General features: G+C 43.6%; 1 long non-coding RNA gene across 1 annotated transcript; it reads right to left on the bottom strand.

Moving 5' to 3' along the window:
- Positions 1–190,921: 190,921 nt before the first annotated feature.
- On the bottom strand, positions 190,922–191,778 carry LOC141145833 (uncharacterized). The gene is made up of 3 exons (XR_012244666.1): positions 191,296–191,778; positions 191,135–191,215; positions 190,922–191,041 (listed from the first exon to the last, which is right to left on the bottom strand). It is a non-coding gene; the product is annotated as an uncharacterized lncRNA (long non-coding RNA).
- Between the last annotated feature and the right edge of the window lie 96,580 nt (positions 191,779–288,358).

The raw sequence follows: 288,358 nt of genomic DNA, 5'->3' as shown, positions 1-288,358 counted from the left end.
TATTTGCCCTGGCAACAGAGCCCTTATCCCGAGCAATCTCAGAAAACGTGAATATCAAGGGATAATGTAAAGGCCCTGGTGAATTCAAACTCAGTCTTTATGCAGACTATGTCCTCCTACTCCTAACAAACCCTCTTATTGCGTTACCCAACCTGACGTCCCAATTGGACTCATTCCATACGATCTCAGGCCTGAGATTAACCTAGCTAAATGCTATGCCAATAAATATACCAAATGACCTAACAACCTCTTTGCAGCATCACTTCTCATTCGCATGGTGCACTCAATCTTTTTGCTACTTAGGAATACAGCTCACTCCCGCTTTTCAAGCCCTGTTTCAGTCAAACTATCACCCTATATTCTCTCATATCAGAACCCTATTAGAGACTTGGGATAAATATCATATTTCATTCCTGGGCAGGGTTACGACCATTAAAATGGCCATTTTGCCCAAAATACTCTTTTTTTTAGAGCCCTCCCCATCTACGTCTCTAAAACTTCTATCGAATCAATACAGAAAGACATTAATACGTTTATATGGCACCTCAAGAAAACACGATTCCACAGATTCCTGCTGTACAGACCCCAATCCCTCTGGGGTCTGGGCCTCTCGGACCTGTGGCGTTATTATCTGGCAGCTAGATTCACCCAAATGGCCCAGTGGCATGCCCCTTTCACAGACAGCCCTTGGCTAGCATTTGAAACATATTCCATTGACCCCTTCCTTTTATTATGGTCCAGATCTATAAAACCGTGTCAAGTTGTATCATTGAATAATATTGTATATCAGTCAATATATCTGTGGTCCCTTTATGACAGAAAGTTCAAATTAACCTCTCCTCTGTCTCCTATACTCCTTTCTAGGGGACCCAGATTTCCCCCCAGCCTTCAACAACAGAGATTGCTTCCTCCAATTGGTGCACGGCTGGGGTAACAACATTTCAATCCTTTAAATCAGGCTCTCACTTTAAAACTTTCCCCCAACTCCAATCGGAGCACAATTTATCCCTCTCTGACCAATTTTGATACATGCAAATCAAGCGCTTTTTCCACAGCAGGGGCACCTTAGAATCCCGAACACATAGCACCCAATATGAACACACACGTGCATGTTCTCCCAGAGATAAGGGTGTTATATCTAAAATCTATAACTTTGTCATTGAGTTTGATCTTGTGGAAAAAACTAAACCAATGCTTAGTTGGGAGAGAGATATAGGTCATACTTTTGAGCCCCCCGAATCGCAAGAGATGCTGACAAACATGTTCAAGAATACAAGGTCGCATTCAATCTGAGAGACAGCTGTCAAGCTTCACACCAGGTGGTATATGACACCCGCAAAACTTCATTCTATATACCCCACGGTGTCTACCCAGTGTTTTTTCGGCTGCCCTGACCTGGGTTCATTAACCCATATTTTTTGCAGCTGTAAATTTCTTAAACCCATTTTGACAGCAAGCAGCTACAAGGACATCCATTATCGCAGGTCGTTTAATTACCCTTACCATACAAATGTGCCTTTGCTTCACATCCATCCCTGATGTTTCCACTCCATGCAAAAGACTGATCCATACGCTTTTTGTGGCCATCCACTGGGTCACCGCACTAAATTGGCGTACCTCAGCTCTTTCCTGGTCACAGGTACTGGCCAGAATGGAAGCAATAAAACTTTCTGAGCGCATTCACCACATCTTATATGATACTATGCATATAGTTACATAGTTACATAGTAGGTGAGGTTGAAAAAAGACACAAGTCCATCAAGTCCAACCTATGTGTGTGATTATGTGCCAGTATTACATTGTATATCCCTGTATGTTGCGGTCATTCAGGTGATTATCTAATAGTTTCTTGAAGCTATCAATGCTCCCCGCTGAGACCACCGCCTGTGGAAGGGAATTCCACATCCTTGCCTCTCTTACAGTAAAGAACACTCTACGTAGTTTAAGGTTAAACCTCTTTCCTCTAATTGTAATGAGTGGCCACGAGTCTTATTAAACTCTCTTCTGCGAAAAAGTTTTATCCCTATTGTGGGGTCACCAGTACAGTATTTGTAAATTGAAATCATATCCCCTCTCAAACGTCTCTTCTCCAGAGAGAATAAGTTCAGTGCTTGCAACCTTTCCTCATAACTAAGATCCTCCAGACCCTTTATTAGCTTTGTTGCCCTTCTTTGTATTCGCTCCATTTCCAGTACTTCCCTCCTGAGGACTGGTGCCCAGAACTGGACAGTATACTCCAGGTGCGGCCGGACCAGAGCCTTGTAGAGTGGGAGAATTATCTTTTTATCTCTGGAGTTGATCCCCTTTTAATGCATGCCAATATTCTGTTTGCTTTATTAGCAGCAGCTTGGCATTGCATGCCATTGCTGAGCCTATCATCTACTAGGACCCCCAGGTCCTTTTCCATCCTAGATTCCCCCAGGGGTTCTCCCCCCAGTGTATAGATTGCATTCATATTTTTGCCACCCAAACGCATTATTTTACATTTTTATACATTGAACCTCATTTGCCATGTAGTCGCCCACCCCATTAATTTGTTCAGGTCTTTTTGCAAGGTTTCCACATCCTGCGGATATGACAACAAATGGAAACACTGGGATACCCCTCTGTTATAATCCTGAAATATACTCTATATATCTGCATAAGGTTTATAGTCTTCTAAGACTGATATATACTGTATGCTGGAAGTATCCTATGTTTGTTGTCTCTCATTAACTCGACTTTAATATCTCCTCATGTCTTATAGGCGCTAACTTTTATCTAATATTAATGACTCCGTCTGATATACTATATGTATGTTTCTGATCTTTCAATAAAAACGTTTGTAATCGAAAGGGGCTGGACACATGGATACGGGAGGTGGTGATGGACAGGGGGGCAGCATCAGTGCGCCCTTAATGGATGGGCCACCCCTGATGTAACATTCAATGTACTTTACATATTCCTGACCAAACTCCTTGTGCTGCGCTGTGTATGGTGCATACCTTTTACTGTTGTATCTCGTATGCATTGAGTATGGGGATACCATATGTGTAAGAATTTCTTTACAGCCAAGATGCATAGGGGGGCCCAGAATCCAAGGAGCACATTTGGGCTTTCAAGGAGCATAAATTATGCATCTCATTTCCTGACTAACAATCGTATTCCTTCAGTCCCTGAAGTGCCAGGACAGGAGAAACACCCACAAAATGGCTACACTTTGTAAAGTAAATACACTGAGGTATTTTCTGAAAGACATAGTGAGTCTTTTGAAAATTTCATTTTTTGACACAAGTTTTTGGAAACTGCAGGGAAGAAAATGAAAATGTACTGTTTTTTTTAGACAGAGTTGTCAATTTATAAGATATTTCTAACACACATCATCAACATACTTAGAATTACACACCAAAACACATTCTGCTACTTCTCCTGAGAATAGTAATGCCACATATCTGAAGCTTTTTCATAGCCTAGCCACACAGAAGGGCCCAAAATCCAAAAAGCATATTCAGGAGTTCTAGGGGAATAAATTACACAACTAATTTCCTGACTACATATTCCCATTTTTGGAGGCCTTTAAGAACCAGGACAGTTGAAATATCCACAAAATGACCCCAGTTTGGAAAGCAAAAGTTTTTGGAAAATGTGGAATGAAAATGGATTTTTTTTTTTTTTTTATGCAAAGTTGGCAATTGAATACTATATTTCCCACGCACAGTGAGGATATACTTAGAATTACAACCCCAAAACAGATTCTGCCTCTCCTCCTGAGTTTAGCGATACCATATGTTTGAGAATTTTACAATGTTTGGATTGATTGTACCTGATATTGTATCTTGTGTATCACAAAAATCAACAAATTGTGTGAAAACCAATATACTATATTGGTTGCCTCTATACATGTGGTCAGGGAATATAGCTTAGTGTAGTGTAAACAATATTAGTCCTCATTCCTGTAAGCCAAGCATGCCTAAATTACTGGTACGTGGCTGAGCCCAGGAATTCCATGTTCACTGTTCAGGAAGTTCAGGATGCTGAAGAAAGGAAAAACAAAAGAGCTTCTATAATTCCTAGAATTGGTGTGGTGAAAACCAGGGACACTGTTGCTGGCTTACACTGGTCTGGGGACACTGTGCCTGGTGTGGTGGTGGTAAGGAACACTGTTGCTGGCATATACTGGTCTGGAGAAACTGGAACTGGTGTGGTGACAACCAGGGACACCATTGCTGACATACACTGGTCTGGGGACATTGGGAATGGTGTGGCTGCACTGGTCTGTACTGGCTGCACTGGTGTGGTGGCAGACAGGAACATTGATTTTAGCCACACTGGCCTGGTGACATTGTGACGGGGGTGGTTGTGATCAGATACACTGTTGCTGACTGCACTATAGAGCTCATTCACATGTGAATTTGGGGACTGATAAAACCTTGTGCTTTTACTGACACTCAGCTGCTACCATCTTTAGCCGCTGAGGCAGTGAGCAGGGGTGCACACATGTCATGCTTGCAATGTTTTGCTTTATAGCTGTGGCAGGAATGATACTCCCTGTATGCTCATCGATCATGACCCATTCAAGTGAATGGGGGTGCTTGTGCAGGGTCCAAGGGGTTAAAACAGGAAGTGAGGCCTCAATACAACACCTCCTACCACCTGTCAAATCCTCTCTGAAGAGTGATCCAAACATGGATTGCTCTTTAGACAGCATCGCACATGTGAACAAGTCCTTAGGGTGACACTATGACTGGTGTGGTGGTGATCAGAGACACTGGGACTGGTGTGGCAGTGATCAGGAACACTGTGACTGGAGGAAGGGTGATTAGAGACACTGTGACTGGTGTGGCCTGGTAACACAACACTGCTGTGGTGGTGATCTGAGACAATGGCTGGCAGCACTGACATACAGTGACATCAGAGCAGCCAGCCATTGTACATGATCAACGGCACACCAGTTAAAAGTCACCATAATGATATATATATATATATATATATATATATATATATATATATATATATATACTGTATATTATTATATATATACTGTATATTATTATTTTTTTAACATACTGTCACCAGAGTAGTGCGTCCATAGTGACACTTTACTGCTCTGGGAGGGTGATTGGGATTTTTTTTTTTTTACACTGTGATCGATGTGATTGCTGTGTCTAATCACAGAGATCATAATGGTAAACAATGATGTCATGAATGACAGCCGTTATTTACTACTGGTAGTAATGTGATTGCTCTGATTGGTTCCAGGTCCATCTGCTGGGATAACCCATCCGCATTCCCGTTTTGAGGGCCTGGCCGATATTGTATGGTGAAATTGTACTGTTGCAAAGCCAGGCTCCACTTTAGTAATCGGTCGTTCTCTTCCCCCACCCAGTTTAGCCATATCAAGAAATTGTGGTCCGTCATGACTAGGGATGAGCTTCGAGTTCGAGTCGAACATCGGCTGTTCGCCAGTTCGCCGAACAGCGAACAATTTGGGGTGTTCGCGGCAAATTCGAATGCCGCGGAACACCCTTTAAAAGTCTATGGGAGAAATCAAAAGTGCTAATTTTAAAGGCTTATATTAATGGTATTGTCATAAAAGGTGTTTGGGGACCTGGGTCCTGCCCCAGGGGACATGGATCAATGCAAAAAAAGTTTTAAAAACGGCCGTTTTTTCAGGAGCAGTGATTTTAATAATGCTTAAAGTGAAACAATAAAAGTGTAATATTCCTTTAAATTTAGTACCTGGGGGGTGTCTATAGTATGCCTGTAAAGGGGCGCATGTATCCCGTGTTTAGAACAATCTGACAGCAAAATGACATTTCAAAGGAAAAAGTCATTTAAAACTACTCTCGGCTATTAATGAATTGCCGGTCCGACAATAAACATAAAAGTTCATTGATAAAAACGGCATGGGAATTCCCCGCAGGGGAACCCCGAACCAAAATTTAAAAAAAAATATGTCCTTAACTCTATATGGCACTTTAAAGCTCACCGTATTGCCAGCTCGTTTCTACTCGCCCCCAGATCCAGAGGTGGATTGGGAGCCCCGGATCTCCTTAAATATTACTTTGCTACACATCTGAAACTGGTCATAGTCTGGTCTCATAGAATGGCATCCAGTATCTGGTCGGACATTGAAATGAACATCACTTGCCCTGTTCACCCCTGTTCCATGATTTGGACAAACCTAGAATCCTCTATAACCCAACTTAGAAATTTATGCTTACAACCGATGATCTTCACTCTCTCTATATGGAAAAAATGCTCCCATCAATTCTCCCTTTCTTCCCCATGTCCACCCCTATTAAATGTGCTATTTAACCCTGACATCCCGGATAGTTTATCATATACCCGAATGCTTCCATGGACCCAAGCTGGTATTTTCCAACTTCGAAGTCTTGTGCATCCACTCACTCACACACTTTTACCCTTTGATGAAATTCAACGAAAGCATCAAATCCCTAAACACTTATTCTACTCTTATCTTCAAATTAAACTTTACTTCAGCACCAAATCTTCTGCTCTCACCCTGGACAAACCCACCCCATTTGAACTTTTATGCGCCCAAGGCCCATACCAAACCCGTCTTATTTCAGAAATGTATAAATATCTACATGAGGTCCTTCCACTCTCCCACACACATCATATATATATATATGAGGAAATGGTCCCAAATTATCAAACAACCCATCCTCGTTCCCCAATGGCTAGAAAATATGGGAAGCTACGTCCAAATCTTCACGATGTGTGGAACAAAGGGAGACATCCTATAAAATATTACTATTTTGGTACAGAACCCCGGAGGTCTTGCATAGATATGACCCAGAGGTTCCTCGGGTGTGTTGGAGATGTAATGGCGATACCGGTTGCCATTTCCATATTTTTTGGGAATGCCCCAGTATCCAAACTTTCTGGTCCTCTATTCATACATACTTACAAAACCTTTCTTCCCTTAAATCCAACTCATTTCCTCCTAGGTCTGCCATTCCCAGAACTCCCCAAGTATGCTCAAAAATTATCTGGCTTTATCCTTCTAGCAGCTAAACGAGCCATACCCTCAAGATGGTTATCCTCATCTCCACCCACCCTCCCACAAGTCCTACAAATACTGGAACAAATACGCAGAATGGAACACCTCACTGCCATTATTCATGATACACTCCCTCAATTTAAAAAGATTCGGGACCTATGGGACCACACAGCACTCAACCCCGGGGCTATTTCTCCACTATCTAATAGCATTATACTTTCTTGAACAACGTAGGGTAAATGCTTGTTCTTTCTGGCCCATTAGCCAATTCCCTTGGAGATTCCATGGTGCCTCCCTATTTCCACCCCCCCTTTTTTCCTTTGTGGGAACCCCATGGAGCTCCTCTGTCTGGTATAGGCGCTCCTGACAACCCGCTAATCCCCGATGCAGAGAGGGACAATTCTTATGATGTGAACTACTAATATATCCAGAACGACCCCTCCCTGGGTCCCCTCCCACCTTGATTCCTATTTACACTTTTCTCCTATGATTTATATACTTGTCATTTCGTTAACCTGTGACACTAGTATTACTCTATTTCTGTTTTATACTTTTTGAACGATTGTACTCATTTTGTACTGTCAATTGTTTGACGTTAACTCTTTGTTGTATTTCCTTTGAAATCCTTAAATAAAAATACAATTAAAAAAAAAAAAAAAATGACATGGGGGTCCCCTAAATTCCATACCAGGCCCTTCAGGTTTGGTATGGATATTAAGGGCAACCCCGGCCAAAAAAAAAAAAAATGGCGTGGGGTCCCCCTCAAAATCTATACCAGACCCTTCAGGTCTGGTATGGATTTTAAGGGGAACCCCACGCCAAAATAAAAAAACTGCGTGGGGTCCCCCCAAAAATCCATACCAGACCCTTATCCGAGCACGCAACCTGGCAAGCCGCAGGAAAAGAGGGGGGGATGAGAGAGCGCCCCCCTCCTGAACCGTACCAGGCCACATGTCCTCAACATTGAGAGGGTGCTTTGGGGTAGCCCCCAAAACACTTTGTCCCCATGTTGATGGGGACAAGGGCCTCATCCCCACAATCCTTGGCCGGTGGTTGTGGGGGTCTGCGGGTGGGGGGCTTATCGGAATCTGGAAGCCCCCTTTAACAAGGGGACCCCCAGATCCCCGCCCTCCCCTCGTGTGAAATGGTAAGGGGGTACTTACCCCTACCATTTCACAAAAAAACTGTAAAAAATGACAAGAGACAGTTTTTGACATTTCCTTTATTTAAATGCTTCTTCTTTCTTCTATCTTCCTTCAGTTTCTTCCTCCCATTTTCTTCTTCTTCTGGTTCTTCCTCCAGTGTTCTCAGCCGGCATCTTCCTCCACAGCGTCTTCTTCCCTTCTTCTCCTCAGGCCGCTCCGCATCCATGATGGCATGGAGGGAGGCTCCCGCTGTGTGACGCTTCTCACTTCATCTTTTTCTTTTCATCTTCTTCTCTTCATCTTCTCCTCTTCATCTTCTCTTCATCTTCTTTCCTTCATCTTCTTCTCTTCTTCTTTTCGGGCCGCTCCGCATCCATGATGGCATGGAGGGAGACTCCCGCTGTGTGACGCTTCTTCTCTTCTGACGGTTCTTAAATAACGGGGGGCAGGGCCACCCGGTGACCCCGCCCCCCTCTGACGCACAGGGACTTGACGGGACTTCCCTGTGGCATTCCCCGTGATGTCAGAAGGGGGAAAGGGGGCGGGGTTACGTAACGAGTGACCCTGCCCCCTTCTGACATCACGGGGAATGCCACAGGGAAGTCCAGTCAAGTCCCCGTGCATCAGAGGGGGTGGGGTCACCGGGTGGCCCCGCCCCCTGTTATTTAAGAACTGTCAGAAGAGGAGAAGCGTCACACAGCGGGAGCCTCCCCCCATGCCATCATGGATGAGGAGCGGCCCGAAAAGAAGATGAAGACAAGAAGATAAAGACAAGAAGATGAAGACAAGAAGATAAAGACAAGAAGATAAAGACAAGAAGATAAAGACAAGAAGATAAAGACAAGAAGATAAAGACAAGGAGATAAAGACAAGGAGATAAAGACAAGGAGATAAAGACGAAGAAGATGAAGAGAAAAAGATGAGGAGAGAAGGAGGAAGATGCCGGACGAGAACACCGGAGGAAGAACCAGAAGAACCAGAAGAAGAAAAAGATGGAGGAAGAAACCGAAGGAAGATAGAAGATAGAAGAAAGAAGAAGCATTTAAATAAAGGAATTGTTAAAAACTGTCTCTTGTCATTTTTAACATTTTTGACAGTTTTTTTGTGAAATGGTAGGGGTACTTTTGTACCCCCTTACCATTTCACACAGGGGGGAGGGCCGGGATCTGGGGGTCCCCTTGTTAAAGGTGGCTTCCAGATTCCGATAAGCCCCCCACCCGCAGACCCCCACAACCACCGGCCAAGGCTTGTGGGGATGAGGCCCTTGTCCTCATCAACATGGGGACAAGGTGTTTTGGGGGGCTACCCCAAAGCACCCTCCCAATGTTGAGGGCATGTGGCCTGGTACGGTTCAGGAGGGGGGCGCTCTCTTATCCCCCTCTCTTTTCCTGCAGCCTGCCAGGTTGCATGCTCGGATAAGGGTCTGGTATGGATTTTTTCCAAAATTTTGGCACGGGGTTCCCCTTAAAATCTATACCAGACCTGAAGGGTCTGGTATAGATTTTGAGGGGGACCCCAAGCCATTTTTTTTTTGGCCGGGGTTCCCCTTAATATCCATACCAGACCTGAAGGGCCTGGTATGGAATTTAGGGGGACCCCCACATCATTTTTTTTTTTTTTATTTTGGTTCGGGGTTCCCCTGTGGGGAATTCCCATGCTATTTTTATCAATGAACTTTTATGTGTATTGTCAGACCGGCAATTCATTAATAGCCGTTAGTTTTAAAAAAAAGTTTTAAATGACTTTTTTTCCTTTGAAATATCATTTTACTGTCAGACAGTTCTAAAATTGGGAAACATGCGCCACTTTACAGCCATACTATAGACACCCCCCAGGTACGAAATTTAAAGGGATATTACACTTTTATTGTTTCACTTTAAGCATTATTAAAATCACTGCTCCTGAAAAAATGGCCGTTTTTAAAACTTTTTTTGCATTGATCCATGTCCCCTGGGGCAGGACCCAGGTCCCCAAACACTTTTTATGACAATAACTTTCATATAAGCCTTTAAAATTAGCACTTTTGATTATTCATGTTCGTGTCCCATAGACTTTAACGGTGTTCGCGTGTTTGAACAAATTTTTTGCCTGTTCGCAAGTTCTGGTGCAAACCGAACAGGGGGGTGTTCGGCTCATCCCTAGTCATGACGGTAAAAGAGCGTCCATACACGTAGGGGTGCAATTTCTTTAAAGCCCAGACTAAGGCCAAACACTTTTTTTCTATGGCAGCATATCCAACTTCAGGGAGCAACAACTAGTGGCTGAGATATGCCCCTGGGTGTTCTTTCTTGTCATCGCCAACTTGACTTAGTATGACTCCCAGCCCGAACATGGAGGTGTCTGTATGGACAACAAAACATTTGTTAGGATTGGGTGCCGCCAGTATGGGAGCTTGCAATAGGACAGTTTCTAACTGATGAAACGCTGCCTCGCACTCCAGGGACCACAGGACCTGTCTTGGGAGAGTCTTTTTGATCAGGTCTGTCAGGGGTTTGACTATATCACTATAGTGACGTACAAACTTCCTGTAGTACTCTGCTGTCCCTAAAACTGCAAGTACCTGGGTCTTGGTTCTGGGAACCTGACAGTTTTGGACGGCCTCGATTTTTGCAGGTTCTGGCCTCTGCTTCCCACATCCCACCCTATGTCCCAGATGTACCTCAGACATCCCAATATTACATTTGTCTGACTTCAGGGTCAGATCTGCGGCTCAGATCCTATCTAGCACTGTTCCCAGATGTCTAAGATGTTCCTCCCACGTCTGGCTATAGATTGTGATCGTCGTCAAGATATGCGCATTCAAAATCTTGCAGACCATCGAGGAGTTGCTCTATCAGGGAATCTGCCAGTAGCCTTTACACAAGTCAATAGTGGTCAGATAGTGTCCCTGAGCTTTTTTCTTCAGCAATTCGTCCACTCGGGGCATAGGGTAGGCGTCTGTCACAGTACAGTCATTCAGTCGCCTATAGTCCACACAGAATCGGGTCGTACCATCCCATTTGGGGACTAATACTACAGGGGAAGCTCAGGGGCTTTCTGATGGTTCGATCACCTCTAACTCGAGCCTCTCCCTAATCTCTGCTCTCATCCCTTCTTGCACTGCTTCGGGAATCCTATAGGCTGGTTATCTCAGGGGCTTGTGCCCGGGGGTCTCTGCCTTGTGCATAGCTATGTGAGTGTACCCAGGGAGTGCGAAGAACATTTCCTGCCAGTCCTGGAGTAATTCCCGGCCTGTTCTATTCAGAGTCCCCGGTGGCAGGAGCGCATATGGCTGCTACTGCCTCAGCCCTCTCGTGATAGGCCGTCATCATATTAATGTGGAACATCCTCTTAACTTTTGTGCCTGCACAGCTGGCAACCACTTAGGTGGTATTGCACAACTGTTTTACCACCTGACAGGGAACCTGCCAGGAGGCCTGTCATTTATTTTGCTTCAGGGGTTTTAGTACCAGGACTTTCTATCCAATACAAAAAGTGCGATTCCACGCAGACCGAACATACCAAACCTTCTGCTGACTCTGGGCCGATTGCATATTCTCATGGACTAGATCGGTAAGTTCTCGCAGTTGCTCACTGAGTTCCAAGATATAACTAAGGATAGGGAGGCCTTCTGGATCCTCTACCCCCTCCTACTGGGCCCTCACTAAGTCTAAGGGTCCCCTAACCATTCGCCCATATAAAAGCTTAAATTGGGAAAACCCCATGGACACTTAGGGTACCTCTCTATAGGCGAACAGTAGGTGGGGAGGATATTTCTCCCAATCCTTCCTACTCTCCAAGAAGGCCCGAAGCAGCTGCTTCAGGGTCCCATTAAATCTCTCACACAGCCCGTTAGTCTGAGGGTGGTAGGGGGCACTCTGAAGGGCTTAATTCCCACAGAGACACCAGAGCTGCTGCGTCAGCTTGGCTGTGAACTGGGCACCCTGATCAGACAATATCTCCTGGGGAAAACCTACCCTAGTGAATACCTGCAGTAAGCCATCGACTACCATATCAGCCTGGATATTGGATAAGGGAATGGCCTCTGGGTAGCGGGTGGCATAATCCACCACTGTAAGACTATACCTACTTCCCAGTGGCACTGGGGCGGGCCAGTGGGCCTATAATATCTAACGCTATCCGGCTAAAGGGTTCTCTAATGATCGGCAGCTGTTCCAGAAAGGTTTTTGGGTGATCCCCTGTTTTCCCTACTTTCTGACAAGTCTCACAGGTCCGGCAGTATTCTCGCACCTCAGCATGTAACCTGGGCCAGAAGAAAGCATGAGACAACCGACTCTGGGTCTTAGCTATCCCTAAATGTCCGGCCAAGGGGATGTCGTGAGCCAGCCGCAATAACTCCCGTCTGTATTTCTTGGGTACGACTAGTTGTTTGTGAGGACCCTGTCGCTTCCCGGTGCCCATCCCCTCAGTGTAACGATAAAGAAACCCCACTCCCACTCTACTCTGTCTTCCCCCAACCCCTCTGGATCCTTGTCCGCCCTGTCCCGATAACCAGCTAAAGTAGAGACACTCTGAGTCTCTTGCCTAACGTCAAAGGGAGAATACCAGGACACGGGGTTGTCAAGTTGGGGTAACGTGGGAGAATTTGGTCTTACCTGGGTCCCCATAAGAGTGGAATTGCCTTGAAGTTGGCTCTGTTGTTGGGTGGTCAGGGCCGGGGCGGCCTCTGGGGCATATGAGGAAGTTAAATGTCCCAAATTGTTCCCCAAAAGCACTTCCGTGGGTAACTCGCGTAGTAATCCCACTCGCACTTGTCGCTCCCCTGAGTCCCAATCCAAGAGGACTTGGGTGGTAGATAAATGTAGCACCTTGCCCCCTGCTACCCTGACTGCAACAGTCTGGCCAGCCAGGGCCGACTAGGGGAATCATGTGAGGCTGGATGACGGTAATCATAGCCCCAAGAATCGCAGATCAGCTGCCCATTAACCCATACTGCCTGACAATGGTGCTGCCGATTATCTGCGGCAGCAGCTTGGACAGGATCAGCCTCGAAAAGTTTGTCACACTCTTCCTGAACATCTCGATCGTTGGGCTCATTCTGGAAGCAAAGAGCTGCTGGTCTGGCAGGATGAGCTGTCTCTCGGTACCTCATGGATCTGGTAGGATAATATCGCTGCAGATGACCGGTTTGATTACAGGTATAGCATTTAGGTCTGGTAGGAGGGTTGGGTCGGGCTGGGGGTCTAGAGGCAGACCACTGAGGTACTGGAGTTGTATTAGAGGCTGGTAAACAGGGTCAAGATAGTGGATAGCACTCGCTTTCACCTGACCTCCGAGAGTCCATATATTCATCGGCCAAAGTAGCCGCTTGTTGTACAGTCCATCTCACACCCAATCCCGTACTACCAGAGGGGTGTGGTTCAAGAACTGTTCTAAGAGTACTAGCTGGGTGATGTCCTCTAGGGTATGAGCGTGGCTATCCTGGAACCAGCTCTTAAGGTTCCGCTGCAGACGATGTGCCCACTCCATGTATTTTTTGTTGGTTTGTTTCCGGGATTCTCTAAACTTAATCCGGCTGGCTTCGGGTGTAATGGCAAATCGGGCTAGCAAAGCTTCTTTTACCCGGTCATAATCCTTAGCTCCCTAGTCCTCCAGGGCCCGATACACATCCGCTGCTCTGCCATTTAAATTACTCTCCAGAAAGGTGACCCAATCTTGGGACAGTACTTCATGTATCTGGCATAGTCTCTCAAAGTCCTGCAGGAATGCTTGAATTTCGTCCTCTCCTTCCTTAAATAGTTTGAACGCCCGAAAGGGCAAGTTACAGAAAGGCGTTGTATCTCTAGGTGTTGTCTCTGATTGCTGTATTTCCGCCATTCTCCACTCATGTTGCCAATCTAGTTCTCTCTCTTGTCGCTCATCCTGCAGCTGGATGTTTCTAATGGCATTCTGTATGGCGGTCTCTGATGGGTTGGCACCATATAATGCCAACCGCTCTTAAACTTTTTGCTGAAAGAAATCTTCAATTGACCAGGGTCCAGCATCACCATCCCTCTGATCCATCTTGGCTAGCTCACTGATCAGGGCGGCATTGTTCTTTGTCCCAGCGGTCCCTCCTCAGCATTCAAGTAGGTCTTTCAGTGTGGCTTTCCTGCAGGCTGCATAGCTGGTCATTCCCAGTAACTGGAAAGCACATCCCATGCCTTCCACCATTGTAATGAGCCCCTGCTCCCTCTGTTCCACTCTCCTGACACTCCTATGCTAATATTGGATCAGATTGCAGATCCCAACGTCTGATATTTTGGTCGTCCGATGCTCTGGGATTCGAATTACAGCTATGTGCCATTCGAATCCTGTTGTGATAGCTCAGAACAAACACCAGGCAGGCTGTATGTAAGTTCAAACAGGAATATTTATTTATTTAATAAAATGCTTAACCTACGCGGTTTTACCCAAAGGCCTCGATGTGCAAAACAAAAGACATTGACATTAAAAGACCTTAAGAGAGCCAGCATACCAACATACAAAATCAAAACAAAACAATATACAAATATCACGTTTATTGGATGCACAAAATACACTTTTATACACAGCAGTTTGAACACCCCATCCAAACAACCACTTTCCTATTGGTCAATTGTAAAGTACACTCTATTCCTCACTTAGCTTCTCTTGGCCATGCAAATGAGGACTTGAAACAGGGTCAGCAGGGATTGGTCCAATAGCTTGAATAGGAGGGCTGATGTGTATAGTAAAGAAGCCCCAGGAGATAATTAAAGTACATAAACAAACAGTCAAACACAGAACAATGCCTTCCTTCCAGACCACAGAGCTATCTGGACAGGGTTAGCCTTAAGACAGGGAGGAGGACCCACCACTGTGTAATAGAATCAAGGAAAAATACTTCAGTATTCCAAGGACCATGACAATGTCTTTACTAAAAAACCCTCTGGTCTATTACTACACTTTTAGGATCACAGCCACATGTCATCCGCAGGGAAAAAAAATCATAATCATAATGTTTAAAAAGTGCACCTCTTAAACTGGCAACGAAGGAAGAGATCCATTAGCGATGAAAGGATGTTAACAGATTGCCACAGAATGTTTAGCATAGAAAAAGCAAAGGATTGAAATGCAATTAGCATGTCATTTTCAGGCTAAAACAGATGGTTTGAGGACTTAGCTTTGTGGGAATTTACAGTATGTGTCAGTTGGAAAAAAGGAACTGTTTGTCAGATGCTTGAATAGCAAAGAAAATTGGAGCTAATACTTTGAAATAATAAATGTTTAGAACAGAGCTCTAAAGAAGAAGATGAAATTGCATAAAACCTGGACAAGAATGTTTGATTGTAACATTTAATGCTTTATCTTGGATTAGAGTGGTTCATACACATACATTGCTAGATTGTGTTCCTGTCTTCTTTGTCTATTAGATAACATTATATTTTACTATAGCCATGTGTTGCAGTTAAAGTAATCATAGTCAGAGCAGCTGGATGTGTTATTGCCTTCATTAAACATGCTGGAGATACCTTACAGCCCAAACGGTCTAATAGCCTACTTGTTGTTTGCTATCAGAGAAGTTCCCCAATCATCCACAGGGTTCTCTTTAAGTTACTGTATTAGAAGCAACCGAGGGGAAGACGTTGATGATTGAGCATGTTGTGCAAATGCAAGATAGAATTGTGGATGTGATGCCTATTGTGAAAGAACATTTGGCCAAAGCCCAACTGGAACAGCAGATGATTTACAATCATGGGAGCACATCCATACTTTTTCATCCGGGGATAGGGTGCTGGTATTAGAATAAATGTATAACTCATGCGCTGTCAAAAAAACAATAAAGCTAGGGGTACACTGCAGCAAACATCTGGTAAGTTGATCCTTAACAGATAGAGAGGTAAAAAAAATAATAAATATTGGTGTTTGCGCTGTGAGATGATTAAGTGAATAAAGTGCTTGTGCAATGAGGGGGTATAAACAATAACAAATTGCTAGGTGCTAAAATATCAGGTGAGGATAAAAATAATTCCTATAAACAATAAACATCCATAATCATAAGTGAAATCTTAATCATAAAATCAAATCAAATATACAAATCTGTGAATAAGCATTTAAAATAACATATCCAAGAGTCCAATGTGCGCTTCTAAATAAAAAGTATAAATGAAATCCAGAAAAAATTTCCGTGCCAATCTGACGATTGAAAATGTAATCCAAACAATATTGTGACAGTCTGACAGTGATAAATAATGGATCCCTCCACTGTAAAGAAAAAAAAAAATCCGATGCCTGGTCAGTCCTCAGTGATGACACCTGTGTGTGTATACGCCTCTCACCTTACTGTCTTAAGGTAACAGCGCTTTGATGTTAGTAGTGCTTCCTTTGCTGATATACTCAGTGTGAAGAGATGAGAAACAAGGAAGAGAGATACCAATAACATAATCATGTTTACAAGGGTCAGTTTATTAAAACAAACATGCAGATACACTCACTTTTTGAATTTTAAAAAATGGCAAAAATCCACGAGCGCCGAGCTTGTAAGCTTCAGTCAATACTGGTTACACCTGTTGCTCCAATCCTGACGCATATCGTCACATCATGTGACTTCATCAGGGCATAACAATAGGCTATGGTTTCTGTCCTTAAATAATGTATTAGATTTAATTACCGGTGGCCATTTTTGTGTGGTCTGCCATTGAAATATAAGGTGATGACCATTTTGCCTTGGTCTCCCATAGATAATTATTGTGGCGGCCATTTTCCATTGGTCTCTGCATAGATTAACATTGAGACGGACAATATAATTACCAGTGGCCATTTTCGTGTGGTCCGCCATTAGAATTTATGCAGTCGGCCATTTTACCTTGGTCTCCCATAGGTTATTATTATGGTGCCCATTTACCATTGATCTCTGCATAGATTAACAATAGAATGACCATACACCATTGGTCTCCGCATTTTCTAACACTGAGATGGGCGTTGAAAGGAGACATAGAGACTACTGGAGGACAGCAAACATCTAAAAGATCTATTAAAAATCAAAAAACAAAGCAAGGGGATAGACATGAAGACAATACAACTAGCTTTAATGGACATAAAAAAATGGGCATAAAAACGCACTATATTAAAATCGGAGTAGAACACCAATGGTCTACTAATTATATATATATATATATATATATATATATATATATATATATATATATATATATATATATATATATATATATATATATATATATATATATATATATATATATATATATATGTATATATATATATATATATGTATATATATTTATATATATATATATATATATATATGTATATATATATATATATATATATATATATATATATATATATATATATATATATATATATAATTAGTATATATAAAAAAAAATTTTTTTAAAGGTTCATACATATGTATTTTATATTTATTTATATATATATATATATATATATATATATATATATATATATATATATATATATATATATATATATAAATGTGTAAAATGTAAAATGTGTCACAGATTCTGCGGAGAAGAGTTTTACATTTTTTATCGGTAAAGGTTTTTATCCATGAAAAAGATGTTTCGCATGTACTCGTACAAAATGTCCCAATGAGAAGAAGTTGCAGTTCACATCCACCAGCAATGGCACCACCTATGATATAAAGGAATTCATTGGGTGCAATACTGAAGGGGCAGTTTATGCCCTAGAATGTAGCTGTGGGCTACAGTATATTGGCCGTACTAATAGACTTTTGAGAATTTGCCTAAAGGAGCATGTACAGAATATTTTAAATGGCTATGATAAACACAGCGGGTCTAGACATTTTGCTAAATGTCACAATAAAAATCCCACACACTTGAAATTTTGGGGGACTGTACATTATACACAACACTGGCGAGGGGGTCACAAGGGGAGAACCCTCAGCCAACTTGAATCTAAATGGATATTTTTAATGGATACCTTCTTACTAAACTGACTCAATATTGAGTTAAATTTAAACTGCTTTATTAATGGTTTTTAGCTATTTTAAATATTTCATACATCTTTTATCACTATTTTCTATATACCTCCCTGCATAATTTATTCCAATAGATGTTTACAACAATTCCATTCATTTGTGACGTCATCTATATCTAGACCTTTATTCATTTTATCAACCACTTCAATACAGAGCACTTTCGCACCTTGCTGCCCAGACCAATTTTCAGCTTTCAGCGCTGTCACTTTTTAAATGACAATTGTGCGGTCCTGCTACACTGTACCCAAACAAAATTTTTATCATTTTGTTCCCACAAATAGAGCTTTCTTTTGGTGGTATTTGATCACCTCTGCAGTTTTTATTTTTTGCTAAACAAATAAAAAAGACAGAAAATTTTGAAAAAGAAAGTTTTTCTTTGTTTCTGTTATACAATTTTGTAAAGTAAATTTTCTCCTTCACTGGTGGGGACTGATAAGCTGCACTGATGGGCACTAATAAGGTTCCCCTCTGAAAATGTAAAACTCTTCTCCGCAGAATCTGTGACACATTTTACTAGCTGATCATGAAGGGTGGGGGCTCTCCTATATATAAACCTAGGTCTCTTAGGTAGGATATCTTGAAGATGTCTATCTGACCTCAGAATATGCCAGTGACGTTGTATTATTTTTTCTATTTTTTTGTGTTGGATATTATAATTGAGCACTATAAGTACTGAATCTTGTTGGCAGCTTTTAATCAGTAAGTAGCTATTTCTATCGACATTCTTAAAGTGGGTTTTGTTGATATATTTATCATTTGCTCTGGATTATTCCAGGACGAGAAAAGATATAGTGTCCTCTTCAATTTTCCATGACAACTTGATGTTCCTGTCATTTTCATTGAGCAAATTGAAGAACTTTTGTAGATGGTCATGATCACCTTTCCATATAACAAACACGTCATCAATATAACGTCTATAAAAAATGAGTTCTTGAGGTGGGTCATTGAAATACCTTTCTTCTTCCTATTGGGCCATGAAAAGGGGCAAATTTAGCTCCCATGGCTACCCCAGTTTTTTTGTTGGTAATATTGATGACGGTAGCAGAAATAACTATGTTTAAAAAAGAAATCGAGACATTTGATAAGGAATTTTCTTTGCATACAGGGGAGTTTTGTGAACTTCCTGAGCCCCCATTTCATAGCTTTGCATGCTTGGTAATGTAGAATAATCGTGTATAGTGATGAAACATCTGCTGTCGTCATCAGCAGTGGTCCTGTATCTATTCTCTCTTATAACTGTAATATTTGTTTAGTATCCTTCAAATATGCTCTTGTCTTGCACTGCTAGTTGAAGGTATCTGTCTATATATTGGCCGATTCTAGCTGTTATTGACTCAATCCCATTTACAATGGGTCTAAATGGAGGGTCGGCCTTGTCTTCGTGGATTTTTGGCAATGCGTAAATAATAGGGGTTCGGCATGCCTCAGGTATCTTGCTTCTTTTTTATTGAAGATGTTCTTTTTAAGTCCTAAGTGGACGACTTGTTCAAGTTCTTTTCCCCATTTGAATATGGGATTACTTAGTAAAGGACAATACGTGTCTTTGTCTTCCAATAGTTTAAGCATACCCGTGTGATATTGTTCCATGGACTGGACAACGATACCCCCCCTTTGTCTGAGGGTCCGATTACAAGGTTTTTTCTCTTGATTAATTTTTGTATCCCAATCTTTATGGATCTGGGTTCTTCTCTTTTCTTAAATCTTCACACTCTTAATATCTTCTGTCACTAAATTTCTGAAAACCTCAATATGTTTGTCATCGTTTGGTTTGGGATTGAAAATTGATTTATTTCTCAAGTTGCTATGTTCAATCCCTCTATCTTCCTGCTGCAATCTAACATTAATTGGATTGCCCAACAAATATTTTTTGATGTTCAATCTTCTTACGTATTTTTGGACACCAATGTAGGTTTGGAATTTGTCTAAATTCTTAACCAGTGCATATTTTAGACCCTTATCGAGTACCTTTAGTTCTTCTTGGGTAAGTGGTACATTGGTAAGGTTAAAAATCCCTTCTCCTACTACTTCTTTTGTGCTTGTTTTCTCTTCCCTGCTTTGCATCCTCTTTTCTTACTGGGGTTCTTCTCCTTTCTCTTGGTTCCTCCATTCCTCTCGGGGGGTGGTGTTCTGTTCTCTCTAAAAAAGACCTATTGTGTCGTGATTCGGTGTAACTTCCCTATTGATGTCTCTCTCTCTTCTTCTTGGTAATCCCTAAGGGGTCATAGTAATTATATGTAGGAATAGGACTCCTCTCTTGATGTCCATATGGCTCAGCCGTAGGGCCTCTGCCTTCTCTATGTCCATAATATTGGGTTTGACCAGGACTTTTCTCGTATGTTCTCTGGGTTTCATACGGTCCTCCCCTATAGTCTCTGTCCCCATGATTGGTTTCTTTGTAGAATGGGCTTCTGTCATATTGTCTATAAGGTTCATGTGGTGGGCCTCTTGTATCCCTTGGCCTATTGTTGGATCTGGTCCAATTGTTAGTGTAAGGTTTTGTATTATTATTTTTCCAGTATTGTGGCTTTTTCTATCCTTGTTGGGGAGTACGTTCCCAGTGTGGAGGTTTCTTCCATGTATTATATGGGAAATTATTACTTGGTCGTCTCTGTCTCTCTTCATTTCTCCGATGTCTCTGGGAATCATTCCTAGGTTTATGGCCTGCTTGTTCCCTAGGGCGATCTTCTTGGCAGGGTGATTTGGGAATATTGTGTATAGGTGTCAGATCTGTATGATACGACTGAATCCTCACCACCTTCTCTGGTGTGGATAATGCAGATATAGGGTCATTTTGCCAGTTAAAAACGTCATCATTTTTAAAGTCGTTGATGTCTCTGGAGTTTTTTTTACTTTTCCTCTGTTGGACATCAATATCTTTCTTTTGTCAGGTCTTTATTAAGTTGTGTGGTCAATGTTAAAAACTCTGCCATCTCCTTGTGTATCTCTAGTTCTTCTTTTAATTTGGCTATTGTCTGATCGATCTTCTTAATTTTCTTTTGTTTCCTTTTTAAGAGAAGTTTAAGTAGCTTGATTCCTTTTTCGTTGAAAAATCTGAACCATTCATCTATGGATTCTTGATCTAAAAGGTCATCATTCAATGGTACTTCCCATCTAAGGCGCCTTGGAACTATATTGGCTTTAATATATCAAATGTGGTGATATCCCACCAAAGGCTGACTTTCTTCCCCATATTAGGGCCTAGTTTCCTCATTAAACTTTCTAGGTTGGCATTTGGTTTAGTGTCTTCACTATTAAAAACTACATATAAATTAACTTCTCTCTGTTCAATAAATGTAAAAATATCCATGACTGGGTGCTGATATTGTAGCATAGTGTAATTTCTTCAGTGTTGTCACATGAAAAGATACAATAAAATATTTAATGTGAGGGGTGTACTAACTTTTGTGAAATACTATACATACAAAACAATGTTAATTACACTACCAAGCCTCAGCTCACCATTTCCCACCTCCAATACATCTCTAGTATTTTTCATATATGAGAGGGTTCATATATTCATAGTGATGATGTCCTCAATTGTCACAGTGGAAATGAAAGGAGGACTACAGATCTCTATGTATTTCTTAGGTCAAGACTCATATCATCAGGAGATATAAAGGCATTTCTGCAAACAGCAAAATCACAGCACTCTATGTATAATTGTAAATATACACCTACATAGAAAATTTTGTGAACAAATAAAATCAATACATAAATATTATTGACAAACTTCATAATAATGTATCTCCATAGAATGAAATATTTGGTACAAATCATCTATAGTTTTATGCTCACACTTGTAACCCTCTACCCATAAGATTGACACTTACTGGACGTTATAACCTCCAAATCATTGGTAAGACACTTTAAAGCAGTATTAAACCCCAAAACAAAAAAAATGTATTAAATGCAGCTTACCAATTCTTAATTGTGGGGGATGCAATAGTTTTTTTCTTTGGCTTTTTTTCCACTGTATTTTCACCTGGTGATTCAGCCAGTAAGTCTGTTATTTTTGAACATATTATTTACAAGTGACTAAGTTGATCAGACAAAATAGCAGTTAAAGCGTATGTTGTTGTTGTTCAGTCATTTAGTCATGTCTGACTCTTCGTGACCTCATGTACCATAGTGCGCCAGGCTTTTCTGTCTTCCGCTGCCTCATATTGTTTCTGTCGTCCTCTTCTCCTTTTTTCTTCCATATTTCCCAGCATCAGGGTCTTTTCCAATGAGTTCCCTCTTCACATTAGGTGGCCAAAGTATTTGAGTTTCAGCTTTAGGATCTGGCCTTAAATATTCAGGGTTGATTTCCTTCAGGGTTGACTGGTTCGATCTTTTTGCCATCCAAGGGACTTTCAAGAGTCTTCTCCAACACCATAGTTCAAAGCATAAATTCTTCAGCGTTCAGCCTTTTTTATGGTCCAACTTTCACAGCCATAGGTTACTACAGGGAATACCATAGCTTTGAATATACGGCACTTTGTCAGTAGAGTGATGTCTCTGTTTTTTGGTAATGTTGTCTAGGTTTTCCATTGCTTTCCTCCCAAGAAACAAGTGTCTCTTTCATTTCATGGCTACAGTCACCATCTGCCGTGATCTTGGAGCTGAGGAAGATAAAATCTGTTGCAGTTTCCATTTCTTCTCTTTCTATTTGCCAAGGAGTGATGGGACCAGTTGCCATGATCTTAGTTTTGTTAATGTTCAATTTCAGGCCAGCTTTTGCGCTCTCCTCTCTCATCTTCATTAAGAGACTCTTTAGTACAGGTTTCCTTTAAAGTGATTGTAAAGTCTTTTATTTCTTCTTAAAAATGACAAACATGTCATACTTACCTGCACTGTTGCAATGGATCCTCCTCTTCTCGGGTCCCTCTTTTGTGCTCCTGGCTCCTCCCTCCTGTTCAGTGCCCCCACAGCAAGCAGCTTGCTATGGGGGCACCTGAGCCGAGTCACAGCTCCCTGTGTCCATTCAGACACGGAGCCCCGGCCCTGCCTCACCCTCTCTCTCTCCTGATTGGCTGACTGACTTTGATTGACAGCAGTGGGAGCCAATGGCTGTGTCTCAGCCAATCAGGAGGAGCGCATCGGATGGCCAAGGCACTCGTGGACATCGCTGGAGATTGATGAGGCGCAGGTAAGATGGGGTAAGAAAGTTAAGTTGAAAAACCTTCTGCCTTTACCAGCCCTTTAAGTTAAAATGGTTTGTTTGTACCAAGCTGGCCCAAATAATCTATTTTCTTAATTTACTTCAAGTTGCAGCAGGTGGGAACATTGTATAAACTGTATGAAGCCTCAGCTACATATAGTATACAGTGCTGTGTTCTGGCAGCAGGACAAGATCTTCCTGTCCCACTCCCAGAACAAAATTGATTTAGTCTGAGTGCTGCTCAGCCATTCAGAGGAAGCTTTATATTCATTTATATAATACAATGCTTCCTCTGAATGACTGAGCAGAGCTCATCCCAACTCGATTTTGTTCCCTGGGAGTGGGGCAGAAAGTTCTCATCCTGCTGCCGGACTGCTGAGATTTCATATAGTTTATACAGCACTCCCAGCTGCTGCACTTGTTAGAGAAGTAGTTCATTTGGAACAGCTTGGTCCAAACAAACTATTTAAAGTTAAAAGAAACCTGGAGGTCTCTGTTAAAAGTTTGAGATAAACCATTTAACAATGACAGAAGTAAATACAATGGTCAGCTTTTATTAATTAATGTAAGGCCTTTATCCAAAAAAGAAAAAAAATGTTTGCTGTAACTAGCTATAGTGTGTTAACTGGAGTTTAGCATTAATTTTTCAATAAGGTAATCTAGCACCTCTCCCCAGACTGACAATGCTATTGTCCAAATATATCCTCTTTACTACTTCATCCAGAATACGGACACGTCATCCAGTTTGCAGGTAAGTCTCTTGCCAAGCAACATGATCTCCAGCAGTATTCCAGAACTTAGGGCAAATCATGATACTGCGCCCGCAGTGACCACATTCCAAGCACGGTGTTGGACAACTTTTCATCAAGGAGTTTTTCTCCTGATAATGCCCAACACACAGAAACTCACACTTATCTGTATGGGAAAGCTGAGTCACAGCCTCTACTTATTAGCAACGCACTTTCTCCTATTGTTATTGGAGACAGCACTTTCTCATCTGACACTTGCTGGTTCTCCCATACATGCTGAATTTTCTCCCCTCACATCTTTATTTTGCCATAATCTTCTGTAATCAAGGTCTTTGTCACATGGTCAGCAGGTCTGAGGCATCAGCATTGCTATGGGCAACTGCACTTCTCTTGAGCTTCTAGTCAGCATCTCACTCTCTCCAGGTGCGCAGAACACTCTTCCCAACTGCAGGACCTGGGGTCACAGATCTCTGCCTGGCCATGTTACTTTGCACTGTAAGCTGGGAGAAAGGGTACTTTGGAGACAGCATGCCCCCACGCATTGCACCCTTAAAAATGCTCCTGCCTCAGTGTCATGCACAGGCTTCCCACGCTGCATCCTCTTGCATACTGCAGCACACTCACATCTCTCTGCACAATGACAGCCAGTATACATGCACCAGCAGGATGGGTTCTCTCACTGCACTGAGAGCTGGCCTACCTTCATCCATAGCTGGGGTTACTGCTACCAACACTATTCCACATTAGACTTTAAAGCCATTGAATTCTCTTAACTGAGCACCTCTGGAGCTTCTACAGGTAGTGAAATCCCCTCCAGCCACAGAATTCTCTCTCTCATCTGTTTAAGGTAGTCCTTTTTCTTTGCATGACTCATCCTTGGGGTCACTCCAGTCCACAGACCACAGCACTTTTGCACAGTTCAGCAAACAAATTGATCACTGTGTCTTTAACCACTTCAATACAGGGCACTTTCACCCTCTTCCTACCCAAGCCAATTTTCAACTTTCAGTGCACTTTGAATGACAATTGTGCGGTCATGCAACACTGTACCCAAATTATTTTTTATCATTTTCCTCACACAAAAATAGCTTTCTTTAGGTGGTGTTTAATCACCACTGGGTTTTTTTATATTTTGCTTAACAAAAAATAAAAAAATAAAAAATTTGGAAAAAAAAAGTTTTTTCTTAGTTTCTGTCAGAAAATGTTGTAACTAAGTAATTTTTCTCCTTCACTAATGTGCGCTGATGAGGCTGCACTGATGGGCACTGATAGGCTGCATTGATGGGCACTGATAGGCTGCATTGATGGGCACTGATGAGGCAGCACTGATGGGCACTAATGAGGCGGCATTGAAAGGCACTGATGGGGTGGCACTAATGAGGAGGCACTAATATGCAGCACTGATGGGCACTGATAGGTGGCACTGATGGGAACTGATAAGTGGCACTGATAGGCGGCACTTATGGGCAAAGATAGGTGGCACTGATGGGCAGTACTGATGGGAGCTTATGGGCAGCACTGATGGGCACTGAAAGGAAGAACTGATTGGCCTCACTGATGGGCACATACTGGTGTCACTGATGGGCACAGACTGGTGTCACTGATGGGCACAGACTGGTGTAACTAATGGGCACAGACTGGTGTCACTAATGGTCACAGAATGGCATCACTGATGAGCACTGTTGGGGCTGCATTGTAATCAGGACCCTGATTACCTTTACATGTCTTCGCTGTGAGGAGATGCCACTGATCGGCTCTCCTCACCTCACACTCTTTCAGTGTGAGGCAAGGGGAGCCAATAAACAGCACTTCCTTGTTCACATGTGATCGACTGTAATTGGACACAGCCGATCATCGGGGTCGCACCATGTCCCAGGAACACTGCGGCTAAACTGGACGCCGTCATATGACATCGTCCCAGAACAAGAGCTCCGCCATCATTTTACTAGACGGTGGGCGGAAAGTGGTTAAGAGCTTCTAGGTTCTCTTATGCAGGTTCTTGCACACAGACTACATACAGCAAGTGCATTGTTTTAGCACTGATCACTGTATAAATGTCATTGGTCCCAAAAAAGTGTCCAATCTGTCCACCGCAATGTTGCAGTCCCGTTAAAAATCACTGATCACCTATCCCCTATTTTGTAGACGCTATAACTTTTGCACAAACCAATCAATATACACTTATTGCAATTTTTTTTTACCAAAAATATGTAGAAGAATACATATTGGCTTAAACTGATAAAGAAATTTCTTTCTTTTTTTTGGGGGGGGGGGGGGTATTTATTATAGCAAAAAGTAAAAAATATTGTTATTTTTTCAAAATTGTCGGTCTTTTTTTGTTTATAGAGCAAAAAATTAAAAACGCAGAGGTGATCAAATACCACCAAAAGAAAGCTCTGTTTGTGGGACATCGGTTTTGTTTGAGTACAGTGTCGCACGACCACACAATTGTCAGTTAAAGCGTTGCAGTGCCGTATCACAAAAAATGGCCTGGTCATTAAGGGTGAAAATCTTCCGCTCCTTAAGTGGTTAACTAACGTGTTTTAAGCATATCATTGAGATCCTTTAGGACTTATAGGCTATCAGGATAAGGTTTTTCATTGCTCTGTTTACATGTTTGTTTTTCAATCCTTAACCACTTAAGGACCGGGCCTATTTTTAAAAACATTTTTTTGCTAGAAAATTACTTAGAACCCCCAAACATTATACATTTTTTTCTAACACCCTAGAGGTTAAAATCGCTATCATTGTAATACTTTGTCACACCGTATTTGCGCATTGGTCTTACAAGCGCACTTTATTTTGAAAAAATACATTTTTGAATAAAAAAATAAGACAACAGTAAAGTTAGCCCAATTTTTTTAATATCATGAAAGATAATGTTATGCCAAGTAAATTGATACCCAACATGTCACGCTTCAAAATTGCGTTCACTCGTGGAATGGCGAAAAACATTTACCCTTAAAAATCTCCATAGGTGACATTTAAAAAATTCTGCAGGTTGCATATTTTGTGTTACAGAGGAGGTCTATGGCTAGAATTATTGCTCTCGCTCTACCGATCGCGGCAATACTTCACATGTGTGGTTTGAACACCGTTTTATATGCGGGCTACTCAAGTATGCGTTCGCTTCTGCACACGAGCTCGGCAGGACGGGGCATGTTTAACCAGTTCCGGACCAGCCGCCGCAGTTATACTGCGTCAGGTTGGCACGGCTGCACGAAATCACGCAACTGTACGTTCCGCGAGCGGCCGGTGGGGGCTGCAATGATCAGATTAGATCATGAACCGATCAATCCCCAGGCCCAGGCCAATTATTTCTGGACTGGACCTGGTGATCGCTCCTGTTGAATGATATCCTTCCCCTGTCTGTGTAACTGTAAACCGCATTTAGAACGATCGGATTTTCCGACAACTTTGTGTGACCGTGTGTATACAAGACAAGTTTGAGCCAACATCCATCATTAGAGCATTAGAGTAATTAGTCTTAGGCCCAGATAAGTCTAGGGACCCCCCAACCCCTCCAATAAAGGTTTAACCTCTTGATTACCCCCTGTCGCCTGTGATCAAAGTATAAGTGTCACGGGTGACGCAGTTTAGCTAGTTTTTTTTTATAGCGTTGGAGCACCCGCCGTATTTTACCCAATAGAGGTTTAACCCCCTGATCACCTGGCGGGTGTTAGGTTTTTATCATCAGATAGGGTCTGCATCGCCCCAGGCAGCGTCAGATTAGTGCCAGGAGTGCTAACACCCATGCACGCACCATACATCTCCCTTAGTAGTAAACTGTCTGAACAGATCGATATCTGATCTGATCAGATCTATACTAGTGTCCCCAGCAGTTTAGGGTTCCCAAAAATGCAGTGTTAGCGGAATCAGGCCAGATACCCGCTAGCACCTGCGTTTAGCCCCTCCGCCCAGCCCAACCCAGCCCACCCAAGTCCAGTATCAATTAATCACTGTCACTTACAAAACACAAAACACATAACTGCAGCGTTCACAGAGTCAGGCCTGATCCCTGCGAACGCTAACAGTTTTTTTGGTAGCATTTGAATCAGTCACTAACAGTCAGGAGCTTTTTTTTTTTTTTTACCTATGAGTCTCACTACTGTACCAGTAAATTTAGAGACCAAAATGTCAAATCGAAGGTACAGTAGTGAGGAGGCCTACACGTTTCTGAGCATGACAGATAGTGAAGAGGAAGTCACTCATCTGTCAGATTCAGGCTCAGAATACGATCCTGTAGACAACAGTGGCACCTTGACAGATAGCTCTGACAATGGAGTTGTGGTCCCTGCCAAAGTCAGGCATACCAGACCCCGATCTTCTTATGCTGTCGTTGAGGTGCAAGAACTGCAGGGCTCTCGTATGGAGCAGAGAGCCAGTACTAGCGCCGCTATATCCTGGTCATACATCCAGCACTGCAGTAACACTTGATGATGTGGTGAGTCCCATAAGTGCAGTTTAAGCTGGCGAGGTGGCAAGCACGAGTAGTGTCCTACTGCCACCAAGAAGACAAAGACAGGCCCATCAAGCCCATAGTGCCCTTCCTGCTGCATTCGCCAATCCTAATTGGGAACCCACCACTTCTACAGCACCAGTACTTCCCCCATTCACTGGCCAACCCGGAATTCAGGTGGAAACAGTTGATTTTACGTCACTTGATTTTTATTTGCTGTTTTCCACCGAAGATCTCTATAGATCTATTGTGGACCAAAGCAATTTGTATGCTGGTCAATTCATCACCGCTAATCCCCAGCTGACCCTTGCCAGAGATTGGAGACCAATTACAGTCTCTGAATTTAAGACCTTCCTGGGCCTATCCCTCCTCATGGGCGTAACTAAAAAGAGTGAGTTGCGGTCAAATTGGTCCACTGACCCAATTCATCCTACGCCCATGTTCTCTGCCTGCATGACCAGGACACGATACGAGCAGATCTCACGGTTCATGCATTTCAACGATAACGAACTCTGTCGTCCTCCGGGTGACCCTGGATTTGATCAGCTCTACAAAATTCCGCCCCTTGTAAACCACTTTAACCAACGTTTTGCAGTCTTATTTACTCCCGATCAAGTTGTCTGCATTGATGAGTCCCTGATTAAGTTTTCTGGCCGCTTGTCTATCAAACAGGATCTTCCCAACAAGCGTGCCAGATATGGGGTCAAGATGTATAAGCTCTGTGACAGGGCCACAGGCTATACATGTAGTTTTATCCTTTACGAGGGAAAAGATAGTCAGGTAGAGCAGACTACTTAGGGAGCGCTGGTAAGATAGTGTGGGACTTGGTGTCACCCTTATTCGGAAAGGGGTACCACTTGTACGTGGACAAGTATTATATGAGCACTTTTTAGTCACCTTTTTAATTGTGGAATTGGCGCATGTGGCACCGTGTGATCTAATCGCTGGGGCTTCCCCCAACGGCTTGTAGAATCCCGACTTAGATGGGGGGAGAGAGCCTGCTTGAAGTTGAGTTGGACATTTTGATGATAGGCAACTCCTATCCTCTTATTGATTAGTGGTTCCAAATTAATAATAACTACTGCAGTAGGGAACAGACACAAAAGATACACTCAGCATCTTTCCAAATAACTATTCTGCTTTATTATGACGCAATTGAAGGCTTTTATACACATGATTAAATAGGTATCACATTAATATTACAATTGTACGTTTATGGTAACAAGGGGCGTTACATAGGCAGGCTAATTTCTATCAGGACTTAATAGAATACAATTATATACAGAACTTACAAATTTCCATTACAGTCTCCTCTCTTTTGATCAATATTTTGATCACTAACCATACCTGCTATCACCTTTAACCTGGAACCGCCACACGCTTAGATGGAGGTAGTCCTGGCCAAAGAGGCAAAAACTCCATTGTGGAGAAAATAATAGCTGAGCAGCTTTTTCATTACAAAATGACTTTTCATTGTGAAAAACAAATAATTGATAAGACATATTTACAGAGTACTGGCTGTACACTCCTGTGGCCAGAATGGCCTTCTAGCTGAATTGTTGGCATGCTGACTTATCAGCAAATGTAAACACAGATAATTCTACATAAAATGGAAGATGTACAAAAGACAAATATGACTTAAACATGGCTGAACTACTTTTCAAATCACATTTTATATATATATATATATATATATATATATATATATATATATATATATATATATATATATATATATATATATATATATATATATATATATATATATATATATATATATATATATTTTTTTATATATATATATATCCCTTACAATTAAAGTAATTGAATCAAAAAGTACCATAGACTGTGAAACAAATCAAACACAGAGATTTCTTTAATTTAGTCATTTTTGCAGTGTCTGGTGTGGATCCAGGTGACTTTTCTTTCAAGTTTTACAAAACTGTACATAAAATAGATGCTGTTTTGAGTCTCCAAACATTTCCTTATTTATATATATATATATATATATATATATATATATATATATATATATATATATATATATATATATATATATATATATATATATATATATATATTTAGATCCTTCCAAACTTTTAGGATCTGGAATTGGGGAGAAAATACATAAATGAGTTTGTCAAAAACCTTAAAAGATCAGCAACATTCTCTGTGAGACCTGAATGGAGGACTTCAGCTGCTGAGACAAAATGCAAGTGAGTAACACACCCCCAAACTAAATCCCATAGGGAGAGAGTCCAACATCCCCTTAGGGGCTTGATAAAATATAAGAAAACATTCAGGCAAAAGTTTTCTAGTTTCTTACTCTACTTTGTCCACTACATTGTAGACAGTAGGGAGTGTAAAAATAAAACCTCAAAACTTCTAGTAAGGACTCTCCTATAAAAATGATTTCCTCTGTTAATCTCTGTAGATTCTGCACTCTTTACTTACAAACTACTTCTGATAACACTTTTTACTGTGGCCTTTGCAGTAGCATTTGCCACTGGACATCCAGAAAACATGTCCATACAAACAAAATGGATACTTGTAAGATCCTAACATCTGGATATATATTTTTGTAATCTCTGGAAGGGATGTTCAGCTTTTGGTAACACCTTTGGTAACAGGTAAAACAAGAAGTGGTATTTTATAAAAACAACTGTGGTGAACCCTAGCTCTATCCCATGCTCATTTACTAAGGCAGCCATAACTGCTTGTGACTGATGACACAGTCAATGTGTCAAGCTGGAGAGAAAAGAGTGACTGGCAGACATAAACGATCACCTTTTCTGTTTCATAAGAAGTTACCCCCTGTGGACCACTTGTTCTTCTCGTTCTGTGGTCCTTAAAGCTGAATCCCAGCTATACTGGGCCAGGACTAGGGTGGAATCTATGAGTTGCACAGATCCACCAGGTGTCCGGGGCTGTAAATGCAGCATCCTTAGTCACCTGGTCTGCTTCCATGCGTGAGTTTTAAAGTTAGTTACCTCAGCAAGAACCTGGAAGGCTGAAAACAGCCAATCAAATTAACTTGGCATGCTTGATTGGTTTACCTGTCAAAGTAAAAACAAACTTATGGCCCTTCAAATGGAACCAAAAGCTCTCTATATCTCGACTATCTATATAAATATAGCTCACAGGATTTGCTAAATCATGGAGCTCTGCTTCTTGAGCTGGGGGGAAAGGATCCAATGACTCTGAATACAGAGTATCCTTCTGGGTGATAAACTGCATCCTCAGTATGGGTATTGCCATCCTCAGTTTAAAACCGGAATCAACTCTATAAAAAATGAAATATCTGGGTCTTCAGAGAGTGTGTCCTGCACTGGGCTGACAGCAGCTGATTCCTACACCATCAATTTAACACATGTGGTTTTCCTTTGTCTCCAGCCTCCTCCAATAGGGGCAATAAGGTGGCTGGATTCAAATGTACACATTTTTCATTGTTAGATTTGTACATAAACAAAATAAATTCATATTTTGAACCTTTCATTAGACAAACATTTAGTTAGCTGTATAATTGCTGCGCAGAATGTGGGACCATTAAAAATTAAATATTTGACCAAAATAATGTCTGTAACTTTGTCTAATGGCACCTTTGCATAAAGCTACAGCTCTGATATATCGGGGTGAACCCTTTATTACTGGGTCCAGCTTGTATAAATATATTACAATGGCTTGTTTTCTATCATGCTGTTTGTATAAGAACTCCAGTTTCATGTTTCAAAAAGACAACTTTTTCCTGGCAATATTATAATAAATGATAATACCCTGCGGTCATGCAGAGATGTCCATAAATCCAAAATACTCTTCTGCTTATACCACGGCACTTACAAGGAAAAGAGGCACATCATTTCACAATCCACACATTCTGCTTTGCATTTCAAAAATAAAAATAAAAAACAAATGACCAACATGATGGACCAGAAAGCTCTCAGTCATATCAAAAACTTTAAAACAACTGGCTGAAGGTGGCATCTATCCTAACAGGGTGTGTGGACTTGATGTGATGGGTCTTTTATATTTAAATTTTATTTATTATTACTCTCCTATAGGGATGAGCCGAACACCCCCCTGTTCGGTTCGCACCAGAACATGCGAACAGGAAAAAAGTTCGTTCGAACATGCGAACACCGTTAAAGTCTATGGGACACGAACATGAATAATCAAAAGTGCTAATTTTCAAGGCTTATATGCAAGTTATTGTCATAAAAAGTGTTTGGGGACCTGGGTCCTGCCCCAGGGGACATGGATCAATGCAAAAAAAAGTTTTAAAAACGGCCGTTTTTTCAGGAGCAGTGATTTTAATAATGCTTAAAGTCAAACAATAAAAGTGTAATATCCCTTTAAATTTCGTACCTGGGGGGTGTCTATAGTGTGCCTGTAAAGGGGCGCATGTTTCCTGTGTTTAGAACAGTCTGACAGCAAAATGACATTTTGAAGGAAAAAACTCATTTAAAACTACCCGCGGCTATTGCATTGCCGACAATACACATAGAAGTTCATTGATAAAAAACGGCATGGGAATTCCCCAAAGGGGAACCCCGAACCAAAATTAAAAAAAAAAAATGACGTGGGGGTCCCCCTAAATTCCATACCAGGCCCTTCAGGTCTGGTATGGATATTAAGGGGAACCCCAGCCAAAATTAAAAAAAAAAATGACGTGGGGTTCCCCCTAAATTCCATACCAGACCCTTCAGGTCTGGTATGGATTTTAAGGGGAACCCCGCGCCAAAAAAAAAAAAAAAAACGGCGTGGGGTCCCCCCAAAAATCCATACCAGACCCTTATCCGAGCACGCAACCTGGCAGGCCGCAGGAAAAGAGGGGGGGACGAGAGTGCGGCCCCCCTCCCTCCTGAACCGTACCAGGCCACATGCCCTCAACATTGGGAGGGTGCTTTGGGGTAGCCCCCCAAAACACCTTGTCCCCATGTTGATGAGGACAAGGGCCTCATCCCCACAACCCTGGCCGGTGGTTGTGGGGGTCTGCGGGCGGGGGGCTTATCGGAATCTGGAAGCCCCCTTTAACAAGGTGACCCCCAGATCCCGGCCCCCCCCCTGTGTGAAATGGTAAGGGGGTACATAAGTACCCCTACCATTTCACGAAAAAAGTGTCAAAAATGTTAAAAATGACAAGAGACAGTTTTTGACAATTCCTTTATTTAAATGCTTCTTCTTTCTTCTATCTTGCTTCATCTTCTGGTTCTTCTGGCTCTTCTGGTTCTTCTGGTTCTTCCTCCGGCGTTCTCGTCCAGCATCTCCTCCGCGGCGTCTTCTGTCTTCTTCTCCTCGGGCCGCTCCGCACCCATGGCATGGGGGGGAGGCTCCCGCTCTTCTCTTCTTCTCTTCTTCTCTTCTTCTTTTCTTCTTTTCTTCTTTTCTTCTCTTCTTCTTCATTTTCTTCTCCGGGCCGCTCCGCAATCCATGCTGGCATGGAGGGAGGCTCCCGCTGTGTGACGGCGCTCCTCGTCTGACAGTTCTTAAATAACAGAGGGGGGCGGGGCCACCCGGTGACCCCGCCCCCTCTGACGCACGGTGACTTGACGGGACTTCCCTGTGACGTCACGGGGAATGCCACAGGGAAGTCCCGTCAAGTCACCGTGCGTCAGAGGGGGGCGGGGTCACCGGGTGGCCCCGCCCCCCTCTGTTATTTAAGAACTGTCAGACGAGGAGCGCCGTCACACAGCGGGAGCCTCCCTCCATGCCAGCATGGATTGCGGAGCGGCCCGGAGAAGAAAATGAATAGGAAGAAGAGAAGAAGAGAAGAAAAGAAGAAAAGAAGAAAAGAAGAGAAGAAGAGAAGAGCGGGAGCCTCCCCCCCATGCCATGGGTGCGGAGCGGCCCGAGGAGAAGAAGACAGAAGACGCCGCGGAGGAGATGCTGGACGAGAACGCCGGAGGAAGAACCAGAAGAACCAGAAGAGCCAGAAGAACCAGAAGATGAAGCAAGATAGAAGAAAGAAGAAGCATTTAAATAAAGGAATTGTCAAAAACTGTCTCTTGTCATTTTTAACATTTTTGACACTTTTTTCGTGAAATGGTAGGGGTACTTATGTACCCCCTTACCATTTCACACAGGGGGGGGGCCGGGATCTGGGGGTCACCTTGTTAAAGGGGGCTTCCAGATTCCGATAAGCCCCCCGCCCGCAGACCCCCACAACCACCGGCCAGGGTTGTGGGGATGAGGCCCTTGTCCTCATCAACATGGGGACAAGGTGTTTTGGGGGGCTACCCCAAAGCACCCTCCCAATGTTGAGGGCATGTGGCCTGGTACGGTTCAGGAGGGAGGGGGGGCCGCACTCTTGTCCCCCCCTCTTTTCCTGCGGCCTGCCAGGTTGCGTGCTCGGATAAGGGTCTGGTATGGATTTTTGGGGGGACCCCACGCCGTTTTTTTTTTTTTTTTTTTGGCGCGGGGTTCCCCTTAAAATCCATACCAGACCTGAAGGGTCTGGTATGGAATTTAGGGGGAACCCCACGTCATTTTTTTTTTAAAATTTTGGCCGGGGTTCCCCTTAATATCCATACCAGACCTGAAGGGCCTGGTATGGAATTTAGGGGGACCCCCACGTCATTTTTTTTTTTTAATTTTGGTTCGGGGTTCCCCTTTGGGGAATTCCCATGCCGTTTTTATCAATGAACTTCTATGTGTATTGTCGGCAATGCAATAGCCGCGGGTAGTTTTAAATGAGTTTTTTCCTTCAAAATGTCATTTTGCTGTCAGACTGTTCTAAACACAGGAAACATGCGCCCCTTTACAGGCACACTATAGACACCCCCCAGGTACGAAATTTAAAGGGATATTACACTTTTATTGATTGACTTTAAGTATTATTAAAATCACTGCTCCTGAAAAAACGGCCGTTTTTAAAACTTTTTTTTGCATTGATCCATGTCCCCTGGGGCAGGACCCAGGTCCCCAAACACTTTTTATGACAATAACTTGCATATTAGCCTTTAAAATTAGCACTTTTGATTTCTCCCATAGACTTTTAAAGGGTGTTCCGCGGCATTCGAATTTGCCGCGAACACCCCAAATTGTTCGCTGTTCGGTGAACTTGCGAACAGCCAATGTTCGAGTCGAACATGAGTTCGACTCGAACTCGAAGCTCATCCCTACTCTCCTATCATGGACTGCACATCAAGTTATTATCAGACCTTAAGATTTCATTTTTGTAGAAAAACGTCTTACTGTATGTATCCCATCCATCTTGGCTTTGTTAAATATTAGGGCAGCTGTATTCTAATTAACAACCTCATCTTAATCTTTTTTTTCTCTCAATAAGGGCTTATTGTAAAAATGTTGAATTACAAAATTGTTAAACTCATATTAGAAATTAATACACATTATTACTTAATTTCCCTTTTTTAACTGCACTGTTTCCACTATCAAAGGATATTCAATTTGTGTAATACACGGTTAAATGTAACTTTCATTTTACCATGTTTAGAAAACAGATTCAAAAATAATTGTGATCACATTGTTTATCATTAGATTCGTTAACCCGGCACATTTTGTTATAAATGTTTTGTTTAAAAAACAGAAATTGGCATGGTGTCCTTGCAGCATATCACTGACCTCTCATCCCAGCTACATTCTTTCAGGAAAGTGCAAAGGAGGGGGTCACATCTGCATGCATGACACACACAAGAGATAGAACTAAAGGCTCCAGTATTCACACACATACACAAATACCGTATTTATCGGCGTATAACACACACTTTTTTCCCCTTAAAATCAGGGGGAAATCGTGGGTGCGTGTTATACGCCGATTCCCGACGATCTCCGCTGATTTTTCACGATCGCGCCGACATACCCATCTGAGTGTACAGATTTAAATATGGCACCAGCGGACTCGGCGAAGGGCGGAGTCGAGATACGCAAAGCTGAGTGTACTCGGCTCTTTTCGGCTCCGCTCACCGTCCCGCCCAGTCCTGCCACTGGGCGTGACTGTGAGCGGAGCCGAAAAGAGCCGAGTGCATTCAGCTATGTGTATCTCTGCTCCGCCAAGTCCCTCTGCGGCACCATATTTAAATCTGTACACTCGGATGTGTATGTCGGTGCGATCGCAAAAAATCAGCGGAGATCGGCGGGGATTGCAAGGCTGCACTGGGGCAAGGCTGCAATGGACACTGGGGAAAGCTGCACTGACATGGCTGCACTGGGGCAAGGCTGCAATGGACACTGGGGAAGGCTGCACTAACAAGGCTGCACTGACATGGCTGCAAGGCTGCACTGGGGCAAGGATGCAATGGACACTGGGGAAGGCTGCACTAACAAGACTGCACTGACATGGCTGCAAGGCTGCACTGGAGCAAGGCTGCAATGGACACTGGGGAAGGCTGCACCGACATGGCTGCAAGGCTGCACTGGGGCAAGGCTGCAATGGACACTGGGGAAGGCTGCACTAACAAGGCTGCACTGACATGGCTGCAAGGCTGCACTGACAAGGCTGCACTGAGAAGGCTTCAATGACACTGACAAGGCTGCATTGATGGGCATTTAAATGTAAGTTTTTTTCCCTTAAACTTCCCTCCTAAAAGTTTTTTTCCTTAAAATTCCCTCCTAAACTTGGGGTGCGTGTTGTACGCCGGCTCGTGTTATACGCCGATAAATACGCAAAAATTGCTTACACTTCTCCCATGCTTAACTTCTGCTTTCCTTATTTTGTTCTGATATCCTTTGCATCCAATGTATTGTAATACCATACTTCACATACTGTACCTTCTACGATCAGACGGGCAGCAATAGTGCTCATCCCATCTTCCCTCTCTGACATATAAAGTATTCTGTTTTAACTCTCCAATTCTCTATTATGACTTTACTAGTTGTAGTGCCTGATCCCAAATTCATCTGACAACTTAACATCAAAATGTCCTTTACTGTCTAGTATTATTTGTCACCCTTGATCCATCCTGCTCACATAGATAGCTGTTTCTCTAGCTGTTTACTCTGCATGATTCTTAGTCCCTGTGGACTTTGGTAACCCAGTTACCCAATGTGGATCCCTGTCCACTTTAACCATTATTCTAGGGGCTCAACATAGGCGGAACCGCACCTTCGGTTTATATATATCGCTGCTCTTGCGCTGGGCATTTTTGAGGGTCTCTTATCCTTCATTCCCTTACTTAATTTAATGCCCATAATGACTGGCCAGTCTTCTCTACATGTGCCTATACCCTCTTGCCTCTAAACTACTTTATCTAGCAGATGTGCACTACATATACCTGTGAATAGCACTATTCTTCCCTTTCTTATCTATAACATTCCGATGGACAGTAGACAGTTACACAACATATAACCACCAATCAATACAGTTTGATTAAGGGGAGTAAAATAGGCACCCTTTGTCCCGAAAATGCCTTACCGATCAAGGAAGTCTGATAACTCAAATGTAAGCAAAAGGCTTACCTCAGCCCGCTGATTATCAGAAATTCCCGGATCGTCTCAAGCTCCTCGTTTCGGATTCTCAGGGTCACCTGCAAAGGCCCTCCTAGGCAAAGCTTGCCACCTGAGTTGGACATTTTGATGATAGGCAACTCCTGCTGGAACGATCGATAGCAACACGCGCTGACGTCAGCGCGTGTTGCTATCGATCTTTCCAGCAGGACGGGTTGGTCTATGTGCTACCGGCCGGCGCACCAGACACTAAAGCTTGTTTTTCTGCTTCCTATGTAAGTGCAATACATTTTACTATTTAATAAATAAGCAGATTTTACACTATGGAGCGTTCATTTCTTTCCCTGCTATGTATATCCATCCATGATTCCTAAATGGCACGAGGAGAGCTTTAAATGTCAGGAGCCTTGCTGGGGTGTCGCAGTATCATCGCAGTATCATCCCCCACTCTACTGAGACCAGCTGACCCACCTGATGCGTCGTGTGAGGTTTTTCTATATACAGGCTCCCCGTGATCCTCTGTAGTGGGGGATCGTGGGTTTTTGGTAAGCAGTAACCCCTTACTTACCGGTGGTGGATTTCTTCAATAGTTCCCTCTACTATTTGAAAAGTGGCACCATGTATGCTTGGACTTTTTAATCATGGGTGATATTGCCGTTTAGGCTCGTTTGGACACTATTTGTGGTTATATTTTGTTTATGACACTGTCACAAGATTATTGGTTTGACATTTCCCACATATTAAGGTAGGGTTGTCCATTTTTTGATTATTTATATCCTGTATTTTATCTTGCTTTACATTTATATGATTTTATTTACCAGGTATATGACCATTCACCTAATTGGTCGGTACAGGAGAACACATTTTTTTTAGGGTTACTAATTTTTGTGCACTGTATTTATGTTATGCAGGAGAATTGCTGCTGTTTTCACTTGCTTATTCATTTGTCAATTTTGAATGGGTTTATGTTTTATTTTTCCCTACCTAGCGCAGTTTGATTTTTCTTTTTCCAAGAATTGTAATTACATGCCATTGTTGAATAGAGGCAGAAAAATTGGGCCTTTGGTGGTGGTGGTGCTGGTGCCACAACACTGTAAGTCCTCACAGTTACTCTTGGTGGGCGCTGGAACGGGCCCTGCTGTGAAATATTATATCAATAATTGTAAGGGGCAGAAAAATTGAGCCTTAGGCACTGGTGCTGGTGCCACAACACTGCAATCCCTCACAGATACTCTAGTTGAACGCAGCAATGAACCCTCCTGCAAAATATTGCATCAAAAATTGTAATTACATGCCCCTGTTAAACAGGGGCTGAAAAATTGGTCCTTAGCCATTGGTGGCGGCGCCCAGAATCAAAAAAGCTCTTATAAGCTATCAGCATGATCATTGAGGAGGAAGAGGGTAATCACTCAGCATAACAGGATAGTCACTCGGCATCAGCTTAGGCAGTCTTGAAGGGATCTGACATTTTTAAAAAAATGATTCGGTTACATCAGCATCAGGTGCCTGGTAGCTGCTGGTGATCCAAGACTGATTCATTTTTATGAAGGTCAGTCGATCGACCGAGTCGGTGGACAGGCGCACCCTGTGATCGGTTACAAAGCCTTCAGCAGCACTGAATATGCCTTTCGAAAGAACACTGGATGCAGGACAGGCCATTAGCTCAACTGCATACTGACACAAAAAAAAAAGAGGAAAGTGCACCAAAAATAAGCCACGTCCATAAATCATTGAGGATACAAAATAAGGTAGTACTGAGTATTACCAGGGAGGCAGACTTTTTAGGCTAAGAACCAGTGGAGAAGATATAGTAGTATAAAAAATATAAATTTATTGAAAAATACAATATCTAAAAAACAATGACAATTGTAACATATAGCATCTATGATTATTGTGCAGTGAGCCCTTGTATGTCTACGCGTTTCACTGTTAGGCTTCCTCAGGATACGGCCAAGGTTCACAGATGAGACAGAGAAGGAAATATGTCTCTCTATCTTAAATTGGAATGCAAAATTATGCAAGTCATGGTAGCATGAGAAAGTTCAATCAGCAGTAAGAAAGTATATTAGATATAGCTGAATATCTCAGCACCTTGCAGTGCAGTGTATTGCTGTCTCCCAGGGGCACGCTGGAATATTTGTATCCTGAATATGCAGCGATGGGATTGTATTGAGCCTTCAGCATTGCTGATACTAAATCCAGGATCTAAGTGGTGAATCCAGTGTTGGCCCTCCTCCCTCTAATGGCTGCTCCCTTAATTAGGAATATGGTTTACATGCCCCTGCTGAGATATTTAGCTATATCTAATATACTTTCTTACTGCTGATTGAACTTTCTCATGCTACTGTGACTTGCATCATTTTGCATTCCAAGAGAGACATATTTCCTTCTCTGTCTCATCTGTGAACCTTGGTCGTGTCCTGAGGAAGCCTAACGGTGATACGCGTAGACATACAAGGGCTCACTGCACAATAATTATGGATGCTATATGTTACAATTAGAACAAACCAATAATTGCGCTATTACAGAAAGTAGCACAAGTGATAGCTGCCAGCATGTAACAGTGTGGTAAACAATGTGAAGATAAATAAATACAAAACACATGCAGCGCTAGGAAATGTGCATATACATCTAGGACATGTATAGGTGACAGAGTGCTAGGTACATAACTTATGCCAGTTAGGCAATAGATATGGTTAGTGGACGTTTGGAAATATAAATAAACACATGAAGAAAAAGTCCATAAATATGCGGTGAATCATATATAAGTCCACAGAAACTGGGGATTCATGAGCATGTGCGGTGTCACCCCTGCGTATGGGATAGAAGCTGGAGTCAACTGTGTGTGTATGAGGAGACACTTGGCATACAGGTCTTCTGAGAATCCAACTCAAACAACTGAAAATGATAAAAATGGATGACCTTACCAGAAAGGATGGACACAGTCACCATACGGTGGAGTGTCATACAAGCTTGAGGGATCCAACGATCCCAAGGATATCTGACTGGAAGATTCGTGGCAGGGAATCCCATCCAGGGCGACCGTCACTGTTCAGTAGTGTGTAGGTCCACAGCCAATCGGGATGTCCCTCTCAGATAGAATAGACGTGTAGAGAAAGGTGGCTGGGGATCAGCGAGGTCCAAATTATGGAAGGAGGGAAGAAAGAAATTCTCCACATAGGGCATGAATCCATTAAAAAAAGGCTTTTATTAAAAAGGTGCTCACCAGCACACTTCAATAAGTAAAACATGATCACAAAGAATAAGATAAAGATCACGTGGTATCAGAGCATCTCTAGGCTTTAGCAACCCGACATGTTTCAGACCATTGTCCTTCTACTGGGGCATAAACCTAAATGTCTGTACCATGCTTACATTTATACAGGAGTAATTAAACCAGATAATAATCAGCTGTATGAAACCTCGATAGTTGTATGGGTAATTGCACCAGAATACTTGTCAGCTGTGTTCAGCAGCTAACCTAAAGTCGTCCCCGTGCAATACCCTGCATTGATGACAGTTCTAAACCCAAACTGAGGCAATCCTCCAATCATGGTGCTCGAACAGAGTCATGTGACGGCATCACAGCGCGTGACGGCATCGTGGCACGGACGTCGCGCTCCAAGCCCCCTTGTGAAACAAGGAAGTAATAGGCCAAACGGTGGAGTGTTAACTCCTACAGTGGCCCAGAAGGGCTGTCATAGCGCGGTAGTCCGGGGCGCTCTAATGCGCTCGACTTCCGGTGTCCCCAGAGGGGGAAAAAGAGCCTAATGATTTATAAGAGAAGGCTTAAAAGCACATCTACATATAATTCCATAAAACGGGAGCAATACCCAAAAACAGTTGTTACATACATGTATCTGTGCACATAACATAGAGTCTCAAGGATATAAACACACCAAAAAACTATTTTAAAATTATAAATCAACTTAAAACTTAAGATACCCATTCCATAGTAAAAAATCCTATCCAATGGCTGTATAACAGGGTCCCAATAAAATGGCACCAAGGCATATATATAATATATATATATATATATATATATATATATATATATATATATATATATATATATACCTACATATATCTTTATATATAAATCTAGGGTTTAGGACTTTATAAATGCATTATTGTCCCATTCTACTTTCAACCCGTAGGGCGAATAACTTTTTAGCTGGTAAATCCAGAACGTTTCAAGCTGTGATAACCCCCTAATGCGTGGACCCCCTCTCCATGATGGAACAAATGTATCTATAACCTGAAATTTAGAGCCCCTCGGATTCTTATTGTGAAACTCTAAAAAGTGGCGGGGGACACTATGGTTAGTGCGACCTTTTTTAATAGCAGTAATGTGTTCGTTGACTCTAATGCTGAATGTTCTGATGGTGCGACCTACATACTGGATATTACATGGGCATGTAATGAGGTACACAATATAACGCGTGGTGCATGTGACAAAATGTTTAATCTGGTATATTGTAGAGTTAGTGACAGACTCAAAACACACAGATCTACGGTTACCACAAAGATTGTGTGTGCACACACTGCATTTTTTACAGGGGTAATATCCTTTAGTCTCTGGGAAGAAGGACGGTTTTGTGGGTGCATCAACAACATTGTGGGAAATGCGATTCCTTAGCGATGGGGCCCCCTGAAAGTGACGCATGCCTTAACGGGCAATACTGAACCCAAGACAGGGTCACTTCTCAGGATGCCCCAATGACGGTTCAGAATTTGTTTAATTTGCCTGTGCTGGACCAAAAATTGGGTAAAAAGGGACCACTTAAATCTTTCGTTAAGGATAGGTTTCGGTCGTGCAGCTGTCAACGTTTTCCGATCGATCGACAAGACCCTTGTGATCTCTTGGTCTATCTGCACGGATTGGTAACCCTTTTCCAAAAACCGTTCTTTCAGAAACTGTGCTTGGTTTAAAAAATCAGTAGTATTATTGCAGTTCCTGCGAATACGTAATAGTTGGCTGCGAGGGACAGAATCCAGCCATGGACCATAATGGCAGCTGTCCATGGAGATATAGCCATTTCTGTCCGTCGGCTTGAAGAAGGTGGTAGTTACAATATGACAGTCAGAAATGGCAATCTCCAAATCTAAAAAATGAATAGAGACTGTACTGAGTTCATAAGTAAGGGTGATGCCCCTATCATTATGGTTCAAAGTGGCCATAAAGTCGTGGAGAGTTTCCTCATCGCCCTTCCATAGGAGGAGGATGTCGTCTATATATCTGGCCCATAAGCACAGTTCCGGTCTCTGTGCGGGGTAGACGACATCCTCCTCCCAGAGGGCCATGAAGAGGTTGGCGAGGCTGGGGGGCAAACTTGGCCCCCATAGCCACGCCTTTCCTCTGTAGGAAAAATTGGTTGTGATACCAGAAATAATTTGTTTGTGTTGCAAACCGTAAAAGTTCCATAATGTAATGTTGTTGTGGTATTGGGATGTTATCACTAGCGTTTAGATAATGTTCAACCGCCGCCAGGCCCAACCTATGTGGAATGGAGGTATATAGTGCTGTAACGTCAGCTGTAACCAGAATGTGATTGTCTTGGTATTCTATACCTTCCAGCCGACGAATCGTATCCCCTGTGTCTCTGAGGTAAGATGGGACCTTCGATACAAGGGGTTGAAGAAAAAAATCTATGTAGCGGCCGACTCTGGAGGTTACAGAGTCGATACCGCTTATGATAGGTCTGCCGGGGGGGTTTTCACTATTTTTGTGTACCTTAGGGAGATAGTACATCACTGGAATGTGGGGTCCTACTGGGATAAATAGTCCTTTTCTTTTTTGGTAAGGATTCCCTGTTGGAAACCCCATGTAACCAAGTTTATCAAGTCTCTTTTAAATTCCCTAGTCGGATCACCAGAAAGGGGTATGTACGTCTTCTCATCACTGAGAATATGGCACATCTCTTTATGGTAATCTTCTTTATCTAGAATAACCAACCCACCCCCCTTGTCAGCGGGGCGGATGACTATATCTTTGCGTTCGCAAAGGGATTTCAGGCCTCTCTTCATATTAGGATGATCAAAGGTACGCTTATACGGTAATTCCTCCAGGTCTTTGAGTACCAAGTCACAAAAGACTTTGATGGAAGGTGCCATGTCACCTGGGGGATTAAATAGGGAAGGGTTAGCTAGCCCCGTGTGGAAAGCTACTGGACTTTGGGCTGTGTCGTTTGCATTGGTAGTACTAACAACACCACTAGGGTTGACCAAGAAGTGTCTCTGTACATTAAGCTTTCTTTTAAACTTCTGGACATCAATAAAGGTCTCAAACCTGTTCAACTTTTTAGAGGGAGCAAATTTGAGGCCCTTGTCCAACACATATAGTTCAGCTTCAGAAATATATGTTACAATTGTCATTGTTTTTTAGATATTGTATTTTTCAATAAATTTATATTTTTTATACTGCTATATCTTCTCCACTGGTTCTTATAGCCTAAAAAGTCCGCCTCCCTGGTAATACTCAGTACTACCTCAATTGCATACTGTGCAAGCTCTGGCCAGTGATCCATCCTCAAGACCCAGTAACCCAGAGGATTTTCGGTGGGAAAGGTGTCCAAGTCAGATCTTGCCCCTAGGTATTCCTGCACCATGTAAAACAGACGCTGGCGATGGTTGCTGGAACCGATCATACCTTGGGGCTGTGGACTAAAAAATTGTCTGAACGCATCGGTCAGACGGCCACCTTCTCCACCGCTCTTTCTTTGACTGACCGAAGCCTCAGCAACACATTGTCCAGGAACAGGAGTTTGTAACCTCCCAGTCTCTGGGAACGCATTGCACAGACCTTTCTGCAAGGCCTCCCGAAGATGTTTCATCCTCTGCTCCCTCTGCGACGGCAAGATAAGGTCCGCGACCTTACCCTTGTAACGTGGATCAAGGAAGGTTGCCAGCCAGTATTGATCTCTCGCCTTGATAACACGAATACAAGGATCCTTCTGCAGGCTTTGCAGGATCAGGGGGGCCATGCAGCGTAGGTTTTCTGAGGCATTCGGTCCAGAGTCCTCTGGGTCACTAAGAACGACATGATCCGCAGCCACCTCCTCCCGGCCATGTACAATTCCATGGGTTTCTTCAGACTGTAAATGATCCCTTAATCATGACTAAGCTTATTTTTGACATTTGGTGTTTACAAGATAAAATCCGTATTTTTTGCTAGAAAATTACTTAGAGCCCCCAAACATTATATATATATATATTTTAGCAGAGCATCTAGAGAATAAAATGGTGATTGTTGCAATATTTTTTATCACATGGTATTTGTACAGCGGTGTTTTAAACGCAACTTTTTGGGAAAAGGGACACTTTCATGAATTTAAAAAAAATCAAACAGTAAAGTTAGCCAATTTTTTTTGCATAATGTGAAAGATGATGTTACACCGAGTAAATAGATACCAAACATGTCACGCTTTATAATTGCACGCTCTCCTGGAATGGCAACAAACTACAGTATCTAAAAATCTCAATAGGCGATGCTTTAAAATTTTTTTACGGTTACCAGGTTAGTGTTACAGAGGAGGTCTAGTGCTAGAATTATTGCTCTCACTCTGACAATCGCGGAGATACCTCATATGTGTGATTTGAACACCGTTTACATATGCGGGCGCGACTTCCGTATGCGTTTTCTTTGCTGCGCAAGCTCGTGGGGATGGGGGTGCTTTAAAATGTTTTTTTCTTATTTGTTTTATTTATTTTTATATTTAGAAATTGTCTTTAAAAAAAAAATTTTTTTGATCACTTTTATTGCTGTCACAAGGAATGTAAACATCCCTTGTGACAGTAATAGGTGGTGACTAGGGATGAGCCGAACACCCCCCAGTTCGGTTCGCACCAGAACCTGCGAACGGACCGAAAGTTCGCACGAACGTTAGAACCCCATTGACGTCTATGGGACTCGAACGTTCGAAATCAAAAGTGCTCATTTTAAAGGCTAATTTGCATGGTATTGTCCTAAAAAGGGTTTGGGGACCCGGGTCCTACCCCAGGGGACATGTATCAATGCAAAAAAAACTTTTAAAAACGGCCGTTTTTTCGGGAGCAGTGATTTTAATGATGCTTAAAGTAAAAAAAAAAAAAAGTGAAATATTCCTTTAAATATCGTACCTGAGGGGTGTCTATAGTATGCCTGTAAAGTGACGCGTGTTTCCCGTGTTTAGAACAGTCCCTGCACCAAATGTCATTTTTAAAGGAAAAAATCTCATTTAAAACTGCTTGCGGGTTTAATGTAATGTCGGGTCCTGGCAATATGGATGAAAATCATTGAGACAAACGGCATGGGTACCCCCCAGTCCATTACCAGGCCCTTTGGGTCTTGTATGGATATTAAGGGGAACCCCGCACCCAAATTAAAATAAGGAAAGGTGTGGGGCCACCAGGCCCTATATACTCTGAACAGCAGTATACAGGCTGTAGGTTTGTTGTTAAGTAGAATCTCTTTGTAATTTTGAACGGGTACATTTTTAACGTGTTTAGCTCCAGCCAAAAAATCTTTTTTTAAGCTTTTTGGAAAACATAGGGAAGGGTTATCACCCCTGTGACATTTGTTTTGCTGTCTTTCCTCCTCTTCAGAAGATTTCACCTCACTTTTTGTCCCAATGGATTGGAAAGCATCAGTGGAAAGGAGAAATGTTTTTCCCATATTAACTCTTACAGGAGAGAATTTCCCTTCCTAGGGGTAGATTTATTCTCACTTCCTGTTGTCTCCTTCCGTTTGCAAGTAGGAGTTGTTTGTAAGTTAGTTGTTTGAAAGTAGGGTCCTGCCCTATATACTCAGCAGAAATTTGGGCCTTAGGTGTTGCTGTGGCCACAACACTGTAAGCCCTCACAGGGCTCTGCTGTGAAATATTAGATCAAGAATTGTAATTACATGCCCCTGTTGAACAGGAGCTGAAAAATTAGGCCTTAGGCACTGGTGCTGGTGCCACAACACTGCAACCCCTCACAGACACTCTAGTTGGAATGCAGGAACGAGCCCTGCTGCAAAGTATTGCATCAAAAATTGTAATTACACGCCCCTGTTAAACAAGGGCTGAAAAATTGGGCCTTAGGCACTGGTGCTGGTGCCACAACACTGCAACCCCTCACAGACACTCTAGTTGGAATGCAGGAACGAGCCCTGCTGCAAAGTATTACATCAAAAATCGTAATTACACGCCCCTGTTAAACAGGGGCTGAAAAATTGTGCCTTAGGCACTGGTGGTGGCACCCAGAACCAAAAATGTTCTTACAAGCTATCAGCGTGATGATTGAGGAGGAAGAGGATAATTACTCAGGGATAGTCACTCAGCATCAGCATAGGCAGTCTTTGAAGGGATCTGAGATTTCAAAAAAAATTATTCGGTTACATAAGCATCAGGTGCTTGGTAGTTGGTGGTGATCCAAGACTCATTCATTTTTATGAAGGTCAGTCGATCGACCGAGTCAGTGGACAGACGCACCCTGTGATCGGTTACCACGCCTCCAGCAGCACTGAATGTGCGTTCCGAAAGAACGCTGGATGTAGGACAGGCCAGTAGCTCAATTGCATACTGTGCAAGCTCTGGCCAGTGATCCATCCTCAAGACCCAGTAACCCAGAGGATTTTCGGTGGGAAAGGTGTCCAAGTCTGATCTTGCCCCTAGGTATTCCTGCACCATGTAAAACAGATGCTAGCGATGGTTGCTGGAACCGATCATACCTTGGGGCTGCGGACCAAAAAATTGTCTGAACGCATCGGTCAGACGGCCACCTTCTCCACCGCTCCTTCTTTGACTGACCGAAGCCTCAGCAACACGTTGTCCAGAAACAGGAGTTTGTAACCTTCCAGTCTCTGGGAACGCGTTGCACAGACCTTTCTGCAAGGCCTCCCGAAGATGTTTCATCCTCTGCTCCCTCTGCGATGGCAAGATAAGGTCCGCAACCTTACCCTTGTAACGTGGATCAAGGAGGGTTGCCAGCCAGTATTGGTCCTTCTCCTTGATACCACGAATACGAGGATCCTTACGCAGGCTTTGCAGGATCAGGGAGGCCATGCAGCGTAGGTTTGCTGAGGCATTCGGTCCGGAGTCCTCTGGGTCACTAAGGACGACATGGTCCGCAGCCACCTCCTCCCAGCCACGTACAAGTCCATGTGTTTCTTGGGACTGATCCCTTAAAGACTGCTGCTGATGCTGAGTGCCAGGCTCCACCTCCATACTGACACAATCTTCCTCCTCCTCCTCCTCCTCTTCCTCCTCGTCCTCTTCCTGTGTGATCGGCGGGCACGCAGGAACACTGTCTGGATAAAGGGGGCCTTGAGAGGTAAGGAAGTCCTCCTCTTCCTGCCTCTGTTCTGCCTCAAGTGCCCTGTCCATTATTCCACGCAGCGTGTGCTCCAACAGGTGGACAAGGGGGACAGTGTCACTGATGCATGCACTGTCACTGCTCACCATCCTCGTGGCCTCCTCAAATGGTGACAGGACAGTGCATGCCTCCCTGATCATGGCCCACTGGCGTGGGGAAAAAAAACCAAGCTCCCCTGACCCTGTCCTGGTGCCATAGTCGCACAGGTACTCATTGATGGCCCTCTGCTGCGTGTGCAGCCGCTGCAGCATGGCCAACGTTGAGTTCCACCTGGTGGGCATGTCACAGATTAGGCGGTTCTTGGGCAGGTTAAACTCCTTTTGGAGGTCCGTCAGCCGAGCACTGGCATTATATGACCGGCGGAAATGCACACAGACTTTCCTGGCCTGCCTCAGGACATCCTGTAAGCCCGGGTACCTGCCCAAGAACCGCTGCACCACCAAGTTAAGGACGTGAGCCAAACAGGGCACATGGGTCATTTGTCCCTGTCGGAGGGCAGAGAGGAGGTTGGTGCCATTGTCGCAAACCACCATTCCTGCCTTAAGTTGGCGTGGCTTCAACCACCTCTGAACCTGCCCCTGCAGAGCTGACAGGACCTCTGCCCCAGTGTGGCTCCTGTCCCCCAAGCACACCAGCTCAAGTACCGCATGGCATCTTGTGGCCTGCGTACTTGCGTAGCCACTTGAACGACTACGGAGCACCGCTGGTTCCGAAGAAGAGGCCATGGAGGAAGAAGAAGAGGAGGGGGTGGAGGAGAGAGGTGTGTCACAATCATTAGCATTTTGGAGGCGTGGTGGTGGAACAACCTCCAACACTACTGCACCTTGTCCTGCATCCTTCCCAGCTGCCAGCAGTGTCACCCAATGCGCCGTGAAACTTAGGTAACATCCCTGTCCATGCCTGCTGGACCATGAGTCAGCGGTAATATGCACCTTACCGCTGACCGCCCTGTCCAGCGAGGCATGGACATTGCCTTCCACATGCTGGTAGAGAGCCGGAATCGCCTTCCGTGAGAAAAAGTGGCGTTTGAGTACCTGCCACTGAGGAACCGCACATTCCACAAACTCACGGAAGGGGGCAGAGTCTACCAACTGAAAAGGCAGCAGTTGAAGTGCTAGCAATTTTGCCAAGCTAGCATTCAACCGTTGGGCATGTGGATGGCTGGGAGCAAACTTCTTTCGGCGGTGCAGCAGCTGGGGCAGGGAAATTTGCCTGGTACAATCTGACGTCGGTGTACCAAAATCAGATTGCCCACAAGTACGTGGCTGTGACACACCTAATTCTACACCTTCATTCTCAGTGCAGGTCTCAGAGAGGACTGAAGGTCTAGTGGGGTTGGAAATCTCAGCTGATGAGGAGCAAGCAGAGGTCCTCTTTGTTCTTTGGTGTGGGTCTTTTAGATACGCTTGCCAACGAACTGCATGGCAGGTCAACATATGTCTGGTCAAGCATGTGGTACCCAAGCGGGAGATGTTTTGGCCACGCGAGATACGCTTGAGACATATGTTGCAAATAGCAGCGGTGCGATCTGATGTACTCGTCTCAAAAAAGGCCCACACCAAAGAACTTTTTGAATAACGCGCAGAGACTGCAGCGCCCTGCACATGTGGAGCTTTGGGGTGTGATGCAGTCAATGTGCTGCCCTTAGGCTGGCCCCTGGAGGGCATCCTGCCTCGTTGGTGATGTGCCGCCTCCTCCTCCTCCTCTCTCCTATCAGGCACCCACGTTGAGTCAGTGACCTCATCATCCCCTCCCTCCTCATCACTGGAGCAAACCTGGCAGTATGCTGCAGCAGGGGGAGCATGACTGCCAGATTGCTGTCCTTCTTGGGCACCCCCTCTGTCCGTGCTCGTGTTACTGCCTTCATCGAGCTCAGTATCATCATCAGAGCCTTCCAAACGCTGGGCATCCTCCTGGAGCATGTACCCAACACTGTGGTCAAACAGTTCGAGGGACTCCTCAGGAGGACATGGTGGGGCTAGGGAAGGAGTCACTGATGACATTGAGCCGAGGGAAGAGGCCGCTGCTTTGCCAGACAAAGTACCCTGGGCATGGGTGAGAGAGGATGAGGAGGATGAGGACGGCTTGGTCATCCACTCGACCAAGTCTTCCGCATGTTGCGGCTCAACATGGCCAGCTGCCGAAAAAAAGGCCAAGCGTGTCCCATGGCCACGTGCTGATGAGGATGCACCGTCTCCACGACCAGCACTAGACACAGAGCCTGCTTGCCCTCTCTTATTGGCTTGTGACTGTCTGCCTCTCCTTCTTGGCCTTCCAGACATACTAATGGCCTGTAGCTGCACTAAGCTGGGATATATATATATATATATATATATATATATATATGTACTGATACTGCAGCTAGCAAAATCAACTGCCTGCCTGTAGTATGAGAACACCACCAACCTTCTACAGGTAGCTTTAGCTGAACACTGTGAGGTGGACGCACCCCACTAACTTGTAGGTTTAGCAGAACACTGTGAGCAGGACGCACTGCACTAACTGTAAATAGTCTAGCTGCCTGACTGTGGTACTAATAGGATCAAAAGAACACCAGCAATTTTCTTCAGGTAGCTGTATTTACTGTAACAAGACAAGCCTGCCTGTCAGTAAGAAGATAACAGAAACGGATCTAGCTGAACACTGTGAGCAGGACGCACCCCACTAGCTTGTAGGTTTAGCTGAACACTGTGAGGTGGACGCACCCCACTAACTTGTAGGTTTAGCTGAACACTGTGAGCAGGGCGCACCCCACTAACTTGTAGGTTTAGCAGAACACTGTGAGCAGGACGCACTGCACTAACTGTAAATAGTCTAGCTGCCTGACTGTGGTACTAATAGGATCAAAAGAACACCAGCAATTTTCTTTAAAATACTGTAACAAGACAAGCCTGCCTGTCAGTAAGAAGATAACAGGAACGGATCTAGCTGAACACTGTGAGCAGGACGCACCCCACTAGCTTGTAGGTTTAGCTGAACACTGTGAGGTAGACGCACCCCACTAACTTGTAGGTTTAGCTGAACACTGTGAGCAGGACGCACCCCACTAACTTGTAGGTTTAGCAGAACACTGTGAGCAGGACGCACTGCACTAACTGTAAATAGTCTAGCTGCCTGACTGTGGTACTAATAGGATCAAAAGAACACCAGCAATTTTCTTCAGGTAGCTGTATTTACTGTAACAAGACAAGCCTGCCTGTCAGTAAGAAGATAACAGGAACGGATCTAGCTGAACACTGTGAGCAGGACGCACCCCACTAGCTTGTAGGTTTAGCTGAACACTGTGAGGTGGACGCACCCCACTAACTTGTAGGTTTAGCTGAACACTGTGAGCAGGACGCACTCCACTAACTTGTAGGTTTAGCAGAACACTGTGAGCAGGATGCACTGCACTAACTGTAAATAGTCTAGCTGCCTGACTGTGGTACTAATAGGATCAAAAGAACACCAGCAATTTTCTTCAGGTAGCTGTATTTACTGTAACAAGACAAGCCTGCCTGTCAGTAAGAAGATAACAGAAACGGATCTAGCTGAACACTGTGAGCAGGACGCACCCCACTAGCTTGTAGGTTTAGCTGAACACTGTGAGGTGGACGCACCCCACTAACTTGTAGGTTTAGCTGAACACTGTGAGCAGGACGCACCCCACTAACTTGTAGGTTTAGCAGAACACTGTGAGCAGGACGCAATGCACTAACTGTAAATAGTCTAGCTGCCTGACTGTGGTACTAATAGGATCAAAAGAACACCAGCAATTTTCTTCAGGTAGCTGTATTTACTGTAACAAGACAAGCCTGCCTGTCAGTAAGAAGATAACAGAAACGGATCTAGCTGAACACTGTGAGCAGGACGCACCCCACTAGCTTGTAGGTTTAGCTGAACACTGTGAGGTGGACGCACCCCACTAACTTGTAGGTTTAGCTGAACACTGTGAGCAGGACGCACCCCACTTACTTGTAGGTTTAGCAGAACACTGTGGGCAGGACGCACTGCACTAACTGTAAATAGTCTAGCTGCCTGACTGTGGTACTAATAGGATCAAAAGAACACCAGTAATTTTCTTTAAAATACTGTAACAAGACAAGCCTGCCTGTCAGTAAGAAGATAACAGAACGGATCTAGCTGAACACTGTGAGCAGGACGCACTGCACTAAATGTAAATAGTCTAGAAGATAACAGGAATGGATCTAGCTAAACTGAATACAGTGTATATATATATATATGCAACACCTGGGATGCATATATATACACAATACATTTTAAGTGCAGCTAACTGACTGACTGTCCTGCCTAATCTAGCTAACTCAGATGAAATGACACTGTCTCTCTCTCTCTCTAAGCACACCGGAACACACTGCACAGGGCCGCCGTGCAGGCGGCCTTATATAGTGTGGGGCGTGTACTAAATCCCCTGAGCCATAATTGGCCAAAGCCTCCTTGGCTTTGGCCAATTATGGCTCTCTGTTAAGGCGGCGCTGTGATTGGCCAAGCATGCGGGTCATAGTGCATGCTTGGCCAATCATCAGCAAGCAATGCACTGCGATGCCGCAGTGAATTATGGGCCGTGACGCGCCACACGAATTTGGCGCGAACGGCCCATATCGTTCGCAATTCGACGAATGATCGAACAGCCGATGTTCGAGTCGAACATGGGTTCGACTCGAACACGAAGCTCATCCCTAGTGGTGACAGGTACTCTTTATGGAGGGATCGGGGTCTAGACCCCCGATCCCTCCTTTGCACTTCACAGTGTTCAGATCGCCAAAAACGGCGATTCTAAATACTGTAGATTTTTTTTAAACCGGCGCCATTGGCAGCCGAGTAAACGGGAAGTGACGTCATAACGTCGCTTCCGCGTTTACAATTAGCAGGCTGGAACGAAGCCACCCACGGCTTCTTTCTAGACTGTCTGCAGCCGCCGGAGGCCCGGTAAGAGCGGCGGGAGGTGGCGGGGGGGATGTCCCCTCCCGCTCCTCCGGTATAACAGCCGAGCGGCTTTCAGCCGCATTGGTTGTTATACATGGATAGCCAATCACCGGCTCTACAAAATGGTACTGGGATGATGCCTGCAGCTGCAGGCATCATCCCAGTATAACCCCGGAAACCCGAGTATGCACTTCTGCGTATGCTCGGTGGGAAGGGGTTAAAGACTGCTGATGCTGAGTGCCAGGATCCACCTCCATGCTGACACAATCCTCCTCCTCCTCCTCTTCCTGTGTGATCAGCGGGCACGCAGGAACACTGTCTGGATAAAGGGGGTCTTAAGAGGTAAGGAAGTCCTCCTCTTCCTCCCTCTGTTCTGCCTCAAGTGCCCTGTCCATTATTCCATGCAGTGTGTGCTCCAACAGGTGGACAAGAGGTACAGTGTCAATGATGCATGCACTGTCACCGCTCACCATCCTCGTGGCCTCCTCAAATGGTGACAGGACAGTGCATGCATCCCAGATTATTGCCCACTGGGGTGGGGAAAAAAACAAGGTCCCCTGACCCTGTCCTGGTGCCAAAGTCGCATAGCTACTCATTGATGGCCCTCTCCTGTGTTTGCAGCGGCTGCAGCATGGCCAATGTTGAGTTCCACCTGGTGGTCATGTCATAGATTAGGCAGTTCTTGAGCAGGTTAAATTCCTTTTGGAGGTCAGCCAGCCGAGCACTGGCATTATAGGACCTGCAGAAATGCACACAGACTTTCCTGGCCTGCCTCAGGACATCCTGTAAGCCCGGGTACCTGCCCAAGAACCGCTGCACCACCAAGTTAAGGACATGAGCCAAACAGGGCACATGGGTCAGTTGTCCCTGTCGGAGGGCGGAGAGGAGGTTGGTGCCATTGTTGCAAACCACCATACCTGCCTTAACCTGGCGTGGCGTCAACCACCTTTGAACCTGCCCCTGCAGAGCTGACAGAATCTCTGACCCAGTGTGGCTCCTGTCCCCCAAGCACACCAGCTCAAGCACCGCATGGCATCTTTTTGCCTGCGTGCTTGCATAGCCCCTTGAACGCCTACGGAGCATCACTGGTTCCGAGGACAAATCAGCGCAGGAAGAGGCCATGGAGGAAGAAGAAGAGGAGGGGGTGGAGGAGAGAGGTGTGGCAGAATCACCACTAGTAGAATTTTGGAAGCGTGGTGGCGGAACAACCCCCAGCACTACTGCACCTTGTCCTGCATCCTTCCCAGCTGCCAGCAGAGTCACCCAGTGCGCGGTGAAAGATAGGTAATGTCCCTGTCCATGCCTGCTGGACCATGAGTCAGCGGTAATATGCACCTTACCGCTGATCGCCCTGCCCAGCGAGGCCAAGACATTGCCTTCCACATGCTGGTAGAGAGCCGGAATCGCCTTCCGTGAGAAAAAGTGGCATTTGGGTACCTGCCATTGAGGAACCGCACATTCCACAAACTCACAGAAGGGGGTAGAGTCTACCAACTGAAAAGGCAGCAGTTGAAGTGCTAGCAATTTAGCCAAGCTAGAATTCAACCGCTGGGCATGAGGATGGCTGGGAGCGAACTTCTTTCGGCGGTGCAGCAGCTGGGGCAGGGAAATTTGCCTGGTACAATCTGACGTCTGTGTACCGATAGCAGATTGCCCCCAAGTACTTGGCTGTGACACACCTAATTCTACACCTTCATTCCTCTCAGTGCAGGTCTCAGAGAGGACTGAAGGTATAGTGGGGTTGGAGATCCCAGCTGATGGGGAGCAAGGAGAGGTCCTCTTTGTTCTTTAGTGTGGGTCTTTTAGATACTCTTGTCAACGAACTGCATGGCAGGTCGACATACAGTGTGTCTGGTCAAGCATGTGGTGCCCAAGCCGGTGATGTTTGGCCATGCGAGATACGCTTGAGACATATGTTGCAAATAGTAGCAGTGGGATCTGATGCACTCGTCTCAAAAAAAAGGCCCACACCAAAGAACTTTTGGAACAACATGCAGAGACAGCAGCGCCCTGCACATGCGGAGCTCTGCGGTGTGATGCAGTCGGTGTGCTGCCCTTAAGCTGACCCCTGGAGGGCATCCTGCCTCGTTGGTGATGTGCCTCCTCCTCCTCTCTCCTATCAGGCACCCACACGGAGTCAGTGACCTCATCATCCCCTCCCTCCTCATCACTGGAGCAAAGCTGGCAGTATGCTGCAGCTGGGGGAACATGACTGCCAGATTGCTGCCCTTCTTGGGCACCCCCTCTCTCTGGGCTCACGTTACTGCCTTACTCTAGCTGGGTACCATCATCGGAGCCTTAAAAACGCTGGGCATCCTCCTGGAGCATGTACCCAACACTGTGGTAAAACAGTTCGGGGGACTCCTCAGGAGGACATGGTGGCGCTAGGGAAGGAGTGACTGATGCCATTGAGCCGAGGGAAGAGGCTGCGTTGGTAGCTGCTTTGCCAGACAAAGTACCCTGAGCCTGGGTTAGAGAGGATAAGGAGGATGAGGACGGCTTGGTCATCCACTCTACCAAGTCTTCCACGTGTTGCGGCTCAACATGGCCAGCTGCCGAAAAAAAGGACAAGCGTGTCCCACGGCCACGTGCTGATGAGGATGCACCGTCTCCACGACCAGCACTGTTGCCTCTAGACACAGAGCCTGCTTGCCCTCTTTTATTGGCTTGTGACTGTCTGACTCTACTTGTTGGCCTTCCAGACATACTAATGGCCTGCAGTGAGATGTATCTGCACAAACTGGGATGTATATATATATATATATATATATATATATATATATATAAATATATATATATACATACACACTGATACTGCAGCTAGCAGAATCAACTGCATGCCTGTTGTATTATTAGTATGAGAACACCACCAATTGTCTTCAGGTAGCTTTAGGTGCACACTGTGCAGAGGAAACAGTACACTAACTGTAAATACTGTAGCTGCCTGCCTGTGGTATTAATAGGAGCAGAACAGCAGCATTTGTCTTCAGGTAGCTTTAGGTGCACACTGTGCAGAGGACGCAGTACACTAACTGTAAATACTGTAGCTGCCTGCCTGTGGTATTAATAGGATCAGAAGAACACCGCCAATTTTATTCAGGTAACTTTAGGTGCACACTGTGCAGAGGACACAGTACACTAACTGTAAATACTGTAGCTGCCTGCCTGTGGTATTAATAGGAGCAGAACAACAGCTATTGTCTTCAGGTAGCTTTAGGTACACACTGTGCAGAGGACACAGTACACTAACTGTAAACACTGTAGCTGCCTGCCTGTGGTATTAATAGGAGCAGAACAACAGCTATTGTCTTCAGGTAGCTTTAGGTGCACACTGTGCAGAGGACACAGTACACTAACTGTAAATACTGTAGCTGCCTGCCTGTGGTATTAATAGGATCAGAAGGACACCACAAATTTTCTTCAGGTAGCTTTAGGTGCACACTGTGCAGAGGACGTACTACACTAACTTGTAAATACTACAGCTGCCTGTGGCACTAATAGGATCAGAAGAACACCACCAATTTTCTTCAGGTAGCTTTAGGTGCACACTGTGCAGAGGACGCACTACACTAACTGTAAATACTGTAGCTAATACAGTACTAATACTAATGTAGCTAAAATAATAGAACGCCAGCAATTTTCTTCAGGTAGCTGTAAATACTGTAAAACACCTGCCTGCCTGTCAGTAGGAAGAGAATAACAGGAACGGATCTAGCTAAACTGAATACAATATATACAATATATATATATATAATAATAATTATATATATATATATATATATATATATATATATATATATATATATGGGATGAGCTTCGAGTTTGAGTCGAACTCATGTTCGACTCGAACATTGGCTGTTCGCAAGTTTGCCGAACAGCGAACAGTTTGGGGTGTTCGCATCAAATTCGAATGCCGCGGAACACCCTTTAAAAGTCTATGGGAGGAATCAAAAGTGCTAATTTAAAAGGCTTATATGCAAGTTATTGTCATAAAAAGTGTTTGGGGACCTGGGTCCTGCCCCAGGGGACATGGATCAATGCAAAAAAAAGTTTTAAAAACGGCCGTTTTTTCAGGAGCAGTGATTTTAAGCATTGTGTGATTAATAAAATCATAAAAAGGACACATAAATACTGCACCAACACAACACATAAGTGTATGTATATTTCGGGCACATCAGATATGTGTCACATAGAGATGTAATAAAATAATATGGCAGTGCATAATAAACAAATTGTTTATGTTTGTGCAGTCTGACTTGCAGATCCACAAGCATTTCCCACTTCCATCCCCAAGGGATTATACAGTAAGTACAATGGGCACCATAACACAGTAAGTAAGATGGTATATGTTACAGAGTGTATACAATTTATAAATCACCTATTAACAACATATGTGATTAAGATATATCCATTTCAAAAGTCATGATGGCATACTTATATTTATAAATCTTTTTCACAAACACCTGAAGCAAAACCCTCCAAAAGTGGTCTATAGCCAAGTTGGCTATTTAAACCTGGTGTATTGGTAGCCCCTAATTCCATAATCCATCGAGTTTCTCGCTGGAGAAGGAATTTGCTCCAATCTCCACCTCTTGTGCTTGGATGTATATGATCCAGAATTAGAAAGCAGATTCCAGGGTTTTTTGCTTTGTGGTAATCCCTAACATGTCTTCCAAGCAGGATGTCAGGAAAGGTTCCATTCACTGGCAATATCTATCATTTGGTGTGCAGTACTGAGGTCCACCAGCAGGTGTCTCCTGGCAGTTTGGAACTGTCAGGAGAGCTTTCCCCTGCTGGTGTTATGTCATCTATGGGCCGTAGTACTGGCAGTGTGGAGCAGACAGCACCTCCTGGGATCAGGTGTCACCTGAGGCTAATTGCAGGTGTGCATTTAAATACCCAGCAAGCATTCACGTGCTTGCCCTGGTATCATCCTTGCGCCCTGACCTGTTAGCCTGCAACTTGTAACCTGTAACCTGAACCTGAACCTGAACCTGTACCCAATCCCATCCTGATCCTGTCCCTCCTGTGTTCCTGTTCCCTTGTAGCCTGATCCCATCCATCATCTCCCTCTCCTGCCCTGCCCTTGTTCATCTGCTGATCTTCTGTGTATGATCTTGGCCTGGCTAACGTTTGTGATTCTGGAACTGCCCTTTGTTATCTGTTGATCTTCTGTGTATGACCCTGGCCTGGCTAACGTGTTTGATTTTGGTACTTCCCTTTGGCTGTATATATTATCTGTTGTCTGTGGGTTTCTGTTGGTTAGTTGAGCACTATTTGTATTTTGGGTGTTTATTTGTTTACTACTTATCTTTAACAAACTTTATATTATTCACCTTACTTGCATTTTGGTTTCCTCTTTGCAGTCCACACAGTCTGGTCACACCTGGTCATGACAGTATACCAGGGCCATCTCTGACCAGAAGTGACTGCGCAGAGGAACCATTGTAGTGTTGTTACTGCTACTAAGATGCAATCAGAAACAGTTGTTCTCCTTGCCTCACTGGTATTGGAGGATAACAATTATTGTCGTCTGGTATTGAAAGAGTGTGCCAGGGATCAGCTCCTGGAATGTGTCTGTCTGGCCCATTCTCTGGTTGATCAGGGTAGATTGCTGTTTAAAAACATTCAGCCACTGATACAGGTGTGTGCTGAGCTAGCCTTGTCTAGCAGTCCTAAGGGTTGTGATGATTTTTCTCCCCCCTTCAGTAGTGATCAGGTAGAGTCTCTAGTATGGCTTTTGGGGGATGATCTGGCTTTTTTCACTGAACATTATTTCTCTTGTTTCCAGCAGGTGTTGTCTGATTGCATTTGTTCAGTGCAATCCCTGGTTAGGCAGGCTGTTTGTAAACCAACTTTTGTTCAACCTGTGTTGCAGGCCTGGTCAAGCTTGTTGTACTCAGCCTCTGTCAGTTCCCAACCACCCATTTCTGTGTCTAGATACCAACCTGCTGGGATGTCTTCCTCTCCGTTACCTGCAAGAACCACTGTTATCGACCAATACACCCTGCTACCAATAAAGTACCAGTACCCTGTTTCCTCCTGCTGCACCTACCCTGCCTTTAACCCCTCTGCTTCTTCTCGGCTGCCTCCATCTGTTCCACTAAATCTCCCTTCAAAATCTGCTCCCTCTGTTTTACCATCCTTCCGCTCTTCACTTCTATCAGCTGCATCCACTACCTACAGCCCTGTACCCACATACAAATCTTCAGTGGCTAAAACCAAAAAGAAGAAAAAGTTTTTCCCAACCCATACCATCCTGCCATCACCCAATCCTGTCTCCACACCAGCTAATCCACTCCAGCCTGATGTCCCGGTGCCCGCCCTCCAGTCTGATGTCCCGGTGCTCTCTTTCCAGTCTGATGTCTCAGTGCCTGCCCTCCAGTCTGATGTCCCGGTGCCTGCCCTCCAGTCTGATGTCCCGGTGCCTGCCCTCCAGTCTGATGTCACGGTGCCTGCCCTCCAGTCTGATGACCCGGTGCCTGCCCTCCAGTCTGATGACCCGGTGCCCGCTTTCCAGTCTGATGTCTCGGTGCCTGCCTTCCGGTCTAATGTCCCGGTGCCTGCCTTCCAGTCTGATGTCCCAGTGCCCGATTTCCAGTCTGATGTCTTGGTGCCTGCCTTCCAGTCTGATGTTTCCATGTCCACATTCCTGCCTGAAGTTCCGGTGCCTGTGTTCCCACTTGAAGTTCCATGCCTGTGTCCCCGCTTGATATTCCGGTGCCTGTGTCCCCGCTTGGAGTCTCGGTGTCCCAGTACGAAGTCCTGGTGTCCCAGTCTGAAGTCCCAGTCAGAAGTCCTGGTGTCCCAGTCAGAAGTCCCGGTGTCCCAGTCTGAGGTCCCGGTGTCCCAGTCTGAGGTCCCGGTGTCCCAGTCTGAAGTCCCGGTGTCCCAGTCTGAAATCCTGGTGTCCCAGTCTGATGTCCCAGTGTTCCAGCCTGAAGATCCAGTGTCCCAGCCTCAGCCTGAAGTTTTGGTGCCCGTATCTCAGCCTGTCATGCCAGTGCCCATCATCCAGCTTTCTGGGCCAGTGTATGGCGTCTGGCTTGTTGATCCAGGGCCCATTACCCAGTCCACTGGGCCAGGGCCCCTTACTTAGCTTGCTGAGTCGGTGCTTGTTACCCAGGCTGCCGTTACGGTGCTCGCTGCTTGGCCTGATGTCCCAGTGTTTGCCGCCCAGCTCGAAGACCCAGAGCCTGCTGCCCAGCCTGCTGACCCAGAGCCTGCTGCCCAACTAGATGACCCAGAGCCTGCCACCCAGCTCGATGACCTGGAGCCTGCCGCCCAGCTCGATGACCTGGAGCCTGCCGCCCAGCTCGATGACCCGGAGCCTGCCACCCAGCTCGATGACCCAGAGCCTGCCGCCTAGCTTGATGACCCGGAGCCTGCTGCCCAGCTCAATGACCCAGAGCCTGCCGCCCAGCTTGATGACCCAGAGCAAACGGTCTGCCCTGATGTGTCCACTATCTGCCCTGATGTGCCTGCTGTCTGCTCTGATGTGCCTGCTGTCTGCCCTGATGTGCCCGCTGTCTGCCCTGATGTGCCCACTGTCCAGCTGCTGAGCTTGATGCCATGGACTATTCGCTGTTACTATTCGCTGTTACAGTTGGGGGGGTACTGTCTGGAAATGTTCCATCCGCTGGTAATATCTATCATTTGGTGTGAAGTACTGAGGTCCATCAGCAAGTGTCTCCTGGCAGTTTGGAACTGTCAGGAGAGCTTTCCCCTGATGGTATTATGTCATCTTTTGGCTGCAGTACTGGCGTCCACCAGCAGATGGATCCTGGCAGTGTGGAGCAGACAGCACCTCCTGCGATCAGGTGTCACCTGAGGCTAACTGCAGGTGTCCATATAAATACCCGGCAAGCATTCACATGCTTGCTCTGGTATCGTCCTTGCGCCCTGCCCTGTTAGCCTGCAACCTGTAACCTGAACCTGTACCTGAGCCTGTACCCGATCCCATACTGATCCTGTCCCTCCTGTGTTCCTGTTCCCTCGTAGCCTGATCCCATCCATCATCCCCCTCTCCTGTGCTTGCCTTGTTCATCTGCTGATCTGCTGTGTATAACCTTGGCCTGGCTAACGTTTGTGAATCCGGATCTGCCCTTTGTTATCTGCTGATCTTCTGTGTATGACCCTGGCCTGGCTAAGGTGTTTGATTATGGTACTTCCCTTTGGCTGTATATATTATCTGTTGTCTGTGGGTTTCTTTTAGTTAGTTGAGCACTATTTGTATTTGGGGTGTTTACTTGTTTACTACTCATCTTTAATAAACTTGATATTATTCACCTTACATGTGTTTTGGTTTCCTCTTTGCAGTCCACACAGTCTGGTCACACCTGTTCATGACACAGGAGCTCTGGATTGGCCCTTAGCATACTTTTAATATGCCTTCCTGCTATTTTCTGGAATTCTAGCTTAGTTTTTCCGACATAAAAACTCTGACATTGACACATTAGCATATATACCACACCTGCAGTCTTACAATTTGCAAAGTGTTGAGGCTTAAAAAAATTTCCAATTTACAATGTGACGTTTGATTTGGTGTTCATGTATTGACAGATGGTCCAACCACTGCATGTGAAAGTACCTAAATGTTTACAAGGATCTTTTCTATAGAGTCCTATAGATTCGCTCTGGACTAATTTGTCTTTTATGGATATAGCCTTCCGAAAAGTAATAGCAGGATGTGCAGATATGTGAGGACGGAGTGTTGGATCAATTTCCAAAATCCGCCAATGTTTTTCAAAAATCTTACGAATATTTTTATGTTGATTATTAAACTTGGTGATTAGTCTAATATGTTGATTTTTAGGAGATGTGTCAGTGTCAATTGGGAAAAGCAATTCATATCTCGACTTGTTACAGGCTCTCTTAAAAGCCCTTTTAAGGAAAGAATGAGAGTATCCCCGACTTAATAGGCTCTGCGTAAAGAGATTGGCCTCAAAATGGAAGCATTCATCCGTGGAGCAGTTCCTTCTCAGTCTAAGGTACTGACTGTATGGGATGGATTGTACTAGGGGTTGGGGATGAGCACTGGATGCATGCAAGATGGTGTTCCCCACATTGAGCTTACAATAGAGCCCACTGGAGAGACGACCATCTGCATTCTTTTGAATCTTTACATCCAAGAAGGTAATTGCGGTATTGCTGTAAGACATAGTAAACTGTAAATTAAAATTTTTGTTGATAGCTGATATAAATGAATTTAAGCTATCTACCGAACCTTCCCAGATAATAAAAATATCATCAAAGTAGCAATTCCATGTGGTAATGTGACTCATTAGTGACAACAGTTCTTCGTCGTCCAATAAGGATCGCTCCCACTCCCCCAGGTACAGGTTGGCATGGGGGGGGCACAACAGGTCCCCATTGTCACCACCTGCACCTAGAGGTAGTGGGATTTATCAAAAGTAAACGTGTTATTGGACAGTATAAACTCCAGTGCTGTTATAATAAATTGATGGATCTTATCATCTCTGTCTGATTGGCAGAAGATATTTTTAATTGCGGTAATACATAAATGGTGAGGAATGGAGCTATATAGTGCCTCCACATCAATAGCTACCAAGAAGCTGTCAGGGTTTAAGAAAACATCTTAAAGATTCTGTAATAAATGTATTTTATTCTTTATATATGACAGAAGATTTTTCACATGAGGTCTTAGGAAGGCATCTATGTATCTATTAAGATTTTCTGTAATACTGCCTCTATCCGAAATGATGGGTCTCCCGGGTGTGAAGTGGGTTTCCTTGTGAATTTTTTTTTTTGGCAAGCAATATAGGGTGGGAATTTTAGGATGTTTGGTGTGGACAAATTCCCAGATGTTTTTATTAATAGCACCATTGAGGAAAGTGTCATCAATAAGCCCATAGAATTTTTCAACAGTATTCTTTGTAATTTGTCTGTACCAAGATTAATTTTGGAGGATCTTTGTACACATTGATTTATATTGTGTTTTTGTCATGATGACTATATTTCCCCCTTGTCTGCAGGTTTGATGGTGAGAAAGTGTTGGGTACCCAGAGAATGTAGGGCAGCCGTTTCTTCCTTTGTTAAATTCTTTTTATGCTTGTGTTTGTATATTTTTTTAATGTCAGCAGTCACAAAGTTCACAAATGCAGCCAAGTTAGGATTGTCAGACAAGGGGGCAAATCTGTCAGATTTTTTCTTGAAAATAGTTGTATTGGTTTGTGGTTCTGTTTTTGTATCAATATGTTGTTGCAGAAGAGTCTCAATATCCACCGTATCAATCAGATCGGTGGGATCAGATTCCTCCAGCAAATTAAGTAGCTCATCCAGTGCTTCATCACTTTGTGAAGGATCTATAGGTTTAGTGTCTTTGGAATAAAGATTTTTAAAGAAGAGTTTTCTAGCAAATAGGTGAACATCTTTTATAACTTCAAATGTGTCAATGTCTGAGCTTGGACAGAAATTGAGACCTTTACTTAAAAGTGATTTTTCAGATGTAGATAATATATAGTCTAAGAGATTGATGACCCTGAGAGTACACTGTATCTGCGCCATCGCAATCTTCCTGACTATGGGTTAATTTAGCTAAGTGTTGTGTCTCTGGTTGTGGCAGAAAAAATCCCGTCTTGACCTCTAGTAGTGATTGAGCAATCGTGTATAGGGGATACACCAGTGCAAATTGAAGTATTTGAGCCATCACCCGAAAGCCCAGAGGTGCAAGTGTTATATCCACCATGTGTGTTACCTTTACCCGGGTAAGGAACAGTTCCAAGAGTTGGAAGTATAGAGTGCTGTTGTGTTGGTGTTGATTCAATTACGCATTTCTTTTGTGTTGGATCATTTTGTGATCGGGACCATTTCGTCTTTTGAGATCTTCTATCATCATAGTGTGACTTCTGTGAGAAGGAGGAAGCAGAAGAGGAGTTAAAAGTAGAATTAGTTCCTTGAACATTCTGATTGAGATTCCTCTGTCTATTAACCATATTGCCTGATCTATTGCCTTGATGCCATTTATAGGCTTTTCCCTCTTGGAAGGGCCTCTTGTCCCTCCAAAATTGATTTTCTTTTGTTGCCAAAGTGTCACAAGTGAATCAAAGTGATTCTTGATTCTTTCCTCCTGTTCTTTAAAGTTAGCTGCACTTTTTAGATGTCATTATCAATATTGATCATACGTTTGCGATATTCCTCATTTAGAAGTTTCATCATAGATACAGTGCATTTCTGCAAATTACTTTCCAATTTCTTTTTGAAGGTCATGTCAACCTCCTCTAGAATGGGAAAGATTTGTATCCTTAGGCCAAAGGGGTTGACATCATCCCTTATTTACCTCTCAAAGTTCTCAGTGTGCCAAAATAGAGCTGTTTTTTTCTCTACCACTTTCCCCAATTTGGAAAATAGTGAGGAAACTTCTGATTGGGAAGATTCCTGTGTATCATGCTTTTTGTAGTAACTGGCCATAAGGGCCTCCCGTTCCTGACCCTGGAACATAACTCAAACAATATATGTCTATATATAGATATATATATAAACAAAATCAATTATCTATAATACATAACATACAAGACAGAATTAGTGATAGTTTGATTATATAGATATTTTCTCCCAAAAATATGGGAGAATTTTAACTACGATGTATATCTTTGATAATAATGGTCGATTTAGGTGAGACCTGAAGGGGGGAGAAGAGAGGGATGGGTATCTACTACCCTGGTATATAAATTGTAAAGGGGGTTTGTCGCGGACACTGGCTGCAAGGACCTTTTTCTGTCCACATTCACCCTGTTATTTGGTATTTCTATATTAATCTTTTATTCTTTTGGACTTGCCCAAAGACTATTCTCAGTTGTTTATTCTGAACAATACATGATTCTTGAAAGAGCTGATTACATTAACCTGCAGAGACGAACTGTCTGGTCACCAGGTCTGCCTTAAGTGTTGTGTTAATTAACATGTTAATTATATTATTGTCTTTTAAGTTTTTGCTAGAGGGGAGGGGGGAGTGACCATGAGTCAGCCCTACCTCGTTATCTAACCAGTTGTGTTAAATGTGTATAAAAAGGCTGTATTCTGCCAAATAAAGCAGTCAAGATTCTACAAGCTATTATCGACTAGACTTGTATTTAATGCAGCTATAATATTATATCTGTCTGATGGTCATACTGGAGGAAGCGGTGTTATTGACGGAGGCACTCAGTGGAGTGTGGGATAGGATCCGTCACAATTGGTGGCAAGCTCTGGGATGCTTCCTCTTGCCTAGGCACTCCCAAATCACCACCGGGACCCCCTGCTCCTAACAGCAGATGGAACATCACTACGCCAGACTCAAGCGCAGCACCTTGAAGGATCTCTTGGAAGCCCGTGGAAAAGTCTCCAGCAACAAATCCAAAGCGACTCTCATCACCGAACTAATGGAGATGGACCAGGCCAGCAACCCACCAGCAGACACCTCAGAGGCGACAGAGTTCCAGCGTGATGTCCAGTGGCGACTGGCCTTGTATGGTACTCACCCCCCGCAGGAGGTTATCAGTCAAGTGTTAACAGAGGTGTCCCAGCTGCGAATGGCTGAACTCCAATGGGACCAAGGAGCGTCAGTTATGTTCAACCTGGAAGCTCCAGCGGCCCGCAAAAAGCTACCCTATGCCGCCTTCCGCATGTTTCAAGATGGTGAAGATGAGATGGATGTTTACCTGCAAATGTTTGAGCGGCAATGCGGTCTCCAAGGTGTCAATAAAGCAGATTGGGTCACGCTCCTGGACAGCTGTCTCACAGGAAGGGCTGCAGAGGCGTACAATAATGTCCCTGATGAGATCAGCCAGGACTATGACCGGGTAAAAGAAAGACTATTGGCTCGCTTCGGCATTACTCCAGAGGCACACCGTTTGAGGTTTCGCAACCTCCGCCGAAAGGAGAGAGAGCCTTACACAGAATGGGCTCATCAAATGACCCGAGCAGCGGAGAGTTGGATGACCGGGCACCAAGCTGTTACCATGGCAGATGCGCTCCAGCTAATCCTCCTGGAACAATTCTACGATCATACCCCACATGAGGTTAGAGACTGGGTAAAGGGTCGGCGGCCAGTCACAGTAGATGAAGCTGCCACCCTAGCTGACCAATACGTGGATTCAAGGCGGACTGTACAACCAGAGCCTAAGACCCCAGCTCGGCCTGTCCCCAACATTCCACGGAGCTTTGCCCCTCCACACCAGCCGTCGATCCCCGGCCCCACTCAGCTACCATCTTCACGAGGAAAAGGGGAGCTCTGCTACAGATGCAACCAAGCAGGGCATGTTAGGAGGTATTGTCCGCAGAATGTTTCCCAGGACGCGCGGAACAACAGGCCCCTTGGACCTGCCCGGGCTGCTGCACACTGTCTGGAGAGAGATGATGTGACTTACCCAAGCAAGAATATTGGAATTCTACATGAGGCAGACCCTGTGCAAGCTGCCACTACAGATAATCATTTGCACCATCGACAAGCCGTGTGGATTAATGGTCGGGCTGCCCAGGGACTGCAGGACACGGGAGCTACTATTTCCCTGATACAGTCCCGAATGATAAACCCGGCAGAGCAGACGGGACGGTCTGTGGCTGTGCGGGTGGCCGGGGGAAATGTCATGCGGGTCCCCACTGCCAGGGTTCACCTTGATTGGGGTTCAGGGGCCAAAGAAGTGGAAGTGGGAATAATGCAGAACTTACCTGCAGAGGTTTTGTTGAGCAACGATTTGGGACGTTTAAATTCAGCCTTCTCCCTGGATGTATCCCCAGAAGCCTATCCTGTTACCACCCGCCAGCAAGCCCGGATGGAGGTGCGCTCCCTCGAGGACGGGACCCAGGTAAGACCTGTCACCCCTGACCTAGACTGTACTACCCCAACTATCCCTACCCCGACTTGGGCTTCTCCCCAAGAATTTGCTCAGGCAACTCTTAGCGACCCTTCCTTAGCTAGCTATAGGGAAAGAGCAGGATTGAACCCTGGGGGGTTGGAGAGGGAGTGAATAGAGTGGGTCCAGGGATTACTCTATCGGGTTACTGAGGGAAAGACAGCCTCCCATCCACCCAAGCGGCAGCTGGTTGTGCTGCAGAAATATCGTTATGACCTGCTGCGCATTGGGCATGACATACTCTTAGCCGGACGCCTGGGGATGTCCCGGACCCTCCACTATCTGACTCAGTCGTTTTTTTGGCCAGGGATTACAGGGGATGTCCGACAGTATTGCCGGACCTGTGACACATGCCAGCGGGTGGGTAAGCATGGGGGCCCGCTGAAAGCTCCCCTACACCCTTTACCAATCATTGATAAACCCTTTAGCCGCGTTGCTGTAGACCTGGTTGGACCATTGCCCAGACCTAGTCCTTCTGGGAAGAGATATATCCTTACTGTGGTGGATTATGCCACCCGGTACCTGGAGGCCATTCCCCTGGCAAATATCCATGCAGAAACTGTGGCTGATGCTTTGCTCCGGATCTTTGCCAGGGTGGGTTTCCCTCGGAAAATCATCTCTGACCAGGGGACCCAGTTCACTGCTGAGCTCACTCAGTAGTTATGGAGGCTCTGTGGGATAAAGCCCCTACAGAGCTCTCCCTATCACCCCCAGACCAACGGACTGTGTGAGAGGTTCAATGGAACACTGAAACAGGTGCTTAGGACATTTGCAACCTCTCACAGGGATTGGGAGAGATATCTGCCACACTTTCTCTTTGCTTATCGGGAGGTGCCACAGGAATCTACCGGGTTCTCCTCATTTAAGTTATTGTATGGGAGGCGGGTGAGGGGGCCCCTAGATCTAGTCAGAGCCCACTGGGAAGGGGGAATTGATCCCCAAGGGTCCTCTATCGTAGCATACGCTCTTGAGTTTAGGGACAGACTGAAGGAGCTCACGGACACTGTCCAGGAGAACCTTCGGGCTGCCCAAAGGCGGCAGAAATGATGGTACGATCGTACTGCTCGGAACCGCACTCTGGAGGTTGGGCAGAAGGTTCTTGCCCTCAGACCAACCAAGCAGGACAAGTTACAGGCCACTTGGCAGGGACCTTACCGGGTTGTGGCAAAGCTCTGTGACACAACCTACCTAGTGGCTAAATGTTCGGATGAAAGAGTCCGATGGACCTTTCATGTGAACATGTTGAAAGCATACTGGGAAAGATCAGGAGAGGTAGCTGCTATATGTGCTCCAGCTGTGGAAGATTCTGAGAATCTTCCCCTGCTGGTGCTCCCGGAGCTAAATAGAATTACTGCAGGGATTGAGATGATAAAGCTTGACGACCAGCTAGGGCCGACGCAGAGAGAACAAGGCTAGACAGGTCCTTAGTCAGAGAAGGGAAATGTTCTCCACAGTCCCCGGGTACACTACTATGGCAGTGCACCGTGTGGAGACCCCGGGACAACTGCCGCTAAGACAGGCGGCTTACTGGATACCTGACGCAGTGAGAGAGGGGATGCGTCATGAGATTAAGGAGATGCTTGAATTGGGAGTCATTGAGCCATCCAGCAGCCCCTGGGCTTCCCCAGTGGTCCTTGTACCGAAGCGGGATGGCACAACTCGCTTCTGTGTAGACTACCGCAGATTAAATGAGTGCACCACCACTGATGCTTACCCTATGCCCCGGGTCGATGATCTGTTAGATCGCATTGCTCGGGGAAAATTCCTGACAACCCTTGACCTATGCAAAGGATACTGGCAAATTCCTCTGGATGCGGAATCTATTCTGAAATCGGCGTTCATTACCCCATTTGGCTTATGCCAGTCTAAAGTAATGCCATTTGGGATGAAGAATGCACCGGCGACTTTCCAGAGGATGGTAGACCAACTCCTCGATGGCCTCCAGGACTATGCTTGTGCATATCTGGACGACATTGCGATCTACAGTGATACCTGGGAGGACCATCTGGTTCACCTGGGTGTCGTGTTAGACCGCATCAAGGCTGCAGGACTAACCCTAAGCCAGAGAAATGCAGCATAGGGATGTCCGAGGTACAGTACCTTGGACATCGAGTAGGCAGTGGACAACAACGACCTGAGCCTGCTAAGATTGAGGCAGTTGCCAAGTGGCCGACCCCCCGTACTAAAACCCAGGTCCTGGCGTTCCTCGGCACAGCTGGGTACTATAGGAAATTTGTCCTGCAATATAGTTCCATCGCTAAGCCCCTGACAGACCTGACTAAGAAGCACCTTCCCCAACAGGTACTGTGGTCCCCCGAGTGTGAAGCTGCCTTCCAACGATTAAAGAATGCACTAACTTCAGCTCCTGTTCTAGCTGCCCCTGACCCAACCAAACGTTTTTGTGTCCACACAGATGCTTCTACATTCGGGCTGGGGGCAGTACTGAGCCAAGTGAGACCTGATGGCGGTGAGCACCCAGTGGCCTACATCAGTCGGAAGCTGCTACCCAGGGAAGTCGGTTATGCAGCCGTGGAGAAGGAGTGTTTGGCGCCGGTGTGGGCTCTCAAGAAATTCCAACCTTATCTCTACGGATGATCTTTTACGGTGCTCACCGACCACAATCCATTAATCTGGCTTAATCGGGTCTCCGGGGATAATGGACGTTTGTTACGATGGAGCTTGGCACTGCAGCCCTACAATTTTACCATACAGTATCGGCCAGGAATGCAGAATGGGAACGCTGATGGACTTTCCCGGCAAACTGAACTATAAAACTCTCCCGGACAGCCCCAAGCTGACCCATGGTGGATCTAGTTGGGTCTGCCGGACTATGGGACGGGGGGGCACTGTCGCAGACACTGGCTGCAAGGACCTTTTTCTGTCCACATTCACCCTGTTATTTGGTATTTCTATATTAATCTTTTATTCTTTTGGACTTGCCCAAAGACTATTCTCAGTTGTTTATTCTGAACAATACATGATTCTTGAAAGAGCTGATCACATTAACCTGCAGAGACGAACTGTCTGGTCACCAGGTCTGCCTTAAGTGTTGTGTTAATTAACATGTTAATTATATTATTGTCTTTTAAGTTTTTGCTAGAGGGGAGGGGGGGAGTGTCCATGAGTCAGCCCTACCTCGTTATCTAACCCCTTGTGTTAAATGTGCATAAAAAGGCTGTATTCTGCCCAATAAAGCAGTCAAGATTCTACAAGCTATTATCGACTAGACTTGTATTTAATGCAGCTATAATATTATATCTGTCTGATGGTCATACTGGAGGAAGCGGTGTTATTGACGGAGGCACTCAGTGGAGTGTGGGATAGGATCCGTCACAGGGTTTTTACCTAAGAAGACCGAATGTTGTCGACATCCCAAAAAGTAGATTCTACAAGGAAAGAGTACCCCCCAGGAACATGAGACTTTTAAGGCAACTTGATAAAGAGATCACGATACACGTAGAAAATTTTAACAACATTTTGTAAGATAATATTAAAAACTACTAGGTGCATACATCACCAATTAGGACATAAAATTAGAAGAAAACACAGTACAGTTGATATGGTTGAGAACTGTTGGTCTCCTTTGTAGTTCAACCGATGTGTTTCCGGATTTCAGTATTGATCCCTTCATCAGGGAGATTGCTTTCAGGAGAAATTAAACAAATGACAATCTATAATAAAACATAATAGAGGTCTGAGTATTGTGACATTGGGGGATGTCTAGCTTCAGTGTAGAGCTTACCAGTGGGCAGAATCCACGTCAGATATGCAGTTTAAGGGCTTGCAGGCCCACTTTTATTAAAGAAAGAAAATGTCCAACCAGAATTCCCACATAGGGGTTTCAACTTCACAGCAGTAATGTAGTAATAAACAAAAATACCAAGCCCCCTGGCACTCTGGTCAGCTCTGCTGCTCAGGCATTGCTTCAGACCTCTTGGCTTTATAATGGAGCTCCTGTACCTCAGCACTCTTTTCCAGCTTCCTTGCTGTTCCAGCCCACAGGCTTGGACCCTCTGTCTGCTGACAGACAGAATTGTGCAGACATGTACACTTCTCCCTTGCATACCTGGACTCCTCGGGAAGGTGGAGCCTAGAACCCTGGTCCTGGCTCTGCTATAAGCCCAGGACCCACCTGTACAATCAACAAGCCAGACTCCTGGCTGTTCCCAAAACCCGGTCCCAGGATTGGAGATTCCATCCCACCCAGATCGCTATGAAATCTCCAGGCTCCAGGTCCCCAACTGGATTTTACAAACCACAGAGGAAACTGATAAAACAGTTTCCTCCAAATTAAATAATCGCCCTGGAGCCTCTCAACCTGCCTATTTGAGAATCCTGGGCAACAATCACTAGGACAGGGATCCATACTGTCACAGTATATAAAACCATAAGACATTCTGTATTTGCAAAGGAAGTGTATGCAGGTCCCATGATAAGAAAAATCAATGTGTACTTTTTTCCCCACCTTGAGCCTAGAAAAAAATGCTTTTTTTATTTCCAAATAAGACTTGTGTAATAAGCCTTGAAACCAGTAAACATCAACTAACCTTCCAAGGCAAAATGCAGTGTCAAAACAGAAAGTAAAAAAAAAAACGATATCTCTGTGTTTACGAGATTGAAGGACTCCCCCACATGTCTATTTACACAGGGGAAAGAAGAATTAACATCCCTGACCAACTCAAAGCATTCATATAAGTCATTTCACAAACTACTGTATATACTGGAAATCATCAGGACCCTGTTTGATATATACAGCATATCATACAAGTCAATGGATTAAAAGCTATTTTACCCAACAAATATCATGGACATATTCATATGATTGTAAATAATGTCACAGTATACATGTCGAAAGGGTACAAAAATATGTTATACTGGAAAGATATTCCATCACAAGATATAATATTCAATTAATAGTTTAAAGTGTTCTAAGTATTTTATGTATTCCAATTGCTATATATGAAATTCCAGAAATTCCACCTCCTGATAATCAAAAAATCTTACTGTTATATATTGCTGCATCAGAAATGTGTGCTCATACATTGGCAGTTACCAGATCTCCTAAACATTTATATTATATATATATATATATATATATATATATATATATATATATATATATATATATATATATATTAGAAATATCACATGGCCACAATTGTTATCATGAAAAAGTGAACATTCTTATAACAGATTACTTATAACATTAATTTAGAACAGACATTCCTTGTCTTAGAATGACACCTGGTGGCTCAGAGAGGCAATGTTTAAACAAACAACAAGTTCCACCTTCTGGACTAGGCTTATTAAACTTTTTATGAGCTTATTGTTCAGAACTGAATATAGAACAAGTGTAGGAAGCCATTCGAGATCACGCACACCAATCCGATCACAATTCCTCCATCTAGACAGGTATCCATCCAGAGAGACATGCATCATCACGCCTCATCATCTGACACCTCAGAGACACCAAAACACAGCTCCAAACTAGCGTGATACCATTTTGGAAAGGCAACCATTCTAGGATATTCTGGTTATTGTAAGCCAGCAGCCATTTTAAAAGGGTAACTACTGTATAATACTGTAAAATTTTGTTGATCCGTTGCTTAACTTGATAGCCTATTGATATATCTCCGTTATACCTGAATTGCTCTCCCCAGACCTTATAACCATTTACATTTTTCTCAAATTTTATTTTTGTTTTCCCCATTGAATGATATTTTTAAAAAATTGTATGTTGGTTCATGTCCCCTATGCCAGTGCACAGCTTGAGAATGGCCAGATATGGGTTTCAAGATTCAGCCCCTATAGAGTTCAATGGGGTTTTGATTTAAGCTTACAGTTTTCAGGCTATGCAATGAGTTCAACACATGCCCCACAAATCAAACACAGATATATTAGCTCATCCATAAAAATATGTGCAAACCTGCATTGGAAATAACCTTTATGACTCTTTAGATTTACAATAATATTACAGTGCATGCAATGGCTAAGAAACAGACTTTATACCAGCTGCATTTATTTTTTATGTTATATATGGTTTTGAGATTTTAGTTGTTTTTTTTCCAGCAGTTATTAATAAAGAACGTAATTAATTATATTTTAGTTTTTACTAGTATAGTTTAGATAAAGAAAAATCATCAGAAATTCTTAACATCCTTAAGAGTTAAAACCAACTTTTTTTTTTTCTCACAATCATTTATCATGTTTATTAACCCAGAAAACATTGACAGTCATTGACTTTTTCAGCCAAAAGAATTCTCTTCATTGTTTAACATTGATTCTCATTTCTGTTTTCAAGGACAATTTAGTTGGAAATTGAAAAATGATGAATATCAAAGCATATAATGCAATATTACAATAGTTTCTGTAAAATACGAAGTGGTTTTTATAATGGTGATAAATATCTATAGTCACATGCAGGGAGGACATGTGAAATTGTGTGTTAAGATAATTGCAAACAATTATGATTTTATATCATCGCTTCTTGAACATTTAATACCCGTATGGAATTGAAAAAAAAATCAATATTTCCCTTATTAATTTGGTTATGGAAATGATCAGTGTTAAGTCATTGAAAAAAAAAAAACATCCAAAGTTTTAAAAGCACATCACAATTTCAATTTTGCTAGAGAAAAATATATTATATCTGTAAGCATTAATCACATACTGTATGTTTGTATACAGTGAACAACCTATGCCATTGCCAATATGTTTAACTTTTTGAAAAGGGCAATGGTGAGTAGTAGCCCATGGCAACCAGTCATAAAATCACATTGCTTTAGAGGGGACACACTGAAGAAAGATAGTTCCTGTTGACCGCAATGGTAAAATCATAAGGGGGAGGATTGGGAAGGATGAAATATTGACAGCACAGTTTTAGATAGATTGAGTTTGAGGAAATGGTGTGACATTCATATGCATATGTCACTCACTAATTTTGTGATTGAGGGGAGATTTTGAGATTGAGGGGGTGAGCAGGAGACTAGAGAGATAGAGCTAGGTGTAATTGGCGTAGAAGTGGTATTGAATGCCGTGGGAGGCTATCAACTGGCCCAGGGAATAGGTGTAGAAAGAGAATAGGAGGAGTCCAAGGACAGAACCTTTGCATGCATGCTGGATTTTTATGTACTTTCTTTTGTCCTTCATACATATTTACCTTCACTAACCTCCCCAGCATGCGCTCCTGGGCCTATATTCACCTTGTGCAGTCACTTAACAATGTATTTTGTCAGCTCCATAGTAGCGCTTTACCCTAAATACCCCTTAAAATGTTGAAAATTGTGATGTGTGCTTGAAATTCATGCAGAGTGCCAGAGGCTTTTTTTGGGGGGGTCCCAAAATCATTTGGAACCCTCCCTCCCCCCAACTGCTAACTCAGCTGATACCAATCCTCTATCTGCTGACTTTGCCCAACCCATACACACTATACCCACCTCTTTTGTGGTCAGATTTATGGATGAATTCCCCAAAGCATGTAGTGCAAGGGCCTGCCTGAATACTTTCAAATGGTAATGTGCAAAGTTTTTGTATCCTATTATTATCTTGATAGGTAATAGCAGAATGTAAAAATGTGCTAAAATGTGTACAGTGTGTATTTATCCCTTTGTATTATGACATGTCTTACCTGTCCATTGGGCTGCCAATAGTGTAAGTAAGGAGGGGCTGGCCAAAGTAATACACATTATTTAGCCATTCATCTCTCAATGAAGTGGAGAGGGTTACCTGTCCAAAACATCTCCCCCCATAAATTTATTTAAATGGCCCATGAGAGGGGGGAGGAATCTGATAGGTGGACCTTATACCTTTGTCTTTAAATACTCCCTAAAAAAAATGTAATACTGATGTTGGCCAAGAATGTTTGTGTCTAATCTGCTTTCCATGTTTATGTGCAAAATGATATTTTTTTTTTCTTGTTTGACTCCACAGTTTCCTTCCAACCCACAGGAATGGCAGACTGTGACTTCCCACGTTGCCCAGCGGTGGGACTTTCCTAACTGCGGAGGGGCAATTGATGGGAAACATGTTCACATCGTCCCACCACCCAACTCGGGGTCATACTATTACAACTACAAGGGGTTCAATAGTATTGTGATGCTGGCGGTGGTGTCGGCTACTTACGAGTTCCTGTATGTGGACGTGGGGAAGAATGGCTGGATGTCAGATGGTGGAGTCATTGCCCACACGGGGTTCTACAGGCATCTCCAGAATGGCAGCTCGGACTTGCCTCCTCCAGAAGACAATGCGGAAGGACTCCCATTTGTCTTCATTGCGGATGAAGCGTTTGCGCTGGGGGACCATCTTATGCGGCCATTCCCTATGAGGACCCTCACCCTGGACCAGAGGGTTTTTAATTACCGGCTGGCCAGAGCTATAAGAGTGGTGGAGAACACGTTTGGAATAATGGCCAGCTGGTTCTGCCTATTTCTTACACCGATACACATGGCGGAGTATAAACTCAATCACATCATCCTGGCTTGCTGTGTTCTCCACAACTTTTTAAGGAGAAATTCTGTGAACTATGCTGGCTCAGTTGGGCCTGAAGCCGGAATTAATCTCAATGAACCAACCCTGACGGCGCTTGAAGCTGGCCGTCCTGGCTTGCCCCCCCTGAGTGCCCGTGAGGTCCGTATAAGATACATGGAATACTTTGCGGGTAGGGGGGCCATCAATATGCCAGACAATGCCTGAGATATTTTTTAAATAAAAAAATTTTTTAAACTGAACAAATATTTGCTTACATTTACTGCTTGTCTTTCTTTTAGCTGACCATGACTGAAATTTGGGGAGTCATGAAAGATGCGTGATTCTGTAAAATTATAAAGCACTGTTGGGTGTTATTTACTAAAGGCAAAGACACTTTGCACTACAAGCGCACTTGAGACTGCACCGAAACTGCACTTGTAGTGCAAAGTGGATTTGCTCTTAGGAAATAACTCCCATTGTCACTGAAAACACCAATTTTTCCACAAAAAATGTTTAAGCATTGAAAGAAGAAGCCACACATTGTGCTTTTATTAAAAAGATTGATAATCAACAATCACGTTTGCATTTATAAAAGGTTTTTAAAACAAACCAACATGTTTGTTGTATAACAAATTTTTAGGTCACATTACTAAAAGTAGAAATGTCCTTTTAAGGTAAAACAGGTATGTTTAAAACCAACAAGAAATACACAACTCTTAAACTAACAAAGTTCAACTTTTATAGAAATTTAAAGCAATATCAGACATGAGTATTTACAAACTGTGTATGATATTGTGTTCAGATGGGGTGATGTCACCCCTGGAAAAGCCAAATTTTGAAGATGCACACAAATTGCCAAATGTGAACATGTGCTAGCTTCCATCATGGGGGATCAAGGGACAGGTTTTGTGGGTACAACCCCTTCCTCTCAGCTACTTTATTATTGTGGAAGGGGTTGCACCCCAAAATGCATGCATTGATCTCCCATGATGGCAGATAGCACATGTTGACACACTGTGTGCATCTTCAAAATTTGGCTTTTCGAGAATATGTCAAAAAAAGTTCATAAAACCCTCCGGACAAAAAAACTAATTTGGGATTTCGAGGGGTTTTAAATTCTCCCTAAAACATCAATGATGTTCTTCATTTTGTTTTGAACATCATTGATGTTTTGCTTTATGTTTTCCAAGTCCCTATTACACCCCATGATCTCCCTGATCAGGATCTGGGCACTTTCACTGGTGAAATGACCTTCTTCCACAACATCACGATCACCTAAAAATATAGAAACAAAAACACACCATGTATTATAAATATGCCGTCATCCATCTCTTACCTGAGCCTGTGGTCATACACACTCACCTGTTGTGGTGACTATTTCCACCACGTCTCCCTCCTCCTCCTCTGCTTGGCTTTGTGGGATTTCCCCTTTTTCCTGAGGTGGGGGGTCTGTGGTCTCCTCTGATGAGTGGTGTCCTCTGAGTCTTTTCTCCCCTATGTAAAAAAAAAAATAGGTATACTTAGCACACAGATATTTGATGGCAGAAATATGAATATGAAACATTGCTTGGAAGTGGGGTAGAATTGTCTGTTTTGGCAGAGTTCCACGATGAAGAAATATTGTTTTCCTTTGTCAAGCTTGAATACTTACCTGTTTTGTTCAAGCTTCACAGATGGAGTCACCCCTATGGTATACACTGGAGCACCTGTGTGGGACCCCCTAATAAAAAGGGTGTTCTTGTGTCCCACACTAGTGCTCCAGCGTCCAGATGTGTAAACAGCTGCTGAGTGTCCTCTCCTTACACAGAATCTAGTTTGCATTTCATTCTATTACAAACCCATCTAGACACCAAAATTATTTTAAGAGAAGTAGGCCAGAAAAAATGTATTGAACTGCATCTGGACAAAACATGGTGTTTTATAGGCCGAACGAACAATGTTTCCTACGAACGAATAATGTGTCCATGAACGTGAAAGTTGCCATTTTAAACTGTACAACAGTATAAAGAAAAGCACATGGAGCTGCACGAACGTAATAAAAATAAAGAATTGGAACACAGGACAACTACTTACTTTTTTGCAGCACTCTCCTGATCCTTCTATACTGATCGTGCTCCCTTAATTTGAGGTCCGACCACCATTTCCTCAATTGACCCTTTGATTGCCGTCCTGTGCAGACTCTTCACAACATTTCGCTATGATCTTGGCCTTTCTGACATGCGAAGTATGGACCTTACCCCAACCCCAGTCATAGTCGGCCCTCTTCAGTATGTCCACCATTTCCACCATCTCCACAAAGTCCATATTTGATGCCTTAAATCATCTCCTCCGGGATCGCGACGTTTGTGGCTCCGGGCTTTCCTCCTCCCCCTCCTCGTTGCTGTAATTAGCACGCACCTGTTGTGTCTCCACCATGTGCTCTTCCCCACTGTGCCGAATGAGAAGGGGTGGGGAATAGACTAGAAAGAACGTCAGGGGCGGGCGGAGTTTCACGCATGCGCAGTGTCTATAAAGCGTAAAACGCGTGCGTAGTACATACGATCTGTGAGCGGAGGAAGGAGTATCGGAAGCACTGATCGTGATAACGAAGATAACATTTAAACTTGGGCCTACACTGCTTAGAGATTGAATCCAATATTGGGACAAGATTAGGAAATTTTAGCCTGACATTAGGGTTTGTCTTGTGTATTGAAGATAAAATGGATGGCTTCAATGATCACAACTTCCTCCCCCTGTTCATAGACAAATACAGGGAGCTGCCCTGTCTGTGGCAGGTCAAACATCCGCCTTATAATCATAAACAAAAGAGGCAGGCAGCGCTGGAGAAATTGCTGGAGTTGGTGAAGCTGGTGGTCCCCACAGAAACCATCCCCTAATTAAAAACCAAAATTGGTGGCCTGAGGAGGGAGTGCAAGAAGGTCCAGGATTCCCAGAGATCCGGAGCTGCAGTAGATGACATTTATGTCCCCAGGCTCTGGTACTATGAGAGACTGCGATTTCTGTTAGACCAGACTGAAGTCAGGGATTCCCTCTCAACACTCTTCCTTCCACCCTATCTTCCACCCCAGCTGAGGCTTCCAATGTCCAACCTGTCACTTCCAGCCAGGAAGAAGTGGAGGAGCCCAGCTGGAGCCAGGTATAGCATTCTTCTACAGATTTATGGTCTATAAACAAATGATGTTTAATAGATGTTATTATTGATCACTAATTGCTGATTTAATAAAGTGTTTTACATATCAATAGACAGTAGTGGGCAAAAATAATTGGAACAAGAATGAAAAATGCTGGGGTGAGAATGATAGTCTGTTATATTTGTTAACATTCAATTTGCAACAGTCATGAGATGTAAATTGTGTGTGATTGATGAAGAAAAAACTAAAACTATGTCCCTTTTTCATACACAGGAAGACCTCAGCCAGGAGGAGGCTGTGGAATGTGGCACACAGGAGGAGGCTGTGGAATGTGGCACACAAGAGGAGGCGGGGGTTAGTGGCAGCCAGGAGGAGGCGGGGGTTAGTGGCAGACAGGAGGAGGCCGGGCCCAGTGGGAGCTTGACAGAATCGCAGGTCCCTCCCCTCCGCCTTCCAAACAAAAGACCCAGGAAGGGGAGTAACATGCAGGATTCAGCACTCAGGCTGATTCAGGAGGCTTCTGCGTCCCTCAGAGCCACCCCCACTCGTGAAGAGGCCTTTGCCTCCATGGCTGCCACAAAACTGCAAGACATGCAGGAGGGCCAACGCCTCATGTGTGAGGAACTAATTTATCAAACATTAAATAAGGGCTTGGGGGGCGAAATCACACCCAATACCCACCTGAGTGAGTTGCATCATCCTACTCCTCCTTCTCCTCCTCCTGTCACAACTCCACCACCACAGACACAGCGTGGAAGGAAGTATGGAAGAAAGACCAGAGAGTGATGGCCTGGGTTCAGTCTGGTCTGACAAAAGATGCAGGCTCTTGTATGACCACAGCCTGGGGACATACATGTCATCTGCTGCTGTTCATGATTCTCTTGGACTTCTGGACCAGACTGAACTCCCTTAGATATGGACTCCTCAGGCCACCAATTTTGCCTGGAAATAATTGATGTGTGCCCTGGGGGCCAAAGGCTTCGCAATTTCTGCTGTTTTTCCAGCGTTGCCTCCCTCTTTCTTTGGTTATGAGCCCTTAATAAATTTTTGGTTTGATTTATTATACTCGCCTATGTGTATTTTCCTTCAAAAAGGACAGTTTGTTTGTGAGGAGGCAGGTACATTTCAAAAATACAATGTGAAATTAACAAGAGACACCAACACCAAGCAATCTCCTTGAGATTAAATAATACAAGATAATAATAATGGTGTTGTGGTAACTTGACACACAAAACACACACCAAACTATTCAGAAGCAAAAAAAAAAAAATAAGAAAAAACCCAAGATCAGGATTTTAAAAAATCCAAAAAATAAATATTTAATCTAAAAACATCCCAAAAATATAATTTTTTTGGGAGATGTGTCAAATAAAAATATTATATTAATGAAATCACGAGAAATAATAAAGAAAGAAGTTTGTGAGAAGTCTGTGTGAATATGAGCAGCAAAACTATTTCATTCTTCTAGCATTATAAAGAAGAGAGTGCGCTGCATTAAACAATTTAAAACATTGCAGCCTGAGGAAAGTGCTATATCCATTACGAACGCTAATTTTACCAGACCGAGCAGTTCCGTCTCTGAATTTATTCTGAGCATGCGTGGCACTTTGTGCGTCGGAATTGTCCACACACGGTCGGAATTGACACGATCGGATTTTGTTGTCGGAAAATTTTATAGCCTGCTCTCAAACTTTGTGTGTTGTAAAATCCGATGGAAACAGTCAGATGAAGCCCACACATGGTCAGAATTTCCGACAACAAGCTCCGATCGCACATTTTCCGTCTGCAAATCCGACCGTGTGTACAGGGCATAAGAGTAAAAGTAAGGAGTAACGCCATTGGTTTTAGCAGCTACTAAGTCATTAGTGTGTTTCAGTAGAGCATATTCTGTGGAGTGTTTCAGATGCAATCCAGACTGAAAAGGGTAAAGAAGTTTGTTATCAGTGGGTTGATAGTTATGTGGAGTTTTATTAGGTTTTGATTTTTGACACTAACTCAACAGTCTTTAGACACTTCTGGTGTTTCCATTTCCCAAGGTTGTATCAATCAGGGCCTAATTCTGTGTGTAGAAAGAGTAGTTAGAGATTAAAAAAATTGTAGACAGACATGAGTTTGTTACAGACTGAGCATGCTTTCCAAAGGTCACAAAACAGGGGATACTGGTTCTGAGACGAAGGAGAAGGAGAGTAGAAATCAGAGTGTCTGGGTTGGGGTTGCTGTCAGAGGAAGAGGAAGCCTGGTGTGGGGTGGAAGTTAGATGGTGGAGGGCTAAGATTAGGGGATATATCCCTAGCAGTTAGGAGAAGCAGAAGGGTGAGGGAGGTAATATGAAGGTATATGTTATATGAAGGTGCATGTCCTAGTGCCCTGTATTTTTTTTTATTCAGCATGTGGGTTCAGAATTAGAATGCGGTGACAAGTGCAGTAATATAGAGAGAGGGTGATTATATATAATCTGTGTATAACACACCTGACCATAAGACGCATCTAGGTTTTAGAGGAGGAAAACAAGAAAAAAAATATTCTGAGGAAGTTACTACACATTACCATTCACCATTCGGTTGCTAGAGATTACTATACATTACTGCTTGCTGATTGGTTGCTAAAGGTTACTACACATTGCCACTCACCATTCAGTTGCTAAAGGTTACTGCACACTAATTGCCTGCAACTCAGTGTCCCCCTCTGCAAGCTGCTAAGTCCTGCCGCTGCTTTATTAATCCCCACCCCCGCTGCTGACAGAAGAAGGGTGAGGAAATAGAATGCACACACAGCCCGCTCTGTGTACCTTTGATCTCTGTGCTCGGCTCGTGGTGCTGCCTGGAGAAGGAGGGGGAACACAGAGAGCTGGCTCTGCCCAGAGAGGGGGGGGAACACAGAGCCCGCTCTGCCCGGAGAAGGGGGGTGCACAGAGAGCCTGCTCTGCCCAGAGAAAGGGGGGAACACAGAGAGCCCGCTCTGCCTTACTCCCTGTCACAGACTCACAGATGCTCTGGTCCTGACAGGGAGAAGCAGGCAACCCACAGCAGAGAAGCCGAGCGGCCGGCCTGGTATTCGGCAGCAGCAGTGGCGGGGGGAGAGAGGGGCCAGTCTATATTCCTTCAATAAGACACACAGGAATTTCCCCCCCATTCTTGGGGGGGAAAATGCGTCTTATGGTGTGAAAAATACGGTATTTAAGTTTAAGGAGGATTTTAAGGATAGAGGGCACAATTGTTAGTAGTGGTAGAGAGCACGTGTTATGAGTTGAAAACATTAAAAAATCAGACTGAAAATGAAAGAGCTGAAAAAGCTGAATAGAAAAATAAGAACCACTTGCACTCGTTTTGGTGTTTTTCAACACAATTTGTAGCTGATTTTCTGTCATGCCTTGTGGCTTGTTTCATGAATTGTTGTGCTAAAGTGCCCTGTTACATCTCAAAATATTACTTCAACAAGATGTGGTATTTTTTTCATTTCCTTTATGTGAAAAATCAAATATATCATTATTTATGTCAAGCTAAATGCAAATAGCAGATGCTAGAGGAGTTTAAATTGTAAGTGGTATTAGATATTCCTTGTGAATAACAGTCTGGACACTTATCCCTCGCATGCAGTGAAAAAAGAGAAGCTAACTGCTATAGTCACCCACAACCCTATTGTTTAAATGGATCTTGACCCTTTTGCTGAATTAAACTAGATTGCTAAGTATGAATATAGAATGCCCTGCTCTAATCTGCTGCTGTTCAGATTTTATTACTGTAGTAGGGCCATACAGAGATCACAAGATCTTGTGATCTCTGTATGCATCTACTTCAGTAATAAAAGTCTTAAGAGCAGCAGCTTGGCGTGCAGCATTGTATATTCATTGGATGGTGCTGAGCTGGAAATGGGCTTGTGTCTGCACCTACTGAGCTGTTGGAGTGAATTGGTCTCTGAACCTTGAGTGATATTTCATTTGATGTGTAGATGGCTGAATATCTTAACTCTAGAATGCATCTCAGAATGTATTTTAATGGGGTCCCAATGGACAAACAGATTTACTATACCTAGTGTTCTTATGTTTTTGTTTTTTTGTTCTTTAAGGAACCTTCTATATGGATGGGGAACACACGGTCTTCTTGAATGGGTTTCATCCTACTTGAAAATTGCTTTGAAATCTTTATTTAAACATCCTAAAACAAAAAGAGACAGCCAATTAACCAACGCAGATAGACAGTTTGTAGTATATTTTCTAAAGGAAAATAGGCTGTTTGCTTTGCAAATGAAGTTGCACTTTGCAATGGAATTTTCCATAATGCTTAGTGAACAAGGTGAAGCTCTGCTGACCATCATACAACCATGTGCAAGAAAAAAAATTGTAATTTTTTATTTTCCTTGCATATGATTATTTTGTGCAAATTTAAATTTTAACACATTCGCTAAGCTTTGGGGAACATTCCCTTGCAACATGCAACTTACCTTACAAAGTGAGCAGCCTATTTGACTTTGAGTTCAGTCTGGTGTAAAGATTCTGAATTATAATGCCAAAGATATACTCCAGTTCTTTCTGTTTGCCTATAATAACCCTCTCATTGTAAGTAGGCAAATGTATAAAGACCCCTAAATTAATAACCTATGGCAAGATCAGACAAGCTTATTTTACAGTTTACAAATACATTTATTATTCTTTGCTATGCAGCTCTCAATAGTTAAAATCTGTTTGTCAATGCAAAGTGATATTGTCCTATGGCTATGTTGGAACTGTTTGTTTGTTTGTTTTTATTTCTACTGGTGTATGGGTACCTTGACAATATGCAAACTGCTTTACCAAGCACTGGGAAAGGAGCCTTCTTCTATTTTAGAAAATTAGTCTACACATCAAGCCAAGCAGGAAATCTTCGTAATGAAACAATTTGCCCTTGGAAAGTCCATAGCCATTTACATTTTCATCAAGATAGAAAATCAAATGTTTCTACATTTTATAAATAATTTTACTTAGTCTGATGATAGTCACCAGAGAATCACCTGATCTTACCAATTATAGTTGAATCATTCTATTACTTTATGTATGTGATATTGTGCAACATATGTAGACAGACTCCAGGTGACAAATGCAGAAAGATCAGCATTTTGAACCAATAAAATACAATTAAGGTATCTGTTTAAATCAGCTGTATACATTCCAGATGCATAAAAACAAAAGGTGTTCACAGTCTTACAGTTCATTTTTCTTCTAAAGCAACCAAAAATGTAGAATGGCATGTCCCTCGCAAGCAAATGCACAGTGGGACCCTTGCTTTCTGTGTGGAGGCAATGTTCTCATTGAGGGAGTCCAATATGCCCCCTGTAGACTCAGGCCTATAGCTCTACAGTCAGCAAAGTTCATGCTGCCTGATGATTGGACAGTTCTGCCTCCGGCTTTGCCACTGAGGCTGTTGCTAGTTCTTAAAGAAAACACACAATATAACTTTGCCCAACTTTTTTTTGATGAACATGGAATGCGTTTTTAAATTGAAGGGCAAATAATTAAGCTTTAGGTACTATGACTCTTTTTTCCTCTTTAGGTTAAAGCACTTTTAATTTTAAAGTATTTCAGCTTTTAAAGCAGAAGCTACTAGTATGGTTTACCAACAGTCATTAATTAAATATGAGTGACAGAGTGCAGTAGTTTATATTGATTAGTGAATTAGGAATACCATGGGATATTTTGTATATTGTAATAAACCTTATCACTTGTGATCTGAAAGTTAAACAAAAAGTACATTTGCATTTTACCAAATCATTTTCAATGGGTTTCTTCCAGATAAAGACAGTATTATTGATTGACTTTTGGAGTTTTAAATATTTTTAATAAATCTGAAAATTATTTCTCTGGACATTTTGTGCTAGAAGCTAGTTAGAACTTCAGTTTGAGTTGACTGACCCTAATGACTCCAGTAGCAAAAGCACAAAATGCTCAAGTTCAATTATTTTTCCTCCTTCTTCCTCCTCCATTTCAGGACAAATTGCATTTTAGTAACTTTACAACCATACAAGTAATCTTTTGTTCTTCAAATATGTTTCATTACCTACTGTATACAACACTGTTAACTGTGTTGTGTAACAGTGGGTTGCCGGGTGTTGAGCTGCATGGTTTCCATGTGTACTTTCACTCATGCCGGACATAGGAGTGGTTCCTCTAAGCACACTTAGATTCTTTGGGGCTGGGTTCTTTGGGGTATCCATAGACTTTGGCCTTTGCTGTGACACACCCCTTTGTGTAAGCTCACCCCTTTAGACACCCAGCCTGGCCCTAACCATTAATTTTCCAGCTGCGCTTCCATATACCTGCTACAGGTCTTACAGCAGCTTACACTCATAAAAGCCTTTTACCAGGAGACATTCCCATTAAAGGTTAGGAGAAGGAAGACTGCAAAATTGGAAGGACTTTTTCAATGTTTTACTGATCAATCAGTTGAATCCACACAGTATATGTATAGTTACAGTCATCCTGGTTCTAGCATTTGATAGTTAAAGAGAGAAATGAAAGTCGAGATGAGAAGTCCATAACTTTGGGGGACCGCTAGAGTCTTACATCCTATACCCAAGGGAATTAGAGTAGTTTCATAGTCCTACACCTGTCCTAGATTGTGTCTCCCCTCTGGCAGAGATTCAAAATTTGAGTTCTCAAGAGGGAGGTGTCCATGTAAACAATGCAAAGAGCAACAGAGAAAGAGAGGGCTAGCCCATACTTAATCTCAGTTTGCCAGTCATATTAGCTGAATACTATGAGTTACTGGAAGAACACAAAATTGGGAAGACAGCGCAGCTCCAGAAGCTATTAGCCACAATAGGGGGACGAATATTTCCAGGATTATTATATGGTTGATTTGGAGATAGAATAGAATAACTTTTCCACATATTGTATGGTACTGAGGCAGGGATGGAGGCACAGTGATATTGACAGGAACAAAGGGATAGGTATCTATATCAGTTTGTTCAAATTGAAATTTGTATTTGAAATTCAAATTTGTTGAAATTTGAATTCAGTAGTTAATTAAAATACATCTCAGTGGGTAACGTTTACATATGCCCTTTCTGTTTGAACTGTTTTTCTGTGTCAAAGTAAATTGTATTTTGCTTTTGTTTGTAAGCTGTAAGCTGCCTATAACAAGTATCTTGTGGATCTTATTTACCAACTGCTTCCACGGCTTACATGCTCTTGCAATATATTTTGTAATTTAGAAGTGAAGGAATTCATTTGGATGAATATGGATTCAAAGGTTTATGCAGATTTAAAAATCTTGTTATTCACATGTACTTTAACAGCATACACAGCTGGCACTAACAGAAACGTGTTAATCTAACTGCTGACCCTGTATATCGAAACATTGTTAATTTGTTTTTATGCTTAATGAAAATTCACATGCAGACACAAAGGTTTTTTTTTTTTTAATTCTACGATGGATGATCAGTATTATATTCCATTTATCTTTTGTGCAATGCTCAGGGATACTCCTTGTCATCAGACAATAAAATATTTTGCACAACCATTTGGTCAAAGGCTCTCTTTTTGCATCAACTATTTAACATACCAGTGCTTGGGAACAATAAAACATATTCAATAATGTATAAAGCATATTTGTCCAAAACCATAAATCATCATATACTGATATGACTACAGAACAATTAAACCTAAATGATGGTAATGAGCTGGTCTACTTTTCCCATCATCGTTACTCCTTGAACTATTTTGTTGCATTTCGTTCATAAAAATTCTGCCCTTTTAAGGTGTTTATCAATATACAGTATATGTGTTAACAAAGGATATTCTCTGAATTGGAAATTAAATCAGGGAAACGGTTATTGCTTCTAATGGCGCTTTAGGTTTGATTTAGAACCGTTTGGGCTTGTCCAACTGTGCAGATTTTTTGGTGTGGTTTCAGTTTTTAATATGCATTGAAAGTATTTTTTAAACCCAAACCCCTCTTTTAGGCCCCTGTTTTTTTGAAGAGATGATTGCTATCCTATGGCTTTACAATACTGTATTACTTAGCTAATTTTTTTAATAAGCGTATGTCAGTGTACATATAAAAGTATAAGTTCCAGTCAGTATAAACATTTAACTTATTTTATGACTAAGCAAGGGGTCATTGCAAACCTTTATAGATATACTGTACATGTATATCATTTCAATGTGTTATCCACCTCTGGACTGCTCACCATACATATACTGCGGCAGGGTGGCCCAGCTGCGCAAAATCACTTACCTGTACGTGATTTTGTGCGCACAGTGTAGCCGATGCAGTGCAGTCGCCAGAGTGCCGCTCCCACTGTGATTGGACAATCATCAGGTCCGGTGGTCGCGATGGCCGCTGCGATCCACTGAGTTCACAGGAGACATGGAGCAGTGGTGTAAACAAGGCAAACCATTGATCTGTGATCTGTCAGTGAGGAAAAGAGAGATCTATTTCAGCTAAGCTGAAACACGATCTCTGTTTTCCTCTAGTGTAACACTCCCCCCCACAGTTAGAAAGCACCTCCCTAGGACACACTTAACCCCTTGATCACCCCCTAGTGTTGACACTTTCCCTGCCAGTGTCATTTATACAGGGATCAGTGCATTTTTTTAGCACTGATCACTGTAATGGTGTCACTGGTCCCCAAAAAGTGTCACTTGGGGTCAGATTTGTCCTCCACAATGTTGCAATCCTGCTAAAAATCACTGATCGCCGCTATTACAAGTTAAAAAAATAAAAATAAAAAAAAATGCCATAAATCTAACCCATAGTTTGTAGATGCGATAACTTTTGCGCAAACCAATCAATAAATGCTTATTGTGATTTTTTTTTTTACCAAAAATATGTAGCAGAATACATATTGGCCATTGATTGTTTCATTTTTTTTATTGGGAATGTTTTATAGCTGAAAGTAAGGAATATTGTTTTTTATTCAAAATTGCTGCTTTTTTTTTTGTTTATAGCACAGAAAATAAAAACTACAGAGGTGATCAAATACCACCAAAAGAAAGCTCTATTTGTGGAAAAATAAGGACATCAATTTTATTTGGGTACAGTGTTGCATAACTGTGCAATTTTCAGTTAAACAACACAGTGCCGTATTGCAAAAAATGGCCTGGTCAGGAAGTGGGTAAAACCTTCCAGGGTTAAACATAAAGGAGCTGATGGTTTTCTAAACAGTCAAGAAGAGCATGTTCACAGGCAGCCAGTGCCCGGACAAGGTCATCCGGTGCCCAGGCGAAGATAGCAAGCAATGTGCAATGTGTGTACTGTGTGCTGATTCTTAACACAGATTGACTTGTTTATTTTCTCTGCCTTGCAGGGAAAAGAAACAATGCAATCATTCCCTCTGTATTGAGCTCTGTGTTGATTACCAACAGAGGACTCTGACTTGTGATTGGACACAGCCGATGCTAATGCATTAGTGACAAGTGTCAGTTAATTAACCCTTTTGTGCTGCATTAGTAGCACCAGTATCAGTGTTTATAAAACTCTTCATGCTGCATCATAAAGGGGTTAATTAACACTGATACTGGTGCCACTAATGCAGCACAAGGGGGTTTATTAACTGACACTGGTCAGTAATGCATCAGTGACCAGTGGCAGTACATTAACCCCATTCATGCTGCATATTACAGAAATACCATTGGTAATTAAGTAACCTCACCTTAGCCCCTACCCCCCTCCCTCAGAAATCATCTGCAGATGCCCATCTGCTTACTTGTTTGATAAGCTGCCTGATTGGTTCCTCCTCTAGATCGCACTCACTGCTCCTCCCGGCAGCACTCAATGGTCCTCTCTCATCCCTCCTCCCAACCAGCCTCTCAGTGATGTCATGCCTCACTGGGACTAGGAAATGCCTGACGGATAGAGATTACTCCGTGGCTCTGTCTGACAGGGTAGTGAAGGACTGGTCCTATGCTTGTGCCGGGTGCAGGAGCAGACAGCTAGTTCTGACTCAGTATTGTATCGCGGTTGGCGGTAATCAGACACAGTGTACTTGTTGTGCAGCAAGGGTTTAGAAACACACTGCTGGCACATCTGTACCCCCCTTCCTCCACTAAATTGTGCTTCCCAGGGCTTCTTCCCCTTCTGCCCCCTTGTACCAGCCCTGCAGGCAGCTATACAAATTAGTCACCTAATCAAAATAGGTTTGTTTTATTTACTTTTTCCCAACCCCTCTTTTCCTCCCTTTCTTTTCATCTCGTTTTGGTTATATACAGTACATTCAACATACATGTACTGAAAGCAGACGGTGATGGCATACACCAAATGATGATGTACTCATGTGAGACAGTTATTATAACATTATAAAAGGGAAGGGAATACATATTTTTTTTCAGCTCCAGCAGAGTGGGTAATTGCTGACCTTTGTAAAGAGCGAAAGACAGTGGGATAACAGAAAAAGGGCATGGAAAAATACTTTTTTGCTTGTACAACATTACATGATTTTCTTAGAGATTATCTCCAAGTTAACCACTCCTTTACTACCCTATATACCCAACCCTTTTCTAACTACTTGATACTTTATATATTTTTTTAAATTAAACTATTTTTTTTTAAATTAAACTAATTTTTTTTTACCTAAAATCACAGGCATGTGACAGACCGATTCCTGATTATAATTTAGTCTGCACTGCAATATTCTTCGAGTTTCAACATCATACCCTGCTAATGTGGATGCCTCCCATTGACAGATTGAGGAATCTGTTGTTAGGGCACTCATGGAGTCATGAAGACTTTAAGCAGTGGCTTAATGATCTTACAACACAAGAGGGGCAACAAGACCGGTCTACAGGTCTGAATGCAGTTTTTAATCACCGGTCTCCATTAACAGAACAGATCATGGATAGTCACATTTCTCCTTTTCTATGATGCAATCAGTGTTAAGGATGAGTCAATTTGCCTGGGTTCAGTTTGTGGACAGTCCCATAAATCTTGCTTGAAGTTTGCAAACTTTGTGATGAACCCCCAGAGATTTGTCAAAAAAAAAAAGCATAGGAAGTTGGACACTGCCACAGGCAACATAGTTACATAGTTACATAGTAGGTGAGGTTGAAAAAAGACACAAGTCCAACCTATGTGTGTGATTATGTGTCAGTATTACATTGTATATCCCTGTATGTTGTGGTCATTCAGGTGCTTATCTAATAGTTTCTTGAAGCTATCAATGCTCCCCGCTGAGACCACCGCCTGTGGAAGGGAATTCCACATCCTTGCTGCTCTTACAGTAAAGAACCCTCTACGTAGTTTAAGGTTAAACCTCTTTTCTTCTAATTTTAATGAGTGGCCACGAGTCTTGTTAAACTCTGTTCTGCGAAAAAGTTTTATCCCTATTGTGGGGTCACCAGTACGGTATTTGTAAATTGAAATCATATCCCCTCTCAAGCGTCTCTTCTCCAGAGAGAATAAGTTCAGTGCTCGCAACCTTTCCTCATAACTAAGATCCTCCAGACCCTTTATTAGCTTTGTTGCCTTTCTTTGTACTCGCTCCATTTCCAGTACATCCTTCCTGAGGACTGGTACCCAGAACTGGAAAGCATACTCCAGGATCGGCCGGACCAGAGCCTTGTAGAGTGGGAGAATTATCGTTTTATCTCTGGAGTTGATCCCCCTTTTAATGCATGCCAATATTCTGTTTGCTTTGTTAGCAGCAGCTTGGCATTACATGCCATTGCTGAGCCTATCATCTACTAGGGCCCTTAGGTCCTTTTCCATCCTAGATTCCCCCAGAGTTCCCCCCTCCCCCCCCAGTGTATAGATTGCATTCATATTTTTGCCACCCAAATGCATTATTTTACATTTTTCTACATTGAACCTCATTTGCCATGTAGTCGCCCCCCCCTTCATTTGTTCAGGTCTTTTTGCAAGGTTTCCACATCCTGCGGAGAAGTTATTGCCCTGCTTAGCTTAGTATCTTCTGCAAATACAGAGATTGAACTGTTTATCCCATCCTCCAGATCGTTTATGAACAAATTAAATAGGATTGGTCCCAGCACAGAACCCTGGGGAACCCCACTACCCACCCCTGACCATTCTGAGTACTCCCCATTTATCACCACCCTCTGAACTCGCCCTTGTAGCCAGTTTTCCATTCATGTACTCACCCTATGGTCCATGCCAACGGACCTTATTTTGTACAGTAAACGTTTATGGGGAACTGTGTCAAATGCTTTTGCAAAATCCATATACACCACGACTATGGGCCTTCCTTTATCTAGATGGCAACTCACCTCCTCATAGAAGGTTAATAGATTGTTTGGCAAGAACGATTCTTCATGAATCCATGCTGATTACTGCTAATGATACCATTCTTATTACTAAAATCTTGCATATAGTCCCTTATCATCCCCTCCAAGAGTTTACATACTATTGATGTTAGGCTAACTGGTCTGTAATTCCCAGGGATTTATTTTGGGCCCTTTTTAAATATTGGTGCTACATTGGCTTTTCTCCAATCAGCTGGTACCATTCCAGTCAGTAGACTATCTGTAAAAATTAGGAACAATGGTCTGGCAATTACTTGACTGAGTTCCCTAAGTACCCTCAGATGCAAGCCATCTGGTCCCGGTGATTTATTAATGTTAAGTTTCTCAAGTCTAATTTTAATTCTGTCCTCTGTTAACCATGGAGGTGCTTCCTGTGTTGTGTCATGAGGATAAACACTGCAGTTTTGGTTACTGAAGCCCCCCGATTCACTCGTGAAGACTGAGGAGAATAATAAATTCAATACCTTCGCCATCTCCCCATCCTTTGTAACCAGATGTCCTTCCTCATTCTTTATGGGGCCAATATGGTTTGTCCTCCTTTTTTACCGTTTACATACTTAAAGAATTTCTTGGGATTTTTTTTGCTCTCCTCCGCTATGTATCTTTCATGTTCTATCTTAGCTGTCCTAATTGCACCCTTACATTTCTTGTTGCATTCTTTATAAAGTCTGAATGCTGAGGATGATCCCTCAACATTGTATTTTTTGAAGGCCTTCTCCTTTGCTCTTATATGCATTTTTACATTGGAGTTAAGCCATCCAGGACTTTTGTTCGCTGTTTTAAATTTATTACCCAATGGGATACATTGGCTAATGCCCTTATTTAATATGCTCTTAAATCAAACCCATTTCTCCTCCGTATTCTTTGTTGCTAATATTTTATCCCAATTTATGCCTTTTAGCAAGGTTTGTAGCTTAGGGAAGTTGGCTCTTTTGAAATTCAGTGTCTTTGTATTCCCTTTATGTTTCCTATTTGTGTGATTTATACTGAAACTAATTGACCTGTGATCACTGTTACCTAAATTGCCCCATATTTCCACATCCGTGATCAGGTCTGTATTGTTGGTAATCAGTAGATCCAGTAATGTTTTATTTCTAGTTGGTGCGTCTACCATCTGACCCATAAAATTGTCCTGCAAGACATTAAGGAACTGGCGAGCCTTAAATGAATGCGCGGTTCCCTCCGCCCAGTCTATGTCTGGCTAATTAAAATCCCCCATTATGATAACACTTCCCATCCTTGCTGCTAATCCAATTTGTGATAGGAGATCCATCTCCACTTCCTCCCTCAGGTTAGGGGGCCTATAGCATACTCCCAGTATTATTTTCCCCTTAGCTTCATCCCTTTGGAGCTCTACCCATAAGGATTCCACCTCCTCTCTAGCTCCCTCAGTGATGTCATCTCTCACATTCACTTGTACATTATTCTTGATATTTAGGCATACCCCTCCCCCTTTTTTACCCTCTCTATCCTTGCGGTATAGGGTATACCCTTGAATGTTTGCCAGCCAATCATGAGAGCTGTTGAACCAGGTCTCCGAAATTCCCACAAAATCCAAATCCTCCTCGTACAACAGTATCTCTAGTTCACCCATCTTGTCCGCCATGCTCCTGGCATTGGTGAACATGCCACATAGTTTAGACCGGTCGCATATTGTCCTCGTATTGGGTGTTTCGAGATTGCAACTAGGACTTGCTACTATATTCACCTTGTGTTTTTGTGCTTTGGTTAACCTACCACTAATGCCCCCAATACTACCCTCTGGAATATCTTCCGCGCTGGCTATCTCTGCCTCTGGACCCTCCCCCCCATCGCCTAGTTTAAAAACCCCTCTAACTTTTTGGCCATCTTCATTCCCAGCAGATCTGCACCCTCCTCATTTAGGTGCAGTCCGTCCCTTCTATAGTACCGGTTACCGACTGAGAAGTCGGCCCAGTCCTCCAGGAACCCAAACCCCTCCTTACTACACCAGCTCTTCAGCCACTTGTTTACTTCCCTAATCTCCCTCTGCCTTTCTGGTGTGGCTCGATGTACCGGTAGTATTCCTGAGAATACTACCTTGGAGGTCCTTTTCCTCAATTTAGCTCCTAAGTCCCTAAAATCGTTCTTTAGGACACTCCATCTGCCTCTGACTTTGTCATTGGTGCCAACGTGCACCATGACAGCCGGGTCTTCCCCAGCCCCTCCCAGTAATCTGTCCACAAATCCGTGATGTGCCGATCCCGAGTGCCCAGTAGACAACATACTGTTCGGCGCTTCAGGTCTTGGTTACAGATTGCCCTCTCTGTCCTTCTAAGAACTGAGTCCCCTACCACCAGAATCTGTCTTTCCTTTCCCTTTGCTGCCCCCCCACTCTCACTCGAGGAGTTCTTCCCCCGGCAGCTAGGAGAGTCCCTCAGCTCCAGCAGTGCTTGTCCCTGACTGGTTTCACCAATGTCACTCAATGGAGCGTACTTATTGGGATGCTCCAGTCCTGGATCGGCCTCCCTGGCACTTCCCCCTCTACCCCTCCTGACTGTCACCCATATACTCTTTGCTAGTGCCTGCACCTCTTTGTCTCCACCCGCCTCTGTGCTAGCCCCTGCCGGCACCTGCCGTGTACGTTCCTGGCTCTCCTTTAGTATGGAGGGACTTCTCAGTGCTGACAGTTGCTTCCCCGGATTCAGAACCTGGGCTTCCAGGGAAACAATGTGCTTACATTTTGCACAGCAGTGTTTGCCCTCGATCGGATGATCAAGGAACGCATACATGCAGCAAGATGTACAAAGAGTCGCCTCTCCACACCCGCCGGGCATCGTACCTATTAAATTTAGTGGGGATTGGGGATTTTACCCTGTCCAAATTACCTAACAGCTAGCTTCCTGGCACTAATACTCAAGACAATACACAGGTACACAACAAGACAATACACAGGTACTCACAGACCTACGTGCAATCGCAGAACAGTTGCAGACCTACGTGCACTCAAAATACTCAAGTATACAGTACACAATACACAAGTACTAACGATCCACACACACTATTAAGACAACACTCATGTACTCACACTACACAAGTACTATGACCCCTGTTATAACCTCCTGTTGTCAACTCTGGTTTTTAACTCACCACTTAGACCAGTTCCACTTGGTCTAAGTTCCTACAGCCTCACAATGAGCAGGCTCAGGATGAGTCCTACACACAGTTATATAGGCTGCAAGCACCTGTGAGCAATCAACCACTCCCCTTAATTGATAGCTTGAAGGAACCAAAGAAGAAAAAAAAAAAAAAAAAAAAAACTATTTAAAAAGGGAAAGAAAAAGGTGATTGAAAAACTAAAAGGAAAAGCCCCAAAAATGCAACCCAGCAAACAAAAAGCAAGACTTGTTCACTCTAACTCTGGTTTTTAACTCACCACTTAGACCAGTTCCACTTGGTCTAAGTTCCTACAGCCTCACAATGAGCAGGCTCAGGATGAGTCCTACACACAGTTATATAGGCTGCAAGCACCTGTGAGCAATCAACCACTCCCCTTAATTGATAGCTTGAAGGAACCAAAGAAGAAAAAAAAAAAAAGCTATTTAAAAAGGGAAAGAAAAAGGTGATTGAAAAACTAAAAGGAAAAGCCCCAAAAATGCAACCCAGCAAACAAAAAGCAAGACTTGTTCACTCTAACTCTGGTTTTTAACTCACCACTTAGACCAGTTCCACTTGGTCTAAGTTCCTACAGCCTCACAATGAGCAGGCTCAGGATGAGTCCTACACACAGTTATATAGGCTGCAAGCACCTGTGAGCAATCAACCACTCCCCTTAATTGATAGCTTGAAGGAACCAAAGAAGAAGAAAAAAAAAAAAAAAAGCTATTTAAAAAGGGAAATAAAAAGGTGATTGAAAAACTAAACGGAAAAGCCCCAAAAATGCAACCCAGCAAACAAAAAGCAAGACTTGTTCACTCTAACTCTGTTTTTTAACTCACCACTTAGACCAGTTCCACTTGGTCTAAGTTCCTACAGCCTCACAATGAGCAGGCTCAGGATGAGTCCTACACACAGTTATATAGGCTGCAAGCACCTGTGAGCAATCAACCACTCCCCTTAATTGATAGCTTGAAGGAACCAAAGAAGAAAAAAAAAAAAAGCTATTTAAAAAGGGAAAGAAAAAGGTGATTGAAAAACTAAAAGGAAAAGCCCCAAAAATGCAACCCAGCAAACAAAAAGCAAGACTTGTTCACTCTAACTCTGGTTTTTAACTCACCACTTAGACCAGTTCCACTTGGTCTAAGTTCCTACAGCCTCACAATGAGCAGGCTCAGGATGAGTCCTACACACAGTTATATAGGCTGCAAGCACCTGTGAGCAATCAACCACTCCCCTTAATTGATAGCTTGAAGGAACCAAAGAAGAAAAAAAAAAAAAAAAAAAAAGCTATTTAAAAAGGGAAATAAAAAGGTGATTGAAAAACTAAAAGGAAAAGCCCCAAAAATGCAACCCAGCAAACAAAAAGCAAGACTTGTTCACTCTAACTCTGGTTTTTAACTCACCACTTAGACCAGTTCCACTTGGTCTAAGTTCCTACAGCCTCAACATGTTCCAATTAATGCCAACATTATTAAAAAAAATAAATACACAATAAATTTAAACATTTAAATTAAATGTAAAAAAGTATTTCTTTTCAACATAGAACTGATAGCTGTCCCTAGCACTCCAGCACACTCTGACAATATGGCTGCAAAAAAACTATCCTTCTATAGAAAGGAGCTGGGTTATCCATTCCTTAAAATTGTCAGCTATTGTGACTCAGCTGATAAGGGTGGCTGATAAGGGCAAAGACCATACTCTTCATTATAGATTGTTTCTTATGCCGCGTACACAGGAGCGGAATGTCCGTCAGAAAAAGTCAGACGGAAGCTTTTCATAGTCTATTCCGATCGTGTGTATGCCTCATCAGACTTTTTTTTTTTTAAATTCTGATGGACCTAGAAATGGAACACGTTCTAAATATTTCTGCTGGAACCAATTCCTATCGGGAAACCTGCTCGTCTGTATGCTGTTCCGATGGACCAAAAACGACGCATGTTCTGAAGCAAGTACGAGACAGAAGCGATTGGCTATTGCACTTTCTTTTTCTAGTCCCGTCATACGTGTTGTACATCACTGCGTTCTGGACGGTCGGACTTTGGTGTGACCATGTGTAGGCAAGGACAAATGTAAGTAAGATCCTTTACGCTATCAAAGTGAATATATGCTAATCTGATAAGTTGCAGCTAGATCTAAAGTGTATAAATGCACTTAAATGGTATAAAGTAAATAATGATCAGCGCAGCTTGATGATATATATGAAATATTAACAATAAGCGATAAATGATGTGCAAAATCACTAATTGCGATTATGCAAATTGCTAATGATGCTGTGCAAAATAACTGAAGCAACAGTAGCCCCATGTTCAGTGTACATGAATACTAAAGTGCCTATGTTGTAACTGTGCAAAACCGCATAATGATGCTGTGTAGAAATCGCTAAAAACCAATAAACAGTGCTGAACAAACCAAGCTGGGATGGGGATGCACAAGGGGGTGCCCAGGATGCAAAACAGGTTGGGGGGAGTGTGAACTCAGGGGTTGGGCCTGCGGAACGGGCGGCTACGGTGGGTCATGCTGAACAGACGGTGGAGCTGGTGACAGGTAAGGACACGTCAGGTGAAAAAGGGGTCCCGGAAGCTAAGGGTAAGACCGATGTGGTAAGGCTGGCAGATGCAGCGAAATGTGAGATATATGTATGTTTCGAGGGCCCGCTAGGAGCTCATCTGAAACAGGAAGTGAGAGAAAAAATTTACAAAGGGGAATATGTCGAGATATTCTCCTTGTTGCCATTGGAAAAGTTTAACCTGGACAGGGTTAAGCCCAACGATTCCAAGAAGGAGGATGAGGAAAAGAGGAGGTATAGACTGATACCGCGGACGTTTGTAAATTGGTTACAAGCATTTGCTATCATGGCTAGGGATGAGCTTCGTGTTCGAGTCGAACCCATGTTCGACTCGAACATCGGCTGTTCGATCGTTCGCCGAATTGCGAACGATATGGGCCGTTCGAGCCAAATTCGTGTGGCGCGTCACGGCCCATAATTCACTGCGGCATTGCAGTGCATTGCTTGCTGATGATTGGCCAAGCATGCACTATGACCCGCATGCTTGGCCAATCACAGCGCCGCCTTAACAGAGAGCCATAATTGGCCAAAGCCAAGGAGGCTTTGGCCAATTATGGCTCAGGGGATTTAGTACACGCCCCACACTATATAAGGCCGCCTGCACGGCGGCCCTGTGCAGTGTGTTCCGGTGTGCTTAGAGAGAGAGAGAGACAGTGTCATTTCATTTGAGTTAGCTAGATTAGGCAGGACAGTCAGTCAGTTAGCTGCACTTAAAGTGTATTGTGTATATATATGCATCCCAGGTGTTGCATATATATATATATATACACTGTATTCAGTTTAGCTAGATCCGTTCCTGTTATCTTCTAAACTATTTACATTTAGTGCAGTGCGTCCTGCTCACAGTGTTCAGCTAGATCCGTTCCTGTTATATTCCTACTGACAGGCAGGCTTGTCTTGTTACAGTGTTTTGAAGAAAATTACTGGTGTTCTTTTGATCCTATTAGTACCACAGTCAGGCAGCTAGACTATTTACATTTAGTGCAGTGCGTCCTGCTCACAGTGTTCAGCTAGATCCGTTCCTGTTATCTTCTTACTGACAGGCAGGCTTGTCTTGTTACAGTATTTTAAAGAAAATTACTGGTGTTCTTTTGATCCTATTAGTACCACAGTCAGGCAGCTAGACTATTTACAGTTAGTGCAGTGCGTCCTGCCCACAGTGTTCTGCTAAACCTACAAGTAAGTGGGGTGCGTCCTGCTCACAGTGTTCAGCTAAACCTACAAGTTAGTGGGGTGCGTCCACCTCACAGTGTTCAGCTAAACCTACAAGCTAGTGGGGTGCGTCCTGCTCACAGTGTTCAGCTAGATCCGTTTCTGTTATCTTCTTACTGACAGGCAGGCTTGTCTTGTTACAGTAAATACAGCTACCTGAAGAAAATTGCTGGTGTTCTTTTGATCCTATTAGTACCACAGTCAGGCAGCTAGACTATTTACAGTTAGTGCAGTGCGTCCTGCTCACAGTGTTCTGCTAAACCTACAAGTTAGTGGGGTGCGTCCTGCTCATAGTGTTCAGCTAAACCTACAAGTTAGTGGGGTGCGTCCACCTCACAGTGTTCAGCTAAACCTACAAGCTAGTGGGGTGCGTCCTGCTCACAGTGTTCAGCTAGATCCGTTTCTGTTATCTTCTTACTGACAGGCAGGCTTGTCTTGTTACAGTAAATACAGCTACCTGAAGAAAATTGCTGGTGTTCTTTTGATCCTATTAGTACCACAGTCAGGCAGCTAGACTATTTACAGTTAGTGCAGTGCGTCCTGCTCACAGTGTTCTGCTAAACCTACAAGTTAGTGGGGTGCGTCCTGCTCACAGTGTTCAGCTAAACCTACAAGTTAGTGGGGTGCGTCCACCTCACAGTGTTCAGCTAAACCTACAAGCTAGTGGGGTGCGTCCTGCTCACAGTGTTCAGCTAGATCCGTTTCTGTTATCTTCTTACTGACAGGCAGGCTTGTCTTGTTACAGTAAATACAGCTACCTGAAGAAAATTGCTGGTGTTCTTTTGATCCTATTAGTACCACAGTCAGGCAGCTAGACTATTTACAGTTAGTGCAGTGCGTCCTGCTCACAGTGTTCTGCTAAACCTACAAGTTAGTGGGGTGCGTCCTGCTCACAGTGTTCAGCTAAACCTACAAGTTAGTGGGGTGCGTCCACCTCACAGTGTTCAGCTAAGCCTACAAGCTAGTGGGGTGCGTCCTGCTCACAGTGTTCAGCTAGATCCGTTCCTGTTATCTTCTTACTGACAGGCAGGCTTGTCTTGTTACAGTAAATACAGCTACCTGAAGAAAATTGCTGGTGTTCTTTTGATCCTATTAGTACCACAGTCAGGCAGCTAGACTATTTACAGTTAGTGCAGTGCGTCCTGCTCACAGTGTTCTGCTAAACCTACAAGTTAGTGGGGTGCGTCCTGCTCACAGTGTTCAGCTAAACCTACAAGTTAGTGGGGTGCGTCCACCTCACAGTGTTCAGCTAAACCTACAAGCTAGTGGGGTGCGTCCTGCTCACAGTGTTCAGCTAGATCCGTTCCTGTTATCTTCTTACTGACAGGCAGGCTTGTCTTGTTACAGTAAATACAGCTACCTGAAGAAAATTGCTGGTGTTCTTTTGATCCTATTAGTACCACAGTCAGGCAGCCAGACTATTTACAGTTAGTGCAGTGCGTCCTGCTCACAGTGTTCTGCTAAACCTACAAGTTAGTGGGGTGCGTCCTGCTCACAGTGTTCAGCTAAACCTACAAGTTAGTGGGGTGCGTCCACCTCACAGTGTTCAGCTAAACCTACAAGCTAGTGGGGTGCGTCCTGCTCACAGTGTTCAGCTAGATCCGTTCCTGTTATCTTCTTACTGACAGGCAGGCTTGTCTTGTTACGGTATTTTAAAGAAAATTGCTGGTGTTCTTTTGATCCTATTAGTACCACAGTCAGGCAGCTAGACTATTTACAGTTAGTGCAGTGCATCCTGCTCACAGTGTTCTGCTAAACCTACAAGTTAGTGGGGTGCGCCCTGCTCACAGTGTTCAGCTAAACCTACAAGTTAGTGTGGTGCGTCCACCTCACAGTGTTCAGCTAAAGCTACCTGTAGAAGGTTGGTAGTGTTCTCATACTACAGGCAGGCAGTTGATTTTGCTAGCTGCAGTATCAGTACATATATATATATATATATATATATATATCCCAGCTTAGTGCAGCTACAGGCCATTAGTATGTCTGGAAGGCCAAGAAGGAGAGGCAGACAGTCACAAGCCAATAAGAGAGGGCAAGCAGGCTCTGTGTCTAGTGCTGGTCGTGGAGACGGTGCATCCTCATCAGCACGTGGCCATGGGACACGCTTGGCCTTTTTTTCGGCAGCTGGCCATGTTGAGCCGCAACATGCGGAAGACTTGGTCGAGTGGATGACCAAGCCGTCCTCATCCTCCTCATCCTCTCTCACCCATGCCCAGGGTACTTTGTCTGGCAAAGCAGCGGCCTCTTCCCTTGGCTCAATGTCATCAGTGACTCCTTCCCTAGCCCCACCATGTCCTCCTGAGGAGTCCCTCGAACTGTTTGACCACAGTGTTGGGTACATGCTCCAGGAGGATGCCCAGCGTTTGGAAGGCTCTGATGATGATACTGAGCTCGATGAAGGCAGTAACACGAGCACGGACAGAGGGGGTGCCCAAGAAGGACAGCAATCTGGCAGTCATGCTCCCCCTGCTGCAGCATACTGCCAGGTTTGCTCCAGTGATGAGGAGGGAGGGGATGATGAGGTCACTGACTCAACGTGGGTGCCTGATAGGAGAGAGGAGGAGGAGGAGGAGGAGGAGGAGGCGGCACATCACCAACGAGGCAGGATGCCCTCCAGGGGCCAGCCTAAGGGCAGCACATTGACTGCATCACACCCCAAAGCTCCACATGTGCAGGGCGCTGCAGTCTCTGCGCGTTATTCAAAAAGTTCTTTGGTGTGGGCCTTTTTTGAGACGAGTGCATCAAATCGCACCGCTGCTATTTGCAACATATGTCTCAAGCGTATCTCGCGTGGCCAAAACATCTCCCGCTTGGGTACCACATGCTTGACCAGACATATGTTGACCTGCCATGCAGTTCGTTGGCAAGCGTATCTAAAAGACCCACACCAAAGAACAAAGAGGACCTCTGCTTGCTCCTCATCAGCTGAGATTTCCAACCCCACTAGACCTTCAGTCCTCTCTGAGACCTGCACTGAGAGGAATGAAGGTGTAGAATTAGGTGTGTCACAGCCACGTACTTGTGGGCAATCTGATTTTGGTACACCGACGTCAGATTGTACCAGGCAAATTTCCCTGCCCCAGCTGCTGCACCGCCGAAAGAAGTTTGCTCCCAGCCATCCACATGCCCAACGGTTGAATGCTAGCTTGGCAAAATTGCTAGCACTTCAACTGCTGCCTTTTCAGTTGGTAGACTCTGCCCCCTTCCGTGAGTTTGTGGAATGTGCGGTTCCTCAGTGGCAGGTACCCAAACGCCACTTTTTCTCACGGAAGGCAATTCCGGCTCTCTACCAGCATGTGGAAGGCAATGTCCATGCCTCGCTGGACAGGGCGGTCAGCGGTAAGGTGCATATTACCGCTGACTCATGGTCCAGCAGGCATGGACAGGGACGTTACCTAAGTTTCACGGCGCATTGGGTGACTCTGCTGGCAGCTGGGAAGGATGCAGGACAAGGTGCAGTAGTGTTGGAGGTTGTTCCGCCACCAAAATGCTAATGATTGTGACACACCTCTCTCCTCCACCCCCTCCTCTTCTTCTTCCTCCATGGCCTCTTTCTCGGAACCAGCGGTGCTCCGTAGTCGTTCAAGGGGCTACGCAAGTACGCAGGCCAAAAGATGCCATGCGGTGCTTGAGCTGGTGTGCTTGGGGGACAGGAGCCACACTGGGGCAGAGGTTCTGTCAGCTCTGCAGGGGCAGGTTCAGAGGTGGTTGACGCCACGCCAACTTAAGGCAGGAATGGTGGTTTGCGACAATGGCACCAACCTCCTCTCTGCCCTCCGACAGGGACAAATGACCCATGTGCCCTGTTTGGCTCACGTCCTTAACTTGGTGGTGCAGCGGTTCTTGGGCAGGTACAGGATGTCCTGAGGCAGGCCAGGAAAGTCTGTGTGCATTTCCGCCGGTCATATAATGCCAGTGCTCGGCTGACGGACCTCCAAAAGGAGTTTAACCTGCCCAAGAACCGCCTAATCTGTGACATGCCCACCAGGTGGAACTCAACGTTGGCCATGCTGCAGCGGCTGCACACGCAGCAGAGGGCCATCAATGAGTACCTGTGCGACTATGGCACCAGGACAGGGTCAGGGGAGCTTGTTTTTTTTTCCCCACGCCAGTGGGCCATGATCAGGGATGCATGCACTGTCCTGTCACCATTTGAGGAGGCCACGAGGATGGTGAGCAGTGACAGTGCATGCATCAGTGACACTGTCCCCCTTGTCCACCTGTTGGAGCACACGCTGCGTGGAATAATGGACAGGGCACTTGAGGCAGAACAGAGGCAGGAAGAGGAGGACTTCCTTAGCTCTCAAGGCCCCCTTTATCCAGACAGTGTTTCTGTGTGCCCACCGATCACACAGGAAGAGGACGAGGAGGAAGAGGAGGAGGAGGAGGAGGAAGATTGTGTCAGTATGGAGCTGGAGCCTGGCACTCAGCATCAGCAGCAGTCTTTAAGGGATCAGTCCCAAGAAACACATGGACTTGTACGTGGCTGGGAGGAGGTGGCTGCGGACCATGTCATCCTTAGTGACCCAGAGGACTCCGGACCGAATGCCTCAGCAAACCTACGCTGCATGGCCTCCCTGATCCTGCAAAGCCTGCGTAAGGATCCTCGTATTCGTGGTATCAAGGAGAAGGACCAATACTGGCTGGCAACCCTCCTTGATCCACGTTACAAGGGTAAGGTTGCGGACCTTATCTTGCCATCGCAGAGGGAGCAGAGGATGAAACATCTTCGGGAGGCCTTGCAGAAAGGTCTGTGCAACGCGTTCCCAGAGACTGGGAGGTTACAAACTCCTGTTTCTGGACAACGTGTTGCTGAGGCTTCGGTCAGTCAAAGAAGGAGCGGTGGAGAAGGTGGCCGTCTGACCGATGCGTTCAGACAATTTTTTGGTCCGCAGCCCCAAGGTATGATCGGTTCCAGCAACCATCGCCAGCGTCTGTTTTACATGGTGCAGGAATACCTAGGGGCAAGATCAGACTTGGACACCTTTCCCACCGAAAATCCTCTGGGTTACTGGGTCTTGAGGATGGATCACTGGCCAGAGCTTGCACAGTATGCAATTGAGCTACTGGCCTGTCCTGCATCCAGCGTTCTTTTGGAACGCACATTCAGTGCTGCTGGAGGCGTGGTAACCGATCACAGGGTGTGTCTGTCCACTGACTCGGTCGATCGACTGACCTTCATAAAAATGAATGAGTCTTGGATCACCACCAGCTACCAAGCACCTGATGCTGATGTAACCGAATAATTTTTTTTGAAATCTCAGATCCCTTCAAAGACTGCCTATGCTGATGCTGAGTGACTATCCCTGAGTAATTATCCTCTTCCTCCTCAATCATCACGCTGATAGCTTGTAAGAACATTTTTGGTTCTGGGTGCCACCACCAGTGCCTAAGGCACAATTTTTCAGCCCCTGTTTAACAGGGGCGTGTAATTACGATTTTTGATGTAATACTTTGCAGCAGGGCTCGTTCCTGCATTCCAACTAGAGTGTCTGTGAGGGGTTGCAGTGTTGTGGCACCAGCACCAGTGTCTAAGGCCCAATTTTTCAGCCCTTGTTTAACAGGGGCGTGTAATTACAATTTTTGATGCAATACTTTGCAGCAGGTCTCGTTCCTGCATTCCAACTAGAGTGTCTGTGAGGGGTTGCAGTGTTGTGGCACCAGCACCAGTGCCTAAGGCCTAATTTTTCAGCTCCTGTTCAACAGGGGCATGTAATTACAATTCTTGATCTAATATTTCACAGCAGAGCCCTGTGAGGGCTTACAGTGTTGTGGCCACAGCAACACCTAAGGCCCAAATTTCTGCTGAGTATATAGGGCAGGACCCTACTTTCAAACAACTAACTTACAAACGACTCCTACTTGCAAACGAAAGGAGACAACAAGAAGTGAAATCTACCCCTAGGAAGGGAAATTCTCTCCTGTAAGAGTTAATATGGGAAAAACATTTCTCCTTTCCACTGATGCTTTCCAATCCATTGGGACAAAAAGTGAGGTGAAATCTTCTGAAGAGGAGGAAAGACAGCAAAACAAATGTCACAGGGGTGATAACCCTTCCCTATGTTTTCCAAAAAGCTTAAAAAAGATTTTTTGGCTGGAGCTAAACACGTTAAAAATGTACCCGTTCAAAATTACAAAGAGATTCTACTTAACAACAAACCTACAGCCTGTATACTGCTGTTCAGAGTATATAGGGCCTGGTGGCCCCACACCTTTCCTTATTTTAATTTGGGTGCGGGGTTCCTGGTAATGGACTGGGGTAATGGACCCAAAGGGCCTGGTAATGGACTGGGGGGTACCCATGCCGTTTGTCTCACTGATTTTCATCCATATTGCCAGGACCCGACATTACATTAAACCCGCAAGCAGTTTTAAATGAGATTTTTTCCTTTAAAAATGACATTTGGTGCAGGGACTGTTCTAAACACGGGAAACACGCGTCACTTTACAGGCATACTATAGACACCCCTCAGGTACGATATTTAAAGGAATATTTCACTTTTTTTTTTTTACTTTAAGCATCATTAAAATCACTGCTCCCGAAAAAACGGCCGTTTTTAAAAGTTTTTTTTGCATTGATACATGTCCCCTGGGGTAGGACCCGGGTCCCCAAACCCTTTTTAGGACAATACCATGCAAATTAGCCTTTAAAATGAGCACTTTTGATTTCGAACGTTCGAGTCCCATAGACGTCAATGGGGTTCTAACGTTCGTGCGAACGTTCGGTCCGTTCGCAGGTTCTGGTGCGAACCGAATCGGGGGGTGTTTGGCTCATCCCTAATCATGGCCAGCGTCATTGGCGAAAAGAATCCAGAACACTGTTCTGGGTTGTTTTGTTATATGGATGCTATAGGGGAAGCACACAGAGTGTATGGTGGTACGGCTTGGTTACGGTATGACGAGCAGTTTCGTCAACGCAGAGCGATGCGTCCGGAGCTGCGTTGGGACCATAAGGACATTAGCTTATGGATGAGACTGATGGCGTCAGCTAGGGCCCCGCCTCAGTTATTTCAGGGGGGGGCCGGGGGTACCCACTCCACAGGACTACCGGCCGGCAGAAAATGGGGAGTGTGCTGGCAGTACAATGAGGGATCTTGTAAGTTCGGTGGATCTTGCAAGTTTAAACACGAGTGTTCAGGGTGTGGGGGAACACATACCCTGGCACGGTGTTTCAAAAAAGGAAAGCGTACCGGAGATACTGTTAACAAGAGGGATGACACCGGTGATGGCGGAAAGGATGCGGCCTTTCCTAAGTAAGTATCCAGATAGGGAGGCAGCGAGGTTGTTATTTGAGGGTTTTACTGAGGGGTTTAAAATACCGTGTTCACTGGAGGTGGTGCCTCCGGTGGCTCGGAATCTGAGATCCGCAGTACAACACCCGGGGGTGGTAGGGGAAAAATTGGAGAAAGAGGTGAAATTAGGGCGAATGGGGGGGCCGTTTGGGGAACAGCCGTTTAAGGCTTTAGTAGTGTCCCCATTGGGCGTGGTACCAAAGAAGGAACCGAACAAGTTTCGGTTGATTCACCACTTATCATTCCCAAAAGGGGGTTCGGTTAACGATTTCATTGACCCGGAGGCATGTACCGTGTCGTACACTTCGTTTGACGCGGCAGTTCGATGGGTCAGGCGATATGGAAAAGGGGCATTGATGGCAAAATCAGATATAGAGGCGGCGTTCCGGCTACTTCCGGTTCACCCGGATAGTTTTTGGCTGTTAGGTTGCCACTGGCAAGGACAATTCTACGTGGACAAGTGCTTGCCCATGGGTTGTTCTATTTCCTGCGCTATGTTTGAAGTTTTCAGTTCCTTCTTAGAGTGGGTGGTAAGGGATGTGTCGGGGCTAGAATTGGTGATCCATTATTTGTACGACTTCCTATGCATAGGCCCCCCTTCATCCAAGGTGTGTGCGATCCTCATGGCAACGTTGCAACACATTGTGGAACGATTTGGGGTGCCCCTGGCAGCAGAAAAAACATAAGGCCCTAAGACAGAGATTAGTTTCTTGAGGATTGTTATTGATTCCATGGCAATGGAATGCAGGTTACCGCAGGACAAGTTGGGGGATCTGCAGAAAGAAATCAGAGAGATACATGGGATGAAGAAAGTACAGCTGCGGGTACTTCAATCATTGCTAGGAAAATTGAACTTTGCTTGCAGGATAATACCGATGGGCAGAGTTTTTTGCCGCCGGCTGTCAGCGGCTACAGCAGGGGTAAAAGCACCGACACATTTCGTTAGGCTTACGAAAGAGCATCGAGAGGACCTAAAGGTATGGTATCATTTTCTGATGGAGTACAATGGGAAGTCGGTGTGGATGGAGAGCCCGGTAAGTAATTTTGACGTGGAGTTGGTTACAGACGCGGCGGGGTCAACTGGTTACGGGGCTTATTTTCAAGGGCAATGGAGTGCGGAGCATTGGCCAAAATCCTGGGTGGAAGCGGGATTCCTGCGTAACTTGGTATTGCTGGAATTATTTCCGGTAGTATTGGCTATAGAGTTGTGGGGAAAGTCTTGTCAGAACCTGAAGTTGCGATTGAATTGCGACAATATGGGAGTGGTGCAAGTAGTCAATCGCATGTCAGCGTCTTCCCAACCTGTCATAAGGCTATTGCGGCAGTTGGTTTTGCGTTGCTTGCAATTGAATATTTTCATATATGCTGTCCACATACCTGGGGTTGATAACACACTGGCTGATTCACTGTCTCGCTTTCAGTGGGACAAGTTCAGGGAATTAGCTCCGGCTGCAGAGTTGGAAGGAATCCCTTGCCCGGAGTGGATCTGGGAGCTGGCATTGGAGTCATCGCGGGATGGATACAACAGTCTGTGAGTGAGTCCACTTGGGCGGCGTATGTGAAGGTATGGAAGGAATGGTCAGGACTAGGGATGAGCCGAACACCCCCCTGTTCGATTCGCACCAGAACATGCGAACAGGAAAAAAGTTCGTTCGAACACGCGAACACCGTTAAAGTCTATGGGACACGAACATGAATAATCAAAAGTGCTAATTTTAAAGGCTAATATGCAAGTTATTGTCATAAAAAGTGTTTGGGGACCCGGGTCCTGCCCCAGGGGACATGGATCAATGCAAAAATAATGTTTTAAAAACGGCCGTTTTTTTTGGGAGCAGTGATTTTAATAATGCTTAAAGTCAAACAATAAAAGTGTAATATCCCTTTAAATTTCGTACCTGGGGGGTGTCTATAGTATGCCTGTAAAGGGGCGCATGTTTCCTGTGTTTAGAACAGTCTGACAGCAAAATGACATTTGGAAGGAAAAAACTCATTTAAAACTACCCGCGGCTATTGCATTGCCGACAATACACATAGAAGTTCATTGATAAAAACAGCATGGGAATTCCCCAAAGGGGAACCCCGAACCAAAATTAAAAAAAAAAATGACGTGGGAGTCCCCCTAAATTCCATACCAGGCCCTTCAGGTCTGATATGGATATTAAGGGGAACCCCGGCCAAAATTAAAAAAAAAATGACGTGGGGTTCCCCCTAAATTCCATACCAGACCCTTATCCGAGCACGCAACCTGGCAGGCCGCAGGAAAAGAGGGGGGGACGAGAGTGCGGCCCCCCCCCTCCTGAACCGTACCAGGCCACATGCCCTCAACATTGGGAGGGTGCTTTGGGGTAGCCCCCCAAAACACCTTGTCCCCATGTTGATGAGGACAAGGGCCTCATCCCCACAACCCTGGCCGGTGGTTGTGGGGGTCTGCGGGCGGGGGGCTTATCGGAATCTGGAAGCCCCCTTTAACAAGGGGACCCCCAGATCCCGGCCCCCCCCCCTGTGTGAAATGGTAAGGGGGTACAAAAGTACCCCTACCATTTCACTAAAAAACTGTCAAAAATGTTAAAAATGACAAGAGACAGTTTTTGACAATTCCTTTATTTAAATACTTCTTCTTTCTTCTATCTTCCTTCATCTTCTGGTTCTTCTGGTTCTTCTGGCTCTTCTGGTTCTTCCTCCGGCGTTCTCGTCCAGCATCTCCTCGGCGGCGTCTTCTATCTTCTTCTCCTCGGGCCGCTCCGCACCCATGGCATGGGGGGGAGGCTCCCGCTCTTCTCTTCATCTTCTTCATCTTCTTCTCTTCTTCTTTTCTTCTCTTCTTCTCTTCTTCATTTTCTTCTCCGGGCCGCTCCGCACCCATGCTGGCATGGAGGGAGGCTCCCGCTGTGTGACGGCGCTCCTCGTCTGACAGTTCTTAAATAACGGGGGGCGGGGCCACCCGGTGACCCCGCCCCCCTCTGACGCACGGGACATGACGGGACTTCCCCGTGGCATTCCCCGTGACGTCACAGGGAAGTCCCGTCAAGTCACCGTGCGTCAGAGGGGGGCGGGGTCACCGGGTGGCCCCGCCCCCCGTTATTTAAGAACTGTCAGACGAGGAGCGCCGTCACACAGCGGGAGCCTCCCACCATGCCAGCATGGATTGCGGAGCGGCCCGGAGAAGAAAATGAAGAAGAGAAGAAAAGAAGAGAAGAAGAGAAGAAGATGAAGAAGATGAAGAGAAGAGCGGGAGCCTCCCCCCCATGCCATGGGTGTGGAGCGGCCCGAGGAGAAGAAGATAGAAGACGCCGCGGAGGAGATGCTGGACGAGAACGCCGGAGGAAGAACCAGAAGAGCCAGAAGAACCAGAAGAACCAGAAGATGAAGGAAGATAGAAGAAAGAAGAAGTATTTAAATAAAGGAATTGTCAAAAACTGTCTCTTGTCATTTTTAAAATTTTTGACAGTTTTTTAGTGAAATGGTAGGGGTACTTTTGTACCCCCTTACCATTTCACACAGGGGGGGGCCGGGATCTGGGGGTCCCCTTGTTAAAGGGGGCTTCCAGATTCCGATAAGCCCCCCGCCCGCAGACCCTCACAACCACCGGCCAGGGTTGTGGGGATGAGGCCCTTGTCCTCATCAACATGGGGACAAGGTGTTTTGGGGGGCTACCCCAAAGCACCCTCCCAATGTTGAGGGCATGTGGCCTGGTACGGTTCAGGAGGGGGGGGGCGCACTCTTGTCCCCCCCTCTTTTCCTGCGGCCTGCCAGGTTGCATGCTCGGATAAGGGTCTGGTATGGATTTTTGGGGGGACCCCACGCTGTTTTTTTTTTTGGCGCGGGGTTCCCCTTAATATCCATACCAGACCTGAAGGGTCTGGTATGGAATTTAGGGGGAACCCCACGTCATTTTTTTTTTTTTATTTTGGCCGGGGTTCCCCTTAATATCCATATCAGACCTGAAGGGCCTGGTATGGAATTTAGGGGGACTCCCACGTCATTTTTTTTTTAAATTTTGGTTCGGGGTTCCCCTTTGGGGAATTCCCATGCCGTTTTTATCAATGAACTTCTATGTGTATTGTCGGCAATGCAATAGCCGCGGGTAGTTTTAAATGAGTTTTTTCCTTCAAAATGTCATTTTGCTGTCAGACTGTTCTAAACACAGGAAACATGCGCCCCTTTACAGGCATACTATAGACACCCCCCAGGTACGAAATTTAAAGGGATATTACACTTTTATTGTTTGACTTTAAGCATTATTAAAATCACTGCTCCTGAAAAAACGGCCGTTTTTAAAACTTTTTTTGCATTGATCCATGTCCCCTGGGGCAGGACCCAGGTCCCCAAACACTTTTTATGACAATAACTTGCATATTAGCCTTTAAAATTAGCACTTTTGATTTCTCCCATAGACTTTTAAAGGGTGTTCCGCGGCATTCGAATTTGCCGCGAACACCCCAAATTGTTCGCTGTTCGGCGAACTTGCGAACAGCCAATGTTTGAGTCGAACATGAGTTCGACTCGAACTCGAAGCTCATCCCTAGTCAGGACTTATCCGTGAAGCTGGGGTTAGTGAGGCCGGCGGGGAAGTGAGATTAATGGTACTATATTTTGTGGCTAGGAATATGGAATGTGGGGTGGCATTTTCGTCCATTGGAAAAAAGTTGGCCGCATTGTCGTTCCTCTTTAAGCTACAAGGAAAAGGGGATTGGACAAAAGATTTTGGGGTGAGGCAGGCACTGAAAGGGTATCGGAAAGGTCAAAAAAGAAGGGATAACCGTAGGCCTGTCACGTTTCAAAACCTGGTATTAATTTGTGCGCAGTTACGGTTCGTTTGTGATTCAAGTTATGAGTGTTTATTGTTTGCAGCGGCTTTTTCGTTAGCCTTTTTTGGGGCTTTTAGGGTGGGTGAGTTGGTTAGTCCGTCCAGGAAGGAAGCGGGAGGTATTTTGGTTCAGGATGTAAGTACTCACGCTGACAGGGTGGGTTTATGGCTGCGCAGATCAAAAACAGATCAGCTTGGCAGGGGCGTGGATGTGTGGTTGTTCGCCTTGCCAGGATCAACAGTGTGTCCGGTAAGAACGGTTAGCGCTTTTCAAAAAGTGAGACCGTCAGTTGAGGGGCCATTTTTGTGTCATGCAGATGGGTCGCATTTATCCAGATTTCAATTTGTGGCAGTGTTTAGGAAATGTTTGGATGAGGTAGGTTTGGATGGGAAGGCTTACGCCTCACACTCCTTCCGCATTGGGGCGGCTACAGAAGCTGCCAGATGTGGATTGGACGAGGAGGCGGTGAAGAGGATCGGGCGCTGGGAATCAAAGAGATTCCGCACTTACATCCATCCTCAATTAGTAGTGGAATAATAAAAAAAAAAAAAATGAAAATGAAGGTTTTTTTTTTTTTTTCGGATGTTTATACGCAGATGGCGGGGTAGTCTTAGTTTTACTGGTGTCACCGTTTCCTTGTTGTCTTTTCGTTTCAGATGGAGGGTCTCCACGCCTCGTCTGGATACTGGGACACTCGTATGTTTGTTGGGGGGCAAGGAGAGGTGATGCGAGACCCGATGGTAGGCAGTTGGGCATATCAAGGAGGGAGGCGTTTATCAGATGGTTGGGGAGACCAGGCATGTTGTGGGGTAGAGTGGTGCCAGAGGTGGAGAGATATGCATGGCCTCGATAGGCCACCGGATGTGTTGGTTATTCACGCCGGTGGTAATGATTTTGGTGTAAGTACTGTCAGGGAGCTGATAGCGGCTGTTAAGGCGGATCTGTTACACATCCGTTCCAAATTTCCGCAGACACTGCTGTTATGGTCTGATATCGTGGCACGTATGACGTGGCGCAATGCCAGGTCGGTGGAGAGAATCAACAAGGCTCATATAAGAGTTAATAGGGTGGTTGGAAGGTTTATAGTGCAACAAGGAGGCATGGTGATTCGTCACAGAGAATTGGAGTTAAATGTAGGCCTCTATTTGAGAAAGGATGGGGTTCACCTCACGGATGTGGGGACTGATCTTTGGTCTATGGGATTGCAGGACGGAATTCAGAAGGCTTTGAGGGTGTGGAGGGGCCCTTAAGGATAAGGTTTCATCCTTTCGGGCTGTGGCTGGTTTTTTGATGTTGGTCGGTGACGGTAGTGGTAAATGAAAGGTTAAAATGGGGTGGGGGGTCATCAATAGTATGGCCCCTCCTGTGTATTCCGAAATGGAATACCGGTATGTTGCACTGCGGGTAGGGGTTGTCTCCGAACGGTACAGCTGGAGGCCTTATTCAGTTTAAATCATGGTGCCCGCAGTGTACTGTTTTGATGGGTGGTAAAAAGGGTGTAGCTCCGTCACTGACCAATAGATTGGTTTAAATATGTTGATCTTTACCTGAGGTTATATATATATGTTATATATACATGTTATTTATATATTTAAAGTTTTGATATTGGAGTTAATTTTATACGGTTTTAATAAAGAGGCTGTCGTGGCCATTTTATACTCCAGAAGTATGGTGTGGTCTCATTATTTAGGAAGGTAAAGGGGTTGGAGTATGGGTGGCCTTTTTGGTAATTATAAGACGGGGGTAAATCTGGACTACACTGGTCAAGTAAGTCCCGGAGCGATGAAGGAAATGAAGTTAGAGCAGGGCCGGGCATGACAGTGTGTCTAGTGACACACAGGGTTAAGTTTTGGGGAAAGGTAGGGGGAGGAGAGAGGAGGAAAGTTGGGGGAAGTGTCCAGTTATAAGGAGGGGGTGGAGCCAGAACAGGCAGTGCATGGGGGAAAAAGACACAAGGAGGCAGAATCTCCCACCCTCCCTCCCTAGGTGATGTGTTGTTGTTCTGGTTAGTGTGTGTTTTTCGTTTCAGGATCAGTGGATGTGCGTCGTCATGACAGCTGGATGGCTGGTTTTTTGATGTTGGTCGGTGACGGTAGCGGTAAATGAAAGGTTAAAATGGGGTGGGGGGTCATCAATAGTATGGCCCCTCCTGTGTATTCCGAAATGGAATACCGGTATGTTGCACTGCGGGTAGGGGTTGTCTCCGAGCGGTACAGCTGGAGGCCTTATTCAGTTTAAATCATGGTGCCCGCAGTGTACTGTTTTGATGGGTGGTAAAAAGGGTGTAGCTCCGTCACTGACCAATAGATTGGTTTAAATATGTTGATCTTTACCTGAGGTTATATATATATATGTTATATATATATATATATGTTATTTATATATTTAAAGTTTTGATATTGGAGTTAATTTTATACGGTTTTAATAAAGAGGCTGTCGTGGCCATTTTATACTCCAGAAGTATGGTGTGGTCTCATTATTTAGGAAGGTAAAGGGGTTGGAGTATGGGTGGCCTTTTTGGTAATTATAAGACGGAGGTAAATCTGGACTACACTGGTCATGGTAAACAGCAATGGAGATGGGTGTGGCTAGAGATCTTTGCCAGGTGTTGTAATGGATATCCCTCTTAAACCGTGGTATGGTGGATGGTGGCTTAGGATGTATTCATTTCCAGCAGATATATGCAAAGGATAAAGAAGAATCTCCCATAGTGTAATACTGAATAAGCTAATAAATTTATTTAAAGCCAAGTGGATATTTACAACTGTGTAAAATAAAAACAGCAAGTCTGTAAATTGTGAGGCTTTACAGGTGCCTCTGTGCATCACTTCCGGTTCTCGTGCAGTCCGGTTACTCCCCATGCATTGCGTCACATCACATAACTTCTTCAGGGGATCCGGAGTGGTTGAAACTGCTATCATTTTATATGAAAGGACAGGAAGTGTTTCGTCTGCCATTTTATTGGAAACCTGTCTCCAATATGGGGGCGGACATTTTTGGTTAGTCCAGTGTTAAACATAATTCTATGTGTTATAAAGGCAGCGGCCATTGCATTGGTGGGTAAACACACCACTGGATATATAGTATCACCTACATCCCGGGAACTTATGTGTCAACACCTACACACAAGTTACCGAGTATTAAAGAAAGAGGGAAGTATATAGTACTTAAGTTAATTCACTCATGTGGTAACTGTACCACATAATGAATAATTGGAGATAAGATAATAAAAATACAGGTTTCCAATAAAATGGCCGACGAAACACTTCCCGTCCTTTCATATAAAATGATAGCGGTTTCAACCAATCCGGATTCCCTGAAGAAGTTACGTGAGGTGACGCAATGCATAGGGAGTAACCGGACTGCACGAGAACCGGAAGTGACGCACAGAGGCACCTGTAAAGCCGCACAATTTACAGACTTGCTGTTTTTATTTAACACTGTTGTAAGTACCCACTTGGCTTTAAATACATTTATTAGCTTATTCAGTATTACACTATAGGAGATTCTTCTTTATCCTTTGCATATATCTGCTGGAAACAAATACATCCTAAGCCACCATTCACCATAGCACGGTTTAAGAGGGATATCCATTACAACACCCTGCAAAGATCTCCAGCCACACCCATCTCCATGGAGGTAAGAGGCCAGTACATACTGAGTGTTACAAACGAAGAGTGATACACCGGCAGCTGTTTTGAACTTTTGCATCTGTATTGCGGTAACTGTGTGATATTGGGAATTGTCAGCACACAGTCACAATTGTTAGCACATGCATTGTTTTATTGGTATTATACATCATTATTTATTTATTTACATATTTTGTGGTTACACTGGAGTTAAGGCATTTATATATAGGATCATCATTGCATTTGCACAGCACTTAGCGCACGCACTCTGTTTTTTTTAGCACTGCTTATTATTGCTTTCAGCAATTTTTACATAGCAGCATCATGCGTTTTTGCACAGTTGCAACATAGTCATTCAATTTCTATGTACACTAAACATAGGGCTATTGGTTTGCTCAGCACTGTTTTTATTGTTGGTTTCAGCTATTTTTATTTATTTATTTTTTACACAGCACCATTATGCGTATTTGCACAGTTACAACATAAGCACTTTAGTATTCATCTACACTGAACATAGGGCAATTGTTGCTTCAGTTATTTTGCACAGCATCAATATTTATTTACATAATCGCATTTAGCGATAATCGCAATTAGCGATTTTGTACACCATTTATCGCGTATTGTTAAATATTCCATACATATCATGAAACTGCGCTGATTATCATTTACTTTATACCATTTAAGTGCATTTACACACTTTGGATCTAGCTGCAACTTATCTGATTAGCATATACTCAGCAATTTATCATAGCAGCATCATGCGTTTTTGCACAGTTGCAACATAGTCATTCTATGTTTATGTACACTGAACATAGGGCTATTGGCACTTTAATTTATACTATGCGTTTACATTAGTATATTAATACCCAGAATCACTATTGCATTTGCACAACACTACATGCACATACTCAGATTGGTTTGTTCAGCACTGTTTATTGTTGTTTTTTAGAGATTTCTACACAGCATCATTATGCGGTTTTGCACAGTTACAACATAGGCACTTTAGTATTCATCTACACTGAACATAGGGCTACTGTTGCTTCAGTTATTTTGCACAGCATCATTAGCAATTTGAATAATCGCAATTAGCGATTTTGCACATCATTTATCGCTTATTGTTAATATTTCATATATATCATCAAGCTGCGCTGATCATTATTTACTTTATACCATTTGTAGGCAAGACCGCTTGAGCGGAATTCCATCGGAGAAACCTTCGGAGTTTATTCCGATGGTCGTATGTACAGAGCATTCGTTTTGCAAGTGAATCTGCAAAGTTTGGCCACAACTTGTGAATCCTGGTAATTTCCTGAAATTCAGACAGCGATGAACTAGAATCTCATTCCTACTCAGCATTTCACATGGGTTGCCTTGAAATAAGAAGTCTAAGTCTATACCCAAATCTGTATTTAATAAGTCATGCTTTGACTTTTTTTGTGTATTACTTTTTATTTTATTTTTGGGGCACAATAACATTGGTTATTCTTATATGCATTCCAGCAAGCATTGCTCTTTAACATTCAGTATTCAAGTTGGAAAACATTAATCTTAGCAATGTGTTCTTCATTTTCAAAGAAGTTAATACGTTGCAAAATTAATTGTATAACAATACATGAAAGGTTAACTTGTGTTTCGTAGTTCTAAATAACCCCACATTTTAATGCCATGTCACTTTCTTGTTACTTTCTAACCAAACAGAGACTTGTAAAATAAAATTGCATATAAACCAACTCTGATTAGGATACCTGCTAAGAAGCTGATGATTACAGGCTAGACAATTAAGTGTCTTAAATCAAATACTATTCTGTACACCACTAAATGTTTTATGTAAGAAATAAGTGCTTAAAATAAATTGGAAATAAAGTTCCTAAACAAAAAGCAATATGCGACTAACATTTTAAATTGAAAAACACCCTAAGTTAAAAAATGTAAAGCCAAATACATATAAGCTTAAAAATCACATTTTATTCATGAGGTTATTGCAAACTAAAAGACAACTGGGCTACCTGCTCCTATGTATGTTCAGCAACTGATATTCCCAGTACATTTACAAAATTGGTTGCTTTACATTACATCTTTTAGTCTGTTTAGCTGTGTGCTGGCTAGTGTTCTATAATAAGCATGGTGTGTATTATCTCAGTCACATGCTGTGTTGAGCTTGCTCCAACAGAGAGTGCTTGAGGTAACATTCTGTGCTGAGTATGTTCAATACCTGGACAATCAGCATGCTGAAAGGGGTATTAAATATATGAGGCACTTCCTGTCACATGCTCTATCCTCCGGGGTTTCTCTCTTACTTATGAGAAGGCACTGGCTGCCGTGGAGTGCTACTTATGAACCTAAAGGAGGCCGTTGTAGTTGTCTCCAATATAGAGCGATCGAGTCACCAACTGAGTTGGAAAGCAACACGGGGGCTTTTCCATACCTTCCAACATTTGAACTTCAGAATGAGGGACATTGGAGGAAGGAAAAGTTCTCCTGCGCATGCAGCCAACCACTTGCTGCAGTACAATGTGGGCGTGGCCAAGTACTTAGCAGCGGGAGGGGCTTAAGGGGTGTGATTAAACTAAACTCAGGTTTCCTTGTACCTTTTTAAAATATGCTTTGATTGCTCTTTCTCAGCCTACCTTAACCACTTCAGCCCCGGAAGGATTTGCCCACCTAATGACCAGAGCATTTTTTGCGATATGGCACTGCGTCACTTTAACTGACAATTGCGCAGTCGTGCAAAGCTGTACCCAAACAAAATTGACGTCCTTTTTCTCCCACAAATAGAGCTTTCTTTTGGTGGTATTTGATCACCCCTGCAGTTTTTCATTTTTTGCGCTATAAACACAAAAATACCATCAATTTTGAAAAAATGTATTTTTTTAACTTTCTGCTATAATACATATCCAAAAAAATATATAAAAAAACTAATTTAGTCATCAGTTTAGGTCGATATATATTCTTCTACATATTTTTGGTAAAAAAAAATGCAATAGGCGTCTATTGATTGGTTTGTGCAAATGTGATCGTGTCTGCAAACTATGGGATAGATTTAGGGACTTTTTTTTTTTTTTACTGGTAATGGCGGCAATCTGTGATTTTTAGCAGGACTGCGACATTGCGGCAGACAAATATGACCCCAAATGACACTTTTGGGGGACCAGTGACATTATTACATTGATCAGTGTTATAAAAATGCACTGATCAATGTAAAAATGACACTGGCAGGGAAGGGGTTAACAATAGGGGGCGATCAAGGGGTTAAGTGTGTTCCCTCAGCATATTCTAACTCTAGGGGAAATTGGCTTACTGAAACATGACAGAGATCACGGTTCCTGATCACTGGGAAGAGTAGATCCCTGTCGTGTTACTAGGCAGAAAGGTGAAATGCATTTACATTGGCAGTTCCCCGTTCTGCCTCTCCTCGCAGAGAACGGGGCTGCCAGTGGACATTAAGTCCGCGAGACCCCCGGGCACTCTCCCACAGCGGCACGCACATGCCCGCTATCCTGCTTTTACGGATTGACGTACAGGTACATCAGTTTGCGCAGGAGAGCCGACCTGCCACAGTATATCTGCATGAGCAGATTGGAAAGTGGTTAAAGAAGAACTTCATTAAAGTAGTCAGGGACTGCATAGCAACCAGCAACTGTTGAGACAATGACGACTTTGGCGAGCAGTATATAATGTACAGTATTGTGTGTGTGTGTGTGTGTGTATATAGTGCAGGAGTGTGTAAAGAGCACAGGGGTTGTGGAGTGTGCAGTCAGTGTCGGGTTTAGAATACAAAATGTTGACTGCAGGGGTCCAGGGTATGTAATGCAATGTGTTCAAGAATCAGGAAAATGTAATGCACTGAGGGCTGTAGTCAGTGCTGAGTTTAGGAGTACATGACCTACACAGAGAGAATGGTCCAGGAGTACATATAGCACAGAATGCAGGGGTCAGGAGTATGTAATGTACAGAATGCAGGGGTCAGGAGTATGTAATGTACAGAATGCAAGGGTCAGGAGTATGTAATGTACAGAATGCAGGGGACAGGAGTGTATAATGTACAGAATGCAGGGGACAGGAGTATGTAATGTACAGAATGCAGAGGACTGGAGTATGTAATGTTTAGAATGCAGGGGACAGGAGTATATAATGTACAGAATGCAGGGGTCAGGAGTATGTAATGTACAGAATGCAGAGGACAGGAGTATGTAATATACAGAATACAGGGGCAGAAGTATGTAATGTACAGAATACAGGGGTCAGGAGTGTGTAATGCACATAATGCAGGGGGCAGAAGTATTAATGTACAGAATGCTTTTGACAGGAGTATGTAATGCACAGAATGCTTGGGACAGGAGCATAATGTACAGAATGCTTGGGACAGGAGTGTATAATGTACAGAATGCAGGGGTCAGGAGTATGTATTGCACAGACTGTAGGGGTCAGGAGTATGTAATGTACAGAATGCAGGGGACAGGAGTATGTAATGTACAGAATGCAGGGGTCAGGAGTGTGTAATGCACATAATGCAGGGGGCAGAAGTAATAATGTACAGAATGCAGGGCACAGGAGTACATAATACACAGAATGCAGGGGACAGTGTTATGTAATGTACAGAATGCAGGGGACAGGCATGTATAATGCACAGAATGCAGGGGACAGGAGTACATAATACACAGAATGCAGGGGACAGTAGTACAAAATGTAGGGGGACAGGAGTATGTAATGCACAGAATGCAGGGGACAGGTGTATGTAATGTACATAATGCATTCAACCACCTCCCAATCCCATCCCAGCTCCTTCCACCCCCTGATTCCTTCCCAGCTCCATCCACCCCCCTGATCCTATCCCAGCTCCACCCCCCACCCTCCTTCCCATGCCTCCCTCCTCTTCAAGTCTCATGTACATGAGGGGGTAGGTGTTGCTAGCACAAGAGAGAGCACATACAGCTGCAGGAGCAGGGGGGGGGTCCTGCTGGCGGGACTCGGGAGTGAGTACATGTATTTATTATGTATACTTCTATTTGATGATATAGATTTACATATTTTCTATATTGCACTGGTACATTAGCACTATTTTTTTGTGGGGTTTTTTTTAGCTCACTATATTTTTATGGAGTTACTACCAAACTCCCAGTGCTGCAGATCAAGCACACCGTGCAAAGTACTATAAAGTGCACTATAAACAAACAGTCCAGGAGGGGCCAGGACAGAGCATGGAGCAGATTGTTCGCTGTGATGCGATGCATACTTTACCCTTACTGCCATGCATTGTTTGGAGTCCGTTGTTAGTTTGGTGCGCTTACGCACTTCAAATCTGTGAGTACCCCATTGTGGGGAGTGTTTTTATATATTGTACATAAAACCTTTTTAAATGTTATTACACCATCAAGTCTTTTCTCTAATATTTTTTGAGCTGCTATTCCAACTGTGCACCTGGATATCATCATTGAACCGTGGGATGGCTCCAAAGCGTATTTAGACTTAGTTTCACAGCTGAGTCACACGCTCTGAGGTGAGCGGTATTCCTGGGGGGGTCATTGGATGACACTGGAGCATGGTTTTATAGCACTGAGATCATTTGGAGCATGCTGGATTTCCATTTATGGACAATTGTTTAATACACCTATGTGATTTAATACTGGATTCACAGATCACTTTCAGTATTGTTTATTGATTGTATATCACATATACTGTGTGGCACTAGGCACTTATTGCATATTACACTAAAGATATATATATACTGTATATACACATTGTATTTTATTATGTATTCATTATGTATACTTATATTTGATATAGATTTACATATTTTCTATATTGCATTGGTAAATTAGCACTATTTTTTGTGTTTTTTTTTTTTAGCTCACTATATTTTTATGGTTTAATAATACATGTATTATATTTTATACATTTGGTTATCATTTACACCTTAGAGCAGCGTATTTTCTTTTTCCACATTGGTGCACGGTATATGAGACAAGGTCTGCGTAGGCAGCTAGGTGGTTTTATTCTCTAGGCATTAGATCATTGTGGCTTGCAGGGTTTCTCTCTAATTTTGGTAGTAACTCCAACACCAAATTGTGTGCAAATGAACCATAAGAATTTGACTAGAGTTATTTGAATATTATTTGGGAGTTATTCACATTACATATTATAGTATTTCATTTTTTTATTTACAGCACCAGGAGTGTGGTCTTAACTCCCTCACAAAATGTTTTTGCAGCACAGGGATTTTGGTCCCACATACATGTGATATGTAATTGAATATTGAGTTGTTCGCATTATATGTTTTGGTATTCTACTTACAGCATCGGGAGTCTGGGATTCGCCCCCTAACAATTTTGTTTGCAGCACTGGCATTTTGGTTCCATATTCATGTGATATATATAATTCACTTGGTCATATTTGATAATGACACATACACTAAATTTGATATAATTTATAGGGGTACTGCTATGCACTAGGGTGTATATACTCCTGGTCTCTGCACTCTACCGCTCTTGACTCCTACACATTGTATATTACTGTACATACACCTTACCTCTGCACTCTGTATGTTTTCCTCTCCTGACTCCTGCACACTGTACATTATCTTTGCTCCTGATCCTTGTACTTTGCAATTTATCCAATCCTGACCTCTGCTATCTATATGTAGTTATAATGATCAGGCATGTCTAAGATAATTGGTCATGGGGGGGGGGGGGGGGGGGCGCAGCTCAGCTTGTTCGCCCTGGGCACTGTTTGTCCTTGTTCCAGCACTGTCTGTAAACACAAGATAGTGAGGAAATCACCAGACCCAAATGTTGCCATTTCTCATTCTATTCTTGTAAGAACTTAAAAAAAATATTTTCTCTCACTTTCTTGATGGCAGTGGTCACCAGGACAAAAAGAGAGTGATTCCCCCTAGCAGAGGCACAAATAGAACCATCTTAACTCTAAACTAAAAAAAGTATTTCTTTTAGATACATTTTAAAGGGAAACTGTGGAAAAAGAATACAGAAGCTGCACTGATGACTGAACTCAATAGGAGTCCATTTTCTGGCCTAATAGGCAAGGGGTGTAAAAAAAAAAAAAAAAAAAAGAGGGTGAGCAACATGTACAAATGCAAAATAAATTAAAAACTTTAATTTGGCCAGGAGCAGATATTTTTCAAATGCTTAAAGTGAAACATTAACCCCTTCAAGCCAACCGTACGCAAATATGCGGCCCCATTGGACTGGGCTTATTTCAGCGGGGTTGCATATTTGCGTATCTCCCTTTGTGCTCCCAGCACAGAGACCTGGGGTCTCACGGAAAGCCCTAGGTGACGTACTAATGATCGGGACTTGGAACTCTTGATTCTGGGTGACCTGAACGCTGTGACAGCCTCTGATTGGCTATCACAGTGATCAGTCACTGTGAAGTCTGTACCCGAATTTACTCCCTTTGCCGCCCCAAGGCCGGGTCCTTCAATACCGCCCTCCTCCCCCCCACACACACATTATGCCATTACTACTAAAAAAAAACATTAATAATAAAAAAGCCATAAAACTATCCCGTATTTTGTAGACGCTATAACTTTTGTGCAAACCAATCAATAAACGCTTATTGTGATATATATTGTTTTTTTTTTTTCCTTTTTACCAAAAACATGTACAAGAATACGCATCGGCCTAAACTGAGGAAAAAAGTTGTTTTTTTTATATATTTTTGGGGGATATTTTATTATAGTAAAAAATATTGCTTTTTTTTTTTCAAAATTGTCGTTTTATTATTTTTTTTATAGTGCAAAAAAAAAACCGCAGAAGTGATCAAATACCACCAAAAGAAATTGTATTGTCCCAGAATGAAGGTGCCCGGGACAAAGATCATAATTAAGGGACAATCCGGGACAATCCAGGACACATGGGCACCCTACTGCTGGGCAGGGGCGGATCCAGAGCCTAGTCTCGGGAGGGGCACTGCCAGTAAATTTTGCGGGCAATTTGTCGGGGCAATGGCTGGTGTTGGCGCTTCAAACATCACAGCGCCATAGTTGATATGGTGTCAGGATGATTGACGCACATTATTTCTATTATTACATTGTAATATAAAATTAAATAGTTCAACTCACCATAATGCAGAATCAATGGGAGCCCTGAGCATGTCACTTGCTACCATCGCCTGCCACCAGATGCAGCTTGTCACTTGCCACTGTTGGCTGCCACCAAATGCAGATTGTCACTTGCCATGTCACTTGCCACATCCTCTGCCACCAGATGCGGATTGTCACTTGCCAATGTCGCCTGCCACAAGATGCAGATTGTCACTTGCCAATGTCGCCTGCCACAAGATGCAGATTGTCACTTGCCAATGTCGCCTGCCACAAGATGCGGATTGTCACTTGCCAATGTCGCCTGCCACAAGATGCGGATTGTCACTTGCCAGTGGCTGTGTCCCAGAGTGAGGGCGGGCAGTGAGAGAAAATGTAATCTCTCTGCTGCCCACGCCTGCACAGTGATGTCAGAAGCTGAGCTGTGGTGATGCAGGGTGAGAGATGATGTGAGAAAGCCGCTACTCATCAGAATATGCAACCAAAGTAATGTTGCATTGCGGCCATCTTGGTACACCCCCACTTGTCAGCAGTAAGACTAGAGTTAGAAGTCAGCAAGCAGACATCTTTATACACCCACCGGAGTCTTGCTTTTCACAGTTATTTTTAACAGTAAACTCAACTTATTTAGTGAAATATAAGTTGAGTTTACTGGTAAAAATAACTGAAAAGCAAGACTCTGGTGGGTGTATAAAGATGTCCGCTTGCCAACTTATAACACTAGGCTTACTGTGGACGAGTGCGGGAGTACCAAGATGGCCATGAGGCAACGTCCCTTCAGTCACATGTTCGGAAGGGAAGTGGCTTTCTGACAACACCTGCCTGCTCGCTCAGTCTCAGTCACATGCCAGCCGCCCGCCCGCCGGCATGATTACTCACTCACCGGCCTGCCCATCCGCTCGCTCACCTGCTCATTATTTTCTCAGGGGGAGCAATTGCCCCGTTGCCTCCTCCCCTGCCGCCGGGGGCTATGTTAGTGCGGGGGGGCTTCAGAAAAGTCATCACGGGAGCGGCGCTGCCCCTGCACCACTGCCGCCCTGAGGCCTGGCCCTGTCCCCATGCTTTCTTTTTCTGTGAATGGAGGAGAGAGATACTTAGTATCTCACTCTTTCTCCTTGCAGAGAAAAAAAGGGTGTGTAAAAAAAAAAATAAAAAATACCTAGATCAAGGTTTCATCTAGGAAAGTGCCAGGGTTATGCCCTGTACACACGATCGGACTTTCTGACAGAAAAAATGTGCGATCGGAGCTTGTTGTCAGAAATTCCGACCGTGTGTGGACTCCATCGGACTTTTTCCATTGGAATTTCCAACACACAGTTTGAGAGCTGGATCTAAAATTTTCCAACAACAAAATCCGTTTGCATAAATTCCGATTGTGTGTAGACAATTCTGATGCACAAAGTGCCACACATGCTCAGAATCAAGCAGAAGAGCAGCACTGGCTATTGAACTTCATTGATCTCAGCTCGTCGTACTTGTTGTACGTCACTGAGTTCTCGCCGTTCAGAATTTCTGACCAACTTTGTGTGACTGTATCTATGCAAGACAAGTTTGAGCCAACATCCGTCTGAAAAAATCCGATGGATTTTGTTGTCGGAATGTGCGATAGTGTGTACAGGGCATTAGTATTTGGATCAAGGTCAGGGTCAAATATCAAGGTCAGTATTTTTTTTTGACAGCATTTTTTTTTTTTTTTTTTGGTATCGGTGTGTTTTATGTATGATAAAAAAAATGAAAAATGGGCACTATTGTTTTTGGGCTGTACTACGGATACAACTAACATACACATGTGGTATCGCTGCGATAGTCAGAAGCAGGAGAATTTATTTTTGGGTTGTTCTTTGGTGGAAGGTTATGATAGTAGCAAGAAATATACAGCTACAATTAAAAAAAAATACTTCTATTTACTATTTTGGGCCAGTTTTCCTTTAATAATAAAAAAAGGAGATATCCATTACCATTTACCACCAAAAGAAAGCCAATTTGTCCTGAAAAAAAGCAAAGTATAATTCACCTGGATGCACAAAGTAGTTGTGACATGTCTAAGCTGCAAAAGTGTGTTTAGGCATTTACATTTGTTTTACCCTTAGGTGCAAAGGGGTTGCATATTCCCAATCTCTTTAAATAATATACCTGGGGGTGCCCCATATTTTCCCACAAAGGGGTGTATCTCTGTAATTTACAGAATGTGCTGCAACCGCACTGGTATTTTAAAAGGAAAAAGTGTTAAAAATTGCAAACAAGCAACATGTCATTGATAGCTTCTTTCTAAAAAAAAGAAGTGAGGTCAGAGGCACTGGCTAATTTTAGTACTTTTCAATACTTAGATATTTTAAAATACTTTTTAAGTATTTGTGGATCACTTTTGCACTGGAGCTCCAGTAATGAAAAGACCACCTTCTTCCAACTACCCAACTTTCCAGTCATGCCTAGTGCAGAAATCAGTGTTAGCAAAGAATATTAGCTGCATACTAGCAGCTAGCTAGTATGTTATCAGCATTCTGATGGTAGGGATGATCTTTGGAATGACTATAAGTTCAGCCAAGCAAAAAATAAATAAATAAAAAATGGCATGAGATCCTCCCAAAATCCATACCAGACCCTTATCTTAGATATGGACTTGGTATGGATCTGTAAGGGGGATCCACAAAAAATGGCATGGGGTCACCTCCAGTCAAAACCCATACTAGACCCTTATCCTTTATATGGGTCTGGTATGGCTGTTCAGTGGGGACCCTATGCAAAAAAAAATCTAAAAATGGGGATCCTCCTCAAAATTTCCTCTAGACTCTTATCCAGGCAATTCTGTTTTGCTTCCCACAAAAGAAGGAAGCAGCGAGTGCGCACTCTCTTCCACCTGAGACATACAGGGACACCTGTGTGGGGTCCCACCAAAATCAAAACCAGACATTTTCCAAAACCCCATGCAAGATAAATTAATACATACATATTTACTTACCTAAAATCCATACCCATGTTGATGGGGACAACAAGGGTACATCCTCACATCCCTGGCCTGGTGGATGTGGGAGTGTGTCAGGGGAACTTGTGTGAACCATCTTCTCTTGCCAAAAATGACAGTTCCTTGGTTGATAGCTGAACGTCAGTAAACCAACCATGTTGGATGATGCCATTGACCACATATGGCATCACCTGGGTTTCCCAGCCACTTTGTGTGCAAACAGAAGCCAGTAGGGAAGAAAATCTCATTTAGCTGCAATTCTTTCTAAATGTCACTTTTCCTGCAGTACATTCTAAAGGTGCACCACAAGCAGGTTTAACGCATCTCCCAAGCATGTTATTTAAAGGATATATAAAAAAATACTGCGCTAACAGAAACAAAATAAATAAAAAATAGCTGCAACTATCCAGTGTTATATGACACCAATCAGAATAATAGAAAAATAATAACGAGAGTGGGTGAAAACTACAAACATTGAATGCCACAAATACTGATGACAAAAATGCCTCAATATCATGTACAAAGATTGTGCACCTTTAAATCAAAAAACGTGCAAACCAGGATCCAGGATCTTCTCTGCTCCATGTGTGATGTGTGGGGAGAGTGGGGGAGGAGGGAGTAAGGCTGAGACTGGCTACCCTGGTCCGATCGTCCCACACATTCCCACACGCCGGGGCCACAATCACATCTCTGCGTTCACTGCCACTTCCTCCTCCGCTCTGATGTGTAAAGAGCCGAGGAGGAGGAGGGACACCATCCACGCTACAGCACCTGCCCTGAGGTATGTAACAGGATTATTGCAGAGGAGGGGGACATGGTAATTAGGGGGGTATTGGCAGGTAACAATTATGCTGCCAGGGTGATTGTAGGTGGGGTAGAGGATAGGTGCTAGTGGGTGCTTTGTTTTGGGTTAGAAAGGACTTGTAGTAGAAGTAAAAGGGGGAAGATTTGAAGTTTGACCCCCTCCCCCAAGAAAATTACTCTTCCATCCCAAAGCACCCCCTAGCACATATCCTCTAATCCCCCTCCAAATCAAAGATCCCATCCCAGCTCCATCCATCCTCCCGATCCCAGCTCCATCCATCCTCCTGATTCCATCCTGGCTCCATCCATCTTCCTAATCCTATCCCGGCTCCATCCTTCCTCCTGATCCCAGCTCCATCTATCTTTCCCCCTGATCCCATCCTGCCTCCATATATCCATCCGATCCCATCCCGGCTCCATCCACCTCCCAATACCATCCCGGCTACATCCACCTCCCAATCCCATCCCATCTCCATCCATCCTACTGATCCAATACTGGCTCCAACAACCCCCCTCCCCCTGATCCCATCCTGCTCCATCCACCCCTGATCCCACTGTGGCTCTTACCCCCCATCCCATCCTGGCTTCATCCACCCACCCATCCCATCCCATCCTGGCTCCCATCCCGGCTCCCATCCATGCCCCTGATCCCACACTAGCTCCATCCATTCCACCCGATCCCATCCCAGCTCCATCTATTCCCCCAATCCCATCCCAGCTCCATCTATCCCCCTGATCCCATCCCAGCTCCATCCATCCCCCCGATCCCATCCTGGCTCCATCCATCCCCTGATCCCATCCCAGCTCCATCATCTGCTGATCTCACCCCAGCTCCATCCATCCCCCGATCCCATCTCAGGTCTATCCATCCCCTATCCCATCCCAGCTCCATCTATCCCCCTGATCTCGGCCCCATCTGTCCCCCTGATCTATCCCCATCCCATCTACCACCCCAATCCATTCCCGGCTCTATCCATTCCCCTGATCCAATTCCAGCTCTATCCACCACCCCAATCCCATCCCGGCTCCATCTTTTCCCCCAATCCCATCCCAGCAGTACTGATTCACAAAAGTTTTAGCAGAATGTTAAAAAAAACACACAATCTCTGAGGGAAAGGAAAATAAAAAGGAAAAACAAATGCACACAAACATAGATGGCAATGGCATAAAAACTGGCATAGTTAGTGAGATAAGACACAGGGAGAACTATAGACTGGGATGGGGATGACCATCAGAGGGTGTCGTAAAACTGTTGGGCAGGGATGAGCCGAACACCCCCCTATTCGGTTCGCACCAGAACATGCGAACAGGCAAAAAAATTTGTTCGAACACCGTTAAAGTCTATGGGACACGAACATGAATAATCAAAAGTGCTAATTTTAAAGGCTTATATGCAATTTATTGTCATAAAAAGTGTTTGGGGACCTAGGTCCTGCCCCAGGGAACATGGATCAATGCAAAAAAAAGTTTTTTCGGGACCAGTGATTTTAATAATGCTTAAAGTGAAACAATAAAAGTGTAATATTCCTTTAAATTTCATACCTGGGGGGTGTCTATAGTATGCCTGTAAAGGGGCGCATGTTTCCCATGTTTAGAACAGTCTGACAGCAAAATGACATTTCAAAGGGAAAAAAGTCATTTAAAACTACTCGCAGCTATTAATGAATTGCTGGTCCGACAATACACATAAGTTCATTGATAAAAACTGCATGGGAATTCCCCACAGGGGAACCCTGAACCAAAATTAAAAAAAAAAAAAAAAAATGATGTGGGGGTCCCCCTAAATTCCATACCAGGCCCTTCAGGTCTGGTATGGATATTAAGGGGAACCCCGGCCAAAAATTTTAAAAAAATGGCGTGGGGTCCCCCCAAAAATCCATACCAGACCCTTATCCGATCACGCAACCTGGCAGGCTGCAGGAAAAGAGGGGGGATGAGAGAGCGCCCCCCCTCCTGAACCATACCAGGCCACATGCCCTCAACATTGGGAGGGTGCTTTGGGGTAGCCCCCCAAAACACCTTGTCCCCATGTTGATGGGTACAAGGGCCTCATCCCCACAACCCTTGCCCGGTGGTTGTGGGGGGGTCTGTGGGCAGGGGGCTTATCGTAACCTGGAAGCCCCCTTTAACAAGGGGACCCCCAGATCCCGGCCCTCCCCCCTGTGTGAAATGGTAAGGGGGGTACTTACCCCTACCATTTCACAAAAAAAACTTCTTCTCCCTTCTTCCCTTCGTCTTCTCAGGCCGCTCCGCATCCACCATGATGGAAGGCTCCTGCTGTGTGACACTTCTCCTCTTCTGATGGTTCTTAAATAATGGAGGACAGGGCCACTCAGTGACCCCGCCCCCTCTGACACACGGGGACTTGATGGGAAATTCCCTGTGGCATTCCCTGTGATGTCGGAGTGGGGCGGGGTCACCCATTACGTAACGAGTGACCCAGCCCCCCTCTGACATCACGGGGAATGCCACAGGGAAGTCCCCGTGCATCAGAGGGGGGCGGGGACACCGGGTAGCCCCGCCCTCTGTTATTTAAGAACTGTCAGAAGAGAAGCATCACACAGCAGGAGCCTCCCATCATGGTGGATGCGGAGAGGCCCGAGAAGGAAAGAAGACGCCGCGGAGGAAGATGCCAGATGAGAACACTGGAGGAAGAACCAGAAGATGGAGGAAGAAACCGAAGGAAGATAGAAGATAGAAGAAGCATTTAAATAAAGGAATTGTCAAAAACTGTCTCTTGTCATTTTTAACATTTTTGACAGTTTTTTTTGTGAAATGATAGCTACCCTCTTACCATTTCACACAGGGGGAGGGCCGGGATCTGGGGGTCCCCTTGTTAAAGGGGGCTTCCAGATTCCGATAAGCCCCCTGTCCACAGACCCCCACAACCACCGGGCAAGGGTTGTGGGGATGAGGCCCTTGTCCCCATCAACATGGGGACAAGGTGCTTTGGGGGGCTACCCCAAAGCACCATCCCAATGTTAAGGGCATGTGACCTGGTACGGTTTAGGAGGGGGGGCGCTCTCTCATCCCCCCTCTTTTCCTGCAACCTGCCAGATTGCGTGCTCAGATAAGGGTCTTGTATGGATTTTTGGGGGACCCCACGCCATTTTTTTTTTAATCTTGGCGTGGGGTTCCCCTTAAAATCCATACCAGACCTGAAGGGTCTGGTATAGATTTTGAGGGGGACCCCAAGCCATTTAAAAAAAAAAATGGCCGGGGTTCCCTTTAATATCCATACCAGACCTGAAGGGCCTGGTATGGAATTTAGGGGGACCCCACGTCTTTTTTTTTTTTTATTTTGGTTCGGGGTTCCCCTGTGGGGAATTCCCATGCCATTTTTATCAATGAACTTTATGTGTATTGTCAGACCTGCAATTCATTAATAGCCGCGAGTAGTTTTAAATGACTTTTTTCCCTTTGAAATGTCATTTTGCATAGGCATACTATAGACACCCCCCAGGTACGAAATTTAAAGGAATACTACACTTTTATTGTTTCACTTTAAGCATTATTAAAATCACTGCACCCGAAAAAACGGCCGTTTTTTTTTTAAACTTTTTTTATGCATTGATCCATGTCCCCTGGGGTAGGACCCAGGTCCCCAAACACTTTTTATGAAAATATAATGCATATAAGCCTTTAAAATTAGCACTTTTGATTTCTCCCATAGACTTTTAAGGGATGTTCCGCGGCTTTCGAATTTGCCACGAACACCCCAAATTGTTCGCTGTTCGGAGAACTTGCAAACAGCCGATGTTCGACTCGAACTCAAAGTCTTCTTCTTTCTTCTTCTTTCTTCTTCTTTCTTCTTCTTTCTTCTACTTTCTTCTTCTTTCTTCTTCTTTCTTCTTCTTTCTTCTTCTTTCTTCTTCTTTCTTCTTTTTTTTTTTTTTCTTCATGTTCCTTGATGGTATGTCTGTAAATTCATTCTTGTTTACAACATCTGTCCTTTTCCTTTCCTTTAGAGATTGTGTGTGTGTGTGTGTGTGTGTGTGTGTGTGTGTGTGTGTGTGTATGTGTTAAAACTTTTGTGAATCAGTACTGCTGGGACCTTGAAGAAGGGGACATACCCCAAAAGCTTTTCCTGAAAAATTGTTAGTGCAAATAAAAGTATCACAGATGTGGTACTTAATTGTTTCTGTCGCAAGTGCACTAATACGGCTACAAACACCTCAAGCCTGTTTTATAGGAAATCAATTCTGGAAATATGATGATATTTTCTCAATTTTCCTCTAGGATATTACTGTATCTCTTATTAAGGTGTTGTGGGGAATGGGTGGGGGGAGCTTGGTGAGTGGGCAATGTAGGAGTGCAGTAAGATGCCATGGTTTTTTTAGTTCTGATTCCAGATCATTGTTGGAAAAGCCTCCCACCCAATCATGGCATGTCTCAGTAAACATGACAGGTTATAGAGACATAGTGATGTTAGGCACGGCTGCCTCTCATGGCTGCCTCCCCAAGAGAGTCTTATTTTGGTAAGTATTAAGGATTAGGGATGGGCGAACGGTTCAGCCCGAGCATAAGTTCAGGATGAAATTTGGTTGTTCGGATGTTCTGAGAACACCGAACAATATGAGGTGTTCAGGGCAAATTCCAAAGCCGCAGGAACACCGTTAAAGTCTATGGGACATTAACATGAAAAATCAAAAGTGTTCATTTTAAAGGCTTATATGCAAGTTATTGTCATAAAAAGTGTTTGGGGACCCGGTCCTGCCCCAGGGGACATGTATCAATGGAAAAAAAGTTTTTTAAAAATGGCCGTTTTTTCAGGATCAGTGATTTTTTTTTTATTTATTTATTTATTTATTTATTTTTATGCTTAAAGTGAACCAAAATTTTTCTTTAAAAATGTGTGGGGGTCCCCCTAAAATGCACACCAGGCCCTTCGGGTCTGATATGGAAATGAAGGGGAACCCTGCACCAAATTTAAAAAAAAATGGCATAGGGGTCCCCCTCAAAATCCATACCAGTCCCTTACCTGAGCACACAACCTGGCAGGCCACAGGAAAAGAGGAGGGACGAGAGAGCGCCCCCCCCTCCTGAACCGTACCAGGCCACATGCCCTCAACATGGGGAGGGTGCTTTGTCCCCATGTTGATGGAGACAAGGGCCTCATCCCCACAACCCTTGCCCGGTGGTTGTGGGGGTATGCGAGTGGGGGGCTTAACGGAATCTGGAAGCCCTCTTTAACAAGGGGATCCCCAGATCCTGGCCGCCCCCCCCGTGTGAATTGGTAATGGGGTATGATGTACCCCTACCATTTCACAAAAAGAGTCAAAAATGGTAAAAAAGACAATGGCCGGTTTTTGACAATTCCTTTATTAATAATGTCTCCTTCTTTCCCCTGCTTCTTCCTCCATCTTCTTCTGGTCTTCCTTTTTGGTTTTCTCTTTCTTCCTCCATCTTCTTCTTCCAGTGGCATTGCAAGGTGGGGGCGGGGGGTGCGGGCCCCACCCGGGTGACACCCGCCAGAGGGGTGACACCCGTGTATAGCAGAACCGCTGACACCGCCCGCTGCCCTGAGCCTTTCGTCTCGCTCACTCTGTGTCCCCCGTGGAGCGGACTGAAGCTGCCTCCTCCTCTGTTTACATCCAGTGAGAAGGAGGAGCCCGAGTGACACACACCTCTGTGTATACGTCCGCGGCCACGCTGTACTGAGGTACTGTACTGTACACTCTAAGTAGATTAGTAGATGGACATGTGCAGGGGGGGCGCTATGGGAGGGGAGAGGGGTGCTTACACTGATGGGGGGGTCTGCACTAAGGGGAATTCTATACTGATGGGGGGTCTGCACTAAGGGGAATTCTATACTGATGGGGGTCTGCACTAAGGGGAATTCTATACTGATGGGGGGTCTGCACTAAGAGGAATTCTATACTGATGGCGGGTCCACACTAAGGGGATTCTATACTGATGGGGAGTCTGCACTAAGAGGGGGTGTCTATATTGATGGGGGGTCTGCACTAAGGGGTGATTCTATAGTGATGGGGGTCTGCACTAAGGGGAGGTTATATACTGATAGGGGGTCTGCACTAAGGGGAGGTTATATACTGATAGGGGGTCTGCACTAAGGGGGTGATTCTATACTGATGGGGGTCTGCACTAAAGGGGAGGTTATATACTGATGGGGATCTGCACTAAGGGGAGGTTATATACTGATGGGGGGGTCTGCACTAAGGGGGTGATTCTATACTGATGGGGGTCTGCACTAAGGGGGGATTCTATACTGATGGGGGGGTCTGCACTAAGAGGGTGGATTCTACCCTGATGGGGGGGTCTGCACTCAGGTTGGAGGTCTATACTGATGGGGGGTGTCTGTACTGATGGGGGGTCTGCACTGAGGGTGGAGGTCTGTTCTTAGGGAGGGTAATCTATACTGAGGGAGGGGGATCTATACTGCGGGATCTGTAGTTAGCGGAGGGGGGTCTGTACTGAGGGGGGGACTATATTTGGTGGAGGGCGGGGGGAGGGGGGTGACACAAATTTTTTCAGCACCGGGTGACACCAACCCTAGTGACGCCACTGTCTTCTTCCCCTGCTTCTTCCTTCAGTCTTCATCTTCCTCCCGGCTTCTTCTTCCGCCGGACGATCCGCCTCAATGGGAGGCTCCCACAGTGTGACGCTTCTGTGCTTGTGACAGTTCTTATATGATTGAGGGCGGGACCACCCGGTGACTCCGCCCCCTCTGACACCACAGGGACTTCCCTATGGCTTTCCCATGGCGTCAAAGGGGTCGGGGGTCACCCGTTTACATAAACATGACATTTAAAAAAAAAAAAATTTGCATTGATACATGTCCCTTGGGGCAGGACCCGGGTCCCCAAAGAATTTTTATTCGGGGGGTGTTCGGCCCATCCCTATTAAGGAGAACCAGCAGCTCAGTCCAAACTTTAACCTATCTGGCCCCTTGTTTAGCAGGAGTTGTGCATTATATATGCAAGCGGTATTTCAACCACTTCTGTATACGACAACTTCTCACTATCACTAGTTCCCAACAAAGTCACAGGTGCTTGCACAAACAGCTTTCCTAGGAACCACTGAGGTCATGGGGAATCCCCACCCCTTTTAACCACTTGCCGACCGCTGCACGCTGATATACGTCGGCACAATGGCAGAGGTGGGCAAATGGGCATACCTGTACGTCCCCTTTAATTGGCGGGGCTAGTGGGTGCACGCGCACCCACAGCATACAGCGTGACCATGCCTGTGGGTCCCGTGGACGCGATGTCCGCCAGTGTCCCACGATCGTGTCATGGAACCGCAGAATGGGGATATGCCTATGTAAACAAGGCATTTCCCCATTCGGCCTAGTGACATGACAGGAATCTACTGCTGTGCTAAGCAGTGATCGCTGTCATGTCAGTGGTAGCCCATCCCCCCCACAGTTAGACTCACTCCCTAGGATACACTTAACCCCTTGATCGCCCCCTAGTGTTTAACCCCTTCCCTGCCAGTGTCATTTACACAGTAATCAGTGCATTTTTATAGCACTGATCGCTGTATAAATGACAATGGTCCCCAAAACAGTGTCAAAAGTGTCCGATGTGTCTGCCATAATGTCGCAGTCATGATAAAAATCGCAGATCACCACCATTACTAATAAAAAAAAAAAAGAACAATAAAAATGTCATAAATCTATCCCCTATTTTGTAGACGCAATAACTTTTGCGCAAACCAATCAATATACGCTTATTAGAATTTTTTTACCAAAAGTGTGTAGAAGAATACATATCGGCCTAAACCGAGGAAAAATTTTGTTTTTTTTATATACTTTTTGGGGATATTTATTATAGCAAAAAGTAGTAAATATTGCTTTTTTTTTTTCAAAATTGTCGCTTTTTTTTGTTTATAGCGCAAACAATAAAAACCGCTTTGGTGATAAAATACCACCAAAAGAAAGCTCTATTTGTGGGAAAAAAAAGGACGTCAATTTTGTTTTGGTATAACGCCCTACGGCTGCGCAATTGTCAGTTAAAACAATGCAGTGCTGAATCGCAAAAAGTGCTCTGGTCAGGAAGGGGGTAAAATCTTCCGGGCTGAAGCGGTTAAACAAAGAGGGGGATAGTGATGAATTCAATGCTCAAATATGGCCACTGGTGATATCACTGCTATTTCTGCCCCTTTACTTACAAGGTTCAGGTATTCCCTGTGACATCAGTGGTTCCTAGGGCCACAGGCCATATTTGGGAAGTCACCACTATCAGTGGTCCTTTCCTTGAATGTTGACAGCTTGGGGGGGCTGTCCTTCAGCTAGTGTCACCGTCAAGACTGGGTGCGTGCACCGGGGCATCAGTTTTTTTTCCGGCTAGTCAATGGGTGACAGGCATCATGATTGGCGATAAATTTTACAATAAGGGACATTTAAAGGACTTTTCACATTTTTGGTTGTCTTTATTTCTTCTTTTGTGAATTATTAAAGGTATATTTACCCAAAACAACATGGGTGGGGCAGGGGTCCTTTTTATTAAGGAGGGTTAAGGGTCTAGTATGGATTTTTAGGGAGATCTCACACAATTTTAAAATCTATACCCAGTCCCAATGGATCTGGTGTGGATTTCACAAACTTTTTAGGGGTTTTTTTTTACGTGAAGTACCCCTTAAAAATCTATACCAGACTCAGGTATGCATTTTACGGAACTCTATGCATTGTTCTTTCATTTTTACTGTATGATTAACTACAGCAAAAATAAAATTTACAAAGAAAAAAAGGATACAGTCTAAATTATCAGCAAAAACAGCACATAGACCCCTCCAAAGGTCCCGCTAAATGCATAGAAGACTGGAAATGACAGCTGTCAAAGTAATTTGCTGGCAATTTTAAACACTTTTTTCGTTTTTTTTACTTTTGTAAGTGTCAGTGCTGTTGCAGCACTGAAATCACAAAACAGTGGGTGCACAGGCCTAGTACATTATCCTCATTATAAGTACTTAACAAGTAAAAGTAGGTAAGTATTATAATCACAAATTGATGCAGCTTTTAGATCCATGATACAACGTATCACATAACAGATAAAATTCCAGCAGTACAGTATACTGACGTGCTTTGACAGAGATGCACTCCTTCACAAGCAGAAATAGGACCCCCCCCCCCCCCCCAGCATGCCATGGGAAGAAATTGGATATTTTGAATGTTTCACTTTAAGCATTTAAAAAATCACTGCTCCTGGCAGAATGGATTTTATTTAAAAATATTATTTGCAATGGTACATGTTCCCCAGGACAGTAGCCACCTTCATACTATTTTTTACACCCCCCTTGCCTACTAACCCATAAAATGGGCATTTTTTTATTTGACAGATTTAGCTCCTATTGGTTTCAGGTTTTGCATCCAATCTTATTTGAAGTTCACAGAGCACCTGCTGAGCCAAATCCAGGCCAGTTTGACTCATCACTAGTAAATATAGCTTCTTCTTCACATTGCAAGGTCTCCTTTTTTGCCAAGTAAAATATGGAAAGGCTTTGTTCAATTTTTTGACACTGCAATGTTTCAGGGAAAGAGCATTTTTGATGGGTATAGTAATCTGGCAAAGCTTACCATCTTGACCAGATGTATGTGTCCAAAAAGAGAAACTGGCATGGAGGGCTACCCAGACAGCTTTTTGCAAATTTTGTGTATAATTGTGGCATGATTTAGTGTATAGAGGTAGGGGTTTTACTTAAGAATAATACTAATAATAATATTATTATTATTATTCTTAAGTATGTGACATGTACTTTGGTGATTTGAAAAGTTAGTTGTAGATATCCAGTTTGTGATTTTGTTCTTAGTCTAGGGGAAAGCTTCACACTTCTTTTAACTTGGGGATATCGTCAGTTGGATCTGATGTAAGAACCATTATATCATCCACAACTAAGGGTAATTTGGGTAGGATGTTATTGATTTAAATGACTGAAAGTGTATTATGGGACGGCCTACAGAAAGGGGATGTACAAGTTCCCAAGAGGATCTGTGGGGCTGACAGCTTCTCACTCCCGGATTAGGAAGGGTATATGTTCTGACTAGCGGAGTAATCCACTGTTGTAAGGCATTTGATTTTCCAAATACAATCTGGTCTCAGCCCATTATCATTTCAGGAGACCAAGTTCATGTGTACAATAAACAATAAGTATTAGTATCTGTATGCACATAGTGATGTTTTTGCTATGAAACTGTAGTTGAGGGCTAGATATAGGTTAATCAAATAAAAGTGACGTAGGTTTCCCCACAATGGTAAAAGCTAAGCTTAGAAAAAAAACTAAAATGAATATGTGTGTCTCAAATCAAATGGTTTGCCTCTATAGCTGGGCAACACATTGTTGTCAGTTACTGTATATAGCAATGTTCAATTAAAGATTTAAAACAACACAAAATAGTGGTGTAGTGTAAACATGCACTTTTTTCCTATAATGTGGATAGCAATTTTCCTGATATAGAGATTAGACTACCTGGTAAATTAGATAGTAACATGTTTGATGTCATTGGGTAAGAGAAACAGCACAATATGTAAACATGGTAGTATCTTTGTAGCAGTTCAGTTTATAGTGCTGTATGGGAGCTTTGGGTTAGTGAAAAACTGTCCATTTGAATGGATTATGTCTACTGTGACCTAAGTAAATATTGCTAGTGTTTCCTGTATAGGGAAAAGTTTTTATATTTGTGTAGGAATACTTAACTGCCTTTTTGGAAGAAGTGTTGAAAAACAACTTGTTGTTAGTTGAAGTTCTTCAATGATGAGTTAGTAAACTGTATCTTCTTTTTGAAAATGGCATTACAGACTTGTTGACTGGATTTTCTATAGGTTTTCAATAATCAGTAAAAATCTACAGTTTGTGATTGTCAAGAAAAGGTTTACCTGCCTGGAATGCTTGAGGTATTGCTGTAAGATCAAGGTGTCATACAATGATCAGGTGAGGAGTCTTTTGTTCTAAGTTGAAGGTTCCAACTCTATGCACGCTTTCTCTTTTTTTATTTGATCGGATTTTATTTTAAGTTTTAAGAATTTTTTAACAAATAAATAGAAACAACAATATACTCTTTCTACTTTACCAGAAGTCAAGAGGAACATTTTTATTGGAGAGCTGATATTGCTACCAACTCTCTTCTATACTCTGCAGAATTTTTTTCAAATCGTGGCCTTTATTTTACAGCCCATTAATAAAATGCAGGCCACAGTTTGGAGCCTCTGGTGTCCTACAGGGTTCTCTCTGCATACCATTTTTTTAAATGGACCCTTAAGATTCTACACAAACATGGCTTTAATTTTTTTTATATGTATTTTTCCTTCACACAAATACACTCCTCTCTGTTGTGGAGTGTTCTAGGTAAAAACAGTTGTTGCTGCTGAAACCTGAAAAGATCTTTGCAAATACAAATTAAAAAAAAATAATTAATATACATTTGTGGAAGGAAGTAGGCCTTTACATTCATTTTATATGATTATGCATTTTCAATCCCAGCAGGTTATATGCATTTTATTACTTTATTCTTGTTTACACTGCAAACTTTAATAACTTTTTGGGTGACATAATTCTAAATGTCAGCTTATGTCTTTGACAACGTAAGCTACAACAAATTTTCAGCTAGCGTATTTTGGAGGACAGTAAATTGAGGAGACTTAATCTAAAACATTTTGGTTGTTATGCTGGGACAATATAAATCACAGGCTTTTACCTTTTTTGCCTGTGCTAATAAAGTTTGAAATAAGGATTAGTAATGGAAGTACGGACAGTGTATACTGTGGTTATATGATGCATATGATATTAAATAAAAAGTACACTATATTATACAGAATGTCTCTCAGATTGTATATTATAGATCATGTAAAACGGGTGTTATGACTTTTAAAATATATCTTTGCATCAAAAGGGGTGATCAGTGCAAGATGGAGTATGACCAATATTTATAAAACCCCCTTAATCCAAATATTTTACTTGCAATTACATATCCCCACATCTCCTCAAATGACTTCACTCCATTTAATTATTGTTTTCCTGAATTATTATTTACTTATTTCAGGTATTCATATAGCACCAACAATGTATTCAATGCTCTACGTATTGTACATTCATATCAGTCCCCTCATGGAGCTTACAATCTGAGGTCCTTATCTCATATTCATATATACAGATCCTAGGAACTATTTAGACAGTAACCAATTATGCTACCAAAATGTCTTTGGAGTGTGACAGGGAACCAGAATACCTGGAGGAAACCTATGCAAACACAGGGAGAACATGCAAACATGCAGATAGGGTCCTGACTGGGAAATGGGGTGCTCCTTTTGTGGCTTAATTCTGAACTCTAATTTGGAGATCCTTACCTTTTTTCCTTTTGAATTTTTCAGTCTTGGTTTCCACATATATTCTAATTTCAATAGTTTTTTATTGATTTTAAACATAGAAAAGAAACGAAACAGAAGGAAAAGTACAAACAGCAGTACTTGTAATAAAAGGCATTATTATACAATTTGACATTTCCGACTAGTCCACTAGACAATTATGTTGCTAAACCTTACATGGTTTTATGTGTTATTGTATTCTGAGAAAGCCACATTGTAGTTAAGTGGAAGTAGATAAAGAGGCATACTCATTTTAGGAACCCTCCCTCCTCCGACACCCCTATTGGGAACCTGCTGTGCCCCAGAGGGAGTGGACCCCATCGACTTAACTCAAAAAAAATGAAAGAATCTATAATCAGTATAGATTTTATATGTCGTACCATATTTTGGACCAATTATGATGTTGTTGTGTGGATATGAACAAAGGAAACAGATTAGAGATAAAACAAATAAAGTGAAATATATAAAATAAAATAAAATACTTAAACAAATTATATCAAATAATAATAATAAAGAATAAATAATAAATAATGGAGCAACCCATTTTGTGAGGTGTGCGTTTTTAAGCTCATCCAGTAATTGCGCATATGTCAGTTTTGTTTTTAGCTTCTATACCATTCTTGGTTTATACCACTCGGTCCACGGTTTCCATTGTTTGCATGCTATCAAGAATTTACCTTGGGCTGATGCATACATTTTTTCATAAGTAATGTGCGTGTTAGTGGTTAGGATTATTTCTTTTATTGTTGGGGTTTCTTGTGTCTTCCAATGTCTGGTTATTGTTAATCTAGTGCTTAGTAATACATGAGATATTATTTTCCTATATATTTTAGGGAACAGGTCTATGTCTATAGAGAGAATAGCTAATTCTGGTGTAGCCTGGATTTGCTGATTTGTTATTTTTGTGAGTATTTCGAATACCTTTTCCCATAGAGTACGTATTTTAGGGCATTCCCAAAGTATATGGTGTAAGGTACCTACATGATTGCAGTTCCTCCAACACATTGGGGAGGTCATGGGGTCAAACTTGGAAATCCTGTACGGTGTTAAGTACCAACGCATAAGTATTTTTTGTGTTAATTCCCATAAGTTGGTACACCTGGAAGTGGTGTATGTAGTTTGAAGTGCTTTTTGCCATTCTTCTGGTTTGAAACATTGTTTTAATTCACGTTCCCAGGCCCCAATATAGGATTGTTTGGCAAATGTTAATTTATTGTTTAGAGTATTATAAAATAAGGAGATTCCTTTAATATTGGTGTTTTGTTTTGTAAGGTATAGTACTATTCTCCAGGGGAGTTGTACTGATAGAGAGGGGTTGGTTCTCATGAAATGGCAAATCTGTATATATCTGTAATATTCAGAATGCTCTAAATTGTATTCAACTTGTAGTGCTCTAAATGTTTTCATCGTGGGTCCTATTCTAAGATCTTCTAGGTTTGCAATACCTAATTTAGCCCAATGTTTTATGCTAAGGTTAGGAATAAGTTTGGATAAACTGGTGATGGGTATTTTTATCAAAGACATAGGTGAAGTGTATGATTGGTTTTTAATATTCCAGGCTCTGATTGACGCTTTTATTGGTGGTGCTAAGTTCTGGGTGCGGGAAGAAGTAATTGAGTTACACATTAGATAGTCGTATAAGTTTCTGTTGGGAATTTGATCTTCCTCCAACTCCTGCCATCTAGTGTCGGGCGATTCTGGGAACCATGTTCTCAATTGTGCTAATACAGATGCAAGGTAATAGTCTTTGATTACAATGTTGCCTATCCCCCCAACTCTTCTAGACATTACTGAGTTTTTAAACGCCCATCTCGCTTTTTTCCCTTTCCATAGAAATCTATTTAGCATAGATTGAAGTTTAGAAAAGAAAAAGTTAGGGACAGGGATAGGGAGTGATCTGAAAAGGTATATTATTTGGGGTAAAATTACCATTGTAAAAGCGGCCAGATGTCCTGACCATAGGAGTTCTGTTTTGGCTAATTTTTGCAGTTTTGTCGGTAAGGCGTCAAGAAAGGGGATATAGTTAGCCTTAAAAAGGTGGTCCGGAGATGCTGTTAGGGTGATTCCCAGATATTTCACCCCTTTCTTACACCATGAGTATGGAAACCGTGAACCGAGAACCCTTTCTTCTTGCTCTTCTATACCCATACCCAGTATATAAGATTTGTTCTCATTGACTTTATAGTATGAAACTTTAGAAAACATTTGTAGTGTGTCATGTACCGAAGCCAGGGAAGTTGTTGGATTTGTGAGCATCAGGATAATGTCATCCGCAAATAAGCTAATGACATGTTCCGATTTATGGGTCATGAATCCTGTTATAGATTGATGTTGTCTGATAATCATTGCTAAGGGTTCTAAAATTAAATTGAAAATTAATGGGGATAGGGGACAGCCCTGTCGGGTACCATTGGTTATGTTGAATGGTTTAGAGAGTACTCCCGATGTGTATACGCGGGCTGATGGCTTTGAATACAATGCCATGATTGCTTTTAAGATAGGTCCAGAGAATCCAAATCTCCCCAGAACCAACTCCAAATAGCCCCAGTGGACTCTATCAAAGGCCTTCTCCGCGTCCAATGCTAGGAGCAGAGAAGGCCTTTGCTGGGTTGCAGCAATATGTATAATATTTGTTAGTCTCCTGGTAGCGTCAGAGGTCTGGCGTCCCCTGGTGAATCCGGTCTGATCCGGGTGTATTAAGTGAGGTAAGATGTCTATGAGTCTGTTAGCTATTGTTTTAGCATAAATTTTTAAGTCTGTATTTAATAAAGAAATGGGCCTAAAATTTGCTGGTGTGTCTGGGTTTTTCCCCGGCTTGGGCAATGTCACTATCAGTGCAGTTAACATTTCAGATGGGAAGGACGAGGAGGCAGCCACTGTGTTGAAAACTTTGTTTAAATGTGGAGACAGTAAATTTTTGAACGTTTGATAGTATTCTCCTGTAAAGCCGTCTGGGCCTGGGGATTTATTATTTGGGAGTGATTCTATAGTTTTATGAATTTCTTCAGTAGTAAATGGTGCATTTAAATACTCTGTTTCTTGTTGAGAAAGTGTTGGTAATTTGATGTGGTTTAAAAAATCATTTATTGTTGTCGGTGTAGGTTGGACTATGGTTATGTCATCTTTCAGGTTATATAGCTTGCTATAATAAGTACTAAAGGCGTCTGCTATATCTTGTGGATGTTGTAGTTTAATGTTATTTGTGTGATGTAATATATATGGGATTTTAGTTTTACTTCTATGGCCCTTAATTTGTTGTGCTAACAATTTTCCTGCCCTATTGCCGTGTGCGTAGTAGTTCATTTTAAGCCGTTTAGTGTTTTTTTCAAACTCCTCTAGTAAAAGGAGTCTTAGATCATATCTCAGTTGATTTAGTCTTTTAGATAGTGTAGGGGAAAATTGTTGTTTATTTTTGGAGTCAATTCTAAAAATTTCATCTGTGATGTCCTGAAATTTCTTTTGCCGCTGCCTCCTCGCCCTGGCCCCCAATTTAATGAATATTCCTCTAATGAATGCCTTATGAGCACTCCACAGAGTAAAAGGACTTTGTACAGAAGACTCATTAATGCGAAAGAATTCTACCAAGTGATCTTCAATAATTTTTTTGGATTCTGGTTGTTGCATAAGAAAGGAGTTGGCTCTCCACACTGGAGTGGTATTGACAATTGAAGTGTCTTTAATAGATAGGGTGATTGAAGCGTGGTCTGACCACGTGATGTTGTTGATGGTTGAAGAGGCTGCTTTGACCAGAGTGTGTTGGTCTACTAAGAAGAAGTCAATCCTGGTGTACGTGTGGTGTGGGGCGGAGAAAAATGTAAAGTCTTTCTCTCCGGCGTGAAGACACCGCCACACATCATATAGGTTCTCCTTATGAATGGACTCTTGCAAGGATGTTATTGTTCGATTCGCTTTTCTTGTTGTGTCTATAGATGGGTCAGGTATAATGTTGAAGTCCCCACACAATATCAAAAAACCTTTTCTCAGGGAATCAATTTTGTGGACAATCTTATGAAAAAAACGGATCTGATGCTTATTTGGTGCGTATACGTTTACTATGGTGTAAGTTACTTGATTGATATCGCACACTAACGCCAAGTATCGCCCCTGTGGGTCAATATATTTTGAATGAAGATTGAATGCAACGGTATCTCTTATAGCAATCATTAATCCTTTGGATTTTGATTCAGCGTGTGCAAAAAAGATGTGTGGAAAGTTCTTGTGCTGACATATTGGGGCAGCTGTACTACTAAAGTGTGTTTCTTGTGCGCATAATATATCAGATTTATTCACTAGTGCTTCCTTCCAGAGGGATTTTCTCTTTGCTGGATGATTAAGCCCTTTGGCATTAATAGATAAAAATTGGATAGCCATTAGGTTGGATTTCTATGAGTGTTGGTTGTGGTTTGTTTTCAGATCTGAGGTATCTGAAAATCACCTTTAGTGATGGATGCGGTGCATGCGTATACTCTCTTGTAGTACATGTACTCACTGTGATCCTTGTAGTGTCTGTATCATGGTGGTTGTTGTACTGGATATTTTCAGATGATTGATGTTCATATGTTGCGAAGAGCTGGATGTTGGGTAAATGGTTGTGGTGCTCCATATGTGGACGAAAAAAGAAAAGATAGAAAAAATATAACAAAACAAAGTTAACATAGTAGGTATAGTTACCATTCAACTTTCCAGAAACTTCTGGATGACCCATAAGGGAAACTTCCTTCTTATGGGGTTAAGTGAGAGTCCCCAGTGTGCAGCAAATTGCTGCTCAAGATACTTGAGGGGTTAAGTTCTAGCCTATCAGCTACTCCGGCATTTTAGATGGGCTTACAAGTTTTCCGAATTTCCAAAAGAAATTATTTATGCGACTTGGCGTTCTTTGGCGTGACTTTCTTCCAGTCAGGTGTAACTGACTGTCGGTTGCCTTTAGGGCTTCCATCGTTTTCGGAGTCAGGAAGGATGTTCCATGATTTAAGTAAGGCAATGCCTTTGTCCATTGAGTCTACAATGAACGTTTTGTCTTGGTTGGTGATGGTTATTTTAGTAGGGTACCCCCATCTGTAGGGTATGTTGTGGTTCCTGAGCACTTTTGTGATAGTGTTCAAGTTCCTTCTCTTTTGTAATGTATGCTGAGAAAGGTCAGCATATAATTGCAGTTGTTGAAAGCGGGATGGGATATTCTCCTGTTTCCGCTTTGCTTGCATTAATTGCTCTTTGACATGGAAGAAATGCAGGCGCAAAATCACATCTCTGGGGACAGTGTCCGGGAGATAAGTTGGTTTTGGTAGGCGGTGTATTCTGTCAATAGTGATGTCTATTTCGGAGAGGTCCGGTAAAAGAGCAGTGAAAAGGTCCACAACATATGGTCTCAGTTCAGATGCTTGTACTGATTCCGGGATTCCTCTAATCTTGAGGTTGTTCCGTCTGGACCTGTCCTCAATGTCTGCAATCTTGTTTTTAATCCATACATATTCTTCCTCTCTCTCTTCATTTGCGTCCACCAAGTCATTAATGGTGGATGCAAAAACCCCCATTTTATTTTCCACATGCTCCACTCGGGTCTCTATTGCGTTTAATTCCCCACTAAATCTGTGCATACAGTGCATCATATCAGCCTGCAAGGTACTTCTTAGAGACACTAACATATCCTTTAGGACAGTGTCCAATACCGGTTGATTCATGGTGGGGAAGGTGGTAATTGATTCAGGGAGCTCCCTAGTGTCATCCCCTGAGTCCGTTCCCGGGCTTATTGCAGGACTGCATCCAGCCCCATCCAGCTTTTGCTTGACTTTTGCTGGACTCCCTGATGGAGAGAATGAAGGTAGGGATCTTTGGCTGCTACAGGAGTCATTTTGGTTAGGGGATGAGGTGGCGGTGAGCGGAGCGGGATTGTTTTTATGTGGCAATGCATGGGGATGGACGGCGCCATCTTGCCTACCTCCGTGTTGCGGCTGTGAAAAGTAGTCCGTCAGCCGTTGGGGCTTAGATGTGCCCTTTCTCTTGCCCATCATATCCTCCTGATGTGCCCGGGTCATTTTGCCAGCTGATGAGGGTGAAATCCGGGTGTTTTTAGCCGTTTGTGATCGCTAATGTCCGCCGGAGTGCCGGAGCTCTGGGATCAGACGTCCATTCAGCTCCGTTGCAGGCCACGCCCCTCCACATATATTCTAAACTGTGAGCAGCCATGTTGTCTTTAGCCGCTAAGCCTACAACAAAAAGTGGTGATGGCCTGTTTAAAGAATAAGCAATTCCAGCCCCTACTCCTAAAAACAACTGCACCATCCCCAAACCAGTCATATTGCAAACTGAGATACTGTATGAAGTTCCCTAAAGTAGAGAATGACCAAAGGGGCCAGTTCACAGATTTGCAGAAGACAGTTGGATATCTCTTGGTAATAAAACAACAATAAGTCTGGCGCTAGGGGGCTGGGACACAAGTTCCCTTGGGATTGATGTATGGTGCCCCGTGGGAGACCAAAAAGCAGCTGTGGATGACCTGAGGAAGGGCCATGCCCCGAAACGCGTTGTCAGGACAACAGTCACCACCTCTGTCTCCTCTCCTTTGGCTTGCGCTTCATCTACACTCCTGTGCACCAAGCCTGGTTTTGGATCTGTGTTTCCCCGAGCGGATGACGTCACGCTCAGGCGCCTCCACCTGCGGTGCACACAGCTGCCGGACAGTTCTTCTCCCCCCAGTGGCTGTCCCACCACCCACCACCATTGCTCATAGCCCGACAGTCTGCTCCATCCACCCGGCTCTGCATTCACCTTCTCCCCCTTCACAGTGGAGTCTGCTCTACACATGAGTAGCTTAGTTGACCACCGCAGCACCGCTCTATACAGCTGGTTCATATCTCAGCACTTGCCAAGGTACTGTCACAGTGTAGTTTGAAGAGAGATAGCGAGCGCGCACACACACAACGGGGAACTCCCAGTTCAATTTGCAAGATCCTCTGTCAGGTGCTCAGGCTCAGTGTGTCCTTACACACTACAATGCAAACAAGTAAAAGGATTGAGCCAGCAACTCTGTAGTTCATATAGAGATTTTAATGGTTGGTTACATGATATGACAAGCAAAGCAGCTGACGCGTTTTGGCAACAGCCTAAGTCGTAGCATGTTAAACATAAAAATGGCAATACATTTATTCCTCATATAAGCTCCACCCCAAAATCTATTTGCATGGTAAATTGAAGCAATTAACTGAGCAATTAAGAGGTTAATTTCAAGAAGCCAAATTGCAGGAAAAGGCCTGAGACAAAATATATACATCACCTGACATGTTTCAAAAGATATAAAAGCACAGTGGAATACTATACATGATCATCCTACTGTCACGGTCCCTACCGTGCCCTCCAGGCGTGGTCACGCCCCAAGTGGCTCAGGGAGGTATTGAACTCATGACTACCTGTTTAGTGCTCCTGTTGCTTTGCCTCTGAGCCACTCCTTAGGTCTTAATTCTGCCTGCTTTCCAGCCAAGCCTAGTTATGTAGGAAGTACTAAAGGTTTTACTCTGGATCTTTTCTTGCAATCAGAACCTGTCACTCCTGGATCAGCTGAGGCAGGTTACCTAATCAGCTGGGTATAAAACACTGCCTCGCTCTGAGGGCTTTGTCAGTTCATTGTCTTTCTCATGTTTGCCAAGTGGTCCTGTCTTCCAAGACTGGCCCCAGTTTCAGACCCTGGCTTTGTTTATCGTTATCCTGACTTCTGGAATCCCTGACTGCGGCTTTACCTTGACTATCCCTTGGATATTCCTGTAAGCCCCCATGCACAGATTCACAGCCCAGGTAGCTTATATCTTTGTTACTGTGGGCTGTGTGTATTTGCAAGGGTGAGCGTACATCTCTGCGCCATGGACTCCAACCTAGGTAAGCCCTTACACCTACACACAAGGGCAAAAATATAAAAAAAGGACTTTACAGTATGCTGATGCAAATAAATAAAATGTTAACTATTTTTCACTATGCTGGTGCATGTAGCCCATGTGTAAGGACCCATTTGGCATCATGGTAAACCACTGTGTATAAGACAGGGAAAACAAAAGACCTCATACAACATGGTTAATCAAAAGTAATAATAGGTAGTTAGTGAAGACTAGAAATGTGGGAATTGAGACAGAGAGGCATAATGTCTAAAAGAAAAGAGGGAATTGGATTGTATTATTTAGGGAATAAATCCATCTGTAATTCATTCCAGTGGGGATTCGTGTCCCCAGGGAAAGGATCCACCTCACTTCCTGTTCTAGAAGTTTTCTATGTGTAACCCCTCCACATGACTCTTGTTTAATTTTCTGCACTGCACAGAAGGAAAATTAGGTCATATTGCCATCATGCATTGTTTTAAAATGTTTTGATATGTTTGACATCTTTTTTAATATTATCCTAGTGCGCAGAGACCTTGTAGTACATCCTACATACTGAAACCTGCAGAGGCTGCAATCAATTACATACATCACATATTATGAACTGCAATTAATAAAATCCTTAAATGTTTTGCCGTTGTGATATGAAGTAATGGACTTATGATTACTATGTTTACTACAGGTGTTCAGGCCACATTTGTGTGAGCCTGTGATACTGAGCAAGGTTTTGGGAGGTAAGGCTGACCTGTATAAACTGGGGACAGTAAATTGCCCAGGGTGCATCCCCGGCAGCAAGAAAAACTGCAGCCATTATTCAAAACCTTTGCCAGATCACCATCTCCATTTAAAACACGGTGATATTTATCTTATAAATGTATTGCCATTTTTATGTTTAACATGCTACGACTAAGGCTGTTGCCAAAACGTATCAGCTGTTTTGCTTGTCACTTCATGTAACCAACCATTAAAATCGCTATATGAACTACAGAGTTGCTGGTTCAATCCTTATACTTGTTTGTGTTGTAGTGTGTAAGAGGATCTTGCAAATTGAACTGGGAGTTCCCTGTTGTGTGCCTTGTCTCTCTTCAAGCTTACCTGATGGACTTTCCTGTTACAGCTGCCCCGAGGACCCCCTGATACACTGTCACCACCAAGGTACAGAGATCCTTTTTTTTCCTTCAACACTTTTATAATATGGCTACTTGAATGACATCTGCATCTGCAGGGATGGACTGTTTGACAAAAAAACTTAACATGAATGCAAGACCAGACAGATCATTGAAAGTCTATACAAAGGACCCAGCAGTCCCACCAATAGATATTCCATGTATGTATGCACCATCTTTGAAACATTCAAAACTCTATCATGCAAAGAAATCAGGCTGTTATGGGACCTTACTGGCCTCCAACAATCTGTTAAATAATCTATGATCCCACGGGGTCTAAGGATCAAAAAAATCCCTTCCACTGTTTACTCTTAGGCTCGATTCACACAGGGGCAACACGACTTCAGTGTGACTTTGCAAGGCGACTTCAACGCGACTTCAGCGCGACTTTAAGCAATTTACAACGCGACTTCAAGTCGCCTCCAGGACAGGCGACTTTGGTTGTGGCCAATCACAGAATAATCAGCTCTCTGGGAGGGAGGGGTTTGCCTGGGCAAACTAATTTTTTTTTCCTGTAAAGTCGCTTCAATATAGATGGAGATCCGACTTGGAGGCGACTTCCATTGAATTCTATGGGTACAGGTCGCCTAGAAGTCGGATCCAAGTAGTACGCTCTGAAGTCGGAGCGACTTCAGTAGTGTCAATTAAGACGCTCTCATTCACTGTAATGCAAATCTCTTCTTGGGGCGACTTGAGGGCTTACAAGTCGGATCCCAAGTCGTCCTAGTGTGAACCGACCCTGACTCTTTCCCCATTGATTGGAATTCAGCACTTTCCAGATGCTCATTAGAACTAATTAGCCTGATCATAAGAGGAGATGCTACTACAATCTATCCATCAGAATGCATGTACCTCCACTGTGGGGACACTCATATTTTAGTGTTAGGACCACAGATACCAGGGTGCCGTGACGATGTTCTGTGGCTTACGCATGCGTTTGCAAATGCGTGCAGATTAAACTCCTGTTTTTAACGCATACTGTTAGACAGGTTAATTTGGGTGTCTGCGAGCTGGTTGGTAAGTAGGCTTGGGTTTTTTCCTGGGCTTTTCCCAGGCTTTGTTGTTACAATCTATCACTACTGAGATGGAACTTTTGAAGGATTCTCTTGGCCCCTATCAATCTCTGGCTGTTTTCTCAACTTTACAGGATGATTTAACATCATCTACCGAAAAACTAGAGCGAGAAGTGATGGACATAAAGAGGCACAAATATTCTTGTGATGTGCAGGACTTTGACAAGGGTCTGGTATATGTTCATAAAATATCTGGAAGACCACACTCTATTTTAAGAAATAGGAGGAGTCAGACGCAACACAAAAAGAAATGTGAGTTTCAGCTCTCCGGAGCAACTGGACTCTCAGGCAGAACCTTGAGATGGTGAAAGAGTCGACTCCCCAGTCTCTTCATGTGGCTCTGTCACATCTGTGTTTTCAAAAGAAAACACCAGCAATACTTTGTCAAAAAACCTATTTGGGACTCAACCACAGAAACACAAAAGAAAAACAAGGAGGGGGACAGGCGGAATCAAGGACAGGTCGCACAAACTATCCGTGCAAGCCCAGAACAAATAGAGCACAGACAGATAGACAAAGAAGATAATGTTAATATGAACTCTATGAATGTTGTTAATCCTGTCTGATGTCCAACTTACACCTTCTGAAATGTCTCTTTTGTCCAAAGGTCAGTCTTTTGCTCCAAAAGCACATTTTGTTTTTTCTACACTTTTATATGTAAACAAATTTGTCTGCAACATCTTTCTGAAAAAACATCTGCACTCATTAGTGCAGACATGCCCCCCGTGTGGAACAAGGCAACATGCACTCTTTTGATACATTTATCTTTCAATATATTATTGCTAAGTCCACTTTAATCTGAAGATATCGAAAGAGCTCTGAATTAGGAAGTTTGTGACTTTCACATAAGTCAGGGAAAGTTTTGAATCAAGTAGAGGATGCTAGCACAGAGTTGAGTTAGATTAGTGGAGGTCCATGCTTTAAAAGATTTAGGGGGAAACCATGCAGGATAGAAAAGTGTATTTTTAAAGGCTGATAAAAGAGGTATATGGGGAGATTGTAGTTAATTTACTAATTTACATTTATCTCAAATGGCTAGTGTATGTTTAATTATAGGATTTTTGAGTTTTTTACAGTTGGAGGAATAAGATCATACGACAGGGGTGCTCAACCTTTTGAATAGCGAGGGCCACTGAAGCAATTTGGTAACCGGTCGCGGGCCATAATGAGTGGAACAAGTGGGTGACAGGTCTGGGTCAGCCCACTCTACACTATGGGCCCTCCAATTCAATCCACACAGAAGGAAGGGGACAGATCATCTTCTGTGTTTTTTTAGCATATCAGATTGGAGGTAAGTGGGGGTAAATGGACATAGAGGTGAATGGAGGGTTTGATTGCATCAGACTAATCATGTAAAAAGGGCCTAAGGCTGCTTTCACACTGATGTGCTGTGCACACTTGTGGCTTTCCTGCATGTTAGCTGCACTTTGTCAAAGACTTCTGTTAGATCCTGCAGGTGCGGTGCATTTTCTGAAAGCACACCAAACCTGCAGGTAATAACATAAGTCTATGGGGGTTATTTACAAAAGGCAAATCCATTTTGCACTACAGGTGCAAACTACAAGTGAAAAGTGCACTTGAAATTGCACTGAAAGTGCACTTAGAAGTGCAGTCACTGTAGATCCGGGGGGGACATGCAAAGAAAATTAAAAAACAGCATTTTAGCTTGTACAAGATTGGATGATAAAATCAGCAGAGCTTCCCCTCATTTCAGATCTACCCCTCAGATTTACAGCGACTGCACTTCCAAGTGTACTTTCAGTGCAATTTCAAGTGCACTTTGCACTTGTAGTTTGCACTTGTAGTGCAAAGTGGATTTGCCTTTCATAAATAACCTCCATGGCTCAGTGCAGGTAACCCACAAGTGCACTGCTCTGCAGTGGTTACTGGGCTGCTTTCAAACTGATCCGCAGGTGCAGAAAAGATGTCTTTCAATAAAGAAATATTGTAGTATACTGCATTCATAGATTGTGAGTCTACAATTACCCCAGGGCGAGGGCAAGAACCCAGAGGGGAGTGGAGACAGAATAAAGAGGAATAAAGCGAGAGTATAGTCAAATAATAGTAAGTCAATTGTGCGACTATGAAAAGTAAAAAGGTGGCATACTAAGTGCGAAAAAAAAAAATGCTAACTCAGAGGCCTATCTATCCGAGGAGGTCTTCCAATAATAATAGGTCAGAATGGAGGTTTACCTTGATAGATAAAGAATAGATAGGATAGGATATTAAATGGAAATCCCCAATGATAAGGGATCTGGCGTTACTGTAGATTATGAAGTAAGCCATAGTAATTGGGGAAAGGTCAGCAAAAAGCTGATAAGGATTCACTTGAAAGATGAGAGAATCTTTTCCTCTAGCTGCATCCATGAGTTGTTCTTTGGTGCGATAGAAGTGGAATTTCACAATAATATCCCTGGGGGGACCTTCTGGTTTGCGTGATGTTAAAGCTCTGTGAATCCTATCCATCTCCAAACATTCGACCTGGATTGACGGTTAAAGTTCTTGGAGAAGTGCGGTCATAGTAGTGTAGCGGGCACCTAGTTTTAAGTAAGTGACCTTTTTGCTAGGTTATAGTTTCAGGTAAATTTAGGCAGGCTTGTGCCATTATAGCAGGCCTGTTTGTTCATTTGGGATTTGAGTGGCAGGTAGTTTGTATGCGAGTCCTGGCCAATCATTAAATTTGCTTGGTAATGCCCCGGGACTCTCATATAAAAGCCTGGTCACGTGGTCCGAGAGAGTTTCCTGTTCGAGCTTGGAGAAGCTAGCCTGGTTCCCGGAGGGGAGAGGTTCCCCCTCCGGGGAGCCAACGGAGCCCCCCTGCGAGGAGAGGTGAACAGGCATCCATAGAGGAGGAGATGAAACCATACAGCATGTAGTCGCTGGTGTCGCTGTGGAAGGGGAAGGGAGCGTGCCAGAAAGGAGGAAAGGAAACAAAGAATCATTGCGGAAGAAGTAACAACAAAGCGGAAGGAAACTGGGCGATTGATCGTTTATGAGTGGCACATGGACTATTGATCAAGTGAGTGAAAGCCCAAGGGAAGGGTACTGCCAGAGGCTGAGGGATGTTGGAACGCAAGTCAATGAGACAGGTGGTGATGGCCTGTGACTTTGGGTTCAGCAATGCCCCGGGATTCCAATCAGTCAAGCGGGAGGAGTTATTCAGAGTGACTTTTCTTTAGCTCAACTTGGAAGTACCATGCAGATGGGAAGTAGTGGTAAAAAGGTAGCGGTAAAGCTGCAAGCACACATATAGAGATACAGACTGTTCCTAAAAAGTTCTGCAGATGGAGAAGTTATTCAGAGTGAGTCTTTATCAATTTATTCTCTATCAAATCTACTTCCATCTTCCCTGATGAAGAAATCACATAGAGTGATTTCCTATTATCCGCAATGATTCTAGGTCCTTGTATGAGAGACAGTGAAAAGATGATAAAGCAACAAAAGAGCATCTCAAAAGAAACCATTCTCCTATCCCAGTTCATTTTACTTAATAATAAAAGCAAGAGAAAAATGCAATATGGACTGTTTCTGATTTTATGGGCTGCGATGGGTCAGGTGGTAAACGTGAATTATGGATATAATAATTAATCAGCCGCTCTTTCGGGGGTAAGCGCTACAGTAGAATGAAGGTCAACAATAGCCTCAGGTATTCCTATTTTCAAGTTTATTTTTGCAGAATAAGGTTTTCTTCCTTAAGAGTCTCTCTAATTCATTATGGGGCGGTATTCGTTTCCATGTCATCCACTCTGATTTCTAGGTCAGAAGTGTGCCTAACTAACTCACAGATTTCTTTTGTGAGACTTTCAGTTATATAGTTTGAAATCTGCCTCAAGGCTTTCTGTAAAATCTTTTCAGTTTTAAAATATTGGATGTAGGGAACCTGTTTTTCTTGTATTCACAGTCAGAGTCATTATAGGCATCCTGAGGTAACTGCAGCTGCTTAGCAGCGTGAGATGTGCCTGTGTGTGAGGAAAGAGGCTGTGCCATTTTACAGGAGCCTCTGGACTGTGTATCCTTGGCACTCTTTTTAGTTTATTTTTAACTGGTGTAGCACCAAAGACCATTTTATTTATCCCAGGGTCACTGAGGAGGCTTATGGTAAGATTATTTTCAGTTTATCATGCCGTGCGTTTTCTTTATCAGCCGAAGAGTCCCAAGAGATGTGGAGCTTCAGCTGGACATGCCTGTCGCCTGTGCTTTCTTTTTTCATGTTACAATCTATATGCCTCCCATATCTTTTGGCATAGGAGTTATATAGATGACCTGATCATGATCTGGAACCATACAGATGCTGCTCTATGTTAATTTGTGACGTATTTGAACAACAACACTCTCAATCTTGAATTCACATATTAGCATAGTAAGGACACCATAAACTTTTTAGACATCACACTAGGCAGACAGGAAACGGGGAGTATTGATATCAGAACTTTCCGCAAACCAAGTGCAGGAAATTCCCTGCTCCTCGCTGCCAGCTGTCACCTCTCCCACACTATTCGCTCAATCCCAGTGGGGGAATTTGTTAGGGCCAGGAGAAACTGCTCCACCTTGGATAGCATCTATGATGAGTGTCAAAATATTTCTAAACGTCTTATGCCCCGTACACACGGTCGGATTTTCCGATGGAAAATGTCCGATCGAAGCATGTTGTCGGAAATTCCGACCGTGTGTGGGCTCCATCGGACATTTTCCATCGGATTTTCCGACACACAAAGTTGGAGAGCAGGAGATTAAAATTTTCCGACAACAAAATCCGTTGTCGGAAATTCCAATCGTGTGTACACAAATCCGACGGACAAAGTGCCACGCATGCTCAGATTAAATAAAGAGATGAAAGCTATTGGCCTTCCCCGTTTATAGTCCTGACATACGTGTTTTACGTCACCGCGTTTAGAACGATCAGATTTTCCGACATCTTTGTGTGACCGTGTGTATGCAAGACAAGTTTGAGCCAACATTCATCAGAAAAAATCCTAGGATTTTGTTGTCGGAATGTCCGAACAAAGTCCGACCGTGTGTACGGGGCATTAGAAATCATGGCTCCCAACAGTGGAATCCAGATAGAGCTATTGCCATTGCCTCCAATAGAAATGGAGACTATTTGATCTCCAAGAGAAGTAAATCCAAGACTAAATATATGAGAGGCAATGGTGATTGTCCTGTAACATTTGTAACTACCTACTCCAAATAATACAATCAAATTAAACAAATAAATAAGAAATCTCTCCCTGTTTTAAATGGAGATGGTGATCTGGCAAAGGTTTTGACCAATGGCTGCATTTTTTATTGCTGCCAGGCATGCACCCAGAGCAATTTACTGTCCCCCAGTTTATAGAGGTCAGCCTTACCTCCCAAAACCTGGCTCAGTACCACAGGCTCATAAAAATGTGGCCTGAACACCTCTAGATACTGCAGTAAACATAATAATAATCATAAGTCCATTACTTCAGATCACAACGGTAAAACATTTCCAATTTTTTTTTATAAATTGCTGTTCAAAATATGTGATATATGTAATCGATTGCAGCCTCTGCAGGTTACAGTATGTAGGATGTACTACAAGGTCTCTGCACACTAGGATAAGTGAGCATTATAATGGTACTGCCTCAAGCAATATTAAAAAAAGATGTCTAACATATCAAAACATTTTAAAACAAGCAATATGACCTAATTTTCCTTCTGTGCAGTGCAGAAAATTAAACAAGAGGCATGTGGAGGGGTTACACACAGAAGACTTCTAGAACAGGAAGTGAGATGGATCCTTTCCCTGGGGACATGGATCCCCAGTGGAATAAATTACAGATGGGATGTGGATTTATTCCCTAAATAATGCAATCCAATTCCGTCATTTCTTTTAGACATTATTCCTCTCTGTCTCAGTTCCCACATTTCTAATCTTCACTAACTACCTATTACTTTTGACCTATGTTGTATGAGGTCCTTTGTTTTTCCTGTCTTATACACAGTGATTTACCATGATGCCAAATGGATCCTTACACATGGGCTACATGCACCAGCATAGTGAAAAATATTTAACATTTATAATTTAATGCTTTTTTGCACAAGCATTCTGAAAAACTTCTTTTTTTTTTTTTTTTTTGTGATCATGTATAGTATTCCACTGCGCTTTTATATCTTTTTAAACATGTCAGGTGATGTATACCTTTTTGTCTCAGTCATTTTCCTGCATCTTGATATTAACCTCTTAATTGCCCAGTTAATTACTTAAATTTACCATGCAAATAGATTTTGGGGTGGAGCTTATATGAGTATAAATGTATTGCCATTTTTATGTTTAACATGCTACAACTTATGCCCCATACACACGGTCGGATTTTCCGATGGAAAATGTCCGATCGGAGTGTGTTGTCGGAAATTCCGACCTTGTGTGGGCTCCATCGGACATTTTCCATCGGATTTTCCGACACACAAAGTTGGAGAGCAGGAGATAATTTTCCGACAACAAAATCCGTTGTCGGAAATTCCGATCGTGTGTACACAAATCCGACGGACACAGTGCCACGCATGCTCAGAATAAATAAAGAGATGAAAGCTATTGGCCACTGCCCCATTTTATAGTCCCGACGTACGTGTTTTACGTCACCGCGTTCAGAACGTTCGGATTTTCCGACAACTTTGTGTGACCGTGTGTATGCAAGACAAGTTTGAGCCAACATCCGTCGGAAAAAATCCATGGATTTTGTTGTCGGAATGTCCGAACAAAGTCCGACCGTGTGTACGCCCTATAAGGCTGTTGTGGAAACGCATCAGCTGTTTTGCTTGTCACTTCATGTAACCAACTGTTAAAATCGCTATATGAACTACAGAGTTGCAGGCTCAATCCTTTTTACTTGTTACTGTCAGTGTCATCTATGCTGGTTAGCATTCCATTTGTGTGAGGAGAGCATTGCGTGTTGGTTCTTATCAATCCACACCATTGTTTTAATAAACTTGCTTGTGATTTCAACAACATCGGCACTACCAGAGATTGTTTCCAGTGACTTAGCGATTAATTGCTTCTCTTCAATTGGAGTTTCTGTTCAGTGCATCTGGTTGTGTTTGTTTTCTTCTGAGGATATTTATTGGTGAATATTTCTTTCTTATATGCATTATAGACACTAGGGATGAGCCGAACACCCCCCAGTTCGGTTCGCATCCAGAACATGCGAACATACCGAAAGTTCACACAAACACTGTTAAAGTCTATGGGACGCAAACGTGAGCAATCAAAAGTGCGAATTTTAAAGGTCAATCTACAAGTTTTTGTCCTAAAAAGGGTATGGGGACCCGGGTCCTGCCCCAGGGGACATGTATCAATGCATAAGAAAGTTTTTTAAAAGCGGACGTTTTTTCGGGAGCAGTGATTTTAATGATGCTTAAGGTGAAAAATAAAAGTGAAATATTCCTTTAAATATCGTACCTGGGGGGGGGGGGGGTGTCTATAGTATGCCTGTAAAGTGTTTCCCGTGTATAGAACAGTCCCTGTACAAAATGACATTTCTAAAGGAATAAAATCCATCTAAAACTGCTTGCGGCTGTAATGTAATGTCGAGTCCCAGCAATATGGATGAAAATTATTGAGAAAAACGGCATTGGTAACCCCCCAGCCCATTACCAGGCCCTTTGGGTCTTGTATGGATATTAAGGGGAACCCCGCAACCAAATTAAAAAAAGAAAAGGCGTGGGGTCCCCAGGCCCTATATACTCTGAACAGCAGTATACAGGCAGCCCAAACAAGACAGGGACTGTAGGTTTGTTCTTAAGTTGAATCTGTTTGTAATTTGGAACAGGTACATTTTTTAAGTGTAGCTCCAGCCAAGAAAATCTATTTTTAAGCTTTTTGGATAACATAGGGAAGGGTTATCACCCCTGTAACATTTGTTTTGCTGTCTGTGCCCCTGTTCAGAAGATTTCACCTCACTTTCTGTCCCAATGACAATTGGATTTTGAAAATTTGGGGTTTTTAGGGAAACAAGGATTGGTGATAATAAAGCATCAGTGGGGTGGCGTGGCCTGACCTCGCGGAGGCATAGAAGACTAGCTCCCGTTACCTCATAGCCTCTCCGCTCCAGGAAAGCCTCTCCTTGCACTGCCGGCCACACCACAATGGGGACTGCCTCACAGACCTCCTCCCGATCCCGCTCACTGAGGAGGCAGCAGAGCGGTATGAGCCAGAGTATCCCCGAGCTATTCCGCTCTCATCGATCCAACATGGCGGCATCTCGTCAGACTCCCTCACAGACATCAACACCGCCACTGCCTGGAGCGTCACACAGTCTTTCCTCCTCAGACACAGGTGCTCATACGGCACTAGCACAGCTTCACCTGAGCCTCCTGGACCTCAGAGCGGTGGCAGCAGACATCAAGGACACCCTGTCAGTGGCCATTGTGGACCTGCACATTGACATCCGCGCCATTGCTGATAGGGTACAGGAAGTGGAGCACACCACAGCCCAACATCACACGGTCCTCCGTAGAACAACCCACAGGGTAGATGCCCACACACTACAACTAAGATCTTCAGAGACACGTGGAAGATCTGGATAATAGGGGCAGAAGGGCATAACTTGCGTGTCAGAGGACTGCCTGAAACAGTGGATACAGAACAACTTCCTGCCACCATTACAGCTATGTTTAACAATCTGTTAGACAGACCTGCACATGCAAACATAGAGATGGCGCGCATTCACCATGCCCTCAGACCAAAAGGCAGAGAAAATGACCCCCCCAGAGATGTTGTGTGTTGCCTAGTAGACTACAAACTGAAGGAAGATATACTCCGCAAAGCGAGAAATAGGATCCACCTCACACATGGAGGTTCAGAGATTCATATCTTTCAAGATCTGTCTGGCATTACTCTGCAGAACAGAAGAGACCTGAGGCCACTTCTGCACACTCTTCGCGCCAAAAACCTACCGTACAGGTGGAAATTCCCCTTTGGTCTTCCTGCAACATGTAAAGGCCGCACAGCCCTGCTGAGTACCCAAAGAATTGCCTTCCTTCTGTGACGCCATGGGCATCCCAATGGTGGAAGTACTGAACTGGTACACCGAATTCCGCCATCCTACATCCAAGAGATCAACGCCATGAAGAACCCATGGAAGCGCAGGGCGTCAGATGACGCAGATCTACATCAGGCACCAGGTCACATATATCCACCAGAGGTCATCACAACAGCAACAGCCCATCCGACTCTCCGCGCCCTCGAAGGGCCAGACGGGATTTTGGACCGAACCGCGACCATCCCCCACCGAGTTAAAACAGGAAGACCATCAGATCCACAGAACAGTTCTCTTGTTTGCTTAAATCCCTCTTCTTTTCTAGGTCCAACAAGTTTCTAAAAATTTTTTTCCACGTAATGTTTGAACTCATTTTTTCAAGTTGGACAGCGCCTCTTCTACAACCGGGACCTTTGAGACGGGTCGTTTCCACAGGATGGGTAAGAAACGCACCCTCACGAGTCAAGTTGTCCCATCATATGAGAGACTCTGTTCACCTCCTACCATCTCTTAGAGGCAATAGAGCACTCATATTACTGTCACTTAACTTTGCTAACAGACTTAATAGTCCTATTAATGCTACTTACTTAGTTATGACACAGGTTCATCATTGTGTTTATTTTTTTTTTCTTTTCTCTTCTACCCACACCAGTCTAATTGTCTTAAATTGTTGATTTCATTTTGGTATTCCTGCTATGGAAATGTGGCGAATCGCAGCATCCTAGTGCAGTAAACCTAAAGATATGCTTACTTTGTGACCAGCATATGTAGGCAAGGTTTGCAAATGCGAGTTAATCTGAGCCCTCCTACTGCCAGTCACCCCAATAACCTGCTTCCCCCATCTCTCTCCATTTGGGAGACCCCCTGGCTCTGGACCACCTCGCCACAGACGGTTCCCCTTAAACTACAACGCCCACTTGGCGTCCCTCCCACTCTATGAATACTTTACTCACACGGGCAGACGAGGACGGTAGGAGAGGCTCGGATTGACTCGTACCACTGACTACATTTTCCATATTCCACACGCAACTTATTGATTGACCGGGAGCAATCCCTTTACTGCCTAGATTATGATAATCATCCTGTCCAAGAAACAGGAGACCATATTATGATCCTCCTGTGGACGAATAAGACACCTGTCTATGCAACAACCAGGGATGCTGGATTTGCCACACCCCATTCAAAATACCCCACCATCTTGTTCATCAGGGGAAGGTATGCTTGACCACGAGGTTCCTGTATGTCATCACCTAAGGGACAAATTAAAGCTCCCCCGGTAATCTCACATTCTGGTTGCGTCCATAGCACGCAGGAGTATGCTACTAGCTGATTACAGAGTTTGTTTTACTAGCTGCTACCACAGTTATAATAATAATAATAATAATAATAATAATAATAATAATAATTATTCTAGCAAGACTAAAAACTGTATGCACCCCATTCAGTCTGGACTCCATGGACCACCCAGTCACATTTACACATACATAGAAAGTAATCTCTTGCCCCTAAGTTGCTCCTCACTTACTACTTGATCACAATAGTATATCAGACCAACCACTTAGGACTCATCTCAACATATATACCGTACCCATGGTCGGACCTAAACTACACACTACCAAGGCTTCCCACACACATACACTTGCCTATCATTGGCAATGACGGTAACGGATTGTCCCAATGTTCATTCACCCCTTCTACGTGTGGTCTTTTCCAACCCCCACACAGCAGTTTGGATCAGAGTTTGCCTGTCTTTGATAGGCTCTCTCTATCCTCACTCTGTACCTCACCAAACCTACATCTACAGGTGAAGGGCCAGTCCCCTAACCTAATCGGTTTACGTACCAGGTACACTATCCGCCTACATTCTCCTACCCTACACCCCCTCCCACACCTACCCCCTTCCCCCTTAACTTTTCCACACCGCATACACAGTAGTAGTGAACGTGGGGCGTGAAAGTCAGACCCCATTATGCCACCTCCCAGGACAAGTTTCCCCTCCCCCCAGGTCAAGCTTTACTCCTCAAACATAAGGGGACTCAACACCCCCGAGAAAAGATCACAGCTGCTCCTACTACTACAGAAAGCCAAGGCAGATGTGATCTTTCTCCAGGAAACACATTTTAGATCAGACAGTATTCCCAAACTTTCCAACTCATATTACAACACGGTATACCACGCCACCAATAAAGACTCCAAATCTAAGGGGGTCTCCATCCTAATATCCAAAAACTGCCCCATACAGATCCATGACACATTGATTGACACCAACGCATGCTACATTTTTCTAAAAGGCAAATTGCACAACAAACCTGTTACATTGGCCGACCTATACGCCCCCAACAAAGAGCAAGTTCCCTTTTTTCGCGACACTCTTCAGAACCTCACCACATTTTCAAAGGGTCTGCTGGTTGTCGGGGGGTGACTTCAACTTAGCCCTTAACCCCTCACTTGACGCATCACCAGGTGCCTCCTCTACCACCTACCGTGCTCTCCATGCAATCAAAACACAATTGACCAACCTGGCCTTAGATGACACATGGCGTACACTTCACCCAAATACTAAAGACTACACATTTTATTCTCCCCCTCACCACAAATATACAAGGATAGACTATTTTTTTTTTTTTATCTCAACCTGACTCACTCCTGACTGCTACAATAGACCCAATGGTCCTTTCAGACCATCACCCAGTCTCCGTCACCATTACATCCCAGCATCCTCCACGAGACATACGACCTGGCGATTAGACAACTCTCTCCTCACAGATCCTGCACACGCGAAGAGACTTAATGATTGCTTATCGCATTACTTCCAAGAAAACGCCTCCCCTGATACCATGCCATTGACCCTCTGGTCGGCTCATAAATGCGTCATCAGAGGAGAATACATTTCAACAGCCACACAGCAGCGCAAAGCCAGACAAGCACTTATATCCAAACTATTGGACAAAGTTCACTCTCTGGAAAGAAAGCACAAGCAATCGCTAGCAGAACAAACCCTCTGAGAGCTATTGAAAGCCAAAGAGGATCTCCTGGAGGAAATTGGGAAATCAACCAGACTCAAATTTGCCCTGTCGCAAAGAATTTTTTACGAATTTGGGAACAAATCTGGTAAAATGCTCGCTAGGGCCCTCCATACCAAAAAAGGGAATTCAACCATACATTATATCTCAGACCCCCAGGGGAACAAAATAGAGTCCTCAAACGGTATGGCTAACCAGTTTAAACAATTCTACTCCAAACTATACAATCTACATACCCAACAGCTGACCGACCCGAACAGTGACAGGAAAAAGCTATTAGACGACTTTCTGAAGCAATTTAGCCCATGTCCCATCACCGCCGACGAAGCCAATGACTTAGACAAACCCCTCACAAGGAAAGAAACCGTTGAAGCCCTTAAACAAATGAAACCGGGTAAAAGCCCCGGCCCAGACGGCTTATCCGTCAGTTACTATAAAACCTTCATGGAAACTCTCATACCACAGTTCCTAAAAACTTTCAATTCACTTTATACCCAACCTGACAAATGTAGAGACCTCCTTGAAGCCCACATCTTGGTAATATCGAAACGGGGCAAAGACGCCAGCATAAACTACAGACCTATTTTTGCTTATAAATGTAGACGTAAAAATTTACGCAAAAATCTTATACTTCCTCTACTCCCCTCATTAATTTCTTTGGACCAAGTGGAATTCATCCCAGGCCGAGAGGCCAGAGATAATACCCTAAAGACAATTAATATCCATCATTGGCTATCATCTTCCAACACTCCAGGTTTTTTCCTTTCCCTCAACGCAGAGAAGGCGTTCGACAGAGTTGCCTGGGACTACATGACGGAAGTCTTACGTAAAATAGGACTTAAGAAACACATGCTTCAATACATTCTAGCCCTCTATTTGTCCCCAACTGCAAAAATCAGGGTTAACGGCCACCTGTCGGACGCTTTCTCTGTGTCGAATGGAACTAGACAGGGAAGCCCACTATCCCCCTTATATTTATACTCTCGATGGAACCCATACTCCACAGGATTAGGTCCAACCAGGACATCAAAGGAGTAGAAATAGCCAATAAACAATACAAAATTGCAGCGTACGCCGATGACGTCCTATTATTACACACCCCTGTTAAACTGGGGCAGAAAAATTGGGCTTTAGGCACTGGTGGTGGTGCCCAGAACCAAAAATGTTCTTAGAAGCTATCAACATGAACATTGAGGAGGAATAGGATAGTCACTCAACATAACAGGATCGTTACTCAGCATCAGCATAGGCAGTCTTCAAGGGATCTCACGTTCATAAAAAAATTAATCGGTTAATCGGCATCAGGTGCTTAGTAGCTGGTAATCCAAGACTGATTCATTTTTATGAAGGTGAGCCGATCAACCAAGTCTGTGGACAGGCGCACTCTGTGATCGGTTACAAAGCCTCCAGCAGCACTGAATGTGCATTCAGATAGAATGCTGGATGCAGGACAGGTCAGTAGCTCAATTGCATACTGTGCAAGCTCTGGCCAGTGATCCATCCTCAAGACCAAGTAACCCAGTGGATTTTCGGTTGGAAAGGTCTCCAAGTCTGATCTTGCCTCTAGGTATTCCTGCACCATGTAAATCAGATGCTGGCGATGGTGGATGGAAACAATCAGACCTTGGGGCTGCAGACTAAAAAATTGTCTGAACGCATCGTCAGACGGCCACCTTCTCCACCGCTCCTTCTGTGACTGACCGAAGCCTCAGCAACACATTGTCCAGGAGGACCAGGAAATTGCAACCTCCCAGGCTCTGGAAATGCATTGCACATACCTTTCTGCAAGGCCTCCTGAAGATGTTTTATCCTCTGCTCCCTCTGTGAAAGATGGATAAGTTCCGCAACCTTACCCTTGTAATGTGGATCAAGAAGGGTTGCCAGCCAGTACTGATCCCTCTCCTTGATACTACAAATCCGAGGGTCCTTTCGCAGGCTTTTCAGGATCAGGGAGGCCATGCACTGTAGGTTTGCTGAGGCATTCGGTCCGGAGTCCTCTGGGTCACTAGGAACGATATGATCCGCAGCCACCTCCTCCCAGTCCCCAGAAACCCATGGACGTACAAGTCCATGGGTTTCTGGGGACTGAAAACGATCCCTTGAAGACTGCTGCTGATGCTGAGTGCCAGGCTCCACCTCCATGCTTACACAATCCTCATCCTCATCCTCCTCCTCCTCCGTAATAAGCGGGCCTGCGGGAATACTGTCTGGATAAAGGGGGCCTTGAGAGGTAAGGAAGTCCTCTTCCTCCCTCTGTTCTGCCTCAAGTGCCCTGTCCATTCTTCCACGCAGTGTGTGCTCCAACAGGAAGACAAGAGGGACAGTATCACTGATGTATGCACTGGTGTGGCAAAAAAAGCCAAGCTCCCCTGACCCTGTCCTGGTGCCATACTCGCACAGGTACTCATTGATGGCCGCATGTGCTGCAGCATTGCCAGCGTTGAGTTCCACCTGGTGGGCATGTCACAGATAAGGTGGTTGTTGGGCAGGTTGCATTCCTTTTGAAGGTCAGCCAGCCGAGCAATGGCATTATATGACCAGAGGAAATGCCCACAGACTTTCCTGGCCTGCCTCAGGAGATCCTGTAAGCCCAGGTACCTGCACAAGAACCGCTGCACCACCAAATTAAGGACGTGAGCCAAACAGGGAGCATGGGTCAAGTGTCCCTGTCAGAGAGGAGGTTGGTGCCATTGTCGCAAACCACCATTTGGCTGAAGCTGGCGTGGTGTAAACTACCTCTGAACCTGCCCCTGCAGAGCTGCCAGAATCTCTGCCCCAGTGTGGCTCTTGTCCCCTAAGCAGACCAACTCAAGCACTGCATGGCATCTTTTTGCTTGGGTGCTTGCGTAGCCCCTAGAATGCCTACGGAGCACTGCTAGTTCTGAGGACAAATCTGCACAGGAAGAGGCCATAGAGGAAGAAGAGGAGGGGGTGGAAAAGAGAGGTCTAGCAGAATCACCACTACCAGCATTTTGGAGGCATGGTGGCGGAACAATCTCCAATATTACTGCACCTTGTCCTGCATCCTTCCCAGCTGCCAGCAGGGTTACCCAGTGTGCCGTGAAAAAAGGTAATGTCCCAGTCCATGCCTGCTGGACCATGAGTCGGCGGTAATGTGCACCTTACCACTGACTGCCCTGTCCAACAAGGCCAAGACATTGCATTCCACATGCCGGTAGAGAGCCAGAATGGCCTTCTGAGAAAAAAAATGGCATCTGGGAACCTGCCACTGAGGTACTGCACATTCCACAAATTCTCAAAAGGGGGCAGCTGAAAAGGCAGCAGTTGGAGTGCTAGCAATTTAGCCAAACTAGCATTCAGCTGCTGAGCATGTGGATGGCTGGGACTGAATTTCTTTTGACGGTTTAGCAACTGGGGTAGGGAAATTTGCCTACTACAATCGGATTTTGGTGTTTTGGTTTGCTAGCAGATTGCCCGCAAGTGCTTGGGACAACTAATTCTACACCTTCATTCCTCTCAGTACAGGTAATGGAGAGGACTGAAGGTATAGTGGGGTTGGATATCCGAGCTGATGAGGAGCAAGGAGAGGTCTGCCTTGTAATTTGGTGTGGGTCTTTTAAGTACTGTTGCCAATGGACTGCATGGGAGCTTGACATATGTCTGGTCAAGCATGTGGTGCCCAAGCAGCTGCTGTTTTGGCCACGCTTGATACACTTCAGACATATGTTGCAAACAGCAATGGTGCCATCTGCTGCACACATCTTAAAAAAGGCCCACACCAAAGAACTTTTGAAAAAATGCACAGAGTCAGCAGCGCCCTGCACATGCGGAGCTCTGCGGTGTGATGCAGCCAGTTGGCTGTCCTTAAGCTGGCCCCTGGAAGGCATCCTGCCTCGTTGATGTGCCTCCTCCTCCTCTCTTCTATCAGGCACCCACGTAGAGTCAGTGACCTCATCATCCCCTCCCTCCTCGCCACTGGATCAAACCTGGCAGTATGCTGCAGCTGGGGGAACATGGCTGCCAGTTTCTTGTCCTCCTTGGGAACCCACTCTCTCTGGGCTCACATTACTGCCTTCATCCTCAACCTGGGTACCATCATCAGAGCCTTTACAATGCTGTGCATCATCCTGCAGCATGTACCCGACACTGTGGTTGAACAGTTCGGGGACTCCTCAGGACATGATTGTGGGGCTAGGGAAGGAGTGACTGATGCCATTGAGCCGATGGAATAGGCCGCTTTGGCAGCTGCATTGGCAGTCAAACTTGTCTTAGCCTGGGTGACAGAGGATGAGGAGGATGAGGACGGCTTTGTGATCCACTCTACCAACTCTTCTGCATGTTGTGGCTCAACTCAGCCAGCTGTCGAAAAAAAAAGGACAAGCGTGCATCAAGGCCACGTGCTAAGGATGCACCGTGTCTACGACCAGCACTGTTGGCTGTAGACACATAGCCTATTTTAGTGGTCTGTGAGCATCTGCCTTTCCTTGTTGGCCTTCCAGACATACTGTAAAATTGGATTCGCTAAACACCGCCTGAAGTTTACTAGAAAAATTACACCAGGAATGGCCTGCAGTCAGGTATAGGCTTGGCTAGACTAGAATGCAGTGGATATATATGTGTGTGTGTGTGTATATATATATATATATTATAATTTTATGCACTGCAGAGCACTGAATCTCTCTCTTTCTCAACTCAGAAATGTCAATGGATGCACAAATAGGATCAGTAGTCAGCCGATCTCACCATCTCCTCCGCCTGCTACGTAGACTCATCCGATTCGTCCCAGAAGAGGACAAAGCAGCAGTGGTTGGAACAATCATCAATTCCAGACTCGACTACCCAAACTCCTCTACATAGGACTACCCTAATATCAGCTTGCGTGCTTACAACTCATCCAAAACACGGCGGCAAGACTGTTTAACAGGAAAAAAAACCCTGGGAATCCATCTCCCCTTACCTGAGGAGCCTACATTGGCTGACCGTAAAGAATTAAATCACTTTCAAGACCCTCTGCCTCATCCACAAATGTATACAAGGAAACGCCCCTCAATACCTATGCGAGAAAATAAAACGCTACACACCCAATCGCAGTCTTCGATCCTCTAACCAAAACCCTGCTACAAAGCAAAGGGAGAACGAAGATTCGCAGTCCAAGGACCACGGCTATGGAACGCTCCTACCTACTCACATTCACATGGAAGAAAACCATCAGGCCTTCGGAAAAAAAACTCAAGACCTACCTCTTCTAAGAAGCTGGTCAACACAGGACGGATCGAGCGCCTTGAGTCGATTTCGTTCACATTTGTAGCGCTATACAAATCATTCATTCACATGTTACAATCTTTCCTTAAGCTTTACCAAATCTGTAGTGACCTACCAAAAAAAAAAAAAAAAAGCCAATCAATTTATATTGAATCAGGCAGATCCCTGTACTATATAGATACTGTTAAATGAGAGATGTCTATGCTGCAAAATACAAAACACTTTCTGGCTTACCAGCCGCCTTTTTTTTTTTTTTTTCTTTCAATAGATTTTTATTGACGTTTCAGCAATGTAAAAATAACATAGTACAGCTAAAAGAAACATCAATCATATAAGATATAAGTTGCAGAGGTGTTGCAAAGCCAAAGCTCACAAAGATCTACATATAGAGTACATAAGTTGAGCAGTCTACATCAATAACCATGCATAGGGATAAATCCTCAGTCCCAGCATCCCTAATGGGTACTAACTGTGTTGGGGACCGAGGATTGTCACCCTTCCCTGATAGCCATTTGCTCATTCATTATACACCTCCAGGCTGTTTAGCAAGAGCCGCTCTTTTGAAGAGGACCTGTCATGAGAGCCTGTAGGAGTATGTTTGGGTACATCCATAGATTGTCGCATTTGGCATTGCTACACTTGTGATTAGTGACCTCGTATTGAACAATGCTGTACTTAATAATCAAGCCAAGATAATAAAGGGATAGCAAAAACAGAAAAGAGTATAGAGAGGAAAAAGAGGATAGAAAATAGATGTGTAGATAGAGCGATAAAAGACGGTGTGGTGCTCGCTCCTCCACGTTTAAGCAGGGATAGAGGAACGGTTCAGTGGCCGGGAGACGTATTTGGCCCAGGGTTCCCATACTGCCTCAGTTCTGTCTACCGTGTCCAGGAGGATGCTGACTATTTTTTCTTGAGTCATAATCCAGGACATCTTTCTTTTAACTAACAGAAGTGAGACTGTGGGTTGTTTCCAAACTCGAGCTATTGTTTAGTTCCAATAAGGATGAACCTGATAAGATTTTGGGCTAATTTCGGTACCCCCGGGATGGGGAAGTTTAATAATGCGCATTGTGGAGTTTTTGGGATAGGTAAATTCATTATTTTCCTAATAATCTGGAATATTTTGTTCCATAGATCCCTGATTTTGGGACATATGCCCGCAGTTACAGAAGCAAAAGGGGGATGCATTTGGGTAGATTTTGGCTATCTGCAAAGGAACCATATACCACCAGGGCTGTGTTTTGGCCTAGGCCAACAAGGCCTAGGCCTAGGGCGGCACTTTGCGGGGGGCGGAAAAAAGGGCCGCCCCCCACCCGACTTGCCGATTCCCGGCTCCCGCTGCCGCCTCCCGCACACATGCAGCCCATGGCGGCCGGCTTTCTGTAGCGGCGCCGCGGTGTATGGGCGTGCTTGGCAGAGGGTGGGGGTGTGTACCTCACGCCCCCCCACTCTCTGCCAAGCATGCCCATACACCGCGGCGCCGCTACAGAAAGCCGGCCGCCGTGGGCTGCATGTGTGCGGGGGGCAGCAGCCGGGAATCGGCAAGACGGGTGGGGGGTTTTTCTCATGCGGAGGGGCGGCGTGTGTCACTCGCGCCCCCATAAGCAACAGGTGACAGGTGGAGCCTTAAGCTCCACCTACCCTCCCCTGCAGTGAATCTTCTCCTCGGCCCTGGGGCGGGATCTGGCTGTGACGTCAGATGGAGGAGAGAGAGGAGCACGAGGGAAACCCCCAGGACAGCAGGTATAATGATTAAATAAATTATATCAGTGTTATGGGCACTGGCAGTAGCAGCATTTGATGGGCACAGTGTTAGCATTTGATGGGCACAGTGTTAGCATTTGATGGGCACAGTGGCTACGTTTGATGGGCACAGTGGCAGCATTTGATGGGCACAGTGGCTGCGTTTGATGGGCACAGTGGCAGCATTTGATGGGCACAGTGGCTGCGTTTGATGGGCACAGTGGCTGCATTTGATGGGCACAGTGTTAGCATTTGATGGGCACAGTGGCTACGTTTGATGGGCACAATGTTAGCGTTTGATGGGCACAGTGGCTGCGTTTGATGGGCACAGTGGCTGCGTTTGGGGCACAGTGGCTGCGTTTGATGGGGCACAGTGGCTGCGTTTGATGGGGCACAGTGGCTGCGTTTGATGGGGCACAGTGGCTGCGTTTGATGGGACACAGTGGCTGCGTTTGATGGGGCACAGTGGCTGCGTTTGATGGGCACAGTGGCTGCGTTTGATGGGCACAGTGACTGCGTTTGATGGGGCACAGTGAGGCTGCAATTGATGAGCACAGTGAGACCCCCCCGTGATAGCATTTAAACTCAGCAGCTACAAATACTGTAGCTGCTTACGTTTAATATTAGGACACTTACCTGTCCAGGGATCCAGCGATGTCGACACCTCAGCCGATTTTCGGATTGGCTCTCGGGTTTTACCACTATCATTCATGGTAAGGGAAACCGACCGGTTCCCTACTGCACATGTGCGAAGCGCATTGCACTTTCTGAATGGCAAAGTGGAGGAAGGAGGAGGGGGGGCAAATTTCAGAGGGGACAGTGCAGTCTCCCGGAAGTGGGGAAGGGTACCTGTCAGAAACAGGTACCCCTTCCCCCCTGAAAGGTGCCAAATAAGCCTAAAGAGGAAGGGGCGTGGTGTACAGATGATAGGGTGGGTCTTAAACAGGAAGGGGTGTGGCCTCGGCAGGATGGGGTGGGTCGTATTTAAATTAGGGGGTGCATGCGTTTTAGTCAGGCCTAGGGCAGCACAAAAGCTAAATACACTACTGTATACCACCTCATAAGAATTTTTAAGTTGGCTTCAACTAACACAATATTGAGAATGCCTTTAGAAGCAGCAACAGAAGCTCTGTGCCACTCAGTCAGGGTCCATTGTTGTTGTAAATCAATCTCCCATTCCCGCATGAATAGTGTTTTAGATTCAGCCCTAACAAGTGCTCAGTAAATCACCGTTATCCCCCCCCCCCTCTGCTCCATGGCCTGACCACACCACAGTTCATATTCCGTAATGGACAAAGGTTTGTGAACGGAGTGCCCTAGAGATCTGATAAAGTGGGATATTGGAGTCTGAACCTTTCCGTTCCTGGCATGTCAAGTTTACTGGTGCAGTAAGAAAAGGTGAGAGGGCCCGTCGGGTGTACAAAGTGACCAATCCTATAAAGCCCCTTATCTAGCCACCATTGAAAGGCTTTAATGTCCTGTCCAGGCGGGAAAAGGGGATTTCTGAAATTGTGGAATAGAGGGCATCAACGGGAGATCAAGTGTGAGTTAAGTCTAAGGGAATCCCACAGTGTCAAGGAGTGAGAGAGTGTGGGTGCTAGGATGGCCAGTCTGCTCTTGGTTGGGCACTTATGTATATAATCTAGAGTGTAGTGAGGAATAGCTTGTCTTAACATACGTACCCAATCAGGGTGAGCAATTTTAGAATATACAGTGGATAGTTGAGATAGTTGTGCTGCTTGATAGTAGGGATGAGCTTCGAGTTCGAGTCAAACTCATGTTCGACTCGAACATCGGCTGTTCGCCAGTTCGCCGAACAGCGAACAATTTGGGGTGTTTGCGGCAAATTCGAATGCCGAGGAACACCCTTTAAAAGTCTATGGGAGAAATCAAAAGTGCAAATTTTAAAGGCTTATATTCATGGTATTGTCATAAAAAGTGTTTGGGGACCTGGGTCCTGCCCCAGGGGACATGGATCAATGCAAAAAAAAGTTTTAAAAACGACCATTTTTTCAGGAGCAGTGATTTTAATAATGCTTAAAGTGAAACAATAAAAGTGTAATATCCCTTTAAATTTCGTATCTGGGGGGTGTCTATAGTATGCCTGTAAAGGAGCGCATGTTTCCCGTGTTTAGAACAGTCTGACAGCAAAATGACATTTCAAAGGAAAAAAAGTCATTTAAAACTATGGCTATTAATAAATTGCAGGTCTGGCAATACACATAAAAGTTCATTGATAAAAACGGCATGGGAATTCCTGACAGGGGAACCCCGAACCAAAATTAAAAAAAAAAGGAGTTGGGATTCCCCCTAAATTCCATACCAGGCACTTCAGGTCTGGTATGGATATTAAGGGGAACCCCGGCCAAAATTAAAAACAAAAATGGCGTGGGGTCCCCCTCAAAATCTATACCAGACCCTTATCTGCACACGCAACCTGGCAGGCCACAGGAAAAGAGGAAAAGAGGGGGGGGATGAGAGAGCGCCCCCCCTCCCGAACCATACCAGGCCACATGCCCTCAACATTGGGGGCCTCATCCCCACAACCCTGGCCTGTGGTTGTGGGGGTCTGCAGGCAGGGGGCTTATCAGAATCTGGAAGCCCCCTTTAACAAGGGGATCCCCAGATCCCGGCCCTCCCCCTGTGTGAAATGGTAAGGGGGTACAAAAGTACCCCTACCATTTCACTAAAAAACTGTCAAAAATGTTAAAATGACAAGAGACAGTTTTTGAAAATTCCTTTATTTAAATGTTTCTTCTTTCTTGTTTCTTCTATCTTCCTTCGGTTTCTTCCTCCATCTTCTTCTTCTTCTGGTTCTTCCTCTGGTGTCTCATCCAGCATCTCCTCCGCGGCGTCGGCGTCTTCTTCCCTTCTTCTCCTCGGGCTGCTCCTCATCCATGGTGGCATGGAGGGAAGCTCCCGCTGTGTGACGCTTCTCCTCTTCTGACGGTTCTTAAATAACAGGGGGCAGGGAGGATAAGTCTTCCTCCAGCTTACGAAAGATTGCAGGATAGTTGTGTGAAGATATGAAATATATGAGCCATATCTTGTGTATCTAGAGTTCCTCTTCAACATGAAATTGTATTTCTTATTTTGAGTAAAATGTTTCTGAATTCTTTTGGTATTGCAACACATGTGGCTGTCTTAGTTGGCCTCCAGTTGTCATGAAATGTTCTGCCAATGACATGACACAATTCTCGGAAAAGATGTTGATATGGAAAGTCCCTGTTTAAAAGTCAAATGAAACCCCTTGATATAATCCAGTCTTCCTTTTTGTCAAACTTATGCCCCGTACACACGGTCGGACTTTGTTCGGACATTCCGACAACAAAATCCTAAGATTTTTTCCGACGGATGTTGGCTCAAACTTGTTCTGCGTACACACGGTCGCACAAAGTTGTCGGAATTTCTGATCGCCAACAACACGGTGACGTCCACCACGTACGATGAGACTAGAAAAGGCCAATTCAGAACCAAGCGCGGCACCCTTTGGGCTCCTTTTGCTAATCTCGTGTTAGTAAAAGTTTGGTGAGAGACGATTCATGCTTTTTCAGACTCGTGGTTTTCAGATCGTTTTCTGCTGTTCAGTTTGTGCTTGTGGGTTTGTATCTGCTCTTCAGTGCGTGCAAGCAAGTTCCGCGTGACTTATAGTCATTGTGCTCTTGTTCATTCGTTACTGTTTTTCAGGTCGCTCTTCACAGGCCTTGCTGTTCTTCAGTGCGTTCTGTTACTTCGTTCTGAGCAGCCAACCGTTTTCTAGCCATGTTGCGTATACGTACTCCTCGTAGAGTTCGTGCTGTGCGGGAGCTTGGTGTTGGGGTCCTGACCTTGACACAAGTCCAGTCCATGAACAGGGTGGGGAGGAGTTCATGGACCAAGAATTGGTTTCTTCAGCGTGACCAGTTCTCTCATATGCCTTTGCTCTGTGAGATCCGTGAGAATAATCCTGATGATTTCAGGAACTTTCTAAGGATGACAGACCCCGTATTTCACCATCTGCTGGCTACGCTGACCCCCTATATAAGCAGGCAGGATACCTGCATGAGGCAAGCCATCACTCCGGAGCAGAGGCTCGTCGCTACCCTACGGTACTTGGCGACAGGGAGAAGTCTGCAGGACTTGAAGTTCTCGACAGGCATCTCCCCCCAGGCTCTGGGGATCATTATCCCAGAGACCTGTTCTGCCATCATCCAGGTCCTGCAGAAGGAGCATATGAAGGTAAGATTTTTATCCTTTAACATCACATTTTATTGTATATAATGTTTGCTAATGTATTGTATTTCTTTCCTCATTCCCTAATTACCATGATTGTAATATGCTGTGAATGTCCCCTTTGTCCTCATGCATGCTGGATTTTTATGTAATTTTTTTTGCCTTCACTAACCTCCCCAGCATGCTCTCCTGCCCTATATTCACCTCATGTAGTCACTTAACAATGTATTTTATCAGCTCCATAGTAGTGCTTTACCCCAAACACCCCCTAAAATGTTTAGAAATGTGATTTGTGCTTTAAATTCTGGCAGAGTGGCAGAGGCTTTTTTTTTTTTGTGGTGTCCCCAAATCATTTTTAGTAACCCTCCCTCCCCCCAACTGCTAAGTCAGCTGATCCCAATTCTCTATCTATCCTCAATCATCTATCTGCTGACTTTGCCAAACCCATACACACTATACCCATCTCTTTAGTGCTCAGATGTATGGATGAATTCCCCAAAGCATGTAGTGCAAGGGCCTGCCTGTATACTTTCAAATGGTACTGTTTAAAGTTTTTGTATCCTATTAGTATCTTGATAGGTAATAGCAGAATGTCCAAATGTGCTCAAATGTGTACAGTGTGTATTTATATCTTTGTATTATGACACTTCTTACCTGTCCAGTGGGCTGCCAATAGTGTAACTAAGGAGGGGCTGTTCCAAGTCATACCCTGTATTTAGGCATTCATCTCTCGAAGTGGAGAGGGTTACCTGTCCAAGATTCACCCCCCCTATAATGTTAGAAATGGCCCATGAGGGGGGGGGGGGGGATATGATAGGTGTACCTTATACTTTGGCGTTGTTCAATTCCCCTTACTAAATGCTATCTGGAGGTTGGCCAAGAATGTTTGTGTCTAATCTGCTTGCCATGTTTATGTGCAAAAATACTAATTTATTTTTGTTTTCCTCAACAGTTTCCTTCCACGCCACAGGAATGGCAGACTGTGGCCTCCCACTTTGCCCAGCGGTGGGACTTTCCTAACTACGGAGGGGCAATTGATGGGAAACACGTCCACATCGTCCCACCACCCAACTCGGGGTCGTACTATTTCAACTATAAGGGGTTCAATAGTAATGATGTTGGCGGTGGTGTTGGCTAATTACGACTTCTTGTATGTGGACGTGGGGAAGAATGGCCGGATGTCCGATGGTGGAGTCATCACCCAGACGGAGTTCTACAGGCGTCTCCAGAATGGCAGCTTGGACTTGCCACCTCCAGAGGACAATGTGGAAGGACTCCTATTCGTCTTCATTGCGGATGAAGCATTTGCTCTGGGGGACCATCTTGTGCGGCCATTCCCGATGAGGACCCTCACCCCAGAACAGAGGGTTTTTAATTACCGGCTGGCCAGAGCCAGAAGAGTGGTGGAGAACACATTTGGAATCATGGCCAGCCGGTTCCGCCTATTTCTGACACCCATCCATCCATATAAACTGAATCATATAATCCTGGCGTGCTGTGTTCTACATAACTTTTTACGCCAACATTCTGCCAACTATGCTGGCTCAGTTGGGCCTGAGGCCGGAATTCTACATGATACAACCCTGACGGTGCTTGAAAGTGGCCGTCCTAGCTTGCCCTCCCTGAGTGCCCATGATGTCCGGTTAAGATACCTTGAGTTCTTTGCGGGTAGGGGGGCCATCAATATGCCAGACAATTTGTGAAGCATTTATCAAATAAAAAAAAAAAAAGCTAATCTTTGGTGACATTTACTGCTTGTGTTTGTTTTAGCTGACCCTGACAGCAATGTGGGGAGTCCTGAAAATGGCGTGATTGTGTAACCTTTTATACAAAGCACTGTTGGGTGTTATTTACTAAAGGCGTAGACACTTTGCACTACCAGTGCACTTGAAACTGCACTGAAACTGCACTTGTAGTGCAAAGAGGATTTGTCCTTAGGAAATAACCCCCATTTTCACAGAAAACAGCAATTACATCACCACAAAAGTGTTGTAGCATTGAGACAATAATCCCACGCATTCTTGATTAACAAACTTTTTAATACCTGCACAATCACATGTGCATTTAGAAAAGGTTTTTAAAACAAACCAGCATGTTTGTTGTATAACAATTTTTGGGGTGGCATTATCAAAAATAGAAATGTCCATTTACGATAAAACAGGCATGTATAAAACCAACAAGAAAGACAAAAAACTTGAACTTACAAAGTTCACATATGGTAAAACTTGAAGGCAATATCAGACATGAGTATTTAGGAACTGTGTTTGATATTGCGTTCAGATGTGGTGAAGTCACCCCTTGAAAAGCCAAATTTGGAAGATGCACACCAATTTACGAATGTCAACATGTGCTAGCTGCCATCACGGGGGATCAAGGGACGTGTTTTGGGAGAGCAACCCCTTCCTCACCGCTACTTTATTATTGAGGAAGGGGTTGCACCCCCAAAATGTGTCCATTGATCTCCCATGATGGCAGCTAGCACATGTTGGCACACTGTGTGCATCCTCGAAATTTGGCTTTTCGAAACATCGCTAAAAAATTTTTCAGATTGTAGCACACAAAAAAGAAAGTGATTTTGTGGGGTTTTAAATTCGCCCCAAAACATCAATGATGTTATTATTTTTTTGAAGAACATCATTGATGTTTTTCTTGAGGTTTTCCAATTCTAAATTACACCCCATGACGTCCCCGATCAGGATCTGGGCACTTTCTGATGTGAAAGGATCTCGACCAACAACATGATCACCTAAAAAGAGAGAAACCAAACAAAAAGGTATCAAAAATCTGCCGGCATCCATCTCTTACCTGAGCCTGTGGTCACAGACACTCACCTGTTGTGGTGACTAGTTCAACCACGTCTTCTTCCTCCTCCTGCTCAGCTTGTGTTGGGGGTATTTCCCCTTCTTCCAGAGGTTGGGGGGCTCTGGTCTCCTTGGATGAGGGGTGTCCTCCGAGTCTTTTCTCCCCTATGTAAAACAAAAATGGTATAATGAGCACACAGATATTTGATGGCCGAAATATAAAGATGAAACATTGCTTGGAAGTGGGGTACAATTGTCTATTTGGGCAGAGTTCCAAGATGTAGCATTTTTATTGTCCTTTGTCAAGCTGCAATACTTTACCTGTCTTGTACAAGCTTCACAGATGGAGACCCCCCCCCCTATAGTATACACTGGAGCACCTGTGTGGGCCCCCTAATAAAAAGGGTGTTCTTGTGTCCCACACTAGTGCTCCAGCGTCCAGATGTGTAAACAGCTGCTGAGTGTCCTCTCCTTACACAGAATTTAATTTGCATTTCATTCTAGTAACAAACCCATCTACACAACCAAATATTTTTCATACAAGTAGGCCCTAAAAAATGTAGGAAAATGCATATGGCCTAAACAATGGTGTTTTATAGGCCGAAAAAAAAATGTTTGATACGAATGAATAATGTGCCCATGAACATTAAAGTTGCCATTTTAAACTGTACAACAATTCAGAAAAGCATATGGAGCAGCACGAACGTAATAAAGACAAAAAGAATAGGAACACAGCAAAACTACTTACTTTTTTGCAGCACTCTCCGGATCTTTCAGTACTGCTCGGGCTCTCTTAATTTCAGGTCCGACCACCGCTTCCTGAGCTGATCTTTCGATCGTCGTACCCCGAAATTCCGGTGCAGACTTTTGACCACTTTCGCAATGATCTTGGTCTTTCAGGAATTGGGGTTGGGGTAAGGTCCATACTTTCCATCATAGTCGGCCTTCTTCAGGATGTCCACCATCTCCAACATCTCCCCAAAGGACATATTTGTGGCCTTAAATCTCCTTCTGGATCGGGACGTGTCCGGATCCAGGCTTTCCTCCTCCTCCTCGTTCCTGTAATTAGCACGCACCTGCTGTGTATCCGCCATGTGCTCTTCCCCCACTGCGCAGAACGAAAAGGGGCGGGGAATAGACTAGAAATAACGTCAGGGGCGGGCGGAGTTACACGCATGTGCAGTGTGTTTAAAGCGTACCACACGTGCATATTACATACGAGCTGTGAGCGGAGGAAGGAGCATTGGAGGCGCCGATCGTAAGAACGAAGGTAAGAGACATACTTGTGCCTATACTGCTTCTACATTAAGGCCTATATTGTAACAAGATTAGGAGAGTTTGGCCTGACATTAAGGTTTGTCTTGTGTTGTGTCTTGCAGTGAAAATGGATATCTTTCAAGATAGTGACTTCATGGCAATATTCATTGACCTGTTCAGGCAGCTGCCTTGTCTGTGGGAGATCAACCACCCACATTATAGGAACCAAACAAAGAGGAAGGCAGCGCTGGATCAATTGTTGGAAATTGTGAAGCAGGTGATCCCCACGGCAGACATCACATATTTGAAGATCCTAATTGGTGGCCTGAGGAGCACATATGTAAGGGAGCGCCAGAAAGTCCAGGATTCGCAGAGATCCTGAGCAGCAGATGACATCTATGTCCCCAGGATGTGGTACTATGACAGGCTGCATTTTCTGGCAGGTCAGACTGAACCAGGGTCATCATTCTCCAGTCTTCCTTCCACGCTTCCTTCCCCTCCAGCTGAGGCTTCTGACGCCCAACCTGGGCCTTCCAGGCAGCAACATGTGGAGGAGCCAAGCTTGAGCAAGGTATAGCATTCCTCTAAATATTTCTGCTTGCCCAATCAATGATGTTAACTAGATGTTAGTTTGGAGTACTAATTTAGGATTGTGATTGATGATGCAAAAACTAAAACCATGTCCCTTTTTCATACACAGGGAAGTCTCAGCCAGGAGGTGGCCGGGCCGAGCAGGCTGCCTGATCTGCAGGTCCCTCCCCTACACCTGGAAAGAGAAAGTGGTAGGAGTAAGAGTGCCCTAGAGGAGACTGCCATAGGCATCTTTTGGAAGGCTACAGAGACCCTGGGAGCACCACACACCGTGGAGGATGACTTCGCTGCCATCATTGCCTATAAAATGCAGAGGATGGAGGAGGGACAACAACTCATGTGTGAGTCCTTAATGTTGGAGGCTCTTAATAAGGGGTTGAGGGCCCAAATAACATCTGATACACACCTTTGTGAACTCACACATGGTTCTCCTCCAGGTCCTCCTAGTCCTCCTCCTCCTCCAGGTCCTACTCCTCCTCCTGCCACATCTCCAACAGCAGAGCCACAGCCAGGAAGGAAGACCAGAAAGTGATGACCCTGGATCCAGTCTGGTCTGGCAAAAGATGCAGCCTCTTGTGGTACCACAGCCTGGGGACACAGATGTCATCTGCTGCTTTCCGGATCTCTGGGACTTTTGGACCAGACTGCACTTCCTTACATATGGACTCCTCAGGCCACCAATTTTGATCTTCAAGAATTGATGTCTGCCCTGGGGGTCCCAGGCTTCGCTAATTTCTGCTGTTTATCCAGTGTTGCCTCCCTCTTTGTTTGGTTCTGAGCCCTTAATAAAGGAATTTTGTTTTGAATTATACTTGCCTATGTGTGTTTTACTTCAAAAAGGACAGTTTGTGAGGATTCAGGTACATTTCAAATATACAATGTGAAATTAACAAGGGACACCAACACCAAACAATCACTTTGAGATTAAATAATACAAGATATCAATGGTGTTGTGGTAACTTGAGACACAAAACACACACAAAAATATTCTGGTGTAAAACTAAAAATAACATTAAACAAAGATCAGCCTTTGAAAAAATACAAACGTAAAATCCAAAAAAAAATGGTTTTAAATAAAAAAACAAAACAAAACTTAGTTATGTCAGATGTGACAAATAAGATATTCAGGTAATCCCAATAAAAAAAAAAAAAAAAAAAAAAAGTTTGTGAGAAGTGTGTGTGAATATGAGCAGCAAAACTACTTAATTCTTGTCACATTATAAAGAAGAAGAGAGTGCGCTGTATTAAACCCTTTTTAACATTGCAGCGTGACACTTTGTGCCACGCATGCTCAGATTGGATTTTGTTGTCGGAAAATTTTATAGCCTGCTCTCAAACTTTGTGTGTCGGAAAATCCGATGGAAAATGTCCGATGGAGCCCACGCACGGTCGGAATTTCCGACAACACGCTCTGGTCATTTTCCATCGGTAAATCCGACCGTGTGTACAGGGCATTACTGTCACCTATAAATCAGTAAGGTCAAGCTGACCAAAAGTTATGTTGAAATACTTAGTAAAATGCGTACTTTGTGATGTGTAACTTTGGGCTTGTGCCCGCCATAAACTACTGTATAATCATTCTCTATAAAAGCTGTACTGCCCTGTAATCTGTATCACATTCTGCCTTGAAAGATGTGATCCTCTGTATGTGCAGTGCATATTCTGAAGTAAACATACATGAGACAAATGCAGCTCTATTGGCGTTGATGTCCTTTATTTCAAGGTTCAACTTAACAGTTGGCTGAGTAGAGTTTGTTTGGTGACCCCCTACTCATGTCTTCTTGTCTGCATCTCCACCACCGGCTCTCCACCCGCTCCAGGAGGGACAGCAGCAAAGAGGCCTCAGGTGAGAACTTATATTTCTCATGTTATATACTGTCTTTTCTGTGCGGTGTTGAGGGGCCGGTTGGGGGAGTGCAGCCACAGAAGGTAAACACGTTTCCTATTTGATTTTGCCTGCATTCTGTCTCTGCATGATTACTGAGAATGTTAAAGGTACCTATTACAATTTAAACATGCTAAAGAGTTATCATTTTAAGCGCTTGCCTTTTCTCCTTATCCCCAGAAATGACAACGTGTATATATATATTTTGTAAAGGGATGTATGAATGCAGGTACCACAATTTCTAAAGAGTGAATAGAAGTTGGTGGTTGTTGAATTTTTGTATGTATGATTTTTGAACATTTGTGGTCCTAAGGCGGATAGGTTTGCCTTTAGCGGATAGCCACAAATGGGTGAATGACCTGCTGTATGTTCTTTGGGGTAGGTAGTCTAGATAGAGGCTAGTCTATTCCACTCAGAAAGGAGATGTCTTTCTGAGAATAGAACAAGTGAGATCTCAGATTATTGTACTGGGCTGCTGGTACACAGCCACAAAGATAAGGAACGGAACTCTCTGTCCCGGAGTTCCAAATTATTGTCATTTCTGAAGAGAGTAATGAGAAATTGTGATAAATATGGGAAATTTGATTGAGAAAAATATTTTACCTGTCATAAATACATTTGGGTTGACAAAAGATAGGGCAAAAAAGTTATTTAAAAATAGCAAAGTCAACAGCGCTAAGTATTGCCAAATTACAACCAAGTGCTCCTATCATCAAAATGATGGTGAGTGGAGACCCAGATGCCCTGAAACATCATGTGAAATGGTGTAGACTAACAAAGGAGTATAAAGAGGACCCATCTAAATGGTGGCTGCCAGAGGGTCCCTTAATACACCAACAATTGATGCATTGTTTAACCTGCTTTTTAAAATGTCTGATTGTGGGGGGATTGAATGCTTAGCAGCTTGGGAAGAAGTATCCAGGAAGGATATAAAACCACCCCCCTATAAAATGTGCTCAGAGAAAGCTGCTTTACATTTAGAAGATGAGGATGAGATGCCCAATGCTTGGGCTTCCCCTTATGACTTAGTAAGAAGGGAATTGTCAGGAGCGTCTGCACCTATGGTAGAGCAAGTGGAAACTACAGGAGGGGAGTCAGCTAGTGATGATATAGGAGAAGCATCTGGTTATCAGCAGGCCACTCCAAGTATTATGACAGAAACCCCACAGCGTGGACACACAGGTAAACTTGTTTCCAAACAGTATTCCCCACATTACCATAGAGAGGAACCATTCTATGATACAAATGGTACAATGACGTTTGAAAACGATGGGGAGTTATGGCAATACACTCCAGCAAGAGCAGATGCCTTGGCAAGATTTAATAAATTAAGTAAATCTGATACTAGTACTCCCCCAGCAAGGGGATCCAGGGATCCTGCCTCACGTGTGCTAACTAGGCAACAGGCAAAACGATTGGGATTAGCAGTGCCTCAGCGTACCCCAGAAGATAGACAGAGGACAAAAGAGTATTTTAGATCCAAATTAGAACCATTTGGACAAATGCCCTTGAGGGAAGTGGCTTTGCCGGGTGAAGTAAGGGGGTTATACCGCAAGAATAGGAAAAGTTTATATTCCCTGGAAACCCAAAGAAATTAGGGCAATTGTTGCTGATCTACCCAGCTTAAAGAAATGTCCAAAGAAATGGTATAAAAAAGTTGATGTGGATAGAGAACGCAACAAGCTACAGTACATATATTGATATGTGGATCTTGATTGATTGTGCTGTGCCAGAAAAGTATGTGGATGTATGGCATGTATTTGCAAGAAATAAGGGAGCATATGATCAAGGGATAATGAAGATCCACCACTAGACCCGGTTGAGTATGACAATTAGACAATTAGCAGATTGAAATCTTAAAAGATTGGGTAACAACCACTTTTGATAAGGGGCAAGATATGCGAGCATTGATGGATGTTGTTCAGAAGAAAGGTGAGGATGTGTTAGATTATTGGAATAGATTTAAAGATGCTATTCAAAAGCATACTGATTGGATCCCAGATGATGAGGGTGATATGAAACGGCCTGAGTTGGTGAATGTTTTGGTGGGTGGAATGTTGCCTGAAATTAGAGAGGAGATAGAGCTTCGTACAGTGAGATGGAGAAAGAAACCTGCCCCTGAGTTGAGATAGCTCAAGTAGCCTATGAAGTATTACAGAAAAGACAAAATAGAAAAGAAGGACATACAAAAAGCAGTTACAAGTTCACCTCTGATGAATTAACCCCAGCAGTCCAGGAAGCATTTAAATGGATTAAAAGGTCTGTGTTAACTGTACCCAGTTTAGGTTTACCTGACTATAGCAAAGATTTTTATCTCTTTTGCACAGAAGTGAATGGCCATGCAAATGGAGTGTTAACACAGTATTTCTGTGGTCAACACAGGGTACTACAGCTATCCCCTGGATAGTGTAGCTAGAGGACTTCCTGCTTGTTTAAAATCAGTAGCAGTGGCTGCTCTGCTGGTAGAAAAAACTGCTGACATTGTACTGGGCAATACTTTGTATTTAATGTGTCCGCATGACTTGGAAGCTATGCTGAACAGTGCTTACACTAAACATTATTCTGTTCAACGAATAACACATTATCATTTGGTTTTATTATCGGCTTCCAACCTCAAAATCCAACGCTGCCAGACCTTGAATCCGGCCACCTTCTTGCCGAAAGATAACAACGAGGAGATTGAGGATTCTGTCTACCTGACTCATGATTGTGCTAACTCTATTGACAGTGTGACCAAGCCCCGACCTGACTTGCAGGATGAACCCATCTCAGGTCTACCATCTTGTGCTGATCTGTTTGTAGATGGATCTTCCATTAGAAGGACTGATGGCCTCACACTTGCCGCTTGTACAGTGGTCAATAGTGACAATAAAATACTACATACTGAGGTTCTGCAGAATTCAAGGTCAGCACAGGCAGCTGAGCTAACTGCTCTCTGTGTTGCTTTGGAGCTTACAGAAAGAGCTACTGTAAATATCTATTGTGATGCAGCCTATGCTGTAGGCATAGTGCATAGTTTTGCACAACTCTGGCAAGAGAGGGGTTATCTAACAGGGGCAGGAACTCCTATACAGCATAAAGAGATAATTGTCAGATTATTGGCAGTGGTCCAGCTGCCTCTTAAAGTTACAGTGATTTAATGTAAAGCACATACCAAAGCAGATGATAGTATATTGCTTGGGAATGCTTTGGCTGATAGGTATGCTAAAGATGCTATACATTCTTATAAGCCAACTACAGCGCTTCCAACATTTCTGCTCACAGATCTTCAAGTGGATCTGGACATTCTATCAGCCCTACAGGAAAGCTCGCCTCATACATCCTCTAGGACTACAAAGGGAGCTGTTTGTGGGCAGATGGTCTATGGAGATTAAAAAATAGACTGGTTGCTCCTCCGACTTTGTTCCCTTCTTTGTTTGCTTTGAGCCATGGGCCTTGCCATGTCTCAACAGGAGGGATGTGTCGGGTGGTAGCCAGAGACTGGTGGGCTCCAGGTTTTCCTGCATATGCTGCTCAACAGGTTACTGAATGTTCTATATGTCAAATGCATAACATTGGAAAGTCAGTGCCCACTCCCATGAAGCATATTCCACATACTGAGGAACCATTTCAAATTGTGCAAATTGACTTCTCAGATATGCCCCCTTTTGTGGTCGATTTAAGTATCTTTTGGTGTGCATTGATCAATTTTCGAGTTGGCCAGAAGCCTGGCCCACGGTGAAAAATGATGCCAGAACTGTGGTAAAATGTCTAACGAGCGAATTGATCCCAAGGTTTGGTATAGGGTCAATATTTTCCTCAGATAGAGGGACACATTTTGATAAACTCATCGCAGAAGTAGTGAACATTTTGGGTATGAAACAGCAATTGCACACTCCTTACAGACCTCAGGCTAGTGGGATGGTGGAACGTAGTAATCAAACCCTGAAGAGGTATTTGGCCAAAATAACTGCTAATGGACAAAGCACATGGGTAGAAGCATTACCTATAGCCTTGGTGACCATTAGGACTACCCCTAAGGAGAAACATGGACTGTCACCTTTTGACATATTATTTGGGCGACCGCCTAAAAGACTACATTCATCTCTTGTGCAGCCAGAGACAGTGGCTTTAATAAACGGTCAAGATTCCATGATAGAATATGTTCGCAAATTGGCAAATGTGTTTTCTGATACTTTTTCCAGAGCCAAAACAGGACAACCTGCGGACAAGAGTGAAGGAACTCATGGACTAAAGTCAGGAGTTTGGGTGTATATCAAAAATCACACACCCCAGACTACTTTGTCCCTTAAGTGGAAAGGACCATTTCAGGTCATTCTTGTGTCTCTTACTGCAGTGAAGCTGAAAGACTATAAGCATTGGGTGCATGGTTCACACTGTAAGAAATCTGTGGTTCTAAAAGAGAATATAAGCCGGTCTGCTACTGGCAAGAATTGTTCTGTACCTTTGCCTTCCAGGTCTCCTCCACTAACTCGTGCTCGAGTAAGAAGACTACAGAATTAATCTCCTAGGGCCTAAGCTGAATGTGAAGCTCTGGAGTGTTATCCTCTGCGGTGGAGCGGCGGTATGGATTACAGTCCACAAGAAGTAAAAGGGTAAGATACAAGACACTTTCCTTTTAAATGCTACTGTAATGGAAGAAATGTCACAGCTTGAACCAGTTTCAGATGCTGACTAAGAGCACGGAGGGAAGCAGCACATGAATATCATGCCAAACTAGCAGAGCCTTTCCATAACTCTTTTGTATCTATGCACCTGCAAGCCGCCAAAAAACTGAATATCACTAATTGCTGGATATACACACATGCACCTATTTCTCATAAGACTATACCTTTGTTAGGAATACCTAGCACTTTAACTGAAAAAGAGGACAGTGCACACTTTGGTGAAGTCAGTAGAACAATGATTGACAGAGCCATTTCACTTTTACTGTTCACAAATGCTCCATTGAGAAAACCAGCAGTCTGCATTAACTTTACTCGAACTTATACACCTGAGTTACTCTCCCAGGATTATCAGAGTACTACCCAATTGATTGGGAACTCCAATTGCATGGAAATGCTGATATCAGGTATTGGTTTGATGGTAAGGATACTGTGTGGAGTACTGACAGATATCAGGAATTACATGACTACACACATCGTCAACATTCCTGGCAGAACAATATGAAACTATTGATGTGTCTGCAAGGATATAATTTCAATAAAGCTTGTGCTGCCCCACCAGGCTACTACTTCACATATGTATGTTTATAGCTCTTGCTACAGAATTAAAGATGATTAAAAAAGAGAGGTTCTGCAGCACCGGCTGGTGCTGGATAATCTCACGGCCAGTCAAGGAGGAATATGCACCTTAGTGGGAACTACTTGTTGTAACTACATTGGAAATGATACTAAGCCTGAAGATGCCATCATTTTACATGTTGAAAAGGTACAACAAATGAAGGTTAATTTTCATAAAGAGCATACCGAAACTGCTTGGGTTGAGGGTAGCTGGGAAGGCTGGCTCTCCTGGCTCAATCCTCTCAACTGGTTTTTTGGTATTGCAGGATGGTTTTCTGGTATTTTACATGGTATTGTATATATTGTTGGAATTATAGTCCTTATAATCTTAATAGTTAAATGCGCACCTATGTTATGCAAATGCTGTTCGAAGATAACCACACATGCTTGTACGAATATTGGTTCTTCTGAGCCCTCAAGGTCTCGAGTCAGAACTGCTCGTGAGATGGTGGTCCGTATACCTGGAGATCAACCTAAAGACACAGAAGAAGCTTAAAAGGGATACCGAAAGAATTCTAAACACAGGAGGGGCTGTGAAGATATGAAATATATGAGCCGTATCTTGTTGTGTATCTAGAGTTCCTCTTCAACATGAAATTGTATTTCTTATAATTTTTAGTAAAATGTTTCTGAATTCTTTTGGTATTGCAACACATGTGGCTGTTTTAGTTGGCCTCCAGTTGACATGAAATGTTCTGCCAATGACATGACACAATTCTCGGAAAAGATGTTGATATGGAAAGTCCCTGTTTAAAAGTCAAATTAAATCCCTTGATATAATCAGTCTTCCTTTTTGTCAAACTGTCACCTATAAATCAGTAAGGTCAAGCTGACCAAAAGTTATGTTGAAATACTTAGTAAAATGCATACTTTGTGATGTGTAACTTTGGGCTTGTGCCCGCCATAGACTACTGTATAATCATTCTCTATAAAAGCTGTACTGCCCTGTAATCTGTATCGCATTCTGCCTTGAAAGATGTGATCCTCTGTATGTACAGTGCATATTCTGAAGTAAACATACATGAGACGAATGCAGCTCTATTGGCGTTTATGTCCTTTATTTCAAGGTTCAACTTAACAGTTGGCTGAGTAGAGTTTGTCTACGGTCGTGGTCAAGTTAATCCCTAAATAGGGGAGGACTGTCTCTGTCCACCCAAACCTAAAGTTGTTTTTAAGCTGAGAAACCAGCTGAGCTGGTAGGTTAATGTTGAGAGCCAAAGATTTGGAATAACTGACCGTAAGTCCTGAGACTTTGCCAAAATCGTCCAACACCCTGCATATACTAGGAAGGGAGGTGAGTGGTGAAGATATAAAAAGCAAGATGTCAGCGAACAATGCACATTTGTGAGAATGTGGTCCACATTGTACCCTTTGTATGTCAGGGTTGTATCTGATGGAAATGGCCAGGGTCTTGATGATTAAGGCAAAGATCAAAGGAGATTAGGGGCATCCCTGTCTTGTACCGCGGAGGATTGGGAAGGAATTCGAGTGATATCCCTGCATCTTAATTTTTGCTTCCGGAGAAGAATAGAGTGCACCAATTATGTTCATAAAGGTTTCACCAAATCCCCATTTTTGCAGGGTAGGGACCAGAAATGACTAGGAGATGGAATCGAACGCCTTCATGAGATATAGTGAGAGCAGGAAACCCTTTTGTTGGGGGCCTCCGTCCCATCCCTATCCCAACAGTGAAACAACGTTGATTGCCCTCCTGATCTGATCCGGCCCCTGTCGTCCGGGAATAAATTCAACTTGATCCTTATGAATGAAAGACCAATAAAGTTGGAAATTCTGTCCGCTATAATTTTTGTTAGAATTTTAAGATCATTGTTAAGCAATGATATGGGCCTATAATTGGAGGTGCAACTGGGGTCGTTTCCTGGCTTAGGAATAATTGTAATGAATGCCGAATTAGATGCCTTGCCAAGGGGCGTTCCAGACCGAAGATGATTAAAAAAGCGAGCTAAGTATGGGGAGAGTAGAGGGGAGAAGTGCTTATAATATGGGACAAAGAAGCCATCTGGGCCTGGAGCTGAATTATTTTTGAGGTTTTTAATGACCTGTTCTACCTCTTCTGTTGAGATCGGAGCTTCTAACTCGTCCCTATGCTGTGTCCTGATCTGTGGGATCTTCACTGATTCCACAAAGAGTCTATAATGTCTGGAGAGGGTTCCTTCCCCACCTTACTATATAAAGTGCAATAGTAGTCATGAAAGGCTTCCATAATTTTTTTGGGGTTCTGTGTGAGGGAACCGTCACTTAGTTTTATTTTAGGGAGCGCATGTGTCCTAATTTTAGGGGTTAACCGTCTTGCTAGTCTAGAACCAAATTTGTCAGTTTGTTGGTAAAACCGATCCCCCCCCCCCATCTGAGGTTCTTTTCCACTATTGCAGTGAGAGCAAGGTTCAGGGCTGTGCGGGCTGATTCAAACCTCTTTGCTGAGTCCAAAGAGGGTTTGGATTTATGCAATATGCTTATTGATGAGAACTCCCCGTCTAGCCTGTCAATTTCCAATTTGCGAGCTTTGCGTATTCTAGACGAGATCTGGATTAGGCTACCCCTGATTGCTGCCCTATGGCCGCCCACAGGGTGGAAGGGGAGATGTTGTCCACGTCATTCAGAAGAAAGTATTCCTTAATGTGTTTTTCTATTTCACAAACGTGAATGGGGTTACTAAGGATGGAGGCATTTAATTTCCAGTGAAATCCTGAACGTTGAGACGGACCGCCATTCAGTGTCAGTAGGAGAAGGGAATGATCCGACCAGGCAGAGTCCTTAATATCTGACCTTTGTATCAGCGGAACATGTTGTTGTAGAATAAAAAAGTGATCTATTCTAGAGAAAGATTGATGCGGGTTGGAGTAGTGCATATGGAACAAAAAAGGAAAGGTTTCCCCACAGTGGGGTTTTTTGGCAGCACAGTAACAGATGTAGTCAGTATTGTATGAAAAAATATAACAATTTTATTGAAATATGTACCATAAACATTAAAACAATGAGCTCCAGTGGGGAGTACTTTAAAAACTAAATGGCTGAACATACATTAGCAGACATATATTCATAACAATACTTCATATCATGAACATAAAACCTGACGCGTTTCAACCCCTATAGTTGGGGTCTTCTTCAGAGGGTCAGTCTGCTAGAAAGAGCACATAAATAGAATTGATATACACATATAACCTCCATTAATACAGCAGTAACTACATTCACCATGTAATACACCAATACAGTATAGTTACCAAATAATGTATGTCCAACAGAAGAGAAACTTCCCACATGGAGATCCCTTAAAACATGTTGCTTTGCCCTCTTCCCCAGAGGGAGGATTCCAGACACCTCTACTGCCACCGCAGCCCAGACAAGGGTGGTGAGAAGCAACGTGACTTACGAGAGGTCACACCCTTGGGCACCGCCCACCAGGTCAGATGACCGGCCGGAAAGCACAAAAGGCACACCTGCGATGAAGGTTTGCAAGACAAACTAAGTAAAAGCCCATAAAAAGATGGTCAGATTTATTCTGTGGACAAAGGAAGCCACTAGGGGACTGAAGTCACCTGTATTTATATATATATATATATATATATATATATATATATATATATATATATATATATATATATATATATATATTGCATATGGTTCAAACTAAAAAAGTTCCAAACCGTATTTGTATAATATATTTTTAGAAGCTAATAACATAAATAGTTCATAGCTGTAAGGGTATTAGTAAATACTCTATCTGTGCTCAAGTAAGAATAGTGAGGGAGTGTAGGAAAATGAGAAACAGTGGAAAAGATGAAAAATGGGATAACATGCAGAATGGGTGTGTGGTAAACAAATAAAATTTGTGCAATCGTGTGTGGGTAAAAAATGGCAAGTGGGTGAAGGAGGGGGAGGGGAGGGGGGGGGGAAAGGGGGGATTGTGGAATTTTAGTGATATGAATACAAAATATTACCTCAAAAGGTGCTAGATAGCATAATTCTGAAGAGTATTATGAATTATGAAGAGTATAAAAATATCATGTTCACAACTCTTACGTTGTGTCCCCTTTTTGAATTTGTTCTTCCCTCCAACTAGGGGAGCTCTGGCGCTCTCCCCTCTATCACTTCCGGAGCGGGGGTGGCCTGTGACGTGCCTTCCCGGTAAGGGGGGGGAAGGGCCGACCTGCACAGGCGGCTCCCCCCCCCCTTGTTCCCCATTGGACGCTTGGGTGGCCACCGAGCGCCGCGTTGGGGATCTCTCCCTCCTTGCCGGCGGCATTCCGGAACATTCTCGGATGCCCTTCGTCACTGCGCATGCTCGGGGCCCCGCGCGTGCGACGTGACGTCATGGGTATCGCGAGATTTCGGCGAGAATGACGAGATTTCGGAGCTCACGCTCTTCCGGAACGCTGGGGAGTCCACACTCGGCTGCCACAATGGCGGCCATGCCGCCCTCCATGGGATTATCGGCGGATTGCACACACCTGGGATGGGCTATGACAAGGTACACACACCCTCTAATAATTACGGATATAAAAACGGTATTTGTAACATACTTGCAGTCTTCTCCTGCTTGGAGGACTACAAACACTCTCCGTTGCCTGTTACCACTTTTTGCTGTTACCTTCGGCTACCACTCAGTAAGTACACCCTTCTAGCCATGTGTCTTTGTAACATCTTTTTGCCCCACGCAAATTAGGGCTTATTGACCCCTATTATCATTTTTTGATTATTAACGATATGGCTTGTTCATATTTTTTTTTATTAAAAAAATATGTTTTTTTGCTTGTTCTTATGCCGCGTACACACGGTCTGACTTTTCAGCTACAAAAGTCCGACAGCCTGTCCGACATACTTCCGGCGTACCTTCGGCGGACTTGCGGCAGACTTTCTAACGAACGGACTTGCCTACACACGACCACACAAAAGTACGACAGCCTAGTACGCGGTGACGTACACCAAGTCCGACGAGACTATAAAACGGAAGTTCAATAGCCCGTACGACACCCTTTGGGCTCCTTCTGCTAATCTCGTGTTTATCTCGTGTTAGTAGAAGTTTGGTGAGAGACGATTCGCGCTTGTGAGACTCGTATTTTTCAGTTCGTTTTAACTGTTGTTCAGTCTGTGCTTGTGAGGTTTGTATCTGCTTTTCAGTGCGTTTGGTCAGTTGGCATTGAGAAATCTTTGTTTTATTGTCCGCTCGTTCCTGATTTTCAGGTCGTTCTTCACAGGCCTTGCTGTTCTTCAGTGCGTTCTGTTAAGTGCGTTCTGACCAGCCGACCGTTTTGAAGCCATGTTACCTGTACGTACTCGTCGTCGAGCTCGTGCATTGTATGTGCTTGGTGCTGTAGTTTATTCTTCAGACCAAGACCAGTCCATGAACAGGGCGAGGAGGAGTTCATGGACCAAGAATTGGTTGCTCCAGCGTGACCAGTTCTGTCACATGCCATTGCTCCGTGAGATCCGTGAGAATAATCCTGAGGATTTCAGGAACTTTCTCCGGATGACGGACCCCGTTTTTGACCGTTTGTTGGCTTTGCTGACCCCCTATATCGGCAGGCAGGATACCTGCATGAGGCAAGCCATCACTCCAGAGCAGAGGCTAGTTGCCACGTTGCGGTACTTGGCGACAGGGAGAAGCCTGCAGGACCTCAAGTTCTCGACAGGCATCTCCCCCCAGGCTCTGGGGATCATTATCCCAGAGACCTGTTCTGCCATCATCCAGGTCCTGCAGAAGGACTATATTAAGGTAAGATATTTTTCTTTTATTAGCATCACATGTTCTTTTATGTAATCTTTGATAATGTAATGTATTTCTTGCTTCAAACACTACTTACCATCATTGCAATATAGTGTGAATGTCCCCTTTTTATCCTCACACATGCTGGATTTTTTTCCTGTTATTTTTTGTCATGCATGTATATTTTCCTTCAATAATCTCCCCAGCATGCAATGATGGGAACATATCCACCTAGTCTACTCATTTTGAATGTATTTTGTTTGAGTGTATTTAGTGTGCTTATAATTAGCAATTAGCTAGATTTACCAACCCCCCCTAAACTCACTCCAAATAGTGTGCTGATAATTAGCAATTAGCTTGATTTCCCAACCCCCCCACCCCCCCTCCACCCCCCCCACCCTCGTAAAAATTTGCTTGAATGTTCTGTGGTGTTGATTTGTCTAAAGCAAATATATGTTGCACTTTGCAAAATGCATGTGCACTCTACAAGTGCATTTGTTCCAGTGCTTTAGTAAATGAGCAGAAGCTCTGCTGATTTCCATCATCAAATCATATGCAAGCCACAAAGTGTTTTCATTAATTGCCCTTGCATGTGATTGTGTACTCCTTGCAACATGAATGCCTTTTTACCTTACCTCATTTACTGTAAGCTGGTTAGCAACTGCACCTGCAGAGTGCGACAACTGCAGTCTTGTAGCCTTTTTAGTCCCTAAATTCCTGTATGTCCTAAAAGTAATCTTTTTTAGGGATTTCACAACCCCCTAAAATGTAATCAATGTTCCATCAGAGGGGGTGAGCAATCTGATAAGTGTGCCTTTCCATATTAGTTATTCCAGAAGAATTAAATTATTTAATGTTATACTGATGCTGGGGAATAATGTTTTTAATTGTATAATTTTCTTGCAATGTTAGCTTCAAAATTAATGATTTTGGTTTTCTTGTTTGATTCCCCAGTTTCCTTCAACGCCACAGGAATGGCAGACTGTGGCATCCCATTTTGCCAGCCGTTGGGACTTTCCCAATTGTGGAGGGGCTATAGATGGGAAACATGTCCACATCGTGCCACCACCCCATTCGGGGTCATACTATTTTAATTATAAGGGGTTCCACAGTATTGTTTTAATGGCGGTGGTGTCGGCACACTATGAATTTTTATATGTGGACGTGGGGAAGAATGGCCGGATGTCGGATGGAGGAGTATTTGCCCAGACGGAGTTCTGCCAGCGTCTCCAGAGTGGTGGCCTGGGATTGCCACCTGATACGGATAACGTGGAAGGACTCCCCTTTGTCTTCATTGCCGATGAAGCCTTCGCTCTCAGCAAGCACCTCATGAGGCCATTCCCCCAAAGAACCCTCACCCCGGAGAGGAGGGTTCTTAATTTCCGGCTGGCCAGAGCTAGAAGAGTGGTTGAGAATGCGTTTGGAATTCTGGCCAGCCGGTTCCGCCTGTTTCAAACATCCATTAATTTGGCGGAATACAAACTTAATTTTATCATTTTATTGTGCTGCATTCTGCACAACTTTTTACACAAACATTCTGTAAATTATATAGGAACAGTTGGGCCTGAGGCCGGACTTATAGATGACAACCTTACGGGCCTGGATACTGTCCGTACTGGCTTGGCCCCCCAAAGTGCCCGTCAAGTTAGACAGCAATATGTTAATTATTTTATGGGTAGGGGGGCCATTGCAATGGGCCAGGATATTTAATTTTTTAAAATAAAAAAAATATTGATGAAATCTGGAATTATATTTATTGCTTGCCTTTCTTTTGGGCTTTCTCCTAGGTTATGGTCGAGCAGTTGTAGTGCCAACTGTATTTTCCTTTTAAATGTCTAAATAAGCTCCATTGCCACTGTAAACAACTTTTTTACAATTATAACCAAACTGATACTGAGCATTGAAATAACAAACCACACATTTATTTAATTCCTATAAGGAGATGTTTTTATTAATCGTTGTTATGCATTCAGTTATGCATTTAGTAGAAAATGTTCATAGACAAAAATATAATGATATCTTAATAATTAGCAAAAATATTATTATATTTAAATATTTCTACATAATCCACAAAAAATTTTTTTTGCCTTTTTGATTTTCGCAAACAGGCTTTTTTTTATTTTTTTTTTTTTTTTGGTTTTTTTGGAAAATCAAGTTTTTTAATTTTTTTTTTTTTGGAAAATCAATATTTTTTTTTTTGTTTTTTTTAAAATCAAGTTTTTTTTTTTTTTTTTTTTTTGTTTTTTTTAAAATCAAGTTTTATCTTTTTTTTGCTTTTTTTTAATCAAGTTTTATTTTTTTGTGGATTTTGTATGTATTTTCTAGAAACAGCCCTCCTTTTTTAAATTATGTTAAACAGCCATATATGTTCAGCCAAAAAAAAAAAGAGAAGGCCCAGAATGGGGTCAGCAAAACAGGAAATGAAGGACATGATCGATGTTTTGGCTTTCAAAAAGGGCATTTAGATTCTACCCAAAACATCAATCATGTCCTTCATTTCCTGCTGCATACGATCCAGCCGATTACGCATTTCATCGATCTCCCTGTTCCAGGCCATTATTTGACCAATTAGCCGTTGGGCACTGTCTGAGGTGAAATAGTCACTTCTTGTACCTAAAGTGGAATGAAACCAAAAAATGTGTTTAGAAATATGCACACATACATAGTTTACCTTACCATAATAAAGCTGTTGTCTCAGACACTGACCTGGTGGGGTGCCCATGTAGCATAATTCCTCCACATCCTCGGGGGTGGCACTGTTGCTTGAATCAAGCACAACCAGATCCCCTAAAATAGAGTAGAAAAATTACATTAAAGAAAAGACAGCCATGCATAGATTACCGTAAGCTGGTGTGTCAGACACTCACCTGGTGGGGTGCCCATGTCGCCCACCTCTCCTTCCTCCACATCCTCAGTGGGACTTGGGCTGATTTCCCAATCATGTTGTTTGGCTTGGGGTGGACTGTCTTCTTGTTGGCTGAGTGATTTTTCCCCTATGTGAAACAAAAAATTAGTAATCTACTTAGCACACAGATATTTTAGTACATAGTAATTTTCAAACATTTGGAGTGAAGTGGTTTGTGTAGAGTTCCTATTTTACCTCAATATTAAAAATTATAAAGACATATCGGATAGATAGATATCTAGATATCAATATCTCGAAATATAGTTAATAATCTTTTGATCTCTCTCTCTCTCTCTATATCTGGAACAAAATCTAAATATATAACTAAATGTAAAGAAAAAAAAAAGATAACTTAAAATATTACAAAAGAATGTTTTACATTTCTATATCTATCTATCTATCTACCTATCTCTATCTCTCTCTCTCTCTCTCTCTCTCTCTCTCTCTATATATATATATATAGATATAGATATAGATATATATATATATATATATATATATATATATATATATATATATAGATATAGATATACACACATATATATAGATAGATATATCTATAGATATGTAACGAGGTTTATTAAAAGATCGTTTGAAACGATGAGCAAAAAAATCGTATAGGAAGGAAAAGCACATGGAGCAGTATACAAGGTAATAAACACAAGAGAAAAACACGACAAGTACTTACTTTTTTTCAGCACTTTAAGGATCCGTCTGTATTGATCCGGCTCCCTGAGCTTGAGGTCAGACCATCTTTTGCGAAGTTGATCCTTGGAGCGCTGGACCCCAAAAGAAGCCTGCAAAGTGTCCACCACCTTCGCCATTATTTTGGCCTTGCGCAAATTTGGCCGTGCGTACGGCCCATACTTCCCATCATAGTCCTTTTTTTGAAGAATGGCCACCATCTCCACCATCTCTTCAAAACTCATATTAGAGGCCTTAAATCTAGGCCTCACAGATCTGGTTGACGTTCCAGCCTCCGGGCTTTTTTCGCTACCTGAGGTAGATAACATGTCAGGTGTCTCCGCCATTATTTACCCCACTACGCGCCGTAACTAAAAATGGGAGGAGAACATGAGTTAAAATCGAACGTCAGGGGCGGGCGACGCAGGCGGAGTTTCACACATGCGTAGTGTATAAAGAGGGGCCTTGCGCACGTGTCGTACGTACGTTCTGTGCGTCGAATTAGGGGGCGGAGAACATGAGTTAATTTTGAACGTCAGGGGCGGGCGACGCAGGCGGAGTTTCACACATGCGTAGTGTATAAAGAGGGCCCTTGCGCACGTGTCGTACGTACGTTCTGTGCGTAGGTGATAGTGGACCAGGACGTTACAAAACGAAGGTAATTTTAAATAATTTTTTTTTTTGGTTTTAGGTCATGACTTTGTAGCAAGCGGCCTATATGGCTTGATAGATTGATGAGGCCTACATAGGGAGAAGATGATGAGGGGTTAGCAGAAACCTAATAATAAGTGTTTTTTGTCTTGTGACTTTATCTTTTCCAGATATAATGAATCCCCTATTTAAGGATCCAGAGTTCCTTACAGCTTTCATAGCTAAATATCGAGAGATGAGGAATTTGTGGGAGGTGAAACACCCTCAGTATTATGCAAAGCATGTGAGGAAGTCAACGCTGGAGAGACTTCTGTCCTTTGTCCAGGCGACCATCCCGGAAGCAACAATGGAGACATTGCTCAAGAAAATTGGGGTCTTGAGGAATATGTATAAGAGGGAGCATAAGAAGATCCAGGAATCAATGAGATCAGGAGCATCAGCAGATGATGTTTATGTACCCAGGCTGTGGTACTACAATCAACTCCGTTTTCTTGATGACCAGAATGAAGCTAGGGCATCACTTTCAACCCTTCCCTCCACCCTTCCCTCCACCCCAGCAGAGGCTGATGAGGAGCAAGCTGGGTCTTCCATCCTGGATGAACCGGATATGACCATCTGGAGTCAGGTAAATTATATTAACAAATATTTACTGTACTAATATTAATGATGTTAACTGGATGTTATAATTGTCTAAAATAATTTTGGCCTCAAAATTGTGTATACATATCAATTGACAGGAGTGGCTAAATATGTTTGGCACCTGCTATAAAAAATTAGGGTGTCTGATTAGACTCTTTTATTAAAGAGATGTATTCACATTGAATTTGCTAGTCATGAGAAGCAAATTGTGTGTCATTGATGAACCCCAAATAAATAAATAAAACTATGTCCTTTTTTTATACACAGGATGAGTCCATCCAGGAGGAATGTGTGGAAAGTGGCAGGCAGGAGGAGACCGGGCCCATGGACAGCCTGGAGGAGGGCGGATTCTCCATCATCCTGGAGGAGGCTGGGCCCAGTGTCAGGCAGGAGGTGGCTGGTCCCAGTGAGGTGGCTGGTCCCAGTGAGGTGGCTGGGCCAAGTGAGGTGGCTGGGCCCAGTAGGAGCATGACCCAATCACAAGTGCTTCCCCTCCACCTTCCCAAAAAAAGGGCCAGGAAGGGGACGGTCACACAGGAGGCATCCCTGCGCCTCATGCAAGAGGCCACCCGTTTTTTGAAGAGCCCCCCCGAAGCGGAAGAGTCCTATGGCTGCTACTTAGCCAGCAGGCTTCTTCAAATGGATTGGGAGCAGCGCCTCATTTGTGAGCGACTATTTGGGGAAACAATCCAGAAGGGGCTGCAGGGCACGCTAACACGAAACACCCAACTACATGAGGCAGCCCCCCCTCCTCCTCTTCCTCCTCCTCCTCCTCCTGCCACAACTGAAACACCAGAGCCACAGCCTCCAAAGAAGGCTACAGGGAAGGCTGCAGGGAAGGCTGCAGGGCAGCGTGGAGGAAAGGCTGCAGGGAAGAGAAGAAAGTGATGACTTGGGTTCAGTCTGGTCTGACAGAAGACGCAGGCTGTTGTAGTACCACAGTCTGGGGACATCTATATCATCTGCTGGTGCTGTTGATCTCTGGGATTCTTGGACCAGATTGTGCTCCCTCTTATATGGACTCCTCAAGATCCCCATTTTCTTGTACACATACTTTTTCCAGCGTTGACTTCCTCTTTATTTTATTTAGACCATAAATAAATGGATCTTTTTTGAGTTTAGGTTTTTTATTTTAAATCATAGATTTTAGACACAATGTTTTAAATTAACAAGGGACAACAATCTCATTGATTTTGCAAAAACACAACAAAAATAGATTAAAATAATGTTAATAATGTTCGAGTGGTAAGTATTTAAAAAAAAAAAGATACATAACCAAAAACGGTTCTTTGGGTTAACTTTATATAAAAAAAATAACAAATCACTATAAAAACAAAAATTATAAAGGGTTCTTTGTGGTAACTTTACAAACATTAAAAAAAATTTAAAAAATATATATAAAAATGGGTTCCCTGTGGTAACTTTACAAAAAAATTTAGAGATAAACAGAAAAAAAGTTCCACAACAATCATAAAATAAATATCTGGATAAAAATTACAAGAAAAGATGACTCCACCAAAAAAAAAAAAAGTTTTAAAAGTATTATTAGTATGGAAACATTGTTTTGAAAAAGCATACCATGTCATTCATGAGATCAAAGAGAAAAATAATCCAGAAATCTGTTTGGGAGAACTCTGAATATGAACAGCAAAACATCTTCGTTCTTTATAGCATTCGTAAAGAAGACATTAAATGCGCTGCATTCAACGATCACAGATTTTGCAGCGTGGGGAATGTGCTACCTACAATACGAACACTAGTTTTACTAGACCGAGTGCTTCCGTTTAGTTTTTGCTTATGAGCATGCGTCGTTTTTTTGTCCGTCGGACTAGCATACAGACGAGCGGACTTCGGGGTCCGTCGTAGTTACGACGTAAAGATTTGAAGCATGTTTCAAATCTAAAGTCCGTCGGATTTGAGGCTAAAAAAGTCAGTTGAAAGTCCGGAGAAGCCCACACACGATCGGATTACCAGCCAGCTTTAGTCCGTCAGCGTCCGTTGGACTTTTGTAGACAAAGTCCGACCGTGTGTACGCGGCATTAGACTGGTTGACTCAGGATTGGATACTAACCCACTGAGTCCTATACAGCTTGTGACCAATTCCGGGTTGGCTAACAAGTGACAGTCTACTCGTATGGGCCAATTTGATGCAGTCACATGCACTATCTAGCACCTTTTGAGGTAATATTTTGTATTCACATCACTAAAATTCCACAATCCACAAATACGGTTTGGAACTTTTTTAGTTTGAACCATATGCGTGGTGAATGTAGTTACTGCTATATTAATGGAGGTTATATGTGTATATCAATTCTATTTATGTGCTCTTTCTAGCAGACTGACCCTCTGAAGAAGACCCCAACTATAGGGGTTGAAACGCGTCAGGTTTTATGTTCATGATATGAAGTATTGTTATGAATATATGTCTGCTAATGTATGTTCAGCCGTTTAGTTTTTAAAGTACTCCCCACTGGAGCTCATTGTTTTAACTCTTATGGTACATATTTCAATAAAATTGTTATATTTTTTCATACAATACTGACTACATCTGTTACTGTGCTGCCAAAAAACCCCACTGTGGGGAAACCTTTCCTTTTTTGTTCCAAATTTTAAGGGGTGAGCAGCAATTCCCTTTCCTTCTCTCTAGTGTCCCCTCCATTTTTTGGATTAGTGCATATAATCCCGTGCCTTCGGGTTCATTTCCCACCAGATATCAACCAAGTCATGATGGAATATCTGTCTGGCCACATTCAGACTCTGCCTAGTAGGACGGACCTGTTTTTTTCCTGGGGGGCGTGTTTTATCGATTCCCGCATCAAAGGCTAGATTGGAGTCTCCCCCATAAATTACAAGGCCTTCAGTTAGTGGGGAGAGGGTTTGGAAAAGGGATTTAAAGAACTTTGCCTGCCCCTTGTTTGGCGCATAATATGATATAAGGATGTAAAGTTGTTCGTCAGTGAGGACCTTTACCAACAATCGGGTCCTTGAATTCAGAGACCAGGGAGAATTGAGTTTTGCAAGAGAAGAACAGGCCTATGCCTTTGGTTTTATTGTCAGAGTTAGCTAAGTAAAATCTGGGGAATTTGGTATGAATGAAGGGGTATATGATTTAGGGAAATGTGTTTCCTGTAAGAATAGTGTATCTATTTTTTGTACGTGATAATGTTGGAATATTTTTCTACGTTTCACAGGGGAATTAAGTCCCTGAACATTGTGGGTGGCAATGCGTAGAGCAGGTCTATGAGTGGCGTGGTCAGCCATGGAGCAGTGTAAGTGAGAAAGCGGGCGACCCCCGAGCACCTACCTTCGTTGTGGCTGGTCTTAGTATGAATGCCTCAGGAAGGAGCACCAGGACTGCAATCCGATTCCTGTGAAGGAGAGAGACCACATCCGTCGCTGAAAGTAAAAGTAGAGAGATGAGGAAGAGAGGACAGAAGAAGACAGTTCAAATAACAAGGAGAAAAGGGCTCCAATGTAGAGGTGAGAACAATACCACCACTCTCGGAGAAATAAACATGGTGTCCCCCCATTGAGGGGGGAATTCCCGAACTAGGAGTAGTGAGACCACTATGGCTAACAACTCCGAGTATGGGAGCAGGCGCTTTGGACCCGCTCCGTCCTCTGCACCCTGGACTAATAGCTCAAAATAAACAAGAAATAGAGTATATATGTATATATATCAAAAAAGGGAAAAATACAAACATGAACAGTTAAGAAATAAGTCCCTTATAGATTAAAAAAAGGAATGACCGAGACTTGGGGTATAATGAGAGATGGGAGTGAAATGGGGGGAGTATAGAAAGCACTAGCTTAGTATATCTGGATCAGGAGTGCTGACTAGGGGGAAGGGAAGGGGGAGGTGGAAGGGGAAGAAAGGAGCCTATTGGACCCGACCTGACCCCAGCCTAACTTTGGGGTGAGGGGCTAGGATAGTTCCCTCTGGCAGCTCAATTAGAGGCCTATCTGGAGGTTCAGACCTGCAATTTGTGCAGAAAGACCCTAAAGTCCAGCTGGAAGTCCGTGCAGATTATGAGATAATAAAAAAAAAAAAAGAAAAAGAAAAAAAATTATGAAGGTGAGGGGGGATCTCGTCTGCTCAATTGAAGGCCAGATATATCACAGTATAGCTAGGTACTCAGGAAGGGGGAGTAGCCAGCACGGCCTGGGGAGTAGCAGTCCCCAAAAAGCATACAAGTGAGGAGGAGAATCAGTTGGGCATAAATGCCATGGGTCAAGGAGGATCCCGACCAAAAAAAAATAGGAAGTGTATTGTGGAAGGGGGAGGATTCCCTCAAAATCATGGGGGGAGACCGTCTTTAGCTTTCTTTTTTCTGGGTGTCATCCAGAGAGAGGACAAAGGGCTAGAAGGAGGTGGATGTTTGGTCATGCCGGATGATGCGGTCTGCATAGGGGAAGGTGGATCCTTCGTAAGAAGTCCCAATTTTTGCAGTAGTTGTTCACCTTCTTGGAATGAGGAGAATCGAAAAGGTTTGCCATTGAGATCAAATTTAAACCTGAAGGGGAAAAGCCACGAATACTTGATATTCCTTTGTGTCAGAACCGTCAGAAGGGGTTTGAGCGCCCGCCTTTTCTGGATAGTGAAGGGTGATATACCCACGTAGATTTGTATCTAGTAACCCATCCGCTGGATCTGCGGAGTGGTGCGGGCTCTCCTCATGATCTCCTCCTTGACACTATAGTAGTATGGTTTGACAACAATGTTGCGTGGTAGGCCGTCCTGGCGGGGGGGTCCCAGGGCCCTATGCAACCGGTCGAGCTCCAGCCTGTGTGCTCGGATGTCAGGGATAAGATTTTTGATTAGAGAATGAACTGCATTTGGGACGTCCGTTACGGACTCAGGCAGACCCCTGATCCTAAAATTTATCCTTCTGGATCTGTTCTCCAGGTCATCTATTTTTGCCATGGCGCCATCCAGTTGGTCATGCAGTTCCTGAAAGCGATCGGTGTTTTGATTGACTCGATCGATCGATCGTAGCGTCAACTTTGTTTTCAATGTGGGAGCCTAGGAGTTGGAGGTCCGCCTTAATGTCAGAGGTGATTCTGGATGCAGTCTGAGCTAGGCCCCTATCCAGCATTTCTGCAAATTTAGAGAACATGAATGTAATGTCCTGGGGCTGTGAGGCATGCTGGCCTGTCTTCTGATATGAAACATTAGGTCTGGGGGTTATGGGCGCCTGAGGGGGACATTAGCATGTGCATTTCATCCAGTGTCTGATTCAGGAGGGATACAGTGGTGGCCAGTGACAGTGGACCTCCGCTAGTTGTGGGTGAATGGGCCCCTCCACATACCTCCTCATGCAGAGTGTCCCGCCATGGAGAAGAGCCTGAGCTCCCTGTAAGGGCCTCGGGAGGCGGCTCTTCTGCCGCCATCTTGGAATTTTCGTCTGCCCCTAGAAGCGATTCAAAGTGAGCTTTTAAGCCTCTCCTTGCTGCTCCCACTGGCATCCAGGCGTCCACGTATGTTTGCGATCCCCTCCGGTCCAGGTCTGGCGTCGTGGGGGCTGATAACTTCACTGCAGGGTGCGCTTAATGGACGGAGCGGTGCGGAGCTCTGTGTTTAGGCGTCCCTCACAGAGTGCCGCGCATGCGCCCCCCAGCCGCCATTTTTAAGGCATCCCCTCCGATGTATTCAGACTTTCCAGGGCAACAATGTTAAATACTGCTAATGAGGGTCTTGAAAACACTTTACACAATGGCATAAATTATATTTTTTTAACGATTTACCAATCATTCAGATTTAAAGTAGAACTTTCATGCAAATACAAAGTCCACATTCCTGTTGGTCATCCATCTCCCAGCTGCAAAAAAACTTTAAAAATAAAGATTTCACATAACATTGTAAAAAAAACGCTCATCTCTGTTTCTGGCTTCTGATATTCCTGAGAAGTGTGGGTGACCTCACAATGTCTTATCGCTGTCCCCTAGACATCTAAAAAAATTTGCCTCTTGCAATGTACTGAGGTGAATGTACAATGTATATGTAAAGCGCTGCGTAAATTGATGGCGCTATATAATCAACTGAAATAAATAAATAAAATAAATAAATGTGCTGGGGTGAATTCTCATAGGATTTTGTGTGCTTAGATATCTCAGGAGGCAGCTGCTTTTGCTACTTCTGGAAGCATTGGAAGTCAGGTCTAAGGTGACCATTTATTTTTTTAAATATTTATTTCCAAAGTTTTGTTGCAGCTAATTTTGTTTGGGCAGCAGGGGGTTGGTGAAGAAGCAGACCTTCCATTTTTTAAATGGAGTAAAAAAAAAAAATTATTGTGACAAACCCGCGCTTACCACTTCAACAATGTATAAATGCCCTATTAGTCAAAGAAAACTAAACCAGTGGCTGTAAACATAAAACTTGTGTTCCCACAAATACTAGTAAATTCAAATTAATATATGCATAAGACCCCTTCACACTGAGGCAAGCATTTTTTGACGCTAGAAATAGTGCTTGGAAAGTGCCAGAAAACTGCCTCCCATGCCGCCCGAGTGTGAAAGCCAGAGTACTTTCACACTGGGGCGGTGCGCTTGTGGGATGTTAGAAAAAGTCCTGCAAGCAGAATCTTTGGGGCGGTTTGGGAGCGCTGTATACAGTGCTCCCAAAATGCCCCTGCCCATTGCAATGAATGGGCAGTGCTTCTGAAACACCTGAAAAGCGCTTCAGAAGCACCGCAACACAGGCTTTTTTAACCCCTTGTTTGGGGTTAAAAGTGCCCCGCTAGCGGCTGAAAAGCACCGCTAAAACAGCAATAAAGTGCTGCTAAAATTAGCGGCGCTTTACCACTAAAGCACGGGCGGGCCCAGTGTGAAAGGGGTCTAACCTATTCACACATACATATGCTGCACCACCCTCCTTGTGAGGTGTGTATGTGCTATGCCTCCCCCCCACACATCACTATGTAATTAATTATATATTCAAATGAAAGTAGTTAAATGTCTCCATAAAAATCAACTGAATTCCCACAGAGTATCGATAAACAAATATAGGTACAGTATGTAATGTGTATAAATATCAATTAGCTACATCAAAGCATCAAACATGTATAAACAGTGTGCTCCAAAGTCACTATATATCACTGTGTATTAGATATAAATAACAGTCTCTGACTCATTGTATCAATTTGTAAACAAATCTTGAATTACTTTCTTTCACCTCGTGACAAACTTTTTCTTGTGCTTTCACTCTTCTTATAGTGATTCCCACCACTATATTTATGCGCTCACCCTAGCTTAAAGACCTAAAAATATCAGGTCAAGTGTGCTTTTACACTCAGGGGATCAATTCAGAATTCCCTTCAATGATGTCCATAGTATTTCTCCATAATAAGATCTAGTCATCTCCAGAAAAAATCACTTTGCAAAAGAAATTTGTGTGTGGCCCCTTTAAGGATTCAGGTTGGTGCTCCCCTGTATGCTGAAACCAGGCTCAAGAGATGCAGGGACCCCGAATAGTGTAGTATTTTTTCAAACCATTTTATTTTAACAACAAAATGCACTTACAAGACACTTTTGATAACAAGATACTTCTATAGATGGGGGGGCCACGGTTCCACGTCTCTTCCAGTATACGCTTGTCAATCAAGTTTCCCCGGCAACCGCTCCACACATATTGTCACACCACATTTCTTCCTCAGCAGATTTGATTAACTACTTGGAGTAGTTAAAAGAGGGAGGGATGGGGGCGTGGCCTGGATAGAGACCTGAATGGTAGCATAAACTGACTGCTCCTGCGACCCGGGAATCAGACCTTGCTATTTGGGAATGCTGCACCCGAAAACCATCATGAGCAGATCCACTCGGAGCACATCTGCATCCCGTGCTACCATGGATACAGGTATGCAGCTGAGTAAGAATATCCCAGAGCTATTCCGGAAACAGCGCCAAGCCGCACTCGCGGCCTCACAGGCCCAGACCTCGAGCTCGCCAAGCGTGACACTCGGCTCACATACGGAGGGAGCAACCCCTGTCATAGATTCGGGCTGGGAACAGCTACCGAGTCTGTTTGACCTAGAAAGATTTGCCATGGACATCAAAAGTACCGTGACAGCTGAGATCGCGGATATAAAAATGGACATCCCAGGCAGTTGCTCACCGCATAGATAACGTGGAACAAACCTCCCAGACACATGCGTCGGCCATTCGTCAAGTGCAGTGAACCTATGACACACAGCTCTCCCAGCTATTCGAGCTACATAGGCATGTGGAAGACCTCGACAATCGAGGTAGGAGGCACAATATCAGGGTGAGGGGGGTCACTCAGAGTACAGATCCGGGTTCTTTACAGCAAACCATCTGTGCAATATTTAATGATCTAATTGATCGCCCGGCTCACTCACCGATCGATATAAAGAGCCCACCAAGTCTTACACCCACAACCCCGTGAGAATGAACCCCCCAGAGACATTATTTGCTGCGTGGTTAATTTTCCACTTAAGGAGGAAATTTTACGAAAAGCAAGAGAAAAAGGCAGAATTATTCACAATTTGGTGGAAGTAAAATTATTCCAGGACCAAATAACACTCCAAAACAGAAGAGCTCTTCGCCCCCTACTGGACGCTCTTCATGCCCGTAACATTCAATACCGCTGGAAATTCCCATTTGGTCTTTCTGCGTCTGCTAGGGGGTGCTCCGCCTTGCTACGAACACCGGAAGATCTACATAGCTTTTGCGATCAACTTGTTCTCCCCCATATCGAACTTCCGGAGTGGTATGCTCTGTACTTCCCTTCGGAGCCCTGGTTGCCAGTATCGCTTAACCCGACACCAAAGGCACAGCAACAGAGGTCACGCAGACGCGGAACCGACTTGGTTTCTCCTAACGCCCGTTCCTCCCGCCGTGATCTTTACCACCGCAGCCCAGAATCACCCCCTTCACCCTCAGCAAGGAGGGGGTGTATGGATGTCTAAAGATGTGTGCCGCTATCCAGAATATCTGTCTGTAAGTACACCGCTCGACACACCCCGGCCTTCTCATCCTCCTTGTTCGTGACTTCCGCCTGTTTCCCATGTCTGAGACTCTTTCTTCAGCCCCATATCCATACCCAACCTGGCCTCCTCTCCACGTGAATTTTTCCTCTAGCCAACGTGCCGACAACGGTTTGGACCCAGCCATGGATTGTTTACGACCCCTTACATCTACGCCTTCCAGGTAGAAATCCACAATCTGAACCTACCTTGGCGATCTACGGTTTGCTCCATCCTGAAGGAACTCACTTGGTTTGAGGTAAATCTACCACCTAATCCAGCAATATGAAAAGCTGACTCTACTCCACCCATAGGCGTGCACACAGGGTGTGCCAGGTGTGCCTGGGCACACCCTAATCACCCCGTGTGGTGCATATTTCCAATGTGTAAGCTCCTGATATTTCACCAAATAAAATAAAAAAATCTCTTTTTTTTCTCCTAAAAAATTGCAAAAAAACAATTAAAATAAGATTGTAACTGCCCTACTGACACCATTCACTGCTCTACTGACACCTTTCATTTATATACACATGCACACACAAGCATAAGTGTTTGAGCTTTTGAGGTGCACACTCTAATGCAATAGGCTGCGCACACCTATGACTCCACACACTGGATGTCCTTCTGAACCTAACCGAGGGCCCACTGACGTCCCCTTTACCCATTCCTTCCCCCCTACACTGTTTCCACAATTTGTGGCCAAAGAACGGGACTATGTTATAATTTGCTTGATATCTCGCTTAGGTTGGTCGCTCTACTCAGTACCTTCCTGTGCCTGGTAATATATATATCTCCATACCTAGATAGGTCATTACGGAGGCACCAGCATGAATACCTGGGATACAATTCTTAAACTACCCTTGCGAATTCCTCTGTTTGCCCTTCAGAATCAATCGCCTAACCAATGGCATTATAGGTTAATTTCTTTCTAACTCAAGGTACAGGCGCTAGTTTCCCTTCATTTCGGCTCTAGCATCCCAGGCCTCCATGTACTGACCCAGGCTACCCTTTTATGCTCTCATGTTAATGAGGACGGTTGTTATACAATCATTCCACAATTTTATAACAAATCCTTTCGCGATTGTGCCTTTTAAGGCTTAGCTCAGATTTGAACAACTTATTTTCTTGCTTCCTGTATTGAAATGTAAAGGGCCAGTCTCTATCTCTAATTATGTCCTTGGTCTCTCCATTATCCCCCTTTTCCCGCTCCTCCCCCATCTCCCTCCCCCCTCCCCCTTTTTTTTCTCTAATCCCCCCCTTTTCCCAAACCCTATTCCTCATCCCTCTTTTCATCGTGGCCCTCCTTTCATGCTACCTTACTTCCCACTTCACCCCCCCTTTTTTTCTTTTCTATTCCCTTACGCCCTTCTTCCTCTCTCTTAATATTCCCACCCTTTCACCTTTCCTACCTTCTCTTTCTCTCTCCCCCCCCTCCTTGAGCCCTAACCTCACCAGTACTGTACCATAGAGGATGAGTTTGAATTTACCTGATTGCATCTGCTGAACAAGGTATTCCGGCCTAACATGTGTACTTGAAGCAAGTTTTTCCCTTTAGTCATATCCGAGATGGATTATACTCTTTTTGATGTAACAGTGTTATTTAGTGTTTACTCATTTCTTTGACATAGTTAATATGGTTTATGGTGTTTTCTCTTTCGCCTTTAGCAGATTTCCCCTCTGCATATAACCGATTGCACCTCCTGTGCGTTCTTAACATATTTCAGTTATTGGTTCTCGGGTTGCAGACACTTAGTGGTCCCCACCCATTCTCTCATCCCCACACAGCAGCCCCATTGGGTCACCAGCTGACATCCCAGATCCTCTTTTTCTTTCTTTAGATGGAATAGAGGTTCTATCTCCATCTCTGGATTGATCTGTCCTTTCTCTCTCTCTCTTTTTTCTTTCTCTTTCTCTCTTTCTGGTTTCTATGCTTACTCTTGACTTTCTCTGTATCCTTTCCAACTAGGGCTTCGCCCAACTACCATTCCTGATCCCCCCTTTCCTTGAGCCCGCACCCACCCCCCGCCCACTGCTATTCCCCTAGCTTTCTTCCAACTTGCTTAGTGCAATTTCCTTCTTTTTTCTTTATTTATAAAAGAAATAGCAAGAAAAAAGAAAACAAAAAAAAAAAAAACAGCCCTGATCCTTTTTTCTCGCAAAAGCATGCACTCTAACCAGAAAACCAACCCACCCCTGACGTTGAAGAGCATTTCCCTCAATGTAAAAGGCCTTAACTTACCCGAAAAAAGGTCCAAGGTCATCTCTCTCCAAACATAAAGCACATTTTATCTACCTACAAGAGACCCATTTCCACTCGGATGCCATTCCTAATCACATTTACAAATCGGCAATCCATGCTACAAACCCTGAAGGTAAGACCAAAGTTGTCTCCATATTAATATCTAAACATGCAAATTTTCATCTCATCGATTCCCTCATCGACCCTGAAGGCAAATTTATCTTCCCAAGGGCACCTACGCCTCCAAGCCAATAACCTTAGCTAACATATACAGCCCAAACGAGCACAAGGTCACTTTTTTTTAGAAAAATCTGTGATCTTCTAGCCTCCTTTCAGAAGGGTCTGGTACTTTTTGGGCGGGGACTTCAATATTCCTTTAAACCCCCTCTTAGACTCCCCCACCGGGACTTCCACATTGACTTATAAAGCTCTACGTCAGATTAAATTGCAACTTCAACACCTAACCCTGCACGACACTTGGCGTACATTGGCTCCCTCAGTCAAGGACTATACCTTTTACTCAGCCCCACACCAAAAATATTCTAGGATTGACTATTTCTTCCTATCCCAGTGTGACTTACCATATTTACAACAATCTACCATAGAACCCATGTTCTTATCGGATCACCATCTGATCACGGTCACACTCTTTCCTGGACACTATCACCAAAACGAAATTTTGGCGTTTAAATGCCTCTCAACTTAAAGACCCCGCTTCAATTGACCATATTCGCACCCGCATCCAACAATACTTTGATGAAAATTCCAGCCCAGAAATCTCTCCAATCTCCTTTTGGGAGGCTCATAAATGCGTGATCCGAGGCGAGCTCCTGGCCCTAGCTGCGAAAAATAAAAGATTACAACAGGAGAACATCAAGGCTCTCCTTACATCGATTAAAGCCCTTGAATCAATTCACAAACAGACACAAGCTCAATCCACTCTTCAAGACCTAATACATGCCCGTTCTCTCCTTTTGGAGGAACTAGATAAACGCACTAAAAGACGATACATCCTTGGCCAGAGGATTTTTTACGAACATGGCAACAAGTGCGGTCGTCTCTTGGCGCACACAGTACAATCGTCTAAAATGTCTTCAGTAATTCACACCATCCGCAATAACAAGGTTAATCCTCTGGTCAAGAATGAGGAAATAGCCAAAGAATTTGAGAGTTTTTACTCAAAGCTACATAACCTACGATCCGACCGTATTACCCAAACTTCTCCCGAAAAGCGCCTTGAACTTATTAAAGAATTCTTAGCCAATTACAGCCCCAAACCCATAACTCCCCAACAATCACTTGACCTTGAAAGCCGATTATCTATGATTGAACTAGAGTCAGCCATCAAACAAATCAAAGTGGGCAAAAGCCTGGGCCCAGACGGCTTCTCCCTTCAGTATTCCAAATCTTTTTCCGAAGTCCTCTCCCCAAGATTACTTGATACTCTCAATATCTTATCGGACCCCCAGATTAGACCGGATAGGATGCTAGCTGCTCATATTACTGTAATTCCTAAGGAGGGCAAAGACCCTTCTTTAGTTGCTAATTACAGACCGATTTCGCTCCTAAACGTGGACATCAAAATATATGCGAAGATCCTTGCAAACAGATTACTCCCTCTACTGCCTTGTCTCCCTAGATCAAGTGGGGTTCATCCCTGGCCGTGAAGCTAGGGACATCACCATTGGCACGCTCAACCTTCACCATTGGCTCACACTTTCCAAAACACAAGGCTTTTTCCTTTCACTCGACGTTGAGAAGGCGTTCGACAGGGTGGCCTGGGACTACATAAGAGAAACTCTTCGGCCATTGGTTTAGAGAGTCACACGCTTTCCTCTATTATGGCCCTATATTCTGGCCCCTCTGCAGCTGTAAAAGTCAATGGCCACCTGTTGGACGCCTTCCATATAAGCAATGGCACACGCCAAGGATGCCCACTCTCACCCTTAATATATATATGACCCTGGAACCACTCCTTAATAAGATTCGGCTCAACCCTGATATCCAGGGGGTGATAGTGAGGAAGCGAGAGTTCAAGGTTGCGGCTTTTTACTCTCTATAAGATCACCTCAAACTTCCTTACCAAATCTCCTCAAGGACCTATCACTTTTCGGTAAAATCTCCAACCTTAAAATTAACCACACCAAATCACATGCTCTTAATATCACCTTACCTGCCCAGGAGGTAGCCCACTGCCAGGAGTCTTTCCCCTTCCACTGGGAGAAGAAAGCGATCACCTACCTCGGCATCAAAATTCCCGATATTCTATCAGAACTCTACTCCACGAACCATCACACTGCCCTCCTAAAAGCACAAAACAATCTCAGGGAGTAGGTGAGCTTAAATGTTTCCTGGTTTGGAAGTTCTGCCCTGATTAAGATGATTATCCTACCACGCTTATTATATTTGAAATTAGCGGTCCCAATTCTCTTATCACCAAGCTTTTTCTGCTCTTCATTCCTATGGAGAGACTCCTCGCCCCGCATCAAGTTTTCACGCCTCATTTTACCCAAGTCTAGAGGAGTCAGTTTGCCTGACTTATATAATTATTATACTGCTTGCCATCTCACAAGGATCGCTGACTGGAATATCCACTCCTTTAAAAAGGCGTGAATTTCCCTTGAAAAAGATTTTTCATCTCGACCCTTACATCTTCTCCCTTGGCTACCTCAAAAAAGCTGGCCACAGTCTCTACGGTCCCACCTGCTCATCCACCCCTCCCTTTTAGCATTTAGTAAGGCTACACAAGGAGGAAGTCCCGGATCCTTTAACCACACTAAGAGGGAATCCCGACTTCCCTCCAGGTGACTCAAATAATTTCCTGCAACAAGACTGGCCTTTTGAGGATGTGTTAGCCCTTCAGTTTTACTCAGACAGAAAACACACCCCCTTAGACAAACTCAGAATGACTTCCTAGAAAACCAGGCCCATCAATCATGCTGGCTGAGACCCCTCACGCCCTTTGAGTCCCTCTGCCATCGCAGATCCCCGCAAAGACACTTGATCTCTCTTATATACACTCTCCTCTCAGAGAACCTAGCCCAAATCCCGGTGCCCTTACAAGAGTCTTGGAATAGAGACTTACAAGCACATCTCACAACAGATGACTGGAATACAATTCATGACTACGCTCATAAGGGCTCGCTAAATGTGGCAATACAGGAAAATGGCTATAAGGTAATTACTAGATGGTATAGAACACCCTCACGCCTCCAAAAATTATCTTCGGACATCCCCGACACCTGCTGGCCGTGTGGGGCTGCTGTGGGTACTATGCTCCATGTGCAGTGGGCTTGCTAGAAACTTCAGCCCTTTTGGAAAGAAGTCCATGACCTCATCACACATATCACAACGTTTACCCTTGACTTCACCCCGGCCCAATTCCTCCTACATCACACCTCTCTTTCCAAAAGAGAATATCATAAATCTTTAGCTATGCATATGGTCAATGCAGCTAGACTATGCATCCCCAAACATTGGCGTTCCACATGTACTCCAATGATCAGGGAGTGGTTTGCGAGACTCACCAAAATAAAAGAAATGGAGGAGTTGATCCATAGCTCACAAGATAGAATGCACAAATTCCCAAGTACATGGGCTTGCTGGATTCATTTTACAACCACTGATAAATATTGTCAGTACACCCATTAAGGTGACTTCTTGTCTTCTATGTTGAGTCACAGGCTACACTCAGCAGTTGGGCGGGGGGGGGTGTGTGGAATCTTGGCGTTTCTCCCCTCTCCCTGTATTCCTATTGTTACCCCTGGTCCTCCCTCCCCCTTCTGTCTCTTGATCCTTTCCTTTCTTTCTCCTCTGTTTTACTATTTCCTTTCTCCTTCTCTCTTTTCAGCTTCAGTTCTTTTTGTACTCTGGGAGTTTTTGACTCCAAATCTGTACTCTTAGCTCACTTATTGAACCTGTCGAACTTGGACACTATCACCCACTGTTAGATACCCCGATTATAGTACCTCACAAGCCTTAGTAAGTCATATCATATTTTAGATAAACAATACTTCCACGCCAGTGGTGTCAATGAAAATTAAACCAATAGAAAAATAAAAATCAAATAGAAAAAATCCATATAGTAGCTGACACAGAAATGGATCACCCGTGAATGATCAATTGTTTAAACAAATCCCAAAAACAGGTGACAAGCTGCTCCCCTTAATTTGATAATCAAATATAGAAATGGTATACAATAGGGGGCGCTAAAGACCTAAAGATATGAGTGATAGTAAACTGCTAATCACTAAAAGCATAAACACACAGTTCACATCAAAAACAGTGAACCATAATATAGTAATATGCTAGAAACAAAAATTAATCAAAAAACTTATTGTATAATATTCAAAATAAATAAAGTCCTTAGTTGAAAGTGAATTCAATACATTCGTGATAATTGGTTGTCCCAATCCAGTGAAGAGATTAGAGCAAAAAATAGTGAAAAATCACACCAAGGAAGACAGCATAAATCTTCATAGATGCAACAAAATCTTATCGATGATAAAAGGTTCCGTCACCAAAGAAGAGGAAATCACCTTGGAATAATAGATATCTGCTTACCAGATACCAATGACTCCTTTAACTAAAAAGAGAGTCATTAGCGCTTGTACAGGATTGTGCCTGTTCACATGAAGGCTGGAAAGCTGGGTGGTACTTTAGGCATAGGTCCCTCCCATCCCATTCATTCAGGATAGGAAATATAGGAAACAAAGAGGAGTCTCCATAGCGTAAAACCGTTTAATATGTATTAAAAAAGACAATAAAATAGCCAAATGGCCTCTTACATTGATCGGTGCCTACCCGGCACTGGGACTGCTTGCATGTCAGACCCTTCGCATCACATCATGTGTGGCGTGCGTTCCACCCCGTGCACCTAGTAAACCAGATGAACCGGATGTTGGTAGGACGAAATTGGACACGTGACCACATACCGCTCCGACGTACGTTTCGTTGTGAACGTCTTCAGGGAAGCCTTCGCTATGGAGACTCCTCTTTGTTTCCTATATTTCCTATCCTGAATGAATGGGACGGGAGGGACCTATGCCTAAAGTACCACCCAGCTTTCCAGCCTTCATGTGAACAGGCACAATCCTGTACAAGCGCTAATGACTCTCTTTTTAGTTAAAGGAGTCATTGGTATCTGGTAAGCAGATATCTATTATTCCAAGGTGATTTCCTCTTCTTTGGCGACGGAACCTTTTATCATCGATAAGATTTTGTTGCATCTATGAAGATTTATGCTGTCTTCCTTGGTGTGATTTTTCACTATTTTTTGCTCTAATCTCTTCACTGGATTGGGACAACCAATTATCACGAATGTATTGAATTCACTTTCAACTAAGGACTTTATTTATTTTGAATATTATACAATAAGTTTTTTGATTAATTTTTGTTTCTAGCACATTACTATATTATGGTTCACTGTTTTTGATGTGAACTGTGTGTGTATGCTTTTAGTGATTAGCAGTTTACTATCACTCATATCTTTAGGTCTTTAGCGCCCCCAATTGTATACCATATCATGTTTTAGTTTAAATCCAGGAACGATTTAATGCTGCCTTTCCTCCCCTGATGGGGTCGGGGGGAACAGGGGGAGGTGAAATTTGATAACGGGACCCTCTGCCCACAGACGCTAATTTATGGGTTTACCCATTTGGTTCCTGGACTCTCCTCTTCAAGTTACATCTTCTAGTTGTATTTGTCAAAAGGTACTATTGTAATGTCCTGATCTTATCCTAAAATATGTTTCTGTGTTGGCTTTGTATGTCTGCATCTTTATATTTAATAAAATCTTTATGAAAAAAAAAAAAAAAAGAGGGAGGGATAAAAGAAATAAGCTGCAACATGTATGTAGAGTTGAATAATTAAAAAAAAAAAAAAAAAAAAACACAACACACCCTACATACATTTCCCAGCATGCTGATTGAATGAATAAATGAATGAAAGATTTGTATAGCACTGCAAATGCGAACTGAATCACCTCAAGGTGCTTGATCCGTGCTGTTAGTCCTGTTTTTTAGAAGAGATGGGTCTTGAGTTTTTTTCTGAAGGCCCGATGATTTTCTTTCATGCGGATGCTGGCGGGTAGAGCGTCCCTTAGCCATGGTCCTTGGACTGCGAATCTTCGTTCTCCTTTTGATTTGTAGTGGGACTTGGGAATGAGGAGGAGGTTTTGGTTGGTTGACCGAAGACTGCGCTTAGGTGTGTAGTGTTTTATTTTCTCGCATAGGTATTGTGGAACGTTTCCTTGAGGCAGAGGGTCTTGAAAGTGATCCGGTCCTTTACGGTTAGCCAATGTAGGCTCCTCAGGGATGGGGAGATGGATTCCCAGGGTTTTTTTCTTGGTACCAGTCTTGCTGCAGTGTTTTGGATGATTTGTATGCATGCAATCTGGTATTTAGGTAGTCCTATGTAGAGGGAGTTTGCGTAGTCAAATCGGGAATTGATGATTATTTCAACTACTGCTGCTTTGTCCTCTTCTGGAATGAAGGGGATGAGTCTACGTAGTAGGCGAAGGAGATGGTGAAATCCAATGACTACCGATCCTATTTGTGCATCCATCGTCATTTCTGAGTCAAAGATGACTCCGAGACTTTTGGCTTTGGTGCTTGGGGAGATGGTCTGTCCAAGGATGGTGGGTGATGTCCAAGGGTTCTTAGTTTTTGTATTACGGTTTGCGTGGAGGAGAAGAAGCTCTGTTTTGGATCCATTGAGTTTGAGGGAGCTCATGGTCATCCAGTTGTCTATCAATGTGAGGCATTTTTCTAGTCGCTGGTAGTGGTCTTTTTGACCGGTGATGCGAAAGTAGAGTTGGGTGTCATCAGCGTATGAGTGGAAGCAGAGGTCCGATTTTTCTAATGATTTGGAGGAGTGGATGGATGTAGATGTTGAAGAGCACTGGTGATCAGGGTGAACCTTGAGGGACTCCACAAGAAATTGCACGAGTTTCAGAGGTCAAGGCTCCTAGTTTCACTGTCTGTGAACGATTTTGTAGGAAGGATGTGAACCATGGTAGATCTGAATTTGAGACTCCAGCTACTTCTGTGAGGTGGATGAATAGGGTATTGTGGTCCACTGTGTCAAACGCTGCACTGAGGTCCAACAGTACCAGGAGACATGATTCTCTGTCATCTGCTGCTTCGAGGGCATCGTCCCATACTTTAAGTGTTGTTTCTGTGCCATGGCCTGGGTGGAAGCCTGATTGCAGTGGGTCCAAGAGTTTGTGTGTGTCCAAGTGGCGTTGTAGCTGTTGTACTACTGCTTTTTCCATAATCTTGGAGATGGAGTTGAGGATTGTAACCGGTCTGCGGTAGTTAGGATCTTTAGGGTCGATGTTGGGTCTCTTTAGGAGGGGTTTGGCGATGCCTTGCTTGAGGGCGATTGGAACAATCCCTTCTTTGAATGATTGATTTATGAGCTGTGTTATAGTAGGAGCCAGAATGTCGGAACATTCTTTCAGGAGTTTGTGGGAATGATGTTGTTAGTTGATGTGCTGTCTCGGAGGCTTCTGATGATGATTTTGGTGGTGTCAGTGGTGATTGGGATCAGCAAGAAATTCGGTGCTTGTGTGACGTTCGTGTCGATTTTCTCTTTTTGCTTTTTTTTTCTGTTGAATTGTTTCCCGAATGTTGTCGATTTTGTCACTGAAAAAATCTGATAACTCATCACAGAATTCTTGAGTTTCGTATGCTGGGGGTTCTAGGCAGGTCGGGTTCATAGTCTGCGCTACTATTTTGAAAAGTCCCCGAGGGCGGTTTAAGGCCGTTGAGATGGTGTTTGAGAAATGTTCTTTTTTTGCTTTGAAGATTGCTATGTGATATTTCTTGGTGAGTGCTTTGTAGTTTGTGTGGTTTTCCTTTGTAGAATTTCCTCTCCAGGCTCTTTCGGCTTTTCTACGTTCCTGCTCCAGTGCAGTAAGAGTGCCATTAAACCATCCAGGGTTCTTTTTGCGGATGCGTGTTCTACGTTTTGGAGCCACTTCATTTGCTGTTTGTAGTAATGTCTTGTTCAAGGAGTTGAGAGTTTGTTCCGTTGAGTGGTTTGAATTTAGCATTGCTATTTTGGTTGATAATGTGGTTTTGAAGCGTTCAGAATGTAGTTTCTTCTGAGATCTGGTCCAGTGTGTTATTGCGTGTTTCGGTTTTTGGATGGTGGTGTTAGTGGCGATTTTAAATTTGATAGTGTGGTGGTCCGTACATGGTAGCGATATGTTGTCGAATAAGTTGATGTCCAAGATGAGGTCCAGAATGTGTCCCGAACCATGCGTGGGAGTATTTATGAGTTGCTGCAGACCAAGTTCTTCTAGTTGGTTAATGCAGGCGGTGGCGATGGGGTCTTGGGTAGAGTTTGCCCAGAGTTTAAAGTCCCCAAGTACCAAAGTTTTTGGTTTTCAGGGTGTATGTTGAGAAGAATTCAGTGAAGGGTGTAAGGAGATTAGTCTTCGGTCCTGGTGGTCTGTAGCATAGTAGTATGTGACTTGTGTCTTGGGGCGTTGTTTGAAGATGAAGGGTGAGTGTCTCCATAAGAGGCACTGAGTTCTGTAAAGTTGGTTTGATGAGCTCAAGGTGAGATTTGAAGATCACTGCTAGGCCTCCTCCTTTTTTCCTCTTCTATGCTCAGAATGCTGTAGTTCTGATTCACAATTATTTACTTTTCCCATAGAAAAGGGAATTGTTCCTTTAGCATATACGGGCTGAAATGAGGAGTTTTAGTACTTTGTGCTTCTCAGATATGACAAAGAAGACAATGGGGTTGATTTACTAAAACTGGCGAGTGCAAAATCTGGTGATGCTCTGCATAGGAACCAATCAGCTCTCAGGTATTTTTGGTCAAAGCTTAATTGAACAACCCGAAGTTAGCAGCTGATTGGCTACCATGCACAGCTGCACCAGATTTTGTACTCTCCAGTTTTAGTAAATCAACCCCAGTGTGTCTTTTACTAAGATCCAATTCGGGAATTAACAGTTAAAGTTTACTTTTTGATTTTAGATAATAACTGATCTTTTATAGAAAACCTTTAAATGAATTCTACTTAGCACTATGGTCATTTAATGAAACAAAGAAATCATTTTAGAAATGTTATATACATTTTCGAATTACTAACTCACTAAAAAAGAACTTTTGCAGGGGCATGGTACGGCTGTTAAAAGGCTTTAAAATAAAGGTTACTTTATTGTCTATATCAGCCCTTTAATACATATAGCTTGCTAAACTGCTTTCAATAAAATGAGTCATATACAGTATACAAAATTCCGGTAATATTCTTTCAATCTCAGATCTTATTTTTAGCTTTAGAATCACGCCAACAGAATTCATAATGATGTCTTCACTTTAATAAAAAGGTAGTAATTGCATAGTCATAAAATCTAAGGGTTTTTAGCGTTCTAAAATGGATTTCACTGCATAAAAACACCATATCCTTTATGTCCTTTTACATTTTAACATAGAGTAAATCATGCTAGTTGCATGCACCATACCACAAATCTAAATTATATGATTTTACAAAATAAAAAGTCAATGTTACTGTATACAGTCTGCATTGAGTATATCAGTGTTTACAGATAATAAGCAAATACAATACTACAGTATGTTGTAGTGGGGAGAGCTGCATTTTTGTATATTAACCACTTGCCGACCGCCGCACGCCGATGTTCGTCCAAAGTTTGGCAGCGGATATCGTTGTTATGGCAGCAGCTAGCTGCCATAACCCCAGTATCCCCGTTTTCGTGTGGCAGTCGGCTTTCAGATAAAAGTGGTCTCTGCGGCGGATTTGCCACAAGATGACTTTTATCAGTGGCGGGAGAGGGGCCCCCTCCCGCCGCGATCCGGTGCCCTCCGCTGCTTACCGGAGCCATCGGTAGCAGCGGAGGCGATCGCGTCTGTCTCCTTGCTGTGCCTGGAGATGAGTGAGGCTAAGATGGCACCCACCCATCTCCATGACATTGCAGGACGGAAGTGACGTCAAAACGTCACTTCCGCCCATACGTCTTAAAGGCACATTTTTTTCAATGTCATTTTTTTTTTTATTGCATTTTAGTGTAAATATGAGATCTGAGGTCTTTTTGACCCCAGAGCTCATATTTAAGAGGTTCTGTCATGCTTTTTTCTATTACAAGGGATGTTTACATTCCTTGTAATAGGAATAAAAGTGACACAATTTTTTTTTTTAAAAAAACAGTGTAAAAATGAATAAACCCCCCCCCCCCCCGTCCTGAAGAGCTTGTGCACAGAAGCGAACGCATATGTGAGTAGCGCCCGCATATGAAAATGGTGGTCAAACCACACATGTGAGGTATCGCCACAATCGTTAGAGTGAGAGCAATAATTCTAGCCCTAGTCCTCCTCTGTAATGCAAAACATGCAACCTGTAGAATTTTTTAAACGTCGCCTATCGAGATTTTTGAGGGTAAAAGTTTGAGGCCATTCCACGAGTGGGCGCAATTTTGAAGCGTGACATGTTGGGTATCAATTTACTTGGCGTAACATTATCTTTCACAATATAAAAAAAATTGGGCTAACTGTACTGTTGTCTTATTTTTTTATTCAAAAAAGTGAATTTTTTCCAAAAAAAAGCGCATTTGTAAGACCGCTGCGCAAATACAGTGTGAAAAAAAGTACCGCCATTTTATTCTCTAGGGTGTTAGAAAAAAAAACAATATATAATGTTTGGGGGTTCTAAGTAATTTTCTAGCAAAAAAACCTGTTTTAAACATGTAAACACCTACATTCCAAAACTAGGCTGGTCCTTAAGTGGTTAAAAGGTATGTCTGTTAAAGTGTATCTAAACCTGAGAAAATACTGCATTGTACCTATGGAGGAGCACTGGGCTACTTGCTACTAATGGAGGAGGTGTTCTGTAGTTCACCAAGGCAAAGTGGACAGGGCTAATAAGATTGCTTGAGATTTCAAAGCAGCAGAGTCTGCTGGAAATTATGAGCTTACTGGATTTTTGGTAAGATGATCATGTGCATATTTTTCAGTACGTGTAGCATTTTTAAAGAGACAAATCATAGAAAAATATGCATGTATTAGAGAGATGTGCTGAAGATGTATTTTTTGTTTTGTGTTGCCTAGATTTACATTATAAGGAATGTTTTTAGTTGATCCTCTTTGCAATATTAGGCCTATCAGCAATTAACTAGTTCTTTACAGGAGCATTAGAAAGGATTATGGACTATGGCCTATGGGATATGTCATAGAATAGTGTACATGTACTACTATTATGCACTGTTCTTTGGAAACAAGTGAGGGGGAAATTACATTACATTACAAAATTACATGACAAAAAAGAATAAGAAGGGATGACCAATGATCCGTTAAATATTGGAACCAAGTGTTAGGCTGGCCATACATTATACAATTTTCTTGTACAATCTTCCTTAAAATTTATGAAAACCATAAAATAGGTCAAATCTAAACAATATGCAATGAGGCATGCCCTTTCACTACATAGTTAAACTGGTAATAAACCGCCAGAGAAATAAAAAAATGTGGCCCCCCATGCAGGTTTAAGTCATAATGTACTTTTATGCACTGCATACTAGCACTTTATGACAGACTTACCTGGACACAGAGCCCTCCTGCACAGTGCTATCACGACTCCCTGGTGCTTCCATCTTTACCTGGTCCTACTTCTGGGTTCATGGACTCTGGCTCTTTGAATGGCCAGGGCCACGATGACGTCACTCAAGCGTATGCGTGTGAGGGGCTCCGGCACAAAGCTCTGAAGGTACAGCATGGGTATGCTGACCCTTCAGAGCACATGCACCAGTGATGTCACCATCTGCATGCTGTGTGAATATTTCCTAAACAGTGCAAGTTTAGGAGATATTCACTGTACCTATAGGTAAGCCTTTTTATAGGCTTACCTGTAGGTACAAGGTAAAAAATGGTCTTTACTTCTACTCTAAAGGTAAATCTAAAGGAAATTGAATAAGAAAATTGTATAATGTATGGCGAAATATCTACAAAGAAGGAAAAAGACTGATAATGAATTAGGGACTTAAGGGAATTAGGCCTCGTGTACACTGCTGCTGGTAAACGGACGTTCAGAGGCAGTTGGCTGCTCTTTTTTTAGCGGCCCCTGAACTCATCCAATGTTATTTTATCAGTACATGTACACAGGTTTGTTTAATGTCGTTTTTAGGCAGTTGAGTTTAGAGGCCTTTTTTGGAAAGTAAAAAAATGAGTTCAGAAGCTGAGTTTAGAGGCATTTTAAGCACTAAACGCGGTAACTCGCATTTAGTCGCATTTCGTTTACAGGCGTTTTTAATTTTTGGCTATTTTTTAAAAAACTAAAATTTCAAATGCATCTAAACGCAAACGCGCCTAAACGCGGTGCGTAAACGCGGCAAAATGGACGTTTTAAACATGGGTTACTATCTGTCAAGTTAAATCATTCAGAAGAGGTTGTAAAAACGTCCCGTGTACATTAAACCTTAATGGTTATTCATTATTGCATATCACTTATTCTTTTCCACTCATTTTTCTTTTCAGTGGCTTTTCTTATCTTCAAATGTTCTATTTATACTTTATACTTCTGAGTCTTATTTTAGTTTGCGATGATGAAAAAAGCAAGCCAGTAAAGTACTTGAGCTTTTCTTTCTTATCTAACATCTGGCTGTAATTTTCTGGGAAGGCCGTCTACAAGGTTTAGGAGTGTGTCTACAGGACTGTTTTACCATTCTTCCAGAACTGCATTTGTGAGTTCAGACACTGATGTGGACAAAAAGGCCTGGCTCACAGACTCCACTCTAATTCACCCCAAAGGTGTTCTATAGGGTTGCAGTCAGAACTCTCTGCAGGCCAGTCAAGTTCCTCCACCCCAAACTCACTCATCCATGTCTTTATGAACCTTGTTTGTGCACTGGTGCGATGTCATGTTGGAACAGAAAGGGGCCATCCCCAAACTATTCTCACAAAGTTGGGAGCATGAAATTGTCCAAAATGTCTTGGTATGCTTACGCCTTAAGAGTTTTCTTCACTGGAACTAAGAGGCCAAGCCCAATCCCTGAAAAACAACCCCACACCATAATCCCCCCTCCAACAAATGATTTGGACCAGTTCACAAAGCAAGGTCCATAAAGACACGGAAGAGTGATTTTGGGGTGGATGAACTTGACTGACCTGCACAGAGTCCTGACCTCAACCCAACAGAACACATTTGGGATGAATTAGAGCAGAGGCTGTGAGCCGGGCCTTCATGTCCACATCAGTGTCTGACCTCACAAATGAGCTTCTGGAAGAGTGGTCAAACTTTTCCATAGACACATTCCTAAACCTTGTGGACAGCCTTCCCAGAGGAGTTGAAGCTGTTATAGCTTCAAAGGGTGGGCCAACTCAATATTGAACCCTACTGACTAAGACTGGGATGCCATTAAAGTTCACATGCGAGTAAAGGCAGGCGTCCCAATACCTTTGGTAATATAGTGTATATTTTTATTGTTTCTTTAGGTGTGTTGTATGAAAGGCAACACGTGAAAAACCTATTGTATGCTTTATAGGATTTTATTGTGCTGCTCACATGTAAAAGAGCCTAATGGTTTTAATCCTAAATTTAAATTCATCTGCATAAATTAGAGCAATCTGTTTTACTCATAGAATGTGTAAGCCATATTAAAAGTGATAACAATATTTATTTGTCATATTACATATTTTTGAAAATCTCCCTAATTTTTAATTTGTTGTTATTGGGGAATACATATAATCTCTCCTATGTTAACAAGATAAAAAGCAATTACCCAGTAGGGACTCCATTTTCAGTCAATGTGATTTAAGGAAAAAAAGGTTGTGGAGCTACCTCATAATGTGAACCTTCATCTTTCAACATATATAAAATATTCTCATATAAAATATACAACAACATAATACAAAAAAGATTTTTGTGATGTGGGTATAAAAATATATATAGTCCAAATATATTTCTTCAATATATCTTCACAGAAAGAAGTCCAATCACTGATACAAAGGAAATTATGAAGGGAACTTATATCCTTCAAATGATGTTCCACCGCAAAACGTGCATAAAAAAATGCAAACTCACCAGAGCTTAAAAATAAAAACGTCTTATAGCAATAATGAGTTTCTTTCAACCAGTAGCTTACATGGGGATGATCCCTCTATTATTGGCAGTGATCAAGCAATAGGGCTCGGGAGAAACATATAAAAAAAAATCCTAGTGCAATATGTTTGTTACAAGTAAATGAAAGCAGCTTCCTGATGACGTGTGTAACACATAATGCATAGAGGCTGCGAGTTCGTTTTCCACTGACGTTACATCCGGTTTTGTTGGTTCTGAACCCCTGTGTCTTGAAACGCATGCCACGGCTGGCAGAACGGAGTACCTTCTTATCCAAAGCTGTATATGTTGGTGCTAACTTATAGCACATCTCAATGTAAGTGTGCATTGCTTTACTTATCTGCTTTTATTTACTTGTAACAAACATATTGCGCTATGATTTTTTTCTATAAGGCGTTTTTTTTTTTTTTAAGCTCTGGTGAGTTTGCATTTTTTATGCCCGTTTTGTGGTGGAATATCATTTGAAGGATATAAGTTGTATCACTGTGATTGGACTTCTTTCTGTGAAGATATATTGAAGAAATTTATTTGGACTATATATATTTTTATACCCACATCACAAAAATCTTTTTTGTATTTTGTTGTTGTATGTTTTATATGAGTATATCACATATGTTGAAAGATGAAGGTTCACATTATGAGGTAGCGCCACAACCTTTTTTTCCTTAAATCACATTTACTTATTTAGAGTGGTTTATCCATTTTTAAAGGGGCAGCTTCACCTATTATCTCGTATAAATATTTTGGCGCTATTACTTGTTACTTTATAGTCACACTCCATTTTCAATGTTCAGGATGAGTTTTTATTAACAATAAGCAGAATACAAAATTCTGTGACCCGAACCCTTGATGTAGATGTACTGTACTTTGACACTGTCATGTGGCTTTCTCAATTATTTGAAACCCTATATATACTGGGGTGTTTGCATGCATTCAGATATTAAAAACAGCCCATAATTCAGTTTCATTTTTCTGGTTATCGGAGTGAAAAACTTTCCAAGCTTGAGAGAAATCGTACCTTGTGAAAAGTAGCTGTTGATTTATTAACCTCCCTGGCGGTATGATTTTTTCAGATTTTTGATGCTGAAAGCGGTACTATTATTTTGCATGGAAATTTGGCGTTTTATATATTGTAGGCCTGTAATTCTTAGGAATAGTTCACTTAAATCTGTCCAAAAAAGAGTCTAGTAGACATCCCGGGTATGATAAAATTTTAAAAACGAAATAATAAATTATAATATAATAACTATAAATAATTCTAACAAATATTAATATAATAATAATAAAAATATTCAATAATTTAATCAAATCAAAAACACTGACATTTGCTCAGTTGCAGAATTATCGCTGTCATTACTTTCAGTGTTTGATGACAGATTTCCTCACAAATCACTATCACTCAATTAAGTGATTCTAATTTATTATCGCTGTTTTCTAGCTGGTCTAAAACCACTTTTGATGTAAAGGGACGGTTTTGGTTGCTATGGACAATCTCCAGTTTCCAGGCAGAAATAAGAGTATTTATAATATAAAACTGCATGCAGGGCACTGAACAAACCACTAGGGACAAAGGGGATGTGAAATAAATTAATACAGTAATGTAATCTGTAAGATTACAGTGTAATGTATATGTATTGTGTTTTTTACGTTTTGAATTTGGCGCCGTTCTCCATCCCCGTGCGTCGCAACACTTGCAGGGAACGGAGCTCGGCTCTGTGATAGATCGAGCGGAGGACGGCTCGCACACATCAGGGAGACATCGCAGGATCCTGGGGACAAGGTAAAATCCAACCCGAGCCACACTGGGGAAAACCGTCAAGGAGGTTAAAGGCAAATGGGATGTTCACTGTTCAAGGAAAGTCACACTTTGCATAAGCATAATGAATGTGCATAAGCATAATGAATGTAGTAAATGTTTTATTTTGCAAAGAATAGACAATCATATACAAGAAAAATAAAAAAAACATTTTTGCTCACACATGATGATGATGATGGAAGTCAGAAAAGGTTCATCTTGTTCACTAAGCTCTGGGGAAAATTTCCTTGCGAAGTAAACAGTCTATTTGCCTTTAGTAAATCAACTCCAAGATGAGGGGTGTAATTTACTTGGACCAAACATGTAAAGCAGTAAACAAAAAGTAAAAAGTGAGGGTTCTGTGGGAGTGCCAAGCACAGTGGCAGACCATACCCTACCACAGTGTTAGTGTGCCCATTTGGGCTAGCATGCTGGAGTTAAGCAGGCAACTTGCATCACACCCACTTAGGCCTCATGCACAATGGTTTATTGTAAAACGCTGTTTCTACTGACAGGTGAAAATCATCTGTGAAATCTCACCTAAGCTGCGTTTTTTCAAACCAGCTTAGCAGAGTTTAGAAGCATTTGGTGTTTGGGCATCTATTTATTTTATTGGCCAGATTTTTTATTTATTTTGGCTATTAAAGTGAATAAACACTGAAGTGCTAAATGCACCTAGTGTTTAGGTGGGTGTATTTGCTTTCAGATGCGTTTAACAGCGTCAAGTCAAAACTCTGATGCTCCTAGACATACTGGGAGTGTTTTTTTTTCCTACCTTTAAAGTAAATGCTGGTAAAAGCTTATGAGTGCATCGACACACAGGATAACATACAGGGGAGTTTAGAGGCAGGGAAAAATGCCAGATGCCCCAGGGAGCAACTGCAAAAATGACCAGTGTGCATGGGGCCTACCTAAATCAAACTTTAAGTTGCATATGCGTTGGTAGTGGCTTGCGCATGGAGCCTATCGGACATGAGTAGGGAGATCTTTGTCTAACCACCAGCCTTACAGCTCCCAGTTATGCCTGCCAAGACGCCTAAACTCCACTCCACGATCGGCAAGAGATCCGGGAAGGGATCAGCGACTCACCCCACCAACGTTGGCTCTATTAAGCGGTATCTGGCTGCGGAAAGATCCAGCCAAGATACACAAGGCAACCAGGCCAGAGCCTCAAGATCGAGTATCTCTCCCTCGCAAGCTGCCTCCATCAGAGAGAGCTCTCCTCATACTGCTCGGATCTCATGGATGAACCCGGATCTCCTGGTGGATCAGAAATGTCATCTTTGGTGAGTGGACTGAAAAAAGAACTTGCAGGGATGTTTCACAGCTTAGAAAAATCCATTAAAAAAGAAATCACTGCAGTGGGAGCAGACATGTCACATATTCTGGTTAGAATAGAAGAGACAGAACAGCGGTAGGACTCTCATGCAGAAGCCATAAAGGAATTGCAAGAGACTGTTACTCAGCTATCCTTTGCTCATCGTGCCTCATTGTATAAACTCGAGGACCTTGAAAATCACAATCGCAGAAATAATCTGCGTGTCAGGGGCTTGCCAGAAGCTACCAGGAGCAAAGATCTTGAACCATTGATCTGCGGTATCTTTAACACAATACTGGGCAATCCTGTCACTGACCCGCTGCAATTCGATCGAGTGCACCGCGCTTTTCGACCCCACAATATTGCATCAGATCAACCCAGAGATGTTGTCTGTCGCTTGCACTACTTCGAAATCAAAAATGCCATCATGACTAAAATGTGCAACACCCCTAACATTGATTTTGATGGGGCGGTCATTAACATCTGCCCAGATCTATCTAAGGAGACCCTGGACCACTGCAGAGCTCTAAAACCACTCCTTGAACATTTGCGCACTGATGGGATCACATATAGATGGTGCTTCCCTGCCTGCTTAATTGCCACTAAAAATGGCCACTCCCATACCCTCCAGGTTCCTGAAGAGCTACCTACCTTTTTGCAGGACCTGAACCTGCCTCCTATGAAAATTCCGGGTCGGCAGGACCCTCTTCCTAAATTCTCAGACCCCATGGATCCCCAATGGTGGAATACACCATCAAAGAAGAGGCGCACTTCGACTCCAGGCTCCTCACAAAAAAAAGCATGGCTGAAATGCTCAATTCCTCACCCAACCTTCCTTCCCAAAAATGGGTACCTTTTATTTCTGTGCTAATTATGCCATGATCAGGCCTTTGTGACACTTACTAAGCCTGACCTGCATTTGCGTAGATGACACAGGCCTGACACCACATTGGGTACCTCTACTTCCGTTACCACCATGTTTGGTCAGCTTCACTGCTGGTTATTTTACTTTATTTAATTTGCTTATTTTATCAGGTTTAACATGTTCTTGTTCTCCTAACCCTTATTTTGCTGGAGCTAACCTCCTATGTTCCTAAGTTTTTCTTACAGGCCGGATGCTGACGGGGCTCCTACACACCTCTCCCACAATGTTTATCCCTTCCTCACTATATCTTAATAAACAATTATTAAACAAAACATTAAACAAAACAAAAAAAAAAGGTTGCATATGTGTTATCCACCCCTGCATTAAAGTCATTGTTGTGATTCACACAGACAAAAATTCTACATCTGTAAAGCACCATGTTGTCAAAACATTACTTGGCAAAGGAGTACCAACGAAGGTTACTGGGATTGCTATTTTGCATGAGCAAAGAATGCCCAGCTGCCTGTGAACCTGACCATTATATACAGTACAGTTGAACCTAGGATTACGAGCATAATCCATTCCAGGAGTATGCTCTTAATCCAAACTACTCGCATATCAAAGCGAGTTTTCCCATTGAAGTCAATGGAATCGAAAATAATTAGTTCCGCATTGACTTCAATATGTTGCAATGCCGCATGTGGCCAGAGGTGGGGGGGCATTGTACAGCCTCGGAAACGGGCAGAAAGGCCCGAGGACATGTCTGCTGACCTCGGCAAACATCGGAAAGGCTTGGAAACTGAGTATTTCTGTGTATTTCCGTGTCTTTCCGAGCATTGCCGAATGGTGGTGATCGGCTGCGATTTGTCGCTGTTTGGCTCTGCTCGGCTCCAGCGCCCCTGCACGTCCGGCCAAATGTGGTACTGCAGGCTCTATTAAGTTGAATTCTGCTCGTCTTGCAAGACAACACTCGCAAACCGAGTCAGAATTTTTTTAAAAAAGTTGCTTGCAAATTAAAACGCTCTCAAACCAGGTTACTCTTAAAACGAGGTTCCGCTGTATACTGGTAATGGCCACTTCCACCATGCACCTTTGATTAAGTCTTTCCCGGTGTTTTTGTGGGGTTTTTTGTTTTTTTTTAACCACTTAACACAGGGCACATATGCACTTTCCTGCCCAGACCAATTTTCAGCTTTCAAAGCCATCACATTTGTAATGAAAATTGCACATGCAACGCTGTACCCAAACAAATTTGTATAATTTTTTCCCACAAATAGAGCTTTCTTTTGCTGGTATTGGATCACCACTGGGGTTTTTTTCTGTGCTACAAATATAAAAAGACCGAAATTTTGAAAAAAAAAAAGTTTTTCTTTGTTTCTGTTATAAAACGTAAATAAGTAGGTTTTCTCCTTCACTGATGGGCACTGATGAGGCAGTACTGATTGGCACTGATGAGGTGGCACTGATGAGCACTGATGATGAGGCACTTATATGCAGCACTGATGGGCACTAATAGGCGGCACTGATAAGCAGCACTGACAGGCACTGATGGGTGGCACTGATATGCAGCACTGATGGGCACTGATAGGTGGCACTGATGGGCACTGATATGTGGCACTGATAGGTGGCACTGATGGGCACTGATAGGTGGCACTGGGCACTTATAGGCAGCACTGATGGGCACTGATGGGTGGCACTGATAGCACTATTAGGCAGCACTGATCCGGGAGCACTGGCAGGCATCACTGATGTGCGCAGTGCCATCCCTATTGGGCACTGATTGGCATACCTTGTGGTCATAGGTGGGTATCCTTGTTGGTCCTGGGTGGGCATCCCTGGTGGCCCTGCATGGGCATTCCTGGTGGTCCTGGGTGGGCATCATTGGGGGGGCTGCACTCATAATCAATGCAGAGCCCCCTGTCATGAGAGCAGCCAATCGGCTCTCCTCTACTCGTGCCTGTCAGCGCGAAGTGCATATGAGCACTTCTGATTATTCATGTTTGGGACACAAACATGAATAATCAGAAGTGCTCACATGCAAGTTATTGTCATAAAAAAGTGATTGGGGACCTAAGTACTGCCCCAGGGGACATGTATCAATGCAAAAAAATTGTGATTTTTATTTTAATACTTAAAGTGAAACAATAAAAATGAAATATTCCTTTAAATAAAGGATTGTTCCAAGCTGCCTCGTCGTTTTTACCATTTTGACACTTTTTTTGTGAAATGGTTGGGGTACAATGTACCCCATTACCAATTCACACAGGGGGGAGGCCAGGATCTGGGGGTCCCCTTATTAAAGGGGGCTTCCAGATTCCGATAAGCCCCCCACCCGCATAACCCCACAACCACTGGGCAAGGGTTGTGCGGATGAGGCTCTTGTCCCCATCAACATGGGGACAAGGTGCTTTGGGGTCAGACCACAAAGCACCCTCCCCATGTTGAGGGCATGTGGCCTGGTCTCTCGCCCCCCCTCTTTTCCTGTGGCCTACCAGGTTGCGTGCTCGGATAAGGGTCTGGTATGGATTTTGGGGGGACCCCTACGCCATTTTTAAAAAAAAATTGGCCCAGGGTTCCCCTTAATTTCCATATCAGACCTGAAGGGCCTGCTATGGATTTTAGGGGGACCCCCACACATTTTTTTTTTTAAATTTTGGTTGGGGTTCCCCTTAATATTCATACCAGACCCAAAGGGCCTGGTAATGGACTTCTGTTTTTTTTCAATGAGTTTTATCTATATTGCCGAGACCCGACAATTCATTACAGCCGCGATCAGTTTTAAATGACAATTTTTTCTTTTAGAAATGTCATTTTGCTATGGTACTGTTCTAAACACAGGAAAAATGCGCCACTTTGCAGGCATATAGACACCCCCCAGGCATGATATTTAAAGGAATATTTATTTTTTATTGTTTCACTTTAAGCATTAAAAAATCACTGCTCCAAAAAAAAAGGCCGTTCGAACTTACGTTCAACTCGAACATTGGGCTCATCCCTAGTGGTCAGCTGTGATTGGACACTACGTCAGAGGCTCTTTAATGGGAACAGAGATGCGTTTTGTCAGACTGACACACCACACCACCGATCGCCGCGGGCGCGCGCTAGCAGCTTACCCTGCTGGAAATCATATGACGTTCAGTAAGGATAATGCAACCACTTTGCACACATCATATTGCTATATGGCGGGCGGGAAGTGGTTAAGGGGTCTCCAAGCTGTCAATGTGATTAGATATCTGCTACCCTTTTAAAACTATTGGGTTGATTTACTAAAATTGGAGCGTGCAAAATCTGGTGAAGCTGTGCATGGTAGCCAATCAGCTTCTAACTTTAGCTTTTTCAATTAAGCTTTGACACAAAAACCTGGAAGCTGATTGGTTTCTATGCAGAGCTGCACCATATTTTGCACTATGTGCTAGAAGTAGTCTCTGATTGATTTAATGAAAGAAGCCTACATTTGTAAAAAGTGCATATGACAGCAAGTGAAACGTGATCATGACTAATTGATTATGTGTGTTTTGCTAGAACAATGGTTCCACATTCTTTACTGATTGCATTTGTTATCCAAGATATGCAGAGATCGGGGATGTATTTGACAGCTTTGTACCATGGCCACTTGAGTAAAAAGTGTTTGTAGCACCCTTAACATGTCCTTTGTACTTTGGATAAACAATAATTACATACAGTAGCTGATTGCATTTAAGTAGCTGCAGTAGTATTTGTTTCTTTCAACACTAGTGCTGATGACATTACTAATCAGGGTGGGTTCTTTCATGTGAAGAAGCAAACAGAATGCTGGAAAATGTTATTTCGTATCTTAGGTTCTGTCTCCAAAGTTCTATCAAACATATAATTTATTTCAATGTTTAAGCATTGTTGTAGAGGTAGAGGTAGACCTTGTATTACCTAATGCCTCGTTTCCACTGAGCGGAATGGTTAGGGTCGGTACAGTTTGGAAGGGTTAGAATGGTCCGGCCTATTCAGGTGAGCGTTTCCACTGCAAGTCGGAGCACCAGGGGCCATAAGGGGTTTAGAAAAAATGCCTTTGACGTGAACATTGACATTTTTTTCTGTTCTGTCAGTGGAATGTATCGTGTGATGCCAGTAGCTCTGCCCTAACCGTACAGCGCCCCCCCTTCTGAACTGTACCAGGCCACATGCTCTCAACATTGGAAGGGTGCTTTGGTGTAGCCCCCCCAAAGCACCTTGTCCCCATGTTGATGGGGACAAGGGCCTCATCCCCACAACCCTTGTCAGGTGGTTGTGGGGGTCTGCGGGCGGGGGGCTTATCGGAATCTGGAAGCCCCCTTTAACAAGGGGATCCCCAGATCCTGCCCCCCATGTGAAATGGTAAGGGGGTACAAAAGTACCCCTACCATTTCACAAAAAAAGTGTCAAAAATGTTAAAAATGACAAGAGACAGTTTTTGACCATTCCTTTATTTAAATGCTTCTTCTTTGTTCTATCTTCTATCTTCCTTCGGTTTCCTCCTCCTTCTTCTTCTTCCTCCGATCCTCTGCTTCTTGCTTTGGTGTTCTCGTCTGGCATCTTCCTCTGTGGCGTCTTCTTCCCTTCTTCGTGCTCGGGCCGCTCCGTATCCATGGGAGGCTCCTGCTGTGTGGCACTTCTTGTCTTCTGACGGTTCTTAAATAATGGAGGGTGGGGCCACCCAGTGACCCTGCCCCCCTCTGACGCACGGTGACTTCCCTGTCTGCCCCCTCTGATGTCACGTGGAAAGTCTTGGGAAAGTCCCCGTGCGTCAGAGGGGGCGGGGTCAATGGGTGGCCCCACCCTCCATTATTTAAGAACCGTCAGAAGACGAGAAGCATCACACAGCGGGAGCCTCCCATGGATGCATAGCAGAGAACACCGGAGCAAGAAGCAGAGGATCAGAGGAAGAAGAAGAAGAAGATGGAGGAAGAAACCGATGGAAGATGGAAGATGGAAGAAGTATTTAAATAAAGGAATTGTCAAAAACTGTCTCTTGTCATTTTTAACATTCTTGACACTTTTTTTGTGAAATGGTAGGGGTACTTTTGTACCCCCTTACCATTTCACACAGGGGGGGCCGGGATCTGGGGGTCCCCTTGTTAAAGGGGGCTTCCAGATTCCGATAAGCCCCCACCTGCAGACCCCCACAACCACCGAGCAAGGGTTGTGGGGATGAGGCCCTTGTCCTCATCAACATGGGGACAAGGTGCTTTGGGGGGACCCCCCAAAGCACCCTCCCAATGTTGAGGGCATGTGGCCTGGTACAGTTCAGGAGGGGGGGCTGCTCTCTTGTCCCCCCTCTTTTCCTGCGGCCTGCCAGGTTGCGTGCTCAGATAAGGGTCTGGTATGGATTTATGGGGGACCCCACGCCATTTTTTTTATTTTGGTGTGGGGTTCTCCTTAACCACTTCCCGCCCGGTCAATAGCATATTGACGTCCGGGAAGTGGTTGAGTTATCCTGACTGGACGTCATATGACATCCAGCAGGATAACATGCCGGCACGTGCCCGCGGGAGCGCGCAGCGTGGTGATCGGCGGCGGCGCATGTCCCTCGGACACAGCGCTTCCCCGATCTAGGTAAACAGCCAATTTTATTGGCTGTTTACCCCGTGATCGGCTGTGCCAAAGTCACAGCCGATCACCTGTCACAACAGACTCAGCGGCGCGCTCCCTGCGCACCGCCGAAGGCATCCATAGCAGTGATCGAGGAAGGCGAGTGTCCCTTGGACACAGCGCTTCCCCGATCAGTAAACAGCCAATGAAATTGGCTGTTTACCAGGTGACCGGCTGTGTCCAATCACAGCCGGTCACAAATGTAAACAAAATAGTAGCTGTTACTATCTGATCCCTGCTCTCTCCTCACACACCGATCGTGAGAGGAGAGAGCAGGGATCAGTGAGTGAATCAGTGTCTGTCTGACATAACTGTATTGTTCTGTACTGTGCACAACATGGCCCCCCCAATAAAGAGGACCTGTCACACAGCCCAGCCAATCAGCCCATCTGTCAATCAGCCCATCTGTCAACCAGCCCATCTGTCAATCAGCCCATCTGTCAACCAGCCCATCTGTCAATCAGCCCATCTGTCAATCAGCCCATCTGTCAACCAGCCCATCTGTCACAGGCCCACCGCCATCGGTACCGCCACACAGGCTACCAGTACCGCCATCGGTACCACCACCAGTAACGCCACTAGTACCTCCATCAGGCCCCCCATCTATACTGCCACACAGGCCGCTACCAGTATCGCCACTAGTGCCGCTATCGGTACCACCACCACCCGTACCACCGTCAGTACTGCCATCGGTACCACCACCACCCATACCGCCACCTGTACCGCCATCACCACCTGTACCGCCACCACCACCCGTACCGCCATTGGTACCACCACCTCCTGTACCGCCACCGGTACCGCAATCACCACCTGTACTGCCACCACCACCTGTACCGCCACCACCACTTGTACCGCCATCGGTACCACCACCACCCGTACTGCCACCGGTACTGCCACCACCACCTGTACCGCCACTGGTACCACAATCACCACCTGTACCGCCACCACCACCTGTACCGCCATCGGTACCACCACCACCCGTACCGCCACCACCATCACCACCACCCGTACCTCCATCGGTACCACCACCCATACCGCCATCTGTACCACCACACAGGCCTGCCAATAAGAATTGCCATAATGTCCCAAAGGGTTTACACACCTGAGGAGACATATGAGATTCTTGCCATGTCGGTTTATGAGAGCAGCGGGGAGCTCACATCATCTGGTTTGGAATACGAGCCAGTGGAGGATAGTGGATCAGAGTCCGAGTCCGCGGAGGAAACCGTCCCTCCCAAAAGAATCAGATCAGGACCAAGATCAGGACCAAGATCAGGAGATCTGCCCACCACCAGCAGCGCCAGACCCCAGGAAGAGGAAGAGGAGCCCAGTACAAGCACTGGAATTACCACCAGCAGCGCCAGACCCCAGGAAGAGGAAGAGGAGCCCAGTACAAGCACTGGAATTACCCGCCCAACCCGAAGAACCCAGCCCCAGTCCTACCTTCCCGATGCCCTGGCAAACCCCTTATGGTTGCCTGTCAACTCAGGACCTGCTATCATCCCAGGTGTGCAGCCCGACACTACAAATTTTTCTGAATTCGATTATTTTTCTTTATTTTTCCCACAAGATTTTCTGCAGAATATGGTGGATCAAACTAATTTATATGCATCCCAATTTATTGCTGCCAACCCCAATTCTTCCTATGCCCGCATGTTCCAGTGGCGATGTGTCACACTGGATGAATTTAAATTGTTTTTGGGCCTAACTTTTAATATGGGGCTTACAAAAAAGAACGAAGCCCATGCATATTGGTCCACCCACCCAATCCAACACATGCCCATATATTCTGCTGTCATGTCCAGGACAAGATACGACATGATTATGCGTTTTCTCCACTTCAGTGACAATTCCCAGTGCCCTCCCCGAGATCATCCCAACCATGACAAATTGTACAAGATACGCCCCCTAATCAATTCCTTTTCCCAGCGATTTAGAGAAGTTTTCATCCCAGACCAAAAAATTTGTGTGGATGAGTCCCTCATACATTTCACTGGCCGACTGCACTTCAAGCAGTATATACCAAGCAAGAGATCCAGGTATGGGGTGAAGTTAAATAAATTATGCGATCGAGCCACTGGATATGTCTTCACATTCCAGATCTACGAAGGCAAAGATTCCCAGCTCCAGCCCCATGATTGCCCCACATATATTGGAACCAGTGGGAAAATTGTCTGGGAGCTGGCATACCCCCTATTCGACAAAGGATACCATTTATATGTCAACAACTACTATACCAGCCTGCCCCTTTTTCGTCACCTTTATAGTAAAAAAACCCCGGCCTGTGGTACCTTCAAAAAAAACCGTAAGGGATTCCCACAAAATCTGTTGCCAAAAAAATTAAGAAAGGGAGAATCGGCATTCATGAGGAATGAGGAGGTGTTGGCCATGAAGTGGAGGGACAAGAAAGATGTCCACATGCTCTCTACCATCCACAATGACACCGTGGTGGAGATCCAAAGAAGACGCGGCCCCATTGTAAAACCCGAATGTGTCCACGACTACAGTATGTATATGGGGGGGTGGATTTAAACGATCAGATGCTACAGCCCTACTTATCAAACAGAAAGTCCCGTTACTGGTACAAGAAAGTTGCCTTTCACCTTTTTCACATGGTACTTTTTAATTAGTTTGTCTGCTACCAAAAAGCAACTCAAAACCAACAAGTCACCTACCTCAAGTATTTTGAATCGATCGTCACTGCCCTCATTTACCAACAAGGTCCCGCCCCAGGAAGCATTCACTCGGATGCTGTGAGTAGACTTCACGAGCAACACCTTCCCTAGCATTCCCGCCACAGAATCTGGAAGAAGACGCCAAAAAAAATGCCATGTATGCAGCAGAGGAGTAAGAAGAGATTCCAGCTATTATTGTCCCCAATGTCCCTCCCAACCTGGCCTGTGCATCGGAGATTGCTTCAGAAATTATCATACATTCATCCAATATTAGTTCCCTGTATTATTACCAGACTGCCATTTCCCCATTTGCCTGCTACCATGTTAATTAACCGACCCTGGCCTGTTTACCGACGATGTCTTTGCTTGCCATTTCTGCACGTTTCTGACTTGCACGCGTACCAACCTCAGCCTGTTTACCGACGATGCCTCTGCCTGCCGATTTAAACCACGTTTCTGACTTGCACGTGTACCAACCTCAGCCTGTTTACCGACGATGCCTCTGCCTGCCGATTTAAACCACGTTTCTGACTTGCACGTGTACCAACCTCAGCCTGTTTACCGACGATGCCTCTGCCTGCCGATTTAAACCACGTTTCTGACTTCCACGTGTACCGACCTTGGCCTGTTAATCGACCATGTTTTTGCCTGCCACTTGGACTGATCTTTTGGCCATCTACTTTAGTACACAGGGGTCTCACATATGTGAGGGGCTTCAGAATAGCGTTCTGAGTAGAGAAAACCAGTTTTTCGTTTTCTGTGCTCCCAGAACAGGGTCTGGTTGCCCGGAGGCTTCAAAGCGATTTGGGTGGGAGAAGCCTCTACCCCTGTCCCCCTGGCCCTAAGCTTGATGGTCCTTTCTGCTGCCTGGACCAATACTTTGGCTGTGCTGACCATATTGCTGCCTGTAAAGACCCATGACATTATGGACCATGTTTCTTCCTGCTGTTTGGACCAATACTTTGGCTGTGTTGACCATATATCTGCCTGCTGCCTCTACTGACTTTGGACAGTATTTCTGCCGGGACACCTCTGCCTGCTACCTGGACCTGTGCTTTGGCTGTGCTTTGGCTGTGCTCTGGCTGTGCTGACAGTATCTCTGCCTGTATGAACTATGGACAGTATTCCTGCCTGCTGCCTGGATGATTGCTTTTGCTGTCGCTGACCTCATTCCTGCCTGCTGCCTGGACCGATGCTCTCCTCTGTGGACCACTGCACTTCTAAAACCACAGGTAATCTTTTGTTATTTGGTATGTACCTGCTATGTGTTAGAAATATGAAGGGCCTTCAAAAATGTGATCGGTAGTCAGAAAATGATATGTGTAATTAATGCTGCTAGAATGCCTGGAGGTGCTACTTGGATTTTGGGCCTCTGTATGTGGCCAGGCTGTGTAAAAGTCTCAAACATGTGGTATCGCCATACTCAGGAGGAGTAGCAGAATGTATTTTGGGGTGTCATTTTTGCTATGTACATGCTATGCCTTATAAATATCTTATAAAGGGACAACTTTGTGTAAAAAAAAAAGCATTTTCATTTTTTTTCCACTTTTTTCAAAACCTTCTGGAAAAAAATGAACCGTTCAAAAGACTCATTATGCCTCACAGATTATACGTTGGGGTGTGTGCTTTCCAAAATGGGTTCATTTTGTGGATAATTCCATTGTTCTGGTGCTCCAGGGCCTTCAAAACTGTAATAGGTGGTTGAGAAAGGATATGTGCAATTTATGCTTGTAAAAAACGCATGAAAGTGCTACTTCAATGTTGGGCCTTTGTATGTGGCCAGGCTGTGTAAAAGCCTCACACATGTGGTATCGCCATACTCAGGAGGAGTAGAGGAATGCATTTTGGGGTGTCATTTTTGCTATGTACACGCTATGTGTTAGAAATATCTTACAAATGGACAACTTTGTGTAAAAAAAATGCATTTTCATTTTTTTTCCACATTTTCCAGAAACTTCTGGAAAAAAATGAACCGTTCAAAAGACTCATTATGCCTCACAGATTATACGTTGGGGTGTGTGCTTTCCAAAATGGGGTCATTTTGTGGATAATTCCATTGTTCTGGTGCTCCAGGGCCTTCAAAACTGTAATAGGTGGTTGAGAAAGGATATGTGCAATTTATGCTTGTAAAACGCATGAAAGTGTTACTTCAATGTTGGGCCTTTGTATGTGGCCAGGCTGTGTAAAAGCCTCACACATGTGGTATCGCCATACTCAGGAGGAGTAGAGGAATGCATTTTGGGGTGTCATTTTTGCTATGTACATGCTATGTGTTAGAAATATCTTATAAATGGACAACTTTGTGTAAAAAAAATGCATTTTCATTTTTTTTCCACATTTTCCAGAAACTTCTGGAAAAAAATGAACTGTTCAAAAGACTCATTATGCCTCATAGATTATACGTTGGGGTGTGTGCTTTCCAAAATGGGGTCATTTTGTGGACAATTCAATTGTCCTGGTGCTCCAGCGCCTTCAAAAGTGTAATAGGTGGTTGAGAAAGGATATGTGCAATTTATGCTTGTAGAACGCCTGAAAGTGCTACTTCAGTGTTGGCCCTTTGTATGTGGCCAGGCTGTGTAAAAGTCTCACACATGTGGTATCGCTTTACTCAGGAGGAGTAGAGGAATGCGTTTTGGGGTGTCATTTTTGCTATGTACATGCTATGTGTTAGAAATATTCTTATAAATGGACAACTTTGTGTAAAAAAAATGCATTTTCATTTTTTTTTCACTTTTTTCAAAACCTTCTGGAAAAAAATGAACCGTTCAAAAGACTCATTATGCCTCACAGATTATACGTTGGGGTGTGTGCTTTCCAAAATGGGGTCATTTTGTGGATAATTCCATTGTTCTGGTGCTCCAGGGCCTTCAAAACTGTAATAGGTGGTTGAGAAAGGATATGTGCAATTTATGCTTGTAAAACGCATGAAAGTGCTACTTCAATGTTGGGCCTTTGTATGTGGCCAGGCTGTGTAAAAGCCTCACACATGTGGTATCGCCATACTCAGAAGGAGTAGAGGAATGCATTTTGGGGTGTCATTTTTGCTATGTACATGCTATGTGTTAGAAATATCTTATAAATGGACAACTTTAATTAATTTCAGGTGCGACTTCAAATAGACATTTGTGTATGAAGCCACACGGATGTTTATCAAGTAGCACCTGAAATCATGCTGACCTTGCTACTTTGAAATCGTGCTACTTCAAGTGAAGTAGCGCGATTTCAAAGTAGCATCAATGTGTACCAAGGTGAAGAGATTCGTTTTTTGGTGCACAAATACATATTGAAATAAAATATAAGAGATATTGCACTTTCCCAAAACCACCACCCACAAAAACTAAAGAGAAAGAAAAGTAGAAGAAAAAAAAACACCACAACAAAGCTCAATAATGTACTTTTATTTTACCAGCAGAAAAAAAAAATAAAATAAAAAAAATTTACATTCATTTACTAGCTTCAAAAAAATTTGGACAGGATATATGGTGCTACATTTAGCAATGGTATTTTAAGGGCCCTGCTCATAGGAGCTTACAATCTAAAATTTGACAAAACCTTAGAGTGGACACAGCTTTAATTTCAGTGTATAATGGGCAACACATCACATTTTTATCTGCAAGATTATAGAAACATACTTAAGTCATTCTTACAAAGCATTCCAACATAGTATTACAAAAGACTTATTCAAAACACCCACCACCAGCCCACAATCCACGCATACTTACATTGGTGACCATGTTCTGCTGGAAGCTGCATTTCGGTGTACATGATTAAACAAGATCAAAAAGGGTAGAAAGTCAGCAGATGCTTCCAAATGATGTTTGCATGATCAGACAGAAACAATACACATACAACATTGACAGCATGGCCACATAAATCCACTTTTGATTGAAAAAATGCACAAGAATTTCATCAAATATCCCTAGTTGGGCATTTGTCAATATGCACAATATCATTCCTTCTCCCCCACAAATCACAGCAAAAAACCAGACCTTCTCAGGCCAAAGGACCCCCCCCCCCCCCTACTGCAGGCCTTTATATAAGAGAGGTTGTATTGTTAGCACACTGACACACCCAATAGAAGTACATTCCCACCAGTATCTTTCAGTCTATCGCTTCATGTATGTCTAAAGTGATTGCACCTGATGAGCAGGAACACATAATACTATTCACAACTGTGTTAGCCTTGGCTATGTGCATCAAATCTCCAGCTACAGGCCAAAGACCGAAGTCCATTTGCATCCAAATAAACAAAGCAACAGTTTTCTAAGCATATGTACCTGTGCAGTGTAAACCCTAAAATTTTAAATGTCCAAGTCCCTGGGCATGATTAGTGCTGATAAACATTAACATCAGTCCCTGGCTGCAATGAGCTTCCAATATAAAGTCCAAAATTAACTTTCTTACATTAGAACCTATTTCGACAGGAGACAAATAAAGTGTCAGCATGTCTTTGGATTGTGGTAAGAAACCCACACAGGGAGAACATATAAACTTCACACACAACATCCCAGGTGCTGCTAGACAGAACTGCTACCCACTTAGCCACCAGGCAGCCCCACACATGTTCTCTGCATCTCTGTGGTGTGAACCAGCCTTAAGTCCATAGCCATGCTCAGTGTCACAAGCAATATACAATATATTGGCCTAAGTATTGGGACGCCTGCCTTTAAATGCACATGAACTGTAATGGCATCCCAGTATTAGTATTGGGTTCAAAACTCATTTGGCCCACCCTGTGCAGCTATAACAGCTTCAACTCTTCTGGGAAGGCTGTCCACAAGGTTTAGGAGTGTGTCTATGGGAATGTTTGACCATTCTTCCAAGTGCATTTGTGAGGTCAGGCACTGATGTTGGACGAGAAGGCCTGACCTACAGTCTCCTCTCTAATTCATCCCCAAGGTGTTCTGTTGTGTTGAGGTTAGGACTCTGTCCAGGCCAATCAAGTTCCTCCACCCCAAAATCACTCATCCATGTCTTTATGGACCTTGCTTTGTGCACTGGTCCAAATGATTTGGTGGAGGGGGATTATGATGTGGGGTTGTTTTTCAGGGGTTGGGCTTGGCCTCTTAGTTCCAGTTAAGGGAACTCTTAAGGCATCAGCATACCAAGACATTTTGGACAATTTCATGCTCCCAACTTTGTGGGAACAGTTTGGGGAAAGCCCCTTCCTGTTCCAACATGACTGCACACCAGTGCACAAAGCAAGGTCCATAAAGACATGGATGAGCAAGTTTGGGGTGGAGAAACTTGACTGGCCTGCACAGAGTCCTGGCCTCAACCCGATAGAAAACCCTTTGGCTGAATTAGAGTAGAGACTGCAAGCCAGGCCTTCTCATCGAACATCAGTGCCTGGCCTCACAAATGCACTTCTGGAAGAATGATCAAACATTCCCATAGACACACTAAACCTTGTGGAAAGCCTTCCTAGAAGCTGTTCTAGCTGCAAAGGGTGGGTCAAATCAAATTTTAACCCTAAGACTGGGCTGCCATTAAAGTTCATGTGTGTGTTAAGGCAGGCGTCCCAATACTTTTGGCTAAATAGTGTATCTGGAAAGGACTTAAAATGGTGGTGGAACTCTCCTACACATAAATACTACATTTAGACATAGTTATAGGACCTGGGAGATGAGACAACTTCTCTACATGAAGCAGCATGTTTGGGATTTGAACCCTGACACTCAGGGATGCTAAGCAGAAGTTCTAACCTCTAAGCCACAGAGCTGCCACATGTGAGGGCCTCCTACACATAACTACACATAAATACACATAAAAACACATAAAAACACATAAATACTACATTTTTTTGAACATACAGGTGATGGAATTACATTACTCAAGAGTTATTGTTCTTGATTTATTCTGTGATATTTGGTGTTTTTTTGTGGATGAGAGTAGAATATTACCCTCAAATTTTGGGGAATTACATTTTGCTTTCTGATGTTGGTACACATATCACATTTTTTGGGCTCAAATTATGAATATTTGGAAATTATAAAAAGCACAAAAAATTGTGACTCATTTTAAATTTGCATCAGCAGTTGTATTGTTTGTGGATTATAAAGACATCTGTGTGAGTTTGGGTAAAGATTGTTGTGAGATGGAGAGTAACAAGTGAAAGTGACAGAGAAAAATATATTTTACCAAAACATCAAAACATTCCACATTCTAGAATTCTTAAAAACTAAATATTTTAAGTAGAAGCAACAATGTTGCAAAGGAAAATTTATTTCAGAGAAAGATACATTTCATCTCAACATTAAAAGGTTGTTTTTGTGAAAGTTAGAATTGTTCCATTAGAATCAATAGCTGAAACTTGATTTGGACTAGAATAGAGCAGATTTTCACTTAAAAAAATGCTCTCTAATTAGCTCTCATTTTGGTATTTACTATAGCGCCGGGTAAAAAAGACACTTGAGTTAAAATGAGAGTTATTTTCAGGTCTGAGCATGCTCAGTTGTGTTGGCACCTAGTTGTCCAAAACGGGGAATTTTTCACTTCTCAGACTTTTAAAGATATTTCAGTGTAGAAATCACTTTTTCACACAGTTTAAAATCAGATTATCTTTAAATAATATACTGCATATTTCAGTACCATTTAGGCAAATATATCATGCTCTAAACATTATTTCCATGTGCACTACTCCAGGTTTTAGCAGAGTAAGGGTTTGGGTGCTATTTGGTTTCAGGGAACTATAGTAAATTCGATTTTGGGAGTATTTTCTCACCAGCGCTATAGTGAATACAGTTTTAGCGCTAATTAAAGCTAATTACCGCTAATTACCGGCAATTAGCGCTAATTAGCGCCGCAGCTCTATAGTAAATGACCCCCACAGTGTATTACTGGCAGGATCAGCAGGTGCACACAAAATAAAAAATAAATAAAAAGAATAATGATATCATTAAATGATACAAAAAAAAGTCACAAAGATGAATTATCTTAGTTGTCTTGCTTAAAAAGAATTGAGACTCTCTGAAGATCTTGGAAATACTTTAATGAAGGTGGTATATCACTTTTTATAGGTAGTCTTTGTTTTTACTACTTTTCCATAACAAATACTATACACATATTTCCTTCTGAAAAAAACAAACGTGTTTACATGTCAAAATTTATAAATACATTTCACTGCTATAAACAATTTCAAAATCCTGCTCCATATTTGTCTCACATGCAGAAAAACTGCAGCAATTGGGTTGCATTCTAGTTTATCAGAATCCATTTACTAGTCCTTCCTTAGATCTATAAAAAATGATCAAGAAACTTTTAATAATCTGCTCTTCAGCCTCCACCTTCCTTATTCCTAAATATAAGTTTTGGTAAAATACAAATTCATCCTGTCCAGTTCAATTTTCTCCAGAGACTACAATTAAAACACAAGTATTCTGTGTTGCGATATGCCATAAAGAAACTGTAATCTTCCCTTTTTGTTCTTTTGTGCAGTCTGACAAAAATAGTACATAATTCCCATCTGAAAAACCACTAATGAGCTGGAGACTCTATCAGTAATAAACTTTGTAAGTTTAAGTGTGTATAGATCCAAGGCTTTGAGACATTCACCTGCAAATTATTTATACATAGCAGGCTAACTTTGTTGTGCCTGAAATTAAATCTGGAATAAAAAATAGTCAAGAATGAAACTAAAGTGAATCAGAGTTGTGACCTGTAACAAAAGATCATTTTAATATTGTCATTTTATTGTGTCCCAGCCAAAAACATCTGCTAGTTCATAACGAGCTCATAAAATTTGTAAAATATTAATTTTTGCAAATTCCATTAGTATAGGACTTCTGGCCATTAAAATATGAAATTGTTCCTAATGCTATTAATCTGAATTAAGCATTAAAGCAAAACCAATGTCTGCTTTGTGGTGGATGGACATCCACCACATTCTTGCACATTATAGCACACTTATCTCCCAATGTGTCTCCATCCAGCAATGCAAGGTCTGCATTCTCCCTTGTTGCTCTGTAGCCTCTACTAATATCTTTGCCCAGTTTTCTTTCAGGTTCTGCATTTTTACCTATCTTGATTGGCCAACTCAGAATGATGTAACTTCTGTGCATGCTCACAGGAGGTAATGCATACTGACACTCAAAGCATGTAAAACATGTTCACTGAGTAACATGGATGGTTTAGTGTACAAATGTATTTTTTTCTCTAATTCTCAAAAACTTGTGGCAAAAATATGATCTTCAAATGACTTATCATGGCCTTAATTAAACACATTGGAGGGTCTTATTTGAAAAATAGGGTAATTTTATGGGTGTTTATCCTTTCCTGGGACTTCAGAGCCTCACAAATTGTGATAACTAGAAACTCAGGGTCAAAATGTAGGCCCCTTGAGAGCCTGATGGTGGTACTTGGATTTTGGGCACCTCTATGCATCTCGGCAGCAAAAAGTCTCAAACATGAGGTATCCCTATGTTTACCACATGTGGTATCCCCATACTCAGGAGGAGTAGAAGAATGTGTTGTGCACATAAGAAATAACTGTTAAAATTGAAATTATTTGTTTTACTTACAACTTCAAAAAACTCATCATGCTTCTCTCTAAATAACTTGGAGTGTCCATTTTCTACAAATTGGTCATTTTGGGGTGCGTGTACTGTCTTGGCATTTTAGGATCTCAAGAAATGAGATAAGCAGACAGTACATCAGGGTGGTTGATAAATTTTAAAAAAATACTATGGGGTTGATTTACTAAAACTGGAGAGTGCAAAATCTGGTGCAGCTGTGCATGGGAGCATCAGCTTCTGACGTCAGCTTGTACAATTAAGCTTTGACAAAAAAACTGGAAGCTGATTGGTTTCTATGCAGAGCTGTACCCAATTTTGCACTCCCCAGTTTTAGTAAATCAACCCCTATATGTTAGAGCTTGTTTATGAAAAAAGATTATTTATTTATATTATGTAATAAAAAAAACCCCAGGTGGTGAATAAATACTAACATGCCCCCCCCCCCCACACACACACACAGCCATTCACTGTGAAGATCAGTGTGCTGCTGTTTCAACTACTCCAGCTCTCTAAGCTCCTTATACAGCTGAGAACTGATGGTATGTGATCACTTGTAAAAAAAGGGGAAACAGTGTTTTGAAAGTTATATCTGCAGCAACATGTTGTGATAAGAATTTGGAGTGAGATTTGAGTTCACGTTGACCATGAGTTTGATCTTTGATGGCGCATGCGCGGCAGCGTCCAAGATGGCCGCTTAAACCGGGAGCTCCGAGCCTCTCCGTCCTAACGCCAGCCACAGCAGCGGTGTAAGCCCTCGTTCCGACCCCACACCCGCACCAGCTACTAGGGGACACCCCCGGCCACGAGCGGATGACTTTTATTCCCGCCCGGAGGAACCTCATAGCCGCGCTGAACGACTCCACCGAGCGGCCCGGTCCCTCCAAGATGGCGTCCGTCACCTCACGAGGCCTGCCCTGCCTATCTGACTCAATTGCTGACCAGGATCAAGGGGCCCTCCCATCATCACAATCCTCGGATGCCACAGTGAGTTCTCTCCCGGGGTTCCCCTCACCAGCATCCACAGACTCTCCGCTAAGGAGGTCATTTGGGGGGGCAGCTCTCACCCCTCAGCAGGATGTACCTCACAGCTCGGACCCTTGGGAAGCACAAGCCAGGGATCTCCCCCCCTCCCCTACTGACTTTCCCTCTATGATGGCTGCTTTTTCACAGATGCTCTCAAAAGGCCTATCTCACACAGCTGCACAGATCACGGCTTCCATACACGCAGATCTGCAGCAGATTGGAGCTAGAATTGAAGTGATCGAGCAAAAGTCTGACCAGGCCATCCTGAGAATTAACCAAAACTCTTCCAGAATCCAGGGTCTCCAGGACCAACTGGATTTCGCCATATCCAAAATAGATGACCTCGAGAACAGGTCGAGACGTTACAACTTCCGTATCAGGGGGCTCCCTGAAACCGTCAAAGACACCCACTCGGCAGTTCAGGACTTCATCAAAAGTTTAATCCCGACCATCCCAGCCCACCGCCTGGAGCTCGATAGGGCCCACAGGGCGCTACAACCGCCTCGTTCTGATGGCCTGCCACGAGACATTATCGTGAAACCGCATTTTTATGCAGTTAAAGAAGAAGTGATGAAACTCTCCAGGGCAGCGGAGAAGCTGATGATCCTAGGTCACCAGGTCCAAATCTTTGCGGATCTATCCCCATATACAGTACAAAAGTGACGGGCTCTGAAACCGCTTCTTCAAGTCCTGGCGGGCAAAGAGATCACGTACAGGTGGGCCTTTCCACTGAGACTGAACTTCTCATATCGCAACAAACCATACAGTTTCTCAACATTCCAGGACGGGGAACGACTTCTCCTGCATCTGGGCCTGATAACTCAGGAAGTCCCACAACCGGCTGCCCCTCGAGGAGCATCGTCTGTCAAGCGAACATCTCCTACCAGCCCAGTATCACCAGTCTGGCAGAAACAGCTGCCCAAACGTTCCAAGGAATCCTTCCCCCCATGATTGGGCCTGTAGGCTGAAATGACTCCTCTGGCCCTCCCTTTGGCCTTTGTCGGCGCTTGACCTGCAGCTAGTGTCTTGGTCACTTTCTCCCCAAGACTTCCTTTCAGTTCCTCACGGGTTAAAACTTCCACGGGCAGTTGTCCCTCTGTCCCGTTTTTGTTAATGTCTTATTTTCTTCCTGCACTATTCAGGGATTTTTTGCTCATTAATATTAGGTGTTAGCAGGGCTTACACTGCATTGTTCATACACTGCTATAGTTTCATCCAGAGGCGGCGTTGACCGGAGGGGTCGTAGTGCGCCCCCCTCTGGCTCCGATGGTTGAACCTCTGTTTTTTTCCTCTATCGGACCCAGACTCTCTCGACCCTTGGGTCGCAGACCTCCTTTCTTTTTGGGTACCGGTCCAGGCAGGGAAAGGTCCTTTGCTGGTCCATTGGGATTTGGGTTATGAATTTAAGATGCACTATCTAATGCTCTGTTTCTCTACCCTCCTCTTCCTCTCTTCCTTCTCACTTCTCTTTTCTCCCCTCTCTCCTTTCCTCTCCCCCGTCCATCTCCCTCATCTTCCGCTACAGGCTCTCGCTGGTTCTCCCCTCTGCTGCAGCGCAGATCGAATTCTCAATGCCACCGGGGTCCTTCCCTATCTGCCAGGGACATCAACGACATCAGGTAAGACTTACAAACACTCAGCACCGCATTTCTTTCCCCCTCATGACTGACTCCACGCAGACAACAGGGACGCTTAGGATTTTTTCACATAACGCACAGGGCCTTAACTCCCCTGTGAAGAGACGCAAGATTCTGCAACAGCTACACTCCCTGAAGGCGGATGTAGTTCTGCTCCAGGAGACTCATTTCCCTGCTTCATATCAGCCCAAATTCCTCCACAAGACCTTCATGAATTTTCACCTAGCCAACGCAAACGACAAAACGAGAGGAGTGGCGGTTTGCTTTTCAAACAAAACTCACTTCGTTCATACACACACAATCAAAGACCCAGAGGGAAGATACATTCTAGTGACTGGAACGATTAATGGTGACGCTTACACATTTGTCTCATACTATACTCCGAACACACACCAAGATCTTTTTTTCGAGTCCACGCTGAAGGTACTAAAGCCGCACTTCATTGGTACTGTACTATTGGGGGGAGACTCCAATACCCCGTTTGACTTCTCCTTGGATAAATCCAATACCCTGAGGCCCAAATCCAAACGGCCCCCTAAACGTAGCCTTCGGGTGGCGCAGACAGTTCAATCTTTTGGCCTGGTAGATATTTGGAGGGAAATGAATCCCCAAACTAGAGACTACACGCACTACTCAGCCCCCCACCAAACCTTCTCTAGGATTGACCACATATTTGTCCCACCACATGTAATCCCGAGAGTAATCACCTCCAAAATATATGACACACCACTATCCGACCACTCGATAATGTCACTATCATTACGGGGGGGTTGGGTATTAGAGGTCCCTTCAAATGGCGCCTCAATGAAACTCTCTTGAGCAATCCAACCCATTGCACGATTATAGACAAGGCTTTATCCGAATACTTTAGCGAGAATGACACGGGGTCGGTTTCGCCAGGTTGTCTGTGGGCGGCACACAAGGCGGTGTTGAGGGGTAGGATATTACAACTCTCCTCGCAACTCAAGAAGGAGAGCAGGGCAGAAGTTTCGCGACTCACGGCAAACTTCCGCCTGCTAAGCAAAAGTCACAAACAACACCCCACGGCAGATAGCCTGGCCAAGCTGGACTCGGCTCGAGTGCAACTCAACCTCTCTCTCACCACATCTGCGGAGAAACACTTACGGTGGTCAGGCGCCCGTTTCTATTACCAATCCGATAGGATAGGCTCTAAGTTGGCAACCAAGCTTAGCCCTAGGAGCCGTATCTCGGTATTCCCCAAAATTCGAGCCTCATCGGGCAATTTGACACAAAATCCAACGCTTATTATGAAGTCGTTTCATAATTACTATTCTCGACTCTACGAGAATTTGCTGTGCGCACATCACAAGACCAGGGAACTGTTTCTCCGAGACATTAACCTACCTCACCTGCAGCAAACACACCGTGATATACTAGACACCCCTTCTCCACAGAGGAAATATTAGAAGTCATTAAATCCTTGAAAACGAACTCCGCCCTGGGACCGGATGGTTTTTCGGTATGTTATTACAAGAAATTTGGCCCTCGTCTGGCCCCTTACATGGCCCGGTTCTTTAACTCCCTCCGGGATGGAGCCCCTCTCCCTAGTGATTCAAATTCGGCCTTTATCTCGGTCATACCGAAACAGGGTAAAGACCCCAGCGAAGTGGGAAGCTACCGCCCTATTTCGTTAATCAATAACGATCTCAAAATTATGACTAAAATATTATCAAACAGGATGTCTGACTTTATAGCGCTATACATACACAGGGACCAAGTGGGCTTCATCCCGGGGAGACAGGGCCCTGATCAGGTTCGCAGAGCTATTGATTTGATTTCCCTTCTGCAGACCCAGTGGGACGGCGGGCCTGCTCAGGGGGGCTTTTTGTTGTCACTGGATCTGCAGAAGGCCTTTGTCTCCGTGTCGTGGCCCTACCTTTTTGACATTCTTGAACGCTGGGGTTTTGGCAAAGGATTTCGCTCGATAATCCACACACTGTATTCCTCACCATCGGCTCAGGTGCGTCTAATGGGTCACTACTCAGATCCCCTCGATATTCGCAGGGGAACTAGAAAGGGTTGCCCTCTCTCTCCCTTGATATTCGCTATCGCGATCGAGACTCTGGCTATTGCCATTAGATCGAACGAGAACATCAGGGGCGTACAGTGTGGCCCTGACATTCACAAATGTGCCTTATTTGCTGACGACATGCTACTGTTTCTCACAGCCCCTCTCATTACTACGCCAAACGTCTTCAGACTCCTTCGAGATTTCGGTATTATCTCTGGCCTTCAGGTGAATGTGTCTAAATCTGTGGCCCTCAAAGTCTCGGTACCGGCACCGTTAATAGACCAACTCCAACAACACTTTCCTTTCACGTGGGCAGGTAGCTCCATCCTCTACTTAGGTATCAAACTGATGAGAAATATAGGAGACCTATATGCCGCCAACTACCCCCCCATGCTCCGCTCTCTGAAGCTAGATCTCCAGAAGTGGATGAAGGAAGGCTTATCATGGTTGGGTAGACTCAACGCAGTCAAAATGAATCTCCTGCCTCAACTTTTATATCTATTCCGCTCACTTCCCATCCCGGTCAAAAAGCCTATCCTGTCCAAATTTCAAACCAGGGTGATAAGATTTGTCTGGGGGGACAGAGGTCACCGTTTCGCAAAAGAAATTTTGTTCCGACTTAGGTCTCAGGGAGGCCTGGGTCTCCCAAATTTTTGGCTTTACTACCAGGCAGCACAGTTATCACAGTTCTCCGCCATCTATACCAAGAACTGCAGGCCCGACTGGATTTCCCTTGAGAGACAGGCCGTTCCACATTTCACTCTCGGCATATAGAAAAATGCAGCGCATGTACAAAGGAACATAGGTCTTTATAATGGTGAAACAGTAAAGAAATCACTAATTAACCACAGGTGCCTTGAAACACAAACGTCCATAGATGGATGTGAATGTCCAACCGCACAGGAGGTGTAAGTACTCCAAGGGGTGGTGATGGTCTGATGGTTGTCAGAAAACACCTGGCATCATACAGCGACTTCCCAACCGAGAAACTGGGTCCCAATGGGTCATTCAGAGAAAGTGCAAAAAAGCCTCTTACCAGATCCTGTGGATTCCCATGTCAGCGACAGGGAATCGCATGCGCAGTTTGTCACAAATGACGTGGAATGGGAGCTCAGGAATCACCAATCCCTTGGATTGTGGTCTGTATGGATCTCGGCCGGCAACCGGATGGGTCCTCACAACGAACCGTCCTCACACCGAACCGTCCCAGCGTGCATCAGAAGTTTCACAAACGGTCCCCCGAAAGGAGCAGTTGGAGGGACTGGATCTCATGCGGTAAATGTGGAAACAAAAAGAATGTGCCTCCACATGGTGCAGATAAAAAAAGGGTGTTTTTATTGACAAAAACGACCATACACAAATAAAAGCGTGATCACGGTGGATAAAAACAAATGGGCAACAAGGAGAGTGGTGTATGTACCCGACGCGTTTCGACCTAGGGGTCTTCAACAGGGGCATAGACCACTCACTCCAAGTTGCCAAATATATATAATAAAATTATTTAGAGAAGGACCAATCACAAGGGCTGAAAAACCGGGAGATTTGATTGGGTGAATACAATCACATGACTTGCTTGGATGTCTAAACATGAAAATCATACACAATTTCTATATAAGTAAATGAATGACATTAGGGTGAAGCCCAGGAGACTGTATAAAGGTCTACCAGCAGAAAAATATATAGCTCTATGATCTCTCTAACAAAAATAAAGCATTTAAAGATTTAATGAAAACAGCACTCCTCTGCTGACAGTCCGGCAGAATGTACCGCCCTGTCGGCCAGAGGAGCCAATCCTCAATAAGAAGACAAAAGATGTTAAGTGGAGCTGACCAATAGGTGGCTATGTATTAGCCGGCCTCTATCCCTGAACGCCCACATGACCAGTCTGTGTAGGAAATGATGTCACGTCCGTGGGCGTGTCCGACGTTTCCCTCTCACATGACTCACTGGGCCAATCGGAGAGCAAACGTTCCACTCATCTCTGCTGTACGTACAATCCGTACACCGCAGAGGGATGGGACTTAAATAAATAAACCTAGCGTCCCGGCAATGCAATCCAGCAAGCAACGGACGCTAAATGAGACAAAACAGCATCCCTATGGTGTATGTGTACAAAAATGTGCTATGCAGCAGACCGGGACCCGATGACCCAGAAGTGTGCATAGAACTCCTGTGAACCGGAAGTGTATGGGAAGTGGGGACACATATAGTGAAATATAATGTGTTTGGGAAATGACTGGCTGAAGTGAAATCGCATAAGTGTGTAAGAAAAAATAAATAAATAAATAAATAAAATTACTGGAGTGACATTGTAAATGTCTCTTAAAATCCATATGTGTTTTGGTGGGACTGAAATAAAAAAATATTAAAAAATTATGTGAACACAAATTCTCCGGAACGCACATTGTAAAATGTGTTAAAATGAATATATATGTGAAGGGAATGTGTGGATTTGTAAGGTGACCCAAATATCTGGCAGTCAACCTTATGATCCCTTGACTGCAAAAAGTCATCAACATAGACCGAATGGGTCAATTTTGATTGGACCAATTTCAATTGGGTGAATAGATAACCCTCTAGGTATACCATATATAAGCTGTGTACCAACTTGTGAATATAGGTGAAAAAAAGGAGGAGGGGGGGAGGGGGGAGAAAAAATGTTGAAATAATGAGGTAAAAAATATAAAATATAAAGGGAGGGAGGGACATGCATAGAGATGTTTTAATTTTTTAATATTTTTTTATTTCAGTCCCACCAAAACACATATGGATTTTAAGAGACATTTACAATGTCACTCCAGTAATTTTTTTTTTTTTTTTTTTTTCTTACACACTTATGCGATTTCACTTCAGCCAGTCATTTCCCAAACACATTATATTTCACTATATGTGCCCCCACTTCCCATACACTTCCGGTTCACAGGAGTTCTATGCACACTTCCGGGTCATCGGGTCCCGGTCTGCTGCATAGCACATTTTTGTACACATACACCATAGGGATGCTGTTTTGTCTCATTTAGCGTCCGTTGCTTGCTGGATTGCATTGCCGGGACGCTAGGTTTATTTATTTAAGTCCCATCCCTCTGCGGTGTACGGATTGTACGTACAGCAGAGATGAGTGGGACGTTTGCTCTCCGATTGGCCCAGTGAGTCATGTGAGAGGGAAACGTCGGACACGCCCACGGACGTGACATCATTTCCTACACAGACTGGTCATGTGGGCGTTCAGGGATAGAGGCCGGCTAATACATAGCCACCTATTGGTCAGCTCCACTTAACATCTTTTGTCTTCTTATTGAGGATTGGCTCCTCTGGCCGACAGGGCGGTACATTCTGCCGGACTGTCAGCAGAGGAGTGCTGTTTTCATTAAATCTTTAAATGCTTTATTTTTGTTAGAGAGATCATAGAGCTATATATTTTTCTGCTGGTAGACCTTTATACAGTCTCCTGGGCTTCACCCTAATGTCATTCATTTACTTATATAGAAATTGTGTATGATTTTCATGTTTAGACATCCAAGCAAGTCATGTGATTGTATTCACCCAATCAAATCTCCCGGTTTTTCAGCCCTTGTGATTGGTCCTTCTCTAAATAATTTTATTATATATATTTGGCAACTTGGAGTGAGTGGTCTATGCCCCTGTTGAAGACCCCTAGGTCGAAACGCGTCGGGTACATACACCACTCTCCTTGTTGCCCATTTGTTTTTATCCACCGTGATCATGCTTTTATTTGTGTATGGTCGTTTTTGTCAATAAAAACACCCTTTTTTTATCTGCACCATGTGGAGGCACATTCTTTTTGTTTCCACATTTACCGCATGAGATCCAGTCCCTCCAACTGCTCCTTTCGGGGGACCGTTTGTGAAACTTCTGATGCATGCTGGGACGGTTCGGTGTGAGGACGGTTCGTTGTGAGGACCCATCCGGTTGCCGGCCGAGATCCATACAGACCACAATCCAAGGGATTGGCGATTCCTGAGCTCCCATTCCACGTCATTTGTGACAAACTGCGCATGCGATTCCCTGTCGCTGACATGGGAATCCACAGGATCTGGTAAGAGGCTTTTTTGCACTTTCTCTGAATGACCCATTGGGACCCAGTTTCTCGGTTGGGAAGTCGCTGTATGATGCCAGGTGTTTTCTGACAACCATCAGACCATCACCACCCCTTGGAGTACTTACACCTCCTGTGCGGTTGGACATTCACATCCATCTATGGACGTTTGTGTTTCAAGGCACCTGTGGTTAATTAGTGATTTCTTTACTGTTTCACCATTATAAAGACCTATGTTCCTTTGTACATGCGCTGCATTTTTCTATATGCCTATTTTGTTGTTTTTGTCAAACTGTATGCAGCAGCTTTTTATTTATTTCACTGGTTAGCGCGGTGTTTTCTATTTACCTCTCACATTTCACTCTCGACTTCTTAACATGGAGACCCTCCAAACATAGACCGGCAGTTTTAGCCCCCACCTTGTCTCACTCCTTAGCTCTCTGTGACCAAGTACACAAAAACACCAACTTGATATCGCCTCTAAGACCCCTCACGCACCTATTTCACAACCCTGACTTCCCACCTGGGATGAACATACACGCTTTTCATTGGTGGTTGAACAAAGGCCTCTTCCGGATAGGTCATTTCCTTACTCCTAATGGCCCCGTTTCGTTGAGCCACTGTTTGAGTACACTGGAAATGCCCTCATCGGAAATGTTCCGACTATCACAAATACGACACTTTCTCCACTCTCTCTGTACTGAAAAGTCGAACACTCCCAAAGCCATGATGTACGAGCTATGGTGCTCCTCGACAGGCCCCCAAAAAGGTGGGATTTCCATCATTTACGCTTCCCTGGCAGATAGGACGGACACCCCTGCATACGCTCGATCTTGGGAATCGGACCTGGACATCCAGTGGGACCCTGCTAAATGGTTCCAAGCCTTCAGCAGATTATCCAAAGGTATCTTAAATATTGCCCTGATAGAGGCCAACATCAAAGTTTTTACTAGATGGTACTATGTCCCAGCAAGGCTCTCACGGATATTCCCAGACTCCTCCCCCCTATGTTATAGAGGGTGTGGACTCCTGGGCACGATGCATCATATATGGTGGACTTGTCCCCGTATACGGAGTTACTGGAATAAATTCCTCCATATTCTACGGAGAGTTTCTGGGATAGATGTTCCACAAGACCCCACCTATATCCTTCTAAACTGTAAATTGCACAACACGCCTAAAACCACACAACAGCTTATCTTTTTAATGTGTTTGGGAGCCAAAGTTACCCTAGCGAAAGCTTGGAAAACCCCATCAGTATCTATTTTGGCCACCAAGAGGAAGATTTCCTGGATAATGTCGCAGGAACAAATAGTGGCTAAGCTGCTTGACACGGTCCCACACTTTGAAGCGATCTGGGAACCTTGGGCTAAGTTTGTCGGCATCTCTCTTTACCCGGGTCAATCCATACCCTAGGGGAGAATCCAGCAAGACTACCATCCTCCATCATACACCCCACCACACCTCCCTCCCTTTGCCCTTCATCTTGCTTTTTTCCTCTTCCTCATCCCTCTTTTACCCTTTCTCTATCCCTTTCCTACTCTCATCTTCTTTACATCTTCTAACAACAGATAACGGTTTTACAAGGCCAAAGCTTGTTCACTAGACTCCTTAGACTGTTCTCATTTACTCATTTGGTGCCCCAGCATGGGAGGCAGCTAGCTAATTCCTGGTTTACACCCTAGACGTTGTGACCGTTGGCTCCGTCTGGGGGACGTCGCCGCTGGGGCTTCTTCTCGGCGGGGGCGCCTCCCCGGGGGAGCTGATGGATGATTGGGGGGTATCTCTTCTGGGTGGAATCCTGGAGCTCTCGCACTCCACAGTGTGTCCCCATTGGGGTGGAGTGATGACCTCGGGTGTCCTCTGGGGGAGATCTCCCTAGCTACAATGATTACCAGATTATCTGTCCTCCGGGCGGGAATTAGCACCGTTTTGTTTTGTTGGCACTCATACCAGGAATTCTGTCTTATCTTGTTCACATTACCCTTGTAAGTGATATGTTTTTCACCTACTGTATTTTACTCCTTTGGCTGCCTTAGTCATCCAGGAGCTCCATTTTGTATGTACTGCTATTAATATTTCTTCTTTGTAAAACACAATAAAAATATTGAACCAGAGTTTGATCTTTGAACTTCAATTCAAGTCACCCACAATAAGGAAAACTGTGAACTAATGTGATAGCTATAGCAATCATGCACTTAGCGTCTTTTGAATTGTGGCCAATAGTGAGGGTTTGCTTAAATGCCAGTGCCTTCCCGGCAAAGGCCAGGGTTCCCAGCAGCCTTTTTTCAGTGTGTGGAAAGAGACCTGGAGTATATAGGAAGTGTTGTTTGCAAGGGGAGATAAAAAATCTTGGAAAGTGATTAATACATATATATGCCCCAGCAGGTTACCAGTAAAAAAATCCCTTAAAGTGGTTCTAAAGGCAGAAGGTTTTTTATTTTAATGCATTCTATGCATTAAGATTTAAAAAAAAAACTTATGTGTGCAGCAGCTCTCCTCAGCCCCCCCTAATACTTACCTGAGCCCCATCTCAATCCAGCAATGTTGCACAAGAGCCTTGGCTCTGCCTCATTGGCTGAGATAGGGAGCGCCATTGGCTCTTGCTGCTGTCAATTATAGACAGTGAGCCAAGCAGGAGAGAGAGGGGGTGGGGCAGAGCCATGACGCCATGTCTAAATGGACACACAGAGAAGTGGCTCGGCTCAGCTCAGGCAGCTTGCTGTGGGGGCATTCAGCAGGAGGGAGGGGCCAGGAGTGCTGGCGTAGGACCCAGGAAGAGGAGGATCTGGGCTGCTCTGTACAAAACCACTGCACAGAGCAGGTAAGTATAACACATTTGTTATTTTTAAACAAAAAAAAACTAGTCTTTAATATCACTTTAGGGAAATAGTGCTAGACAAAAGGATAAAAAAATCCAAATAAATTTATTAGTTTATACTTAAAAACAGCCAATGCACTTCGGGGTCAGAGAAAACTTCACCTTCCTCAGGGCTTCAGTTAAAATAAGAACCTTAAATGGAGCTTAAAATAGAGCTTTCCTGTGTGAATCTATGTAAGGAAGCATATTGCTGTGTGAATCTAAGTAGGGAAGCTAATTGCTGAAACAGCAGAGTTACTGGTGAGCAGTATATATACGAGCAATCAAGACAGGATACTGTGGCAAGTAACTCTCCTGATCCAACAATTAACTTCCTTTCATAGATTCACACAGGAAGTGTGAATAGAACAAGTTTTATTTGGAATCCATTCAAGGTCTTCATTTTAACTGAAGCCCTAAAGAAGGTGGAGCTTTTGCTGTTCCCCTGGCTGTTGAATGTATTTTAGTATAAACTAATAAATGTACTTTTTTATCCTTTGGTCTAGTGCTCCTTCTATTACTGACTAACAGCGGACAACTAAAAAATAGTTATTACTGAAGAATTTCACTATAGGTATAAATAAATGTTATCCCTTGTTTAAAGTGCTGGCTGTGTAATTCATTGCAAGGCAGAGACATGAAGAGCTGTGAAGATCAAACATCTAAGAATTATAATGTTAACTGAGCAAAGACTCCTGTCCAGAAAGCAGGCAGTCTCAACTTTATTGTAAAGCAAACGCATAAACAGCTGCAAATGAATCAGTAATATTTTGTATGAAATAATAGATATAAAAGATAACTCTTGCGCAGAAGTCAAGCAGTCCCCCAATGTTATGAATAATAAAAAAATATATATAGTTATGCTTTACTTGATCACACAGGAATATATCAAATACTCAGCTGTCAAGCTATGTATTGTAAAATATGATTTCTACTTGTAGATTCAGGCAGTTCCACAATGGCATGATTAGTAACAAATTAATTTGATTTCCCTGGTACAATATGTTTTCATAAATCACACAGTGATATTTACAGGCAGAGACAGTAGCAAGCAGGGGAGGAGTACGAGTCGGAGAGCTGAGGTGCTGGAAATGAAAAGGAGGAGGACACTCCTCACAATCCCCAGAAGTTGTGTTTGGGTGAGATAAGATCACTAAGGACACTGTTGTCCCCAGTGACACAGAGGATTTGGGGCCCTCTGTTGAAGGAAATTTGTGGTGAATGGGCTTATTCATGCTAAAGTTCCTGCACAAGAAACTAAAGATTTGGGCAATGAAGTAAAGGGACCATTATTGGCTGACCACCCTTTTGCATCATTAATACAATGGGAAATGAGCAGATTTGATGCTGCCATCAATAAAAGGAGCAAAAAAATATGTCACTTGGAAGAGGTGTTGCAGAAAAACCTATTGGCTGCCTTTCTAGATAGTGGCAGGATCATCTTTCATCACCAACATGCCTCTGATCCTTAAATCACTAAAAGGATTACCAATGGCTTCCTTAGCATTTAAGTCATTTTTCGAACCACACTGGATAGGCCAGACTACAGACAACAGTCACAGGCAGAGCCTAAACCATATGATTTTGGCCTTGGGTCCAGGGTGGATGTGGAAACAACCTTTGAACTGATGATTACATGGTCTATTGGGTGTCCAAGATAGACTACTGGCCGGAGCTTGCTCAGCACACAATTGGCCTGTTTGCTTGCCCTGTGACCAGTGTATTGTCAGAGAGGATGGGTTGATAATAAGGTCTGATCACCTCCAAAACAAAGGAAGGAATACCAGTATAACCTTATTCTGTTAAAGTTTGTCAGGCTGCTACATAAGTCTGATTCAAATCTAATTCTATCTGTAGTAGCAGCACAGAATGCATTTCATACTCACCCAGAGAGAATACACCACACCAGGACTGCATCTCCCATAGTAAACAACCTATTGTCCACATTCCAAACTTCCATTATCAGTACTATGGCAGAACACTGCAGAACCTCTTAACATTTAATTAGCATATTTTTTTAACATCAAGACTGTCACGTCTATCCCAACGCAGGTAGTCAGACACTGCTGCCACCAATACATGAAGCTGGCTATTGTGTTCTTCACCTATAGCAGCCCCGTTTCCCATAAGGCAAGCAGGCCTACCGGCACTCAGTTGCCCCCAGGACATATACACAATACTATAGTGTCTGACCACCATGCCAGTGCAGGCACGAACTAAGCAAAGCATACAAGTACTTGCAGTAAGCAGAAAGGTAGTGTGGTCCTATGACAGTCCAGGTAAAAGGCAGGCTGAGTTCAGGGAATAGTCTAAAATCTGGTCCAAGGTCATACACAGGGAAATACAATCTAGCAGAGTTTGGGAAGACAGACAGGGAACTTGATCAGGAACAACACACGTATCACTCTCTATCACAAGCATCCAAGTGAGGGTTTAGCTTGCTTAAAACAAGTTTGAGTTTCCACCCAGAAACTGACCACATCAATCAGCTTGCAGGTGGACAAAGACAGGGAGAATGCCATAGTCCAAAACCTGGGGGCTGGAATGCGGAGCAAGAGCGTTAGATGCGTCTGACAAAGACAGAGCCTGTTAAAAAATATCTTTTTAACAAACCCTATCAAAAATCTCGTAATGGAAGTTGTATCCACTTTAGCAAGAAATTAAGGGAACATGCATCCAAGGTCTCTGTTTCAATAGCTATCATAAAACATTCCAATTTCTAGACCTAAATAATTACAAATGTTAAGCAGATACTCCAGGTTTATGAGCTCACAATAAATGGTTTAGCCTGCAAAGCAGAATGCACATTCCATATATTTTCCTATGTACAGTAAAAATGTAAGTGTGTTTCATAAGTGCCAAGCTGATAACATCACATTAATAATAAGAACATATTCCCAAGTATCAACTAATTACCAGCACAAACACACTTGAACTAAGAGGCACATTTCATCTCCTAGGTGCAACAGACATTTGATACCTATCATATCTCTATTCATTTGAAATGTAATGCCATTCTGGATAATAATGTATGAGTTACCAGAATGCAAGGCATTGAATATATATGCTACTAATGCATTTAGTAAACTGTATCTGAGAGAGTGGCAGATGCATGATCATAAGCATTTTGATGTCTCCTAAGCTACTCCTCAGACCTCTTAATTGGACAGGTTATTTCTGCCAGCACCCTCCTCAAGCACAAAAAAAAAGTAGCTGCATCAGCAGTCTGGAGCTCTCCTTTACCACCTACTGTAACATAGAACCATTTTATACTCCTTGACTGAACTCCGCAGGAACACAAATAACTCAGGACATTGTTAAGTTCTTTTATTTTTAATTATGTTTTTGTTTTTCTGTTGGTATATTGTCTCTTTAATTTTGTAGTACCATTTTCTGGAAATATTTTGTTTACGCCTTTTCATTTTTTTTCTTATTAAACAATATTTTAATATTTGTAAAGATTATCTCTAATGCACTAAGCCAGAACTTAAAGAGTTCCTGTTATTTTGAAGACCACAACTATATTTCAAATCTGTGAAATATTCCTGTCTGTCATTACAGTGTGTTTGTATTATAAACTTTTCTTAAAAGTCATAATCTTAATCAAAGATATTCTGAAACACATGGTGGCAGTTGTTTGGTGTGTAAAAGGTCCACTGCATAGTCAATCTCTCCCTCACTCAGTCTGCTGGCACCTAGACTTTGATCCCAAAAGCTGAAAAATATTTGTACAGGGTGAGGCTGAGAGTGTCATCATCATATATTTGAGACACCACTATTATCACAGAGGATATTCAGTTCATTGATGAATTTGTGACAGAGAGATAAAATCTCCCTGCCCCCTGATACAATGGACAGGATAACTTTTTATATAAATGAACCAGTGCTGGATCAGCAATGAGTTCAAATGCTCTGTAACTGATGCTAACATCTAAAATTTTGCCTCAAATATGGCCCCCCAACATTTTATTGCACATCTCCTTCCACTACTTCTGGCCTGCCAACATTACCACCTCTTTCCACCCCTGCTACCCTGACACCATTACCAGTTCCTTCCACAGCTCTTGGACTGCCACAATTACCATCTCTGGCTTACTAGCTGGTTTACTACCATTACCATCTTTTGTTACCATTAAAATCTCCTGCCACCACTGCTGGCCTGCCACCATTAACATCTTTCTATTCCTCTACTGCTATATTATGGTGCTCGAGTACTAAAAGGGTGCCACTCAAACTTTTTTCCAAAGCTGTATCCCAGATGCAAAATTTGTATTTTTTTTTTAAACAGGGTTAATTCTGCATTGCCCCTCAAAATTTCTAGCGCGTTTTTTTGTTCAGGCACTGTAAAGGTGCAATACATGATGTTTCCACAGCTAGGCATCAACTGCACAAAATATAGTGTTTACTGTAGAGCAAATTGTGCTCTGCATTTCCTAGTTTGTGGACTACCCGACTGTTCTGACAATTCAAAATTATTTTGGTTATTGTATTGTATCTCTGAAATAGTGTACTTAAATATGGTTTCTTGATTAAAACTTGGCAGATCTCTCCCTGTTAAACTGCAGTCTAGTAAACATGCTTATGTACTGTGCAAGCGTCAGTGCAGTATTTTTCTGTCTTTTCTCTGTGAAACTAAAACCCTATAATGTTGATTTTTGGATTAAAAACTGATCATTGACTGCTTAGCTGAGGGGTTGATGGGGCAAATCTACTATCTGTGGCATTATGTCTGGAAGCCCCCAAATCAGAATCCCCCCTAAAGGTGTTGCTACTGCAGTTTCAAGAAGCTTAAGTTGGTCTGGAATAGCTGCCCTCTCACCCCTTTACCCCTGCACCAGAGTGTGAACAAAAGCAGGCTGCCTATCTTATTGGAGCAAATCACATGTTATTTAGCAACCCAGTGATAAATCACTGTAAACAACCTGAATCTGGGTTAGGGTTTTGTGGGCAGCAGAGAATGTAATCCCTTGAGACAAGTTTTTGTAAAAAATATATGCATATAATTTAAAAAAAATAAATAAAAAATGCACATCTTTTTTATAGGTAAAAAATGTGTATTTATTATTTTCTTATTGGGGGCCTGGAAAGAATTGCACCTATGATCAGTAGATCATGGGTGCAATGCAGATCATTTGCAGACTCTGTTACACTCTATCAGGAAGCATCAATGAACCACCACAGCGCACAACAGCACCGTGGTAGTTCATTGAGAATTGCAAGCCAATAGCCACATAGGCTACCGGACCTTGTAGGTAGTTTTACATTCACAGAACTCTGTTCCTTGTCACAACGAGGAGCTGGGAGGGTGCCTGAATATGGATGTAACATGTTACAAAAGGTGAACTTATCCTTTAACCACTTCAGATCCGCGCTATAGCCGAATGACGGCTACAGCGCGGACCTGCTTTGCCGGGACTATGTCCATTGATGTCGTCCCATGCACAAGCAGCCTGTGCGCCCCTTGCAGGGCGCACGCGGCGCGCTCTGTGATCAGCGAGTCTATTAGACAAGCCTGATCACAGATCGGAGTAAGTTGTCGATCCTGACCCCTTACCAAGTGATCAGCTGTCAGCCAATGACAGCTGATCATGTGATGTCAACAGAGCTGGTAATCAGCTATTTTTTCTCCTCTCGCTGACAGTGTGAAGAGGAAAAAAAAGCGGATCACCAGTGGGTGTGAGAGGGACATCAGTCCCGATCACGGCGAGCTGCTGCAGATCTTCACTGCCCACCTGTGCCCCCTGCCAGTGCCACCTAGCAATAGGCAGCAGTGCCGCCTACCAGTGCCCACCAGTGCCACCCATCAGTGCCCACAGTTCCACCCATTAGTGCCCACAGTGCCACCCATCAGTGCCCACAATCAGTGCCTCAACAACAGTGCTGCACATCAGTGCCGCCTATCAGTGCCCATCAGTGTCACCTACCAATGCCCATCAGTGCCGCCCATCAGTGCTGCCCATCAGTACCACCTATCAGTGGTACCTATCAGTGCCCATCAGTGCCACCCATCCGTGCCACACATCAGTGCCACCCATCAGGGCCCATCAGTGGCCATCAGTGCCGCCTTATCTGTCCCCATCAGTGCCGCCTTATCTGTGCCTATCAGTTCCGCCTTAACTGTGCCTATCCGTGCCCATCAGTGCAGCCTATCAGTGCCCACCAGTGAAGGAGAAAAATTACCTGTTTGCAAAATGTTATAACAAACTATGAGACATGATTTTTTTTTTTTTTCAAAATTTTCCATCTTTTTTGTTTGTTTAGCAAAAAATAAAAATCCCAGCTGTGATTAAATACCACTAAAAGAAATCTCTATTTGTGGGAAAAAAATGATAAAAATTTAATTTGGGTACAGTGTTGTATGATCGCGCAATTGTCATTCAAAGTGCGTCAGTGCTGAAAATTGGTCTGGGCAGGAGGGGGGTTTAAGTGCCCAGTAAACAAGTGGTTAAAGGTGGTGAAGGGTATATATCATGTAACACTGGTTTATAAGATTGAACTTTGTAGCAATACACCAGGAACTCATATATCCACTACAAGGTTTAGGTCCTCCAGTGGCACATACGCAGGAATCTACTTCTAAAACTGTCACACCTACACAATTTGGTGATTCTCACCAACTCTCACAACAGTTTACTTTTTCCCAACCACTTGGTGCAAACTGGACTATCTCTTAACACAGATTCACTTTGCTCATCTCAATTTTAGGAGTAGAGGGCTGAATGTTAAAGTGGAACTGTAGGCAAAATGTTATTTTCATTTGGATAGAGTAATGGAGGGTTATAACCCCTGTCCGATTTTTTTCACCATCTGTGACTCATTGCAGAGATTTTGCTTCAGTTCCTATCTTATAGCCAAACAGGAAGTGAGAGGAAATCCCTGCAAATGAAGGGAATTCCTTGGGGACCCCAAGTCACCAGAACTAGTGTCCTCATTGGAAGATTCCCCTCTATTACTTTCCTGGGGACAACCCAAAATTTGGGGATTTTCTTTTACTTTCACTTTCAATTATAATAGTAAACAGGACAAATAGAGAGGGTGAATCTCCTTAACGGGGGCACAGACAGTAATAAAAACCTGGCAGGTGTTCTAATCTATCTCCTCTATATCAAAAACTTAAAAAAAAATAATTGACTTTAGTTATACTTTAACAATAAATCTGACTTAGGGATGACCCCCAGGACCCAAGGTTCAATCCCTTTAGGGGCGCCCCCACTATGGGAAAAGTAAAAAAAAATAACTTGGGCCAATACTTGGTCAAATGAGTTTAGAACAAAACTAACTAAAAATAATCATCTGTTTCCTCACACCGGCTTACCAGATGAGGTGGCTGTTCTGAAGTTGGGTTTAGGCTTTTGTCCTGGTGCTGGTTTTGATCAATTTGAAACCAAAATCAAAAATGTATATTTATAAATAAAGTGCAGCTCTAAGCAAATGAAGTGCAATCTCTGCAATGACACAATATGCGTGATCAATCAAGATTTTTAACAGTTGACACTATAGATTGCAAAATATGTGATTAAAGTGTAGTCTTAGCAATCAAATACACATATAAAAATAAAAATAAAATAAAAAAGTGCAGTGCTCAACCAAATGAAGTGCAAACAGTGTAATCTGTGCAATCAAATATACATATAAAAATAAAATATAAAAGTGTGGCGCTCAAGCAAATGAAGTGTAAACAGTGCTATGAAATAATGTGCATAATCGATGCAAAATATTCAAACAAAACCATAAATCTCAAAATACATATGTGTAAAGTAATAAAGTGCATGAATAAAAGTGCAAATATGTGCAATCAAAGTTCATATGTGGCTCTCAAACTAAAGTCCATTCAAAAATTCTGTGGGAGACAATTACCCTCAAGAAAGATGATCGGCCATCTTTCTTTAGGGAAATTGTTCGTTTTGGATACATAGATGCTGAAGTCAACTATTTTAAATGTAAGTTTACTATTTTAATAAATTTGAAGCTTCAGAAAATATCACACTTTGAGGAGTCTTTATATTTGATATATACTCTGCTGGCGAGTCTGATCGGTGCTTTTGTGGACACCACTTCCTGGAACTGTGAACCTTTCCAGTATACACCATACGCGGCTGCTAGAGATGACATCAGGGCTCCTCTCCAGTGGATCTTAGACCCATACAAGCACTGTCTGACCTCCCTGAATAAGGGGGCTCCCTGGCCTTTTGGTAAGCCTCCAATTCAGCTTCGATGATGGATATCACACTGTGGAGTGTCTGATTCTTATTTCCTACATGGATTCTACCACAGAATTTTTTTATGCACTTTTATTGAACTTTGATTGCACATCTTTATTCATGCACTTTATCACTTTACATATATGTATTTTGAGATTTATGGTTTTGTTTGAATGTTTACATCGATTATGCACATTGTTTCAAAGCACTGTTTACACTTCATTTGCTTGAGTGACACACTTTTATATTTTATTTTTATATGTATATTTGATTGCACAGATTACACTTTAATCACATATATTTTGCAATCTATGGTCTCAACCATTAAAAATCTTGATTATTGATATTGATCATGCATATTGTGTCATTGGACAGATTGCACGTAATTTGCTTAGCGCTGCACTTTATTTATATATTGTTACTGTGCCTGGTATCTAGGTTATAGTGTACAGCTGCTGTTTGTATAGTTCCTAGCACAGATATATTTTCACAATTTTTTAAGAATCTATATTTGCTAGAAAGCTCACCCTCTGGTTACTGTATACAAAAGAAAAAACACCCTCCTAAATAGCTAAGGAGAAGGAGTGATTTAAAGGTTTTGAAGGATCTGATTTTGCTATGGGAGGAGAGCAATCCGCATGAGAATTCACTATCACGTTGCCTACCCTCGTATAAGAAAGTATCTCGGAAGTTTCCTTCATTACAATTAAATGGTCATATCTGGGCCCTTTTACTGAAGTGATATATGATATCGAATGTCTATCATCACAAAATAATCAGTCCAATAATTTAGTGTTGTCCGAAAATCATGCCCTTTATGTACTGAAAAAAAATCCAGGACATTGTAATCAAATCTTCTGAGAAGGGAGGCAATGTGGTGGTCATGGATCACATGGGCTATAGGAGTATGGGTTTAAAAATTTTGTCAAATCAGAAATGATACAAACCTATTGACCATTCAGACATGAAGCAATTCCAAAAAGAGTTCTATACAATTATTAATCTAGTTTTTGCGTTTGGCATCATTGATAAGGAGACACATCATTTTATTAAAGTCCTCTGTCCTAAAACCCTACATTTTACCCTTTACCTAAGGTGCACAATAATGTAACTGCTCCCACTGGATGGCCTATAGTATCTGGGATTGTATATTTGACTGAGAAGGTGTTGTCAGCGATCACTTGCGACCTCATGTTTTAGCTCTCCCCTCTTATATTCAGGACACTCAGGATATGCGCAAAAGCCATAAAGGGAATACACATACCATCAGAAGCTTAGCTGGTTACAATAGACATAGAGGCTATACAGCTTCATCCAACATAACAAGAGTGTAGAAGTGGTAGCCAGATTTCTTTGTGTAAGGGACAATTCGTTTGGTCCATACATTTAATTAATTGGAGACTCCTACTCCCTCCAGGTGCAGGGGATGGTGACGGGAATGTGTCGTACCCCATTGAACATTAACCTGTACCTGGGGGGTGGGAGAGGGACCTTTTCTTTGGTGAGATGGTCTCATTGATGTACCCGTGCCACATTCTTATGTGGCGCAGGTATATTGATGACATGCTTCTTATTTGGAGGAACATTTGCATTCATCAGCCAGGAAGCTGCGCATGGGACGTACTTGGACATTCCAACATGACAATGATCCAAAACACAATGGCCAAGACAACCTGTCATTGGCTACAGCAGAATAAAGTAAAGGTTCTGGAGTGGCCATCTCAGTCTCCTGACCTCAATATCATTGAGCCACTCTGGGGAGATCTCAAACGTGCAATTCATGCAAGACAGCCCAAAAATTTACAGGAACTGGAGGCTTTTTGCAAAGAGGAATGGGCTGCTTTACCACCTGAGAAGGTAAAGAGCCTCATCCACAAATACCACAAAAGATTTCAAGCTGTCATTGGTGTCAAAGGGGGCAATACAACATAATAAGAAAGATAAAAGGTGAGATGTCATATATCATGTACCATAATAGACAAGAAGCACAAATATAGCGCAGAAGACAAAAGCGTCTCATCACAAAGATTTAAGTATGATTGCACACATACAAATATTAACTATACAAACAAACAGCAGGTGAGGCATCTGTGTTTGATACTACCCAGCTAAAGTGGTAAACAATCTTTCAACCAACACAAAATAATATCAGAACAGTGAATGTACCCAAAAAAGAACCAGTGATTATCATATCTGAAGGAGTCTGTTCATAACTAACTGCGGTGGAGCTGAACCCAGAATGTCTAACCATCCTTGTCATATAATTTCAAACTTATGAAGAGTATTGCAGTGATGATAGGTATGTTGTAGGGGTAGGGATTTAACCATTGCTTTTGTATTGGAGAGGCAGAGGACATCCAATATCTGGCAATCATTTTTCTAGCAAGGTAAAAAAGCTGGAGTACCAAAACATGAACCCCCAGTTGATACAGTTCAGCATCTAATGCACTCAATAAACACACTAGTGGATCTAAGGGTATGGAAATTTGGGAAGCTAATAAGATAGTTTGCAAAACCTCTGTCCAATATCTGGAGAATTTTGGACAGTGCCAGATCATGTGGATAAAATTCCCTCTATGTGTTTCACTTTTAGGATATATAGGCAGATCTCTCTTACCCTACCTATACAGCTTTTCAGGGATTCTATAAACCGATGAAGTATAAACAAATGGGTGAGTTTATGAAAAGTTGATAATAAAATGATGGGAATAAACTGTAGAGCCATGTCCCATTGTTCTCCAATAATCTCTCCTATATCCTCAGTCCATTGTGCTCTGCTTTTAAAAGTGGCAGGATCTTTTATAGTAGAGAGTAAGAACTTAGACATTTGGGATGTCAACCCTTTCCACACTGTAGCTCGGGTAACCTCTTTAACAAGTGTGGAGTTCATTTTGCTTAGAGTAGTAGAATGCACAGCATGTCAAAGTTGTAGGTACTGATAGAATAGCCTATGCAACGTGCAAACCATTTCTTAGTGATCCAAATAGGGGAATTATGGAAAATATACAGGAACTGTGGTTCTTAAACCATTTTGAATAAGATAACTCTACCCACCACTGAAAGGGGAAGTTTACTTCAAATATGGTATTTCACTATATGCCTATCCAACAAAGGGCTTAAATTTAAATGAAGATATTGTGTGGAGTTAGAAGAGACTATTACCCCCATGTATTTAAAAGAAGCAGCTACTGGTATCTTCTGGATACAGTCTGGCAGATGAGAAATTAGGGTTCTAGAGGCATAAGAATTGATTTAGTCAAGTTAATATTAAAACTGAGAAAATCCCCAAATCTGGTGATAAGCTCCATCAGAGCCTGCAAAGAACCAGTGGTGTCCACCAAGCACAGCAGGGTGTCGTAAGCGTATAGGGATTTTTTCTCTTTGGTAAGACCTCTACAGAACCCTACAAATGTCTGTCGACCTACCGACCATGATGGTCAGGGCAGGGCAAATAGCAGGGGGGACAATGGACACCCCTCCCGAGTGCCCCTCTGCAGATGTAAGGTCACAGAGAGATCATTGTTTATACAAAGTCTATCTCAGGGGGCAGTGTAGAGTACATGCACCCAGTTAATAAATGTATTCCCCAGACGAAATCTGGATAGCACCTCCTAGAGGTAAGGCCACTCAACACTGTCAAAGGCTTTAGCAGCATTCAGGGAAAGAAGGCTTTACCTCCTGGGTTGTCCACTGGCATTTGCAGATTACAGAATAATGCACCTATTGTTTGCCATTGATCTAGATAGGATGAGCCCCGATTGGTCACTATGTATCAATTTGCCTATGATCCTACATTGTCTGGTAGCCAACCAGGGCCGATCCTGGACAGGGGTGCATGGGGTGCAGTGCACCCGGGCGCCACAGAGGTGGGGGCGCTGAAGCACCAGAGTGCTCCCCTCCCTCCTCCTCTTCCTTGTACGTAGGCGGCTCTCTCTGCTGGTCACCGCCGCTGCTGTGTTTCCTGCCGAGTTCCTAAGCCCATCCCCCTCCTCCTGTCAGAGGAGGAGAGCGAAATGAGATTAGAGCGGCTGTCTCTGTGTGAGAGACCAGCCGCGCAGTGACATCACTGGGGGGGCATCCTGTGCCCGTGTCCAACATGTTCCAGTTCTCCTCCTCCTGTGTCTCACTCCCACCTGCTGCCCAAGCCTGACACGCTCCACCCGGGCGGCGCAGCTGTTTTAAATTCGCCTAATGTAGGGGGAGGGGTTTGTCCTGGGGGGGTCTATACTAATGTAGGGGGAGGGGGGAGGGGTTTGTCCTGGGGGGTCTATACTAATGTAGGGGGGTGGTTTCGTCTCAGGGGGTCTATACTAATGTGGGGGGTAGTTTGTCCTGGGGATCTATACTAATGTAGGGGGAGGGGTTTCATCCTGGGGTCTATACTAATGTAGGGGGGTAGTTTGTCCTGGGGTCCATACTAATGTAGGGGGAGAGGTTTCCTCCTGGGGGGTCTATACTAATGTAGGGGGGTAGTTTGTCCTGGGGGTCCATACTAATGTAGGGGGAGGGGTTTGTCCTGGGGGTCTATACTAATGTAGGGGGTCGGTTTGTCCTGGGGGTCTATACTAATGTAGGGGGTGGTTTCGTCCTGGGGGTCTATACTAATGTAGGGGGGTGGTTTGTCCTGGGGGGGTCTATACTAATGTGGGGGGGTGGTTTGTCTTGGGGGTCTATACTAATGTAGGGAGGGTGGTTTGTCCTGGAGGTCTTTAGTAATGTAGGGGGGTGGTTTGTCCTGGGGGGTCTATACTAATGTAGGGGTGTGGTTTGTCCTGGGGGTCTGTAGTAATGTAGGGGGTGGTTTGTCCTGGGGGTCTGTAGTAATGTAGGGGGGTGGTTTGTCCTGGGGGGTCTATAGTAATGTGGGGGGGTGGTTTGTCCTGGGTGGTCTATAATAATGTGGGGGGTGGTTTGTCCTGGGGGTCTATAGTAATGTAGGGGGGGTGGTTTGTCCTGGGGGTCTATAGTAATGTAGGGGGGGTGGTTTGTCCTGGGGGTCTATACTAATGTAGGGGGGTGGTTTTGTCCTGGGGGTCTATATTAATGTAGGGGGTGGTTTCTTCTGGGGGGGTCTATACTAATGGAGGGGGATGGTTTGTTCTGGGGGGGTCTGTACTAATGAAGGGGGGTGGTTTGTTCTGGGGGGTCTGTACTAATGGAGGAGGGGTGGTTCTGTACTAATGGAGGGGGGTGGTTTGTCCTGAGGGGGTCTATACTGATAGAGGGGGTTATTTTGTCCTGGGGGGGTCTATACTGATGGGAGGGTCTGTACTGAGAGAGGGGTTTATACTTAGTGGGGGCTCTGCACTGACGATGGGGGTTCTATACTTAGTGGAGGGGGTTCTGTACTGTAGTTGGTGGAGGGGGGGTGACACCATGTTTTACCGCACTGAGTGACACCAAGCCTAGTGACGCCACTGCAGCCGCAGGCTCTTATTTCCCCTCTCCCTCTCCTCCTTGCGTGCACTGCTGTACTAGTGAGCGGCGCACTATGTTTCTTCCCATGCCTTCACATGCCTTCACATGCCTTCACATGCCTTCACATAGTGCGCCGCTCACTAGTACAGCAGTGCACGCAAGGAGGAGAGGGAGAGGGGAAATAAGAGCCTGCTGCTGCAGTGGCGTCACTAGGCTTGGTGTCACTCAGTGCGGTAAAACATGGTGTCTCACTCCCACCTGCTGCCCAAGCCTAACACGCTCCACCCAGGCGGCGCAGCTGTTTTAAATTCGCCTAATGTAGGGGGAGGGGTTTGTCCTGGGGGGGTCTATACTAATGTAGGGGGAGGGGGGAGGGGTTTGTCCTGGGGGGTCTATACTAATGTAGGGGGGTGGTTTCGTCTCAGGGGGTCTATACTAATGTGGGGGGTAGTTTGTCCTGGGGATCTATACTAATGTAGGGGGAGGGGTTTCATCCTGTGGTCTATACTAATGTAGGGGGGTAGTTTGTCCTGGGGGTCCATACTAATGTAGGGGGAGAGGTTTCCTCCTGGGGGGTCTATACTAATGTAGGGGGGTAGTTTGTCCTGGGGGGTCCATACTAATGTAGGGGGAGGGGTTTGTCCTGGGGGTCTATACTAATGTAGGGGGGTGGTTTGTCCTGGGGGTCTATACTAATGTAGGGGGGTGGTTTCGTCCTGGGGGTCTATACTAATGTAGGGGGGTGGTTTGTCCTGGGGGGGTCTATACTAATGTGGGGGGGTGGTTTGTCTTGGGGGTCTATACTAATGTAGGGAGGGTGGTTTGTCCTGGAGGTCTTTAGTAATGTAGGGGGGTGGTTTGTCCTGGGGGGTCTATACTAATGTAGGGGGGTGGTTTGTCCTGGGGGTCTGTAGTAATGTAGGGGGTGGTTTGTCCTGGGGGTCTGTAGTAATGTAGGTGGGTGATTTGTCCTGGGGGGTCTATAGTAATGTGGGGGGGTGGTTTGTCCTGGGTGGTCTATAATAATGTGGGGGGTGGTTTGTCCTGGGGGTCTATAGTAATGTAGGGGGGGTGGTTTGTCCTGGGGGTCTATAGTAATGTAGGGGGGGTGGTTTGTCCTGGGGGTCTATACTAATGTAGGGGGGTGGTTTTGTCCTGGGGGTCTATATTAATGTAGGGGGTGGTTTCTTCTGGGGGGGTCTATACTAATGGAGGGGGATGGTTTGTTCTGGGGGGGTCTGTACTAATGAAGGGGGGTGGTTTGTTCTGGGGGGTCTATACTAATGGAGGAGGGGTGGTTCTGTACTAATGGAGGGGGGTGGTTTGTCCTGAGGGGGTCTATACTGATAGAGGGGGTTATTTTGTCCTGGGGGGGTCTATACTGATGGGAGGGTCTGTACTGAGAGAGGGGTTTATACTTAGTGGGGGCTCTGCACTGACGATGGGGGTTCTATACTTAGTGGAGGGGGTTCTGTACTGTAGTTGGTGGAGGGGGGGTGACACCATGTTTTACCGCACTGAGTGACACCAAGCCTAGTGACGCCACTGCAGCCGCAGGCTCTTATTTCCCCTCTCCCTCTCCTCCTTGCGTGCACTGCTGTACTAGTGAGCGGCGCACTATGTTTCTTCCCATGCCTTCATATCAACCAGGAAGGAAAAAAAAAGGAGCAAAGAAGAGGATTGTGGGACATGTAGTCCCGAGGACTGGCAGCCCCACTGCAACACAGAAACTGCAGCCCACACAGCATGCTCAGCTGAATGGGAGAGAGAGAGAAAGCGCCAGGAGCCCGGGAAAGCTTTCAGGGAAGTACACCCAGGACTCCAGAGGGAGAGGACAGTGCTGAGGGAACATCATCAGAGAGAGAACCCGCTGCCCTGCGCCACCGGAGGGAAAGCCACACAGCCTAGCGCTATCCCTGGCGGGGAAAGGAATGGAGTCATTGCCAGAATACAGACCTGGGCTCTACCCAACAGAGTCGCCACAGGCAATTCAGAGTGAGCAGACTCCTGATCAGAGGAACCGTTGTTGCTGTATCGCTGGGTCAGGTGAGAGGGCCGATCAGCCATTATCTACTAACGTTCATAGGAACTGCAGTCTCTGACCATCTCTTGTAACATGTCTGCAGTCTCTGACCATCTCTTGTAGTATGTCTGCAGTCTCTGACCATCTCCTGTACTATGTCTGCAGTCTCTGACCATCTCCTGTAATATGTCTGTATTCTCTGACCATCTCCTGTACTATGTCTGCAGTCTCTGACCATCTCTTTTAACACGTCTGCAGTCTCTGACCAAATCTTGTATTATGTCTGCAGTCTCTGACCATCTTCTGTATTATGTCTGCTGTCTCTGACCATCTCCTGTAGTATGTCTGCATTTTCTGACCATCTCTTGTAACATGTCTGCAGTCTCTGGCCAAATCTTGTATTATGTCTGCAGTCTGACCATCTTCTTTATTATGTCTGCTGTCTCTGTCCATCTCCTGTAGTATGTCTGCAGTCTCTGACCATCTCCTCTACTATATCTCGTCTCTGACCGTCTCCTGTAGTATGTCTGCAGTCTCTGACCATCTCCTGTAATGTGTACGCATTCTCTAACCATCTCCTGTACTATGTCTGCAGTCTCTGACATCTCCTCTATTATATCTCCAGTCTCTGACCGTCTCCTGTATTATGTCTGCAGTCTCTGACCATCTCTTTTATTATGTCTGCAGTCTCTGACCATCTCTTGTAACATGTCTGCAGTCTCTGACCATCTCTTGTATTATGTCTGCAGTCTCTGACCATCTCTTGTATTATGTCTGCAGTCTCTGACCATCTCTTGTAACATGTCTGCAGTCTCTGACCATCTCCTGTAGTATCACTGTAGTCTCTGACCATTTCTTGTAACATGCCTGCAGTCTCTGACCGTCTCCTGTAGTATGTCTGCAGTCTCTGACCATCTCCTGTAATATGTCCGTATTCTTCGACCATCTCCTGTACTATGTCTACAGTCTGACCAGTCTCTGACCATCTCTTGTAACATGTCTGCAGTCTCTGACCATCTCTTGTATTATGTCTGCAGTCTCTGACCATCTCTTGTATTATGTCTGCCGTCTCTGACCATCTCCTGTAGTATGTCTGCAGTCTCTGACCATCTCTTGTAACATGTCTTCAGTCTCTGACCATCTCTTGTAACATGTCTGCAGTCTCTGATCATCTCTTGTAACATGTCTGCAGTCTCTGACCATCTCTTGTATTATGTCTGCAGTCTCTGGCCAAATCTTGTATTATGTCTGCTGTCTCTGACCATCTCCTGTATTATGTCTGCAGTCTCTGACCATCTCTTGTAACATCTGCAGTCTCTGACCATCTCTTGTGTCATATCTGCAGTCTCTGACCATCTCTTGTATAATGTCTGCAGTCTCTGACCATTTCCTGTATTATATCTCCAGTCTCTGACCGTCTCCTGTAGTATGTCTGCAGTCTCTGACCATCTCCTGTAATATGTCCGCATTCTCTGACCATCTCCTGTACTATGTCTGCAGTCTCTGACCATCTCTTGTAACATGTCTCCAGTCTCTGACCATCTCCTGTAGTATGTCTGCAGTCTCTGACCATCTCCTGTACTATGTCTGCAGTCTCTGACCATTTCTTGTAACATGTCTGCAGTCTCTGACCATCTCTTGTACCATGTCTATGGGCTCTTTCTAACAGACTCTCTAACAGAAGCCCTCTCTGTGTGCATCAGAAAGACTCCCCTCCAGGTCTCATTAGTGTACGCTCTTCCTGTGTTTGCTTTATTGTTAAGAGATCATGGGAGGATCCTAGGGTAACGAAGACTTCTTAGGGGAGCATCTTTGTGTTTGAGTCATTGCCATAGAAACATTTGTAAAGGGGAGGAGTTGGTAAGATGACCACGCCCACGTGGGGGCGCCAGAAATATTTCTGCACCCAGGTGTCTGTGACCCTAGGATCGGCCCTGTAGCCAACGTTCGAGCTAAAATTCCATATTCAGTAAAGAAATGGAACAAGATGAATCAGGGAGGAGTTTATCAGGGAGGAATCAGGGAGGAGTTTATCCTTGGATAAATGTACAAAAAGTCAGCGATACATGTAAAACAACCTTTCAGGCAGTCCAATCTTCATGGAGCCCACATGGACATGGCTTCAACCTCGAACAACCCAAATGGGCCACTGTAGGGTACAGCCAACTGGACCACCAATGAATACACTGGAGCCTTGATCCCCTTTTCTTCAATTCAGGGGAAAACAGTACTGAAAGCAAATAAAGGAAGAATGTGCACCAGCCTAGTGCATTACTGTATAACTTCTTTAACAAATATTAAAATGCAAACATACTCACAAAAGGAGAAATGTTACAGGGGTAATACAAAACATCACCACCAGATGCTCAACCACTGGTAGGATGCAGCTGATGCTTTTTGAGGAACATGCCCTCTTCCTCAGAACTCTGAGGAAATACTGTGGCATGCAATGAAGGGGTCACATGCCGGTTAATAATACTATAGCAGAAGAACTTAAAACCAATGCTGGGTTTAAGTAATTACGGTATTATAAAATAAAAACATAAAAAATTATAAAATCTCCCAATTCTAGTAGAGGGACATCTGGATAAGATGCCAGACATTTTAAAGTCTCAGTGGAGAAGGGTGGAGGAATGTACAAATTATACATAGGAACCCATGTAATTTACACAATAAAAACACATTCTTTCATCAGTCTGCTCCTGTAAACAAAGTATACCATTCGAGAGACAAGTATACTTACACCTCTGAAAAAAGAGGAATAGGTGGAGAGAAACTGAACACTATGCTCGCGAGAATGGAGAAGATGGATGGAATCAGGTTTTAGATTTGTTTCTTGTAAACAAATCAGAGATGGCTTTAACCTGTTGAAAAAAGCAAAAGTAGCCTTTCGTTTTACCTTGTCCCCTAACCCCGGCACATTCCAAGACAAAAGAAGTAAACCTTTAGATACTGCACTTACCATCATTACATAGTGTAGAAAAAGTAATAACCCAATAGAGCTTCCTGAGGTAGTCAATCATGTTAGGAACAGCATAGCTAAGGCTAGCAAGTGAGACAGGAACATATAAAAGGGCCCTATTATAAAGAGTAGACAGCTACTAACAACTTAATGGCATGACAACTGATAACTACAGACTATGTACATGTTGGAGTCCCACCTAAAAGAAAAAAAACACAAGCTAACTACAGATACGATGAGGGTAAGAACCAACCAGGCCCAGTTATCAAGTGAATATCATGAAATGGTAAAAAACTCTTGAGTCCACGCAGGACCAGGTAGTGGAGGGGGGCAAGGGGTAGCCCCTAAGGCACATTAACAGTTCCAGAGAAGTAACTCAGAGTTTTGGATAACACTGAAGTGGGAAAAAAGGGGGAAAACCTCTATAGTATGCCTATAGTCTATAGTATGCCTGTAAAGTGTCGCAGTTTACCTGTGTTTAGAACAGTACCACAGCAAAATTACATTTCTAAAGGAAAAAAAAGTCATTTAAAACTGATCGTGGCTGTAATGAATTGTCGGGTCTTGGCAATATAGATAAAACTCATTGAAAAAAAACGGCACGGGTCCCCCCCTAGTCCATTACCAGGCCTTTTGGATCTGCGCCAAATTAAAAAAAAAATGGCGTAGGGGTCCCCCCAAAATCCATACCAGACTCTTATCTGAGCACGCAACCTGGCAGGCAGCAGGAAAAGAGGGGGGGATGAGAGAGCGCCTCCCCCTCCTGAACTGTACCAGGCCACATGCCCTCAACATGGGGAGGGTACTTTGGAGTAGCCCCCCAAAGCACCTTGTCCCTATGTTGATGGGGACAAGGGCCTCATCCCCACAACCCTTGCCCGGCGGTTGTGGGGTCTGCGGGGGGCTTATCAGAATCTGGAAGCCCCCTTTAACAAGGGGACCCCCACATCTCAGTCTCCCCCCTATGTGAATTGGTAGGGGTACATTGTACCCCTACCATTTCACAGAAAAAGTGTCAAGAATGGTAAAAAAGACAGGAGATACTTTGGAACAAGTCCTTTATTTTAAAAAAAAATGTCCCGCGATGTAGATCCATCTCATGACCTGAAGACCTGAAGGGTCTGGTATGGATTTTGGGGGGGACCCCACGCCATTTTTTTAATTTGGCGCAGAGTTCTCCTTAATATCCATACCAGACTTGAAGGGCCTTGTATGGATTTTGGGGGGACCCTCACACAATATATTTTTTAATTTTTGCTTCAGGGTTCCCCTTAATATTCATACCCAACCCAAAGGGCCTGGTAATGGACTAGGGGGGACCCATGCTGTTTTTTCCAATGAGTTTTATCTATATTGCCCAGACCCGACAATTCATTACAGCCGCAAACCGTTTTAAATGGCCTTTTTTCCCTTTAGAAATGTAATTTTGCTCTGGTACTGTTCTAAACACGGGAAAACTTTGCCACTTTACAGGCATACAATAGACACCCCCCAGGTATGATATTTAAAGGAATATTTAATTTTTGTTTCACTATTAAAATCACTGCTCCTGAAAAAACTGCAGTTTTTAAACTTTTTTTTTGCATTACTACATGTCTCCTGGGGCAGGACCGGGTCCCCAAACACTTTTTATGAAAATAACTTGCATATAAGCCTTTAAAATACACAGAGGGAAATCCCCTGCAGCATTCAGCAGCCTGTGTCTCCCTCATACTACAACGAGTCAGGAAGGCTCCATAATGTCTCTCTGTGAAGAACCACTGCTCCCAGCAACACATAGTACAAGCCAGCAACAGGACACAGAGCCTGCTGTATTATCAAAGCACACTGTAAAGCCCACCTGGAACGTTAAAGAGAACTATGAATCTTACAGACATGAACTATCAGCTAGCTTGAAACATCTCTGGGATAAAGTTCTCTCCACTGTATCTAAAACCACCTCTCCAGATTATAAGGGACTGCGACTAGTGGACGCCATTAAGGAGTTGTCTGCCTCATTTGTCTCATATCAAACTTCAAGCAATAAATATGAAAAATGTGATGGAGATATTGGATATCATATTTATATCAATGAGATTCAAGTGGACCATTGCAAGGACTCCAATTTAAACTGCCTTGCCCCATAGGATGTATATGTGTGTATATATATGTGTATATATATATATATATATATATATATATCTACGTGTATATGTGGGTATCTATGTGTGGGTATATATATATATTTTATATATGGGAATATGTTTCTTAATATCATGATAGAATATAGCTCAACTTAAAGAAGGTAGTTACATTGATGTGAACCCGAGAAGCCCTACAGGTGTTGATTAGATCAAAGGGTATTGGCAGACCTTAAGGCATTCATTCTTCAGGGGGCCATTAACATGCTTCCAATACACTGGTGGTCCCAAGGCGTTAATTGAATCAACTCACCAGAGGGCCATTAACATACACTACTGTCGGGACTGTGTGGGCTGGGAGATCAAAGGAGATTGTTCATTAATTCATAGACTGATAGGCACCGAGGGGGTCGCACTGTAACAGCAATGTCCGAGCATGAATTAGCAAAGGGGCTTCAAATGTAGCCAACCAGACTTTGAGACATCTCTGACCCAATCAATATGTTGCATCTGTTGATTGGTGGAGAATGCATATAAAAGGCATAGGGCTAAATGGTTACAAGGAGTCCAGCCTGAGAACATCTGAGGGATATGCTGTTGGCGTAAAGTATACTGGAATCTATGTCTATCTTTCTTCTAACCTTTTTTGTATCCTAGGATTTATCTTATGACTTTGTATATCTTGTATATGTCCATTGCAAACATTTATGAGTTTATGCCTAAATTAACTTTGCAGCCTAGAGCAAACACTATAGAGATATATGATAAATTCTAATCATTCTAACCTTCTTTTTCTGTGTAAATAAATGTAATTGTTTATCTTTTTTCCCTGTTATCGCTCGTTTTTATTTTTATATAGACAAAGGTTTAATCACTTATATTTGTATCGTTAATCGTTTAAGTGAGGTATAAATATTTCCAAAACAAATGGTGCCCCGTGTGAGGAAGCTTCACGTTTGAGTGATTTTGCGGGTGGAGGACAAGTCTAACTCCTAAAATGGTAAGCATTTTTATGTCTTTGTTTGTATGTCTGTCTCCCCTGTATGAACACCCAAACTAGCAAGCTTCTTTGAACATTGTTTATATATATATATATATATATAACCTTTTGTCTGTACTAATACTTTGATGAGACTGATATGAACAGTATAAGTGAAATAAAATTGTACTGAGAGTGTATGAGAAGGCATCCTGCTCGGTTGGGCCAACACTGCAGGAGGGTGTCTGTGTGAATGATAAGGGGTTCTGATTGGACGTTTGAAGGCAGTGGAAAGAAGTAGGATCTGAGCCTTTCTGCCAACAAGCGCTTCTGGTTGACCCTTGCATGAGTCTAGGTCAAGACGCTTCCCGGTCTTTGAGATCGAATTGCACCTGTGGGCCTAGTACACACTGAATGATCTTCGATGTATGTATCTATCTTTCTGTGTAAACTACTAACTGGGGATCGTAAGCTTTGTGATTAGATCTGTAATGTTGTAACTCCTACAAATCGTATTGCAATTAGGTGTGCATCAGTTAACTACCTCCTGTACTACATGCACGCATAGGGTCCTGATTATCTAAGTTCGTGCTAATCATTAGTAATAACCTTTCGTTAAGCATTTCTTTTAGAGTACTTCAGAAAAGTCCACGGGGGGATTAAACTATTATTTAGTTTGGGAAATCTCCAGGCTAATTTTTTGAAGGACTATAGCCAGAACAGGGAATTGGCCTGGCAAGTAGTGAAAAAAAATCGGCAAGGGTGACAGGGGCGGTACCTGTCAACCCAATTCTTGGTCAGAGAGTAGCTACCTCTGAGGTAAAGGCAACCTATAGAAAGGTTGGGGGAATCAGTTCAAGGTCCGGAGTCCGTAAAGGATGGGTAATCAAATCGCTTCAAAGAGGGCGTCTAACCGTGGGGAACCCTACCACTTGACCCAGAGGGAAGAGATGATAGATAAATATGGACCTTGGGTTGTGAAATATTTGCAAGATTGGGATCGTTGGACTGGGAAGAAGTATTTTAAAAGAGGTACTTTTAAGCCAAAAGCTTGGGAAGATCTGTACCGTGCTCATCACAGAAAGATGACACGACCATATGAAAAAGATACGTTATTTATATGGATGCTGGAGTCAGCAAATAAAACAGAGGAAGGAAATGTTATTACTATGGGATTTAAGGAGAAATCATTCCAAACAATGCTTGAACGTAGGGACAAGCGGAAACCATCACAAGCTACAACAAGAGGTGACAGTGATTTTCAGGGAGACAAGGAGGAGTTGTCAGGACTTGGGCCTTATGCAGTTGCCCTGTCCTGGTCAGCTGAATGCTCAGGGGCTGACATGAATTGTCACCTTTCAGTGGTGGACAAAAAGGTAGAGCCACAACACAAGTCTGATACCTCAGTAAAATGTGGATTACAGGGGGATGGGGAGGTACAGGAAGAAGAAGGCAGAGTAGCAAGACAAGGAGACGAAATGATCATGGCTGGCATTAAGGGAGGAAGGTCTCCAGGCAGAAGGGACACTTTCTGTCCCGCTGACGGGAGAGGATGTGAAATTAAATCTCACTGAAAGAAGCTGTAATAAGCGCACGGGAAAACCGCCGCTAATCTTTGCGGCCAGGTGGTTAACAAAACAGTATGAGCATTTGAAAGTGCAAAACACATCCCTAAAAGAAGAGCTAGAAATCACCAAAGGTAACATCAGTACTTTAGAAGCTTCCATGTCAAATTCAGAGGCTATCCACCAGCAATTAGTACTAGAAAACAAAAGATTACAGGAGGACATTCTCCAGTTGGGAAAGAGACTGAAGGATGCAGAAGGTGGAGTGAAACCATTGTCTGTCAGCTGCCAGGAGCCGTTGGATCAGTTTTCAGATAGAGAAGATAACAAGGTAACTGATTTGGGCAGGTCTGAATTCAGGGGGACGTCCTCCACACCTAAGGTATGTATCAACAAGAATAAATCCCAGGAAGGTAAGAGCTCTTTAAAAATTGCCCCTATATTTTGTAAGTCGCAGGTAAAAACTACTAATCCAGAAGAGGCCATCCCATATTCACAGTCATCTAAAACAAAGCCCTTTGTTAAGAGGTGTTGTACCACTTTAAATAAGATAAAATGCCACTTATGCGGATTACTGGGTCACATCGCGAGATTCTGTCTATCCAGTTCCAGTCAAAAAGTCGGTAAGCATAATCCATATAGGACCACAAGACGTGATTTTGAAGTGTACTCTGCACGCTTCGCCACATGGCCTAGAGGTAGGAAGTATGGACCACCTGGGTCAGGGGTCCCATTCCAAACTCCTGAGAAGGGGCTAATGAAATGGGATGGATCTCTGAAAGAATCTCAACCTTACCAAACAGATGTTATGGGTTTAAGAAGAAGTACCGGGTATTATAGAAAACATGCTAATATGTGTGATGTCTAGAGTTCATCTATAACCTAGCCATTTGTGTGTGTGTGTGGAATATGCAATATATTTTGTGTTGTGTGACGTTTGTTCTCAGCTGCTGACAGCCCACACAAATGACCCCCCTTCTATCTCACCAGGTCTGTGAAAAGGTACAGCGAACTGTATTGACATGCAAATGACCTGAGCCAAGATAATTATCTGTACTAGTGAATTGAAAGATACATGTACTAAAATGGGTTTGTTTTTCAGGAAAACAGTACTGGAGAGGTTCTTTGTGGTGAGGTATTATGATCTGTTGACAAATGGTACTGCTAAAAGGTTTTTTACGGATTGCTAATTTTTTTCAACCATGGTGAATACATTTTTTGGGGAATTATTGGTATACCATAAAACAAAAATCCACGTGGTATTAATGTGTATTAAGTAATACATATTAATGTTAAGTTGAGCTCAACAATTTTTTGGTATCTTAAAAAAAAAGTGCACTGTTTATGTAATGTAATGTATATTTGTGTTTCATATGCTAATGTCTTGTTACAGGTATATAACCATTGGATTATTTTGTTTCTAGGAGGAAAATGGAATATTTATTACTAAATTTTATTGGTGTTTTATTTCCCAGATTCGATAATTGGGTTTCCTGGTTTAAAGGGCACATCGGTCGGCTCGTGTACCCACTGCTGTTCAGTGATCCCGGCGCCTCAGTGCTGCAAGGGATATTTCTTTGCCCTTTGGCCAGTTGTGTTTGGTAGCAGAAGTTCCTCGAGTTGGATACACATTATGCAATTTTTGTTTTCCAATTTCCTTCAGATTTACCTTCAGATGTGTAGTATGAGGGCCGGCCTGATGGCATACAAGTTGAGAGTGTATAGTTTTGGGAGAGCCTGGAGAAGAGTTGTGCAGGAAGATTGTGTAAGATATTGCACTCTGTGTTCTGGATGGAGAGGTCATTGCTGGGAAGGAAGCACCTGGGTATTATTTGGGACATAGACGAGTTTGTTTCTGTGTCCTAAGGAATACCGATGTAACGTTAGTCAGGGAACTAGAGGGTTCTTTGAACCTAACCATAGGTAGAGGTGCATTGTATACCCTGGGCATGGTCTCTGAAATCCAGGCACAGGGATGGAGTTGTGTGGGCATGCTGTATTCTCCTCAGTGGATACCCATAGGTGTCCTTCCTGTCCTAGACTCCTTGCGTTCCTTAACTCTGTGTCCTGCATAACAGGAAGACCAGTGCCCCATAAGGTGTACAGCCTCTATGAAGAGACAAGTGTACCTGGTGGCAGGTGGTTTTCAATCCGGGTATTCTGACTATTTCCCATCCTTAGGAAAGAGAGGCTTAATGGAGACTGTCTGTGGAGCTGGAGGTGGGGCACTGGGTACCTTAAAACACTATGGAGCTGGAGCTATTCAGGATCACATTGGGGGGGTCTTGTGCTACATATCAGGGAAGGGGTTAGGAAAGCCAACTTGCTCTGTCCAGCATCACTTTGCAGGGACAGACAGGTGGGGGTAGTATCCAGGTTGCCTATGAGTCGTAATAGATTGGTGGATGACTCCAGGATCATCAAAAATCTTACTTGCACTGTTCTTTTTTTTCCAAATTATGCTTTATTGAAGAACAGGAAAGGACGAGGGTCCCACACAGTAATACAAGGTATGCATAAAACAATGCAATGAGGGCGCAGCCTCCAAATATACCTGGATATCATAGATATTTTCCTGTAAGAGAGCCAGTGTGGGTTTCCAATAATACCTCATATGTGTGATTAATAAACAATATGTGGGTGGAACCGTACCTCTCCGTATCCATTTTCCGTTTATTAAAAAGGAGGATAAAGAGGAGGTCTAAATAATAAAAGATAAGAAGAAACAAAAGATGAAAAATAACAAGAAGTAGAATAAGGGAGGAGGGGTCGGGGGGGGAGGAATAGGAGGGGGGAAATGGGGGCACGGGGGGGAGAGGGGGGGGGGGGACAAGGAGACAGCTACTACATGTGTCGTCTGATAGGTTTAGGAAGGATCCGCCCTGTTTTTTATATCAGATAATAGCATGTCAGGATGACTTCCACTGAACAGATTAGTTCCCTTCTAGAAGTGCCTGGCCTTCAGCCGAGAAGATAAATATGTTCCATCCGGACCAAGTCTTGGTAAAGACTTCGTTTTGGTTTCTAGCAGTCAGAATCAAATCCTCCATTTTCTTGATGTCCTCTACCTTTCTGATCCACGCACCAATTGATGGGGGTTGAGTAGATTTCCAAAGCAGGGGGATACAAGCCTTGGCAGCATCCAATAGATGCCGGATCAGTGACTTTTTATAAACTTTGCTGGTTGAGGTGGTGGCGTGGAGCAGAAAGAGGGCAGGATCATTTGATATTGTGCGTTCGGTAAACTTTTGTATAATGTTTCGGATGGTTTCCCAGAAACGAGCCAGTAAAGGGCATGTCCAAAAAATGTGGAGGATAGTGCCACGGTCACCATGGCATCTCCAACACCTATCTCTTGTGAGAGGGAACATCTTGTGTAATTTTACAGGAGTATTGTACCATCTGGTGATCAATTTGTAATTAGTCTCCTGCATTTTTGTGCAGATCGAAGATCTGTATGTGAAGTGAATTATATTCTGCTTTTGACGCTTCGTTAATTTACATTGTAGGTCCTGTTCCCATAATTCTAAACTTTGTAAGCTAAAGCTGTCTGGGGGTGTAATTAACAGTTTGTATGTGGCTGATAAGGCATGTGGCATGGAGTCTTCTTCTGTACAATATAGATCATATGTTGTCAGGGGTTGGGTAAAGCTGTCGGGGGATGCTAATGTTTTGAAAAAGTGGTCAAGTTGGAGGGCCCTCAAAAAATCTAATTGGAACGGTCCTGCTGGGTTCCTAAGTTCTGCTATATTGGGCCATCTTCCATTCTGTAGAAAGTGAGAGGCTTGGAAGTAATTAGAGTTTTTTAGAGCTATAAACAATGGATCTATGTATCCTGGGGTGAACTCGGGTGTACCCAAGATCGGACGGATCGGGGATGTTGTTGAAGTAAGGTGAAATTTTTTAAACAGGGTCGAGCATATACGCGTAGTCACCCCTATGAGGGGATGTCTTTTCATGTAGCTCGGGAGTAAGTCATAACACCATGGCGCTCTGTTGAGGGGTATGTCACATTGAAGTTGTTCCAGTCTGGTCCAGAGTTTAGTGGTGTGGTGTCGATTCCAGTCTATGAGTCTGACCAGGTGGGATGCGTAATAATATTTACGAAGGTCTGGAAACTTGCACTGTTCTTATCCCTAATGGCAGGGATGGAACATTGTGCAGATATCACGGTCAATCTGGTTACTATCCTATCAGACTCTACTGGATTACACCCTGGAGTCCATCTTGTTCTGATGGTTTGAGTCTGGACAGCCTCAGATGACTGGTACTGATGAGTGCTAGAGGAAGGTAAGGGTTGACTATGGGAAAAGGCAATAATGCTGGCACAGGGGGCGGGGGGTCGTGTCTAATGGATGCCGGGGTAGTGTCCCAACTGGTCCTAAACAAAGTTAAAACTACTTTAGACTGGAGACCAGGGTACTGGTGCTAGTATCACATGTCTAATGATGCACTGTTCAGCATCAGGTTAAATGGTACTCAGCAGGGAACACTACCTCGGGAGTCTATGGTACACCTCCTCTGGCCCGTGGCATGGATATAGCAGGAACACCTGGTTGTACCCCGATCACCCCTGAAGAAAGGTTTTATAGCAAACCTGACATTCCCTTACACCTACAGAAACTTCATCTGGGATTTGGGGCTGAGTTAAAAGCTTGGCTGATGGATTTCGGACAACAGGATGAAATATTAAATGTACTAAGAGATGCTGAAAAACAAGCCACCATACGACTCACCCATGATCAAAATAAACTGATCCAAGTATCCCACGCTTTAGACGCAGACGCTAAGATTTCCTGGTGGGAAAGTTTATTTGGGTATAGTCCGAACGATACAGCTTTCCTAAACATTTTGCTCCACCCTGTTGTTGTCCTAACCTGTGCAGCCTTATTGCTTTTCCTGATGCAGGTAATAATGTGCGTTACTATCAGGAGAATGAATGCCAAAGCTATGAGAATGTGTACCTCAACAAGGTATCTTCTCTCAAGGAACAGAAAGGCTAACTAACTCAGAAACAAATTTCTGAGGAAGCCATATCCAATCCAGATCAGTACAAAGAAGTTGCGCATTTAAGAGAGGACCCTAGAACTATATTTTTCTTGTTCCAGGGATAAGCCTCTTCAATTTTTAGTAATAAAGTGCAGTCAGGTTTACCTAAATTCCAAAAGTTTTAATCATTTTTTATTATTTATTTATTTTTTTTCTCTCCCTTTTGTTGTTAATATCTGTGTACCTGACCTGCAAAAATACTGTTAATGGGAGAGGAGTTTTTTTTAGAAAAACATTTGTTTTGTTTTTTTTGTTTTTATTTTTTATTATGTTTTTTTAACCAATGTATTCAATTTTTTTATATACAGATTCAAGGCTCTTTAGCAGTCTTGGTTGGAGCAGCGTTCAATCTGTAGTTTTTTTCCGTTTTTTGTTCTTTTTTTCATTATTATTCCCACTAATTTTCCTGTTCATTGTCATTACTCACCTCTCTTCCATTCCTTTTTCTTCTTTAATATTATGCTCTCTGAGATTTTCCCTTGGTTTCTATCATCTATCTTCTCAAGATAATGTAACTAAGACATCAGTCATATCATTTTTGTTTAAAAAAGACTTTGCCTGACCGCAAGTACCATATTTTAACTAAAGTATCCCTGGACATCCAGTTTTATGTCTTAATGTAATTTCACCTCCCCTAGTCTACCTACTACTTTAACCTGAGCCCCGTGAGCAGGTGTGGTGAACCCAGGGACCTGGCAATAACAGACAGTATTGTCTATCCCTACCATCAAGGGCCATGATGATACTGGCTGTTGCTCAGACTCTGTACCCTGTGGGGAACCCACTCTACTCGTCCACATTACACCTTTTATGAGTATTTAGTCTTATTGGCCAACACTCTGCTCCTGTCCAGCATTTCTCCAATATCTGTACACTAACGTTCTCCTCTCTCTTTTTGTATTCATGCACGACTGTCTGGAGGCCCGCCCGACCCCACCTGAAGAAGCAGCGACCACCAAGTTATTTCTTGAGATAAATGTGTCACGAATAAGACTTTCCTGGACTTTCCTTCACCATGCTGAAAAGTGCTGTCTCGCGGTCCGATCCAATCGATGCAACCATTACAGGGTCATACAATAATACAGGACTAGATATGCCAGGATCCCGCCATTAATGTTGGAGTTCCGCTCTTCCAAGGCAGAGGGGCGATGAAACATTGCAATACAGACACTCATGGTTTGGATGTGAAGTCTCAAAAGCACCAGGATTTCTTTGCTATCTTAAGCCTACCTTGAGGAGTTCCGGCGTGTTCAAGAAAGGAAGAGGAGGCCACAGTGGTGGTGGGGAAGGGTCGGGGCTTCTGGGCTGTTGTGGGTGGGTGCAAGATCATTGAAGGAGGACATAAGTTCAAGAATGAACTTCAGGGGGAAATGTGATGGAGATATTGGATATCATATTTATATCAATGAGATTCAAGTGGACCATTGCAAGGACTCCAATTTAAACTGCCTTGCCCCATAGGATGTATATGTGTGTATATATATGTGTATATATATATATATATATATATATATATATATATATATATATATATATATATATCTACGTGTATATGTGGGTATCTATGTGTGGGTATATATATATATTTTATATATGGGAATATGTTTCTTAATATCATGATAGAATATAGCTCAACTTAAGGAAGGTAGTTACATTGATGTGAACCCGAGAAGCCCTACAGGTGTTGATTAGATCAAAGGGTATTGGCAGACCTTAAGGCATCCATTCTTCAGGGGGCCATTAACATGCTTCCAATACACTGGTGGTCCCAAGGCGTTAATTGAATCAACTCACCAGGGGGCCATTAACATACTACTGTCGGGACTGTTTGGGCTGGGAGATCAAAGGAGATTGTTCATTAATTCATAGACTGATAGGCACCGAGGGGGTCGCACTGTAACAGCAATGTCCGAGCATGAATTAGCAAAGGGGCTTCAAATGTAGCCAACCAGACTTTGAGACATCTCTGACCCAATCAATATGTTGCATCTGTTGATTGGTGGAGAATGCATATAAAAGGGATAGGGCTAAATGGTTACAAGGAGTCCAGCCCGAGAACATCTGAGGAATATGCTGTTGGCGTAAAGTATACTGGAATCTATGTCTATCTTTCTTCTAACCTTTTTTGTATCCTAGGATTTATCTTATGACTTTGTATATCTTGTATATGTCCATTGCAAACATTTATGAGTTTATGCCTAAATTAACTTTGCAGCCTAGAGCAAACACTATAGATATATATGATAAATTCTAATCATTCTAACCTTCTTTTTCTGTGTAAATAAATGTAATTGTTTATGTTTTTTCCCTGTTATCGCTCGTTTTTATTTTTATATAGACAAAGGTTTAATCACTTATATTTGTATCGTTAATCGTTTAAGTGAGGTATAAATATTTCAGAAACAAAACATCCTGCAGAGTATTAACATGGAGGATTCACTAGAGGAATTGAAAAATGTGCAGCTGCTTAACCTGGAAAGAGACAGCTTTATTCTGCAAACTAAACCAAAGGCAGAAGCAAGACTCGCACAATTACAAGATGGTGCATCCCACATCTCCACATCTACTAGACATTCTAAAAAATCTTCTAGATCTCAACGTTCAAGGTACTCTACGTTTAGTGAGCAACTAATCAGTGCCCATGCAGAAGCTGAAGCTACCAAAGTACAGGCTGCCTTTGCGCAAAAGAGAGCACAGGTACAGGCAGAGGCAGCAGCAAGGGAAGGTCAAGCCCAAGCAGAGGCAGAACGCAAAAGGGCAGAAATAGAAGCCTTAAAGGAACAGTGTAACTATGCTACAGCCATGGCGAGGCTAAAGAAGGTCTCAGAACAAGCTATGAGCGGAAGCGAGAAAGACATCATCAGCTCAAGCATTGCAGAGGTGAAAGACCCTCAAGCACACAGCAGAGTACTCTAAATTGCCTCTTATGCACCAGATAACCCAGAGACTCCAAAGTAACACGCCAAAGATGTTCCTTCATGCAAGACTGCACGCTTCCCTCTCACTATCCTAACTCTTCTGCATGCATCACAGAGCATCAGACCAGGCAAGTCACCAACCTCTCGTTAACTTCACAATTCCAGATCGATGTGTTATCAAGACATCATACTCTAAATCAACTCCACAGCTGAATGTGTTTGCTGCTCCATATTTCCCTGCACCTCTTAACAACAATGTGAGTGACAACGTGAACAGCACCATCCAGCCAGCAGCTCCCTTCACAAAGCAAGAGACTACAGATACAGCCAAGTTTGTAAAGTACATACTCCGCCGTGAACTAAGACAGGTCTTACAAGCTTTGATGACCGTCCTGACAGCTACAGAAGTTTGGAAATTACTGCTGCTGAAGAACTAGATCTGCTCATCAGGCGGCTTGGTCCGCAAACTGCAGAGAGAGTCAAGAGACTTAGGTCAGTCTACATTGACAACCCAACTGCAGGCCTCACCGCTGCTTGGGAAAGACTGGAACAAAGCTTTGGCAGTCCAGAAGCTATAGAGAATGCTCTATTCAGACAACTGCAAGGTTTCCCAAAGATATCCGGGAAGAAAAATCAGGAGTTTCAGAGACTGAGTGATCTCCTCTTGAGCTCCAGCTGGCCAAGGCAGAACCCAAACTACCTGGCCTCAGCTACCTGGACACTTCTCATGGGGTTATCCCAATTGTCTCTAAGCTGCCATATAATCTACAAGAAAGATGGGCTACACTTAGAATCGAGTACAAAAGGAAAAACAAGGTTTCTTTCCCTCCATTCTCCTATTTCTGTGACTTTGTTAGGAAGATCGCAGAGACCAAGAACGACCCAAGTTTCTCTAATGGGGAGTGCTATTCTGCTTCACTCCTCCCTAGTGGTGGCAGCCTTCATCCCAGTTACAGAAACCGTAGAGGTCCAATGTGTGTGAACAAGACTGACTTTCTCCCCTCTGCCACCTCAGATCCAGTCACACAAAACCAGAGTGGTAGGACTGAAAACATAAATCGCTTATGTCCTATGCACAAGAAAACTGTCCTATGCACAAGAAATGTAAAGAGCTTCTAAAAACATTCAGGATATGTTTTAGATGTTGTGCTTCCACTGAACATCTTGCTAAAGACTGTAAATTTCCTATCAAGTGCATGAAGTGCGGCCGTGACGACCATATGCAAGCGCTTCATCCATCTCAGCCCAAATCTATGCAACCTATGAACTCTCCTTCCCCATCAAAGAACGGCAGGGAGAATACAACTCAGGTGACTGAGATCCCTGCAATATCTTCTTCATGTACTGAACTCTGCGGAGAAGACCCTTGTGGTAAGTCTTGTGCCAAACTATGCTTAGTAAATGTGTACCACAAGGATCATCCACAAAAGACTGTTAAGGTGTATGACATCTTAGATGATCAAAGTAATTGATCACTAGCAAGATCAGAACTGTTTGAGTTACTTGACTTAAAAGGGGATGTCCACCCCTACATTCTAGGTACCTGTAGTGGTACTAGAGTGGTCTCCGGGAGAAGAGCCTATGGACTTGTTGTGGTTTCTTCGAAAGGCGATCTAGAGTTATCCTTGCCAACACTTGTAGAGTGCAACCAAATACTGGCCAACAAGGACGAGATCCCTACACCATCAGCTGCTCTTCACCACACCCATTTAAGGGCTATAGCTGATGAAATACTGCCAATTGACAACCACGCAAAGATCCTGCTTTTGCTGGGAATAGACATTCTAAAAGTCCATAAAGTATGCCAGCAAATAGATGGACCTCCAGACGCTCCATTTGCCCAACTCCTTGACCTTGGCTGGGTCATCATTGGCAAAGTCTGCATAGGTAAGATGAAACCGCCTACCAACATTTCTTCATGCAAGGCAAATGTACTGCCAAATGGTCGCATTACCTACTGTGAGCCATGTCCATACCACTACTGGGTGAAAGAGAAGGTAAGCGACTGCAAGTGACAACACAACCAAGGCAACACAAACGTCTTCCCATCTTGTGATGATAACCTTGGTTCTTCAGTGTTCGCCTCAACTAGTGAAGATGATGCGTTAGCACCCTTAGTGGAACATAGGGAATTTTTCAAAGTAATAGACAATGAGTTCTTTCAGGATACTTCCAACAGCTGGGTAGCACCTTTACCCTTTCACTTTCCAAGAGAAATGCTACCAATCTACATCAAGTTGTTGCTAGATTTGCCACCTTAACCACTTACCGACCGCCGCACGACGATGTACGTTCAAACTTTGGCGGCGGATATCATTGTTATGGCATCAGCTAGCTGCCATAACCCCGGTATCCCAGTTTTCGTGCGGTGGTTGGCTTTCAGAAAAAGTGGTCCCTGCAGCGGATTCGCCGCGAGATCACTTTTATCGGTGGCGGAAGAGGGCCCCCCTCCCGCCACGATCCGGTGCCCTCCGCCGATTACAGGAGCCGTCGGTAGCGGCGGAGGTGATCGCATCCTCCTCTGTGGTGTGTCTGGAGATGAGTGAGGCTAAGATGGTGCCCACTCGTCTCCATGACACTGCTGGGCGGAAGCGACGTCAAAACATCACTTCCGTCCATGCCTCTTAAAGGCACATTTTTTCAAATGTCATTTTTTTAAATTACTTTTTTTTTTTTTTTTAATTGCATTTTAGTGTAAATATGTGATCTGAGGTCTTTTTGACCCCAGATCTCATATTTAAGAGGTCCTGCCATGCTTTTTTCTATTACAAGGGATGTTTACATTCCTTGTAATAGGAATAAAAGTGACACCATTTTTTTAAAAACAGTATAAAAATAAATAAAATATTGTAAAATAAATAATAAAAATAATTTTTTTTTTTAAAAACCCCCCCATCCCGACGAGCTCACGCGCAGAAGCGAACACATACGCGAGTAGCACCTGCATATGAAAACGGTGGTCAAACCACACATGTGTGGTATTGCAGCTACCGGTAGAGTGAGAGCAATAATTCTAGCCCTAGACCTCCTCTGTACCGCAAAATATGCAACCTGTAGAATTTTTTAAACGTCACCTATGGAGATTTTTGAGGGTAAAAGTTTGACGCCATTCCACGAGCAGGTGCAATTTTCAAGCGTGACATGTTGGGTATCAATTTACTTGGCGTAACATTATATTTCACAATATAAAAAAAATTGGGCTAACTTTACTGTTGTCTTATTTTTTTATTCAAAAAAGTGAATTTTTTCCAAAAAAAGTGCGCATTTAAGACCGCTGCGCAAATACAATGCAAAAAAAAGTATTGCAATGACTGCCATTTTATTCTCTAGGGTGTTAGAAGAAAAACCATATATAATGTTTGGGGGTTCTAAGTAATTTTCTAGCAAAAAAAACTGTTTTAAACATAGACTGGGATGCTTCTTTGCCTAGTGAGAAACAACAACGGTGGGAAAAATGGAAGAATACTCTGCTGTCATTAGAGAAACTTCAAATCCCACGCTGTCATGCCCCTGTTTCCATTTCTGCTGATCGGAGAAAGATTCATATTTTCTCCAATGCTTCCTTTTGAAGCCATAGTCGCAGTGGCCTATTTGAAGACCTCTGGGATCAATGGAGGCCCATACTGCTGTTTCGTTCTGGGCAAGACGAAACTCACACCTAAACCTGCACATACAATTCCAAGACTTGAACTTTGTGCAGCTGTGTTAGCAGTGGAAATTGCCAAAGTCATAAAAGGTGAAATGGACATTAAGATTGAGTCCTTTACATTTACACCGACAGTAAGATAGTACTTTGTTACATTTACAACCAGACAAGACAATTTTATGCGTGTCAGCAACAGGGTAGAACGTATCAAGAAGTTCTCGTTGCCAGAACAATGGCATTACATCTCTACTTAATTGAACCCGGTTGATTGTGGGACCAGATCCGTACCTTCAGCGCTCTCCAGGATAATTTGTGGCTGTCATCTCCAGCATTCCTATAGGAGGAATCACACTTAATTCCTTCTGAAGATGCCTATGAACTCATCAATCCTGAAGACGACAAAGAAATCAAGACTGTGAGTATTATGCTTCACACCACCGTGAGTACAAAACTAAAACGAAAGTCACACCGCTTCGAACACTTTTCAAGCTGGGTATCTGCAGTTAGAGCCATCGCTTGTTTTATGCATATTGCCAGTTGTTTCAAAAGGGATCTCATCCTTAAAGTTTCACAGTTGACATATCTGTTCAGAATACCCTACAGCTGCAGATATTGCACATGCTGAAGAGGTCATCATCTGCTGTGTGCAGCAAGAAATATACCAACAAGAAATTGACAAGATCAAGAATGGAGTAAAGAATAGTCCACTCCTCAATCTAAACCCTGTGATTGATGCCAACAAACTTTTCAGAGTAGGAGGTCGTATAAGGAGATCTGATGTGTGCAGTAAAGAACAGGATCCTATTATCATACCAAGTCAACATCGCATCACCACCTTGCTGGTTCGCTATCATCATGAGAGAGTGCAACAACAAGGTCGACACTTCACAAAAGGTGCCATCCGGTCAGCTGGCCTCTGGATTATTGGGATGAAAAGATGTGCTTCTTCCATACTCTATAAATGCATCAAATGCCACAAATTAAGGGGAAGACATCAGCAGAAACAGATGTCTAATCTACCAGTTGATTGGCTCGGCTAAGTACCGACACCTTTCTCTTACGTGGGAGTCGATGTTTTCAGGCCATGGTCTGTCATTACTCGGAGGACTCGTGGTGGAGCCGCTAACAGCAAAAGGTGGGCCATATTGTTTACTTGTCTTAGCATCAGAGCTATACATATCAAGGTAATCGAGTCCATGGATTCCTCTTGTTTTATAAATGCCTTACGAAGATCCTTCTCCATCAGAGGGACAGTTAACCACTTGCTTACTGGAAACTTAAACCCCCCTCCTGCCCAGACCAATGTTCAGCTTTCAGCGCTGACGCACTTTGAATGGCAATTGCGCGGTCATACAACACGGTACCCAAATGAAATTTTTATCATTTTTTTCCCACAAATAGAGCTTTCTTTTGGTGGTATTTAATTACAGCTGGGATTTTTATTTTTTGCTAAACAAACAAAAAAAAATGGAAAATTAAAAAAAAAAAATCATGTTTCATAGTTTGTTATAAAATTTTGCAAACAAGTAATTTTTCTCCTTCATTGATATGCACTGATGAGGCGGCACTGGTGGGCACTGATAGGCTGCACTGATGGGCACGGATAGGCACAGTTAAGGTGGCACTGATAGGCACAGATAAGGCGGCACTGATGGAGACAGATAAGGCGGCACTGATGGGGACAGATAAGGCTGCACTGATGGCCACTGACGGGCCTTGATGGGTGGCATGGATGGGTGACACGGATGGGTGGCATGGATGGGTGGCACGGATGGGTGGCACTGATGGGCACTGGTAGGTGACACTGATGGGCACTGATAGGTGGCACTGATGTGCAGCACTGTTGTTGAAGCACTGATTGTGGGAAATGATAGGTGGCACTGATGGGTGGCACTGTGGGCACTGATGGGTGGCACTGTGGGCACTGATGGGTGGCACTGTGGGCACTGATGGGTGGCGCTGGTGGGCACTGGTAGGCGGAACTGCTGCCTATTGCTAGGTGGCACTGGCAGAGGGCACATGTGGGCACTGAGGATCTGTTGGAGCTTGCCGTGATCGGGACTGATGTTCCTCTCACGGCCGCCAGTGATCATCTTTTTTTCCTCCTCACAATGTCAGCGCGAGGAGAAAAAATAGCCGATTACCGGTTCTGTTGATATCACATGATCAGCTGTCATTGGCTGACAGCTGATCATGTGGTAAGGGGTCGGGATCAACCCCTTACTCCGATCTGTGATCAGGCGAGTTCCATAGACTCGCTGATCACAGAGCACGCCACGCGCGCCCTGCAGGGGGCACGCAGGCTGCTCGTGCATGGGACAACGTCAATGGACATAGTCCCAGCAAAACAGGTCTGCGCTGTAGTCATCATTCGGCTATAGCGTGGATCTCTAGTGGTTAAGCAACTAAGGTCCAACTGTGGTACCAACTTCATTGGCGCATGGAAGGAACTACAGTTAGACAACTTCCTATCTCACAATGGGTGTACTTGGGT

This window comes from Aquarana catesbeiana, linkage group LG05 (assembly GCF_042186555.1).
Source record: "Aquarana catesbeiana isolate 2022-GZ linkage group LG05, ASM4218655v1, whole genome shotgun sequence".
In the NCBI taxonomy this organism is placed as follows: Eukaryota; Metazoa; Chordata; class Amphibia; order Anura; family Ranidae; genus Aquarana; species Aquarana catesbeiana.
This window is presented reverse-complemented; position numbering and strand designations above follow the sequence as displayed.